General features: G+C 34.9%; 1 protein-coding gene and 1 non-coding gene across 2 annotated transcripts; one reads left to right on the top strand and one right to left on the bottom strand.

Moving 5' to 3' along the window:
- The first annotated feature begins 109041 nt into the window (after positions 1-109041).
- LOC150020261 (small nucleolar RNA SNORA51) lies at positions 109042-109176 on the top strand. Its single transcript, XR_016509556.1, has one exon. It is a non-coding gene; the product is annotated as a small nucleolar RNA SNORA51 (small nucleolar RNA).
- A 134182-nt stretch (positions 109177-243358) lies between these two features.
- LOC150020260 (glia maturation factor gamma) lies at positions 243359-243974 on the bottom strand. Its single transcript, XM_090268196.1, has one exon. It carries the CDS (start codon positions 243906-243908, stop codon positions 243480-243482), a length of 429 nt encoding a protein of 142 aa, XP_090124322.1. The 5' UTR covers positions 243909-243974; the 3' UTR covers positions 243359-243479.
- Between the last annotated feature and the right edge of the window lie 44384 nt (positions 243975-288358).

Raw genomic sequence — 288358 nt, 5'->3', positions numbered from 1 at the left:
TTTCTTGCTCTCCTTCTTCACCTCTTGGCAACCCTATGCTTCAGATGTTGGCACATTTAAAGCTGACCCAGAGGTTTCTAGGCCTCTTCTCAATTTTAAAATTCTTGTTTCATCCTTCTGTACTGGTTGACTGTTTGTTTCTTCATTGTGTTCCAATTTGTTGATTTGAACCCTGGTTTCCTTTCCTTCACCACTTGTTTCACATGGATTTTCCTTCATTTCAGCCAGGATAGCCTTCATTCTTTTCCTGTCCTGTTTAACATTTTCTATCAAGCCTGTGAGCATCTTATCATCGGTGCCTTAAACTGTGCCTCTGTTAAGCTCTCTATCTCCTCATCTGTTAGATGTGCTATTTGTTCATTGCTTAGTTTTGTCACAGGGACCTTGATCTGCCCCCCTTTTTGGGTCAAATTTTTCTGTCTCCTCATCTGGACAGCTTTCTGTGTTTGCCTCTGTGGTTTGGGTAGGGCTGTCATACCTGTTACATTATAGAGGGGGCAGAGCCTTAGGCATTCTTTAGTGCTAGCTACCTGTTTCATCATGTTTTGGTGCGGTATGTGGTCTGAGAGGGAACAGTGCCCGCTGCTGCTGCTTTTCCAGGCACTTCTCCCTCTTCCCTTACTAACCAAGCTGCCTCCTTTTCAAGACTGGTAGCTTCTTCCTCTGCCCCAGCCCCCACTGGCTTTCACGGTCAGAAGCAATGTGACTATTTTCCCAGGCTTTGGAACTGCAAGCTACATGGTCTGGTCTGGGGTTGGGATCTGTCTGGTTTGGGGCTGGAATCACTTCTTGGGTTTGAACTGTATGACTGTTTTTTTGCCACGGCTAGTGCTAGCTGCGCCTGCCCACCGAGCTCCCACCAGCTGTGCCGCCTCTAGCCATGCAGCCAGCCACACTCCCGCCAAGCATTGCCCCTGCAGCCCCTGTTCTGCTCCTCTTTCTCTCTGTCCGGGCTCTGACCCTCCTACCTTTCTGGCTGATTATTTCTTCTTTATTTCTTCACTGAACTTCCTTGTAGTTTTGATTTTCTGGATTTTCTGTTTTTTGTTTTTGTTTTAGTTTACAAGTCGTTGTAAATTCCTTTGTAGTTGTGAGGAGACACAGCGTGTGTATTTATGCCTCCATTTTGGCTGGAAATTCTGGACTTATTCTTCATGAAATATGCCTCCTACTTTTTTCAATTTTTACCCAGATATTCTTTTTTAGTTTGTCCCTAGATTTTCTGCTCTGTTCAATTTGAATTAGGTCCACAAGTTTCATACATTTGAAGAGGTTTATTGTGGAAGCGAATTTCAGGTATAAATTTCAAAAGTTTATAGGGTCAAAACATCCCCAAACTGAATTTCCAGTGATTTTCTTGCAATCAGAGGTAAATTGGACATTGCAAAGCCTATACCCAGTTTTGGCTGCTATTCTAAAACTTTTCAGATGTATTGGTGATCCCTCTTTTGGGGTATTTCTGCATGCTCCAGCTCTCAAGCATATGAGAAGCAATTAGCTTTATCTTTTTCTTTGGCGTATTTGCTTTTTGAGTCAAGTTTTTATCCTTATTATCATTTGACCCATTCTATATCTATTTTATAATTTATAGCAATGCACTTTTAAATTAATTTCATTGATATTTTCTCTAGGATTTTTGTCTTGCCCTTTTTAGTGAAAGTGATTCAAGGAAATAAATCATCACAAGAAATAAAACAGAACATTAGAGAAATTTTGTTTTCTTGTTCTTTTGTTGTTTAAACACCATTCATCTACTCATCTATAGTTCAGTATTTGGGATACAATATGTACAATTTATTTTACTTAGAGAGGTGTCAACTTTAAGGCAAAAGAATAATTTTTTTTTTAAAGTTATAACATTATTTTATGTGCACTTTTGTCCATGTGTAACAACCTTTTACAGACTTTTCGTAAACTGGGATTTTCCTTTTTTTTTTTTTTTTTTTTTTTTTTTGGCTTTCTGCAACTTTATTATATATTTTTTCATTATCCATTAGTAGGACTTATTCAGGGACTGAATAATGCTTGGTGATTAACTTTATTCAGCAACATTAAAATAACCATAGAAATTATCTAAATAATTGAATTGTTATCTGAAATAGTGAAAGTAATTTGTGTAGCTGAGTATTAACTATTGAAACATATTTCGTTTGGGTTTTATTTTGTGTCATTATTTTTTCAAAAATAAATTAAACTGACATTGTAAAATTCTGCATAACAATAATGATATTTCAATATTTTTATTGTGGTCTTCAAAACATTTGTTTATTCAACAAATACTTATGCTGTTTACCATGTACAAAGCATTTTTCATGAAATAACGGTGAATGCTTGGCAGTTGGTTTAGCGTCATCCTGTACACCAAAAAGTTCTGGGTTCAATTCCCAGTGAGGTCTCATTCTTAGGTTATGGATTCAATCCCCTGTTGGGGCATGTACTGGAGGCAACTGATCAATGTTTTTCTCTCATGTTTATTTTTTTTCTCTTTCTTTCTCTTTCTCTAAAATCAATAAACATATCCTCATGTAAGGATTAAAAATAAAAAATAAAAAATAATATTTAAGTCTTCAGTCCATTTGAATTTATTCTTGTATGTTGTGTAAGAAGGTGGTCTGGTTTCATTGTTCTGCACATATCGGTCCAGTTTTCCCAACATTATTTATTGAATAAACTATCTTTAGCCCATTGTATGTGTGTCCTTCCCTTGTCAAATATTAACTTATTATAAATATGTGGGTTTATTTCTGGGTTTTCTATTCTGTTCCATTGATCTGTGTCTCGGTTTTTATGTCAGTACCAGGCTATTTTGATTACTATGGCTTTATAGTCATCGGCAGCTGTCCGTCTCGAGAGACGATGGTGTAGCTTCTTAAGAGTCTATCTGCACCGCCGAGAATGGCTGTGCAGTCTGACTCGGGAGTGACATGGTATCTGTCTCCTCCTGTGTTGAATCGACATCTTGCGATGACGCTGGAGTGTCCTCTCCAGTGAAGCTGAAGCTACAGAGCCTGGGCAGGGTGATATGGAGGGTCTGCTGTTGCCCATGCAGCAGACCCCCCCTCTCTTCGCAGCTGAAGGGTCCAAGGGAAAGACGAAGTCAATACAGCTTGGCTTCAGGTGCGCCGCAGGAGTTGCCAGTATTGACTACAATGTCAAAGCGCCTTAGGGACTCCGGCTCCGGATTTTCTGTCAGGGTTTACTCCCTTAGCCTTTCCCCTGAAGAGGTATGCCGCAAGGCAGTGGAGGTTTTTTGGAGTCAGAGTTTTCCTTCTCTGATGGCTTTATAGTATAGTTAGATATATAGTATAGTAAAGTTAGTTATATAGTGCAGCATATTTAGGTACACAGTATAGTGTAGTTTGGTAGCATGAGTTCCCCAACTTTGTACTGGTTTCTCAGGATCACTGTTGCTATGTGGGGCCTTTGGGGGTTCCACTTAAATTTTTGAAATATTTGTTCTAGTTCTGTGAAATATTATATTGGAATCTTGACAGGAATTTCATTGAATCTATAGATTGCTTTAGATAACAAGGACATTTTAATGATGTTAATTCTTTCTGTCCATGAACATGGTATGTGCTTTTACTTATTTGTAATTTGTTCAATTTATTTCTTCAATATCTTATAATTTGCTCATTTTTAATTGGATTTTTTTTGGGGGGGACATTGAGTTTTGTAAGTTCTTTATAAATTTTTGATATTAACCTCTTGTCATATGTATAGGTGAATATGCCTTTATGCAGAGGGTCTGGGCAATAGTAGAGCTCAGCTCCTTTATATTCCTTCTCATAAAAATTACTGTGCTATGTTAGTCATTGCCTGATATCTTCAATTTTTTTTTCATGTATTTTGTCAAGTTTTGTAAGAAGTTATGCCATAAAGTAATTCCAGACCATGCCACTCTCTTATGAAAATAAGTGGTAGTATTGTACCTCACTTTAAAATAGATTTTACTTTTACCAACTTTTCTTTTTCCTTAAGACTGATAAATGACAATGCCTTCTTAAAATATTAAAGTGGCTCTTTAATATTTGTATGTGCAAAGGATCCAAATGTATTGATTTTAAATGGCCTTCAAGATTTTGTCTCTGCTTACTTTTACAGCTTTTATTACTACATCAACTGTACTGAAATATATACAAAATATATTGAAAATATATTAAATTAAAAAATGCCCTGTATGAAAAATATTGGGGTTTCTCAAACAGATATTGAATTTTTTATCTCAATTTTAATTCCATTTAATTTCATGTCATTCATCATATTTTTCAAAAATTTCTTTAGATTTCCCTTTTTTAACCTCTGCACTACCTATCAGATACAAATGTAATACATGAATAAAGAATTTCATGCTTATAATACTGAGCTTTCCATAACACTAAAAGATATTAAGAGAAATATCTTTGTTATTTATCTTTCTGTTGCCAAGTTCTTGCACTGTATCTTATAAATCACCACTCGATTTCTTTTATTTAACTTAACAAATGTCTTCAGATGGTAGCAACATAGAAGAACTGACAATTCTTGAAATTGAAATTGATGAATCCTTGTAGAATGTGGATCTTGAAGACTTTCTTAATTGTTTATTTTGTATAAAAACTACTGCACAACTTAGTTGGTTAAACAGAAGCAATTTTATTATTCCTGCTGATGCTGTGGGCTACAGTCCTCTAAGGGCTGACTTGTGCGGAACATCCCAAATGAATGGCAGTTGGTCCAGACAATCAGCTTGGGAATTAACTCAAACTACTACTGGCTGGTTTGGCTCAGTGGATTGAGCGTCGGCCTGCGAGCTAAGTGTCGCTGGTTCGATCTTCCAGTCAGGGCACATCAGAGAAGGAAAACTCTGACTCCAAAAAACCTCCGCTGCCTTGCGGCATACCTCTTCAGGGGAAAGGCTAAGGGAGTAAACCCCGACAGAAAATCCGGAGCCGGAGTCCCTAAGGCGGTTTGACGTTGTAGTCAACACCGGCAACTCCTGCGGCGCACCTGAAGCCAAGCTGTATTGACTCCGTCTTTCCCTTGGATCCTTCAGCTGCGAAGAGAGGGGGGGTCTGCTGCATGGGCAACAGCAGACCCTCCATATCACCCTGCCCAGGCTCTGTAGCTTCAGCTTCACTGGAGAGGACACTCCAGCGTCATCGCAAGATGTCGATTCAACACAGGAGGAGACAGATACCGTGTCACTCCCGAGTCGGACTGCACAACCATTCTCGGCGGTGCAGATAGACTCTTAAGAAGCTACACCATCGTCTCTAGAGACGGACGGCTGCCGAAGAAGAAAAAATCTAAATGAAGCACATCTGTTCTTAACCTCTCACCCCCCATGTGTGTGCCTGGGCTTCACATAGAGTGGTGGCTCTGTTCTAAAAGGCAGAGTGTGAAAACTGACAGTACCTTTAAGGTTGGGTTAGAAGGCCTATTAATTTCGCTTGTGATAGATTTTGTTGAAAATGCCTGTCACAGGGCCTACCTGATCTAGGACAAATGGGGTAACATCCGCTTCTTGATGTAAAAAAGATGGTATGGATGCAGAAAAGGACCATTATTGAGACCATTGTTTGATATTGTTTTCCACAGGTAACTAGAAGAAATTATATTCTTGCCATCATATATCCTTCTTTCAATGTAATCTTCTGTTTTCTTTCTCTGACTTGGGTTTGGAATGTGGAAAAAAACCAGAACTACAAATGTTGAAACTTTGTATTAGCCTTTATCCCTGTTATGTTGTGGCAGCCACAGCATCACTTGTTATCTATAATATTTGAAACATTTGTATCTCTTTCCTGGGAACAAAATCTGGTTAAGCTTTATATTCTCAGTTGTTATTGCAGATGTCTATCTGTGAAATATTTTCCCCATTCATATCTGTTAACCATCCTTCACCTTATTCTGACAGTTTTTAAGAGTGTTATTTTCCATCCTTTATCACAAGGAAGAATGTTACTAAAACATATCAAAATGAACTCACACTATAATAAACAGATTTAAAGTATACTTGATATATTATGGCAAAACTAGAAATATCATGATTTTTGAAAGTTGTGATTTAATCCTTTCCAATACCTCTAATAATAAACTATAACAGAAAAGTACTACTCATGTTTTATTTCCAAAAACAAAATGAAAGAAATTGGGAATATTAAATAACTATATACTTATTTCCCTCTAGTGATTCAAAAAGTAATAATATATTACAAAATAAATGACATCATACCTATAAAAAAATCTCAGATTCTAACAATACTTCTCTAGGGCCTAGAATATTCTTTAAATACAGTGAGAAAAATCAATTACTCTACCCACAATGCCAGACAATGCCAAAAGATATGTTTTTAGATACTTCTGACAATTATTTTTACACTCTCAATATTCATCTCATCCATGTTTATGTGATTACAGATTTATACCAGCTTAGACATTGGAATACGATCATACAATACCATCAAAATAGAATTTTATCAAGAGAGTAGAGATTGCTGTATTTCTTATATCTAACCACTCTTTAATGAGAATTTTTCAGAAGTTTGCTTCCTCAATCAGTGGTTTTATCTTGAATGCTAAGAAAGTATGCAAATAAGGTTCCTTAGCTACGGACACAAATTCATATCAGGTAGGATGTCTTCTAGCCAAGTTACAAAAAAAGTAAACCAAATGTGGCTTTAAGCTCACGTAAACTTATTGTCTCAGATTAAAAATGTAAATTGGGAGAGCTGGACTTCTAATTTTGTTTTGATAGCATCATTAAGTCGAGTTTCTGTCCATGTTTCTGTTGTGCGGTCCACCGTGTGTAGGTTTTGCCCCTTAATTCAGCTTTCATCATAGGCACAATGTGGCGTTTGAAATTCCTGGCATAGCATCTAGTGGTGTAATATAAAACAGAAAAATAGGATATCTGTCTTCCATGTGTTTCATTTTAAGAGAAAGAACATCTTTCAGTAGCAGATCTCTCCTCATTGGCCCAATCTGGATCAAATTGATTCCAAAGAACACTCGCTATTAAGAGATTAATATAGGCTATGAAATGTATTCCATATCTGGAAAATGACACTGTTATGTAGGATGTAAATTATAGTCTGATGTGTGCTAGTTTTTTGTGTGTGTGTTTAATTTGTATCCAGGGGTTTGCCAGTTTCTATAATCTGAAAAAGTTATTCAACCTGATGTCTGTATTCCATGATTCAGCTATATCTGCCATTAATCAATCCCAGAGATGTTGCTAATTATGAAGTAAGAGTTCAAAAATTATTATTGTGGAGTAAATTGACAGTTTGTAAGCCAGACAAACTGATATTATGAATTAAATTTGTTTAAATAAGTGAATTGTTACAAATGTGTGGAAGGGCTAAATTTTTGTAGGGACTTGTTGAATTTGCTTGGAGAGGGGTATAAGAATTTAGTAAGTCCTTTACTATTTACCATTCAGAATTCTGTGCAAGGTTTCCTCAGAACTATTCCTGTGTCCAGAGAGAGGATTTAGAAGATAGTGGGTATCCGGTGTCTTTTATAAGACTGAATAGTCTTGTTGTCTTGTGTAAGCCTGTCATGAAAAGGGAGTTTAAAGACTGATGTGATCTTGCCTGTTTGTTCCAGCTTGAAAGTTCCAATGGTTCCCAGTGCCATATTCAGAGACATGTCAATTGTTTAAAGTTGGCCAGGATCAGTGTATTTACATCATTCAAATCAGCAAATGCTACAATTACTTTTAGTTTTGGTATGTGTGCAGGCATTCATTCCTTCATTCATTCACTCATTCATTCATTGAACTGGTTTAAAAGTACATCACTGGTTTAAAGCAACTAATTCAGAGGTGGGACTTCATGATTAAATGATCAGTGTGCTTGTGTGTCTTAATTATTAATCTGTATTCTATGTGTTTTGAAAGAAATTGCCTTGAGACTTACCTTCACACTTTCAAGGTTGTGACAAAGCAAATAGAGTCCCTAACATCCTCTAAATATTAATGGCTTCTTCTATGTGCAAAAGTAAAGGAAAAACAACAAACAACATAAATAAAACAGAAAACTAAATAATATAATATAATAATAAAAATCTAAACTGCCTTGGAAGTTCATGAATCATCTTCTCTGGAGATGGATACTTAAATTGATTTGATTTTGGATAGTAAGAAAGAAAAACATGACTTGGGTAGGCAACATAAAGTTTTTACTAAAATTCCCAACCATATATATATATATATATATATATGTGCCAGCTCTAATATATATATCAACCAGCTCTTTCTAAGTTAAAAAAAACACCAATATTCATTTATTCTCATTAGGCAGGTTGCATGTTTGCTAGAACATTGACTGAATATATACTGAGTTTGGCTGAGATGTTCTGTTCAAACTGAAGCTCCATCTGGGCTTGGCTTCTTACCATTTATTGGGCTTCCGTCTACATCATGTGTGTTCATTCTATGTCCCAGGCTGAAGTGGCAGCCACTAACTCAGTGATGTTATTGTTATGTGATGATAGATATGCAAGGGGCAAGTTCTAGCAAATAAGCATATGACAATTAACCTCCCACTATTCAAAGCAAGGCATAAAGCCAAGTTCAAAGTCAAGAAGTGGGAAGCATACTGCCACCATGAAGTCAAGACATTATATGACCAATTCCAGTATTTTAAAAAATCAAATAGATAAGTAACATCCAATGCTTCACAGAAATAAACCTTCACAAACTTGGCATCTATGTTTGGATTTGTAGCAAGAGAAAATTCACTTAATCTAATAAACAAATAACAACCTTAATAAGCTGGAAGCTTCATGGCCTGAGAGAATACTTTACAAATATATTTAAATTTAAAACATCAAAATTAAATAATGATTTCAATTATATATTAGGAAAACTCATGAAGGATGGATAGCTTTGCCTCAGTTTGAATGACCAGATTCTGTCCTGAGCCAGAAACAATATTTTATTCCTCATGTCACAGTGGGCGGCATGAGCTTCATCTTCTCTTATGTTGGTCTTGTCCTCAAGTCCCACGGAAGGAAAGAGCCATGCAGAAGTAAGCCCAGGTAGATATGTACACAATATGCCTATGTTACATATTGAAATCTTGAGCTTAGAAGACACCTGACCGTATAAGAGCTGATAGCAAATACACCCAAACTTCACTCTGGAGATGGACTTTACCTTTATTGTCTTGGGCAGCAAAGAAGTTGATTCTCTTATTTGGTGGGACACACTATATCTTAAGATATTTGCTGTAAAAACATCCTTCAAATGCTTTTAAAACATTTGAATATCTAATATTTTATGGGAGGGGACAAGGAACATTACTCTCTGGAAGATGTATATTGTTATTAAGCCTGCAATTATAACATAGATTTTATATATTACTAGAAGTTTATAAAGTCAATAGTTATTTACAATTCATTTAGTTAAACTTTATTTTCATGATGATAAAGAGAATGAGCCCACTGAACAAGTTTTTAAGGCTATGGTTTTTTGTATGTGCATATCAGTGCTGACACCATGATTGATATCATCTTCCTCTTGTCCACTCATTCTAAATTTTGTTCACGTAAGCCAACTCTTTTGCTGATCTACAGTGCTTTTCCAATGGAACAAGCTAGACAGATTTTATTCCTAAAATGTCTGAGCTTCTGTTTTCTTGCCCTTATGAGGTTCAGTGACCTATTTGTTATTATCAAAGACACAAGTACATCAAGAAGAATCACAGGGTATGCCTAAGCTCCAGACATACACATCGCTGCTTCCGTTATGTAGCAGTGAACTCTTGACCCTGATAATAATCAAGGCTGATTTCCCACACCTTATTAGAACTATTTTTGGTCTTCCTTTCTAATTCTATATAGTGGCCAAAATGAGTGGATAGCATAACTTTAAAGCATAACTATAAGGAATGGGGAGATGGTAGTGTCACTAGGGGACTATATTAACACTTCAGGAGGAGTGGCACGAATTCTCCAAGTGAGTCACTGACAGTGATGGTGAAAACTTCCTCTCCCATCCTTTTTGATTTCTGGACCTATGTATTCTAACTGTAGGGGCACGGCATTATAAAATGGCCATTGGGTCAATGTTTACACTGCATATCGAGGGACAGTCTCTCAAGACTGAAAGACATCATCACTAGCCTTATGACCAGATTAAACCTTTAAGAGGTCATTTCAACATGCAGTCATTTAAGAAGTTTACAGTTGTTGCTTGTTGACACTATAAATCACTGACTCATATGTCCACTGTCACTCTTTCTTCAAAATGACCATCTTTGTCCAAGAAAATGGATCCTATATTAGTAATAAGACAATTTTCAGCCCTCCAATAGCATTGCTGGCTGAAGCATTGCAGGAAGTGAAGGCAAACCAGACCATTTCTCAGTGAGAATGGATTATTGCCCTTGTTAAAATGCAATGTGCTGGCCTGGCTGCTGTGGCTCAGTGGATTGAGCATGGGCCTGCGAGCCAAGTGTCGCTAGTTCGATTCCCAGTCAGGGCACATTACTAGGTTGCACATCAGGTCCCTAGTTGGGGGCATGAGTGAGAGGCAACCACACAGTGAAGAAAAAAAAAAAAAAAGAGAGAGAAAAAAAGAAAAAGAAAAAGAAAAGAGGAAAATAAAAAGAAAAAAGAAAAGAGAAAAAAAAAGAAAAAAAGAGAAAAAAAATGCAATGTGCTCAAAATGATCACCTTGTACTTAGTGGCTGGTTGGTCTCCTTGAGGGATGGTACCACATCAAGGATTAAGCATTTGTCTGTTGTGTTGATAGAGCTGATATTCTTCTAAGCAGCAACTGGAAAGCGTATGCGAATGAGAGGCTTTGTTGCTCAGTTCAGGCTTTGCCTTTGACTCTTCCGCCGTAAGTTTTGTGAGTGAATTACGTGGACAATAATCTAAACATTTTGATTTGTCCTCCCATAGGTATATAGTCTTCAGTATTTCTGCTCCACTGCCATAATATGATGCCATAGCTATGTAAACTAATGCATATATTTTCTTTCAGAACTTAATACTTCTGATGTCATTTCCCACGTACCGCTGTGGCTGAAGTAACTATCGGCAGAATTGCCAGTTGTCCTGGCTACATCAGAGATGTGAGCATGTATTCTCTGGTATTCAATAGCATGATGCGCAGAGTCAACATTTATTTTAAAACTATACAAAATGTGTGACTTTTCATTCAGGCTGCCTCTTACAGAGAACAGAAAAATATATTCCCTATCCTAAAACCGGCAAGCTTGATCTCTGGGTCTGTTTCTCTTTATACCTGCTTTTCTACCTTGGTCAGAATAAGCCAGTCTTATTTATAAACCTTGAACATCAGTATTATTGCATTCTCAAATATCTTTGTTGAATATATAGTAGAAAAGAAAAAAATGAACCTACACATTAATTTTGCAAGCTCATGTCTCAGTGATCTTGCTTTACTGACTTTTATTATTCTAGTGCAGGGTTTTGGTTGCACAGCTTTGAGGCAGTATAATCTAACACATGTTCTACTTGGAGAAATAAAACTAAGCTCCACAGTTAAATAAATTTGGCCAACCTTCTTGGAAATTCATGATGAAAAGTAACCTTAAAGAGTTTCCGTGATGTCATATGATCAAAAAGTATGTTCTAATACCCAGAGCTTTTTAACAAAAACCTGAATCAAAATTTCTAAAGCAGGAATTCACTGTATCAATTAATCCATAGGATAAACTGTCTACAGGATGCCTGAATCCAAGAGCAAAATTTACATCACTGAGGACTATCAATTTCTTATACCTTTTTTATTTACTTCTGTAGCTTGGCTTCATTCTATAGAGAGAAACACTCCGTGTAATATGAAAAGCACCACTGCCATATATGGTTTGCATTCTCTCTGATTGGTGATCTGTATATGTCTGTAGAGAAGGTGTCAGCTAAACCCACTTAGGTCTCAGGCTTGCCATTGAAATAATCACTGATGTCAGCAGTACAATGGCCCCACAGGAGTTGCATGGTTGGCTTAGGATGCAAGATAGGCAGGCCTCAAAGGAAACTGAGGGGTCAGGATATGCCCTCTCTATATTATGCTGTATATCACCATCTCATCTGAACATGGAACACTTTTATTCAAAATATATAATAAAATATTTTTGCAGAACCTATTCAGGTACTAAATTCATATAATTATCTATAGTTCAACACACAGAGATATTAGTGTGTCCACCTGTAATTCTTTCCATTAATAAAAAATATATAACGTTAAGTTTCATGTACTTACACACTGGCTTGCATATACACTGCGGTTATATTTTTGAATAAAGTAATATAGCAATGATTTTCCAGGTATTGGTTAACACATTTTAAAATCTCACAATGTGTAACATAATACACTGGTAGACTGTTGGACTTTAAAGATTCTTTTAACAAAAGAAGTCAGGGTTGGATAATCTAGCCAAAAACATTGAGTGAGAAGTGCTTTGATGCTTAGCTCCATAATCAAACAATGTGACAGTGGGAAGTGGGAAGGTCAAATGAAAAGAAGTGGTGACAAATGGCATTGATTTCAGGTCACTGAAGGATATCTAGACCAGTAAAATAGATATCACAAGTTGTTAAGATTTTTAAAGCCCATAGAAAACACAAAGTATTCTAATACTGATAGGAAAAAAAAGAAAAGAAATATATGTTAAAGCACGCTGATTCAAAAATATCTAATGTAAAATCCAGTAGTAACATTTCATTTTTATATTTAAACTTGTCCATATTTTTAAACTTAATGTTTGTAAAGGTTAGTATAGCATGTAAAATAAAATTAGCAAAAAAAGAAAAAAAGAAAGAAAAGAAACTACTACTACTAATTGATTTTTAAGTCAAATTCAGAATTTTAGCCAGGGACTATTAAATTAAAATTTAGTTGGGAACTGTTGAAAGAAGAAAAATATTTTTCAAGTTTACAATTGCAGATTTTAGAAGACATAAAAATAACTTTAGCCCAACAATTAGTGTTTCAAAGTAATCAAAACTTGGTTGTTTCTATTTCAATAGGTGGCAATGTTACTCACTAATCCAAGAAAGAAAAATAAAAATAATCCCTGATTTTTTTGCTCCCTTACCACTCAAAATTAGTTATAATCACATTTTCCTATTTTTAACTCCTTAAAAGATTTCATAATATTCTTCCTTTTCATTCTCTTACTACTTCCCTAGCTCAGGCTTAGATTGTTTGCTTAAACTACTGTATTAACTTTTTACTATTCTTCCTAATTCCAGTTTTTTTCTCCTAAAGTCAAGAATTTGTCTCTAAAGTCTAAACCTGGCATCTTAGTCACCACCCTTAACAAGTCTCCATTACTTTTTTCCATGTGAGTTTGGGCTCTTCATTATTATGCACAATAAGGTATACAACCCAGCTTCTGCTTAGAACTCAGTCTGACCTGTTGAAATTGCATGAAACACACAAATGAGTATCTCCTCACACATGTGACTACACTTACAATGCATTCCACAGCACGTGCATTTACTCTCTACTCAACCTGGCTTAAGTAACATTATTTAAAATTGCCAACAAAAAGAAGCCTCAAAGTAAGGCCAAGTTCATAGCTGATTGATTCACCTGCACACCAATGCCAGCTACATCTATCTAGGCACATCCCATTTCTCAGCTCTGCCATTTTTGGTACTGGCTTCCCCTCAAACCTAATGGCCATTCAAGGTTTATACCCCACCCTACCCTAACAGCAATATTTAAAAAATAAAAGATAACATAATTTTTCTGTAATTTTCTTAAGGAGCCACGGAAGTATTTTAGATAACCAACTGTACATTTTTTTCTCATGTATCATAAAGTATATTAGAATTGGGTAATATCATTTCTGAACCACTCATATGTAAGAGACATGCAATTGCTTCCAGAATATTCAAGGCCATCTTTGCAGGCCTGCGTTTGGCAGTGGAAACTGGACTGTGACAATATTTGGGAAATGTGGCACCTGAACAAAACCAGCATCTTATTAAACAGAAAGAAAGAGAGAATAAACGTGACTTGTTTTGTCTATGATTTTGCTAGGGCAGAATTCCTAATCCTGAACATCATTTGAACTGTTTCAGACATTTCCTTGAAGCAGTCCTTTCTAAGACTAATTCCCCTCACCTTCATGTTGAGTAAGTAGGCAGTTTTTCCTTGGGGCTCTACTCAGAGGTTTCACTTATCATTCAGTATTAGAATTATTTTATGTTAATTTTTAAAAAATAATTAGCTCTTCCACTAATCTATGAGTACCGTGTATATTTAAACAGTATAGGTTGAATGAATTGGCGAGGACATTATTAATAAATGATTCATAGTTTTCTAAAATTTTTAATACATACACTTCTTTTGAGTCACTTAGTAAGTATATTTGGGTATTTGAAATTAGAAATAGGAATCTATTTTCTTGTTTCTTGGAGTCCACACAAAACATGTAAGGATTATAAAATAAATATAGACTACTGAATTTATTTAACGTTCTAAACTGGTTAGGGATCTGACTTACTCTCCTCAAATCATGACTTCTCAGTTCCTTGATGTTATCTCTTCAAATTGTCAGATCTCTGACCCCACCTCAAGGACTCGTACTCAAGGTCATATCCTAGATGTTGTCATCGTCAATTGCTTTAACTACAATTTCAAGCACTTCACTCACCAACCACCACCTTTCATTTTCCAATTCTCTTCACTAAATATACATTCAATCATAATTATTACGGCAAAGGATTGATTCCACTAGTATACCTTTCCCTAATTTTAGCTTCCATTCTTTGCTTACAGCTTTAATTCCATGTTCAACATTGTGTTCCATCTAACTCATTTTCCATTTTTTGATTGCTGGACTAATGTGACTAAATAATAACCCTGGATAAATCAAATCTCTACATGTATGACATCTGCATCCACAAAGAGGACAATGGCGAGAACAAAACCCACAACCACTGTGTTTCCAGTTCAACGTATGATCGCTTATCTCAAGTGGTAATATTTCCCTTTAGTTTGATAGGCAATTCAACATTAGTTCCTAGTATTCTTCCCCATTCTTCCAAATGAACCTCGTAGTGCTTTTCTTTTTCTCTCACCCACACATTTTTGCTTATCCTCACTTTCAGAATATGATCTGAGGGAAGAGAAGAAACCACAACAGAAAACCCAACATCTCCTGCTATTTTATTGTACTACCCAATTATCTGCACCAGGGTCTGTATTCTCTCTGCTTTTTATGTCAAAATGGATGAACAGTTTTTTCTTCTAGCAAAGGGCACTCTCTCCATTTTATGCTATACCTCACCATATTTCAACTACAGGAAAACACAGGAATGTTTCTACAGAAATCCCACTGTTTTATTCTTGCAATACAATATCCTCTCTACAGGATCACATGTTAACTTCCCAATATAAATAAGCCTTTTTTAACCCAATTTTAATGCCAGTTTTGGATGATTTCTTTTTTTCTCTTTATTATAAAACCCATTTTGAAACTTTTCTAAAATTAACTTATATAATCAATCTCCCTATATTTTCTTCAGTCAACTCCTTTCAGTCTTTTGTCACTAGAATTTTATTATAACTCCCCATATTAAAGTAATCAGTGACTTTCAAATTCCCATAACTAAAGACCAGTTTTCAGCCCTTTTAAAATTTAACCTCTAGTAAGAGTTTGATAAAGTTTATGTTCTCATACTTAATACATTCTCATTGTCTTCCAAAACATAGAGCTTTCACTCTTTCCATTTTTTCTAGTTCTGGGAGGACTCAGAATCCTTTGCTGTTTCTTCTGTAATTCTCTGCTAAAATGCCTCAGAGTTAATCCTTGAACATTATACATAAGGGAGGACCACAATAAAAAGGAATTAACTTCTGGAGGATGGGCCCCTTTTAGTACAGGGTTCCCCTGCTAGGTGACTGTTCTAGGAACCCATTTGTTTTAGTGTACCAGCTAGCACTATCAGAGAAGGAAAACTCTGACTCCAAAAAACCTCCGCTGCCTTGCGGCATACCTCTTCAGGGGAAAGGCTAAGGGAGTAAACCCCGACAGAAAGTCCGGAGCCGCAGTCCCTAAGGTGGTTTGACGTTGTAGTCAACACCGACAACTCCTGCGGCACACCTGAAGCCAAGCTGTATTGACTCCGTCTTTCCCTTGGACCCTTCAGCTGCGAAGAGAGGGGGGGTCTGCTGCATGGGCAACAGCAGACCCTCCATATCACCCTGCCCAGGCTCTGTAGCTTCAGCTTCACTGGAGAGGACACTCCAGCGTCATCGCAAGATGTCGATTCAACACGGGAGGAGACAGATACCGTGTCACTCCCGAGTTGGATTGCACAGCCATTCTCGGTGGTGCAGATAGACTCTTAAGAAGCTACACCATCATCTCTCGAGACGGACGGCTGCCGACGACGACCAGCTGGCACTGTTGCGAGAAGCTGCATTCAGCTTCAGTGAATTGTTTTGAAAACTCTTTCAACATGTTTGCCCATTTCATGACGGGTGATTTATAAATGCACCTGACCACACCGTGCTGACTGTTCAGCATTTTTTGACCAAAAATAGAATGACCTCTATGCCCACATCCCCTATTCACCTGATCTTGACCCATGCTACATTTTTGTTTACACGGTTGAAAAAAGTTCTCAAAGGAAAATATTTAGCCATTGTGGAAGAGGTGAAACAGACAACAACAACAAAAACAAAACAAACAAAAAAATTGCAGAAGCACTAAAAGGCATCAAAATGGATGCATTCAAAAACTGTTTTGAGCAGTGAAAAAAATGTCTCTATCGGTATATTGCATCAAATGGAGAGAACTTTGAAGGTAACTGATGTTTAAAGATGTAAGAATAAATACACAATTTTTATAAATAAATATTGATATTTCAGGGTCTTCCCAAAAAATGTTGAGTGTGTTTGGCACTAACTTAAAATCTTCTTACTTCAATACAAAAAAGAATACCTATCAGATTTCAAGTTTAGAGTCTACTTGTTCTATTTTCTCAACCAATTTAACCAACAAGCAATTTTACAGCTAAGGTCCAAGTGGAAAAGCCAAATACTTTTGCTTTTTTGACAGTTCAAAGAAATCATATATTACTTATTTGTGATCATTCCTTTATTTTTTTCTGACTTTCCATCTAAGCTCAGTGAAAAGTACTTTATACTTTCAATAGGAAAGTAATTTTGAGTTATTTGATAATTTGGGCCTTATCTTCTCCTAGACTTATATTTGTATTAAATGGTAGAAGCTATTTTTCTAACATTGTGCAAGAAAGTCAAGGTTTCCTAAATAACATTGAACATTTAAGTGTGTTTTCATTCCTAAAAATAAAACTTTGATAGTATAATTTCTAATACATTCCCATATATGTTTTGTAGATGATCAATATAATCAAGAATAACTAAAATAGCAGATACCAATTAATAAAAATTATCAAATATATAATTATAGAATATAAATAGGCAGAACAAATAGAAATCTACCATCTTATTATCTATTCAGTGAAACAAATCTAGTTTTAAAAGCATTTCTCTTAAAGAGCTCTGGGACTTCCAATTAAGATGGAGACCTAGACAGACACACTGCATCTCCCTCCACAACTAAGAAAGAATACAACTACCTCAAAACTAGAGACAACCAAAGTTCCAGAAAATTGAGCTGCATGGAAGTCCAACAAATAAAGATATAAATAAGAAATACTCATCCAGACAGGTAAGAGGGGTGGAGCCAGGGCAGATAGAATGAGGCGTGGTGGCAGTGGCAGCAGCAGTGGCAGGCTGGCAGAAAGCGCAGTCACACATTTTAAAAAGTCAAGAGGGACAGCTGGGGAGCGCTCCCAGCACCAAACCAGACCACACAGCTCATGGTTCTAGCACCAGGGAAAATAAAGACTCATTGCTTCTGACTGTGAAAACCAGTGGAGGTTGGAGCGGAGGAAGAAACTGCCAGTCTCTCAGGAGAGTCTGCTTGTTTAAAGGGCCCCCACAGTCCTAGAATTTCCACAGACCCACCCACTCTGGGAACCACAGCCAGGGTAACTGCTAGAGAGGTGCAAGTCCCATACAGAAGTGGGAGAAGTGCTGGAAAAGGGGCAAGTGCTGAGCAAGCAGCATTATTCCCTCTCTGACCCCTGCCCCACATACAGTGCCACAACGTGGTTAAATGGGTTGCTCTGTACTGAGGAACTCCTAAGGCTCCTCCCCTTACAACATAACAGGTACAACAGCTCTACCTAAGACACAAAGGCAAACAAACACAGGAACCTATCAAGATGAGGAAACAGAGAAGTGTGGCCCAAAAGGGGGAACGAAGCAAGGTTCCAGTGGGAGAACTACACGATGAGATGGGCAACCTAACAGACACAGAGTTCAAAACACTGGTGATAAAGATGCTCACAGGCTTGACAGATATGCTTAAGTAGGGCAAACACATAAGGGAAGAAGTGAAGGCTATGCTAAAGGAAATGAAGGAAAATCCACACAAAACCAATGACGACGGGAAGGAAACTAGGGTTCAAATCAATTATTTGGAACATAAAGAAGAAAAAACAATAACCAGTACAGAAGGAGAAAATAAGAATTGAAAAAAATGAGGAGAGGCTTAGGATCCTCTGGAACAACTGTAAGTGTGCCAACATCCAAATCATAGGAGTGCCAGAAGGAGAAGAAGAGGAGCAAGAAATAGAAAGCTTATGTGAAAAAATAATGAAGGAAAACTTCCCAATTTTGCAAAAGAAATAGACATACAAGTCCAGGAAGCACAGAGAGTCCCATGCAACCTATACCCAAGACACATCATAATTGAAAGGCAAAAGTTTCAAGATAAAGAGAGAGTCTTAAAAGGAGCAAGAGAAAAGCAGAGAGTTGTCTACAAAGGGGTGCCTATAAGACTATCAGTTGATTTCTCAAAAGAAACTTTGCAGGCAAGAAGGAACTGGCAAGAAGTATTCAAAGCGATGAAAAGCAAGGACCTACAACCAAAGATTACTCTATCCAGCAAAGCTATCTTTTAGAATTGAAGGGCAAATAAAGTGCTTCCCAGACAAGGTGAAGCTGAAGGAGTTCATCAACATCAGGCCATTGTTATATGAAATGTTAAATGGACTTATTTAGGAAAAGAAGATAAAAACTATGAACATTAAAATGACCACAAACTCACAACTATCAACAACTGAATCTAAAAAGTAAAAACAAAATCCAACTTAGCAAACCAGAATAGGAACAGAATCATAGGTATGGGGATCATTTAGAGGGTTATCAGCTGGGGTGAGGGGAATGGGAAAATGGTGCAGGGATTAAGAAGCTTAATTGATTGGTGCAAAATAGACAAGGGGAAGTTAATAATAATATAGGAAAGGGTGAAGCCAAAGAACTTCTATGCACAATTCATGGACATGAACTAAGGTGGGTGGAATTGCTGGAGGGAAGGGGGTACTGGGCAGAAGGAAGCAAAGAGAAAAAAAATGGGACTACTGTAACAACATAATCAATAAAATACACTTACAGAATTAAAAATAAATAAACAAACAAATAAATAAATAAATAAGAACATTCCTTAATTTAATAAAGTTTATTTAACCTCAATGTCAAGTTACCTGTTCATTTTTATGCATATGATTATTTTAATAATTGAGGCAATGTGTTACATTTCAAATATATTTTACATTACAGCACTTTGAGGTTTACAGAAAGTAAAGAGTTTCCATATATTCCCTCTGCCACACAATTGCCGTACTACTAACGCCTTGCATTAGCGTACTACATTTGTTAGACTATATCCACCAACATTCATACATTATTATTAACTAAAGTACCTACTTCATATTAGAGTTTATACTTTGGTTTTACAATTCTATGGGTTTTGAAAAATCACAATGTCATGTATCTGTCATTGAAAAATCAGAATAGTTTCACTCTCCTAAAATACTTGCATTTCACCTATTTATGCCTTTCACCTTAACCCTGAGCCCCTGCAACCACTAATCTTATTACTATTTCCACAGTTTTTTTCCTTTTAACTTTTAAAATTTTCAATGGTAGCTTTTTTTCACCAGCAGCACAGTCTTTAGGTACCTAGAAATTGGCTAATCAAGGAAATTATTGATATTTCCTGACTTTAGTTTTAAGGTTGATTATGATCCAGAATAAAATGCCTGAAAAAAAAAAATTTGCCTGGACAGAAAATAAAGCTTTTTTCTATGTTCCTTTCATACCATGTCTACAATTTTGGCAATACATCATATGTCGTGGAGAAGATTCCACAATAAAAAGGAGACAATTAACTTGTTGAGGAATGGAGAAAATATTTCCATGAAACCAAAAGTCAGCAGGGATACCTAAGTAATTTTTATAGTTTAAAAAAAAAAGTAAAACACAGTGGCTATGTGATGACTAAGACAACTCAAGTTTCCTAATCAAGGGCACCCAAAAGAGGATTTTATCACTGGGCTAGTTGAGAAGGAATAAAATTTATTGAAACAGTTGTTTCTTAGAGTCTATCTATTTAGAGCTATAGTATCTTGAATAGAAAGCTTTAATAATTTTGTTTTGTTTGCTATTTCATCATTTTTGTCCTTAAGAAGAAATCTCATGATGTAAAAATTATATGTTAGGTAAGTAGAAAAATAAATTAATAGAAACCATGAAATCTATGAGGAAATATAAGTTAAATTTGTATGGCATTGAAAATATAATATGAAAAATATGAATTGAAATGTATTTGTATTAATTGTAATTCTCTTTCTACTGTACACACACATGTTCAACTAGGTGTCTTTTTACTGGTGAATGGTCAGTTGGAGCCTGGGAAGTCTCTCCCATTGGCTAAGATGATGGCTGGGGGAGGTCCTTACACTGGACATGAGCAAGGCTAGCAAGGTAAGGGGGAAAGTCCTCTTTCACCCTCCCAGTACCAGACAGGGGGTGGGGTCAGCTCAAGGCAGGCACATGCACTATAGAAGTCAAAATGACGCAGAGGGAGGTGCTCGTTCCAAGAAGCCTGTCAGTCTAGCCTGGGGAAAAAAAGGATTGGATGGGAGGTGGACCCACCTGAAGCACATGAATGTTCAGGAAGTTGATTGGTCATTTTGAGAAAGCACCTCATTCATCCCGCACCCAAGGTAATATAAATCCAGGAGAACAATTCTCTCTCCCTTGTGGCTCACTGGCTCATGATCTGCACTCAGATGGTGGAATTGCCTGTTCTCTCCATTGGACTTAGCAGCCGTGTGATCCACGGCCCCAGGAGGATGTTTCTCTTGTTCTCTTGCCAACCTGGTGATGCATTTGCTGATGTTTGAGGTGCTTACAATCTTTCACTAAGGTATATATAGTTTATGTGAGCTCTTATTTTCCTTGATAAAAATAAAATCCTTTTATTTAAGAGAACTTATATTCTAATTAATTAATAATTTTGAAGATAGAAAATATTACAAACTGACATCATTACTCATAAAGACCTTTCTGAATTTTAGACACAAAAACATGCAGGTATATGATAAGTTCATAGCTTCAATTTTACGATTTGAACTTCAGGTCATGAGGAAATGCAAAAATAAAAATATCACAGATCCAGACATCTAAAAGCTTCCATCTTGCATGGTGGACACAGAGTGCTTAACTGCTATGAACTAAGAGTAGGAAAAAAAAAAAAAAGACACACACACAAAAAGACTGACAAACAATCCTCTGTCATCTCTCTCAAAGAGATAATAGATATCTATTACCCATTAACTTATTTATGGAGATGTTGAAGTGGTCAAATCATAAAAATCAAGTTTAAATTTATTGCTACAACCAATGAAGAAAAACTTATTGGTTATCAGCAAACCAGAAACAAAAACAAAACACAAAATCAGTTGAGAGAGAGAGAAAAAAAATCTGACTGCTAAGCAGAAGGTCAGCAAAGTTTTCTTGCTAATTTGGATTTATCCCTGGCAATCGGAAAAAGACACGCTTGATGTCTCTCTGCACATTCAGTGTTCTTCTCAAACACACAGCTTACGTGGCTCGGGGACCACTGGGCATCCCTCTGAAAACCCTCCCATAGAGAGTATGTGGCATTCTCCCCACACAATATATTTCTTCTGTAAATACAAAATAAACACATGCCAAAATTTTTGCCCTGGCTGGTGTCACTTAGTTGATTGGAGTGTCATCCCACACACCAAAAGTTTGGAAGTTCAATTCCCGGCCAGGGCACACACCTAAGTTGCAAGTTTAATTCCCATTTGGGGCATGTATGGAAGGCAACTAATTGATATTTTTTTCTCTCACACTGATGTTTCTCTCTTTGTCTCTCACCTTTCCTTTCTCTAAAAAAATCAATAAAACATTTTTAAAATTTATGTAACTCAATTAATGAGGAAACCAGTAAAATGTTATAATTGGTTCAAAGAAGAAAGTAAAGCAACAATGTCAAGGCTGAAATCAATATATAAATAGATATAAAACTGTCTTCTACAATAGGAGTAGAGAAGAAAGGAATGGAAATTGAGGGAACCCTGGAGTTGGACACTTAGTTTTTTTCTCCCCTCCCCCTAATTATAATTATTCTTGAGAGAAGATAGAGTGATTTACTACAGGATCAATTTTTGTCAATAAAATTCAAAAGACAACATCAAATGCATACTCTTAGAAGTCATGATAATAGCTGTTATGAACTGAATGTTTGTGTCTCCCAAATTCATATGTGAATCCCTAACCATCAATGTGATGGTATTTGGAGGCACATCCTATGGGAGATTGTTGGGTTTAGATGAGTTCATGAGGCCAGCCCCATTATGATGGGATTAGTGCACTTAAAAGAAAATGAAAAGACCAGAGAAACTTGTGCCCATGTGCCCTCTCTCTCCCTCCTTTCCTCCATCCCTCCATCCCTCTTTTCTCCCCCACTCCATATGAGGATACAGCAAGAGGTAGCCATATCTAAAAGCCAAAATGAGAACCCTTACTAGTAACTGAATCTGCTGATACCTTGCTCTTCCTAGCCTCCAGAACTGTGAGAAATACATTTGTGTGGTTTAAGTTACCCAGGCTATAATATTTTGTTACAGAAGCCTGAGTAGACTAAGTGGTGGCTATACATGCTGAGGTAAAATGACTGAAAGGGAATCCGAGGACTTGTCTGGAATGTTAATATTTTATATCTTGACCTAGGTAGTGGTTATATGAGTATATTTAGATTGTAAAAATTCATTCATGTATATCTTCCTTATGTATATCTTACGTCACTAAAATATTTTTTAAATGTGATAAAGTAAATACTATGATTTCCATAGAAACATGAATGACATGAATGAAAAGTAAAGGGATTGAGAAAGATACCATAATAACACTAATCAAGAGTAAGCAATAAAAGTTATATTAATTTTAGATAAAGCATATTTCAGAGAAGGAGACAGACATTATCAGGGATACAAAGGAGTAATGATAAGTAGGCCAATTATCCACAGACCCCTTATTGGAGATATGATCATCCTTAATGTGCTATGTACCCAAATATGAGAATCAAAATATGTGAGACAAAAACTGATAGAACTGCACAGACATAGACAAATCCAATATTATTGTGGAAATTTCAACACCCTTCTATTAGTAACTGACAGTACAACAGGCAGAAATTCAGTAAGAATATCATTGAACGGAGCAACACTATCTATCAACTGAATCTAATTGACATTTATATAATACTTCATCCAACAACACCAGAATACACATTCTCTGAAAGTTCACATGGATAATTCATCAAAGTATACCAGTCCTGAGCCACAAAACACACCTTAAATTTAGAAGAATAGAAATTATACAATGCCTGCTAAAAGACCACAATGAAGTTAAACTAAAACCAGTAACAGAAAGATAACTAGAAAATACAAAAATATTTGGAGATTAAACAACACACTTCTAAGTAACACATGGGTCAAAGAAAATGTATCAAGAGAAAATTTAAAAATACTATGTAGTAAATAAAAATGAAAATACAACTTATCTAAATTTGTAGAATGCAACAAAAATAGTGCTTAGAAGTAAATTTATAGAAATTTATGCAGAAATTATAAAAGAAGAGAGATCTAAAATCAACAATCCAAGTTTCTACCTTAGGATACTAGAAAAACAGCTAGGTAAATCAAAAGTAAGTAATTGCACTTCTAAGTATTTCACTAAAGAAAGTGAGAAATATTGATTCAAGAAGATAGATCCACCTCTATGGTCATTGCAGCGTTATTTACAATAGCCAAGAAATGGAAGCAACCTTGGTGTCTATAGATAGATAAAGACTATATGAATACACACACAATGGAGTATTATGTAGCAACTAAAAAGAATGAAATCTTGCCATTTGTGACAACATGAATGGATCTAGAGGGTATCATGTTAAGTGAAATGTCAGGCAGAGAAAGACAAATGCTGTATGGTTTCATTTATACGCAGAATCTAAAAATAAAGCAAGGAAAAGTGAAAAGAACACAAAAACAGACATAGAAACAAATGGTTACCAGAAGAGAGGGGATGGGTATATAGGTGAGAGGGGGAAAGGAGAATATAGTCAATAATATTGTGGTAAGTTTACATGGTGACTGACAGATGGTTACCAGAATTGAAGGGGTAATCACTTTGTAAAGTACAAGACGGTCAAATCACTATAGTATACACCTGAAACTAGTCGTCGTCGTCGGCAGCCGTCCGTCTCGAGAGACGATGGCGTAGCTTCTTGAGAGTCTATCTGCACCGCCGAGAATGGCTGTGCAGTCCGACTCGGGAGTGACAATCCCTGCCGCACTTGTTACAGGTGAAGGCAGACGGCTGTTGTTGCTGCTGTTGACGCTGCTTCCTGAAACTAGTACGACCAATATAAGGTTGTATAGCAACTATCCTTATGTTAAAATAAATTCAGAAAAAATAAGCAGAATAAAAGAAATAATAAAGATTGGTGAAGAAATTAATAAAGTTGAATACAGAAATCAAAAACTGGTTCTTTGAAAAGTTCAATAAAATTGATAACCCTTTAGACAGGAAAATTAAAGCAAAAGAGAGAAGACACAAATTACTAATGTAAAAATAAAACATCTAATATAAAAACTAATATAAAAATAATACCATCACTACTGATCCCATGGACATTAAAATAATAATAAATAGTATGAGTAAATCTATTCTAATATATTCAATAACAAAATGGACAAATTATTTGAAAGACACAATCTATCAAAACTCACACATTGAAAAAGTAATAATCTAGATAAACCTATATCTATTAAATGTATCAAACAAACATGAATAACTTAAAAAATAAAAAGAAACACTTCCAGATGGTTTCACTGTCATAATTTTTATCTGCTTGTGGACAGAATTTTATTTTCAATAGGTGATTATAATCTGCTATTTTATTATATTTTCTCCTTTTGTTCTGTGGTGTTTGTGTATCCTTTTATTCTTATTTACCTTGATTTGCTTTGAAAAAGGTAATTTATTTTTCTTGGCAAGCCATTTGTCCAATGTCTAAGGTAAACGGTGGAGCCGACACAGTGTTTTGCTGGAAAAAATTCTGCCTGTACTCATTAAGACTCCTCAACACATCTCTCTCTCCCTCTCTCTCTCTCCCATTCTCTCTTTTTCTCCCCTTCCCTCTCCCTCTCCCTCTCCCCCTCACTTTCTTTCTTTCTCTATACTCACACACACATAGATTGTGTTTCTGTTTCTTTGGTGAACTTGGATGGATACAATGCATAAAACTAAGTCTATGAAGTCTAGATAGTTGCCTAGTATAAATATCACCTCTGTGCAAAAGCTTTTAATACAAAATACTCTAATATCATAATGGTTTTCATTCTTATAAAGGCATCATACAAGTTATAATGCCATGGACCACGTGAAATGTAAGAGGCAGAAGACAATGAGTCTCGGTATTTATCAAAAATTTTAAGTAGAATATTATAGATGGCATAAATGGTCACACATTTTAATTCTTCCACATATACACACCCTTTTATTTCATGTGATTTGGCGTCATCTCCTTTCCCTGATCCTTGAATCTGGTCTAGCTGATATTTACTTGGGCCACTCAAATGTGGCAGAAGTAATATATTTCTGATTTTGACTATAGGCCTCAAGGTATCTTGTATAATTTCATACTCCTTGGTCACAAGCTAAGCTTCCCTGTGAATAACTTTGCCTAGCCTGCAAGATGATGGGAAACTCCATCCTAATCATAAACCCTCTACACCGAGATTCAGTCAGCCAATCACCCTAACAAACCACAATTTTGGTGTCCTGAACCCAACTGCAGACACACGAAGAGACCTGCTGATATCAGCCAAGTGTGATCCAGATGAGCAAAACCAACCAGCTGAACCCAGCTCAACAACCACCCATTAGGCTATGAGGCAAGTTAATGCTTTATATTTTAACCACATAACTCTTATGACACCATTATATGATAAATAATAGAGGAGCTTATCATTTAATTAGACATGTTTGGATGGGTGATTCCTAGAGGGCACAACATACTATATACTATAATTATTTACTAGTTCATAATGTTAAGAATCCTTTAAAATAAAATTAGGATACCAATGATGTCATTTTTTGTTGTTGTTGGTGGTGGTTGGTTGGTTTTATTCAACTTAACCTCTCATCAGGATTCTCAGCTCTGTCTTTCAGGGACAGTTAAGGAATTTAAAGAGAAAAGTTATGTTGTCTAGCCTGGGGGCCAGTATATGATTCACACTTAAATGCGAGTTTCCTGCCTTCTTCTGGGTTCAGGAAGGATATTTTTGATCAACTGTGAAACCTATCACCAGAGCAATTTTGTTTATTTTTCTAGCCATATTCTCCTCAGATTTAATTATTTTATTAATTCAAGTTAATTGTTATTTGATCCAGAAACTGTTTAGAGATCAGTATATTTGCTGGGCTTCTGCCCCAAACCAAACGAAGTAGAATTAAAGCAGGTTTTTCTTCTGATTAAACACTATAAGAATGAATACAGCTGCTGCTTTCTCAGCTGATTCATTAATTGACTTCCGCTAGAAGTTTTGCCAGGAGTAATGACTGCACAATTGACCTTGAAGTGATTAATCTATGAACAAGCACAAAAGCAAAGGCAAAGAAGATAAAGGGAAAAAAGTGAAGCCTTTGCTTTTGTTCCTTTTCACTGTCTACCTTGATGTTATGTAGGCAATGTGGATGTCTCACTTTACAGGTATAAAACAAAATTCTACCTCAGGAACAAAAACTTTAAAGAGCAAGCAATTTGTTAAAAAGATAAGTGAAATAAAATCTGTTTGCTAATGGTAAAATACACAGAGACACAAATGTGACAAAAAATAATGAAAACAATAAAGTTGAAAATTAACTACATTCAAACAAATAAAATCACCTCTTTATAGTTCTGTATATTTAAACTTTATTACTAATATTAAATATGACTACTTCTGTGGAGCTAAGTACATTATTACACAAGATATATTCCTGAAGAAAGAAATTATTTAATCAATTTAGTTAGTCACTAATAATTTTTTTTCCTGAAACCATACCTTTATCAAATTTAACACTGGGGATATAAAGTGAAAAAATTTTTTTTTGTAATTACCCATTTAAGAATTCATTCTTAGACTAGGCACAAACAGTTGCATTATCAATTATAATAGTTTTTATAAGTACCATAATAATGTGACATAAAAGATATCTCATGGTACACAAACTCTGATTTTCTTTGTGAAACATTATCAGAAGTATTACAAATTAGAAATAATCAAATTTTCATCGAGGATAGATATTCACCAGTTGGAAAACGGGGAAGAGCATTTGAGACACTATGATGTGTATATGCAAAAACATGGGGTAAATGAATCCTGGCTTATTCAGAATGTTCACGTCATTAGTGGCAGGGAAAACAGAGAAGTGTTGGAAATTGCTTGTGATGCATTTAAAGATTTAGATACAAGATAAATGGGTAGTCTTCTTCTATCCCCATTGGAAGAAAATGTTGATATGACCATATGAGCAAGAGAAGTCAATATATATTTGTAAGAAGGAAATATCACAATCAGAATTCCATATTAGAAAATGTATTCTCATAATATTTCCTGATGATATTTGGCATTTGTAATCTCATTACAATTCAAATATAAACATTGGTTTAAATATTTGATTTTAAGATAAACTGCACAGAAAAGGGGTCTCCATTTTTCCCATGTCATTTTATATATGAGTTCTACCAAGAGAGACATAAGTAGGACAATTTACTAAATTTCACTAAAAGAAATATGAAATAAACAACTAATAATAAATTTAATACAAATATTATATGGCAAAGAGAAATATTATACACATGACTTGGTTTCAGAGCAGTTTTAAATTGTTATAATTTCAGCACTTGTTTATCAGAATAAAAATATTTAGACCAAAAAAAAAAAATGCTTAAGAAGACAATAATCCCAATTGATGTAAAAAAAGGGGGTGGGAGAAACTCCTTTTTTCAATGCCTTCTCTACACTGAGTTTCAAGTTTCAGCTAAATTGGGGGGTCAGTTTGGGGGACAGAAAGCATGACATTTTGCTTTAGTGATGGGTGAGAAGAAAAAACAGGATGAAGAATGGGCATGGAATTCTCATATTCCAAAATATAAATTATATTTAAATTGAGACACACAACAGAATAGAGAAGAAATATAATGAAGAGAGACAGACAACTGCAATTTTCTTGCTGAAAATTCATAAGAATTAAATAATTAAAAAATTCAAATTAAAATTTGCTCAAAAATTTATAAAATCTTTAGCAGGATAGATTGGACAACTTTCAAACCTCCTTACCTGGACTACTACAAAATGCCTTCTAGTTATGTTTTTTTCTGCTTCCATTTACCCCCCTTCTAACCATACTTATACAGTAACCATAAACATAAAGTTCCTCATAAAACAAAAAATCAAACATTTCTTCCTCGCTTAAAACATCAAATGGCTTCCAATTGCACAGGCAACAGAACTTCATCTCATTGCCATGTCTTTCAGTGGTCTATGATCTGGTGACCTCTGACTCTATAACATAATCCTTTTTTCCCAGTTATCATTATTCTTCAGACACATTAGCTGTCTTTCTACCTCTCAAATGAGCCCTTTTAAAACTTCTCTTTATCTTTTTTAAAAATGAAATCTATTGGGTGACATTGGTTAATAAAGTTATAAAGATTTCAAGTGTACATATCCTATGATACATAATCTGTATATTGCATTGTGTGCCCACCACCCAAAGTCAAAACACCCTCTGTCACCATATATTTGACCCCCTTTACTCTACTACTTCCCACCGCCCTTCCCTCTGGTAACGGTCATACTGTTGTCTGTGTCTCTGAGTTTGTGTTTGTTTTTCTTGTCTGTTTGCTGCTTTCAGTTTTGTATCCCACATGAGTGAAATCATCTAGTTCTTGACTTTTTCTGTCAGACTTATTTTGCTTAGTATGATATTCTCCAGATCCATTCATGTTGTCCCAGATGGCTGTATTTCATCTTTTCTTAAGCCTAGCTCTTTTCACCTGAAATAACTTATACTTATATTTTGCTAAAATTTGCATATTTTTCAGTTTCACTAACTCCTCATGACTTTGATGCCAATGTAGAAATGTATAACCATTCATGGAGCATTGTCTCACAATATCACTCATCTATTAAACTGGGATAATGATTGTTTTGGTTAAGATAATTGATATACATATATATGCACATGCATATGCATAAAATATACTATTGGTCTGAAATCTTGGTAGCTTCCTGGGTGAAATCTAAATTGGAGACTCATACATGGAGGGCAAGGAAAAAAATGACAGAAAAGGCAAGTCACTCCAGGTTGGTAGACTGTAGGTTTAATGAGCAAGAAAACTTAAACACAGGCTTGTCTTAGGTGGTTGCAAGGCAAACAGATCTCTCACCCACCAGCCAGAATCTTAAAAGTTTATAGAGAAAACTTAAATAAGTTCAGTCATTTTTGTCTTCCAGATGGTCTCAAAAACACATTGCTCTCTCAAAGTTGCATCTTTGACAACAGCTTCCACACATTCCAAAGACAGGGTGGGGGATAAGGAGCCTCCTGTTGCCCCAGCCCAGCCCACAGGTCGACTGGAAGCGATTTCCTCTAGATTATTTCCTCAATGTATAAATGTGCACATAGTAATAACAATAAGTATTACAAATTAGGTTAATTCAATTATTATTGTATCCAAGTTAAGCTAAATTGAAAAATCCCTGTATACACAGCTTCTAAATTTAATTATATGATTCTATGTTTTTCATTAAGCCACAAACTAGCGTGTGAAATATTACAGATATGTACTTATATCTCCCTTATGTCTGTGATAGGTTCTTTACAATATGTTAAATATTCAAAATTTAGGTTCTACGGTCTCATTCTAGAAATGCTATACAAATTTAAGAATAATTTCAAAAGTACATAATAAAAGTTGCTTCATATTTTAAAACTAATTTTCAATTCAATGTTCAGTTCCTCATGGAACATATTCCTGATCACCTTACTAGGCAAGACACTCCTCTCACCCCCAACTCTCATTATTAGGACCCTAGCCATGTGTCACTGTTGGTACCTATGGGAACATTCGCACATGACGTTTGACCAGGAGGCTCAGCAAGAAGAGCACCCTCTATCCATATACTAGAAATTATTTAAAATATATACCTTATTTGTTAAAAGGGCATGTATATAAATATATTTTTTCAGTATTAAGTTTGTTTGTTTATAGTTTTCTTGCAATGAATTCATAGAGAATGGGCTCCAGCAGCTCAGGCTCCTTTCCATTGGTTCTCACAAAGTGTGTGTCTCTGGGTGGAGCAGACTGATGTTTCATCTAAACTCGGGTAACTTTCTATTGGCTTTCTTCTGTTTTTTTTTTTTTTTTTTTTTTTTTTTTTGATCATTTTCCTTCATATGTTTCAAAGAAGCTATCTAGGCTCTTAGAGTGTTTAATATGCTCAATACATATGTTAATTCTCTTGGCAAGAATTTTGCCCTTAATTTGTTTGTTCATAACAATATCTACTGCATGCTGGGTGACATTGTAGACTCTTCCAATTTTGCCATGGTAACGTTTGTGTGACATTCTTCTTTGAACAGTGCCCATTCCCTTGATGTCTACAATATCACCATTCTTGTAGATTTCTATGTATGTGATCAAAGAAACAACTCCATGTTTTCTAAAAGGCCTAGAGAACATACAGCAAGTGCCTTCCTTATTTCCCTCTATGTTAGTCATTTTGGCGAATTACTAGAAGATGGCAGTTTGGGTTGAAAAATATGAATAACATCTTTTACTATCTTCTCATTTTTGGAGTAAGCAAACTCTAGGAGAACTTGGATCATGTTATCTAAGTTTAAAGCCATACTCAGATACTTATCAGCTAAATAAAGTTGTGAAAATTATTTAATGTCTAAGAACTTCAATTTTGTCATCTGTACAGGAGACAAAATAATGTCTATTAGGTTGTTATGGGGTTTAGGTATAATGTTCTGAAATGCGTTTAATTGCAATTTTGTAAAATGTCTGAAATACAATGCTTCAGTACATATTTTTGAGGTTATGTATACTTATATGTTGATTAGTATTTGGAGAGGAATATAGGGCTCATTATCAGGAAAGTTTAAATTTATGTGTGTTATGATTATCTGTGATTACATCATAATAATTTTCATCATCAAACTCACACAACTGACATCATAGAATTTTTATTTGTATAAAATGAAGCAATGTATGTAAAAAGCCTTTGTAAAATCTACATATTTCTACATCTTTCTTAGACCCCGTTCTCTTTTTCCATCTCAAAAACATTATAATATCAATAAATTTCACCTTCTATATATTAAATTTTCCACTCTTTTACTAAACACATCCTTCCAGCATTTAAATATCCTCATATATTTTTTTCACTGCTAGTAAAAACAAACAGAAAACAATTACTCCTCAGACTTGGCTTTCATCTGTAGATGATGCTCAGTCTCTTTATTCTCTTAGAATAAGATGTCCAAAAGAACGGACCATACATGATGTCTCAAACTCCACACCCCCATACACCCTTCAATGACATCATGCTATACACATGGTTTATAGTCCTGCTATTTATTTGCCTTGCTTACCATGCTGCCCTTTCTCTTCCATCCACAAAAGGCCTCCATGCCCACCTCTATACTTCACCTGCATACCCACCCTGTAGATAATCTACATACAGTACATATAATGTCATACTTGTCTTTTTAAATATACAGTTATACAAACATGCAATAACTTCAATGCATTATATTTATATAAATATGTATATATGTGTACATGGGTTTTATTTTCATGAAAACTGCTTACAAAGTAAATATCTTATTCTTCATCTTATTTTTTACATTCAGTAATACTGCATGGTAAACTCTTGAAGTCAACTGTTGAAGTACCTAATTAATTTAATTTATTGTATATATAATATTATATACTATGAATATATAAATTTCTACATTTTCCTACTTCTATCTCTATACCTTAGTCCAGAATTATAAATCCTCCTGTCCACTGACCTCTTCATTTCAATGTCTAACAGGTACTTCAAGCCACATATATCTCAAACTGAACTCATGAACTCATGATCTCCTCATCAAATATGGTCCTCCTCTGGAGTTCTCTTATTTATTGACAACATAATTCATCCAAATGACATTATGGTTGATTGTGTTTCAATATGACAAACTTGAGCATTAACTCCAAAAGGACTATGGCAATCCTTTGAAATAAACTATCATAATAGTCTCAGTTTTAAGTTGCAAGCCCTTTCCATACACACACACACACACAAACACACACATACACTTTGAATGTACAATGGCATAGGGTCTGGAATATATGAAGATAATCATATCAATTAAAAAAGAAAATATATAAATATGAGCAGTGAAAATTATGTGAAAGGTCCCTTTCTTATGGTTCTTCTAGCCTTGTAGTATCATACAAAAATAGAGATACAAGGCCACCTTACAGATGAGAATAAAAAATGGAGAGGTCACTATAAAGTGGTGAAAGATGGTGAGAAGCCCATTCTTTGGCTCTGTTAGACTAGTGGAAGGAGAAGAGAGATAGTTGTAGGTGAGGCAGGAGATAAATCATAATTTATATCAATTTCTCCCCATTCCTAAACCCAGGCTGAAATTCTAGAGGCGAAAGTCAAACAAAGGACCTTTGGCCCAGTTGTCATGTGAGACTTGGAGCACAAGCTACTCTTCAGGATTCAGGATCCCTTCAACTTCAACAAAGTGTGAGGGGACTACTTGAGATAAAATTAGTGCCTTGGTCTGCTTAAGCAGATAAGCAGAGGAAAGGCCTGAGTTACTCTCTCTTACATTGTTCTGAGCTCCCATGTGGCTCCAGACATTCACACAAGCATACGTATTGTTACAGACTGGGTTGGCCAGAAATCTTTATCCATTAATTATTCAGTCAATCAATAACTGTTTACTGAGGGGTTGCAGTGACAGGGAAAGGTATGTAATTAGTTGGGATTATCAAAGAGGTGACGTGGTCCGTAATTGAATGGGAATGAGAGGTGCAGCTAGACCTCTGGGGACACAGACGGCAAGTGAAAAGTCAGGTGTGCAGAGAGTACAGAGAGATCAGTTTTCCCTGACAAGCCTTCATCTGCCACAACCTGCCCCAGGTGAGCTCAGCGGGGTGAGAAGAATCAGGGTAAGGCCAAAGAAGGGACTCTTGGGATGCACAGATGAGCCAGTATGAGAAAGCATCACAAAGTCTTGCACACAGATGGTACTCCTCCTGTCTCAACGATATGAAGTTACTGTGCTCTTATATTTACTCAAATGTCACATTGAGGAAAGTAAGGTGTGGCGGAAAGAGACTGAGAATGTCCTAGAAAGCATGTGGGGTAACTCAAAGGGAACTATACCAGAAAGGATTGAGACATTGACTGGCAGGTTTGAGTTTCTCCAACACACAGAGGTGCAGAGATGCTTGTGAAGAATATTAGATCAAATAGGTATGTGCTACACACTTGATGGGCACTGTGACCTTGAACCTCATTCTTCCTTGCAGAGTAAGTACAGTTAGAATTACTTTTTTTTTTTTTAAGTGGGGAAACTCATGTTTAAATACTGAAAATAATTCTCCAAGGTAGCAAATGGAGAAGTAGTGCTTTGGAACCACAAAATCAAACGTCAGATCTTAGAATCCTCATGATATATATACTGTCTACATGAGGTTAATGGAAGTATATAAAAAACTTAATTGAATGTCCCCTAATGCAGCTCCTCCAGGTGAGAAACAAGTCCCTTACCTGCATCCCTGTATAGACTGCTATTATTCAATTAACAACAACACATTTTTTATTACCACATAAATTGTAGATCTATCTCATAAAATATAATTATTTTTCTCAGCTTTTTCTATAATGAATCATGTAATCTAATTATCAATAAATTTTTCTCCAGACGTTTATCTTCAAAGTGATAACTGACACTGATAGAAGGGTTGGCTATATAACTTTCCACAGAGAAATTCAACATTGGTTCTCTTTAGAATTTAAATACTTGAAAAAACTAGGTAATGTACATTTGGAAGAATAGCCTTGATATACAGAAAGAACAATGCATATCATATTTTAAGGTTAATTAATAAAGGGTTATGTCTACATTTTTCAAGCAAAATGCATTTGTAAAAATGGACACAAACATAAAATGCTAATTTCCTGTTGTGAGGTTCATAAAAACTTCACCAAAAGGCTGTGCTTAAAAGGTTTTAAAAAAAGACAGGTGGATTTAGGGAAACTATCTGAAAAGCCTGCAGAATTTTATCAGACAATTAATGGTCCATATGTAATATAGTTTAGAGCTGCATATTGTTTAAGGAATCATTAAATCAGTCATAAAAGTCTGGTTACTTATTATGCTAAGGAATGAGAATATTGCCTTAATAATTTTCTTCCACTTGTTTTGCCCTGAATATATCCTCTTTATCTTACATCAGTAGAGTCTCAGTTTTATTAGACTACAAATATGGAGATTTATGATTTGGGGAAATCATCTTCACATATGTATTCATGTTTTATTGCTGCATAACAGATTACCACAAATATAATGGTTTAGACCAACTCCCTCATTTGACACTGCATTCCTTTCTGGTAGCTGTAGGGGAGAATTAATTTCCTTGTCTCTTATGTTTGAGGGCTCACCCACAAGCCAAGTCCATGGCCTCTTTTCTGCCATTTCCAAAGGCAGCAGTGTTGAATTACCTCGCACCTGTCTTCTGAATTTGCATCTTCCTTTGAGAACAGCATTGTTAGACATGCAGATAATCCAGGATAATAGTCCCATCTCAATAACCAAATATTAATTTTATCTGTAAAGTCCCATTTGCCATTGAAGTGTTTCTAGGGTGGACTTTTTTGGAGGAGCGCATTATTGCTTCTATTTCATACATCTTATTCTCTTTCCATATGAACTATGGATTTCACTCAGTTTTAGCCAGTTTGCTCTATTATAATAAAGTAGCATAGACTGGGTGGCTTAAAACAACATAAATAAAATTTACATACTTCCAGAGGCTGGGAAATGCAGAGTAAAGGTGCCAGGAGAGTCAGTATCTGGTGAGAGCCTACTTTCTGGTTCATAGTCAATTTTTTGCTGTAACCTCAAGTGGCAGAAGGGGTAGGGAACTCTCTGGCGTTTCTTTTATAAAGACACTGATCCCAATCATGAGAGCTCCACTCTCATGACATAGTTATCTCTGAAAGGCCCCACCTGCAAATACATTGGAGATTAGGTTTCAGTATGTGAATTTTGAGGGGCAAAGATGGTCATCCATGACATGCTCATATATATGTGTGAAATGCATTTCATCCATTTATATGTTTGCAAAAGCTGAGTAAAATGATTAAGAAAAGCTACTTATATTACAGAATGAAATGTGAAACCTGGAGAAGGAAGTGCAAAAGAAAGGAAAAAAGAAAACACCCTGTCAGAAATTATCCCTCAGTACCTAAAGGATAGCAGTCACTTAAAAAAAACAAAAACAAAAAAAAAAAAAAAAAAAAAAAAAAACTTTTAGATCTGTAAGCCTCATTAATGTTTTGTTAATGTAGTTGAGAGGTACTATGCATTTGTTTCTTAATTTCTGTTATTTATTTAGTTGATTTTGTGTCCCATAGAGGTGAACACAGTAAACTATTCTCAACAGCAACCTTTTTGTAAACCACTTGTTCTTAGCCCTACTTGTATATTAGAATTAACTGGGGATACCAATCCAACAGCCGAGCAACATTCTCAGAGATTCTGTCATAACTAATTTTAGTGGCATTTTGAAAAGCTTCCACATGTGACTCTGATATTTACAGTGTTGAAAATATTATTTCATAATATAAATCCCATTCCTCAGAGCCTTCTAATTAAGATTTTCACTTATATAATACAATCACATTTATTTCACAGTCTACAAAGTATACATAACCTGGTCCCTAGCTAAGCTTTTGGAGTCGTTACCTCTCTTGTCCCTTTTTTTTCCCTTCAATGCTAGTCACAAGGTTTACTTTTTGTTCCTACACATCACGTATATGGTCCCCTCATGGGCCTTTGCATACACTTCAGCTGAGGACAGGAGGGCTACTTATTCCCATAAACCATTCAGGTCTCTGGAGTAGCAACCAAGAAACCCTTGTCATACATTATTATTTGTATAATGCTGATCACTGGCTGCTGTCAACATCTTCATTGCTGTTGTTCTCCTTCTGTCTCCCTCACTAAATTGTATGCTTCGTGGGGACTGGGGATTTTTCTACCATTGCACACCCTTTAACTCATCTCTTATCCCTTCAACAATGCCTTGCATTGGGTGGAACACATAAATAATATATTAATGAACTATTAGATAGAGATAATATGAGACACCACTGGCACGCTTCATTCAGAAGACTTGCGTTAATTCATAATGTAATCAAACAAGATGGTGTAACTTTTGGTCTGAAATAAGTATCATAAAGGTAAAGTATAAAATGCCTCATTAGATGTTTGAAAACTGGAAAATTAAACATTTAGACCAATATAAGATACTGCTGTAGTGTTTTCTTTTTAAAATTTATTTGTATTGAATTTTTTTCCATTACCACCTATTCCCCTTCTACCCTCTTCCACCTCCACCCACCCAGCTCCCTCTGCAACCACCAGACTGTTGTCCATGTTCATGAGTCCTTTTTTCTTTTTTGCTCAATCCCTCCACCCTCTACACACTAATCCTCACCCAGAGCTGTCAGCCTGCTCTTAATAGTAAGAAAGAAAATTGTATTTTGAATGAGTCATAAAGATTTAGAACACTATATAACCCATTTTAATATAAGACTATAGGAGACCACTAGCAAAGGTTCACGCTGAGATACTCATGCTCGTTTACATTTTGATTCTATTTTTTCTTTACAAATTCTCTTATGATGCACATTAAAGTTGATAAAACACATAGGTGTGCATCTCTGGAGAGTTTGCTTTATACTAAGATTTTCTAAGATAGTGATGTGTGATTTACGTACTGGTATAACATGGACATTCACTGTTCATAATGACTGAGTATTGAAAAGACTATTTCTTAAATATTCTTTTTTCATGCAACTGCATTTTGCTCTTATACTGAAATTTGAATCAAGATTATGATTATTTTAAACTTTTATTATGACACTTAAATTGGACTGAAAAATAGTAAAAACACAATAGATAAAATGGAGATGGTTATAAATTAATCATGAATATAAATTAATCATGAAAATTCCTTGAATTTCAATTTTAGAGTCTAATATAAATTTATTTGAATTACTGGGATGTACGGTTGCTCAAACTATTATTTTAATCCACTCTTATCACTGATAAGTAATATATTTATATAAACTATAAAAGATTTAACCAACCTGAAGTGACAGCAATGAATAATCATAATTTAAAATAAATCCCAGATATTTTTATTTGCTTTATTTGGTTCTTTTTGTAAATTGCAGAGTGATTTAAAATTTATAGTTGTTTGGTTTTGTATGGTAAAGGTATTATAACTTAGAGTTAGATTTTAGATAGTAATTTTATTTAGGTTGGACATCTAGGTTGTATCCATACCTTGACTATTGTAAATAATGCTGCAATGAACATAGGGTTGCATATATCTTTTCAAATTAGTGTTTTCATTTTCTTCAGATAAATATCCAGAAGGGAAACTTCCAGGTCACATGGCATAGATATATTTAATTTTTTAAGGAGTTTTCATGTTGTTATCTATACTAACTGAATAAATTTACACTTCCACTAACAGTGCAAGACAGTTCCCTTTTCTATACATCCTTGCCAACATTTTTTATTTGTTGACATTTTGATAATAGCCATTCTAACAGGTGTGAAGTTAGAGGTCATTAGCTAGTGAAATAAGTCAGACAGATTAAAAACTACATAAAATAAAACAGAAACAGACTCATAGATACAGAGAACAAACTGGTGGTTGCCAGAGGACAGGGATGTGAGGATGGGTGAGAAAGGTGAAGGAAAATAACAGGTATGAATTTCCACTGATAAAAATAAATAAATCAGGGGGATGTAATATACAATACAGGGGCTATAGTCCATAATATTAGGACTTTGCATGGTGACCGATGGTTACTAGACTTATTATGGTGATCACATCATAAGTTATATAAGTGATGAATCACTCTGCTGTTCATCTGAAGCTAATGAAATATTGTATGCTAACTATGCATTAGCAAATTTTTAAAAAGTCAATTTATAAATAATTTTAAAAATAAAAAATAAATCAATAACAGAAAGCAACTTTACTAGAACATTTAATAAAAATATAAATGTACTAAACATAAATTATACTTGACAATTCCTTGTTTTGAAAGTATATATACCTGAAATTCACAACATTCTTGGAATGCAGTTCACTACTCATCACCTCTTACTGCTACCCTGCAACACAGCCATCTTGTAAATATTGATTACAGCTTTCCAATTCAGCTCTAAAATACTTCAGCTTATTATTACTTAGGGTTTTTCTTGCATTAATGCCATCAAAATAAAATATTATTTAAAACTTTAATGGCTTAAATTTTATTGAAGAAGGAATGGCCAGCTTCTTGTTCCATAATTGCAAAACATTTTTTATTTCAGGTATTTTAAAACAAATTTCAATTACTATTCCCATTATTTTTTACTTCCACATCATCTATGTACTTCCAATCACTCTTGTACACACACCAACCTATAGCACTTTTCCACTTATGAATAGTATCAAGTACTTTTTGGTCATGGTAAAAGACATACTTGTCACAAATCATCTTGACAAAGTAGAATAATCTAGACTAATTTTGCAAATAGTATGAAGTTTTTCCAATTGCATGAGTAAATGGGTAAAAACATGTATATACACATTGTTTATTTACTAATTCTTTTCTTTTCTCTGTTAAAATTTTTATTGTTTATGCTATATCAGTTGTTCCAACTTTTTTCTCTATCCCCACCTCCACCAAGTTCCCCACTCCCCAAGCTGATCCCCTTATTATTGTCCGTGCCCATGGGTTGTGCATAAATATTCTTTGGTTAATCCCTTCACCATCTTTCAGCCCGACCCCCATACCTCTCTTTTCTAGCAGCTGTCACTCTGCTTTCTGTATCTACATTTCTGTTACTATTTTATTAATTAGTTTATTGTGTTCATTAGATTCCACATGTGAGTGAGATCATGTGATATTTTCCTATCACTGATTGACTTAATTCACTTCACATAATTTTCTCTAGGTCCATTCATGCTGTTGCAAAATGTATGTTTCTTCTTTTTTACTGCTGTATAGTATTTCATTGTATAAATGTACTACAGCTTTTTTTATCCACTCATCCACTGGTGGGCAGTTAGGCTGTTTCCAAATCTTGGCTATTGTAAATAGAGCTACTATGAACATAGGAGTGCTTCTAGCTCCTCGGGGTATACTCCCATAAGTGGAATGACTGGGCCAAAATGTAGTTTCATTTTTAACTTTTTAAGAATAATCCAAATTGTTTTCCACAATAGCTGCACCAGACTGCATTCCCACCAACATACCACCATTTTACCACATCCTTACCAACACTTGTTGTTTGCTAATCTATTGATGGTAGCCAGTCTGACAGGTGTAAAATGATATCTCACTAATTTTAATTTTCATTTCTCTGGTGATTAACGATTTTGAGCATTTTTTCATATGTCTATAGACCCTCTTATGTCTGACAGGTATAAAATGATATCTCACTAATTTTAATTTTCATTTCTCTGGTGATTAACGATTTTGAGCATTTTTTCATATGTCTATAGACCCTCTTATGTCTTCCTTGAAGAATTGTCTATTCAGGTATTTTTCCCATTTTTCTTTTGCCCATTTCTTAATTGGATTGTTTGTCTTCCTGAGATTGAGTTGTATTAGTTCTTAGTAACCAAAGAGATCAAGGAGGAATTCAAAAATGTTCCTATAAACAAATGAAAATGAACACAAAAAAACCCAAAATCTAGTGACACAGAGAAAACAGTTCTTAGAGAGAAGTTTATAACACTACAGGCCTACCTCAAGAAGCAAGAAATATCTCAAATAAGCAATCTAACACTATATCTCAGATAATGAAAGGAATAACAACAAAGGCCAGTGTAAGTAGAAGGAAGGAAATAATCAAGATCAGAGAAGAATTAAATGACATAGAGACTAAAAGAACAATTCAAATGATCAAAGAATGCAGGAGCTGGTTCTTTGAAAAGGTAAACAAACTTGACAAACCCCAAGAAGACAGGCGATCCAGTTAAAAAATGGTCAAAGGACCTGAACAGACACTGCTACAAGGAGAACATACAGGGGGCCCATAGGCATATGAAAAAATGCTCAACATCACTAGCCACCAGAGAGAGCTAAATAAAAACCACAATGAGATACCACCTCACACCAGTCAGAATGGCCATCATCCACAAATCAACAAACAACTTATGCTGGTGAGGATGCAGAGAAAAGGGAACCCTGGTGCACCGCTGGTGGGAATGCAGACTGGTGCAGCCACTGTGGAAAACAGTGTGAAATTTCCTCAAAAAACTAAAAATAGAAATGCCTTTTTATCCAGCAATTCCACTGCTAGGATTATACCCAAAGAATTCTGAAACACTAATTCAGAAGGATCTATGCATCCCTATGTTCATAGCAGCACTATTTTCAATAGCCAAGTGCTGGAAACAGCCTAAGTGCCCATCTGTAGATGAATGGATCAAAAAACTGTGGCACATTTACACAATGGAATATTACACTGCAGAAAGAACAAAGGAACTCCTATCTTTTGCAACAACATGGATGGAATTGGAGAGTATTATGCTTAGTGAAATAAGCCAGGCAGCTAAAGACAAATACCATATGATCTCACCTAATACAGGAAAATAATGAACAAAAGAAACAAATGAGCAAAATAGAACCAGAGGCATGTAAACAAAGAACAGACTGACAGTGACCAGAGAGGAGGGGGGAGGGGTAGAAGCAGGGAAAGAAGGGGAAGGGTCTAGTCAAGGAACTAGTATGAATGACCTATGGACATGGACAACAGACTGGGGATTGAATGTGGGGGCGTGGGGTGGGATAGGGGTAGAAATGGGGGAAAATGGGACAATTATAATAGAAAAAAAACAATAAATAAATAAATAAATAAATAAATAAATAGCTGACAAATCATTAACTAGACTCATCTAGAAAAAAAGAGAGATGACCTAAATACATAAAATCAGGAATGAAAGAGGAGAAGTAACAAGTAACATCACAGAATACAGAGGATTATAAGAAATTACTATGAACAAATATCTGCCAATATGTTGGACAACCTGGGCAAAATGGATACATTTCTAGAAACATACAATCCTCTAAAACTGAATCAGGAAGAAGCATAAAACCTGAATAGATGGATAACAACTTCTGACATCAAAGTAGTGATCATAATACTCCCAGCCCCAGACCAGATGGCTTCACAGGTGAATTTTACCAAATATTCAAAGAAGAACCAACACCTATCCTTTCAAATTATTTCAAAAAATTCAAGAGGAGGGAAGACTCCCAAACTTTTAATAAAGCCAGTATTATCCTAATCACAAAGTCAGGTAAAGATACAATAAAGAAAGAAAGTTATAGGCCAATATCTCTGATGAACATAGACAATAAAATTCTCAACAAAATACTAGCAAATTGGATTCAGCAACACAGTAAAAAGATCATACACCTAGATAAAGTGGGATTTATTCCAGGGATGCAAGAATGATATACAATATTCTCAAATCAATAAATGTGAGGCATCACATAAACAAAATGAAAGACAAAAACCACATCATCATAGCAATACATGCAGAAAAAGCATTTGATAAAATCCCAAGCCCATTATAATAAAACCACTTAGCAAAATGGGAATAGAGGGAGCATACCTCAACATAATAAAGGTCATATTCAAGAAACCTACTGCCAACATAATACTCAATGGGCAAAAACTAAAAGTGTTTCCCTTAAGATCAGGAACCAGAAAAGAGTGTCCACTTTCACCACTCTTACTCAACATAGTACTGGAAGTCCTAGCCACAGAGATCAGACAAGAAGAAAAACTAAAAGACATCCAAATTGGAAAAGAGGAAGTAAAACTGTCATTATTTGCAAACAGCATGATAATATACATAGACAACCCTAGAGTCTCCACCAAAAAACTACTCGACCTAATAAGTGAATTCAACAAAGTAGAGGGGTACAAGTCGATATTCAGAAGTTGATGCCAACAACAATTAACTATAAGGAAGAGAAACAAAAAAATCTCATTTACTATAGCAATAAAAAAATGAACTACCTAGGAATAAATTTAAGGGGGGGGGGTGGCAGAGAGGATGATTGAAAGAAGGTGAAGGGATTAGTCAAAGAACTTATATGAATGACCCATGGGTGTGGACAATGGTGTGGGAATTGACTATGAAAGTGGAGAGGGGTGGATAGAGGGGGCGAAGGGGAAAAAATGGAACAACTGTAATAGCATAAACAATAAAACATTACAAAAAATAAAGAAAACGATGCTGATAAAACAATTCCACTTACTATTGCAACAACAAAAAAGATACCTAGGAATAAATTTAATTAAGGAGGTAAAAGCCTTGTACTTGGAAAACTATAGGCCACTGAAGAAGAAATTGAAGGAGACACAAATAAGTGGAAGGAAAGACAGTGTTCATTGATTGGAAAAATTAATATCATTAAAATGTCCATATTACCCCTAACAATCTACACATTCAACATAATTCTTATTAAAATACCAATGGCATGCTTCACAGAACTAGAACAAATACTTTAAAAATTTATATGGAACCAAAACAAAACAAAACAAAAAACCAAATACCCTCTGAAACCATGTGAAGCAAGAACAAAAGGTGGAGATATCACAATGCCTGATATCAAAATATATTACTAGACCACTGTAATGAAATCAGCCTGTTACTGGCATAAGAACAGACTTATAGATCATTGGAGCAGCATAGAGAGCCCAGAAATAAACCCATGCCTGCATGAACAATTGATATTTAACATAGGTGACAAGATCATACAATGGAGCAAAGACAGTCTCCTTAGTAAATTGCTTTGGGAAAACTGGACTGGTACATGTAAAAAAATAAATAAATAAAATTAGACCACCAACTTACATTATACACAAAAATAAAATAATATAAAAAGACTTAAATTTAAGTCACAAAACCACAAAAATCCTGGAAGAAAACATAGGTAGTAAAATCTCAGATATCCAAAATAGTAACATTTTTGCTGATGCCTCTCTTACGGCACTGAAAATAAACAAATGGAAGTACGTCAAGTTAAAAAGCTTCTGTACAGCTTAAGAAATCATCAGCCAGGAGAATAGGAAATCTACTGTATGGGGAAACATTTTCAACAATGACATATCTGACAAAGATTTAGTCTCCCAAATATACCCTTACTAATTATTAATACTTAAATTTCAATTAAGATAGTACCATATGAATATTCATATTCTGTGATTGTGCTTAAATAATCAATTTCTTCATCATCATTGGAAGCTAGGGTGCAGTTCTCTGTCATTTTGAATTCACGTTCTAATTTGTCTAATAACTGTGATAAATCTTCTGTTAAATTTCTGTTTGCTATTATGCAAGGAAATGAAAAATCTGAATCCCCACTTATGTTTAATAAAGCCTAAAAATCATGTAATACTACAAATAATATCTCCAGAATTATTTTGTACCTCTTTTGAAAACTGAGGCAGACTTCTGGGTAACATATTTTAAAAATTAAAAACAATAAAAAGGGGATGATTTACTTTAACATTGTATCATTTTCTGGGCCATTTCACCATTCTTCCCTTTTCATATTATTTTTCTATTTTAGCATAGTTGGGATAATTGCTAAATAATAAAGAAATAATTTCTATAGTGGTTAAATATCACATATTTCAATACAGAGCAAAAACAATATCAACATTTTATGATGTATTATAGATTTACAAAATATTCAGTGAGACCTTATGTTAATTGAAAACTAGAATGCTTTATATTTAATTTAAAATTTTGTTCTTTATATTTCTAAAAAACATTTTAAAAGTAATAAAAGCCATAAAATACTAATCTTTACCAGAGCCTTAATTGTTCAAACAAAGTCAAGGACTAAAATTGGATCAAATGGACCTTGATGGTATACATATACCAATGGTTAATATTTTCTGCATTGGAAAGTAAATTTAAATAAATGTGCATTTGCAAGTCCATCTCTGTTCTTAATGTATCTGGAAAATGCTGGATTTTAGATTACATATTTAGCATGCAAACTGATGCTGCAGTAAATTGCCAGATCTTATGTACAACATTTAGCCTTTAGGTGGCACTTACATTGTTACCATATGAAGCAATTGGCTAAAATCTTATTTCACATTTGGAGCAAATGGACATTTAACAGATTATAAAAAAAACTATTAATTCCTGGGATAATACATGATAGTTTTTAAGAATTATTTGCAAGTTAGTATATATTATATTTGAGTTAAATTCCTAATATTTGAATTTTATATATATTGTCGGCAGCCGTCCGTCTCGAGAGACGATGGTGTAGCTTCTTAAGTGTCTATCTGCACCGCCGAGAATGGCTGTGCAGTCCAACTCGGGAGTGACACGGTATCTGTCTCCTCCCGTGTTGAATCGACATCTTGCGATGACGCTGGAGTGTCCTCTCCAGTGAAGCTGAAGCTACAGAGCCTGGGCAGGGTGATATGGAGGGTCTGCTGTTGCCCATGCAGCAGACACCCCCTCTCTTCACAGCTGAAGGGTCCAAGGGAAAGACGGAGTCAATACAGCTTGGCTTCAGGTGCGCCGCAGGAGTTGCCGGTGTTGACTACAACGTCAAACCGCCTTAGGGACTCCGGCTCCGGATTTTCTGTCGGGATTTACTCCCTTAGCCTTTCCCCTGAAGAGGTATGCCGCAAGGCAGCGGAGGTTTTTGGAATCAGAGTTTTCCTTCTCTGTTATATAAATATTTGTGTACACATATATATTTGCATATATATACACATCTAGATGATGTTTTGCCATTTTATATGCCTTTTGCAATGTGTTTTATCTCATTTTCCAGACCTCTGTTTAAGTAAATATGGAGTGAAAACAGACAAGAATTAATAGGTTCAGGTAAATTAACATCCTGCAACAATGCCTCAGGTTTGATTAGTCTTAATGGATTTCTGCTCTAAACATTTATCTACAAAACAAGACACAGGTATTCCTAAGCTTATAGGGCAAGCATTAACCTGGAGGTAAATACTTTGAAAATCATTGCATTAATTATTTAGGTAAAACCACTCTTTGAGAACTATTCAATTTAATCAGTTCTAAAACTTGGGGAAGAAAAGAGAATAAGGCTGCTTCCATACCCTGGGAGACTCAAGTAATTAGAAAATTTTTATCTGATCTTTATGAATTTGTGTATTTTGTCAGCTACTTCAAGCATTTCTAGGAAAAATAGATATAGAGAGAAATGGAGAGTAAAAATGTCCCTCTATATTTTATAATATCATTTATTCTATAAATAGGCTCTAATTGTCACCCATGTTTTTGGATGCAAACATAAATGCTTATATTTGCAAAACACATAAACGAACTTGCTGATATTACATCCTAATTAATTAGATCTCTTCAACATCAAATCTAGTCAATATAGATGAAAGCACAATTTGGCTGATTATACAGCTTTAATTTTCCTTCCTTCATCTGCCTCAGCAGACTAATTGATTACTTTCGAAATCAAAATCTTTATCGAAGTCCTCTTTTAAAAACTCCCCAGGGAATTATGAAAAAATGCCATTGCTAGCATGTTTCCCAAATCCCTATCCCTTCTCAAACAATGCTGTAAACAGCTGAAAAATATAGGCAGTTGTAAAACAAACATATAAAACTTAGTAAAAACAGTTCAGAATATGGAAATTAAATATCAAATCCTAGAGGTACCATAAATATAATCTTTTATTTTTTCATAACTCATAGACATGGGTGAAGGTACAGTACTGCCTCTAGGGTGATCATCCCAAACCATCAGTGATAAAAAATCATATTTATTCTTGCCATAGTCCATGAATGGCTCAATCATTTATAATACTGCCTCTCTTTTCTTTCCCTTAAGGTTTAGAAGAAGAGCGACATATCCTCTCTTCTAAATCTAGAACAGATCCAAAAGCAATGTCAGAATCAATTGGGTCAAATTAAAAGTCAGATACCTGGGAGACCTAATGCAAACAATTCTAAATTGCTAAATGTGAGATTAATGTCAGAGTCATGGCACCAAGCACTTGAAAATTAGCTACAAAAAAAAAAAAAAATACTGATGCTAGCAAACAATTTGGAATAAGGGCAGGGGTGAGGCCGTCTTGAAAAATCACTTAAACCTTGGTAGGTTTTTATGGCTAAATTTCTAGAGTTAATTACTGTGTCCACATTAGAGGTTGGTGGATGAAAACTGTGCAGTCGGGGAATTAAGAGTAGCATGGACTTTAGGAAGATGGGAAGGATTTGCATTTTTAAGGCCATTGAAAATAGGAGGCAGTGGATTTGATTGACTTGATATATTTTGTCCAGCCCTTGCCCACAATCTTTCAATTTCCATCAGAAGCAGGTGGTATGAATGTGTTAGATGGAAGGCCAGGTGGTATTTGCAAATCACATTTTTTCTCTGAAAACTCAATTTCTATCAGTATATAATAGGTAACTCTCTTGACATATTGTTAGGTGCCCTGTTGCTCTTTTTGTGTGTCCTGGTCTCACTCAGTAACATCTGGATGCTGATTAAACATTGATGTTGTGCTGCACAGAAGGGTCCTAGGAGAAGGTGCATTTATTTTGGAGTGGTGTTTTCAGAGCAGAAGTGTATGCGGTGAATTGCTGTAAGAGAGCAAGGTCATGGCCAGAGAATGTGTGGGTTTGGTAGTTTTCAATTTCATTCTAATGGAGTTGTGATACTGTACACATTTTCCCAAGGTCTGTTTGATATTTCTTCATAGTAATTCGACTATGAGTGATAGTTAACGGACAGGCAGGTACCAAAATGGGGAGTTTTGAACAATATTTTTCAGTATCATAATACAACCTGCAATGACTGTTGATGATAAACTAGTTTTTAGAGACAGAAAAAGTTATTTGATAAAATGAGATAAATTTGCCAAGCAAAGCAAAGAACTGATTGGAACATTACTAAAGAGGCCGTGCCTTAAAAGAAATTATTAATGGGCTTAGATTGATTAAAAATTTCATCATGATATCCAAATCTAGTGGATGAAGAGTTGTTGTGACTTTCCTCTTGTCAGGTGGGACAAAATAATGGATTTGTGACTAGTTATTTAAATCTGCCCCTCCTCACCCAAGACTGAAGAGATGTAAACCAAATATTAAGGGTCAGATTCCATAAAGCTCGGATAGGGCTAAAGGTTAAAGGCTCTTCTGTACTAAAGAACATGTATAGTGCAGATGTACAGCCTGAGCAAGATATAGTATAATATTATTGGAGAAAATTATTATGAGAGGGTGAAATATAACAACTAAGAGGATTAATTTAAGTAGGAAATGCAAAGAACAATTTTCCTACTGTGACAATTGAGATAAATACAGAACAGATAAGGATAGGCAGTCCCTGGGTACAGTGTTTTAGATTAATTTTAAGATCAATTGAGATATGATGTGGAGATATTAGTTTTTCTTAAAAATAAAATCATGGGTGAAATTAGGTAATTTCAATTTTTTAATGAAAAGGAAAGGGAAGAATCTCTCCGATTCTTTTCTCTATATTGAAAACATTCTTGAGTCTTTTTTTTTACGATACCATTTTTTAAATCTCTTTATCTTCTCATTTATCTGGCCAAGGTATGTCCAGTTTTTCTTAGTTCCTTCCTTTCAATCAATACACTAACCTGTGACATGTAATTAAATTGTCAACCCCAAACTTACATAAGTTAAATTGTAGAAAGTGACACTTAATGTTTATTTATATATTAAAATAACTAATTATTTCCTTGGGTAAATAGAGAATTACAAATTATTGTCAACTTTATTAAAAAGCAAAATGAGAAACTACAGTATTTCAAGCTAAGAAAAAATACATACTTCTCAGCCATGGAGAAGTAGACAAGGCAAGGGGATTTCATATCATTATATTGGAAACAAAACAGTTGTTGAGTCTTAAAATTAAAGCATAAGGCAGGACACCAGGGTTATACAAATCATTTATGGAAAACATACAAACATTAGGGCCAGTAATACAATTTGTCACATGGCCAGAAACTCTACCCTGATGCAAGTTTAACAAGTAGGAAAGTCATATGCCTATGAACAGATTATTCTTCCTGGGAAAACTCCACCTTTGCCTCACACAGAGGCTAAATCAACTGGAGAAAAAAATGGAATCAAGCAGCCTCTACATGTCATAAAATTATGGCCCAATTAGATTCGTCGGCAGCCGTCCGTCTCGAGAGACGATGGTGTAGCTTCTCAAGAGTCTATCTGCACCACCGAGAATGGCTGTGCAGTCCGACTCGGGAGTGACACGGTATCTGTCTCCTCCCGTGTTGAATCGACATCTTGCGATGACGCTGGAGTGTCCTCTCCAGTGAAGCTGAAGCTACAGAGCCTGGGCAGGGTGATATGGAGGGTCTGCTGTTGCCCATGCAGCAGACCCCCCCTCTCTTCGCAGCTGAAGGATCCAAGGGAAAGACGGAGTCAATACAGCTTGGCTTCAGGTGTGCCGCAGGAGTTGCCGGTGTTGACTACAAGGTCAAACCGCCTTAGGGACTCCGGCTCCGGATTTTCTGTCAGGGTTTACTCCCTTAGCCTTTCCCCTGAAGAGGTATGCCGCAAGGCAGCGGAGGTTTTTTGGAGTCAGAGTTGTCCTTCTCTGATGTGCCCTGACTGGAAGATCGAACCAGCGACACTTAGCTCGCAGGCCGAGGCTCAATCCACTGAGCCAAACCAGCCAGGGGGTAATTACAGAGTAGCTAGATGGTTATTCATCTAGCCCAATTAGATTGTGTTGTAGAAAAAGTAGATAAAGAAATACAATCAGACTCCTCATTAAACTAATTGAGGTCATATGATGACAAATATTAAAGTAGAAAATTGCCATCTTCCCCACTAATAATTTTTATTTTAGTATGAATAAATACTTTGTTGGTACCTATAGAGTTATGATGACCACAGCACTAAACATTAACTTTCCAAACTTTTATCAGCAGAATATTTCTTAAGTCTTATTTCCCAAAAGAGAGAAAAGCTACACTGGTTGAAGTAAGGTTAGAGAGTCACCAACCCTGACTACTCAGCTTTTTTTCTTATTCCCTGACCTGATTCTTCAGCCATTTCTGTGGAGCCTGAGTTGAGTGGAACTGAGTTTGGAAACCACTTATCTGAAGAATCTCAAGAGGATAGAATTTAATGAGTTATGATGATAATAGTCCTTTGGAAACTGACAGCTGTAAGAATAATATTATCAGTTACTTAAGTTAAAAGAACATGGTATAGTACAACTTTTCAACTCCACCGTTCATAATCAGCTTGCATACAGTCAGAAATATGCTACATTATTTACAAATGGGTGTTGATTATTTAAAATTTTTTATCTGGCTTAATAAGGAAAACCCTGCTTTTTTTTTTTTTTTTTTTTTTTTTGATCACTATATTGCAAGGCCACAGTGAACTGAATGTAAGCATCAGCTATCCTTATAGATTAAACATGCCTCTTGAATTGCCAATTTCTCCGTCTTTCTATTCTCATACACCCTATATGACTCACTGACTTACTGTTACCTGCTTATCCGTATAAATTTGAGACATGTGCAAATGAGTAAAGGGTACCTAAGTCACAGTTTTTGATTACAGATTCCTAGCAATAATTGTTATGATCCTCAGAACCTTGGAGTCTTAATCTGTACAAAAGGATAAAACAAATTATATTTCACATATTTTTGTGAGAGTTAAATAAGTTAGTATATTCTGAACAAATTATATTTAGAAGGTAAAAGCAGAGGTAATCACTGCATAACAAAAAACAAAATGAGACTAAACATGCATATTTTCTAACACAAATTAAAACTGAAAAATCCCAAACGTATGGTATTTACTTATTTACCCCCCCTTTGATTCCTCATTCCCCAGTCCCAATACCTTGGAAAGTACTATAAGCCTAACATAGGAATCACAGGGAAAGCAGATGTTGTACTCTCCAGTTTAGGTAAATGCAGCTGGATCTTTATGAAATTACATTTAAATTGAAAATTTCACTGAGCTACTGACTCAAAGTGTTGCCATGTCCAGAAACATGTTCTTGATTTGAGGTTATGCTAATCTTGTAACATTGACTAAATAACTTTAAAATTGAAAATCAGATAAGTTATAAGATAGAATTAACTACTTTAAATACTCAACAGCCAATTAACTTGGTGACCTTCTAGGCATGACATAGGGAGATTGTGTAAAATGATGTAGAGAGAAGAGAATACTGGGCTAGCACCCATTAGGATTAAAGAACATTTTAATGATGAACATAATGAAGGGAATTTCATTAGCAGATAATTCATGCATTTGATATATACCAATTAATTGACTGGAATAATTACTTGGCTCTGACTTTCATTTTAACTTTATTATCTTCTTTTACATGTTTTAAAAGCACAGTCATTAAGATACCCTAACTCTAGTTTACATTACTTATATAGGTTTAATTAGACACGTAGACAATATACAAACAGTATAGACTAAGCACAATTTATTATATATTAAATTGTTTTTAGTTTTATAATTAAAAACAATAATTCCATTTGTTAGATTTATGTTTATGAACACATTCAAAAATATAAAATAAGCATCTATTGTAGCAAGCAATGTTCTACATGCTAGTATACAATAAACAAAACACACAAGAAATATATCCATTTTGAAGAGAACACTAGTAGGATGGTTGATAAACAAATAAGAAAAACATGTAGAATTTTGATAATAAGTACCAGGGAGAACAAATAACTCAGAGAAGAATGGTATTACTAGTGTATTAGTGGGGAGCAGGTGAAGTTTCCAATAGAGTATCACTCTATGGATAAAGTGACATGAACAAAATGATATGAATGCGGTCAGGAAGTAAATTGTTGGGCAAAAGAAAGTTTGATGTTGTAAGTATGCAAAACACAGAGTTTAGGCTGGCATTATTTATTAATTATTGCATTAGTTATTTTTAGTACAACTGTAAACCTACCTTTGCCCACCTCTGTATGTGTTAGGAAAAACAATCAAGGTTAATAGAAAGTTTTTGAGCTGTAAAATCACTGGGATGTTTCAAAAACAGCCAAAGGACTTTACGACTAGAGAGAAATAATGGAGGGTGAGATCGAGCCCAAGAAATAAGAGTGCAGGATTGCATAGGACATTTTAGATCACTGCAAGGATGTTGAGTTTGATTTTGAGATGGTAAACCATTGATGTTTAGTGGCAAAATCACTTGATTTTAATTATATGTTAAATGGATTCCTCTGGCTGTCATGTCAGAGGTAGCCTCTGAACAGCAAAGGTGAAAATAGGTTATACCATGTTGGAGTCTATATAATGGTGAATGGTGAACGGTGGCTGGGTGATGATAGTGGTAGATGTGAAGACAAGTGTCCTAGCTAAGTTTGAATAGAGCCCATAGAAGTTGAAGATTAAACACGGTGAAGAGAAAAATAGAAGAACCAAGGTGATTCCGAGTTCTTTACCCTGAGCAACTAGATCAGGAAATAAAAGTATCCATTATTAATCAAACGGCTTCTCTTAAAATATAGTTTAAAATTTAAATTATATCTACTAGATATAATTTATTGCTAAATTATGTAGTGATAAAGTCAAAGAATAACCTATGCCTTATATGAAGATCAATTTAGAAATTTTCTAAGAGTCAAAGAAAAGAATATACTATAATGCTCAATATATTAATTTTTCACTGTTTTAAATAAATTCCTGATTTAGTAACACTGGTTAATCTTAACTCTGTACATTTCACTAATAGGATATTTGACCTCATTACCTATTTGAAAGATTTTCCGCTTCTATCTCATACTCAGTTGCATTTGACAAATTAGCTTGTACTGCTGGAACTAAAACAAAGATACCAATACTCCTGCCTACCCACTTGATTTAAGAACTTTAATTTAAGGGCATAAAGGAATAATTAAACCTCATCTGTTCCAATATACTTATCTCTGCAAATGTGACAAAGTTATATCCATACATTTTTGGTAAATCATTATCAATGTCTTACTGGCAATTAGGAAAGGCTCTCAATATCTTATCCTTCATGAATTCCTTGACGTTCTCCTGGTTGTAAGGATTCATTTTAGCAAATAAGATATTTTTGCATGAAATACACTTGCCCATATATAATTATCTTATTACATAGATTCCTATATCAGGGAGCACTTAGTATAAAAATTCTTTTGAAATTTAAAAATTATTTTTTCTTTGGAATAAGAAATTAATTCACTCTAAATCAATGCCTTAATTAAGAACATTTATGAATGAAAGAGCAGCAACAGTTTTTACTTTGGTGGATTCATGAAATAATATTAGAGTATTGATAATGATTTAAAATTCAATTTTTACTGGGGTTATCAGGTATATTTTGAGTTTGTATTGACCAAATGTATTATAATACTCATTAAACTGCTACAAAAAAAAAATGGGAATATGCCTTGATGATAATGCTTTTTATTATGCCAACATCTGCATTTCTAATTTGTCTAAATTATGTACACATGCAATTTGGTCAACGTTTTGCATTTCAAAGATATTTTCTAATTTCAAATGTATCTGATAGTTCATAAGAGCAATTATCTATTGAAATGAGACAATCATTGTCTAATTGGCATATTCCAATTTACACTGAGATGTATCAATTAAGTAGAATCCACTGTAGACCATAATATTTCACTTTTAAATTATAAGAATGTAAGAGTAGTTTCTGGCTCTATACTGTACATATTTTGTTTCCATTTCTCTACCTACATACTTCATGCTGTTTGTCAAGGGACATACTTTTCTGTGACACAGCTTTTGGCATTGAACCTTCATATGTAACATGGGAGTGTCTGCAAGATGGTCAGAAATATCCCTGGGATTATCAGCAAGATAGGAATATTCCTGGGAGTCATTCCTACATCAGACACCTAGCTATTACATAAATGTTGACAAAAGCAATGTAAAACCACATAAATATTTCCAGAAAACACAAATAAATTGAAATAACTTCCTATTAACTGGATCCCCAAATTGCCCTCAAAAATTCTAATGCAGCTAGCACAAGGGTAAAGAAGAAAAAAAATATTAAGGTTCAGTTTTGTTTTTGCAATCAAAAGCAATCTTGGTTGTGCCTATTTTTACACAAAGGTATGACCATGTGATCACATTGCTAGGGTTCTGGCAAGGTGCTTGAAAGGCACCCAAAAAGTGAGGAGCCCTGACATGTAAGCTTCTTTGAGTTTAAAAGCGTTGTGGTGTGCTAACAATTGTTTTCTTAGATATAGCATAACTCTGTCATGCACATAGACTAAGGGTATCATTTTTTTCTACTTTCCTTTCAATGGTTTTTAAAAAGTATTTATTTAGAAACAAGAAGTATGTGTATGTTTGTGTGTATGTGTTTGTTTCATTCTGATTTATTGTCTATCTAAAATGCTATAACCTATAATAAGGGACTTTATCAAATTGCCTATTTTCTCCGTATTCTCCAAGGAGTGTGGTCCTGCCTTTGTTTTATCAATAATCATATTTGGCCTGGCTGCACCTAACACAAAACTCTCAAGTTTAGTCTTTAGATAGTATAGTTTTGAATGTTATCAAACAGTGTCCAAAAACAACCAAGTAGCATTCCTAAATGCATTAACTTCCCAGATTAACTTTTAATAATTTTCCTAATGTTGAAATAACTACTGGTATTTCTAGTTCATACTTATTGGTAAGTCAATTTGCACTTTCACTTTTTCAGTCTTGATGGTCTTATTTAACTCAGACAATTGTGTTAATGTTAGAAAAATAGAAGACAAGACACTAAATGGCAGTACAGTAGCTCATGTTTGTGAATGCCAAACACCTTCTCACGCCTCCAGTAATAAAAGTAATGCACCTGACCCTATAGGTGAGCATGTTAATTAAGATGAGCCAATCATCGGGTTACATGTGCCCAAAGTGATAAGATCAAATCTAGAAAAACAACATTAATTGGATAAATAATTTTTTCAATAATATTTATTAAGTGTTTACTATTTGGCAGATGCTGTGAAATGCATTATGTCTAAAAAACAATGTACATGCCTTAACCTAAAATATTGCTAAAAATGCTATCATCTGAGGCTTCAGGGAGTCATAATCATTTTGTTGCTGGAGGGACTTGCCTCAATGCTGATGACTGCTGACTGATCAGTGTAGTGTTTGCTGAAGGGTGGCTGAGGCAATTTCTCAATAGAAGGCAACAATGAAATTTGCCACATGAATTGCCCTTTCCTTTGTTAAGTGATTGATCTGTAGAATCTGATGTCATTGGATAGCATTTACCCACAGTAGCTAGCAGGTCTTTCAAAATTAGAGTTAATCCCTCCAAAACTGCTGCTTCATCAACTAAGTTTATGTAATATTCTAAATCCTTTGTTATTATTTCAACAATCTTCATTGCATACAAATAAATTTCATCTCAAGAAACCCCCTTCTTTGTTCATTCCCTTGTCCATTAAAGTTTTATCATGAGATTGCAGTAATTCAGTCACATCTTCAGGCCTCACTTCTAATTCTGGTTCTCTTGATATTTCCATAATACTGCAGTTACTTCCTCCACTTAAGTCTTGAACATTGACCCCCTCAAAGTCACCTATGAGGGTAGAAGAAACCTCTTTCAAACTCCTGTAAATGTTGATATTTTGACCTCTTCCCACAAATCACGAATGCTCTAAATGACATCTAGAATGATGAATCCTTTCTGGAAGGATTTCACTTTGCTCAGATCCACCAGAGGAACCACTATCAATGGCAGATGTACCTTATGAAATATATTTCTTCAATAACAAGACTTGAGGGTCACAATAACTCCTTTATCCATGAGCTGCAGAATGGTTGTTGCACTGACACACGTGAATAAGTTATTCATCTCATTGTGCATCACCATCAGAGCTCTTGGGTGACCAGGTACATGGCAATGAGCAGTAATATTTTGAAATGAACCTTTCCTTTCTGAGCACTAAGTCTCAACACTGGACTTAAAATATTCAATAAACCATGCTGTAAACAGATGTGCTGTCATCCAGGCAATGTTCTTCCATTTACAGAGCTCAGGCAGAGTAGATTTAACATAATTCTTAAGGACCCAGGTTTTTCAGAATGGTAAATGAGCATTGGCTTCAACTCCCCTAACAGGAGAGTCAGCCAGCCTTCTGAAGCTTTGAGGCCAGACACTGACTTCTTCCTAGCTATGAAAGTCCGAGATGTCATCTTCTTCCAAGAGAAGGCTGCTTTGTTTACACTGAAAATGTATTATTCAGTGTAGCCATATTCATTAATTATCTTAGCTAGATCTTTCAGATAAGTTGCTGCACCTACATTCGCACTTGTTTCTTTCCTTGTAATTTTATGTTATGGAGATGGCTTCTTTCCTTACACCCCATGAACCAACCCCTGCTAGCTCCAAACTTTTATTTTGTAGCTTCCTCACCTCTCTCAGCCTACATAGAATTGAAGAAAGTTAGGGCCTTGCTCTGGTTTTGGCCTAAGGAAATGTAGCTAGTTTGATTTTTAATCCAGACCACTAAAATTTTCAGCAATGAGGCTCTTTGGCTTTCTTATCATTTGTGTTCACTGGAGTAGTTCTTTTAATTTCCTTCAAGAACTTTTCCTTTGCAATCATAGCTTGACTAACCGTTGGTATAACTGGACTAGCTTTCAGCCTATCCTGGCCCTTCCACATGCCTTCCTCACTAAGCTTAATCACTTCTAGCTTTTGATTTACAGTGAGAGAATGCAACTCTTTTTTTTTTCTTTCTGTTGACCACATAGAGGCCTCTGTAGGGTTATTAATTGGTATAATTTCAATACTGTGTCTCAGGGAATAGGGAATCCCAAGGAGAGAGAGAGAGAGAGGAGGGAGAGACTGGTCAGTGAAGCAGTCAGAACACACAAGACTTTTATTGATTAAGTTCACTGTCTTTTATGGGCATGATTCATGGTGCCCTGAAACAATTACAATAGTACTATCAAAGATCACTGATCACAAGTCACCACAAAATAATAATAATAATAAAAAGTTTATAATATTGCAAAAATTACCAAAATGTGAAACAGAGACAGAAAGTTAGCAAATATTATTGGAAGAAATGCTGCCTATAGACTTGCTTAAAACAGGCTTACAAAACCCTTCAATTTGTATAAAACACAGCATTTGTGAAGCACAATAAAGCAGAGCATAATAAAGTGAAGTATTCCTGTATGTTGTGTCTATTATATAAGCATGTATATTTTTTCACATCCTCACAAGCACCTAGTACAATAAATATCATTCTAACACACACACACATTGACATGACCATTATTTGATAGCAGGTTTATTATAGACTGCAAAGTGTTCCTTAATCATTATAATTCCATTTCATATTAATAGCATACTTACCTATACATATGGCCACATAGAATAAAGGTCATGTATTCCAGTCTTTTCCAGACTATGATCATAAATTTAAACTGTGACAAGAAAAATGTCAGTGGAAATTATGAATGCAAACTCTAGGAAGTGTGTTAGCAAGAGTGTTTTTTCTTCACTCTCTTATGTTCTTTTGTCAACATCGACATGAATTTTAGTAAATGAAGCTGGAGAAGCTATATCGAACCGCTTGTGGGGGAAGACTGTACATGAAGGAAAAAGACATTGAAAGAACATGAGATGCTGACACTGCAGAGAAAACACCAGCTCTGGACTGTTTACCAGGACTTTAACACAGAAAAGAAGTTAACAGTTATCGTGGGCTTTTGTCACTCCAAGTTTAATTGAAACACATAGAGAAAAGATAAAACATTTTTTTAATACCTAAATTAGCAAATAATTTCTATCATTTTTGGAAAGGTATGTGTGAAAGATGTGCGTATACATACTGTGGGTATACACATTGATACATATATATTTATTTTATTTTATTTTATTATTATTGCTTTTCTATTACAGTTGTCCCATTTTCCCCATTGCTCCCCCCACCCAACCCACCCCCTCTCCCACAGTCATACCTCCCCCCGTTGTCCATGTCCATGAGTCATTCATACACGTTCTTTGACTAAACCCTTCCTTTACTTGGTGAAATAAGCCAGGCAATGAAAGAAAAACACCATATGATCTCACCTAATACAGGAGACTAAGGAACAACACAAACAAATGAACTAAATTGAACAAGGAACAGAATAACAGCCATTAGGGGGGAGGGGGGAGGGAGAGAAGGGAGATAAGTATTTAGTTAAATACTTATATTTTTATATAATTTTATTGATTGAAATTAAAATTTAGGGATACAGAACTGCACATTTTCCAAATAATTTATTTTAACTATGAGATATAAAGACAATATAAATTTAGATACAGTGTGACTGTGAGATGCTATCATAACTATAATTTTAAGAAAAGGCATCTTAAATTTATGTGGTTGTCATTATAATATTGTAATCTGGTAGATAATGTGACTACTTTCCATGAATGACACTGTATTCTGTAGACATACAGTTTTGTTCTTATATTTGGAGAATGAAAACACTCTGGTGCCATCATATTTTTTTATGTACAGGTAATATTCAAAGGACTAGAATAAAAAATATAAATTTAATCCTTCCAAATTTAAAAATTCTCCTTGAGTTTTTAAAGGAGGCTTTTAAGAACTGACTTGGGAGATGCTGTAGAAACCTTTTGAAACATAAACATTCAGTTTTGTTCTATTTTCTGAGTCAGAAATTATTGCTATAAAGGAATTTCAAATATACCCCAGTGGACATGTTAGTGAATGTGGAATAAAGCTTTTTCTTACCTTTTGTTCTTTGCTTTGTTATTGGCTATTAAAAATCACTTACTGCTATAATTCCTGTGAATGAGACACCATTTCTATGTTAGTAGAAAACTTTCAAGGGTAACTCAATGTATTTAAAATGGAACTGTGCTAAGGGTTTGACCGTCTGCAAAAGGAAATTTTCTAATTGACTCATTCAGTGATGGATACAAATAATAATCCTAGGTAGAAAATTTAGGTTTTAGAAATTTGCAGAAGAAAGGAGTTCTACCTTGATGATTAAATTGTCGTCTGTTTTTAAAGCAGTGTGTATCCACAACATGGCTCTTCTGTCCTGTTTTTTGATTAGTGGCCAAGAACACCTATTGCCTGATTCTTTTCCCTAGCACCCTCATCGTTAGAAATGAAACAAGTTCAGTGGTAGTTAGTTCACAGTCAAATTTTTGATGTTATTTATATTAATGCTACTCTGACAGTTAGATACCAAAATTCTGTCTTGGGTTCTAGACCTTTAGTTTCTTAGTGCTCTCTTCTTATTACTTTTTGTTTAACTTCTTTCCATAAGCCTTTGGCTTACTTATACATATTTCTTGCAATCACTTATTTTCTTAGGTGGATTCTTTGAATTCTTAATTCTGATAAACCTGTGTTACTTCAATTGGTGGTTCTTTCGACAGGCATTTCCTGGCTTTGGCCTTTCCTTGCTGAGCAATTGGTACACAGACTCTGAGACTGCACACAAGAAAACTTTTGGTGCTCTTATTTTTCAGTGGGGGATATTTTAGAAATACCAGTTCTGACCCTTAGTTCTACACACTTTCCAAATATCCTTAGAATGTGTTTTAGCATATTCTTAAAAATAACAAATAGTCTCTGATTTGTAAATTACAAGCATCCATCTGAGCAGAGCATCTCTAGTGTGAGAAAAGGCCGAACTGTGTAGATCACTTTAATAAAAAGATTAGTGCAAAAAGGACATGACACAATGCTCCATCAATCTCAACACATGGGAAGTTCAAGCAGACGACCGCCTAGCCTGGAGGCTCGCGGTCAGGCAAGGTACGTCACGCGCGGAGGCTGCGCGCAACGAGGAGGTGGTCCAGAAAAGATCGAGGCGGAAGCAGCGTCAGCAGCAGCAACAACGGCCATCTGCCTTCACCTGTACCAAGTGCGGCAGGGATTGTCACTCCCGAATCGGACTGCACAGCCATTCTCGGCAGTGCAGATAGACTCTCAGGAAGCTACGCCATCGTCTCTCGAGACGGACGGCTGCCGACGACGACGACGACGACCACACAAACAACAGAATGGTTAAAGTTTTAGAAGATTGGTCACATTACATATTAAGGATGTGGAGCAATTAGAACTTTTATACAATTATTTTGGGAGTGTCAATTGAAACCACTGCTTCGGAGCATTTGAGGGCGATGAATACTGAAGACCTTATGCATAGCAAGTGTCCCCTCAAATCCACTCCTGGTATATACATAATTAGTATGTGCAAATATGTTCACCAAAATACATGTCAAAAATATTCAAAGAAGAAATAATGTAGTGTAAAAAAATCAGAAAGGACCAAAATATTCAATGACAGTGTAATTGAAAAATAACTTCTGGTACATTAAGGTAATAGAATATTATGCAACATGAAAATTAGTGAAATACTTCTCTAGGACAAAGGTATAATGATCTCATAAATAAAATATTGAAAGAAAGAAGCCAGACACAAAATATTACATTTATATAAAGTTCATAAAGAGAAAAAACTAACGTAGATGTTTTAAAACCAGGATAGTTTCCCTCTAAGAAGGAAATGTCAGTGTTTGAGAAAAGGCCAAAGAGCAGCATGTAGGACATTGGTAATGCTTGGTTTCTAGACATGGATGATGATGATCCATGGTTGTGTTGATTTTGTACTAATTCATCAACATGTAGACTTGATTTTAAATATTTCTGTATTGTATTTAACTTCCAAGAACTTTATTAAAGATTAAATCAGTGTTTAGTGATTTATGAAGAGGCTGTAGAAATAAAATCTCCTGAATTGCAGAATTAAATTCATAGCCTCTATGAAGGAGTACAACTTCTCTATTCATACCTCATAAACCATCAACATGGGCAGCTACAACATTATGTATAAAATGCAGCTCACGTTCCCGTGGCTGTCCAAGCAATTCAGTGGCTATTTATTGGCTACCTAATCATATCCAAGTCACTGTGCCCATCTTTCAGGAAGTACACATAGCAAGGAGCAGCACCTCTTAAGTAGTGTAGATAAAACTACAGAAAAAAATAATAACCTTATTTTATATATACAGTTTGCAAAATTTTCCTTTCTAGTTTCAAGCAGACCTATAACACGTATAAAAGGAAAGGTATACTTACATAGCAAGAGTAAAAAAAATACACAACCATCAGATACACATTCAAATTATGATGACTTACATTTCTGATTAACTGTTTCCAGTCACAATTAATCAGTAATCGGTATTATGAGCTATCTAAAATAAATAAGTAAACTTATTTAATGAACTTCACTGACCATGAGAGAACTGACAGCTGTCCACATACCTAAAATCTCAATGCCAATGTTTAAAAATGTTTCTGTGTATTTCCATGCAGTGACTATGCTGAAATGATATAACTTAATGACAAGATAATTTAAATATTAAAAAAATAACAGCACTAATGATTACTTTTATACCCTTATGGATGTGTTCTTCACGCTGAAATCATCAAAACATTTTGTTGCTTATACATAGCAGAGTTTCATTAGAACATCTGTTTAATTAATTTATTTTCCTATAGAAATATTTATGGCCTTAAAAGTAAGCATTTAATTGTAAATAAAACTCTCTGTATATTATTATGCAATGATCTATTACCAAATTGTTGTTGGTTCAAGTCAATATTGCATCAGTTATGGAGAATTAAGTAAGATGTGATGTCATTTTCAATATCAGGATACTTTTATTGTTTCTCCAAATTTATCTGTTAAGATCTCAGTAAGTCTAAAAACTGATTAAAACCTGTTTCAAAATTAAAAATAGCAGCCTTTAGGCTATTAGTCTATTTACACATTGACTGCTTTACTTGAAATCAGTTAAGAAATATTAATTCATTCACATATTTAAAGATAAAATGGTAATTGCTTGATGGACTGGAAATCAGGAAACCTGGCTTTTTTCAACTATGTGACTATAGACAAGTTACTTAATCGCTCATAATCTGAAAAAAAAAAAAAAGTGTTGGACTGCAGAAGTTGTAAAGTGTATTCCAAGTCTAATTTTTGTGAATTTATCTAGAAAATATTTGTGAATTTACATTCAAAGATTTCAGGGATCAAATGATTTTGAATTTAAACAGAGGGGTTACTTATGTATTTATACCAATTTTGTTTCATGGGTATAATACAAAATTGATTTTAATATACTCTTAATTTTTTTTAATCAAAATCATTATGTTTACTGTCACTTTTAATTGTTTTCAAATATCAGCAAACTTCAAAAATTTACATTTTATAATAAAAATGCACATAGGAATGCAGCAAAGTGGTATTAAATTTACAAAAATAACTGTAATTTTGTAAGGCATTCACTTACATAAAATAAATTTATGTACTAGACATTGAGATACACTGCAATTAACAGAATATTGAACAATTAAAATGTTGGCATTTTAAGATGGAATTTAATTAACAATCCACTAATCGAAAACCAGGCAAAATAGACATTATTTAAATATTATCAAAAATTTCAAATGCCTGTATACGTTTGTTATTATTGTTATAGTATGTCAAATACTATGTTATTCTCCAGGATCTTTTAGTTAAAGATGTTTTGCTTATTAAGAAACTGTAGAGACTTGGGAAAGAATGTAAATTAGATTTTGATTGTCTGGATGAAGAATACACAGTGCTAGACACTCTATATACAGCAAGAAGTCTAAAGTGGACAGTCATTCTTGCTTGTTTCTGTGAAGAAATGTGAGCCCTATGATGATGAATGGGCAGGTTTTCAAAAGGAATCAGAAATCTGTGTTTACATGCATCATTCTGACAAAAAAAATAAAGTTATGCTAATAATTAAAAGCAACCATAATAAGTAACACAAGCACAAACCCATAATGAGTCAAACAAAATGAGTGGTAATGGAGTTCAAACTTGAATATAAAACCTTCAATTTTGAAAAAGTAGAATTTCCAGATAATAGTCACAGGAATTTTGAGTATTTTTTAGTTTTTGGCAAAGAAAGTTTAAGGGGCACAATCTGCTAACCTTTGTTGGGGTTAAGGGTACATAGTGGTGATGATCAGCAACTGAATGAAGAAAGTGGATCAAAGTGGGAGCTTCTTAGAAATATATTCAAAATGAGGCAGATGGAGAGAGAGTATAAAATCATGGATCAGAAGGGAATTGCACACAAAAGAGGCTTGCTAGAAAGTGACAGACTTAATTTAAGAGAACGATTAGGAGGAAATAGAAAGTGACAAATAAGATTCTACAGTTTCTTCCGTTTGCACAAATCACTGTTTTACCATCTCCCTCATCACTTGTTGTTTTACTATTATTAATATCACAAACACTTGTCTTTCTTGTGTTAAATGTCACATTATCACTTCAACATTTTCCCACTCCACTTAGATTATTGCACAGGTATTAATATTACTATTTTTTAATAAGTGTTTTGAGTTGATTAATGGTATGCTGTGACTTTGTGTGCTCTCCTAGTACATGTACAAAGGTCATGCTAGCCTGGTTTGAAGATAATGAAAGTGACACACTCTACACATGATGAGGAATGTCAGAGCACTGCCACTACATAGGTAGCAGGTCAGAGGAGAGTTAACGAAGTTGATTGGACAGCAGTCTGGTCTCAGTGAACATGAGAGTTGGATATAATTCAGGGTGAACTGAAGGTCAGCCATCTATTAACAGTTGACAGAGGCCCAAAAGGGGTAATCCAGTGTCACAGCTCTCCACTGGTGATGAAAAGACAGGTGTTGACCTCCTAGGATGGAAGCAGTGTCAATCAATATGACTAGTTTGAAGAAATTCTATATTTTTCTATTTGGGAATAAATACATTCTTCGGGGGATTTGTACATGTTTTTCAGTCCTCTGGGCACTTTCTATGAAATAATGAACAATTTTTCTCTTTAAATTTCTATTTAATTCTATTTAAAGCCTATAAAGACATTACTTAAAGCTGATAGATATTACACAGTAAACTAGTTTCCTTAAAAATATATAGCTGAATGATGAAGATATATGTAAATCAATAAAGTAAATGTAATTTTTAAAACTACCTTAATAAACCACACTAATAAATATTCTGCTTTAAAAAAATCAATCTATTGCAAAAATCTATTGGGTATTTATATTGGGAATGATCTTATAAGACATGTGGGAAGATCTATACCACCACTGAAGCTTCTATTTCCCCTTAAAAAACTTAGTCACTGTTGACTCTTCGAGGATTTTTTCTTTTCCTTTGTTGTCCGTTAACTATATACTCCATCTTTTGAATTTCCTTCTCATACTTCCTTTTGCCTTTCAACCAATAATCTTGATCATTGTCCTTTAAAAGCAATCAAACAAATAAAGGGCAAAAAAAATCCCTGTACCTTGTAGCTTCTCTTATTGTCAAATTTCCTTTCTCACTGCTACATACATCTTCCAGAAAGAACAGTTTATACCAGGGGTCAGCAAGTTTCTCAGTAAAAAAGAAAGATAGTAAATATTTTAGACTTTTCATTCCAGACAGTGTCCACTACAACTACTCAAGTCTTCTGTTGTAATGCATAACGGGTAAGCAAAAGCAGCCATAGACAATAGGTAAATGAATAGAGCAGGTTTTGTTTCAATAACATTTCATTTATAAAACAAGGTGATGGGCTGGTTTGACACATAGGCTGAATTTTGATGGATTTCCCTTTCTTTTGTCAGCATTTTCACCCTCACACTTTACTCCCTTCCCCATCATTTAAACTATCTCCACTATATAAACCAAATGAAGTATATGCATGGTCCTTTTAAAACCAGACCTTCCATGTAATCATTAGATTTTTTTTTTTTTACTTTCTCAAAGACATTCATCCAATAGTTCTCCTTGTCATAAAGCAATTTTTAAATCCCTCTTAAATCACTGATGTCAACAAATAAAACAGTTATTTCTCTCATCTTTAAAAATAAACAAAATTATTGACTCTACTTCCCTTGATGGTTATTATCTTATAACTTGGATCAAAACTAAGTCTCCAATTTCTTCTGTACCATTTTCTCTTCAGTCCACTGCAGTGAAAAAATTTCCCTTATCATTCCACTGAAATTTCTCCCATTAAAGTCACCAATGACTTCTATGAGACAGAATATAAAACTTAATCTTTGGTCCTTATCTTATTAGACTTACAGGCAGTATTTGACAAAGTGATATCTCCTTCTTTAGATATACACTCTTTAATCTTTTCATTGTTGTTGGTTTTCTATTACTTCAATAATCACTTGTCCTCTGTCAACTGATCTTTGACAGAAATGATGTGGTAACCTAATGAGGAAAAGTTGGTCAGCTAGTAAATTTAAATGAGGGTTGGTTTTTAGTTTCAATCCATTGCGATCTGAGCACCTGCTTGATAAGATTTCAATTTTTAAAAATCTGTTGAGGCCTGTTTTGTGTCCTACCATGTGGTCTGTCATTGAAAATGTTCCATATGCATTTGAAAAGAATGTATTTTTTGCTTCTTTGGGGTGAAAGTTTTTGCATATATCAATTCAATCCATTTGATCTAGAGTGTCATTCAGTGCCATAATATATTTGTTGATTATTTCTTTGGAAGATCTGTCCATTGTTGACAGTGGGGTGTTAAAATCCCCGATGATGACTGTGTTGTTTTCAATATCTTTCTTGAAGGTCTCTAAAATTTCCTTTGTATACTAAGGTGCACCTATGTTGGCTGCATATATGCTTACAAAGGGTATTCTCCTGTTGGACTATTCATTTAAGTATTATGTAATGACCTCCGTTGTCCCTCTTTTTGCCTTTTTTGAAGCCTATTTTGTCTGATATAAGTATCACTACTCTAGTTTTCTTTTTGTGTCCATTTTGCTTAGAATAAATTTTTTCCATTCCTTCACTTTCAGTTTGTGTTGATCTTTTGTACTGAGATGGGTGTCTTGTAGACAGCATATATACAGGTCATGTTTTCTTATCCATTCAGCTAACCTATGACTTTTGATTGGAGCATTTAATCTATTTAAATTTAAGGTTATTGTTGATACATGCAAAAAATGGAGCTAAGACCACCAACACATATCATGCACCAAAATGAACACAAGATGGATAAAATACTTAAATATAAGTTGTGACATTATAAAGGTCCTAGAGGAAAACATAAGCAGTAATATTTCAGATATCCCATGCAGTATTATTTTGACTGATATATCTCCTAGGGCAAGGGAAATTTAAAAGAAAGGGGACTACATCAAATTAAAAAGCTTCTGCACAGTTAAAGAAACCATCATCAAAATAAAAAGGGAACCAATTGTATACGAGAACATATTTGCCAATGTAGTTGAGGGTTTGAGCTCTAAAATATATAAATAATTCTTATGACTCAACACCAGGAAGAAAGACAATCCAATTAAAAATGGGCAAAGGACCTGAACAGACACTTCTCCAAGGAGGATATACAGATTGCCCATAGACATATAAAAAGATGCTCAACATCACAAGCCATCAGAGAGGTACAAATAAAAACCACAATGAGATACCTCACATCTGCCAGAATGGTCATTATTAACAAATCAACAAAAAACAATTGGTGGTTAAGATGTGGAGAAATGGAAACCCTAGTGCTCTGTTGGTGGGAATGCAGACTGGTGTAGCCACTGTGGAAAACAGTATAGAATTTCCTCAAAAAGCTAAAAATGGAACTGCCTTTTTACCAGAGATTCTGCTGCTGATAATATACCCTAAGAATCCCAAATTATCTATTCAAAATAACTTATACATTCCAATGTTCATAGTGGTGCTATTTACAATAGCCAAGTTCTGGAAATAGCCTAAGTGCCCATCTGTAGATGAGTGGATCAAAAAACCGTAGTACATTTACACAATAGACTACCATGGAGCAGAAAGAAAGAAGGAACTCATACCTTTTGGAACAAAGTGGATGGAACTGGAGAATATTATGCTCAGTGAAATAAACCAGTTGATGAACGACAAATACCATATGATCCCACTTATAAAAGGAGTCTAATGAACAAAATAAACTAATGAACAAAATAGAACCACAAGCACAGAAACAAGAACAGACTGAAAATGACCAGAGGTGAGAGTAAGGGGGATAAAAGTGGAAAGAAGGGGAAGGGACTAGACAAAGCACATGTATGAATGACCCATGGACATAGACAAGAGTGCAGGAATTGACTGTGGGAGTGGGGGTGGGATGGGAAGGTGAGGGCAAAGGGGGAAATAGTGGGACAACTATAATAGAATAACAATAAAATATAATTTAATTAATAAATTAAATTAAGTTTGGAGTAAAAACAACTTTATAGGAATATAGTGTATAATTTCATGGCAGAATGCTGTCTCTTTGTGGTTACCGCCATCCTCAGTTGATGAGATGCAGCACCCTACTGTATATAAATTATCTGTCTAGATGTGCTTACGAAAATTTAAAACTTAAAACAAGAAATAAATACTAATATTAAGAAAGTCAGCCAACATAATGCAAAAGAGTGAAATAAATTTACTCTTGATGAAATAATATAATACTACAATCTGTTGGAGCATTATTAGTCCAAATTTACCCTCAAGATAAAAGATTCCAGCTTCTCCTGCCAGTCTGAATGAAGGATGCTATATGCCTGTGACTTCACTTCTGATTAGCATAGCCTGTTTCTGTTATGTGTCTAAAGGTGGTTATTATTTCTAGTGATCCTGGCTTTGTGTTTGTCTGTTTGTGGCTACTGCCTTCCTGAGTTTGCAAAATACAATAAAATAAAAAATAAAATAAAAGAAGTCTAGTTTTGAGCCATTGATGACTCTTAAAACAGCAGAGCTAGCATTCAGAAAGGAGAGCTCTTAATGATTCCGGAAACAGCAAGAACTGAAGTCATCTCCATGACCTTCAGAGTAAAATGGTTGCTGCTCTATTTTTATCTCTTAATTATTGAATATTTTCAATTTTGTCCAACTATCTTCTGGAATGGGAACCCAGGAACAACAAATTACAATAACCCAGCTGATACTGGAATAGTCCAGCATATACGGTGAGAAAAAATAGTCAGGTTTGAATGATGATTCATAGAGTAATGGGGCAAATTTTTAAGCCTTAAGAACACTGAATTAAATGACGAAGGTCAGAAATGAGGTATGGATGGATAGTAAATGTAACGTATTTCTCTTCCTAATGCACTATTTGTAATCTCACATCCGGTTAATATTTGTTCAGGGTATTAAATAAGAATACAAATAATTACACAGCACAGAGAAGGAAAACTCTGACTCCAAAAAACCTCCGCTGCCTTGCGGCATACCTCTTCAGGGGAAAGGCTAAGGGAGTAAACCCCGACAGAAAATCCGGAGCCGGAGTCCCTAAGGCGGTTTGACGTTGTAGTCAACACCGGCAACTCCTGCGGCGCACCTGAACCCAAGCTGTATCGACTCCGTCTTTCCCTTGGACCCTTCAGCTGCGAAGAGAGGGGGGGTCTGCTGCATGGGCAACAGCAGACCCTCCATATCACCCTGCCCAGGCTCTGTAGCTTCAGCTTCACTGGAGAGGACACTCCAGCGTCATCGCAAGATGTCGATTCAACACGGGAGGAGACAGATACCGTGTCACTCCCGAGTCGGACTGCACAGCCATTCTCGGCGGTGCAGATAGACTCTTGGGAAGCTACACCATCGTCTCTCGAGATGGACGGCTGCCGACGAATTACACAGCTAAAAAATAATACAAGTATTTACGCTTTGTGTTACCTAGATTGCCTGCACTCACTCAGATGGCGCAGCTGCCATCCATGAACTGTCAGTGTTACATACATACAGGGTGCTTTCTTGTTACTGTCTGTCCCTTACTTTCTTCATCTTCTCTCTTGATACGCAATTGAGCAGTTCTCTCACTTTTACCATGAGACATGACCTAATTTCCACTTTTTGCTACATTCCCATTTATTTTCTTCTCGCCTTTACTTTGAATGAAGTCAATTTTATGACTCCCTAGTGCATCTATACATTTTTATACAGTTATAAAAAGGTTTTTTTTTTAACATCAAGTGATTTTTAATTTAAAGAGTATAAATTGCCTTTCACACATTGTCTTTTACATTTCTTTTTCATTGAGCTAAGCTTTTGGATATCTATTTTACTCAAAGGAAATTTAATTATAGTATTCATTGTATTTTTTAGAAACTCAGTGCTTTTGCAATATAATATTTCCAAGTACATGTCTAGATTTATATTTAAATATTTGGTTTGACTTGTCTCAAGGACATTTTTTAAAACACTTTCTACTAAGATTAGATAATCTAACAAAAGCATGATGGCTCAAATGTAGTAGATATAGAAATCAATCAATGAAAATTGGGATGGATAATAGATACAAGTTTAAAAAGACATTAAAAATCAGACATGAGGTTAAAATTAGAAAATAGAATCAACCTATATTTCTTAAAAGAGGTAGTCCATAGAAATTAGGATAAAATGGCTCAGAATGCTGGCAATTAGTGAAATTTATTGTCTGTAACAGAACATATTAGGTAATTATCAGAATTCATTTATAGGATCAAACTGGAAAGTAAACAATGTGATTATCCAAGAACGCATATACCATCCTATATTATCACATATGTCTGCTTTTCTCATTAGAACAAAAGCTCTTTTTCCTGGAAAGTTTATGCTATTTATTTTGTTGAATCCTGTCACTGCTGCCAAGAAACTATCACAGGGATTTGAACCAATCATTGCTTAATAACTCACTAGTTGATAGATAATTAACTCATCAATTAATAGGTCTAGTACAGGAAATGCCACAAAAAGAACAAAGCCAAGTTTACAACTATACCCAAGATAAAAAATGAACTTGAGAATCTAAAATGATGCTGTTCATAATCAAAGCAGTTACTAATGCTTCAAAGTTTTTATCTTAATTTTCATCAAGCTTTTCAATATGTTTCCATACACTTCTTTGGTTTTATGGCAATACATCTATTTCCTCTCATGCTTTATGCTTCCAAATAAATATAAAAAATCAATTACTTCTGAATTGAAAATACTGAATGCAGTTGAAATGGAGTTCTCACATTAAATTCGCAGCCCTCGTTGTAATTCTGAGAGATGATCAAATTTAAAGTTTATGTGCTTTATGAAAATTTAAGCTGAATTGTGCTAATACTAAGTTCTTGATATGATATTTTGTCTTTGGTGCGTTTGATCATAAATTCTTACCATTAGCTGGCTAATGTCTGTCTGTATTAATCAAACCTGCTGCCACTATTTAAAATATGAAAATGTCCTATTACTATTAAGATGAATATTGGTGGTAGCTGCTAAAATGCGAGAATGGTTCAGAAAAGAAAGAGATAGGGCTACTTGGGCAAGTCTTTATCAGAGCAGCAAAATGAGCTAGGCACAGGAACATTTCAATACAAAATTTCCACTGAAGTATCTTAATTTGTTAGTATAGTTCATTTTACTCATTTACATTTTATTATAAACATCATGATTTGTAAAGATGTTCCCTCTGACAATAAGCATTTAAAACTATCTTTCAAAATATTACCCTTGAAGAGATTTTCTAGGTTTTGTTTAGGTTTATTTGAAATACATCTAGAACTGTTAGTCTATGGGAAAAAGTATACTTATCTTAAAAAAATCTATATGTGAACTTTCAAATTTCCCATTCATTCATTTATCCATTCATCCTTTTTAACTACTAGCTTTTGACCATCTATTGTGTGTTAGGTACTGTTCTAGGATCCCAGGGTACAAAAGATACCTTTTCCTGGATCCTAGAGTCAATAAAAGATAGAACCTATATAATGTAAATAAGTGAAATATGGAGCAGAGCTTCTTAACCTTAGCATTTTTGATATTTTGGGCCAGATAATTCTTTGTTGTGGGGACTGTCAGGTGTTAGGTAAGATTTTTAGTAGCAGCTCTGATTTTACCCATAGATGTCAGGATCTCCTCTCCCAGTTATGGAAACCAAAAATGTCAGGTATTATCAGATGTCCCCTAGGGGACAACATTGCTTCTGGCTAAAATACATAAATGTAGAGTATATTAGAAGATAATACCTGGTTTACAGAGCAATAAAGCTGAATAAATGTTATTTCCTGACAGCCATTCAGAATCCCAACTTTTGTCTGTGGTCCAGCTGGAACTTCACCTTCCACTGCAGAGCAGAGAAGGAAGCTTGTTGGGAAGCGTGGTCCTTAACTGAGCAGCTGCTTTCTAAGCACACATCCATGCCTCGAAAGAGAGGATGCATTTTTCATGGAAAGTTAGCTGTCCATTTTTAAACTAGCAAGGGCAGAAATCAGGAGGACAAGTGTAGTATCATCTCAGAAATAAGTACATATATGCATAAGGCATAGAGCCATGGTGAATGGTAGAATATGTGATTAAATTATATACAAGAGTCAAATTCAAAATCCTTTCCCTGTGAAACACATTGCTTCTTGAAATTAAGAGTAGGTTTCAGATTATCATCTCTGTAGATGTCTGAATAAAGTATTAATGTTGTTCACCTCTGAAAAATGGAATAAAATGAAGTAAATAAAACATATTTAAATATATAAGCACATATATTCATGAACATACCAATATAGTAAGGAGTTCTCTATTAAAATTATTTAAATTCTTACATTTATTGTATCCTTTTACCATTTCTAAACAAAAATTTTTGTTATCACTTTGGAAACATTTATACAATCCTTTCTTTCATGCTGCATTTTCATTGTGTGTTTATGGAATAGCTAATGCAATGTTAACTGATTACACTCATAATGCCAGGGATTAAAATGGCCAATTTACCAAGTAATAGGGCAAAGTAGGTAATGAATTGGTTAGTTTCTAAAAGATTTTCCTCACTCTGTTTTTCACAATGTGACAAATTTTTATGTTTTATTCAGTACCACTAAGGTATGTGGAGTCCACAGTTAATGAGCAATGCAGAATAGTTCCTATATGAGGGATAATACACAAAGCGACTCACCTTCAAAAGCCCAATTTAAGAAACAATATATGAGGAAAAGCCTATTCCACTCAATTTTCTAAAATTCACATTTAAATTCTACATTCCACAGGAAATGCATATATAGACCTTTAATGTTTTTTCTTTGTCACCATAATCACCTCAACACGTACAAAATGAACTGATGTTATTGAAATATGTAAAACTGAGCATATACCCCTGTCAAAGGTGTTACAGGGAACAAGCCTGCAAAATTCTTGTCTCAGCCATCAGAAGAATATTGTTGAGGATAATGTTAATTCTGTTTTATAGTTTGATTTTTATGATTGTTTGTAAATAAAAAAGTCTAATATGAAGTTTCTGAGGTGACTGGTCTGATATTTTAGGCATTAGATACTTTTAATCTTAATTTTCACTGATGCAATTCATAAAATGGTAAACAATGTTTACAACAGGAAAGCTAATTTTTATGAAGATGTTACCTTTTATTTTTCTTCAAACGTTTGTTCACATTGTCTTTTCACTTACACTATCAACTAAAATTCTGTATTTACATTAAGCTTCATCTTGAATATAACCCATGGTCAATTTAAAATGGAAATACTTCAGATTTTATAAAGGAAAGGGGCATAACCTTCACTTTTATAAAGCTTATATTGATTATCATATAGACTTAGAAAAGTTATTATTAATGATTATAGTAAGAACTATAATATAATTATACTATGAAGGTGCTTATTATATGATAGGTACTGTGCAAAGTGATTGGCATAGAGCAACTTAAAAATGTATCTGTGAAAGGCATCTGCTGATTGATGGATTCATTGAGTTCTCTTTGTTTATTTTACAATGGTCATTCAACACTTCTTATAGGCAAAGCTGTGTTCTAGTTCTGGGCTGCGATATTAAATAAAACAAAGTAACCCCAGCCTAGATGTGACATTTTAGAAAAGATAACTTAGCTTATTATTCACACATTACAGGCAAAGCAACGAAGGCTTAGAGTGATTTGATAACTAGAATGTTTAATGCTGAAGCTCTACTGAAGTTTTTCTGAATTCACTCTTAATGTTAACCTCAGCACACGTCTACTGTCAGCTTGTTCTCTGGGAGTTGGGACACCTGAATATCACTTTTATTCACACATACACTTCAAAATTACTGTGTTACAAAATTATTCTTAGCTCTTTCTCCTTTTGGAGAATAATAATTTATCAAAATGATATGGAGATAACTAGTTAGTTTTCTATCATCTCTCTGTCACCTATCTCTCTTTCTATCTATCTATCTATCTATCATCTATCTACAAATGTACATATATAGCACTGTGCGCATATAAGATAGGCATAAGCTATTTTATTTAGTTGTTCGTGTTATTGTCAGTGTCTGTTAGTTTTCCCAAGACACATTGCATTAAGTATGAGATTGTTACTTTATAACCACAAAATATATTTTTGTTGAGGTGAGGAAAGAATAAAATGTTCTTAAATGTTAAAGCATGTTCTTAAATGTTAAATCATGTTCTTGGTATATTTAAGAGAAAAGCCATTCCAAGGTGCTTTTGGAGAATGTTCTTTTCCTCTCCCAGACCTCACCTCTTCTCTCCTAAGTTGATGTATCTGGCATTTCTACTCTGGAATGCTAATTTGAGTGAGAAAGCGCAACATGAAGGCAAATAAATGTTCTTCTGGTTTTTCTGGAGATAATGTTAAGATCCAGGATATGAATCCTCCCTTCTTCCCGTTCACCTTTCTCTCTCCATCTCTTTCCTTCATTCTTTCATCTCTTCCTCTCTCTTTTTTCTCCATAATTCTGTCTTTAGCTAGTCAAGTAATCATTTTTTAGAAATGTGTTAAGTTATATATCTTTCATCTGTTCCAGTGTAATAGACCACCAAAATTTAAAGGCTGAAAGATCAACCATTTATTTACCTCATAATTCTGCAGATTGGCATTGGTCTGGGCTTGGCCAAGCGGTGCTTTTAGTCTGGATCAGACTCAGTTAGGATTCATGTTTCTGTAGGCAGTTGACAAGATGTCTGGAGGCTGTCTTCTCAGGTGATATCATTCACATGTCTGGTTATGTCTGGCTGTCAGCTGGAAGATGGAATTATGGGTCATCTTTTTATCATTAAACATGCTAGCCAAGGCTGTTTAAACATGAAGGCTTCAGAGTTCACACAGCAGTAAGAAAGGACAAATTCCAAAGTGCATGCTATTTAAAAGTCTCTGCTTGTTTCATATTTTATTATTGTCCATTGACCAAAGCAAACCACATGATCAACTGTCCAATTAAAAACCATCACTGCAAAATCTTCCACAATATCATATGTTGTTAGCTATCTTGATACTACAAACAAAATTCATGTAATAGTGGACGGCACAGTGTCTAGCACATTAGGCAGACTGAGTAACTATAGAGAACAGAGAAATTAGCAGTTTTGAAACATCTGCTATGTCTGTGAACTTTGGACTTTGCCAACCTTATCTTAGTCAATAGTACAAACAGGGGAAGGATATGATATGTTGTTCACTATGCCAATGAAGATACTGACATTGAGATTCTCTTGCTCCTTATTACAGAAGGGTGAGTAATAGAGCCAGAAGTAGGCACTGCACAATAGACTGTGTTTTCCCTTTGTAGATGCTGCCATAAGTAATAAGACCCTTTCAATGACAAAAAATAGTCAAAATTCATTGGAGCTGTAGAGGGACCATCCAACAAACGAAGGGCCATTTCTGCCTAAAGGAAACAGCTTAACTGGTTCTTAATAGTTCAGCAACCATCTCTAGTCCTCATGAGGCACCTCAGGGATAGATTGAATTAAACCAAATAAACATTAAAAGTAACTCACTGCTAAAAATTTTATGTGCACTTATAAGCATGTAAACTGAAGGCTGTACTAATGCTGTTCTTAGATCATTGACTTCAGATATTTTTCTCCCTTAAAGTCTTATTTGGATATTTAAGTCCTTAAGCTACCTATTAGATTTTTTTTTTCTCTTACTTATATAAAAGTCTGTCTTTCTGCTAATATTTCTGATTATTGAATTAATGTTTTAGCTTTAGGCTTCCCTTCAGTCTTGCTCTTTCAATAATAAATGTACACATAGAATTGTGTCAAAATTGATCTTGAGTTATACTTGTTTCCAGGAAACACAGTGGTGGCCTTTCCTTGATAATTATCTAACCCAGTTAAACATAATTAAATAAAGGAAAAGGCAAATTCACTTGTCTGATACAAAAATAAAGGGTATATATGTCAAAATTATTACTTAAATAATTAACTAATGAGGGCTCCATTAAGATGTTAAAGCTAGTTTAAAGGACAAGCAATATGGCAGAAACCATTGACATTACCTCTATGAGAAAACAAAACTGTTACCATTCTCTCCATAAATTAAATTCTTTCTCTATAGAGTTCTAAAGTAGACCAAACCAATGAAATTACTCCTACAGATTAAGATGTCTCTTAAGGCTCTATTAGACAATATATACATTTTATAGAAATTACTCCCAGTAATTTTTATGCCTATTTTATTATTTTATATATTTTTTAAAATATGCTTTCATAATTTTGGGACAATTATGTTTAAACCAGTATTAAAATAATGATAATTATTTTATCTCAACAGATAAAAATAACTTGTATTGCTCTTCCAGTAGGTTCATCTTCCCCACCTCTCCCACCCCACGGGGCATAGGGAAATCTCAGAATTTATTTATGTTCTTGATTGAACTAAATATCAGAAAATATCTCACAAGAAACATACAATGTAAGTACTAGACATCAAAAACAATACAATATATACTCATAATAATATGTAATATAATAATATAATAAAGTAACATCTTTAAGGGATTCCCCCTGATTAAGAACTCTAAGTAGGTAGAAACTAATTTATTATCCAAACTATGATATTTTGAAAGTGAAAATGGGCACTAATAGTCATTATGCTGAGGCACTAGGCATAAACTGGAAATTTCCCAGGCAAACCAGGCCACACCATGAAAGCAACTTGAAGACTAATTGTGCATAGAATAATATTGGATTTCTATCTTATACCACCCGCCCCCCCAAATTAACTCAAATGGATCAAAGACTTAAGAAAGTAAACCTGAAACTGTAAAACTCCTAGAAGAAAAGAACTGGAAAAAATTCCTTGACTTTGGTCTTGGCAATAATTGTTTGGATAGGACACCAAAGCCCAGGGAACAAAAGCGAAAAATGAATAAGTGGGACAGCATCAAACTGAAAAGCTTCTGCAAAACAACAACAACAGCAAAAAAATAAAATAAAAAAATAACCACCACCACCAACAGCAACAACAGCACAATTAACCAAATGCAAAGGCTACCTATAGAATGGAAAGAATATTTGCATGTCATATATCTTATAAAGGACTAATATCCAAAATATATAAAAAACTCATATATCTCAATAGCAAAAAAAAAAAAATCACACACACACAAAATTAAAACATAAAAAATAAACAAATAAATAACTAAATCCATTAACCCAATTAAAGAATGGGCAGAGGAAGTGAGTAGACATTTTTCCAAAGAAGACATACAAAGACATACAAATGACCAACAAGTACATGAAAAGGCACTCAACATCAATAATCATCAGCGAAATGTAAATTAAAATCAAAATGAAATATCACTTCAAATCTTTGAGAAAAGCTATCATCAAAAAGTAAGAGATAACAAATGCTAGTGAGGATGTAGAGAGAAAAGAAACCTTGGGCACTGCTGGTAGAAATGTGAAATAGTCCAGGAACTATGGAAAACACTATGAAAATTTCTCAAAAAATAAAAAGGAGGTACTCTATGATTCAGCAATCACACTTCTATGTTGACATCCAAAAAAAGGAAAAAGAAAACAGAATCTGAAAGAGGTATATGTTCCCCATGTTAATTGCAGCATTATTCATAGTGACCACAATATGGAAACAAACTACTGTAAGTGTCTGTTAGTGGATGTATGGAAGATGTGAGATACACACACACACACACACACACACACACACACACACACACACTAGAATATTACTCAGCTTGATAAAGAAGGAAATCTTGCCATTTGCAACAACGCGAATGGACCTTGAGGGCATTGTGCTAAGGGAAGTAAGGCAGACAGAGAAAGACAAAAACCATACAATCACACTTATATGTGGAATCTTAAAAAAAAAAAATGTAAAAGAACCCCTAAACTTTGGAAATTCATGATACATTTGTAATTTTAAAAATATATATACATGTTAAAAAACACATGTACATGGATTAAAATGAGTGAAGATGATGTAGCTTGCTTTACCATTCACACAAAGCAAGTATTCTTGCTTTCTTTGACTCCATAACCTATCAGAATTATATATTTTGTTGTAGTGGGAACACCATTCAGCACTTACATACTATAATTTTTAAACTTCAATCAATTCATTAAAGCAGTTTCTCCAAAGCAACACTCTATCTAAATTTTTTTTTATCAAAAGGTATTCATATGGGCACAGCTGTTCAGAGAGAACATTGGAAACTCTAGTCTTTAATATCAGTGCAGTATAAATAGAGTCCTGTTCCTCAGGAGGAAGTCTAAACAATAACCTCTACTAAAGAATATATTATAGTTATCAAGATGTCTTATTTTTATAGCATTTCACTATTACGTGAATATAATAGATTAATTTAACTCTGAGGATTCAGAAGATGTGCATGATAAATATTTTTTAAAAGATTTCTCTTTCCTGAATTATCATTGTTGCCTATAAGTTCATTTTCCTCTTATTGTTTTGATGTCAGTTTTCTAAGTTTAAAGTATTCCTTAAATATCAAGTGAAACTATGTTGTTATCTCATACTTAACTACAGGACACACACAGTAAGCATATTGTAATCTATAACTATAGGGTGGCAGAAACTTGTGAACTGGCGAATCTCAACATAATGGCACTTACTGTATGAAATTTTTGGGAAAACTCAGTAACAAGAACATCTGTATGGGGATCTTTTGAAAACACAGGCTAAATATTTGTCCCTAAAACCCTGTTTGTACCTCAAAACCTACAGTTTATTTTAATTCTAATATCAATTAGTTTTTTTTAAAATTTCAAAATTTTGATACATTAAAAGTTATAAAATTACAAAATTGTCATACCTCCACTTTTCTCACTAGTAAACTTATCTTTTATGAGTCCTAATGAAACTTTGTTATTGTCAGTCTTTTGCAAAGTACATCTCTAGGGTTTTGTTTTAATCACATATTTTTTTCCTTCACAATTTATTATACAACTAACATAAATACTATATTTCTGTGTTCCCAAATTTGTCTAAAAAGTATAACCTGACTTGCAGCCTAGAAAACATAAACACGGATCTCAGATTTCAAGCGAAAGAGAAGGGAGAGAACTGACCACATAGGTACTATTTAAATTCATTATTCTGATTTGAGTATCCCCGCCCTACTCTACTTTTTATGGTTTTAGCCTTCAGAGTCCCTTAGCTGCTTCCTCTGTAGTTAATCCTAACTACCACCAGTCATTACTGGTTTGTGGGAGGTGCCTTCTCTCTGACTATCTGGCATGGTAAAGAGGATCCCAGGAAGCAATTAGTAATTGATGTATTTTAATTAGGAAAGTCACATAATCAAAGTTATATGCTCTGGAAGTAGTGCAAAGATGGATAGGATGGAGATTATGTGAAGAAGAGAGTGTTTAGCAAGTGCTCACCTGGCCCTGTTGGCAAGTGATACAGGCCTGCAATTTAGGTGGAAGCAGAGAGAATGAAGACAGTTTCCACTCTCTTTCAGGAAGATGGGAAGTAATTGGGTCTCTATAAAAGCAGGTTGTTATCAGGTTTCTAATACATAGAGCAGGATATTGCATTGTGAGGAGTGTAAGGACAACTGACAACTAAACTCTAAATTTCTCTTTGTCACGTAAAACTTGCCATTATATTTGTTCTCCGCAACAATCATCACCCTCTGGATTTATCCATTACAATAGACAGTTTGACACTGTGAACAATGTGTCTTTGACAATACAGTCAACTGGAAAAGAGCATTCAATTCCACAAAAGCCCAGCGCTCTGTGAAAAAAAACTCTGTCAAATTTATGCTGTACTTTATTTTATACATATTCATTAGGACAGATGACATTTTAGTAAAGCTCCAGCTAGGGATTTCAAACTGGATTTTAATTAATAAAAATCAAAATGATTAAACATGGCTTCTAACAGTTCATTTTCTTTAGTAGAAAAGTAATAAAACTATAGAGCAATAATGTTAGATTTTAAACACTTGTTCTTTTTTTTTAATCATTTAATCTAAAGTACAAACCTTAACTCTTTCCAGTTCAGTAAGATGGAAACTGCTAATTTCATGGTCAATTATAACACATGTAGGCAATGCTCTCTAATTTTACCGTAGTTATATTTCATGCTTCAAAGAAGAATAAATTAATCACTGCAGATGTAAAAGAAAGACTATTTATCCCACTAGAAAGCAAAACAGGGCAACGTAGGTATCACAGTAGATGCACTTACTTCTGTGCAAGGCCTTCTAAGTAAGGTCAGGGATTTCAATGCTGCTGTCAAAGAATCACAAGGATGCCGAGAAAAGGGAACCCAAGTGCACTGTTGGTGGGAATGCAGAGGGGTGCAGCCTCTGTGGAAAACAGTATGGAGTTTTCTCAAAAAACTTGATCAGTGCCTTTTGATCAGTGATTCCACTGTTAGGATATACCCAAAGAATCCTGAAACCCCAATTCAGAAGAACCTATGCACCCCTATGTTCACAGCAGCGCAATTTACAATGGCCAAGTGCTGGAAGCAGCCTAAGTGCCCACTGGCAAATGAGTGGATCAAAAAACTGTGGTACATTTACACAATGGAATACTACACGGCAGAAAGAAAGAAGAAACTTCTACCTTTTGCAACAGCATGGCTGGAACTGGAGAGTATTATGCTAAGTGAAATAAAACAGTTGGTGAAAGACAAATACCATATGATTTCACCTATAAGAGGAAACTAAAAAACAAAATTAGCTAAGGAACAGAATGGAACCACAGGCAAAGAAACATGGAACAGACTAATAGTGACCGAGGGTAGGGGGAGAAAGGGGGATAATAATGGAAAGAAGGGGAACGGTCTAGTCAAAGAACTAGAACAAATGACATGGACAACAGGGTGAGACTGACTGTAGGAGCAGGGTGGGGGTGTGGGAAGCGGGACAAGGGAGAACAAAGGGGTAAAATTTGGGGAACTGTAATATTGCCATATTGTCGCAATTACTGTTTTTCTAAATTTCACAGTTTATTAAAACAGCACTTCATAAGTGCTATTATAACCTGTATTGACAAAGGGTAAAATAGGTAAAATGAAAAGTTCAAGGACTCTGAAGGCAAGTAAATATATTCTCACTGAACTAGTGACTTTATTTAATTTATTAAAATAAACAGTTATTTAAAAATAATGTGATGTAATAAGGACAATATTAAATTTTTCTGATCTTATATAAGCATCTGATTTATAGTCTTCAGTCTGTTTTATTTTTCACTTTCTATTTAGTTTTTTTAACTGGACAGTATACTGATACATATAATATCAGTAAGTATAAGAACTTATTATTATTGCTCATTAATCATGAGCCTCTGAATAATATCTATCTCTAAATCTGCTCTGTAGCTTTGTTTCCTGTGATATTAAAAACAAACTTGTAATAGCAGAAAAGGGGTAAAATAAGAGGACAAAAATAATTGTGCAGCATATTATTTATTAATTTTTCCTAAACAATTGCAAATAAAGTGATCTCACAATATCACATGATCTATTTTACTCTAGAAAATGATCTAGAAATAAATTCAGACATTTATGGATAACTGATTTCTGACACGGTCTGCCACAAAAGGTGCTGGTAAACTGGATTCTCACACGAAGAAGCATGGGGTTGGACCACTAGCTTACATCATACACAAAAATTAACTCAAAAAAATCGGTAATCTCAGTGTAAGAGCTTAAATCATAAACATTTAGAAGAAAACAAAGGAGTCAGTTTCATGATGGATTTTTAGACATAACACCTAAAGCACAAACAACAAAAGAAAAATAGAATTGGGCTATTAAATAATAGGATATTTTGTGAATCAAAAATATTATTAAGAGAGTGCAGAGACATATCTACAGAATGGAAGAAAATATGTGCAAATCATATATTCATAGAGATTTAATATCAAAAAGATACAAAGAACTCCTACAACTCAATGACAAAAAAACTATCCAGTTTTAAAAGTGAACAAAGGGCTTGAATAAACATTTCTCCAGAGAAAGTATACTAATGGCTAGTGAACACATGCAAGGATACTTAACATCACTAATCACTAGGTAAATGCAAATCAGACCAAAGTGATATAGCTCTTTACACTCACTAGAATGGCTATAGGAAAAAAATATATATAATAAAAAATAAACATTAAAAAAGCAAGTACTGGCAAAGATGTGAGGAAATTTAAACTCTTCTGTATTTGATTATGAGAATGTAAAATTGTGCAGCCTGTTTGAAAATTTGATGGCTTCTCAAAAAGTTGAACATAGAATTAACTAATGACAAATAATAATATTCCTAGGTATATACTAAAACATATTAAAAAGAACTCAAATGAATATTTGTACCCCAGTGTTTATCATAGCATTATTCACAATAACCAAAAGTTAGACAAACAATTTAAGTATTCATCAGTAGATGAATAAATAAATGAAATCTGTGTTACATACATACAATGGAATAATATTCAGCCATAAAATTAATGTAGTTCTGATACTTCCTGCAAAATAAATAATCCTTGAAAACATTATGCCAAGTTAAATAAGCCATTCACTAAAAGAAAAAAAAAATTGTATGAATCCATTTATATGAAAAATCTAGATGAAGAAATTCATAGACACAAATGATTCAAGATTTCAAACATGGTGGGAGGTTAAGGGGAGAAAGGGAGTTATTTCATAATGTTACACAGCTTCTGTTTGGGGTGAGAGAAATGTTTTAAATACATATTAGTGATGCTTATATGACATTGTGAATGTAATTAATGTCACTAAATTGTACAAGTTAAGACAATTAAAGTGGTAAATTTGATGTTTTATATATATATATATTTATCACAATAACTTTTAAAAAATATAAAAGTAGTTTAAATAAATGCATGAGAAAGATCTTCAGAGGTGAAAAAATTACATAAACTCATCATTTCCTAAAATGTTCTATAAAAGAGGAGAAAAAAGCTTCTATTGAACAAAAAGGAGCAAAGAAAAGAGAAAAAATATTTTTTTAAAGGAGGAACACATATTCTTAGTAGAAAAATTCAAATGGTTTATAAGTTAACCATGTCAAGGGGCCCATATTATTATTTGGGTATATTAGAAGTGGATTCCACATTTTTTTCTGGCATTTTCTTTTAAAGAATAACATGTTACTAATGATCTGATTGTATCTTTTTATACAAATGGTGTTTGACAACCTGCATCGTATTAATGACTTTTGAGGCAGAGTATGAGCTAACAGAAACCACTAAACTAGAAAAACCACACATTCTTTAGAATATGATGATTTCTAAAAAATTTCAATGTTATTAACTGGTTCATCATAAATCTCTAGAGTTTAAGGCCATAGAACACTGCATTAGCCAGTTATTAAAATATTGATTTTAGTTAATGCACACAGTCAATGGTCAATAAGTGTTTGTTGAAAAAATAGTTTAAAGATAAAATACCACATATAAAGGGAGAGATTCTCCTTGTCTAAAGGATATGTCATAGAGCTATGTGAATATTATGTTCTAAAGTTTCAAAAGACCTTTAATTTTATATATTTTAGGCATTTCACTAATAGGCAACTGGGAGATAGCAGACTAATAATATTTGTTGATATAAAAAGGCCTTTATGGTACATAGCTAATGATAAAATTCTGGTCAATTATTTGGGGTGGCTACATTTTGCTTAATTAAAAAATAAATTTGTAAATCACACCAAGGGCTTAAATGATGGAATGCATTAGATATAGAGATCTATGTCAACAGGAAACAGAACTTTTAAATATGCTTCAAGATAATATTGTTATGAAAAATTAGTTCAATATATTCAATAGGAAAACTTACTGTCATTTCCAATAGTCCCCTTCCTTATCTTTAAAGATATAATAACCCCTAAAACAAGTAGATGATCAAACAAATAAAATAGGTGAGAGATAGGTGATAGGTTGACAGATGGTTGATAGGTGGGTAGATGATAGATAGACAGATGATAGATAGATAGAAATACCTTTATCTTGTCTTTGGTGACAAAGAAGCTCACATCTTGAGAAGGATAAACCATGAGAGTAAAGTAGCCTGGACTGCTGATACATACCATGAAAGACAGTTGCTCTGAAAAGTCCCCCAGACCTGCAGTGGTGTGGTGACCATTAACTCAGTGAATATACACACACTTTATAGCCCTACGCACAAATAGGGCGGTGGGTGTGAATTAAGACACAAACTGAGAGTTGAGACGACTTATTCCTGGAGTAGTGCAGACTGGCTTACCTTGTCTGATACACATACAAAGAAACATGTGTTTTCTTTTTTCTTTTCCTCAAATGATTCATGCAATTATCAAATTATGACTAAAACACTAGTTTTTATTCCAGTCTCCTAGCTCTTGTTGTTGTCCTGTAAGTGCAAATGTGCAAATTTCATAAGTAAAAGCAGATATAGATGGTCTTTCTCAAATCTGCATGTGCATTTAGTATGTAATTTCAAACAACTCGCTACCACAGTGGGTCACACTTACCTGCTTTTATACAGTACAAACAGATATCAAACAGATTCTCTGACCCAGTTATCCTGTAGGGACAGATATGTAGACACAAGGTCTGGTTTACGGTCCCTCGTCTTCCTTTCTGGATACTGCTGCACTGACGCAAGAATCACCCGCAGAGACCGACATCAATTGCACTGGTCCACTGAGCATACAATTAACTCCTCATTGAGGTTCTGACCTCTTCCTAGATTTCATCTTAATTTTTTTCTGTCCTCAGTTGGTTGCTAATTTCCAAATACATATGCATGTTTTATGTGTGTTTGTTAGAAGGTTTGAACTTAGACCTTAATTTAAAAAGCAAAATAAAACATCATGTGTTAAAGCCTAAGCCATTTAAAACTTTGCCTTAATTCAATGCCTTTTTGTATGACATTTATACAACTGATTGAGAAAATAGCTTTGAAAATCTCTGAATAACTGTAAAAGAGTGGACGAATGTGTTTAAGGGCAGATGGAAATGTTTAGTCATTGGAAAATCCAAGCATTTAGTACTACATCTGTAAACCATGTAGAAACATCTAAATTAATTTAGAGAATTCTGGCAAACATTCAGATGGTTAATATTGTCAATATTTTAAGAATAGAGTGAAAACCATTTGTGCTATAAAAGTTAGATTTTTTAAGTTGTTGGAATGTAAAAGTCTCTAGAATTTAGATTACTTAAAAAAATAAGCAATCACAGAAAAATGATACTTTCTAATTATGATACATCTAACTAGTTACAGTTAGTTTCTAATTACAGCTTACTTCCCCTGGGGAAGAGCAAAAACAGTTGTGGAACAATAGAATCTTAGTTTGGAAGTATGCCTTTGTATTGCCAGAAGTGTTCTTGGTTATTTAGCAAAAGGTCTTGTGAATGAATCACAGAAAAAGTGAATGAAAGCAAAACAGAAAACCTATACATTTTTCAATGTAGTCAGTATCAAGTATTTTTACAGACTAAGCTATGAACAGCACTATTAAAGCCAGAAATATAAGACTACAAAGACTTCCATTACTGAAAATCAATCATGCAGTGCTGACTTCTCCACTTTCTGTAGCACCCACCCAGGAATATGGGACTCCCCCAAAAGATGCAAGATGCAGGAGATGAATACATGTTAACTTAGTAGTTACAACACTTGTGGGTAGTCAATGCTTTCATCTGTGGTTGGATTGCCCACTAATATCCACTTATTTAACCTCCTTACTTCCTATGTCCTTAACACATGCTCTGCAGATGCTTTGGAGTAAGCTCTTATCTCTATTAGGAGTCCTCATTGCACCAATTTTCCTGCTGTTTCACAAAGCTGGCCCTAATAAGTTGCTTTTCCACTTCTGGATCTTAGTAAGTATTACATTCTCAGAAGAATGTGCTGACACTCTATGTACTAAGCAACTGGCACTGTGTGGACAAAGGAAAACAAGAACCCCTACCCATTTCTTTACTGAATATTTGTGTATCTTTCTTTCCTTTGAATGAGTGCTGTTTGTTCTTACTTTTATTGAATGAGGATCAATAGTCTTAATATTTGAGTTCCAAATATGAAAATAATAAGCTCAAAATGTCAGTATGAATTTTCTTCTTATTCTTACAGATATTATAAATCATAAATTTCAACTTCAATAAAAACCATGTTTTCCAATGTTAAATCATATGATTCAACCTTCTCATATTTGAGGATTCCATTGTGCCAACATAAGGACTTACTGGAGAACACTAAGTATGATGTTAATTTTATAATTTGAGATCAATTTTTTATTTTAAAAAATACCAAAGTAAAAAATTCAAAGATAGAATGCCAAGTTAAATGGTTTAAAGTATACATATACCATACTTCATTCATTGAATAATGGTTTGTGTAATATGGAAATTATTTAAACCTATGTTTTATTCTTTAATTCATTCTGTGTTCCTAAGAGGACTTAACCAATAATCAGATGATATTTTTAAATGAGCTATTGACTATAGGTAGAGTGTTTAGTTTTTGTGTTACAAATGAATTTGACAATGGATTGGCTGCTTCCAATGACCTGATTAACTGAACAATAACTAAATTTTTAACCTACTGAACATGGCTATACAAGCAAGTAGCACTTATTCAGGTATCAGATGAGTCTCTGCAGTAATGAGCTTATTTGAAGATTAAAGTGGGGAACAGAATCATGTCTTGGTATGAAGAAGTCAGATTCCAAGCCCTCAGAAAAGAAAATAATAATAATGATGCAAAAGAAAGGTAAATGAACTATTTATTTATCGCTGTTAAGAATGAGTAAAATGTAATGCCTGTTACACATGCTGACATCAGATAAAATAAAAGGCCAGACTTTCAAGGAAACTGAGTGCATTTTCAAAGGTACTTGTAACAGAAACCTCTGATTGTAGTGAAATGCTTTAGCTTTCAAAGGACACTGCAAGCTGGGGAATCTGTAATTGCTTTGTAAAGTAGCTCAAACTGCTGAGGCAGCATTGTGAATTCAGTACAAAACTGAATGATACTTTATGGAACAAAACAGTAGTGAATTTGCTGTTAACACAACCTGGCCTCAGAAACAACATAATATTAAAATTATAAGAATTGTGATGGCCATAGCAAACCATATGGGAAATAAGGTTCAAACTGTATTTATATTCTCTTATATGAATATTTGAAAGTTGAAATATATCTGTAAATATTTTATTTCTAAATGCCATCAATCTAATTCATTAGATCTCACTTTTTGATGTGTATAATAATCATGCATAAAGCCTGATAAAATTTAGATTTTGAACATTATCACTCCCAGAAATGTGGTATCTTAGATCTGGAATGGTCGCAAATCTTCGTGTTTTACCAAGCATGCCATGTGAATCTTGGATCCCACTCTGAACATCTCTGCTAGTCAGCTCAACATGTGTCAGGGAAAGAGAAAGAAAAATAAAAAATGTACAAATTAGTTGTTTCTTATTAAAATGCAGGAACATGTGTTGTTATACAAATTATATTAGGAGAAAAATGGACTCATCATAGAAGTGATCTTAGGGGAATTATTGAAGTTTGGTTCTTGGGTCAGATATCTACTACCTACCTAAATCATTATAAAATATATTCAAATATTAAAACATCAAGAGATAATTCTAAAGCTGAATTTCACTGACCAATGGTACAAATCACAGGGCATAATAGAGATAGCAAAAGAAATGACACACACCTTACCTATATACTGTAATAGCAGGCATATGCTATTTTATTTCAGGATTTTTTGACTACTTCTATTTTATTTTATTTAGTTTCTGAAAGATTTCTAGGACTTATCCAAGAATAAATAATAAGTGACGTTGTCTTTTCTAAGCTGTCTTGAGGAAATTGCACTTGCATTTGACATTGCTGGCATTCATATGGCATGTTGCCAAGTCTCAGACACTGTCCCTGATAGTTTCTCCGACATCCACTTTTCAATGGTAGTATTGGAGTCACAAAGCGCATATATTTCTTCCTATACTAAATAGAGAAATAAGGAATTATTATGTTTCCTACTCTCACTTCTCTCTCATGAAAAATCATATTTCAGCTGACAATAATAATGTTAGCAATAATTTATAAGCATGGCTGAGCGCTTACTGTGGGGATAATAACTATACTGCATGATCATCTTCTGTAATCCTCATGATAGCATTTAATAAACAGACATATTCATTATGAGCATAATGGAGATGAAGAAACTGAGTCTTAGATGAGCTAAGCAAGTTCCCCAAAGCCACAGCACCAGCTAACTGCATAAGAAGAACAGTTGGTTACACGGGAAGTGGAAAATGCATCAGAATATGAGACAGAGGCCTGACTTGTGTCTCTACCTCAATTTGATTCAAGCAAGGTGTATGGTTTAGTCTTTAGAGGGCCTAGCATTTTAAGGTAGGACTTTTTATGGGAATGGTCTGGAGGGGATATAAAGATTAATAAGACATGGGCTCTTTTTAAAACTAATTTACTGTGTAGTGAGAAAGACATAGTAATTATGATATCTAAATATAAGTAAAGTTAACATGATGTGTGGTTTCTGAAACAAATAGTTTATTCTGTTGTTGGAGAGAGAGGCTACATTTCACCTGTGACTGGTTATTTATTCAGTTCTTGCATAAAGGAAATATTGTTATAGAAAATGGTAGAAGCATTTTGGGCAATCTAAAAAGGGCAGGTACCTTTCCCCAATCACATAATGAGTGCCGAGTGCAGTAGTAAAGCCATATATTTCCTCATTTAATTCTATGAGGTTGGTCTTATTTTCCTAGAAAATTGGAAATTAGGAGATTAGGAAATTGAAATATAAAAATATTAAATAACTCTCCAAAAGTCACCATCAAATATGTAATAGCACAAGAGACTGAACCTAAGAAAGATTGATTTCAGTGCGCGGGCACATAAAAACAGCACAGCAATTATTCCCACCTGAAAACTTGGTTGATGCATTTAGGGACCAGCAGAAGAGTGTAATTAGATCACAGTGATTTTGAAGGATATAATGTGAAATGAGGCTGAAGAGTGAGATTAGGAACAGATTGTGGATGGCCTACAAAGTCTTACTGCAGAGTTTAGAATTCACTCAATAAGCAATACTCAGTGACTGTTAAATATGAGGAGAGGCAGTGTAATGATCTGATGCACGTCTTAAGAAGATAACTGTAAAGGGAATACGGCATCAGAATGGGAAAACAATTTAGGCTGGATGAGATTTGTGCAAAGTATTAGAATTATTTACATGTGGTTTGAAAGAATGGAATCAAGGCAATAAGGATAAAATTCAAGAAGCAAGAACTGATTTAAGCAGCATTAGAGTGACAGCTTTGCAAATCTATTTTATGTGTAGAAAATGGTCCAAGGGTAGTTAATTACATTAACAAAGCTTGTTAAAGTTTACTGCATGGCAGGCCTTGTTCTAAGATTTAGCCAGTTAATCCTCATAAAACCCCAAGAGACGTGTACTATTATTATCCATTATAAAGGTTCAGAAACTGAGGCAAACACCAGCTAAATACTTTGCTCTAAATCCTTCAGCTACTAGGAGTTAGAGCAAGATTTCAACCCAATTAGTGTGTTGCATTAGAAAGGTTTATTGGAAGATTTTCATTCAAAGAACTGCAATGAATTAAATTAATATTTGCAAAATAGGACAAGTAATATGTTGTTATACCTTGGAGAATACAATTCAAAGTGGAACATTCTGCAGCATAATTATGAGAGAAATTGGCAGTTTACCCAGAGAGCCTCTCTATGTAACTTTGTGTGAATTTGCCAAGTGTAGTCTTAACTCTCAATCTTTAAGGCACAGAAACTTTATATTATTGTCTCCCAAAATAATCAAATTTAAGAATTCTTATTCAAGAGAAACAAAGTTTCTGAGGAAAATGGTACATGTCACAATGTCAATACTTTTTTATAAAGAGAAAAAATATAATTCTTAGAATTAGATCGGTTTCACCATCATTCTCTCAATTTGAACAGGCTTCATGGCATCCAAGTGGTAATTGGAATTTTTATTGGTGAGCATGGAATGGTGCAAATTGATTTAGTTATATGACACAGGAGCGACACCCAGTTCTGGAAGCCTAACGTCTTGTTCTCCATAATTGGAATTTCCCAACCAGGAAGATAAGATATCCCAATTAACCCCGAGGGAAGCCCTCTCCCAGTGAGTGATGCCCTTCTGTGTATAGGTGAATCTCGTCTTCTTTATTTGCTGAGCAATGCCATCCACCATGACTCATTCATGCATATAATTATATATTATACACTTTAATATCATGCTATATAGTCCACAGACTACAGCTATGTACTACAATATATACTAACACAGTCATTTGCATTACAAATTGGTCTTTCCCCATCTTTATTCTTTTCCATGGTGTGTTAATTTAGAATGTAGAGTCCAATGTTCAGTCTTGTCTCACCATTTCCAAAGCATACTGGGTGAAGGCATCTGTGATCCTTGGAAGTGCCACTAATGATTAGGTCTAATTCAGAGTTGTTGATATTAAATTACTGAGCAGTTTTTCATCTGGAGGACTAAACCTAGAATTTTAGAATTTAAAATAAATTCTAAGCAAAAGGAAATAGAAAATAGTTCAATAAAATTATAATAGTTCTTACAACATTCACATCAAATACACTTCACACAGCTTCTTAATATTTATCATCATTTTATGTAATGGTAACAGGTGAGGAATCAAGTTTTGTTCTTTACATACTAGAAAACAAAAATTATTTTTTTCCTTTAAAAAAAAAGGACAAAGAAATTACTGAGATATATACTATTGAGCTGAAGAAATTCAATATACCAGACATGAACTCTTCACACAACCCAACTGCAGTAGCATGAGTCAAAATTAACAATTGGTTTCATTACCTCAATTCTCCCACTTGTTCATAAATGTATGCAGCATGTTTATCCTGTTTAATGAATCAGGACAACCTGAGAGATTGAAGCTGAGCATACTCATCCCTAAAATGAACTCACATTTAAGTAGTCACGGATTAACTATTTCTCTCCTTTGCCTAAAAGTTTTTTGGTTTGGCATTCTCAAAAATTAAAAAACAAAAACAAAAACAAAACCTTCCAGATATGTTTTGCTGACCACTGTCCTTTTAAAGAGGATGACATTCTATATAGAGGACATGACAATATCTCAGACTCAAGAGAATCATATTTTATCAACATCTTGAAATAAAAGACAAATGCATCTGCATGAAGGAATTAAAACTTTATTATCTATTTGGCAAGGCCCAGAACTCTGGCTAATTCCCCATAGAGCATGGTGATATCTAATGCATCCTAATTTCAATAGTTTACTTTGCACTGCTCTTTTACTGTGGCAAATGTATTATATTGCCTCATAATGGAAATCAATTACCCAATTATGTGTGGCCTAAGATTAAACTCATCATTCTGCTATACACACGGGTAAGCAGATTATTTAGGCTGTTAGTAGGAAAGATAAAGTCAAGGCAAAATAATCACAGATAAATGTTTCTTTTTCAATAAATGTCAGTTTTACATTTTACATCATCAGCCTATTTCTCTCCAATTTATAAATCATAATTTAGTTAGTGTTGAAAAAGAAAAACAAATACCTACGCTCGTGTTTTATAAAAGTGTAAGGCACAGAGACAGTGCCAAACTTCTGGAACCAGACACTTCTTTAAAAGATACATAACAGTTATAATTAGTCATTGAAAGTTTGAATGATCTGATTTACTGGAAGCACTTTCAGAGGAATTATTGCCATCTTATTTTGTATACTCTAATCAATTATGTACATGATAAGTGATAAGATTAATTCACTCTCAAGATCTACTCTTTAGAAAATATTAGATGGTTATTTCAAGTTGATTCATTGGCACACCATTCAGTATAAGATCACCTATTTAGATGAGGTGAACAAATAGTAACCCGATTTCAATGTAGACTTGAAAATTTATACTCTGAGTCATACATGTTAGTGAATGGTTCGAGAAACACACTCATTCAAACAGCATTTGCCATTATCTCGTTAATAGGCCCCATTGCTTTAAATCTAGAAGGAATGCAAATAACTGATAATTCTATACTCATTAAGGAAATCTCCAGTGACTTACTTCAGTTAAGTGTTCCAACAGGCATGTTTAACACTTCTTTTGAGATTGGTAAAGTTCCAAAAGTCTGTAAATTAAAGTTCTGCAGAGTGCTATCAAATATGCATAATGAAACCCTCGATGTAAATTAAGAAGATTTATATGGCTGCATTCTGCTTACGTTATTCAATAGCAATGCCTCACAGGTTTTTATGAAGCAAATAAAATGTTCTTTTCCTTGAATTCTAATTTAAATGGTCACCATGGATTTATTCTTACATTACTTGTTTCACCCATCATAGAATGAATTGTCATTTTAATTCTATAATTCATTCTAAAGGTCTATGACACAACACAGACAAGTTACATGCTACTCCATGCATATGACTTCAAAAAAGTGGTCTGAAGATACATGAACAGTTCATGCAGATTCAGGGATAGATGCCCACCCTTTATTTAAAGGCCTTTCAAAACATTACTCAGGAGTTAAGATGTGGCACTGCAACCATTTTCTTCTTCTCTTAGACTTAAAGATGCTGGCCTTGCCATATTAACTCTGAAATTTTAAGGACATGATAAATTTGATGTGAAATGTTAAGACCTATGAAGATGGATATATTAATTTTATCCACATTGAGATAATTCACTACCACATATAATTCTGTTCATCTATTCTAAGATTGGAAGTTTGATCCTGGCTTCTTGGAGACATGCATTGTTTTATGTATCAGTTGAATATCTAAGCTTTTGGCTAATACCCCACCATTATAATAAAAGCATCTAAAAAGAAGAACAGAGACAAATAAGAGAATTTAGAATTTCATATGAAGAGGTTATTCTAATAGCTGGGACTAACAAGAAGGTGGCAAACATAATTAAGAGCTAATGTTAAAAATTAAAAAGATGTCTAACAAGTTTATAATCAATTTATATCATTGAATGTTTATGTATGCATGTATCAGGAAATAAATGTCATGCTCAAATTAAGAATACTGGATCATTATCTAACCAAAAATTAACTTTTACTGGCACAAATTAAAAGTAAGATTTTTCATAGTATCTGTTTATTTCCAGTTTATCTCAGGGCATGGGTAGTATGCTAGAAATAATTTCATATAGTATTTCAAACAAGAGAAGTTTAAAGCAGACTGATCATAAAAGTTTAGTTATTTCAAAGCATCCACATGCTTTATGTGAGCTCTTCTTTAAATGTTGACATATACACTCCCCATTAAAATTTTTGCTCTTACAAAGAAAATATTGTCTACTCAATTAATTTTAAATTTCTTGTCTGTTTCTATTTTGAAGGAAGTTTTTCATATTCCAGAAAGGAATAGCTGGAGAAGATTAACCCCAGCCTATTATTGGAACCCCTCTTTCATCTTCTCTAACTAAATGAGAATATCTCAGTAAGATCATTGTTCTTTTCATAATTTAATGTGTACAACTTTAATTTAAAAAGAATAGTTACCATTTAACATCTTATATAAAAAGGTTTATTTTAAATTAAAAGTTAAATGATTAATAATATAGGAGTAATAAAGCTCAGGCTTTTTGTTGTGTACATCATTTGTTCTATCAGGAGATTTCAATGTTTATATTTAGAGATTTTGCTCATTGGGCTTTGTGTACTTATAGCCATGGTTATTTGTTACAAGGGTTGGACAAATTGACTTCAAAGATTTCGAGAACATTTGCTAGACCAATCAGATAAGAAAATAATTCATTAATTTTCTTATAATTCTTTACTTTTTTAGGAGAGACTGAAATTCCTGTACTCATTGGAAGAGAGAGAAAGATACTGACACAGGGATGAAGGGATTGAGCAAAAAGGACTCATGGTCATGGACATCGCTGTGGTAATTACAGGGGAGAAGGGGGTATAAGGGGACTAAATGGTGATTTAAAAAATACAGTGAAAAATTAAAAGATAAAGTAATTGTTGATAAAAAAAAAAGAATCTGGATTTCTGAGATATGGTGTAGAGGTAGAAAGTCTTTTTTCTCTTGTTTAGGAAGTTAGTTCAGAAGTGGATTGGCTTCATGCACAGCTGAGGCACCCAGCCAGGGCAAGGTGTTAACTCTTCTAGACAGAGACATTTCTTTATAAATTTTATAAAACACAATTTATATATCCCGAAGTAATGAATGCATTTTTTCTTTAGATTGTATTTTATCACTAAGGGTGTGTAATGGCAAGCGACTTTGAGAGAGTTCTACTACTCATATTGTTTCATCAGAAGGGCAGAATTGTAATCTTCTTGCTCAAGAATGATAATAATCTAACATTTTTATGAGGGCAGATCTTAATTGAACTAAATTGAAATTGAAATTTTAATTAGAAAGGGATTTTTACATTGTCGCATCAAGAATACATTCAATTTAGGCTAGTGTCAAATTTGTAATTTTCCTCATTTATTTTGAGAATGTGACTTTTCTTAAGGATAATTCTCAACTTCATGATAATAATAATGTAATAGTCTCATCTCATTGACAGTGGTAAATATTGTGATCAGCTAGATATATATTTTTGGTTCTGCAATTATAATACACATCTACTCAACAATAACAAACCAATTTCATCTATTGGAATTAAATTTCAGTCATAATTATAATGTATGTGGAGGAAAAGAAAATTGTTTAAGTGGCCATGCAGACAATAGTTATGTGAAAAATGTATACATTTGTTATGACTCATTGACCCCTTTTCAATAAATTTAACTTAATTTTAAACATTACTTTTTATGTGTCTCAGAAAATTTGAAATACAAAGAGCTGTTGAAAAGCATTCTGGATACTTAATGTGCAGTTTAGCTGTCATGAAAAAGAAAGCTACTCAATAAAAACAAAATGGTGTGTAAGTTTGTCTTCTATTTGGAAATATTTTCACTAATATAAGGTTAAGCTGATTAGATACCCAATGACCTTTCCCTGAATGCTAATTGCTGACAAGAGTATTGCATATTTTAGTGACGGAAAATGAAATCCACCTAATAGACCTGGAGAACTAAAAAAAGACAATGAAAGGTAATGATATGGAAACTACATGAGTTACTTGTCTTATTTTTATCCTTTCAAAGTCCTAATAGGTATAAAGTTAAAAATAGAAAAGTGTTCTGGCTTTACCACAGAACTGTGGTACACCATTGGCCACCAACTGTGGTACAAGTTACTTCCAAAATGTCAAACTCTCAGAAGGAGAGTTTATACAAAAATATATGAAACACTCCTAAAAGTCAATGAGAAAGACAGACAATTGAATAGTAAAATGGGAAAGAATCACACAGTAACTTTATAAAAGAGACTTTCTAAATAAATTATAAACATATATAAAGGAATTAAACATAATTATTTTATATATAGGCACTATTATATGTACAGAAATGTCCTATCCCTTTTTTATTTATTAACCTCTATTAACTCTGCATTGATACAAGCTCAATGTTTCAGCTATGATGATTTCATCAAGACCAGGTATGTCTTTCATTTAAGGCATTTGACCTGGAGGAAGAAACTTTTCAAGCAACAGAAGGCATGGATTGTTTAAAGCAACTGGTTTCTAGATTATTAATTCCAAGTTATACCCTACCTAAAATACACATGCCTCAACTTCCACAACCACCCTACCCACTATACAGAAGAAAAATCCATATCCCTCAATTACATAAATATTACTAAGATGTCTTGCCCTGTTGTCTTAAGGCCCCAAACAAAGGAGTAATTTAAAATTATGATATTATTGTGATCAAAGTCTCCTTAAATCAAGAAATTAAATATTTGTAGACAAATATTCTGAAGACTAAGCCTCATAATAAAAATCAAGATATATAGGTCCATGAAAAACAATCATTACCTAGGTGTCAAATTCATGGACACATATTTCTAGAATTAGAATTAAGAAGTAAAATGTCAGCCTTAAAATTAATATAAAAATGTTTGTCGAAACTAATAATGCAATCAGATATTTTCTACAGTGTGATGACTGCAGTGGGGAGAGAGGGGTAGAGATTGAAGAGGATATAGAGGGGGAAATGGTAAGGGAAAAATACAATAAAAATAATTAAAATAAAAAAATAAACAAATGAAAAATAAAAGAAAGATATTTTTGCTTGTTTGGCAAGAAAATTTGCTTGTTACAAGTGGATTTTACCCTGGAATTTTAAATATTTGAATAAGATAAACTAAACTACAATATTTTTAAGGAATTATACTGGAAGCATGTAATAACTATATTTTTATTTCCAAGCATTTTGGGGTAAACAAGATATCTCTAATTTAAAGAATAACTGGATTAATAAATAGCCATCAGGTAAAACTTTACTACATTTCTTCTTACATATGCTTTCAAAACATGAGAACTAAATTAGTTTTTTCAAATGCCTTGCTAACAAAATGTTTACAATTTATAAAATATACAATTTGAAATTGCAACAAATTTAAATAGAACTGTTAAATATTTTATATTTATATGATTTTTGTATATAACAGAAAGATTTAAAAGAATCAAGTCATAAACACCATAATAAGACATGTTAATTCCAATTTCCTTAATTAAATGAACACAATTTCTTAGTGTTTGCATCTACATATACTGAATTACTGAAAAAAAGTGATGGTTAAGCTTTTCTCATTTTAGCAATATTATTTATTAAAATATATGAGCTGAATAGGGAAGAGTCAATATGATCTTCTCATTTCTCTAATCATTGCTTTCCAAAAACTATTTTCTTTGATAATAATAAATTCATATATAATGTTTATATATATATATATATATATATATGTTACTTATATAATTATTTATATATAATGTCATATACATGTGGTCTCTCTGGAAAAAGTCCAGCCATTGTTAATATAATGAGAATGGTTTGAATGACATCAATGTAACCTGGCAGCCAAGGAGAGTGGACTAGAATGTGTGTGCATGAACAATGATGGCTTTACTGTACTAGTCAGCGGGGGCAGTACGTGCTGTTGAGTGAGCATGTGTACCATGTGGCTGTCACATTGAAAATGACTCAGTGCATAAGGCAATGAATCTGCATCAAATTTATGTTAAGCTTGAACATTCCTCTGTAGAAACTATTCGGGTAATTCAGAAGGCTGCAGCCATGGGCGACTGATGATGGAAAGCTTCAATATAATAAGATGCCCGCTCATCCATCACATCTCATGGAGAGATTTTGGGAAAAACATCAAATCACCCAGGTGACTCAGCCCTGCAACAGCCCAGATTTGGTGCCCTGGGACTTCTGGCTTTTCCTAAAACTAAAATCACCTTTGAAAGGGGAGAGATTTCAGACCATCCATGAGATTCAGGAAACTATAACGGGGCAGCTGATGGCAATTCCAATAGAGGATTTTGCAGAGTGATTTGAACACTGGAAGTCTCTGGGAGAACTGTGTGAGGTCCCAAGGGGCCTACTTTGAAGGGGACTGAGGCATCGTTGTACTATGTACAATGTTTCTTGTCTCTTGTACAAATCTTCAATTAATGTTACTATTTTTTATATTACATGGATACTTTCTGGACAGACCTTGTTTGTTAAAATTCCAATAATGACAAAGTCATGGAACAACTGAAATTGCTGGTAGAGATGTAAAATGTCTGAAAGTTCCTTATTCAATTAAATGCATGGGTATCCCCTGACTCCATAATCCAACTTATAAGTAACACCCAAGGGAAATGACATCAATGTTCATAAAATGACTTACACAAGAATGTTTTAGAATCTCTACACATAAGAGACAAAGAAAAGCTGAGCTCTTCATTAAATAGATGGCTAAACAAACTGTGCTATATTGAAATAGCAGAATACTATTAGTAATAAAAAAAGAAGTACAGATATACACAATATAGATCAACCTCAGAAACATTATTGTTTGTCACAGAAGCAGTCCAGAAAACAACCCAAACTGTATAATTATATTAATACAATATATGAAAACATGCAAATTTAATAAGTAGATGGAAAACCTCTGTATAGTGGTTGCCTCTGGGGAGTGGAAATGGAGATTAACCAAGAAGAGATATCAGGTACCTTTCTGCACCAATGGCCATGTTATTTTTCTTGATAGATGAGTGGATATCAAAGTTGTTTTAATATGCATTTGTCAAAACTAACAGAACAAGCATTTAATTTTGTGCATTTCATTGAATATAAATTTACATTGAAAACTATAAACAAATATTAACCTCTAATTAATGATAGCATGCTTAAATTATTTAGATATTGTACTGTTCTCTGTTAATTTTCTTGAAATGCATGAAACATTACCTGGATTAAGGGATAGACTGAGAAATGAATAGATATAACATAGTGAAATATTAATGGTAGGATTTTGTTTGAAGGCATATTTCTGTTTAGGATAAAATTCTGTCAACTTTAATGTTGTGTTTGAAATATATCAAAATACAGTAATAAAAAATGTTATTCCTTAAATTTTGACAGAAAATACACCCTTTATAACTATTTACTTATGCTGAAATATAGTAGATGTCAACCTTAAAATCTATTTTTCTATAATATTCATGGAAAGTCTAAGGAAAAATGTTTAAAACCTAATGAAATTGACTACATGATTTTATCACAAGGTATTTGTTTTATAGGAGGCTATTTATTCAAGATAACATAACTATATTCAGATGATAATTTATTAAATTGTCATTTAAAAACTTACAGTGGAACAGAAGGTCACTTTTACTAAGTGTCATTATTTCAAATCAACCTACAGAAATTGAAATTCAAAATTTGAATACATGTAGATATATAAAAAATAATTCACATTTTTGCTAATGATATTCTGATTTGTGATGGATTTTCCACATTGCTCCACTCATTCAAGTTTGAATCTTTGTTTAATTACTAAGCATTTCTCTCCCTTTGCTAAAAAAAACAATTTCAGTTACTCAGATTTTCCTTGTTTTTATACCCTTACCATTGTTGAAAAGAACTGGTTAGGAATTTTGAAAAATGTCTCCACTTTGGATCTGATTTTTTTTTAGACTTAGCTATGGGTTTTCGCTGGAACACCACAGAGGGGAAATGCTTTCCTCATCATATCACAGCCAAGTTACATACTGCGGACATGACTTATCAGTGCTGATAAAATTGATCTTCTGACTGATGTTTTGTTTCTAGATTCCTCCACTATAAAGTTACTCCTTTCCCCGACTCAATTTCTAATCTTTGGAAGAATGTCAATATGTATTACACACTTCAGGAACACAGAGTTATGTATGCTTCACTTCCCTAAGGGTGAAGTATCCACATAATGTAATTGGAATTTTACTACGCTAAATATTTATCTACTCTCCCCCACTTATTTACTCATTTAATCATTTATTTATATCAGTATGTACATGCATCTTTATTTTATATTTTGGGTTATGATTCAATACTATTAATTCATTTATAATGGCTCAAATTATTCCAACTTTCACCAGTGAGAGCTCTTTAATTTAAATCCTTTGTCCTTTTGACAAACTCATTTTTTATCTGTTCCTTACTTTCTGACACTACCAGAGGCTCAAGCTCATCTTGCATATTTCTTGACCAAATCCTGGACTAAGCAATTTCTGCATGGAGATCCAGTTCTTTTTGTTGAAAATGGTATTAAACATCTGAACATGAGGTGTGTTTGTTGCTATGGGGGAGTCATTGCTTCTAGGCTCTCTTAGGAGAAAAAGACTATATATTTAGGTGTTTTATCTGAATTTCCATATATTTTAATAAATGTGATATTCTCCCAACTTTAACCCTCAATGGTAGGGTTGATATTTTGGTCAAAATATTTGCTTTTCATTTTTGCCCTGGCATTGTAGGTTAATCTTCATTTTCTTAATTTCTGTGTATTTTATGGTATATGAGGTTTGGTCTTAATCATAAATTTTTCTTAGTCTAGTTTTAGTACTTAATCATACATCCCCTTATAGTTTTTATAGCTAAACTGAACTAGGTCTATGTAAACAACAGGAAAACACACCCTAAGTTACATTTAGTTCCAATCCACTGAACATCCAACATTGAACTTTAAGAGAGAGTAAAGTTCCTGTCACATATCTTTTCTTTTTTGACAAATAAGAACCCACCTACAGTATTGCTTATACATCTGCCTATGTATTAATTTACATACATGTGTATATACATATATGTGTCTATATATGTATATATAGGAAATTTGAATTTATTAGATTTTTTAAATCTATATTTATGTTATGTAGAAGTGACAACTCTGTTAAACCAGCAAGCCAACCATAGTGAGGGTATCATATTTAGAACAATGTTGGTTATTTTGAATCCCTAGTGCCCAGAATTGAGGTTGAACCTTAATAATATTTCAATGAATATTTGTTAAAATATTTGTTGAAAAAATAAATAACTTGGTCGGGTACAAATGTGATCATCCACATCTAACAAGTGGCTTCCAGCTGTAATCCATTGTATTTACTCCTGTGGCATGTCGTCATTCTGACTGATGCCAACACAAAAAACTAGGTTCGCATTTCTTGTATCAAGTTTCAATAGTTGTGCTTTCTGGTAAGATTTCACTCATGGCCCTTGGAAAAGAGCTGACACTGATTGAGTATCCGACTCAAACTTATGTTTGCCAAACAAAACAAAATCTGCTTCACGCTGTTGACAAGATGAACAGTCCTGAGCAACATAAATAGCCTCAGGAGCACCCAGAAAAGTATTGTCTTGAACTTATTGCTTACATGACTCATTTCATGAACCCAGTTTGGCAATGACCTAATCTGCCATCTCTAAAGCCTATGCCAAAATTTCCATCTTCCTATTACAGCATTTCACTCCTTTATATGTGATAACCCACATTTACTGTTCAAAAGTCTAGAGATATTTTCTCAATTTCATTCTTAAGCAAACAAGTTTTCAAAACTTCTTTTTATCTTACGTGTTGTAACATATAGCCAGAGTCAATATAAAACCTTAGAGTATTATTGAATATTTTGTATTTGGGTTTAGATTGCCAAGTATGGTATATAAAAATCAGTTTATTTGCTTAGCTGGGTGAATGGTTCAAGACTTACAAAGATAACTATTCTCATTCAGCATGGTAGTCCTTGAGAGCATTATGCTAAGTGAAATAAGTTAGAGAAAAACATATATCATATGATTTCACTTATAAGGAAAACCTAAATTCAAACAAACAAACAAACAAAAAACTGAACTCATAGATATAGGGTGGTTACCAGGGGCAGAGGGTGGAGTAGGGCAAAGTGCATCAAAAGATATAAGTTTCCATTTATAGAATAAGAAAGTCATGGGTGACTGTAGTTAATGCTTCATAGTACATTTTTCCTTTCTTTTAAAAATTGTTGACACTAGTCCAGATGTCCCACATTTCCCTCCCTTTAACCTCCTTCTACCCAGCCCCTGACCCTCAGCCTTTACTGCATGGTTGCCTGTGTCCATGGGCTGTGCACATATGCATTTACGTTCTTTGGCTCATCTCTTCTAGTCCTCCCAGCCCCTCCCCTCTGAGATCTGTCAGTCTGTTTCATGTATCCATGACTCTGGTCCTACTTTGTTCCTCAGTTTATTTTGTTTATTAGATTGCTAAGAGAGTAGATCTTAAAAGTTCTCATAACAATAAAAAGAAGTATAACTATGTATAGTGTTAACAAGACTTACTGTAGTGATCATTTCTCAATATAAACAAATATCAAGTCATTATGTTGTGTACCTAAAACTAATATAATTTTATATGTCAATTATGTCCTAATTTTTTAAAAAAACCTAAATACAGGAGGAGAAAATGATAATTAAATGGGTGTGTTTTTATATAATTTAATAAATTATACAATAAATATGTATGTATGACCATATATAACAAAATTTAAAGTTCTATAATTTTATTCAAGTGGAAATCCAAAATTTATGTATGAAATTTATGTACTTTTTATTTATAGAGAGAAGGTGAGGGAGGCAGAAAGAGAGGGAGAGAAACGTCAATGTGTAGTTGCCTCCTATGCACCCCCAACTGGGGGACCTGGCCCACAACCCAGGCATGTGCCTTAACTGGGAATCAAACTGGCAGTCCTTTGATTCTCAGACCAGCACTTAATTTACTGAGCCACACCAGCCAGAACTGTACTATCTTTAGTACATATTTAGTACATTTTTTTAATACCAAAAGATAAAAAAGGCATAGGTAGATTCTGTGTCTAACCAACATAGGTTCTCAATTAATTTTAACAGTAGCTAAAATAAACCAATTGATAAAACTGGGTTTAAATTATAATTATACCTGTAGAGTACAATTAATTTGAACACAATGATCCCTATATCTTAAAAAGGTGATTAAATATAAAATAAGGAAAATATAAATATGCCTCACTTTAAATGTAGACTTGCTTAAATTTTCCATAATCATAGTACCCATTTACTTAAAATGTTTCATATTGAGCATAGCTATTCTAATATAATAAATATTAAAATACATTCTTGACACTTAAAAATTGGTGTGATAAATAGAACTCCAAGGATCCCCAGTTTATAAATTCCAAAGCAAATTTAAATAGAGTCTTTAAAGATTAGAACATTATATGAAATCTGATTAATAAAGGAGTGATTATCCCCATTGCTTTTCCATGTTCAATTCTGCCTATTCTTAAATATGGGGAAAATAAAGGGAACTTTAGATTGGATTACTACAACTTTAATGCCATGTTCCCGTTCCTCAACTCCTCCATACCTAATATACAATGTTATTAAAATTACTCATTCTATTCAATAAATTAACCTGTAAGTATTTTGCTCATATAGATTTGGCTAACATATTATATTCAGTATCCATTTCAACAGCCTCTCAACTGCAGTTTGCCTCTACCTGTGAAGGGACACCTTTTCCAGACTACCCCTGGAGTACTGCATCAGCTTTGCTATCACACACAGTCTTCAATTATAAGATTTTGATTATATACTCATTTCTCTAGGAACATAGATATGGCCTCACATTCATAACATCCTCCTCCAAAGAGATTCATTTGATACACTTATTCATAACATGTAAGTTCAACATCTTTCAGTCTTTTTAGGTCTTGGTGGCAACATATTCTTCATTCACAAATTTTATTTACATATAAAATTCCATAAGCATTGCTAGTGCCCTTGGAAATTGCTTCACTGTAGAGGTTTGACAACTTCTTCTCATGTTTCATAGACTCTCTGGATGACTTACTATAACCACTAGTTGCCCCAAGGTTTCTAATAAAAGAAACTGTCCCTTCTTGTTCTTGTACATGAAACAATAAAGCCCTGGCTACCTATTGGACTCTCCTAGAAATAGAGGCCCTCAAAGCCCCTGAGCCTGTGACCCCACACACCTAGCTTTCCCTTATTCCTTGGGTCATAAAAGCAATATCCCATAAGCTCAGCATGGGTACCAAGCTCTGCTTAAGACAGAAGAGAGCCAAATCTGAGCTCTCTGCTATATCCCACCTTCAGATCCAAATTGATAGACACAGAATCATTTGTATCTTTTCTTGCTAACTCCCCAGAATATTTTTTCTGAATGAAACCATAACCCAGTGTGTGGCAGTTATACTGAGGGTTCCAATAGCTCTTCATCCACTAGATGCCTCCCAGTGTCCATTAACCCAAGGATACTGGGTAAAACAAGGTTATTTTCTATCTTAATATGACTTGTGTGAGTCATTGGAGGCACCAGTGTTGATACTAGTACAACAGACTTTGTCAGACAAAACCAAATTATAATTGCCAACCAACGCCTTTTAGTGGCCTTTTAGATCATACTCAAAGTGGGCATGAAACATTGTTCCTTATATAACAAGCTCATGAGCCTTTAGCCCAAATAGGAAAAGATGACATACTGGCTCCTGATTACTGCCAGCTAAGAAAGAAGGTGTTTGTGCCATTCAGGGTACATCCTGCTCTAAGTACATTTTTAATTCTGAATAGGTATATACAAACTAAGAGACACAGGCTGAGAGTAAAATATCTTCCATGACATAACCAGAAACTTCCATAAGATTTCTTTAAAATTGGAGAAGCCTGCCAGTTATCTTGGCTGTTCCTCACTAAGTGGCATCCCTGGTTGTGGGTAGGGTGCTAAACCTTCATCATATGCCCTTCCACAGCTAAGTTAAACCTAAGCTGTCTCACTCATGTTTAACACCTTCATAATCAAAGTGACAAGTGTAACCCATCCCAATTTGTATTGTTAACAATGTTGTCATTACAATTTGCACTGTAAAATTTTCAAAACTTCATATTTTCCTGATGCCTCCACATCCCCACAAACAGACTGTGAACACCCTGCAGAGGTGACCCTGTGTATGGCCATTGTGATAAGGCTGCTCCCCTGGCTATGACCTAGTGACTTTAAATGCACAAATAAAGTCCCCTCAATTCTTTTCCTGTGTACTCAACTCTGACCCCAATAAAGGTACTTGCCCGCAAGTCTTCCCTCTAATTCTCAGCTCTCTACTGGCTTGGTTGAGCCCACTCCTTTGGGACTCACCCCATATGACCCCTGTGTGACAGGCCATTCCTCTCCTAGGACCTGTGAGTGTAATATATATCTATTTCACTTTCAGACAGCTCTCTGTGATGTTATTTTGTGTCTACACAGACTGCTGATAAAAATATATTTTGAGAAACATAATTGTTCTTTGTAACATAGGATACAAGTAAAATGTGACTGGAAGAAGTGGCAAAAACACTGATCAGGGATAATCATTTACTGATACAAGGAGGAGGTCTGCCATTCATGGGAAAGGGACTCCCCATGTATAAAAGGTGGAGTTTGGCTAATAAGAAGAATAGTGAGAAGGAATTCTGAGAAACCCACAAATCTAAAGCCCAGGTACTAAGGGGTTAACTAAAACCTAAATTGGAGCAAGAGACCCAAGAAATGCTGACTGCATCTACCAGGACCTGTACATTGAATGACAAGCTCTGCCTAGGGGACAGCAGAAGCATGCAGAGAGACCACCTATGCTGGCACAGAATTGAATGGCCTGCTGAAAGCTGAGTAGAACGAGAACACTGTGAAAAACCCTATGGGACCCTCAATCTCAAACTAAGAACAATGTATTAGCAGTCTGTCACTGAATGATTTGAACCTGTAAAGCTGGGAATGTAGTTATATCAGCATATCAACCCAATTCAGCTTGATCACTTATTAGAATAACCTCACCTTCCTCCTAGATTGATCCATGATAAGGCATGCCTATTGTTGTGTGTAAATATTAATTATTCCAGCATCTTACGGTCTTCTATATATAATTTCCAGCATTTAATCATACATTACCCTGGCTGGTTTGGCTCAGTGGATTGAGCGTCGGCCTGCGAGCTAAGTGTCGCTGGTTCGATCTTCCAGTCAGGGCACATCAGAGAAGGAAAACTCTGACTCCAAAAAACCTCCGCTGCCTTGCGGCATACCTCTTCAGGGGAAAGGCTAAGGGAGTAAACCCCGACAGAAAATCCGGAGCCGGAGTCCCTAAGGCGGTTTGACGTTGTAGTCAACACCGGCAACTCCTGCGGCGCACCTGAAGCCAAGTTGTATTGACTCCGTCTTTCCCTTGGACCCTTCAGCTGCGAAGAGAGGGGGGGTCTGCTGCATGGGCAACAGCAGACCCTCCATATCACCCTGCCTAGGCTCTGTAGCTTCAGCTTCACTGGAGAGGACACTCCAGCGTCATCACAAGATGTCGATTCAACACGGGAGGAGACAGATACCGTGTCACTCCCGAGTCGGACTGCACAGCCATTCTCGGCGGTGCAGATAGACTCTTAAGAAGCTACACCATCGTCTCTCGAGACGGACGGCTGCCGACGAGAATCATACATTTTAATGCACATAATCAAAAGGGAAAATAATTTTTTAAGAGCTAAATCAGTCAATAGAAACAGAGTTAATGGTGGGACAAATGTTAACAGTATGAGACTTAAAAATAATTAGGATTATGGTGCAAAAATACATATTGAAAGAGAAAAAGATGAATTAACTGGAAATTTTAGCAAAGGAATGGAAACCAGAAGACATAGTCAAATATAAATGCTAAAAACAAAGCACTTTTCACAAGAGATAAGGATTTTCCTCAATGACATTATGAGATAGGACACAAAGAGGAAAGATATGGTAACTTGATTATAATTTGACTTATCAAACTAAAAAAAGAAAATAATGTAAAAATATATAATGAAAGACAATTGAAACTTGAAAAGTAATATATACTATAATGTACAAGCAACTGGAATTTCAGAAGGAGAGAAAAAACAAGGTAGAAGAAATATTTGAAAAAAAAAAAAAGCTCATTATTTTCTCAAATAACTCAATGAAAAAACATATCCAGGCTTATGGAGCATATTATAGTATATTCAGGCTTATGGAGTATATTACTGTCAAATTATGACAGTGGAGGTAAAAGTAAATTTTTGTCATTTTAAAAGAAAACACTGTATACAAAGAAAATAATACATATATATTGTGAAGGTTTACAAAATATTTAGAATAAAAATCTATGACTATACCAACACAAAGAAGTGAAGAGATAAAAAGTAAACTGTTGAAAACTTATTATGTGAAATGATATAATATAGCTGGGAGGTAAATTGTAATGAGTTAAAACGTATAATGCAAATCCTTGCATAATGACTAAAAATAGGAAAACTAATAAGATAAGAGTACAAATAAAATTTAGTCATAAAAAACAATCCAAATGGAGGCAGGAAAAATGTTGAGAGGGAAAACGTCAAGAACATATAGGAACAATAGAACACAAAAGCAACACCCATTCATGATTAAAAACTCTTCATGAACTAGAAATAGAAAGGAATTTCTCAAACAGATAAAGTGCATTTACGTCAAACCTACAGCTAGCAAGACTGTGGCAGACAAATTGCATGGTAAACCCCAAATACTCCCATCTGTTTGGTGTGTCTTTTGTGTAATTCTAAGCCACCAAATGTGGATAGCATATGAGTCTCTCTTACCCCCAGCAGAGCATTGCAAAGGTAATGAGATGTCACCCTCATTATAGTGTCATACAATAAACCATAGGATATCTCTGGAGACAAAGCTGTCTTTGCATGCCCAATGTAAGAAGCAGACAGGATGGAGAAACTCACTTGACTTGGAACTACATCTAGACTCAAGTACTTGAAGATGACCTCCAGTCAATAGTCCAAAGCATCTGGGGCCCTCAGTCATGCATTTGCAAGGAAATAAATTATTTCAAAAATGTAAATGAAATCAGAAGCACGTTCTTTTCCATGGCTGCCTCTAGAAAAGAACACGGCCTGCCTGACAACTTAAACTCAGGCCAACCATGATCAGAAGACCCATTTACCCATGCCTGAACTCCTGACCAAAAGAAAGCATAAGACAATAAAATTGTACTGAGTTTACTTACTAAGTTCTTAATAATTTGTTACACAGGAGTTGAAAAAATAATGAAATCATACTTAATGTTGAAAAAAAAAAACAATCATATTCCCCTCCAAAGATTCAGACACAGCAGCAAAATTATGTAGGTCTTAAACATTAAAAACAGTGAAAAAAAAAAAAAAGAAAGAAATCATATATGTATATAGAAAGTATCAAAATAAAAGTGTTTGCTTATTTGTATAAATCATGATTATATGTGTATAGAATTGTAGATAATCAAATTTTATCATTTCATTGAGCAATGCACCTTTAAATAAAAAGTATATATTTAACATAAAGTTAACTCCCTATTAGATACCATGCATCTCCCAAATTTTGAAACATCTATTATTTGATTAACTCAATAATTAGTACATGTTGGACTGAAATAATATTATAAAAAAAGAGATATTCAAAGAACATATATTTAAGAAATCAAGTTATATCACTCATTCTTATATTTAAGATATTTGGACGAATGGAATAAAATAATATAGATCTTAAAGCACATATATTTTAAGGATTTTTACAAGTGAAAAATTTAAACTTATTTAATTCTTTCTTTTCTTTTCTTTTTATTGTTTTTCTATTACAGTTGTCCCTTTTTTTCCCCCATTGCTCCCTCCTACCCCTCCCACCACCCTTCCCACAGTCAATCCCCACCCATTGTCCATGTCCATGGTCATTCATGCTAGTTTCTTGACTAGGCCCTTCCCCTTCTTTCCCCTCTTTCTTCTTTTCCCTTCCCCCTGGTCACTGTCAGTCTGCTCATTGTTTAAATGCTGCTGGTTCTATTTTGCTCATTTGTTTCTTTTGTTCATTATTTTCCTGTATTAGGTGAGATCATAAGGTATTTGTCTTTTGCTGTCTGCCTTATTTCACTAAGCATAATACTTTCCAGTTCCATCCATGTTGTAGCAAAAGGTAGGAGTTCCTTCTTTCTCTCTGCTGCATGGTACTCCATTGTGCAAATGCACAACAGTTTTTTGATCCACTCATCTACAGATGGGCACTTAGGCTGTTTCCAGCACTTGGCTATTGCAGATAGTGCTTCTATGAACTTAGGAGTGCATAGGTTCTTTTGAATTGGTGTTTGGGGATTCTTCGGGTATAATCCTAGCAATGGAATCACTGGATCAAAAGACAGTTTCATTTTTAGCTTTTTGAGGAAATTCCATACTGTTTTCCAAAACAGCTGCACCAGTCTGCATTCCCGTCAACAATGCACTAGGGTTCCATTCTCTCCATATCCTTGCTAGCACTTGTTTATTGATTTATTAATAATGGCCATCCTGACTGATGTGAGGTGGTATCTCATTGTGGTTTTAATTTGCATCCCTTTGATGGCTAGTGATGTTGAGCATTCTTTCATATGCATATGGGCCCTTTGTATGTTCTCTCTGGAAAAGTGATTGTTCAGGCCCTTTGTCCATTTTTTACTTGGATTGTCTGTCTTCTTGGTGTTGAGTCATATACATTCTTTGTATATTTTGGAGATCAAACCCTTGTGAGGTATCATTGGCAAATATGTTTTCCCATTGGTTTGCTCCCTTTTCACCTTGCTGATGTTTTCCTTCGCTGAGTAGAAACTTTTTAGTTTGATGTAATCCCATTGCCCTTGGAGATATATCAGCAAAAATATTGCTACGTGGGATATCTGAAATTTTCCTGCCTGTGTTTTCCTCTAGGACTTTTACGGTGTCACAGCTTACATTTAAGTCTTTGATCCATCTTGAGTTTATTCTTGTGTGTGGTGTAAGTTGGTGGTCTAGTTTCATTTTTGTGCACATCCCTGTCCAGTTCTCCCAGCACCATTTGTTGAAGAGGCTCTTCTCACTCCATTTTATGCTCCCTCCCCCTTTGTCAAATATTAGTTGAGTATAGAGACCTAGGTTTATTTCTGGGCTCTCTATTCTGTTCCATTGATCTATATGTCTGTTCTTATTCCAGTACCAGACTGTTTTGATTACAGTGCTTTTTAGTTTCAGACACAGTTTAAATTCTAAGCAGAGAATTTATACAGCCTGTAAAGTAATTGAAAATCTCCAACTGAGAAGCCCAGGAGAGCCTACTTGGAGATATCTAACTTTCCTGCTGCAGAGATAACCAAAAATGTGAGAGATTTTTTTTTTTTTCAATCTGACTCTCACCACTTCTTTTTGGAAAACTGTTTGATTTTTTTGACATTTGTAAGCATGTTATTTTCAGTTGACAGATTTTCTCCAAAACTCATTTTATTCAGTTTAGTAACTAAGCAAAATGATAGAATAGTTAACAAATGGAAATAATGATAATAATCTTAGATAATGTAAGATTGGTTTTCTTTATATTCATGATTTTCATGCGATATACATGCTAAAGGGTAACCAAAATGATGGCTAACAAGGGTCAAAGAACTATAAAATCAATAAATTAAAAACGAGCCAGGCCTGCCCGTGCTTACCACATACAGGCTGTGTCCTTACACTGACTCTGCAGAAAGAGGAGGCAGAGTAAACCCACCTACACGCACTTCAGCCCAGGCCCCTTGCCTGGTTTGCATTGTGAATGGGGGCACATGGAGTTGAAAAAAAGAAAAGAAAAAAGAAAAACTAACCACTAAGTAATCAAGGGTAAATATTAGTGCTAAAATTTTACAAATTGCAATATATTTATCTGGTAAAATTCAACTTTAGATTAATTGTTAAGTTCTAATTAAATTTTCACATAGATTTTAGTATCTGTTTGCCTATCCTCATAAAAAAATAAATGTTTATTTATTTTTTTGCAAAACACCTATTACAAGCTTCACCCTCCCCCTCCACAAACAAAGAATTGACTGTATGGGAGATTTAAAAGTTTAAATAGCTAAGGAGAAATATTGTATTTTTTAACAGACTTCAGTCACAGTGCTTTTTTTGTAATGTCTTGCTATTTGCATTCAAAATGCACACTAAAATGAGATTCATTTTTCATTAGATCATTGTCATTTCAGAGCACAAAAATGCAGAATTAGCATCAGCATTAGTTCCACAAAGTACTTTCCTCAGATTAAAAGTCAGCAAACAATTGTAAACAACATAATTTAATTCATTGGCAGGAATATTTTTGGCAGTTTAGTCACTGTTAATGTTGAGTTAGAATTAGTATATTTTAATTATCAGGCATGATGTAAGTGATGTGAGAAACAACTGTGAAACTATCATCTGCATAATAGACCTTTCTACAGCAGTCGTTTTTCCTGTTTCCTTGTGCTTTTGAGAACGTGAAAATAAATTGTACTTCCTACCAAATGTTTATTTATGCTAGCAATGCAACTCAGGAACAAACACAATCTAGGGATTTATATAAGCATAATTGCAATTTGAGAAAACTTTCTGGATGTTTAACAATCTGGCCAATGGCATAGCACCGAAGATTTTGGGTTATCTTCTCTTAACACTAAAGGTTTTGGATTTTGATAGTTAATTTGAGTGTTTGCCATAATGCCCTCTGAAATTTATTGGTTCTGTGTTTTTAAAAACTCTCTAATTTTGATTTTGTCAAAGTAGAATACTATCAAAATTGTATAACCAATTTGGCAGGTGAACATATGAAATATCAAAAATTATGAATAGTAAACAAATCCAATAACAGCAATAGCTAAAAAGTCATCTTTTAGAGATGGAAACATATTTGATATTTAGATATTTAAATAATTTCTGTATTAAAGGAACCAAAAAAAATAAAACATGTTTATCATATGTTCTAACCTGGAAGCTGAATTCTTAACATTTAAACCTATGATTATTTCATACTTAAACTATTTGTCTAGTTTTAATGTTTATAGCTGGAATATGATTTATGATGTTAATCAAAATGTATTACACTTGGGAGTGTCTTTTGGAAAACATAATTTGCATTGAAAGTTTATTTGAATATAAATTTAAAAAATTAAAATATTAACTAAATTTATACAATGGAAAAGAAATAAGACTTTTTTAATACAGGTACTTCAAATCAAAGTGAAAGGATAACACAGGAAATAATTAAAGTCATTACAAAATATAATTGTATGTATCCTTTACCTTGAAGATAATCTTTCCAGAAAGTTAGAAATATGGAGGCTGAAATATTGCCAGTGACATGATACCACTAATTTTCCATCCTCTTTTCAACTAAAGATGTGACTGGGTATGTCTTAATAAATGGTAAAAAAAAAAAATAATAATTGAGATATTTCAGACATAACTTGTAATAGAGATATAGAGAACTGGTCTAGAGGGAATTACCGGGAAGATGCAAGATACAAGGATCAGAAAAAAATCTCTGAAAATACTCTATTTGAGCTGAAATCTGAATGATTATACAAAATCAGCCATGGTTATTTTCAAAGGCTTTAATTCCACACAGAGGAAGCAGCATATGCCAATGCCGGAGCCAGCCATGAGTTTGGAGTTTTCGAGGGACAGGAATCAACTGTGTTGGGGGAGTATGCGGTAATATAGCCAGTGGGAGAAAATGAGGTTTTAGACGCAGACAATAGCAAGAATGTGTAGGGCCATAATGATGTGCTAATATTCTCTATAAATTTGGAAAGCATTATAATAATATGGAACACCATTTAAAGACTTTAATCAGAGGAATGAATAACTTGAATCTCAAAAACAAATGAACTTTGTCTTCAGCACTAGCTGATGAGCCCAGAGCCCAGTCATAGCATTCACGTGGTGGTAGGATGGGCTTAAGGGGGATGATTAATTCAAAAAAGAGTCTTTTTACTTAGAATTGAATCTGAAAATTCATTGCTAAGGAAGATAACAATACTTAGAAAAAGAGGCTTTCCTAAATTCTCTCAAACAAGCAGCATCTGGTATCAGTAAGTCCCATACCTCTTACTAAGTTTTCTCAGGCCAGGAACTAGCAGCAGCTGGCTTAGGTTCACAGCTTTGCCTCACCCAGGTACCTCCAAGCCCAGCACAGGTAGCAATGATCAGCAGATCACTTTGTAGCTTATCTGTGTGACTCCGGGCAGAACACAGATGGTTGCTGATCTTGAATGTGTCAACAGCAGTCAACAGGAGGTGAACACAGCCCATACAGTGGGTGCATTTTGAAAACCCAGCTTGAGTAATAGGGGAAGCTGTGCTACTGGGCCCTACGGGACACCCACTACTTTAGGCCATTCTACCAAGACTGGGAGACATAGCAGCTCTACCTAATACATAGAAACAAACAAAGAGAGGCTGCTAAAATGAGGAGACAAAGAAACATGGCCCAAATGAAAGAACAGAACAGAACTTCTGAAAAAATAAAAATAAAAAAAAAACTAAACAAAATGGAGACAGGCAAGCTACTAGATACAAAGTTCAACACACTGGTTATAAGGATGCTCAATGAATTAGTGATGACCTCAACAGCATAAATAAAGGGCATGGAAACCATAAAAAAGAACCAGTCAGAAATAAACAATACACTAATTAAAATAAAGAACAATTTTCAGGGAATCAACAGGAGAGTGTATGAAGCTGAGAATCAAATCAGCAATTTGGAATATAAGGAAGCCAAAAACAACCAGTTAGAACAGCAAGAAGAAAAAAAAAAAAATCCCAAAAAATGATGATAGCATAAGGAGCCTCTGGGACAACTTCAAGCATACCAACATTCGCATCATGGGGTTGCTGCAAGAAGAAGAAAGGCAGCCAGATATTGGGAACCCATTTGATAAAATAATAACAGAAAACTTTCTTAACTTGGTCAATGAAATAGACATACAATTCCAGGAAGTGCAGAAAGTTCCAAACAAGATAAACCCAAAAAGGTCTACCCCAAGACACATCATAATTAAAATGTCAAAGGTTAAAGATAAGCGAGAACCTTAAAAGGAGCAAGAGTAATACAGTTAGTTCCCTACAAGGGAGCCCCCATAATGCTGTCAGCTGATCTCTCAAAAGAAACTTTGCAGGCTAGGAAGAATTGGCCAGAAATATTCAAAGTGATGAAAAGCAAGGTCCTATAATCAAAATTACTCTATCCAGCAAAGCTTTCATTTAGAATTGAATGACAGATAAAGTACTTCCCAGACAAGCAGAAGCTAAAGGAGTTCATCATCACCAAATCAGTATTATATGAAATGTTAAAGGGTCTTCTTTAAGAAGAAGAAAAAGATTAAAAAATATGAACTATAAAATGGCAACCAATATATATCTATAAACAATGGAATCTATAAAACAAAATAAACTAACAAGCATAACAAAAACAGAATCATAGATACAGAGAACATTTTTATGGTTTCCAGAAGGGAGGACGATTGGGGCATGGTCAATAACGGTGAAGAAATTAAGTACAAATTGGTAGTTACAGAATAGCCATGGGGATGTAAAGTATAGCATAGGAAATATAGTCCAAAAACACATATACCTGACTCTTGGACATTGAGAGTGGTGTGGGGATTGCTTGAGGGAATGGGGGGAGGGTGCTAGGTGGAGGGGAGCAAAGAGGGAATGTTTAAACAATTATCCCAAAAGTATAATCAATAAAATATTTTTTAATCTTATTTATTGAATAGAGCAGAGTTCATTAATTAACAGCTTTGAAAGAAACCATTTCCTAAAGTATAGTCCCAGGGGAAGTTTAACCTATCCATATATTGTCAGACACAGATATCTAAAAGAGAAGTATCATCTTAAAATTATTAATTACTATTTTTAATAAAAGTAATGAAAAAGCACACTGTGTCCTACTGGAAAGAATCATGCAAGGGTCTTAGTTTTCTTAATTTATATCAGTTCTGAAAGGGGTATTGAAAGACTGTAATTTTAAGGCCAAATAGGCTTAATCAACTGAATACCATTGTCAGAATTGGGGCATCATCAAATCTTGTCCTGTTGGGCAATTTTCCTTCATCTCCACCTATTTTTCAGCCAGCCTCTGTGTTCTCAATTGTTCTGCTCCTTTCAGTTTCATTTCTATGTATGCACTTCTGTAAACCTGATTTCTGGCTTGTAACCCATGATTTATGTCATGGATTGTGTCCGTTCACTCTCAGTTTGGCCTTCTTGAATATCATTCAGTGATTATGTCTTCCTCTCAGCCTCAGAATCCCTTTGCAGGGTCAGTGCCTCAGGTAGGCCAAACAGACTGTAATCAAACTCACTGATATTGCCTATACACCTTGATACTGGCTTCAGAAGTTACAAGGCAGGATGCAAGTCACTATACCAAAAATATGCAAAGAAACTACTGCTACTTTAGAGTTTTAAATTTTAGTGCAAGACTCCATGACAGGGAACCATAATGCTATATCATGATCAGTGATGATACAGCAATATTTTCATTATGTGTATCTTAGCAGAAATAATTAGCAGACTGTTCCATTTTATTAAGTTAGACAGTTTTAAACATTGCATCATAGACCATAAATTAACGGAACAAATCATTTTAAATGAATACATGTTTACTGATTTCCTCCCACATGTTAGCCATTTCTGTGTCTGATAATCTGTTATAAATTGTCACCACTGTTATTCCTTTCAAAGCTCTCTTCTGCATTACTAAAACATATTTTCTCTACAATCATGCATTAATGCTTAAGGACTGCAGTAGTTCTGTTAGGATGTTGTGAGAAATATTCTCTTTAGTGCTGTAGGATCAATGTCCAGATTTATGTTCCTCAACTTCTAGTACCTGCATCCCTGTCCTTCACTATCCAGCCTTTCTAGTGTTATATAAGTCCATCATTCTTATAGTAAATGTTATATATTCAGAACATATTAACTGATCTTCATTTTACTGCCTAAATTCTGAGTTTGGGGTACTGAAATTGAATCAAAGGAGCAGAACTTTAAACATGGGGATCTGGAATAAGTTCTTTGATCTAATTAGAATTCAAGATAGTGATGATCTCATTACTAACAAAAAATAAAATTCTGATAGGCAAGGGCCAAAATAGTTACATAACCATTATTTGCATATAGTCAATGGCCTAAAAATGGAGAAGTTTGAGATGCCACATTGTAGTATTAATAGAATATTATGGATAAAATAAAAGTAGGTTATAATATGATATGACTCCTGACTATATGGGAAAACATGGAGAAATAAAAAATGAACTAATGGTGTTACAGTCTGAGAAGAAGACATAGGCAGAGAAACGGAAAGCTTTAACTATGCCTGTATCATTAGTTTTATTTGTCAACTTGGCTGGGTCGCAATGCCCAGACGTTCAGTCAAACATTGTTCTGGATGGTCCTGTGAAGGTGAATTTTTAGTTGAGATTAACATTTATATTGGTGAACTTGGAGTAAATCAGAATGCCATCCTTAATATGGGTGGGGTTCATCCAATTAGTTGAAAATCTTAATAGAACAATGGCCTCTCCCAAGCACCAAGAAATTCTGCCAGTATAGTGTCTTTGGATTCAAAGTGCAACCATTCCCGGGTCTTCAGCCTGTTGAACTCTCCTGCAGAATTTGGACCTACAAAGTCTCATGTGCATAAGCCAATTCCCTAAAATAAATCTCTCACCAGATATATGTATATAGATACAAGCAATGTCAAAGAGTTTAAGAAAAAGTAAACAACATCAAACTAAAAAGTTTTTGCACAGCAAAGAAACCCATCAAAAAATTGAAAAGACAACTTATAAATGGGACATGATATTCAACAATAATTCTCTGATAAGGGCTTAATACCCAAAATTTATAAAGAATCCATACATCAAAAAATCCAATTAAAAAATGGGCAGATCTGAAGAGACATTTATCCAAAAAGGACTTACAAATGGCCAATAGACATATGAAAAGATGCTCAGCATTACTAACAATCCGAGAAATGAAAATTAAAATCACAATGAAAGATCACCTCAAAGCTTTGAAAATGGTGATTATTAATAAATCAATAAACAACTTGTACTGGTAAGGATGTGGAGAAAAGAGAACCCTCATGCACTGTTGGTGGGAAAGTGGATTGATGCAGCCACTGTGGAAAACAGGATGCAGAATCCTCCAAAATATTAAAAAATAAAATTATCTGATGACCCAGCAATTCCACTTCTGGTATTTTATCCAAAGAAATCTAAATCATTAACTAATTACAGAAGGTATATGAATCCCTATGTTCATTGCAGAATTATTTACAATAACCAAGATATAGAATCAACCTAATTGTCCACCAATAGAGTATTGAAAAAAGAAGACGTGGTACATGCACACAACAGAATGTTACTCAGTTATAAACAAAGAGTAAAATCTTACCATTTGCAACAACATGGATATATTTAGAGGGCATTATCTAAATGAAATAAGTCAGACAGGGAAGCAAATATCATAGAATTTCACTTATATATGAAATCTAAAAAACAAAATAAGTGAACAAACAAAACAGATGGTTGCTAGATGGGAGGGTAGTCTAGGGGGCTTGTGAAGGGATTACAAAATACATTTGGCAGTTACAAAATAGTTACAGAGATATAGAATACAGCATAGGGAATATGCTAAATAATATTGTAATAACTATGTATGTTGTCAGGTGGGTATTAGATCTGTTGAAGGAATCTCTTAGTAAATTATATAAATGTCCAACCACTAGGCTGCATACCTGAAACTAAAATAATATTCAATGTCAACTCTAACTTAAATTTCAAATTCTCAATCTCTCTTTTCCTCCCTCCTTTCACTATAACACACACACACACACACACACACACACACACACACACACGCAGTGGTTGACAATGTGGAAAGAAACCCTAAAGTTTGAACTTCTACATAGATGAATTACAACGCAACCTGAATTCACAGACACATCCTTCTTTTATATCTGAGTTAGGGCATGACTGAGTAGGAGGGAGACTGCAGTTTGCAGTGTGATCTCTGGGTCTTACTTTGTTATTTCAAGGAATGTATTTAATAGCTTCCTTAATCTTGGTTGGTAACTTTCCAAACTTTTCATAAACATTTACCTATAATTCCTTTCATACTGAGCATGCTTAGAGCAGATTTTTTTTCTCCTGATCTGGCTCATAACTTGTTCTAACCTCCAGAAAAAATAACAAAAATGTGAGCAAGAAAGTGAGAATGAGAAAGTAAAAGCGAAGTAAATAGAGATAATATCTTTTACCTTCATAAGCACAAAATTTATTTTGAAAGATAAATTTTTTTAGTAAAATAGCACAGGTGAAATCAGAGTATAAAATAATTATTAATGTAGTCAGTAAATTTCCAGGAGAAATGCACCTTTCAGCTAGCTATCTATGAATATATTTGGGGAATTAAGAAAATTCTGAAATTATGCAAAATACTCAAAGGTACTTATAATACATAATGCTTATATTAAGAAAAATGAGAATAATACTAATTCAATTGTCATGCTTGAAAATTTTACCAGTACAAACTAATTCTGACATTTTCTCATCATATATCCAACATTTAAAATTATGGGTTCAAAACTTTGTATTTTATTAGATTTAATTAATTAAATAGTTATCTATTGCCTTACATCTTTCAGAATGGATTATAAAAGGGAACATAAAATGTGATTAAAATTACTGAATTAAATGTAATTTATAAGATACAGAAAAGGTTGGGAATAACTGAAGCAAAGAATGAGGATTAAATGACTATTTCAAAATTAGAGATAGCCTGGAACAACCACAAGTTTCTCTCTAAAGGTTTTAAAAAGATTACTTGGGAAAAATATTTTACATTTAAAATATTTACAAAACATAAAAGGAATAGTTGATCCACCAGGATAAAGCATCATTCAAACATGACTCTGCAGAGCCTTTATTAATTAGCCATGGGACTTAACTGGCAAGGAAGACTGAAATATGAGTAGAAAACAGCAGTACAGTTATAGAAACCCAAATATCACTTAAGATGATATTTATCTTAGTATTTTTTAGCACAAGTGAGAATTATGTGCTTTCAAACAATTTATTTTTATTATTTTATCAGCTAAACTTTTGATAAATCTTGAGTTGGATGTAATTGAAATTGTACTCACTGGCAAATCTCGTGGAATAGCTCATCTATTCTATTAGTTGACTAAAGCTATGTAACACTAAGGATTAGTTTTGAATAAACAGATGAACCTAGTAAGTACAAGCACCAAATAAGAAGGTAATTCTTTAAACTGAAAGCAATTCTCTGTGATGAACTGATACAATGGCCAGGACTCTTCTTAAATTTAATCAGTTTTCTCCTGAACAAACAACTAATCATTGTTATGAAAATTCATCTCACAATAGTGTAATAAAAAGAGGTTGTTTTAATGTTCTATTGTTGCTGTGTCAAATTATCACAAACCTAGTATCTTAAGGCAACACAAATTTATTTTCTTACAGTTCTGGAGATCAGCAGTCCAAAATAGTAGTCAGCTCTGCATTTCCTTGCTTTTTTTAGCTATCCTAGGCCACCTCAATTCATTAATTCAGAGCTCCTTTCTCCATCCTCAAAGGCAGCTCTACAATATCCTTATTCTTTGTTTGCATTATCACATCTTTTCTCACTTTCTTGCAACCTTCTTATAAATACTCTTGTGATTACATTAGGCCTACTCAGATAACTCAAGATCATCTGTTCATCTCAAGACCCTTTCCTTTATCACATATGCACTGCTCTTCTTGCCATGTAAAGTAACATGTTCATAGTTCCAGGGATTAGGCCATGGGCATCTTCAGGAGCACAGATTTATTTACCTTAAAATAGTGTTAAGGTAGATGTTAGTCAACATTTCATAAAGTCTCATCAATCAATTCATGATAGGCTTAACTAAAAATAATGTCATTTTGTATACTCCAAGATAAAATTTTGGCAAACTTATAATTGCATTAAGCTTGTAATAAAGTAACACATTAAATGAGATTATTATTTATACATTTAAAAATTGGGGGGAGGGCTGCAGTACTCATTCATGACAAAAACTATCCGGAAACTAGGAACACAGAGGGCTTCATCAATTTAATAAAGGACACCTACAAAAACCTGAAGGTAACATTCTTCACGGTAAGAAACTAAAAGCTTTCCCACTAAGATCTGAAACAAGGTAATGGTATCTCCTCTCACCTCTCCTCTTCAACATTGTACTGGAAGTTCTAGCTAATATAGCAAGACAGAAAATAAAATAAAGGTATACAGGTTAGAAAAGAAATATAACGGTCTTGGTTCATAGATGACATGATGGTCTGTGTAGAAAATCTGACAAATCAATTTAAAAAAGCCCCTAGATCTAAAAATAAATTATAGCAAGGTTGCAGGAGACAAGGTTAATAAACACAACTCAACTGTTTTCCTAAATACCAACAATAAATAATTGAAATTTGAAAATAAAAGCATAATACTATTTATATTAGTATGACAAGCAATTAAATACCTAGGTATAAATGAACAAAATATGTACAAGATCTTTATAAAGAAAACTATAGATCTCTGATAAAAGAAAGCGAAGATAAATTAATGGAGATTTTTCATGTTCAAAGATAGGAAAACTCAATATTGTCAATGCCAGTTCTTCCCCACTTGATCTGTATATTAAACATAAGCCTAATCAAAATTCCAGCAAGTTATTTTGTGCAAATTGTTGAAATTACTTTAAAATTAATACATGAGAGCAGAAGACCAAGAATAGCCAACAAAATATTGAAAGAAAATGAAGTTGAAAGACTGAAATTACCCTATGTAGAGACTTACTAAAGCTACAGTAATCAAGACAGCATTGTATTGGCAAAGAATCACAAATAAATCAATGGAATAGAATAGAGAGCCCAGCAGTAGACCCACATACATTCAGCTGATCCTTGACAAAGGAGCAAAGTCAATACAATGAAGTAAACATAGTCCTTTCAGCAATTGGTATTGGGACAACTGGCACACAAATCTTATTTTTCAATACTGGTAATCTGTAAGCACTGAACCATGTTACCACTCCCACTTGTCTGAACTTAGAACTCCTATTGATATACTTTCCATATAAATATCTGTAATTGGGAAAATAATCTACTTCTAAACATATACATTTTTCTATTCATAGAGTTAATAGTCCATGACATGTTGATTAAATCTGATGAAGCCACAAATAAGCTAATATTATCTTTAGAATATATTTTCTTTTATATTTTTTTAAGATTTGATTCTTTCTCTTTTCTTTTAGATTTTATTTATTTTTTTTATATTTAGAGAGAGGGGAAGGGAGGGAGAAAGAGAGGGAGAGAAACATCAATGTGTGGTTGCCTCTCGTGGACCCCCAACTAGGGACCTGGCCCACAACCCAGCATATGCCCTGACTGGGAATCAAACTGGCAACCCTTTGGTTCACAGGCCAGCACTCAATCCACTGAGCCATGCCAGCCAGGGCATCTTTAAAAGATTTTAAGTAGCCCTGGTATAATATTTATAATAAAAGACACTTTGATTGTCTCCATGTCTTGATCACTGTGAATAATGCTGCAATGAATGTAAGGTTGCATAAATCTTTGCAAATACACATTTTTGAGTTTTTCCAGTAGATAACCAGGAGAGGGATTGCTGAGTCATATCATAACTCTATTCTTAATTTTAAGAGGAACTGCCAAACTGTTTTCCTTAGTGGCTGTACCAGTCTACATTCTCACCGGCAACTTCTCTACCACCTCTCCAACACTTGCCATTACTTATCTTGTTGATAACAGCCATTCTAAAAGGTGTGAGGTGGTATCTCATTGTAGTTTTGACTTGTATTTTTGTAATAGCTAATGAAGTTGAGCATCTTTTTATGTATCTGATTGCCATTTGTATGTCTTCTTAGGAAAGGTGTCTGTTCTGCTCCTTTGCCCATTTTTTAAAATTGGACTGTTTGTGTAGTATGGTGTTGAGTTTTATGAGTATTTTTATTGTGAACATTACTACAGATGTCCCCCATTTCCCACCCTTCTGCCCGCCTCCACGCCTGCCCCTGGCTTTCACCACACTGTTGTCTGTGTCCATGGGCCACGTAAATATGCATATATGTTCTTTGGCTAATCTCTTTCACTCCTTCCACCCCTCTCTGCTATGACATCTGTCAGTCTGTTCCATCTATAGAACTGAATAAAGATGTGGTACAGATATACCATGGAATGCTGCTACTCAACCATAAGAAAAGACAAAATACTGCCATTTGCAACAACATAGATGGATCTTGAGGATATGCTAAGTGAAATAAGTCAGTCAGAAAAAGCTAGGAATCATATGATTTCACTCGTGTGTGGGATATAAAACTGAAACTTGTGGACACAGGTAACATTGTGCTGGCTGCCAGAGGGAAAGGGGTGGGAGGTTGAAGGGGGCCTATATGGTAATAGAAGATGGTTTGATTTTTGGGTGGTGGGTACACAGTGAAATATATAAATATCACAGAAATATACACTTAAAACCTCTATGGTCCTATTAACCAGGATCACCCAAATAAATTTAATTTAAAAATTGCTAAAAATAATGGAAAGTATGCTTAATTGACCAAGATCTATACTTTGCGAAGTAAATAACCAATTATAAATTTAGATGGCATGTTTAATAAGCTTCAGTTTTGAGGCATTTATAGCTTTCATTCCTTTGAAGATGAAAATAAACTCTTGGTCCAATATCGTGGGTCTATGCTTATGAAATTAATATAAGTAGTGAATATTTAAACCTGCTGTCTAGAAGCAACAGAAACATATGTTGTATCATTTTTTGAGAGTAGCAGTTATATTTATTTTTATTTTACTAAATTTTAAATGAGTAGTATATTATGAGGTGATAGTTTATCTAACTTCATTGAAAACACTTTTTGTAGAAAAACAAGTGTTATGATGTGTTATATAATTAAAGTGATTTACAGTTGGTAAAGAGATCACAACTTTCTACTTATTTAGAAATGGTTAGTACCTAATATATCTCTTACATTTTAGAATTTTATTCTAACAATTTTTAATTTGCTCTTGACTGATGATGCATATATATTGAAAGTAACCAGAAGTTATACTGTGTATGATTTTCACAATGCATCATCTCTATCAAATCAATGCATTGCACCATAAAAAATGGAACATCAATTATTTTATTGTAAAAATACATTATCATTCAGAAGTTATAAACATAAAGGAAAATAAAAAATCAGAGTGAAAAAGGAGGTTTTAAAAGCCATGTTGTATTGTTCTTTTTTGTTTTGTTCTTTTTTAACTTTGGAGGAGGTTTAGTCCGAATCAAGGCAGCTGCACTTCAAAGGCTTTTCATAAGTGATGTCAAGTAATTTCAATTGAATTGAAGCTGCCAGGTTCAAGAGAGATATTTAAGGTATCAGGACCCTAAGGACACTGAAAACTTCACTAGTTTCAAAAACAATTTAAAGTATATTAACATCAAACACTGGGAAATGCCAGTTAGTGATGGCATTAGAGAAAGACTTTGGAGCTGCGGTTCTTGACTTTTCTTTCGAATTGTTAGTTGTCATTGAAAACTATGGATAGCCTGTGTAAGTGTATTTTTTAACTTCCAGAAACCCAGTCTACCCTTTTCTTAGAAATTAAATTCTGAATTGACTGGTGGTGATTCAGTTACTTTGCTTTAGCCGTATTTGCTTTTTTTTTTTTTTTAATGAAAGAAAGAAGAACAAGTCTTAAGTGAGATTTTTGAGGAGCTTATCACTTTCCATTTTCTACAGTTTCTCTCCTATTTGGAACAGCATTCTCAGAACATATTGTAACAGATATTTGGAAGCATTTCCTGGATTATTACTTACAAATTTTATTAAATCCAATAACTCAAAGAATGGTGAACATATGATTGTGCCTCCAAATTTGGGATAAACTTTAGAGAAATAGTCCTCACAGAGCCTATATATTAATTAAACAAGGATTTGAAGGTTTCTACTTGAGAGCCATGCAAGTGACTAGGAAAAGCTTTTAAACCTTCTTTATATCATTGTTTAATAATTGAAACTTCTTATATCTAGCTATTTCAGAACCATCAAGCTACCATTGCAAGAAGAAATTATTTTTTATTAGACAGAATTATCCATCTTTACTATAATAGGAGTCTTTTTTATCCAACAGGATAAAGAACTGTAGGTGGTAGATTAATTTTTAAAAAGATGTATAAATTGCACATCTTGCACATGTTTTCTTAAGTCTTGGTTTTGCTACACATTCCATGGAAGAGAGTAACACATCTTATAACTGCAAGTTTGTACCCTTTGACTTAAATCTCCCAATTTGTCTTTCTCCTAAGGCCCTGGAAGCTACCACTCTATTCTATGTACTTTTGAAATTGGCTTTCTTTTTAGGTTCCACATATATGTGATAACATGTAGCATTGGTCTTTCTCTGTCTGGTCAGGGTGCTGTACCTGTTGGACTGACTCAAACAGACATTCTTATGAGTTCTTGGTAGCCTTGCTTATATGGATTAGGTATAACTGTCTATTGTTTTTTATTAATAGATATACAGCGTAATAATATAATCCAGAGGGTTCCTTGAACTCCAGGTATATGTTGCTTTGCAAACTGGCCCCCATACACAGAGGGCCAGACAAGACTGGAGAAAGAGGGAGACCACTCCAGATGGGCAGGTGAAAGGTTCAATAAGCAAGGGCACTTATATAGGAAGCTTGTCTGGGGCAACTCCAAGATAAGTAGATCTCTGCATCTACTTGCGAGAATCTTAAAGTTTATATAGATGTCTTCACTGACTTCAATCACATATTCAGTCCAGGTGGTTTTATCAACACTGTACTCTCCCAAAATTATATCCTGGAAACTGGCTTCTGCCGTGGGAATGGTGGGTGGAAGGCACATCCCAAGGATGGGGAGAGGGTGAGGAGCCTCTGAATGCTTGGGTACAGCTCAAGGGTCAGCCTGCTGTCCCAGCCTCTGAATAACCTCCTCCAACAGCTTTAATGAATCTGTAATGCTACTTTCTGTTGACAATTAGAATCACTTTCATGAAATAAAATATTAATCACTTTATTTTTTTTCTTTGAATGAAAAGTTAAAATTAATATGTTAGACTCTTCCACACCCTTCTACGTAAAACCATTGTGGAATTTTTCAGTAGGAGCAATACTCTATTGGATACTAAGGCCTCTAAAGCTCCAGAAGGATATTGCCCCAGCCCTGAAAAATTCTGCCACTTACTTGATGCTATAATTGAGTCTTCAAGAGACTATTCCCCCATTCCTTTAAGCCAGCTGCTTCAGATGGTGGGAAACATGGTAAGGCCAATGGATCCTATAAGATTAGGACCATCGAAACACCTTATTTGTTGTGAAGTAAGTTCCTGAGCAGAAGTAGTGCTGTGTGGAATACTGTAACAGTGGAGAAGGCAACAGATGGTAGTTTTGCAGGTGTTTATAGACCCAGAATAAAAGTTTATTTTAGTAAGAACAAAATGCTGTCCCTTCCATGATGGAAGTGGTTCAATGTTATCAACCTGCCATGTGGTAGCTGTAGATAGCCCTTGTTAAATGTGCCATATCCGGCATGTCATTTTGATTGCTGCTGGCGGATTGATACTCAATAGTGGTTGTAGTTAGGTTGACCTTGATGAGTGGAAGCCCACAATGCTGAGCTCAGGCATAACTTCTATCCTTTCCAACGTAACCATTTTGTTCATGAGCTCATCATGCAATGGCAAGAATGCCTAGGGAAAGAGACTGGTATCCACAAAACAGGTTACCGATCCACTTGATATTTAAATCCTCCTTACCGAATTCACCTTTTGATGAACATTCATGTAGGACACAAATATTCCATACTCTTTGCTTGCTCATAGAGCTCTATTCATATACTTCTTCCCCAGACTTCCTCGTTACAAATATTCCAAATGTTCCAAATAGTCCCTGACTAGCCATATGACTGGGCATAACCCATAAAACACATAATACTCATATAATCACATGCTCAGCCATTTCTACTTCCAAGAGAAATGAGCAAACAGGTGCACTCCTCAAAGTTTTATCCATTGAGAGGATTTTCCTTCACCACTGTCTTTTGGGAATATGCCAGAAAGGGACTGTAGTGCAGCAACTGACCATTTCTGGGTGGTGCCTGCATTTCACATAGAACTATCTGCAAACCTGGCCTGAGTTTCTGTTCCTCTCCATCAACTAGCTGTAAGAAGCTGCTAAATAAAGCCATAGGTGTAGACTAAGAAAGAGGAGGTAGTGCAGTAGAAGTGGGGATGGAAGGCATTTGGACCACTTCTTCATGTGCCTTCGGGGCCTGTGGAACCAGAGCTCGTATACCCCACTCCCATTTAATGATGGAGTACTGCTCTGCAGGCCCAACTTTATGGACTGGTGTGTTTCATAGTACCTAGTTCATGATCAACAGCTCAGTTTGGATGTAACTTGATGTCTAGGTCTTCAGTCTCTAATAAGGCCCAGTAGAAGGCAAAGCCATTTCTCCAAAGTTATTCCCAGAGGATGGCTGGATTTTGCTCCCAAATCCTGAGGACTTGTGCTGTGTTTACTTGTAGGGGCCTGCCAAAGGCTCCTGACAACTTCCCCCTTAGAGAAGAATGGTCCTTTAATGAGTTGCATAAGAAAGCAGTACCTGGCCTTGGCCAGGTAGCTCAGTGATTTAGAGTGATGTCCTGACACACCAAGGTTGTAGGTTCCATCCCCAGTCAGGACACATACAAGAATCAACCAAGGAATGACTAAATAAGTGGAACAACAAATCTAGTATCCCTCTGTCTCTCTCTCAATATATAATCGATAAAAATAAATAAATATATAAATAAATAAGTAAATAAAGCATTACCTTCTCCTCCAGCCTTGTTAGGAATAGCTCCCCTGACACTCATGGATAAAAAAATTTCTGCCATATCTCTGTAGGGTTGTGCAAGGCCATGTCCCCTCACTAAGTTGACTATGGAATGCACCCCTTCTGCATTTGTCTCACAGGACACTAGCAGCTCATGTACCATGTACAGCATGGGCAGCTCACGCATCACTCATGATCAAGGGGACATGGCAGTGAATCAGGCTGGCAGCCACTGCACTGCAAGGAACCTGTGTAAGGTGAGAAAGTATAAAAGCCCCCGAGAGAACACGAGGTGTGTGCAGAGATTTGAAGACTGGGAAGGCTGAGACAGATGGAGGATGCAGGTGGCCCTTCTGGCTGGGGAGTGGAAGTCAGAAGGAGCAGCTCACACCGAAGGGAGGGTGGAGTAGCAGTTCAGTGAAAGAGGACACTGTGTAATGTGGGTGATCAAACCCACCTGGATACATTTAAACTGTTAAAAAGTTACAAAATAAAGACTCTTGTTTCAACAAAGTCAAACTGTAAGAAAGCATTTAAGAAAGCTGTAAGAGCATTTATGAAAGAGACTAGAAAGAAGGAGGGGAAAATTCCTCCCTGTTTTTTCTTTTAATTCAGTCCCCAGAAGGGGCCGGGAGGTAACTACTCTTCAAGAACTTCTATTGGTATTTTCTCTATATTTGCTGTTTTGTACCTGGATATTTCACTCAACAAAATATTTTAGACCTTCTTATGGGCCAATACTTTCAATTCAATTTATATGACATTCTCAAAATGACAAAATTACAGAGGATAGAGGTGATAAACAAATGAGTGATTATGGATAGGGCAGGCACAGAGAGATGGCTGCGACCATATAGAGGTGGAATGAGGGAGTTCTTTTTCTTTTACATTTTTTTTGTGGAATAGTTCTGCACCCTGATTGCACGTGATTATATGTTACTGAATGTCATTGAATTATATACACATATTGAGCCAATGCCAGATGCCTGGTTTTGATATTAAACTAAAATTATGTAAGATGTAACCATTGGGAGGGGCTGGAAAGGGTACACCGAACCTCTCTTTGTACTATTCTTTGCAACTTTCTGTGAATCTCCAATTATTTCATACTTGGACATCTGAAAAACATTATAGAGTTTATAACTAAGGAAATTACCATGGAATAGTTTCTCAGGCCTATGGAGCTCTTTGTGAATAATTCATCAACTGAGCTACGTACGACCCTTCTTCTGGCTGATGAACAACAGTAGAATTCTTTGTTCCCAGGGATTAGTGTCAGAGAATATTTCCCCAAGTCCCCCATCATGCGCTATTCCCAGTCACCATTTCCACCAATAAATGACTGTACACACTACTTGGGAATTACCAGGAGGTAGATGTACTTAAGGAGTTATCTCATCTATTCCCAGAATAGAACTCAGCCTCAACTTCTTTAAAAAAAAATTATTTATCTGTGAACTGACTCAGGACTGAGAATTACATTCAGGGCTATTTAAGGAGATTCAAATTAGTCTTCTGAATTAGAAGGCCCCAGACTGATCCTCCAGTTAAATAAATAAAAAAAGATGTTAGTGAGACTAAGTGATTCTTAGACATAATACCATCCATTGGCCAGCACCGGTATTCCTGAAGTTGACATGATGATTAACAATACATCTGTGTTGACCATTAGAGCAATGAAGACAGCATTGCTTTAGCCATTTTGTGTTACTGCATTTTTTTCTGCCACTCCAAGAATCCATCAATCAGATACAAATAGAAAATCTACTTCAGTGGCAGCATTTTCTGTATAACAAATATAGCAGTTTCAAGGAATTTCAAGATTGATATTCAACTCATCCATGGATTTCTCAGTGCTTTGAAAAATAGTGGTCTTTGGGTTCTCTCAGGAACATAGTTAGGGGGTAAATGTTGTGTCGTATATCATCCATCAACTCCAACATTCCCATTCTCTGTTTGGATATCTTCCTCTGTATCTTATCATGGAACTTCTTAAATGTCAACTTTATACATAATGAGCCACCAATGGCTTCTAGAGAAAATCAACAAAATAAACCAGCAGTTAAAACCACTTCTAATCTCTCAAGCTGGCACATTGTTTCAAGAATTTTTGGAACGTGTACCACATTAATAGATTTAATATAGTTATATTATTTCTTCCTTAATCTAGAAACCTCCAAATCTCTATGCATAACTCTTAGGTCCTGGGCCCTAATATATGAACCAATTTTTCCAATTATGTTGGTCTTAAACATTTTGTATAACTTTTGGCTTTGTAATTTCTCCCTTGGAAAATCATGAATATATTCATTATATATATGGTGGTAATAGAAAAAGATAAGTGAGACGTATGGGGAGAATTTGTATTCTTATCAAGATTACTCCTTCATATGGATTCATTATGTTTATTTGAAAAAAGGTACAAGCAGTTTTATATTTGGGCAGTTTTGAAGAGGTTTAGGGATCATACCTATTTCATTGGAATCCTATCAAATGATCTCTTTACAAATTTTACCTTCCCACTTTCTTTTAATAAATGCCTAATTTTAACAAAATATTCCAAAGGCTATGTGTCCATTATGCATTTATTATGGATTGAATTGTGTTTCTCAAAATATATATGTGGAAGCCTTAACTCTTAGTATCTCAGAATGTGATCTTATTTGGAAAGAGGCTTTTGACAGAGGTAACAGTGTTAAAATGAGTATCTTAGGGTGGTCATCATTGAATGTGACTGGTGTTCTTATAAAAAGGAAAATTTGGACCCAGACCTATACAGAGGGAAGAAACACATTGTGAAGACACACAGGGAGAAGACAATCATGTGACTAAAGTGATACATATATACAAATCAAGGAGTGACAGGATTGCTGCCAAATATTAAAAACTAGAAGAGGCAATGAAGGAGTCTTCTTCAGAGCTGTCATAAAGTATGATTCTTCTAACACCTTAATATTGGACTTCTATATTGAAGAACAGGTAGACAATACATTTCAATTGTTTTAAACTACCTACTTTATTTAATACTTTGTTAAGGCAGCCCTGGGAAACTAATACAAATGCCATAATTAACCAAACCAAAAGTCTGATTTTATTTTTAAATTGATATCTATATATAATATTCCTCATGTCTGTAAAGATAAGTGATTACTTTTTTGAAAAAGAGAATCTTGTGTTCTCACCTACCTTTGAAATGAAAATTTAAATCCAGAGCTTAGTCAGAAACTGCCAGACCTCCATTTCTCAAACCTTCTGCCCTGTATAAACCTGTCATGATCATTGATTATAATACCACTAAATCTGTAAAAACCTAGCTCGTGGTGGGCAATTCATTCCAGGCAAGCACAGGTAATAATTTAAGGAAATATTTTGCCATTGCATGTCATGGATTAGCAGTGTGTTATCCTTTTCTGTTAATTGGCTCCTCGCTGACTTAATCTCAACCCTGTAAAGTCACTAATTGGAGTTTCCTTGAGAGTATCTTTTTTTTTTCTACAAGCATTTTGTGACTGATTACTCTATAGCTTACAATTCCTTAGATTTAGGCAATAATATACATTCTAATATATATTATATATTTCTTAGATACAGCATAGCTAGGAATAATAGCAGTCAAGATAAACAACAAAACACACTATAATACTCTTCTAAAATTATTTCCTAAAAATTCTTCTGGAAATCCTATTAATGCGCTAACACCTTACCCAGTGTCTGAGGTTTTAAGCATACTAGGAAAGGCAGCTGAAAAGGCAGCATGGTGGTTGAGGACATCGACTCGCACCGGCCTAGCTCAGGTCTTACCTTCAGCGCTTGTGAACCCTGGGATCTTCGTCTCATTAGGAAATCAGCTGTGCTTAGGTATTCTCCATCTATAAAGTAAGAATAGCAATATTGTATTGCCTATCCCATAAAGTTTCTATGAGAAGTAAATGAATGAATGTTCAAAAACATCTGGAAATTATTAAGCACTAGATAAATTGTATTGAAATAGGGAATAAATATGTACAGAGGAACCAGACACTTTAATGTCTAAGTTTTCCCCAGATGAAACTTAAATCTCCAACCATGCTGGTAAGATAAATCAATTTATTGCATGCTTTCTAATTTTCAGCTTTCCAGTATGTGCCTTCTTCTACACACCTAGAATTGGGCTGTGAATGTGTTTGAGGAATGCAGTTTTTAGATTTAGAGTGTCTATATTGAAAATACACAGGTTGATTTATTTCATACACAGTATCTAGCCGTAACAGCCACTTCCCAACCAGACATCACTGTATTTGGATGTTAGATGTGATGCTCTTTTTATCTGGAAATTGTAAGGGAAAAACCATAATTGCAAGAAGCTAAATGTCTTGGAAAAGAATTTCTAAAACACATTAAGTAAATACATCTCTATAACATAACAAGTATTAAGTAATATCAAAAGATCAGAATTTAGGAAGATTTTCATTTTCTATAAACAGAGTAATGGAGCAAAATTATACTTGAGTTTATCAATCTGAAGAGAACTAGAAGATATAATAAAACTGAAACAATTTTGCAGTGATATAAACACGTATCTTCATCTATTTTTAAATGATGCTAGACACTATCCAGTTTTGACTAGGGTGTAATTTTAATGTTTGGTCAATGGAGAAAATATTTTTTGTGTGAAGTGTTTGGAAGTTAATTTGAACATAAAGTCAGGCAGCTTGAACCTTAGAAAATTTATTAATATGTGAGAATTTATACCTGTCTACGAGTGGAGATAACTAAAGGATTAAAAAGGTAACCTGTCTAGAGTGGTCCATAAATGTCAAGAGTAATCTGTCAATCTGATAAGTTCACGGGGTTATTAAGGCCTCTATAGATCTATTGTTCTGGAATACCGATTGCTTGTCTATCCTATCACTGAAAATTCATCCAGCAAATTTGTCCAATCTATGCATTTAAGATATCTTTTGGTCTTATAATGTCAACTTTTTATGCCTTGGGGTCCAGGCAGCTAAAACGGGTCCACATGCTTTTACATGAAAGCCTTGGGACCAGATGCATTTACAATAAAGTGCTAGGTGACTCATAGGCAATACTTCATAATCACTCTCATAAGCACATCTTAGGTAAATATATGAGTATTTATACTGAGTGCGATATCGAAAGATTGTATGTAACGATAAATTTCACTTACTGATTTTTAATATTGTAATAAATTCCTAAGGAAAATAAGATAAAGTTGGCGAATATTCACAAGATGTAAAACAAGCATTGTGAAAAACATCAAACTACACTAACTGCAGTGTTTATGCAATGCAATAAATGAATAGTGTTTATTCTGTTATTTTGATTGAAGATCTTGAAGAAGAGAGTACATTGGTGTTATCACTAATTAGTACTCAGTAAAACAAAGATAACATCCAGTAAGGATTAAGCAGGTTTCTCAAGTGATAGAATCCCTTTAATAGACTTTCTGATATTCTCTCTTACCATGACTTTTGTCTAAGTAGCTGCTTTTTAATTGAGCTCTAACAAATGTATCTCATTCAGGTTCAGCTAGCTGATCACCTGTTTTATCATAATGCCTATAGTAATATTTTTGTTATTGTTCACAATACTATTATTATTATCATCATCACTGTCATTCATACTCATCTATTTTCTTGTTATTTTACATACTTAACTCCAATTGGGTATGAACATTAACTTTTTGTGGCTTCTTCCAAATTAAATATGTATGTGGTTCATAAGCTTGTGGTTGAAATAATACATTTTGATATTGCCTCAGATGGCAAAAATTCTCCAAGGTCTTCGAATTCAGATTCTCTCTTAAACATCATTATACATCAGAATCTCCTTCTCAATTGTGTGACATTTCCAAGATCTAAATCCAACCCTCAGCTAAATGAAGGAAGAAGCAGCTCCAAGAAACTGTTTATGGTGACACCCTTCAGGACATAATTTTCTTGGTCACACAGCTGTGTCACATCACACAGATGCCATGTTTATGGAAAAGAAAATTTTGAAAACATTATTTTACATGAAGTACAGTTTGGCTAGCCTGTGGTGAGCTTATGCTGTTGGTACAGAGTGGTTATTAATCCAACTAAATATTTTTTCTCTGGTTTATCACACTTTGTGCCATATATAATAGTATACATGAAAGTTGTCTGAGGGTTTCAGGTGTTGACTCTTCTGAATGAATTACCTCTATGCTGTGTGGACCTGTGGCCAAGAAAGGTCAATCTGGTCTTAGCACACACAGTTGGATGATGCTTTTTGCTCTGCCATGTTCATGTTGGTTGGATTCATTCACTCATTCATTTTACAGGAACTTAGCACCAGTAGAAGACTGTTCATTAGCACTGAAAATCATTCAGAATGACAGCTTTCATCACACATTACTGAAACAAAATATTCAGTGTAATTTTTGGCTATTTCATAAGATTATTTTTACCCCATATTGTTACTTATTTGATACCATAATATTCCTTAAAGTTCTGCAACCAACCTTTTAGGTAGTCACACTTACTTTAGATCTAAGTTTTCATTATATATATGAGCTTGCTTCACATACAGAATAACTAGTGGTCTTTGGTATATCTTCATTTGTTCATCAAAACCAGTCTTAGTTTCTTAAATCCTCTCTTTTTCGTTTTTCAAATTCTTTCTGTTATGACATGGTCAAGAGCTTCAATTTTCAAGCTATGGACTTTCTGTTTTTAATGTTTCTATGTCATAATTGTCTTTATAAGATATTGACAACTGTACTGTGTTTTTTAAATTAAATGTGTAAATATAATAAACACATAATAATTTCTGACCACATATTTTTCAGTAAATTGCTTCACTTCAATAACATGTTTAAACTTCCATAACAATTTTTCAGTTTTTCTAATACAATAGATGCTCCTTTTCCTTTTGCTAAGATCATTTGCTTATTTTGACATTTTTCACACAGTATTAAAAGCCAGAGTCTTGGCCACTCTCAAACACAATGAAATATCATCAAACAGCAGAATTATGTGACTGACGTGTGAGAGCACTGAAACAAACTCATAGCTCACATGGGTTGGATTCAGGTGTGGCTGCCAAGCAGGGACAGCAATCTCAAGGGATTTCAGCAATTTTTTTTCTGATGCAGGGAATGCACATACAACATTATAGACCTGTATAAATAAGTGAAATGTCCTGGTGTAATCAGCTATCAGATTCAGAGGTACAATTTTTTCTTGTTGTTAATGTTTGTAGGTTAAAAATACAATATAAGTATTCAGGTAATTGAAATTAAACTCTAAACATAATTTAGAAAAGATTAAAATAAAAAATATTTCTTATACTATTGTTGGGAAAATGACATCTCAGAGCTTTTATTATCAAAATGTCAATTTCTATTCTTTGTTTTAGTAGCAATTATTTAAACAATATTGCTTTTGCATTCTGGGAGTAATATTTAATATTATTCAGTTAGAAAACAGAAATCAGCTAATTAAAATTATAGTCACTCCTAAACACTGATAGAACCTTTGAATTATTTTTTAATATGTAGTATAACTAACCCAAAGATGGCCATAGAATTCTGATATTTCAAAAACATATTTTAGTTTTGAATTAAAAAAAAAAGTCCAGTTAAATAATTCCTACCTGCAGACTTTCTTCTCTCTCAACAGTATAAATTAAGAAAGTTGAACACTTTATATTGATTTTTCTAAAATTCAAAATAAAAACAATGTTGGAACTTAATAATCTACCTTCAATTTTATAATGTAGTAGGGATATAATGTCTCTGAAAATTGATTTTAGTATAGGGGGATTAATCTGACTTTTTCTTGAAAAATTAATATTTTAATGGTAGGGTATTTTAAAAGTGAGACATTAAATTATATATTTAATTTAATATAAACTACCTCCACCTTTGCTGATACTTACTAGCTATCTTTTCACATGAACTTTTTCTTCTCTTTATTGTTTCAGCTGCACTGATTTTTTTTCATTAAGAATTCTTCAACAATGTGCATTTATGTTTACTGTTTGCTATTGTAAGTCGGAAAAATTATTTTCTCAGAAATGTATATGGATCACCATTAATTTTTAAAAAATATATGAAAGCATCAACTAATGAGAGATATTTTTCCTGATCACCATAGATGAAATAATACTCTAATCACATCCACTCAGTATCACTTCTGATAAACTGAATTGTTTGTGTACTAATTGTCTAGTCTCAGATCCACCCTTCTCGCAACACTTAAATGGAAGCTCCTCAGAGCAGTAAATTGTGCTTTAGTATTTATTGTTACATCCCATACCTGCTGAAGACTTTAAAATTAAAATTAGTTTTTTAGACCTTGCTGGACACATTTTTATATTCACATTTCTGCTTTCACAGCAAACAGGATTTTATGAAGGCAGTGTATGAAAAATTTTAATACATAAACTAATTTTTATTTAACCAAAAATAAAAGTGTATACAACACCTGCTACATGGCAGGCATTATTTAAAAAGCTTTAGCTATATTCATTTATTTACTGCTCATAATGGCACAACAACAACAACAGCGAAAAGAAGCCCCCAACTTTCAACAACTGCCTAGCAATTGCTTGGCCTCAGTTTTATTAACCACAGTGTCAGTGGTTGGTACAGACACTCCATATTATCTTGCTAGAGTAATACACTTTTTAAAACAACTTTTCAACTGTGGCATGCCTAACTATAAATTGTATGCTAATATTTCTTACTCAGGGGTCAAACTCACTAACTTATTATATCGTCGTCAGCAGCCGTCCGTCTCGAGAGACGATGGCGTAGCTTCTTGAGAGTCTATCTGCACCGCCGAGAATGGCTGTGCAGTCCGATTCGGGAGTGACAATCCCTGCCGCACTTGTTACAGGTGAAGGCAGATGGCCGTTGTTGCTGCTGTTGACGCTGCTTCCGCCTCGATCTTTTCTGGGCCGCCTCCTCGTTGCGCGCAGCCTCCGCGCGTGACGTACCTTGCCTGACCGCGAGCCTCCAGGCTAGGCGGTCGTCTGCTTGAACTTCCCATGTGTTGAGATTGATGGAGCATTGTGTCATGTTCTTTTTGCAATGGGCTTGTAAAAGTTTACTAAATTTGGCAGATGATGAATAACTATAAAATCTTTTGACAAAACATTATATTTCATCATACTTTTATCTTTTACTTTAAATTAAATTATTCATGCCATTGGAATTATGGAGAGTATTGTCTAGACTATGAAGGACTACAGCTTATATTTATAAACTATATTTCATTTGATTACAGCTAAAAGTGAGACATTTTCTGTATTCAAAATACATTCTTCTCTGTATAAATAACTGACAGAAATGTTATAACTATTCAATAGTGAATATGCTTGTCAATGTGTATATAAGGCAGTAGCTGAAGTGGATAGTTATTACAATCGAAGGGTTGAATAATTCCTTTGGTGGAGATATGCGGATATAACACTCTTGAAAGAATTCCTTGCAATTCTTATTAAGACAAGCAGAAATTTTTCATATGGATAAAGACAAGAGTATAACCCAAAGAACTGAATAGTAATTTTTAAAAAAATTGTTAGAAATGACTGTCGATGTAGTTTAGTTGATCCTTAAACAACAAAATGGGAAGTTAAGATACAAAGACTTCACAATCTGTGAAACTATATATATACAATATCCTGTTATATAACTTCTTGGACAGCAGTGTAGTTTAACAAAATGCATTTTTAACTTTTCATAGTAACTGTTAAAATTAAGTTAGCTGTTTTGCCCTAACCACAACAGGTAATTTCACAAATTTAAATCATATTTCATCCTAATGAGTTTTAGGGTCAAATATGATTTCTTAACATTTGATACTATTATTCAGAAATTAGTTTGGTGACTTTTCTATGGGAAATTATTTTTAATTAGTTACTTTCCCAGAAGTTCTAAGGTCACTTCGATTAACCTGAAGAAGAGTCGTTAAATATTTATTTAATAAAACTTTTCTCAGAAATTTAAGAGTTCCATAAATACATTCAGAAATTAATCCAAAGCAAGCCATTATTTTCATAGATGACATCTAAATGAATAGGAATATCATTTATTATATTCATATCAAATGGCAATCACAGCAATATTCTTTTCTTATTAGATAATGAAATTACCCATTAGGCAAAAATATACCTTTTAAACATTTATTATAACTTCAAAACTTAAAAATATTCCATGAAGTTATATTGGTGCATTGAGTCCACTGATAGTCAAGTAATGTTATTTCTCTAATGTTAAATGGCATTTAATCAATTTTAATGCATTAAAAAAATTTTTTTCTTTGGTGTTCTGAAAAAGAAAAAAATGGCTTTGAAGTCTACCTTTGAATTCCTATAGCAATGATAACCAATTGATGAACTGATGGTAACACATTTAGATTTTATGTTAATTTAAGAGGTGTGCATAAAAATTAAAATAGGGCAAAGTGATTGCTAAAATACATACTGAGTGTTTACTATCAGGCATGTTAATTATTCCTAAAATGTATTTATTAATAAACATTTATTAATCCACAAATCATGTAAACTTCCTAGTTTTTATATACAGATTAGTAAGGATGAATTAAAACTGCTTTTGTTCACAGATGACATGATTGCCTATGTATGAAATCCCAAAGAACTAACAACAACAAAGACCCTAGAATTAATGAGCAATTATAGCAAAGTTGCAGAATAAAATTTTAATATACAAAAGCTAATTGCTGCTCTCTATACTAGCAATTAATAATTTAAATTCAAATTGAAACAAAACATCATTCATGTTAGCACCAAAAGATAAATACTTAGGTATAAATCTAACAAAATATACACCAAATATCTATGTGAACAACTATAAAACTGTAGAATCTAAAGAATAATAGAAACAAACAAAAGAGAAAGCGACACAGAGAACAGACTTACGGTTTCCAGAGGCAAGGTGAACTGGGGGACTGGGTGGAAATGGTGAAGGTATTGAGAAGTACAGATTAGTGGTTACAAAATAGTCACAAGGATGTAAAGTGTAGCACAGGAAATATAGTAAAAATATTGTAATAACTGTGTATGGTAGCAGGTAGGTACTGGAAATATTTGGGGGAACACTGTAGGGTATGTGATTGTCTGACCACTATGATGTAGATCTGAAACTGATACAAAATAATATCAAATGTAAACTTACAATTTTAAAAACTTAATTAAAAAAGATGAAATAATTCAAATACACATACACATATAATGGAAAGCTATTGAATGTTCATGGACAGAAAAATTCAATATTGTTAAGATGTTAATTCTTCTCAATTTGATCTATATATTCAGTGCAAACCCAGGCAAAATCCCAGCAGGTTACTTTGTGATTATGTAAAAACCGATTTTAAAGTTTACTTGGAAATGTAAAAGACACATTGGCAGTTTCTTACAAAGTAGTCTTGCCATATGATCCAGCAGTTGCAGCCCTAGGCATTTAGTCAAACAAGCTGAAAACTTATGTACACCCCAATACCTGCACATAGGCATTTGTAGCATTATATTACAGCTTATTCATAATTGCCAAAACTTGGAAGCAACCAAGTTGTCCTTCAATGTATGAATGGAAAAACAAAATGTGGTACATCCATGCAATGGAATATTATTCAGCACTAAAAAGAGATGAATTCTCAAGCCATGAAAATACATGGAGGAAATAAATGCAAACTGCTAAGTGAAAGAAGTCAGTCTGAAAGGCTGTGTGCTGTATGATTCTAACTACATGACATTCTGGAAAAGGCAACTGTGTAGTCAGTAAAGAGATCAGTGGCTGCCAGGGGTTGGAGGAGGGAGGGAGGAATGAGTAGGTTGAGCACAAGGAAATGGGGAGAGAGTGAAACTATTCTATAATTGTGGATATTTGACGCTATACATTTGGAAGAAGCCATAGAACTGTATTACACAAAAAGTGAACTCTAATATAAGCTATAGGCTTTAGGTAATAATAATTTATCAATATCAGTTCAATTGTAATAAAGGTATTACCTCAATGACAGATGCTAATATCAGAGGACTTTGATGAGGCAGGGAGAGTGAGTATAACAGTATTCTCAGTACTTTCTGCTCATTTTTTCTTTAAACTTAATCCACTCTAAAAAATCTATTAAAAATTTCAAAATATCAACTATATATACAAACGGTCATGATACAACAAAAATACTTCTATTAAAAATCTATTGGTTAGTAACAAGGTAATAACTAGATTTCTATATGTTTACAATAACTCAATAAATAAGTCTAAAATATTACTTAACAAAAATTAAAATTAAATATGTGATAATTTACAAGAGAAGCATTTTTTAAATCAGTGGCTAGAGGTTATATTTCAACTAAAAAGTAAATGAATCATTACTGCAGCATAACATTCATAATAACGTGCATTTTTAATATAATGTTTTCACATATATATTTACGTTTGATCCTCGCAGCAATCCACTTGAAGTTGGTTCTGTTTTATTTGAAGTTGTTGTAGGATTTTTTCTAATATCGTTTTCTATTACAGTTGTCCCATTTTTCCCCCATTGCTCCCCACTGCCACATTCAATACCTTGCCACATTCAATCCCTACCCTGTTGTCCATGTGGTCATTCATATTAGCTCCTTCACTAGATCCTTTCTCTTCTTTCCCCCTTTCCTCCCCCCCCCACCCCCCCATCACTGTCAGTCTGTTTCTTGTTGCTGTTGCCGTTTTCTGTATTTCAAAAATGGATCAACTTTCACTCTGAAAGATTCTGTGTAACTGCTGGTATTCGCCACAGCAAAGACTGTGAGCTGCATTTCTGAGACCAGGAGTGCATCACATTCCCTCTTCACACTGCCTCAGCCTTCACTAACAGGAAGGGCAAGAGTAGAACTACAATGTCTAGTCTGTTTGGGAAAGGCAGCGTATATATAATACTATTGTGGGAACAGCTTATTGCACAAGTGAATTGTAGCACTTGCTAAATAATGTGTGCTTAGCAATATGTGCCATTTGTTTTTAAAGTCTCAAAACACCTCATGAGCCCTTTAGCTTTCCTCAAGCTTCATTCACATAAATATGTGTCACTATTTTAAAACGACTTCAAAACAAGAGCTTCTGTATGATTGCCTCGGGAAGTAGCTACAATTTAAAATGCAACTGCTTTAATTGCCTGCTTTATGCCATAACCATTAAATACACAAATATGGCCCTAAATATTTAAACAATATCTTTCCAAATCTTAAGCAAACAAAAAGAGAAAAGAGGATTCTTTAAAATTTCAAGATAAAAAAAAAATGATTTGAGTGTAGGTTACCAGAAAATATAGGGCAACAGCTAAATCTGAGTTTAAAGTGAATAATGGGATTTTTAAATATAAATATGTATAACAGAGATACTTATACTAAAACATTATCCATTGTGTTTCTGAATTTCAAATTTAACTGGATGGCCTGTGTTATTATTTCCTAAATATAGCATCCCTATCTCAGAAAAATCTTCTTTACAACACTCAATTTTAAACTTAGTCCTGCTATTAAAAATCAGTGACTTAAAAGATTAAATCAGAATGTATGGAACTAGGTAAGTTTCTATAAGTTAGAAGGAGAGAGAGACTTTAAGAAATTGGCTCATACAATTCAGGAGCCCGGTGCTCCAAAACCTATAGGGCAAACGCGCAGCATGGAAATTCTGAAAGACAGAATGTGGAGGTTTTATGAGCACACGTCAATAGGCTAAAAGCTCAAGCAGGGTGTCAATGTTGCGATCTTGAGGCAGAATTTCTTCTTTAGAAAACTTCAGTCTTTGCTCTTAAGGCCTGAGGTGATTGAATGAGACCCATTCATGTTATGGGGGAGGGGAGTAGTCTGATTTACTTAAAGTTACTGATTGTAAATGTTAATTACACCTAAAAATACCTTCACAGGAACATCTGGACAATGATTTACAGAACAACTGTGCACCACAGCTTAACCAAGTAGACATATAAAATTAATCATCACACTAATCTAGGCATAGCTGTGAATAGGTTTTGAAGATGTAATTAAGATCCCAAATAAGCTGATGATCATGCAGGGGGAATACTGGGTTGAGCCTGACATCATTACATGAGCCTTTTAAACGTGGGTTTAGTCATCAGACAAAGAGGATGTAAGGTATATTGTAATCGTGAGTGGGATTTGAGCCATGAGAACTTTTCCTTTGCTGGCTTTGAAGATAGAGTGGAGCACGTGGCAAAAGGGCAGGAGGGCTTTAGGAGCTTCACGCTCCGGGTAACAGCAAGAAAAGGAAGCCTTCAGTCCTACAACCACATGGAAATGAATTTTGAAAACAACTGAATGAGTTTTCAAGTGGAATCTTCCTCCCAGCTTCCGAATGGAAAACAAAGCCTGGCTGACACCTCAGTGCTTCAACATTGAACCTCAGCCTAGTGGTAACCTGAGCAGAGAATCCAGTCATGCCTAGCCAGACCTACCAAATTAATGCTTGTAAATAGGTATTGTTTTAAGCCACTGAGGTGTAGTAATTTGCCAGGCAGCAATAGCAAACCAATACCCACTATTTATCATTTATTATATTTAAATTATTTTGAATTCCCCTAGATGTACTGAAAATTATCTCTATATATGTAATATATAATATGTATTACTAAACATTGTATAATGCAATGTTTTTTTGAAAATTTACCATACTTACATTTTTCTATAACTTGGTTTACTTATGTTGTTAATATATACCAGATATATTGCCCTCTTAGCTCATGGCACCCTGTATAGTGTACCGTGGTTAACAGTGGAGCTTATGCATCCAGCCTGCCTGATTCAAATCCCAGCGCTGCTACTTTAGGTTACGTTAATTTTCTGAGAATCACATTTGTGGGCACATTGAGTGAATAAGGTTGTTGTGAGAACTCAACAAGACAAGACCAGCGAGAACACCCAGAACAATTCCTCGCCTGTAGCAAATTCTCAGAAATGTTAATAGTGCTATTCCTCTTTAATTTTTTTAATTGCACAAATATTATACAAAGACTTTCTTCTGTCATGTAAAGAACTGTTGACATGAATAAGAATAAAAAGCGAAAACACTCTCCTCAATCTACCCACAAACATGGTTTCTTGCCTACATCAGTAGCATATTCTCTGCATTTTATAGCTTTAAAGTTTGCTGTTACTTCATATAACCAGCCCTTCATATTTAGTTGACATTTTTGCATATTTTATGTGTAAAGATATTAGCTTATATTCTTCAATATGTAATTAGCTTGTCAAATCCATCAGCTATCCTATTGAAATTTTATTTTTATCTCCATTGATTTATCAGATTAATTTGGAGAGAATAGTCATTTTAAACATAGTCATACTTTTTCATTGATTTTAATTTCTACACAGAATTATATTGGGTAGAATCTCAAGGGAAAGAAAACAACATGATCAAATAAATTAATAAATGAGCTAACAGTTGACATTTTCAACTGCCCTCCTGTTGAAATGGGAAATCATTCATAATGACATATGTATTGATCTCTTATTTACTAAGAAATCTATGTAATAAATATGCATAAAAATCAATAACATGTATTACCCTGTAAAGCATTTCTAGTTTTAGAAACCTATGGCATACTGCAGATTTTATTTCTAATTAGAAAATAAATTCTGGAAATAAACATTTATTTTTGTTTAGCTTTTAAGACTATTATTTTAAAGCAATATTTGGTCCACAGAAAAATTAAGAGGACTTCCCATATAGTCCCTGAACTCAGATGTGTTGCTTTTCTTATTACTGACGCCCCCCCCCCCCCTCCAGAGTGGCACATTTGTTAGAATCATTGAACTTATATTGACACATTGTTACCACCCAGAGTTGCATGACGGTTCACTCTTGGTGTTGCATATTCATTCTATGGCTTTTGACAAAGTATACAACATGTATCCATAATCATAAGTATCATACAGAGTATTTTCACGGCCCTAAATATCCTCAGTACTCAGCCTATTTTTTCCAGGCCTCTCCAACTTCTCGCAACCACTGTGATCTCTTTTTGGTCCCCATACTTCTGTCTTTTCTCAAATGTCATCTAGTTGGAATCGTGTAGTATGTAGCCTTTTCAGCTTGGCTTCTTTCATTTAGTAACAGGCATTTACATTTCCTCCATGTTTTTCTGTGGCTTTATAGCTCATTTCTTTTTAACATTGAATTATATTTCACTGTTTAGATGTACATGGTTTATTTATCCATTCACTTACTGAGGATACCTTGGTTGCATACAAGTTTTGGCAATTATGAATCAAGTTTGCTATACAAATTTGTCTTCAGGTTTTTGTGTGGGCATATGTTTTCTTCTCCTTCGGGCAAATATCAAAGAGTGTGATTGCTAGATTGAATGGAAAAATAATGTTTAATTTATATCAGTTTCATATGTTTAGCTTGGTAATAAAACCATTAGAATTCTAAAGTGGCTGTACCGTTTTGTATTCCCACAAGCAATGAAGGAGAGACCTGTTTCTTCACATCCTCAACAGTGTTACCAGTGCTCTGAATTGGGGCCATTCTAATAGCTGTGTTATGATTGTTTTAAATTGCATTGTTTTGATTTCCGTTTATCTCATGGTATAAGTGAGAAGCATCTTTTTATATGTTTATTTACCATCTGTATACCTTCTTTGGTGAGGCATCTGTTAAGGTTTTGAACCATTTTTAATTGGGTTGTGTGCTCTCTTATTATTGAGTTTTTTAAAAATATTTTATTGTTGTTCTATTATGATTGTCCCAATTTTTCCCCTTTGCCCTCCTCCATCTAGTCCACACCCCGCCCCCAGTCAGTCCTCATACTGTTGTCCATGTGCGTGGGTCATTCACACAGGTCCTTTGACTAGTCTCTTCCCTTTCTTTCCATCATTTTTCCCCTTTTAAGTTCTTTTTATGGTTGGATGACAGGCCTTTATTAGATGTGCCTTTTGAAAATGTTAACTTCTATCCTGTGGCTTGTCTTCTCGTTTTGTTGACATTTTCTTTCACAGAGTGTATGTTTTTAATTTTAATTAAGTCAACTTATCTGTTATTGCTTTCATCCATTATGCCTTTACTATTGCATCTAAAAGTCACCGCCATAAGTCAGGGTCAACCAGGCCTTCTCCTACATTGTATTCTGGGAGTTTTATAAGTTTGCATTTTAAATATAGATTTCTGATCCATTTTTTGTTCATTTTTCAGAGGGGTGTAGGGTTTGAGCTCTGACAGAACCCCAGCAGGTTAGGCTCTGGTTAACTTAGTGTCACGTGAGGGCAGGCCTTGTTGAGAACAGAATGCTCTGGTGTTTTTCAAAATGGTTCGTTTTCCTTTTCCCCCGGCAGGAAGCAGGATGAAGTTTTTTTTCTCCGATATATATTGTGGGAACCACGTCGCACCCCTGGAGGTAATCCTCACAATATTGTGGGAAGCTCCTCTTTGGTTCTGGAGTTTTTAAATCTCAGAGTTGCCCACATGGAGCTTTCAGCCACTCGTCAAATGTAGTTCCAGCTTCCCTACCCTGCGTCAGTTTCTGCGGCAGTTTCCGCTCTTGCAGCTCTGCTCCTGGAAGACATGACTCCTCGTGTTTACCTGTGTGTTTCTCTAATATTGGGGATAGCTTTTTGCCGTGTCCCCTCCTCTCTTATGGAGCCAGGAAAAAGTGTTGGTTTTTCAGTCGTTTCTGTTTTTACTTGTTAGGAGGGTGTGCCAAACTCTGAGCTCCTTATGCACGTAACTGAATTCTAGAAGTTTCCAATATCTTTAAAATGTAGTTTAGAATGATTATATTTTAATTATTATAGTAACACAAGCAATTAATATAGTGGGTAAGTTATAAATTGTTCTGAAAAGCTTCCATTTGAATTCAAATAATTTTAATTGCATAAAGTACCTGTTTGGGGACAGAGCTTAAGCAAAAATGTTATAAATTTGGATTCCTTTAAGTTTAGCATTCCATGGATAAGAAATTTTACAGTGTTTGAGGAATACGGTTTCCTCTCTAAGGAAATCCCTCCTTTGTATGTGTTTCTGTTCCTTCACCACATTGAAGTTATCACAACAAGGAGTGAGAAAAGTTACTTGTGAAATAAACACTATTAGCACTTACAGTTTAACTACAAAAGAGCTATAAGTGGCGCTGACACCTGTCTGACAGCGATGCTAAAAAGTGGCGTGGCTGGGAGGCTTCTATAACAATTCCACTCAGCTGAAGAGATAACGGTACACCTGATGCCCTGACTTTCTGTACTACACAGAATAACTGGACCACAGATAATCCCATACAGCAGATATTATATGTAAAACACACAACACATTGTAAAGAGTTATAAGAATTAACGAGTATTAGTTGAAAATATTAATAATAAGTGTGAGCCCAACTTAGAGGCAATGAAAAGGCAGGATTTGACTTTATTCAGAATAGGATAAAACACATCATTTTAAGTTATATTTATAAAATAGTAAGCCACTAATCAATACCAATAAAAAAATCACCCAGTTTTATTTTTTTAGTTTTATTGTATGCTTAATTCCTATACATGTTTAAAAAAAAGATCCTATAAAATAATATAAAGCAATACATTTTGGTGAAAAGTTAGGAATTTATAAATTTAATTGTTTAATAGTAAGTAATAGCACCAGCTAAAAATATGTTCACATATTATAGCCCAAAATTTGAAACCCTAACTATGCTACTATGTGTTGAATTATTCTCCACCATGCATTTTGGGGAAAACTTATTGCTACCAGTTGTACTTTTTAAGTATCTATAAGTAGGTAGTGATAATTACGAGGGAGGGGCCTCTAAAACTTTTCTGTCATCTCAAGGGACAAGCATGTGTTATATAGTAAGAAACATTTGGTATATAAAAATAAAAGAAATGAATGATAACCCCCAGCATGTGAATCTGGTCATAACTATCCATATAGACTGTCTGCTCTCCATTTATATTTCAAAATAGTGACAAGTAGGGAAAATAGAAAAAATAATATATTTTTCTTTTGATTCTAGTATGATACTTTATCTTTCAATCTCTTTCAGACTTTGGTTATAACTTGTCCTCTAAAATCAGTAATTTTCAAATTTCATTACAATTTTTTTATATAAATCTTTAAAAAGAGATTAATGGAGAACCCAATTATTCTCTCCCTCACACACATGTTTTTCCTAGCAATATAAAATATGTGAAAGCACTAAGCTAAAGTTCTCCTACATAATTCCCTTCTATATTTTTCAATTTAACCCTCAGCAAATAGATTTTTTATCGGAACATCAAACACTTATATTAATATATTGAAAATTTTGTCCATAGACAGAATTTTTAAATTCTCTGAGAAAAAAAAAGGTCATTTGGAAATAGAATGATTTACAATTTTTAGACATGTAGCCAAAAATACAAAAAAAAAGTTAATTATCTCAAATTTATTGCAAAATCATAGAAATGTGTATGCTCATTTTGAATTTAAGTTCAACTACGTCTTAATAAATGAGGCAAGATTGAAATATAGTAAGCAATTTTCATTCTTTCATTTTAAATTGAACTATAACCCCTATGAATTAAAATGAATAAATTATATGCATATAGGTCACTGTATTTTTAAAAGTGGATATTCCTGTGCAACTATCAAATATATTCAAGATACAGTATATTACTAGCCTCCAGAATATCCCTTTTTGCCTCTACTTATTTACTTACTCTTCCAGAAATGTAATTCCTCTTCTGACATCTATTAATTAACATAAAAGACCCTGCCTGTTTTTGAATATTACCAGTGTGCACTGTTTTAGTTATGATTTTTTTATTAGCCACTATATCTGTGAGATTCATCTGTGTTATTGTAATTAGTTGTAGTTTGTTCTTATAATGTTCCATTGTAAAAATTCTGAATTCATTTTTATCTAATTTGTTATTGTAATTTTGGTCAATTGTAGTTTTGGGATGCTATGAATAACACTTTCTTAAATAACCATGTATTTATCTTTGATGACATATATACAGATTTCCACTGAGTATATATAAATTGCTGGTATATATATATATAGGAATTTAATTAATGATTAAGTACACATACATTCAACTTTAGTAAATAGGCTCAATGGTTCCAAAGTGTTTGTAACAATTTACACGTCAACCAGAAGTGTGTGAGAGTTCCTATTATTCTCTGTCTCTGTTAACACTTGGTGTTGTATTTTTAATTTAGCTATATCCATTCTAACACTTCTATAATGACATTTTATTGTAGTTTACTTGTGTTTTGCTATTGACTAAGAATGCTGAGCATATTTTAAGAAGCTTACTTTTGGGTAGCATCTTCCAAAAGTGCCTGTCCAATTCATTTGGTCATTTTTATTTTAAATTTAGTCATCTATATTTTCATTACTGTTTTAGACTTATTTTAATGTTTTTATGAGTTTTTAGTTGGCTATGGATTGCAATTCCCTTTTGCAAAGTTGTCTTCAGATGAACAGAATTTCTTAATTTCAATAAAGTCCAATTTATTAGTCTTGCCTTTCACAGTAAAGAATTAAGAGTGTTTTGCTGAGGAAATAGTAACCTGTTTAATATCACTTTGTGTAATATTACAGAAAATTTATTGTTTGACCCTTCATATTTTGATTTGTAATTTATATAGAATTTATTTTTATAAGGTGAGAATTAGAAGTCATCCTTTTTCCATATGGTATAGTTATGCTGATACAATTTATTAAAAGGCCATAATTTTCTTTTGTTTTGATGCTATCTATTAGAGTAATTCTAATGATTTGGCATTTTAAAGTTTTAGAAATTATATATTTTTTAATTCCATGTATTAAAAAGTAAAAAGTGGTTTTACTAGAAGTGAATGTCAGACATGGAAATTTGTGTCTGGTTAGTTACACTTTTTTTTGTTCATTTATTTTCTGTTTTTATTTGAAAAACTACTTTATATATATTTTTAGAGTGGTTTTAGGTTCACAGCAAAATTGAGGAGAAGGTATGGAGATTTCTCAAGTACCTCCTACTCTACATATGCTCCTCCATTATCGACATCCCTCACCTGGAGTGGTCATGTTTGTTAAAATTTACGAACCTACATTGAGAAACCATTATCACCCAAGTCAATATTTTGCCTTAGGGTTTACTCTTGGTGTTGGTCATTCTACAGAGTCAAGCCTACAGAATACTTACAAGAATTATGAAAGTAACTTTTTATTTTCCTGAACCATATGAGAGTAAGTTGTGACATAATGGCCAGCCAGTTTTTTAAAATAGCATTGATAGATAAATTACTACTGTGAAATACTCAAACCTCATCAAGTTTTGGTAATTGTCCCAAAATCCTTTAGGGAGAAGTGTCCAACCAAGGATAGCATGTTGCATTTATTTTTCACATCTCAATAGTCTCTTATGTTACTCAAAATAATAACAATAATACTGACTATGTCTCCTGAAGTATACAACATATACTTGAGTTCTTACTTATAAGAGAGTGACTATTGGGTCCTAGGGACTAAGAAATATAGATTAACAAAGCAACAAGTATACATTTTCTTACAAATCTATATGTTATAATGAAAATTTTTAATACTTTTTTAAATAAATATTTTATTTTTTATTCCTTTTTAGAGAGAGGGGAAAAGAGAGAGAGAAAGAGAGGGAAACATCAATGTGTGGTTGCCTCTCACATGCCCCCAACTGGGGACGTGGCCTGCAACCAAAGCATGTGCCCTGACTGAGAATCGAACTGATGACTTTTCGGTTCTCAAGCCACTGCTCAACCCACTGAGCCACACCAACCAGGGCCGAAATGAAAATATTTAAATATTAATGTTAAGAGTATTATATTAATATTCAGAGTAATAAAATAGTGGTTGAGGCAACAAATAGTAATAAAAAGCATTTAACTGTAAATAATACAAAGAAAAATACATAAGTAGTTAGTATTCATCTAATATTTTGAAAATTGAGTTGGATTATCAAAAAATAATCATAACTAGTAAGATGTGAAATTGTTTCTCAAATGTTCACAATGAATCTGGAATACATAAGTGCCATCTTAAAACACAACAATTTTCTTGTGATTTTAGAGGATTTTTACTGCTACAAATGGCTGATTGTTAAATAAGCAATTTTCTACAACATGTGAAATTTAAGTTACTGAAATCGTTTTTCACTTGGCATTTTTTACTGTACAAAAATAGCCGTAATGCACCTTCCATTACCTATAGATGAAACGAGCTAAATGTGTTAGACAGTACGTGTAGCAAAGCCAGGAAATTTTCCATGCGTCTCAAGGGTTTCTCATTTGAACAATCTACTGCAGGCAGATCTAAGTCAAACCCGTCTTTTTCTTATAAATACCTTAGTTTCTGCACTAAAAGGGAATGGATGACCTAATAAGGGTTCATGTACTTCAAGTGTATGCATATCTGTGTAAACAAGACCTCAACCAAATTAGAAAAATGGACTCAGTTTTATTTGGGAAATAAATGCTAAACTTTATCTTCCAATGTTTTCCAGACATTAATCACTATTTGGAATATCAGTTGTTTAGGATTTAAACTATTTTATAATATACAGCATATAGGATATTATTCTCAAATTCCAATAGAACTCATATTTTGCTTATAAAAGGAAAGAATAAGTTTATTAAACCTTATTTTTCAGGTATGAAATTAGCTTTTTCTTTATTAGCTTCTTTATTAAATATAAAACTTATAAAAAGTTAAACTGGGTCATATTAAAAATTTTAAGTTTATTTGCACAAAAAATTGATTCAAATTGTGTAGCACCAAACCAAAAGTGGTTAAGAACATTCCTGGGACAGGAGCAGGAGGAAAGATTCATAAAGAGAAAGTACAGACACAAAGAAGGAAATGTTTGGTCGACTATAGCTTAAAACCGTGATTGGTTGTCCTTAGTGTTTTGATTTTGTAACCTTGAGGCATTTACAGATGTAGTTTTTGGTTTATTTACATAGGCCACCAGCCACCATTAATGACCTCCATGTTTAATTAATTTAACAAGCCTAATGACCTGCTTGTTTAATGATGAACAAGTTTAATGACCTCTTTGTTTAATTATTTTAACAAATCTAATATTTTAGTCAGCTTGGCATTCAACTTTCACTAATAAATTAGAGGTCTCAGAGTTATTTATTTAGAGCATTTGAATTTTAGATAGTTTTGACTAATGTCCAAATGTATTGTAATCTGAAACCCATGCCAATATTTCTTTCCTGTAAAAAATGAGTAAAATCAGCCAAGTATTTCATTTCCATTAGAGATACTAGGGCTTACACTACTGGTTTTCTGTGAATATTTCAAGAATAAGAAACACCTTATAGTTTACCTGCTCCTACTGGAGAGATTAATATATACAGGAGGTAAAAATAAAAGACTGGTCATTGGACTAAAATTTGTTTGTGAAATATGTATATCAACATTTGCTGTATTTCAAGTGACAAAAATAAAAAGGACTCAATGTCAGTATCAATATTATTACAACTAATATTATTACTGAAAATTTATGAATATTTTTGTAGTTCTTTCTTATACCACAAAAGAGCTGCAAATAAATTACTGTATTTTAAAATCAGTTGTGATACTTTCTCTTTAAGTGATTATGTCACTAATTACCTCAATATTTCAAGTTTTCAATTTTTAGAAATTGCTTTAATATTTAACTTTGTTGTATAATTATAAAAATTTACGTTGTTCTAAGTCGAGTCTACAATACAAAATTTCCATAAATATACATTCCTTTATATATTTTAATTATTCTTAAGGACATAGACCTAGAGGTAATATTTGTAAATCACATCATGTATATAATTTTGGCAGATATTGCAAAATCTCCCTGCATATTTTATTAGTTTTCATTATCATTAGAAATGTATAAGATGGACTGACTCCCAATGGTCTTGTAGCGTATGTTGTCACACATTTGCATTGTTATTGTTCCAATCTGATAGTGGAACAATAATAATCTAGTATCTTAGCAATTCTGGCTGCTCTAACAGGGTAGATATGCCTTTTTTTTATCCCTCACAGTTCTGGAGGCTAGGAGTAGATGATCAAGACCACACATTCTTACTTGCAGAGATTCCTTCTTTCTGCTTCCTCACCTAATGGAGAAAAAGAAATCTCTCTCATCCTCTTTTTTATACAGACATTAATACCATTAGAAAGACTCCACACTTATGACTTAATCTAACCCTAAATATCTCCCAAACATCCACCTTCTAATTACATCCTATTAGTGATCATGGTTTCAACACTGGAATTTTAGGGTATGCAAACATGCAGTCCATAATCCTCTATGACATTTTACTTCCGCAAGGAATCCTTGATAGAGGATGAGTTTTTTGTTTTTTTTTTTTTTTTTCATATGGCTTACTGATATTTCCTTTGTCCTCTGAAATAACTCTACATATATTTAGGCTGATATTATATCCTTGTATGGTTTTTCATTTCTATTTTGGGAATTGTGTGTATGTATATGTCATAGAGACCTGTCCAGAAAAACTTGAGCCATTTTTAATATAATAAGAATGGTTTGTGTGACATGGATATAACCTGTCAGCCAAGGAGAATGGACTGGAACATGCATGTGTAAACAATGATGACTTCACTGTACTAGTCAGTGGGAGTGGTAGATGCTCTTGAGTGAACATGTGTACTGTATGTCCATTGCATTCAAAATAACTGGCAAGTAGAGCACCCAATCTGCATCCAATTTTGCATTGAGCTTGAACATTCCTCCATGGAAAGTATTTGAATTATTCAGAAGGCTGCAGCTACGAGCAACTGGTGATTGGCAGCTTCATCAGGACAATGCTCCCACTCATGCATCAAGTCTCATGCAGAGTTTTTGGTGAAACATCAAATCACCCAGGTGACTCGGCCCCGCTACAGCCCAGATTTGGTGACTTGCAATTTCTGTCTTTTCCCAAAACTAAAATTACCTTTGAGACAGAAGAGATTTCAGAACATTGATAAGATTTAGAAAAATATGACAGGGCAACTAATGGCAATTGGGAGAACTGTGTGAGGTCCCAAGGTATCTATTTGGAAGGGGACTGGGGCATCACTGTCCTATGTAAAATGTTTCTTGTATCTTGCATCTTCTTCAATAAATATCTCTATTTTTCATATTACATGTCTGGATACCTTCTGGACAGACCTTGTATATATCACTTTGTCTGTGAAATAAGTTGAAATTATTTTTCCAGTTTGTAATTCATCATCTAACATTTTTTTGAACCAACGTAAAAATCTTCACCATATAAAAAAATGAAATCACTGTAATTTTTATTTATATTTCAATTGTTTCCAATATGAACAATGAGCTTTTATAGTCAGATATTATCTACTTATTCCATCTGGAAAAGCCTCCCTCCATGGGAGTCTTTCTCACAGGTGCCCATGGGAAATTAAGGTAGAAGACACTCTTTATAAATAGCTGTAAGATGGATTGTTTAGATGAAACTATTTGCCCCCTAATTTCTCCCCAGTGTTGATGAAAACCTCCTTTCCAGCATTTGTTAAGACTCTCACACTGTCACCCAGAAAAGGAGGCCAAAAGGAACTAAAATAAAGACATCAGACTGTATAAGCCAGAATCATTTTCTTTTCTATACTGTTCACTTATTTTTTACAGTAAAAAAATAAATTATATTTTTCATTAACAAGCTGGACTCAGGTAAAAATGATCCCAGTTTTGTTGACAACATTCAAAAAATCATAGTTGAGAGCTAGGCAAAGGTATGCCTTCTTCCTCCATGAGGCCTGATCATGGTGTTGATCTTGGCCACGTCATTGTTACAGAGTGTCTTCCTAGCCTCTGTGCTCTGGTCTCAGTGGCCTTGAAATCCACAATGAACACAAGTGTATTATTGTCTTCTATCTTCTTCATGGCTGACTTCGTAGTAAGAGGAAGTTGATGATGGCTAGTGGTCAAGCTTGTTTCTCCTGGGGTCGCTCTTCCAAGGATATCTGAGCTGCCTGCGGAGCCTCAGTGTATTGGGCCTTTGGAACGTGGGTGACATTTGGATCTTCTTTTTCTTTGTGGTAGTGGAAGCCTTTCAGCACTGCCTTCTTTGCCTTCAAAGCTTTTGCTTTGGTTTCCACTTAGGGATCAGGGACTCCCTTCTTTGCTTTCAGTATCATCTTTGTGAAAAGGAACAGTTCACTTTTTAATACCCCCAAAGGAGAAAAAAAGTGGAATTTGATATTTATTTCACAATCAGCACTTTCATAGTTGCAGGATGTTCTCTTTATAATCTGGAATTTAAAATGGGACTTTTAAAGTGCATGTGCATACAATGAAGCATGACAAGCATTTCACTGTCAAGATCTATATTTGTTTATCATTTTACTGAGTTGAAGAAAATGATAACTTTAATTTCAAGGACGTACACACATACTCAATGTTTTAAAATACTTTTAGCTTTGTTATTTTTCAAACAATTGCAAATTTTATCATTTTTAAATTGGTACATATTGAACGTGAATTTTATACAAAAATCTGTGTAATAGTAGCATCAGAAATGCTTAACCTTTACTGGGTTACAGTCATATGTTAAACATGTTAAGCACACCATTTGTTTTCATTTTTATAAAAATATTGCCTCCTATGTATAATTATTCCTATATTACAAATGAGAAAACTTAAGTTCTTCAGAGTCAGGTAAAATTCTCAGTATCATACAGCTCAATAATGACAGCTTAAAACTCAACCAGGGCTGTCTCTGGAGATCATGCTCTTGATTTCTGAATTTCAGTTATTCTGATTTTATTAGGAAAGGTAAATGATACGCTTCATAATGGAGCAATGCCTACTACCCAGGCAGTAACTCTAAAATACCTTCTTTCCTTAATTCCATTACACCTGACTCAGCAGAGTGTTGTACATCAGGCGTAATAAAAAAGACATTGCTGCGACAGACGCAGACAGCAAAGAACTTAGAAACTTTCCTCTTTCTGAAAAGGGCCAGGTGTCAGGGGACCTGACCCAGATACAGGTAGTAACAGAAATTTGAAACAGGCATATTGAGCTTGTTTTACAAAAGATAACACAAATCCAAAAAATTAGAGCACTGACTGAAGCATTATGACATATACTCCAGAAGAAATTGAATGTATTGTATAATATATGAATATATAGTATTTTATAAATAAGTGAAATGCTGATTTATATATCATTTTATGTTAAAGTATAGAAATGTATTAATTTTATATTATATAAATAGTCATTAAGAAATATATAGTTTTATAAATCAGTAGATTGAAATTTAGATCTATAAAGCCATTCTTTATAGTTTGGAGGAAATGAAAGCCTGCTTTTCAGAACATGAATAAACTATGAACTCAAGCATCGTATGGAATGCCAAGCAGATGTGAAAGTCAGGGTACATAAAAGTCAGCAGTGCATCAACTACGGAGCTAAGGAACTATTTCAGCAGAAAGTTTACAATGAAAATTTTGCTGAGTTCAGAATCTAAAAGAACTGAAGAATATAGTGGGTTTTGACCAGAGAAGAAGTCAGTATCTGAATTATTGGACCATGGGGGCAACTTTAAACCATGATAAGCCAGAGAGTTTACTAATACTCAAACTCATGAGGGCAAGAATATGCTTTCCTCCCCCCTTTTTTATATGTCCAATATGTAACACAGCACCTGGCTCAGAGTGAACCCTCCATAATATTATCTAATAAATGATTCTCTCAGGCTCACCGTTCACCAAGGACTATGGCGAATTACAGAAGAGACTGTCACCAAAGACTCTGGAGTCAAGGCACACTAGTACTTACTAAATTTATAGCAGTCAAAAACTTAATTAATATACCTCACAGTCTTCATTTAAAATAATACTTATCTTGCAATGCTCTAAGGATTGAATGAGAAAATTTAAGAAAATTAAAAAATTTAAAAAAAATCAACTCTTGTTTGAAGTCATAGGCTCACTTAAGAAAACACATATTCTTATATTAATATATTGAGGTGTTGATGTCGAACTTTATCCTTTCAACCTCACTAATCTTTTTTTCTGATTTGTGATGCTCTTTTTATGTTTTCCTTTAAAAAAATTAAGCTGAAATAGTCTCTATACTCAATTGAACTTAAATTGCAAAATAAAATAGTTTAAGTTAGATATAAAGAACTTCTTGTATTTTTTTCATTAGAATAAGTATAATATTTTAAAGGACTTCTCTAAAAAAAAACCCAGAGGTGATTTTACTAGTAGATAATGCCTTTGGGGGTGATTAGGTAATGGGGTACCCTCATCAAGTTCCCCAGAGCTCCCTTCCAACATTTAGAGATACCACTCGACCACGCTGGCACTCTCATCTTGAACTTCCCAGCACCTATAATAGTAAAACATAAATGCCTGTCGTTTATAAGTTAGACAGTCTATGGTATTCTGTTGTAGCAGCCCTAATAGACTAAGACAGCCAGTAAATCCAGTCATCCTAATAATAATTTTAACTGCGCTGCTCAAATGTTAGAAATGGGTCCTGGTTTTCCCATTCCTCATTTCCTGCAAAAAATAATTCAAATAAAAACATATTAATGGGAAAAGCTTTCTAACTGCTGATTTGATTTGGCCATTTAACTTCAGCTTGCTTGGATTCACATCTTTTATTTTTTTAAAGCCACTGACTAGGTCAGACTTCTATACTTTTACCAAATAAAAATATAAATGCAGTAAGTAAACTTTAAAGGAATTTATAAATTGGAAAAAATCTCTGCAGTTAACACTACAGTTTTTCCCTGTCTTATGATTCAGTATCCATTCAAGACTTAAAAATGAAACATTCCTATTTCAAAATATATTGTCATTTTGGATCTCTTCAGTTCAAATTGAGTAAAAAGTAAAGTTGTCTCATTTTTAATTTAGTGTTTGAAAACATCATCTGTTGGCATTTCCAATTATCTAATGATCATTTCTACTGAAAACTATATGTACTTGTTTTATCATTAACATGCTACATTTAGAGAATTCAGTTTTCAACTTCATTGATTTGCATATTTTCCATAAATTAAATAATTTCTTATAATGTATAGTTCTCTGTTGCTTTCATGCTAATTGCATATAATATCAAATATTGAGCTAGCATTTTAACTAAATTATATTTCTTGTTTAATAGTAGTATTATAATTTATATTTCAGTACCAATCATTTGTAATAAAATTTTAGTATCATAGAACTACAAAACCCAAAATGGAGAATATTAACAGAGAAACTATTTGACAATACTGTAGTTCCCCCTTATTCACTGGGCTATGTTCCAAGACCCCCAAATGGATGACTGAAACCATGGATAGTACCATACCCTATATACTCTATACTTTTTCTATACATATATAAGGTTTAATTTATAGATTAGGCACAGTAAAAAATTAAGTGAATGTGGTCTCTCTCTCCTTCTCTCTGATAACCGATCTGATAACTGAGACAGCAACTACTAAATGACTAGTGGGCAGTTAGTGTATGCATCATGCATATGCCGGATAAAGAGACAATTCACATCCTGGGGGAGATAAGTGGGGAAGTGGAAGATTTCATCACCCTGCTCAGAATGGTGTGCAATTTAAAACTTATGAATTACTTATTTCTGGAATTTTCTATTTAATATTTTCACCCCAGGGTTGACTGGAGGTAACTGAAACCATAAACAGCAAAATTCTGGGTAAGAGGGACTACTTAAAAATTTTGTTTTTCTAAACTTACTATAATCTCAATGAACTTCATGACAAATAAAAATTAGTTTTGTATTGATGATTTCATTAACCTTTTTCTCATCTAGCAGTGATATTATATACTTTGGTTATAATAACAATAGTTCTCAAAATGTCTTGTCATTCTTTTATTGTTTTGTACCTTTTACCCACCTTTTCCCTATGCTTTTATTTTCCCATCCACTTCCCAGAAGTAAAAACTTTCTTGTAGTCTTGATTAAGGAATGTAGATATTTTAAAAAATTGTTACTTTAGATGTTTCCATTGCAAGTAATAGAATTCTCAAAATTAAGGTTGCTTTTGCTATTAGATTTTATCTCTCATGAGATATCCAAAGTTATAGTGAGTTCCAGATATAACACAACCTATTTTCTCCTTTTTCTTTATAAATATACCCTTCATCCAAATTGTCCTGGACATGTTAGAGCTGAATTATATTTCTTTCACAACAATTATAATATAATCACTTGTGTATCTCAATGATTATCACTGGAACTTTAAAATATTAAACATGATTTTTCAGATATTGGTTTAGAGAAGGAGCCAGCCACCTGTAGTTTCTTTATAATTTATATTCTGATATTTTTTAAAGAATGATTTGAGGATAGTTTATAATAATGTGTCTACCCATTCATAAGACAGTACTGTACCTCTTTAGAAATTTTTATGTTGCTAAAGAGAGGTTAATTAATAATTTTAATTAACTCTCTAAGATAATTTAACATAACTTTTTGAGGTTATATTTTAAGATATTTGTTTTTCTATTACTATTTTTCTTATTATGAAATATTTATTAAACATCCAGCTATGTGGATGAATTTTAACTTAATTTGGTAGTACTTTATAGATTTAAGTTGTTTTCAATATTATGGTATTAGAAATAATGCTCCAAATAGCATGTGTATGTGTGTAGGATTCTGTTCTATAAATTCTGTGAGGTAATACAACTGAATCAAAGGATATATTTTAGAAAAATTTAATGGAATTTTGCCCAGTTGTTTTCACTGAAGATTGTATTAGTTACATGCACATATATAATGGCCTGTTTTCGCACCATTTTATAAATGAAAAGTGCTATGGATATTTGTCCATGTGATAACAGGGAATAACATTAAAGTAGAATACTTGTGTTTTTCTTATAAAACTTTTTCATGTTGTCATTTCAATCTTTTTCTGTCTGTTCATATTCTTCATTATCTTTCTACTGCTTTTAATTATTATAGCTTCTAAGAGTGTAGGCTTTGTCCTTTTCCAAAGATAGAAATTGTGAACTTAACTTACAGTTTTTAGCAGTACATGAAAGTCTGAAAATTACACATACATCATATATTGTATGCAAATATGTCATTCTTTTGAAAAGAATTTTTAGTACTATAGAGAAAATTTATATGACTAGAAATATTTTTTCTCACTCTGCAGGTGTAAAGAAAAACTCCGTATTTACATTTTACTTTTTAAACATAATTCATCTTGAGTTAATTATGAAATTTAATATATTATTACTCAAAAAATATATACAATTAAGTCCATAGATTTAAGTTTTTTTCCAAATGTCTCCAATTGACACAATTTATTGAATAAGTCATGTTACATACTAATCTGGGGTGAAACCTTTGTCATATACAAATCACACCATGTATTTGGTTCTATGTCTGGATGTAACACTATACTTATATAAACTACTCATATTAATCTTAGTAAATATTAAGCTCAACTTCCCTCAAAACTAGAGTTTACACTTGAAAAGTTTCTTTTCTAGGTATACTTTACTAGAATCAACAGGTTCAGTTCCTGTTTAAACCTAAGAAACAGCATGACATCGGAATCCTGCTAAACTGACAAAAACCAGGTAGTCAACTCAAGAGTGCTGACCATAAGGATCCATATAGGGACTGTCAGGGACATTGCCGGCCTGTCCACAACCCCTCCCCCTGATCTCTTTGTTCTGCTTTCCCTCTCCATCCTCCTCTGCCTGAACTGAGATGTTAAGTTCTAACCATGATTTAGTATCCCCCAGCTAGTAATCAAAATTATGTATTCTGTAACAAAGCGAAGTGTTTAATCCACCCTGTGCTTTCATTTCTGGCCGAGTTCTGATTGCAGTATGAGGAATGCTCACGCCAGCAGTACAACCACTGATGGCCAGTGGAAGCAGGCTGAGAGATAACATCTAAACAAAGGGAGTACACCTGAGTGGGAGTTGCAGGATCCCCCATCAGCCCGCTCCCTTACGCCTACTGCCCTCTCTCAAGAGAAACTGCATGTCCACACTCCCCCTGGGAAGTTTTATCCTCCTGAATTACCACCAACTCCCTAGAAAAATAGCTGGCTTGACCAAAGATGATAGGATGGGTTTTTGAGGACTGGAGTTCCCCCATCGTCTCAAGAACGTGGCACTCAGATAAATCACTTTCCTTTTCACCAGCACCTGACTCACTAGTTCGGCTTTTCCTGTAGCTGGTGCCAAACCTCATTGTCTATTTTCATGGACTTTTGTTTAACAAATTACAGAACTACAATGTTTAAGAAATTGAAATTGAACTTTTTGTATATTTCTGATCATTTTGGTTTACCCTATAGTTCTTATATACAAGCTATTTTCTGACTGTTCATTTTTCTTCCCACAAAAACTTAGACCTTATACGCTTCAGAAAATAGTGCTTATTAGAAGAGATTAAAACTAAAATTTACCTGAGAAAAACTGACATCTTTATGAAACTGAAAATGGTATGCATTTTCTTTTGCTTGAGTCTGTTTCTCTGATGTAGAAGTATGTTTTTAAGTTTAATTAACTCTAGTCTTAAGTAATTAAAACAAAATCAACAGCTTGTGACTATAGCAACCAAGAGCATGTAATCAGGTCAGAATGCCTGCTTCAAGTCTATTTGAACCTTGTTCCAGCTGTATACTTTTGGACTCAACAGTTTCCTGAAGGGGTTAGTACTAAGAACAAACATTTGCTTGGAGGGAGAAAGGCACTCGGAGGGTCTCCTTACCTCTCCAAGCTTCCCTTCTAATTCCCCAGGGTTCTGGCCTCTGGATTTGTTTGCTCCAACAAGTTCTCCAATTTCTACAACCAAATGTGCGTCGCTTGTTTTGCTTACCAACATTTCTAATTGTGATTGCTTTTTCCTCTTGTAAGCTACACCATAAGAATTAAACTATATTTTCCTTTGAATATATTTGAATACTCTCTTATTTACATTGGCAATATACACTTAAAACTGTAATACCATGCCCCAGCAGCAATGATTACAAGGTAGTCCTCATCATCTTTTATTTTAATTGAATTTTTTCAGAAGACCACAGTAGCAACCAATATTAGATTTAATTGAAATCATTTTAAATTAATGTACCTTTCACAAAACTTATTTAAAAGAAATTAAATGAGAGAGTACTTGTTAATATGAGAGACTTTGTTAGTAATTAAGTGAAAGATGACTTCTTCATTTATCAGAAATAACTTTTCTGGGGACAAAAACATCCACCCTTATGTTATTATACATATATTTAAATTTTAAATAAGATTCATTTTATGATTTAAACAAAACTTTTGACATATAAAGACTGTCTAAAAATCAAAATAAAATAATGCTAACAAATTCACAAATATGGGCAGAATTTTCTACTAGATTTTATATTACACTCACATATCTGTAGAAATAAAAGTAAAAATTTCACTGAGATGTATTCTCATGGGAAGCCTTGATACAATAGTATGGTACTAAAAATTGAAATAAGACCTCTTTTATTGAAGAAAAGACATTTCAAGTCTAACTTATTAAAATCACTTTGGGCCCTGGCTGGTATGGCTCAGTGAATTGAGCACCATCCTGCTAACCAAAGGGTCACTGGTTCATTTCCCAGTCAGTGTACATGCCTGGGTTGCAGGCCAGGTCCCCAGTTGGGGGCTCACAAGAGGCAACCACACATTGACATTTCTCTTCTTCTCTTTCTCCCTCATCCACTTCCCCTCTTTCTAAAAATAAAATAAATAAAATCCTTAAAAATTAATTAATTAAAAAAAAATAAAATCACCCATCACTAAAAGGATATTCTTAGGCAAGACTTAAGAGAATAGTGTATGCTTTTATGAAAGACTGACTTTAAAATCTTTGCTTGGTAAGATACATGTAAAATAATATATATGAAATAATATAATTTCTTATTGATCATAGTGTCAGATTTTAGCAAAATTTACTCATTGTAAAGGCAAAGGATTTACCCAATAAAAACGCATTTTCTCTTACTAAAATAAATATTCCATTTTAGCGTTTTAACGGGCTATTTAAGTGTGGGATAAATGGAAGTATTTATCATTGATTCCCTGGTTACAGAGTAGGCTGGAGTTTAAATATCTAAATTAAATTATGACTCATCAGTGTGTTCTCTTTGGGAGGTTACATGTCTGCTTCAGATAGTAGGATACAAAGCAGCTTTTAAATTCTTATTTCGGGGGGAAATGCCTGGTACAGTGGGCAATTTTCTTAGATTTTTCTTAATATAATTTCTTAGAATATTCTCCTTTTTAGAAATAGTTTTCTAAGAAGGTATATTTGAGGATTTGTTGTCAGATAAAACAAATTTAAAGCTAAGTTCAATGAATTAAGTGAATAATTATGATATTGATAACTTTTTCAGAACTGAGATAAGCTAATAATATTAAATTCTATTCTTGTATATTTATTTTCCTAAAATGACTCTAGAATAGATCACTTATCCTAAGAACAATGGATGAATTTACTGAGAAATTAATTTTAGTTTAGACAGTTAAGAAATATTTAATAAGATACACTATTCTACTTTCATACAAAACTTAAATAATTTTAAATGTATAAGCAAGGGATGTTTATATCTATTTCTCTTTAATTATGGCCAATAAAAAGTAAAAAAGTGATTATTTATTAAGAACTATAGTCTTTATATGCCACTGCGGTACCATCCTCTTCTGTTCTGGGTAACATTCTTGTTTTTTTACCTTCCATTCAGGACATTGAAGTGCATAGTAACCATTTTATTCTCACTACTGAAAAAAAGAAAATTGCAACCCACTGATCTATATTTCTTATAGGAACTATTTCTTTCCTAGAGTAAGTTCTCCCCTTAGGTTTATTTTAAAAATCATAATAAATTATTTTTAAAAGGTGACTGTCAGTAGAGCATACACTGTGTTGGGTTTAATAACTACTTTATCCTTGGGTAAATGACTTGTGTTCCTAGAACCAAGTAGTTTTCCTCCCAGAAGTTTCCTTGGTCTTTTATTCACTTATTTGTTTGTTTATTCAACATCCTGGAGTCTCAGTTCTCTATTTTTGAACCTGGGCAAAGTCAAGGTGAGCTGATTATCCCAGTGACAAGAGAGTTTAATTCTCCAAAACTAGATGAATAGAGGGATGTCAGATTGCAAGAGTATGAGATTTGCTCCCTCTGACAGAAAGTCCCCAAGATTAGAAACTCTCAGAAGGTAGCAAATGGTTCTTAAGCAATGAGGTCTTGGAAACTATGGTAATTGTTCAGTAACTGGTCATGGAAGTCATAATTATTGTGGGAAAAAGAACCACCAATTTCAAGTGAACCATAAAGAGTAAAAATATTTTAATTATTTGGGGTAGGAAAGAGGTAGTTAGCACTAGTGACAAAGTTGAAAGAGCAGAAATAAGGACTTTTTAATCATAGTTGAGTGGTGTGTGCAATTTAAACCAATGATAACTATAAAATAAGGCTATAAAATATTCATAAATGATATTCTCTTAAAAAACAGTAAACTTTTATATATATCTATTCCTCACATTCCTAGGTTGTTTTATAGTCATTCTTTATTGCTTTGTAAGAGATCAAGCATCATAATCAGATATTAAGAATTTTAAGTAGACTGACTAGTACCCAGATAGCTTAATGCACCTATACAAACGGTGGTAAAAAAGCAAGTCCACAGCTGTGAGTCTGTAAAACACAGAATTTATTTTTGTATTATTATTTATTAAATACTGTATTATAACAAACAACTATAAACTTGCTTTTGCCTCACTCTGCATACATTTTACATCAGAGTCAAAATTTAAGTTTCACTTATCCATATAAATGTCTTGCCAAAATTTCATTGAAATAGTTGCCATTTTCCAGGGATTAAAAACATAATAAAATCAATGGACATTTCAATACACTTCAAATATTTATTGAGTATTTATTCTAGCCAAGTATTAAGAATAAAGAACTTACTTAGTTTTCATGAAGTTTATAATATAGCAAAGGATGTGAGAATAATAAAAGGAAACATATTACTCCTTCCTTTGTTTGCTGCCTCTTGTATTTTTGTTACGATTCTATAAACCATTTCTGGTGAGAAAAGTCAGTTTCCATCTTTAATTTAAAGGATCATATACACCTTACATAAAAGAAAAATGCTGTCATTTGTTGTATATTCCGGATATAGCACCCAAGAGTTTCAAGGCTGGGAAGTAAAGTTTCTAGAAAGAAATTCAGATCTAGTTTCAGCCTCCTGAATTTCATGTCTCTGGTGTCAGATGAATCTAGCTTCTATCTCGGAACAAACTTGAAATATGAGATCTTTCAGCTACTTAGCATCATGTCTTTATTGACCCATCATCCTGTAACCACTCATACTGAGAATATCCAAACCCAAGCCCACCTGATTTTTAGGGGGTCTGCTGCAGGTGTTATAGAGGCTTTTCAAGTGCCACCTCTGGGCTGGAACAGAGGGTGCTGAAGACCAAGGTATTCCATCTTCGGTGGATTCTATCCTTAACCATCCTGCCACCAACCAGAGAGAGAGAGTACTTACTGATCAATACCCTCTTAACTGAAAGACTAAATATGTATACATCTATAGTAAAACAAGCCATTCACTGAGAAATCGCATACATGGGATTGTTTGCATTATTATTGTTTCTTTATACCTTGTAACTGGTTTTTTTTTTTTTTTACAGAAACTTTGGGCAGCACTCAAATTGTTAATTACTCAAAACAAAGAGTTTGAAAAGCAAAACACTCCTACCTGTCCATTAAATTACTATGTAAAGTTGGTTGTCATCGGGTCATTGCTTGTTATCATGTAGATTTTTAAAATATTAATGTGTTACTTAATTTCTCCCTACATTTTGTAGTATTATTTGATCATATGCATTTGGGTTTGTTTGGATGTATTCTACAAACCACAAGAGCTCAAAAACTCTTGGACATGTTAAGTGTTTTTAGAAAATGAGGAAGGCAGGCGAAAGGTCAGTAGATTAAATTGGTACATGTCTGAACTGGAAAGCCAGATCCAATCACAAAGTCCAGCTGAATGCCAGAGGCTGAGCTTCCTCAAGGTCACCGTCTGAAGGAAATGTGAGGAAGAAACATCTCTGTCCAAACGAGCTGGAAAAAAATGCTGGCTGAATATATACCCTCTGTTTGACTTTTTTAAGATCAGAAAACAGCAACATTGCATACAAAGACAGTACTTGTCTCCTTCACAGAAAGTACAGGTTGGCTGGCAGCCGAAGACCATCTTGCTGTGAAATAAATTAAAGAAAAGCAAGTAGAGTATCACAATTTAGCAAGAGGAGAGGAAGAGAAAAAAGTGAGAAGGTAAAAGAGAAAGCTAGTAGAGAAAGGAAAAGGACAACAGAATTGGTGAAAAAGAATGAATAACACAGCTGAAACACTAAGTCTAATATTATTAGGTATGTAGTGATTTGCTGGAGTATAAAGGGATCTTATTAAAGATATTATGTATTTTATTTGTAGAGAGGCAGGGAGGGAAGGAGTAAGAGAGGGAGAGAAACATCAATGTGTGGTTTCCTCTCACATGCCCCCCCACTGAGGACCTGGCCCCGCAACCCAGGCATGTGCCCTGACTGGGAATCGAACTGGCAACCCTTTGGCTTGCCGGTGAGTGCTCAATCCACTGAGACATACCAGAAAGGAATTTTTTAGGGACTTATGTAAGCAGAGGACAAACACAGTACACTTGACTCTTGAACAGTGCTGGGGTTAGGGGTACTGACTCCCCATGCAGTTGAAAATCCACATATGTTTTGACCACCCCCCTACCGATAGCTCACTGATGACTAGAAGCCTCATCAATTACAGTAGATTAACACATATTTTGTATCTTATATACTGCATTCTTATAATAAAGTAAGCTAAAGAAAGGAAAATGTTAAGGAAATTTTAAGGAAGATAAAATACATTTACAGTATTTATTGAAAAAGGTATGTTTATAAGTGGACCCACACAGTTGAAACCCCCCATCTTATTCATGGGTCAACTGTACTCACCAACTTAGATGTTACTCTTGGTTTCTTTATGGAGCTAAGGCCTCTCTGGATTTACCTTATCTTTCTGGGAGTAAACGTGTTTATTTATAAATAAAAAATAAACAGAAGGGATGTTTGGGAAGATGAGCTTTATGGAGATTCTTACTATGAAACCTGAGAAATGATGAATGCTTGCTGTATAATTTTTATAAAATGGTAGTTATTTTGTTACCAATGACCTTTATCAAATTCTACAAGGACTGTAATTCTATGGTTTACACTGATATAATTTTTAGTAACAGTGAGATTTTATACAATCTGTTTAGTAGTGAACAGAGAGCAAGGTATAAAAAGAAAAGAAAAAAAAAAGGACTTTTTAAGAGACTGTTAAATTTTGTTAGGTGTCACTACCATACCCAGAAAGTAGTACACAGTTGTAGGTAGTCCACAAACTGCTTCTTTTAAAACATAGTGATTATTGATTACCTAAAAGTGATGAGAATGATAAATTGTATGTTTATTGTTCATAGTAAAAAATGTACACAAAATACTAATTCATTAATTCAAGCAAGAATGTTTTAAGGAAACGTTTTGAAGTTCTGTTATTTATTTCTGTGAGTGAGGTGGGGTAAGCTTGTAAAACAGCATGCTAGTTTTCTCTAAAATATTGTTTTTACAGATTTAGGTTAGTCACCAAAACTTACAGATTCCTTTGAGTAGCAATATTCAACTTTCAGTGCAACATAATTGTTTAGTGGATTTTTTAAAAAATACAGATGTTCCAACTTCAGTCCCAAGGGTTCACTTCATTTGCTCTGTGATAAGGCCTATGCAACCACATGGTTCAATTGTACCATGCAGCCAAGGTTGAGAACTACTGCCCCAGAATGTAGACTCCATGAACACAGGAACTATATTTATCTTGTTCATTGCTGTATCCCCAGTATACTTCCTGGCCAACTAAATAGCTGTGGGTTGAATAAAGAACTGCATAAACAAATGATTTATTAGTCTATTTTACCTGTAAATACCCTATGTTAGATTTTACTTGAGGGTGGAAGAACCAGTCAGATTCCATAAAATCAGCCAGAAAATATGAAGGTAAATTAAACAACAACAATAAAACTATCAATTATCTCTTCTTCTCTCCTACCCTACCATTTCTATGTCAAGATCAAAAATGTTAACAGCTTAGGACACAAATCTCCAACTTCTCTATTAGCATACAGATACACACAATTAGATATAAATATCTAACTTCTTTAAAACACATTTTTATACCACTTTTTTCCCCAGGCAAATGGAATAAAAATATTCACAATGCTCTACATGTTTTATTTTTCACTTAAAATTTTTACTTAAACTTTTCTCAAGCCCACCCCATGAAGAACTAGTTCATTTTTTAATACAGAGCTGATAATATGTTGATAATATCTATTATCTAAGCTATCCAATCATCTATCTTCATTCACTTTTCTTCCTTTCATTCTTGCACACATTCCAATGTATCTTTGGTTCCTACCCTACCAGAAAAGCCAATATTAAATAGTCAACTTCATTATTCTCAAACTATGCATGGGACCTGAGCAAGTCTCTACTCCCTTCTTATTGCAACACTTTTGTTCACTTGGTCTCTAGGCTACTAAGGTCTTCCTCTTTCTTACTTAACTGTCCCCGTGACCTTTGTGGGTGGTTCTACATCTTCAGTCTTAAGTTTTGCACTAAGCCTCATAGACTTTCTCTGTTAGCTTTCTCTTAATTTAATTCAGTCACAGGGTTTTAAAGACCAGCTATATTATAACAGCTTCATTTATTTTTCTTCCAGGCTGGAATTCACCTCTAAACCACAGAGCAATATATTCAAGTAGTCTTTTGATAGCTTCAATTTTGTATCTAATAGGTGCTTCATACCTATTGTGCCCAAAATAGAAATTTTGACCTTTCTTAAATTTCCCCTTATCTTTCCCAGTTCAGTAAATGACAACTCTATTTTTTGAGTTTTTATGCCAAAAGTCATCCATGAATTTCCACTTCTTTCAAATCCCTGCAACAATTTATTGACAAAGTCTGCTCTTAGCTTAGAAATCTATCACTTTTCACAACTCACAAGGCAAAGGCACACAATTTTTCACATAATATGGTCATAGCACCCCAAATGATCTCCCTGTTCTTCTTTTGATCTCTTAGTATCTAAATATAAGAGCATGAGTGAGCCTTTGAAAATATTAATAAAGTCACATAATCATATCTCTACTCCAAATTCTTAAGGGCTTTGCTATTTTACCTAGAATTTCATTTGCTTTCACTCATTCACAACTCTGCCCTGCACTGATTTAGTCCTGCTCCTACCCCCACCATCACTCCTCGGGTTTCATGTGATTATATTTGCACTGTCTTTTCCTGTTCCAGTCCTACCTCTCTACCTATGCTTTTGTGAACACAACAAACATATTCTAACCTTTGTGTATTTGATCTTACTCTTCACTTTGTTTGAGCTATCTTTGTGTAGATACTTGCAAGAATCTGTCATTTCATTTAGATGTCTGCTTAAATAGCACCTAATCAGAGAGCTTTTCTGATTCATCTAACTAAAAAAAGATAAAAACTTACTGCATCTTATATACCTTCATTTCTATTATCTTAACATTTATCATACAATAGCTGAATTATGAATGTTACCAATATCTTTCCTGTATAAAATGTTTTATCAGTATATATATCTCCTTACTTATTGGTGCTTTAAATATTAAAATGGATTGATAAAAATAGAGTAATCAATTGTCTCAGAGATTTATCCTATTTCTTTCCAAAAAATACTTTAGTTTTTCACATCACAATCAGTATTATTGTCACCAGTGCTGGAACTTCTCTTCTTTCCTTCCTTCCTTCCTTTCTTCCTTCCTTCCTTCCTTCCTTCCTTCCTTCTTTCCTTCCTTTTTGGTGGTAATTTATAAATATATCCACAAATTCTTTAATGTTTCTATTTTCAAATGGAATACCCTTCCTTTAAGTATGCTGGCCTTAATAAATTGCTTATAATGAATAGAAAAAAGCAGAAATACTTGGTAGCATTCTGGATATGTATATGTATATCTGTGTGTGAGTGTGTATATATTTTTTTCTCTTTAAGGTTTTCTCTTTCTTCCCAAGGATGGTGAAATAAAAATCAGTCAGGGTTACTGTTTTTCACTTTCTCGAGATATCCCTATATGTATGCTGTAGACTAGTTCTTTCATGGGCACTATGGCAAATGTTCTTACTTCTGTTTCCGTTTCTTGAGTTGTTCCTCTTCATAGTCCTGGGATGGTGTGGTTTCAAAGAAAGGTAATATTTGTTTTAGGGTTCGGGCATAATCTGCTGTTTACATTTAACCCTTTCAAGCAAATGGAGCCTGAGACATAAGTCAACATATTTCACGTGAGTTCATTTTGGGACTTGGAACCAGAGCAAGAGGGATATTCTGTTTCCCTTCTTTCATTTCTTTCTATAGATTTAAATAATATCATTTGTTCATTTCCATGTTTATTTTGTTTAAAAAAGAAAAGAATGTATACAATGATGACATATAAACATAATTAGCCTGTATATTGTTTTATGTTCTGTGTGCACACATACGTATCTAAATGTTTCATTGTGGATGTATGATATTTTAAAAAATTAGATAATTAAAGATAAAATTGAAATTATTTGATCTGTATGCAGCTGGCATTTGACTTCTACCTATTCTAATCAGTAATGCTGTCATTGCACCTGTTCATCAGTCGGTCAAAATGTAAAATTCTCTAAAGCTGTTCAATACAAGCTAACTTAATAGCAGGACAAAAATTACTATAAAGACATTATGAGCATTTGAAAAATTCAGAAAACATTTTAAGCATGTGTCAAATAAAATTAAGATGCTAGGAACTCTCTTTCTTGTTATTACTCCAAATGCAAGCACTTTGTCAAAACCAAATTTATGAGTAGTTTTCTAGTCAAAGGAGAATACATAGAACGTTTAAGCTGAAACCAGCATCATGTTGTAATTTTTTACTTGCATCTATTCTTTATATATTTAAAATGAGATATGTTAAAAGAAATAATGGTACATACCCTGATTAATTTTCTGTGTTTTCCTATATATGAACATTTTAGGGTATCAGTTTTATTAATATGTTACTGAAGTATAACATATAGTGAGAAAAAAAATCACAAATCATAAGTGTATATTTGGCCAAGTCAGCGTAACTAGTGTTTATCAGGTTGCCATTCTTACACATAAAAATGGTAGTAGTGTTCTTTGAAAAAGTTGTTCAGTCAACTCACAAATCAAAGTATCACCGAAGTCATTTTCCTTGAAGCATCTATCATACTTTGGTGTACATTAGCAATGTTTAACTGCATACTTCCTATTTTGTAACACAGTGTATCAAAAAGACATGTGCTCAAGAATTGAAAAGCTGTCAAGAATTGAAAAGTTGTTAGGAATTCTCAATGATCTTTGGACCACACTTTGGGGAGTGTTGGTATAGATGAGGAGCAGAATCAGTTCTGATAATCTGGTTCCAGATTCTCAAGAACATGATTTTGGTTAATCATATTTCTGATCACTATTTTACTGTATCTTTAATTGTTTCATTTTCAAGAATTTTACTGCAGCACTTCCACATCACATTACTCATATTCAAATTAGGAGTTCAGTGAATAAGTTATTCTTTGACCAAAATTTCAGCAAAATCTCACTGACTTTCGAAACAATTGGAACTATTTTCATTTATGTCATTAAGTTTTTTGCATGCCCTACTACCAGTGTTTTATGTAGTATGTAAACGTGCAGCTGAATAGGGTGGTCCTGGTTGCAGGTTATATCTTTGTTTGCTGGACTTCCATGCACTTTGATTTTCTGGAACTTATGGTTGTTTCTAGTTTTGAGGTAATTGTATTCCTTCTTAGTTGTGGAGGGAGACGCCGCATGTCTGTCTATGCCTCCATCTTGGCCAGAAGTCCTCCTAGTGAATATTTTAATTGAATTATTATATTCTTCAATTCCTGAAGTTCTGTTTTTTAAGATACTTTCATTTTGTTCATGCATCATTTTCCTGATTTTCCTTAGTTGTCTGTTTTCTCTCGAAGTTCATTGAACTTATTTAAGATGGTCGTTTTTATTTTTGTCTCATAATTATTAGGTCTTCATTTCTTTAAGGTTGTTTCTGTGCTGGCTTAGGGGAGGGGCTCTCATGAGTGAAATAATTTTTTTTAACCATTTTAATGTAGCTGGTTTTGGCTTTGCACTTTCCTGGGATATTATGACTTTTTAACTGGTTTCTGGAGTTCTCTTAAAGCGTTTTTAGACAGTATATTGTTAAGTTCGTGTCTCTGTGGAAGAACAAAGTGTGGGGCTTCCTATTTTTCTAAAGGATTGGGCTGGCCTGGCAGAGGGTCCCTGGTTTATTCTTTGGGTGTTCTAGAGGGAACAGGCTATGAGGCAGAAGCCTGTCATTCTTCCAAAGTTGTGTAGTTTTTGTATTTTATGCTGTTTTAGTTTGTAACTAGCCCTATAGAAATAAGGTGATTAAAACAGGGGGAAATGATAGCAGGGCCCAGGTGTTAGAGTTTAGCCTTAATTGATAGGCTTAAGTAATTGAAGCTGTGACTGGATAGACTTTCTTTATCACCAAACCTTTGCTTCTGGAATTTTGCCTAGAGGGTGGCGGCAGGCAGCAGGACCCCAAATTGCTTTTCGGTAGCATAACTACTATTGAATCAAGATTAAAGCATTTCCATCTCCCTAAAAATTATCCTGTGTCTTGTTGTATCATCCTTTCCTCTAGCCCCATAGCCCAAGGCAACCAGTGATCTACTTTCTGTCTCTATAATTTTGCATTTTCTAGAACTTCATGTAGACTTTTATGCTTTGCTTCTTTCACTTAGCGTAATGCTTTTTGAGATTCATTTGTGTTGTTTTGTGTATCAGTATTTTGATCTTTTTTATTGTTGTGGATGTCTGTGACGCGATATTCTAGCGTCCGCATCGTTTAGAGCTGCGACTCAGAACATGGCGCGTTCCTAGAAGCCACTTTCGGCATCAGTGGGCGGCGGCGCGTGGACTTGCAAGCGTGGGGCGCGGGACCAACCGACGCCACTTCGTGTTGGACAGGGGAAGCTGGAGAGCCGGGCTATTCGGACTGAGCCAATTGATTTCCATGGATCTCAATAGTGCCAGCACTGTTGTTCTTCAAGTCTTAACTCAGGCCACCAGTCAGGATACTGCTGTGTTAAAGCCAGCTGAGGAGCAGTTGAAACAGTGGGAAACACAGCCAGGTTTTTATTCAGTGTTGCTGGTAAGTTGCTTAAAAATAGTTATTATTTTTAATAAAATGAGACACTATTCTATTGTTTTAAAAACCTACTTGTGTTGGTGGTTTACTTAGTGAAACTGATCCAAATGTTTGGCTGCCATTGCACTGCCATTTACTAATTCGAGGCATGGCACTTGGAGGACATTTAAGAGATGTTTATTGTTGGGTGAGTATACCCAAGCAGGGTATTGGTAGTATCTGCTTAGAAGGTTACACTGCCAGTTTTCTATTTTAGCCTGTAAATGCTGCCCTCAAGACTGTAAAGGAGGAAAGAGGAAGGACATCTCTAAAATCAGAGAAGGAAAACTCTGACTCCAAAAAACCTCCGCTGCCTTGCGGCATACCTCTTCAGGGGAAAGGCTAAGGGAGTAAACCCCGACAGAAAATCCGGAGTCGGAGTCCCTAAGGCGGTTTGACATTGTAGTCAACACCGGCAACTCCTGCGGCGCACCTGAAGCCAAGCTGTATTGACTTTGTTTTTCCCTTGGACCCTTCAGCTGCGAAGAGAGGGGGGGTCTGCTGCATGGGCAACAGCAGACCCTCCATATCACCCTGCCCAGGCTCTGTAGCTTCAGTTTCACTTGAGAGGACACTCCAGCGTCATCGCAAGATGTCGACTCAACACGGGAGGAGACAGATACCGGTTATAAGCTCATCCGATTGGCGAAGGAAACGAGCGCCAGGGGTCTCCTCTGACGGTGGGAGAGGTCATCGCACCTCACTGGACAGCTACCGTCTCGCCATGGCTTGCCTGCCCCACTGGGTACGTGGGGATCAGAGAGGCGCCTCTCGAAAAGTGGGCCACAAAACACCCGCACCAGTTAATTCCAAGCAAACAGCAAGAAAGAAGCCTCCGGCTCTTCGCCTCGCTAGCTGGAACATCAGGACCATGTGCCCCGGACTTACTGCAGACCTTCCGTGGATCAAGGGTGCCAGGAAAACCGCTGTCATCGATAGGGAACTGGCACGACTAAACATCGACATTGCGGCTCTACAGGAGACCCGGTTGGCCGACAACGGAACTATCAGAGAAACCAACTACACCTTCTACTGGCAAGGGAAGTCTCCGGACCAACCAAGACAGCACGGTGTTGGGTTCGCTGTGAAGAACACGCTTGTTAACTCCATAGAGCCACCCACAGGAGGCACAGAGAGATTACTTACCCTCCGATTGTCAACAACTTTCGGCCCAGTCAGCATTCTTAGCGCGTATGCCCCAACCCTCTGCGCCACCATCGAAGAGAAAGAACAGTTCTACCATGCACTGGACGAAGCGTTATCCAAGATTCCCAGAAGTAACGCTCTCTATCTCCTTGGAGACTTCAACGCAAGAGTAGGAGCCAACCACATGGCCTGGCCCACCTGCCTTGGAAACTTTGGGAGAGGAAAGATCAATGAGAATGGTCAGCGACTGCTTGAGCTTTTGTGTCACCACGGCCTGTGCGTGACAAACACATTCTTCAAGTGCAAAGAGATCCACCAGGTGTCATGGAGGCACCCCCGCTCCCGCCACTGGCACCAGCTTGACCTCGTCATCACCAGAAGAACGGATATTGGCAGCACCCTCCTCACCCGCAGCTACCACAGTGCAGACTGCGACACGGACCATGCCCTCGTGGTAAGCAAGGTGCGCATAATGCCGAAGAGGTTGCACCACTCCAAGATGAAGGGTCGCCCACGCATCAACACCAGTTGTGCCAGCAACCCAGTTAAGACCCAGCAATTCATCAACAAGATGGAAGATGCACTCGGCGAGGGAGTGGCGGCAGATGACATTATCGAATCCAATTGGTCACGTCTCCGCGACGCCATATACAACTCCGCCATTATTGCTTACGGGAAGAAAGAGCGGAAGAACGCTGACTGGTACAAGGCTCACTGGGAAGAAATGGAACCCGTGATCGAGGCAAAGAGGAAGGCCCTACTGGCTTACAAGGTAACGCCCACTCACAGTACACTTCAAGCTCTACGGGCTGCCAGGAACAAAGTCCAGAAGACCGCCCGCCACTGTGCCAACACCTATTGGCTAAACCTGTGCAGAAGCATTCAGGAAGCCGCCGATATAGGCAATGCACGAGGAATGTATGAGGGTATCAAGAAGGCAACAGGCCCAATCCCCTCCAAGATCGCCCCCCTTAAGTCCAAGACAGGTGAGGTCATCACTGACCAGGAACAGCAAATGCGGCGGTGGACCGAGCACTACCTTGAGCTGTACGCGACAAGGAACACCGTAACAGACACTGCTCTTAACGCCATCCCAGACCTACCAGTCATGGAGGAGCTAGACACCCCACCTACTGCGGCAGAGCTCGGCAAAGCCATCGACCGCCTCGCTTGCGGGAAAGCACCAGGAAGCGACGGAATCCCTCCAGAAATCCTAAAGAGCGGGAAACCAGTCCTGCTACAGCCGCTCCACCATCTACTCTGTCTCTGCTGGAAGGAGGGTTACATCCCCCAGGATATGAGAGACGCCAACATTATCACCATGTACAAGAACAAAGGAGACCGCAGCGACTGCAACAACTACCGGGGCATCTCTCTCCTCAGCGTCGTCGGCAAAGTATTCGCCCGGGTCGCTCTTGCCCGCCTGCAGACCCTTGCTTCCCGCGTCTACCCAGAGTCCCAGTGTGGCTTCAGAGCTGGCCGATCAACAGTGGACATGATCTTCTCCCTACGCCAGCTGCAGGAGAAGTGTCATGAGCAGCATAAACCACTCTACCTCGCCTTTATTGACCTCACGAAGGCGTTTGATCTGGTCAGTCGAAGCGGACTCTTCAGCTTGCTACGGAAGATTGGCTGTCCACCGCATCTGCCTGCTGTGGTCATGTCCTTTCACGACAACATGCACAGCACGGTGTCCTACAACGGCGCAACCTCTGAGGCCTTCCCAGTCAGCAGCGGAGTAAAGCAGGGCTGCGTCCTCGCGCCTACGCTGTTCGGAATCTTCTTCTCCATGCTCCTCCAATACGCCTTTAAGGACTGCAGCGAGGGTGTCTTCATTCACACCAGATCCGATGGCAAGCTCTACAACCTGGCCCGTCTACGAGCCAAGACCAAAGTCAAAGAGGTGCTCATCCGTGAGATGCTCTTCGCCGACGACGCAGCTTTGACATCACACTCCGAAGAGGGACTCCAGCAGCTAGTCACTTGCCTTTCCCACGCATGCAAGGAGTTCGGACTAGCCATCAGCCTGACGAAGACGAATGTTATGGCTCAAGGCACGGGGACTCCCCCATGCATCACCATCGACGGATACACCCTGGAGGTTGTCAACGACTTCACTTACCTCGGGTCCACCATCTCGAGCTCTCTGTCAGTCGACTTGGAGGTCAACCGGAGAATCGCCAGGGCAGCCACAGTTATGGCCAGACTGAACCGGCGAGCGTGGAACAATTCCAGCCTCACTGAGAAAACCAGACTGCGCATCTACCAAGCCTGCGTACTCAGCACTCTCCTCTATGGCAGCGAGACGTGGACCACCTACGCAAGGCACGAAAGGAAACTCAACAGCTTCCACATGAGGTGCCTGCGACGCGTCCTGCATGTCGCCTGGCAGGATAAGGTCCCCAACACCGAGGTGCTGAAGCGAGCCAATATGAGCAGTTTGCATGCAGTTCTTAGCGAGAGACGCCTCAGGTGGCTCGGCCATGTCAAAAGAATGGATGCAGGCCGTATTCCCAAAGACCTCCTCTACGGCGAGCTAGCAGAAGGCAAGAGGATGACAGGGCGCCCAAAACTGCGGTTCAAAGACATCTGCAAAAAAGACATGACACAATGCTCCATCAATCTCAACACATGGTAAGTTCATGCAGACGACCGCCTAGCCTGGAGGCTCGCGGTCAGGCAAGGTATGTCACGCGCGGAGGCTGCGCGCAACGAGGAGGCGGCCCAGAAAAGATCGAGGCGGAAGCAGCGTCAGCAGCAGCAACAACAGCCATCTGCCTTCACCTGTACCAAGTGCGGCAGGGATTGTCACTCCCGAATCGGACTGCACAGCCATTCTCGGCGGTGCAGATAGACTCTCAGGAAGCTACGCCATCGTCTCTCGAGACGGACGGCTGCCGACGACGACGACTACCAGGAGATGCCAACTCAATTGATACATGAAGTCTGTTGGGAAAAGTTGAGCCATTGTTAATATAACAAGAACAGTTCACATGAGATTGATATAACCTGGGTCCAAGGAGAGTGGACTGGAATGTGCGTGCATCAACAGTGATGACTTCATTGTACTAGTCAGTGGGGGTGGTAGATGCAGTTGAGTGAGCATGTGTACTGTGTGGCCATCACATTCAAAATGACAGTAGAGCAACAAATCTGCATCCAATTTGATGATAAGCATTAATATTCCTCCACAGAAACTATTCAGGTGATTCAGAAGCCTGCAGCTATGAGCAACTGGTGATCAGTAGCTTTTTCACAACAATGTGCCCATTCATGTATCATGTCTTATGCAGAGTTTTTTGGTGAAACATGAAATTATGCAGGTGACTCAGCACCACTACAGCCCAGATTTAATGTCCTGTGACTTCTGGCTTTTCCCAAAACTAACATCGCCTTTGAAAGGGAAGAGATTTCAGACCATCGGTGAGATTCAGGAAAATATGATGGAGCAGATGATGGCAATTGGGAGAACAGTGTGAGGTCCCAAGGTGCCTACTTTGAAGAGACCTGAGGCATCACTTTCCTGTGTACAATGTTTTTTATATCTTGTATCTTCTTCAATAAATATCTCTGTTTTTCATACTACATGGCTGGGTGCTTTCTAAATGCCTCAAATTAAAAAAAAAAAAAAAAAAGAATGCCATGTTTTCTATAATAAAACTGAATACTTATAAAGCACAATTAAATCACCTTAAACTATGTAAACTAACAAATGTATATAATAAAAGATGGCTATATACAAGATTGATCACTTTCCTATCAAATAGGAAATATATTTGTACAACATTCCCTTTCATTCTAATAAGTAAAAATTTAAAAACACCTGACAACAATCTTATAGTACATGGAAAATAAATTAAAACCCTTGAACTTTATGAAGTATAAAAAACACTTTAAATCAATTAATGTTCTAGAAAACTGTCAAGCTTTATTAACATAATGTCTTAATAGAATAGGGTAATATTATTTCTTGTGTGGTTAAAAATCTCAAAATCATTCAATTTCAATGCCGATAGAAACTCATATAAGAGTAGAAGATAAAGATAAGTAAGAAGCAGCTATAATATAGTTTGGAAATACTGTAGTAGTTGTTAATAGTGGTATAATGGGAAATGAAGAAGACATATGTAGGCTGGGTGCAGGACAGTAGACAAAAAGTCATAGGAATAATTACATATGGAGAGCAGAGGAGAACAAATATTTGGCTAAACAGGGAAAAAGGTAGGTGAGGAAAGGTTCTAGGCAGAAAGAACAACCTTGAGCAAAGTCCTAAGATTAGAGTAAGTCACTTCAGGAATCAACTATTTGATTGTCTGTGGTGCAATGAGGGCTGATATTTAAAGTGATATAGTACATACTGGGATGGGCAATAGTAGGTTAGTATAATAATAAATAATAATACAAGAATGAACTGTGTGTCACGTACTCACAACTGTACACCTACTGTTGCCCACTCCTGTGTTTGTATGCTGTGAGAGACACACAGAGGGAGAGAGAAATGGTGCAGGTGGCAGGAGATCATGTCAGAAAGGTAGACATTGGCCAGAGGTTGATAAACTTGGATATTTAAAATATTAGGAAGATACTAGTTTAAAATATAAGCAGAACTTTAAACTTTTAGAATGGTTTTATGAAAGGGACTAACCAGATCTTTAAGAGGACTCTGTCTGATACATGGAGAATGGGTTATTGGAGATTAGAGTAAAAATAGAAAATCTATTGAAGTTCTGTTGCAATAACCCAGCCAAAGAAGATAGCAGGGGGAACTGGGATGGGGCAGTGCAGATGAAATAAGATTTCAGGGGTGTTTAAGAAGTAGATTTGACTCAACATTACATATACTGTGAACAGAGATTTAAAGCAGTCAGGATGACATTTACGATTATGGCACAGAAATTGAGAATATGTAAGGGAAAGAGACTTAGAAAAAGTGATTGGGTTCTTTTCCATACATGTTAACTTTACTGTGCCATTGGGCATCATCTGAAAAAGAAAATGTGGCTGAAGCAGGGAAATGACTTGGGTGAAACATAGAGATTCAGGGGCAACAAAGGTGTTTCCTAGTTGATGAAAGAGCCTGGCTAAACTGTGAAAAATGAAAAATAAGCAGAGGTAAGGCATGTTAGAGAGTGAAATTATTAAGTTATTTTAAGAAAAAAGACATTTTAAGGATAAGAAAAAATAAACAAGGATTATTGATGCAAATTAGATATCAAAAGACTGACACCTAGAAAAAAAAGAATAACTCATCAAACACTAATACAGATGGGAATAACCTCAGTCACAGAATGGCACAAAGAAGCCTTAAAGAAAAATAAAAAATCAAAACGACTGGCAACGTGAAACAGAAAAGTGAAATAATTCCTACATAAGCCTGGCTTGGAACTTCATTCCTTTCTAGAGAGTGAAATCAGAGCTTCATTGTATATTTATAATTTGTGTATAGAAATAAATCCTATATTATTATCCATGATTCCATATATGGTTTTCTTTTTGTATGTGAATTAAGTGAGCAGAAAAATTATTGCACTATAACAAACTGTCACAAAAACATCATAGAGGTATAGGTCTCACAATTTCCTTTAAGATTCAGGTGCTCAGATTGTGCCTGTTAATTCTCCAGCCTGTTAATTCTTAGAATCCTATACAAATGACTTTATACTGATTATGCATGTGATAGTTTTATACATTGTTTAACTTAATTCCTCCCCCAAATTCAGGAAGTACTGTTATATTATCAATAATTGACACTTCTGTAGTTTTGCTCCATGTCTTCTTATAGATGATTCTGACATACATTTTTAAAAATTAGATATTTGATGACTAATGAACTGAGGTAGGCTGAAAGATTACCTTTCTTTCTCTCATTATTCACAAATGGGGCAACTTGTCTCATCTTTTTTTACAAAGAACTCTGGAGAAACAAAATTGTACCACAATGGAAGGTTTTCCTTAGATACATGTAGACTTGTTGCTAGAGGCAATCATTTTTGTAACCTCTTGGAAACCCGGTAACAGGTAATAATGATGTCCTTGGTGCTCTTCAGTTTTCAAAACACTGCCTCATATATCATGTAGTTGTTTTTTCGTTGACTATGTGAACTTGAAATTACCTAAACTTTATATATAGAATCAAAAATATAAATATAGAGGCAGAAATATGCAACCTTGTCTTGAGATTGCAAATACTAGACCCTTGTTCTGCCACTTTTTCTTCCCACTCTCAGAGACAACCAGGAGACTTCTTTGTGCCTGGATGTGGCTTCAGAATCCTTTTCCAAATAACACTATAAGCATCAAGTACATTCAAATGAGTTTGCCATGGAAGACGGGACCTCTATTATATTCTTATTTTATTTTTTTTATTGAAATATAACTGATATATAACATAATGTAGGTATATAACATGATACAATATTTGTATATATACATTTCAAAATGATCATAAATTTAACTGCCATTACCACACAGTTAGGTTTTTCCTAATAATGAGAAATTTTAATATCTACTCTCAACAATTTTCAAATGCACAATACAGTATTATTACCTATAGTCACCATGCTATACATTTCATCTCCAATTTTTAATTATAGAAATTAAGAAACTGAACTAAATCAAAGGCTTCAACATTAATTTGATAGTAGCAAAAAGAAGATTAAATTGCATGTTCAACCATGTATGACCTCAAAATAAGAAAAGTAATGTTTGGTAAAATTAAATGTCTTGAATAAAGTCATCAGACATCATTGGTTCATCTAGATACCTGGTTCGGAGCTCCTTCCCCTAGAACAAAGCTCTGTTGAAGTCCTTCTTTTTAATTTTCCATTTCAGATCCTATTTGTGGTTCTTTATTTGTTAGCACACCATGTGCAGATTCCTAATAATTAATGCTAAAACATGAAAAGTGAACTCATGAGCGTCTCCCTTCTGTCCTCAGAGTTTGCTTCTTTTACAGCATTCCTCTGGCTCGGCATATGATGCTGGCATTAGGTGCCAGAACCCTGGTGGCTCCCTTTGAATCCACTCCATCCCTCAGGCCACACCCCTTTCATCACTAAATTCTAAGTGTACTTGTTCCTGGTTTTCTCACAAATCTATCTATTAATCTAATTCTCAGTGTCTTCAGCCTTTATTTTTTTTCCTGTCACACTAGTGCGACAGCCTCTTAAAAAACATATCTCCCTTCAGTTTTTCTACCTCAGCACCTGCAATACCCTCAACATTCTGCTCCCAGAGTTAAAGAGAAGAACATGCATGTCACTACACTAGTTCAATTATGTTACAGTTTCCTGTTTTTTTTTTAAGTCTAAAGTATTATTAAAATTGGCAAGTCCCTATAATATATTAGAACTAATCCTATCTCTTTTCTTGTGACCCCTTGGCCTCTATATTTTTTGTTTTTAATAGATTTTCTTGTTAGATCTGTTTTGGAATCATAGTAAATTTGAATGAAAGGTAGAGATTTCCCATGTACACTCTGCTCCTACACATGCATAGCCTCCCTCATTACCGAAATTCTCACCGGAATGGTACATTTTGTTACAATTCATAAACCTGGACTGACGCATCATTATCACCCAAAGTCTGCAGTTTACCTTAGGGTTCCCTTTTGGTGTTGTACATTGTGTGGGTTTGAACAAATGTATAATAATATGTGTCTACTGTTGCAGCCTCATAAAAATAGCTTCACTGCCTTGAAAATCCTTTATGCTCTGTCTCTTCAACCATCCCCGCCCCGCCCCCACCCCCACCCCTGGCAGCCGCTGATCTACTTATTGTCTCCACAGGTCTGCCTTTTCCGAATGTCATGTTTTGAATCATATAGTATATTGCCCCTGCCTGGTTTTTCACTCCAAATTATCTTCACTCTGTGGATAGGCCAAATGCTCTACTTTCCCCCGCCCCACGTGTGCTAGTTCTCAACCTTAAACTGCTTTTTCCTCAAATCCTCTACATAACTTTACATTTGAGTTCTCAGTTGAAATGCCACTTCCTTCGAGAAAATTTATAGGAATCTCCTGTACACACCCAATGGCATATTGTATATTTATCTTCCTAGTATTTAATTTCAGAAATTAGGTAATTATTCCTAATTACGTTCTTAATGATATGTGTAAAATTAGTTGTCCTACATATTGTAAGCCTTTTTAGGAGAAGTATTATGTCTGTTATTTACACTATTGTATTTCCAGAAACTAGCATGGACATTAGTATAATATATATAGAATGCTTTAAAATACTGAATAACTAAATAGAGTCGTACCCATGTACCATGTGGGTAGAAGCACAGTTGGCAAAATTTTACTCAGTGATATTAAATAAATACCTAGATTATCAAAACATTTAAAAATTCATATGGACAAACAAACCTAATGCAAACTGGATAATTACCTGTGTATTATGTATGCAGTTACATACTTCAGCTTCACTGGAGAGGACACTCCAGCGTCATCGCAAGATGTCGATTCAACACGGGAGGAGACAGATACCGTGTCACTCCCAAGTCGGACTGCACAGCCATTCTCGGCGGTGCAGATAGACTCTTAAGAAGCTACACCATCATCTCTCGAGGCTCTGTAGCTTCAGCTTCACTGGAGAGGACACTCCAGCGTCATCACAAGATGTCGATTCAACACGGGAGGAGACAGATACCGTGTCACTCCCGAGTCGGACTGCACAGCCATTCTCGGCGGTGCAGATAGACTCTTAAGAAGCTACACCATCATCTCTCGAGGCTCTGTAGCTTCAGCTTCACTGGAGAGGACACTCCAGCGTCATCACAAGATGTCGATTCAACACGGGAGGAGACAGATACCGTGTCACTCCCGAGTCAGACTGCACAACCATTCTCGGCGGTGCAGATAGACTCTTAAGAAGCTACACCATCGTCTCTCGAGACGGACGGCTGCTGACGATGTATGCAGTTAGAAAATCATAATTTTAAAAATGGATTAAGCCAACTAAATTAAAATCCAAAAAGATGTTAGAAAATGCATGTGATCCATAACAGTACTTTAAAGTTAAATGCATATGAATATATGTCAGCAAGTGAAGAAGTTTTTCTAACTAGAAGCCATGGAAGAACATCATAAAAGATAGCTATTTTCAAATATGGATAGTTACGTCAGTGATCTGAAAAAGAAGCTTTTATTCCTCCTTATTAACATCCCTTTAATTGACTTAGGTACCCTTCTAAAATAAGAACTCTTCTTTTATTTCCCCTCAATCTTCTCAATACTTTTGGATAATATTCTTACATGTCCTTTTGGGGAACACTATACATATAAAAAGATAGGCAAATTACAGTGTCTTATCCTAAGCAAAACTCCCTGGTCCATTTTTGGAAGACAGAAATAGAAATGACGTTGCTGACTACAGATTTCTGTTCAGCAAACAGTATCTCTTGTTGTAGACCTACCAGTGCCCAGAACTGAGCCAGAGAAACAGATGGAGAAAGTATAAAATAATGCCATGTAAGCACCATTAAAATATGGAAATAGATCGATTTTTACTTTTGTTTTCTCATTACAGAAGTTTTACAGAAATCTCTTCCTAGTGAAGGTACTATCATAAAATTGATAGCTCAGATGTCTACATATAAAGAGTGAGAAATATTCTAAAATGTTTTTTATGTTTTATAATGGGTTTTACCCTTCACACAGAAAACCAATAGGCTTTCAAGCATCAAATTCTCATGAATATAAACAGTCCTCTAATATATTTGACTGTATACCCCTCTCATTTAAGGATTACTAGGTTTAAAGATATATTTTACCTCTATAATTTACATTGACAATGGTTCTGAATTTTTGGGAATAATATAATATATATTTTAGTTGATTTCATATTTTTTGCCATTCTCTCTTTTCAATCTTTAACTAGTTGCCATTATATTGTGAGATGAGGCCAAATGTCATCCACAATATTGAAATTAATAAAAATACAAAAAAAAGTTTCAAATAGGAAAACAAAATCTTTAGAAATATCTTTGGTTTCAAGTACTTTTTAAATTAGGAATTGGTGAATGAGACACATATATCATGACAAAAGTGAATTTATGATTCAAAGAGAGTATATTGTTTATCAAAATTTAACCTTGAAACACACATTCAATATATTTTATATAGGTTTCAAACATATAGATTAGCATTCTAGTAAAAGTTGTATTTTCCCACCTAGCTTGAAGGTGTAATAGATGCATTTTAAACACATAGTGCTGATTAGAATACTTGAGTCTATGATTAATAATACCCTCTAGAACTAGAACCTAGACAAAATTGGTATAGAAATCTTACTAGCCCCTTAGTTAATTGCTCATTTGGATCATAAAAATAATACATCTTCAAAGGCTAACAAAATATAATGTCTAGCATCTACAAATGAGCATTGGCAGTGTTAAAGAAAAATAAATCTATTTTTTAAATTAATATTCATAATCATTTTATTTGATATAATTAAAAGTTGGCAATCTGGCATCTTATAATGCAGAAATCTTGACGGTTCATTGCCTGCCATCCTAGCTAATGAACTTTTTATTTCCTATTTAGTAAGACCAAAAACTCAGTCTTGCCTTATTTTCTTTTTATCTCACATCTTAATTCCAAGCCATCCAATTATATCCAAAATGCTGCTACTTTGTAACCTCTACTGCTTCTCTAATGCCACCATCCTGGCTAAGCCTTTTAAGCTAGTCAGTCTGCTTTTATTATTCTTCAGTGTAACAGTCAGTGTGATCCCTCAAAGATATAAGGAAGATCAAACCATTCCTTTGGTCAAAATCCTCCAATGTCTCCCACTTTGTCCAGAATCAAAGCCAAGAACTTCACAGCGACCTACTCCCTTTGACCACAAGTAAACCCTCAATTTCTTCTTTGCCTTCACCTGTCACTAGTCCCTCATTTAATCACTGATGCACCTGCATCATCTGCATATTGTGCCCATTATACCAGGTATGTCTCGGCCATAAAGCTCTCGCACTGGATGCTCCTGGACCTGGACAGAACTTTTCACAGATATTCACATGCTAGCACCTTCACTTTCAAATCTTGTTATACATGGCATCCTCTCAGAAAGCCCCCCCCCTTAACCGTTCTATCTGAAGTTCTGACCTGTCCCCATCCTTTCACAGATGGGTGAGGATGATTTAACTTACTCTGCTCCATTTCCTTTTCACCTTAATGACACTTATGACCTTCTAGTTTGCTATGAAATGTATTGTTTATTATGCTGGTTATATAAAACTCTGCAGGGCACAATTTGTGTATGTGTGTGTGTGATGCTGCTCAGTGATGCATTTTAAGTGCCCAGACAATAATTATAACATAGATGATATCCAATAGTATCTAAGTGAATGAATGAAAGAAGGATAACCCAGCAACTGTGTCTTGATCTCTTGCTAAATAAGAGTTTTGAGATTTTTCAAAATGACTTTTGAGAGCAGAGGACAAACTAGATGGACAGAATATTCACAAACTGTGATGAGACATTTTGTAATACATCTTGTAGACTGAGGTACTAATTGATGCTTGCACAATAGCGTTCTGATGGGGACAGGCTGTATTCTGGAATCCAAATTGTGTTTTGCCTTATAACAATATATCTCTTCTTTAAAAGTTCTCAAAATTTCACACAGCTGTAAATTTAGGAACAGTGGGCAAAATATGAAAGCATTTTAAATGTTCACATTCTTGTAATCATGAATATAACTCCTAGAATTTGGATCATAATAGAGTCACTTGAAAAGAATTAAAAGTGATGTAATGGAGTTGAATAAAATATCCTTTATATTATGTGACTTCAAGAAACCACATATACATACCACACACATATACACATACAAATTGTAGCTGCATTGGAGAACAATAAAATTCTGAAGAAATGATCTTGAAAATAAGTAGAATGCCTGAATTGTATTACTTAATTGATTTGAAGCTAAGTTTTACTATAACAGGTCTCATATCAGAATGCTTGAAGATTTTCCTTTGGAGATTGAAATGAGCCTTAACACTCTATATTTTCTGACACTTCGTAGCTTTAAATTACACAATGGAATAAGTAAGCTCTATATTTCTTACTTTTAATAGATAGGAAGCAGAGAAGTACAGGGAGATTTAAAAATCTTTAGCAAAGGGGAACAATTGGATATCTTTTTACCTTAGCTAATGAAAAAAAATTTTTTAAGTCTATATACTTTTAAGTACATTAATAATAGATACTTATTCTTGATTTTGCTAATAATGATATGCCACTTGCAAATATAAACGAGAGTAATAGCAACAGTATCGTCAAAACAGAATCAGCCATAAAAATACATAATGGAATGCTTCCTATGTGCCAGCCGTTATGTGAAACACTGTACGTGTGCTAGTTTATCCTAACACTTGAGAATAATGCTAAAGTGGCTTCTAAAATTAAAGACCTAATTTTATAATTGTGAAACAGTTATGAAAAGAAAACAGCATAAGAGAGTATTTTTGGAAAATAGTAAATATTTCTTTTTTCTTATTATGGAGAATACAAGCGGGACCTCAAAAACCAGAATTATCTTCTAGCGGGCCGTGTAATACAGGCTTCCCCCACTAGGTGAGTGTTCTAGGAACCCTTTTGTATCAGTGTACCAGCTGACATTGTTGTGAGAAGCTGCATCTGGCTTCAGTGAATATTTTTTTGAAGATTCTTTTAATGTGTTTGCCCATTTCATGATGGGTGGTTTATAAGCACACTTTCCCACTCTGCACTAAGTGTTCAGCAGTTTTTGACCAAAAAAGTATGACCCCCGTGCCCCACCCTCCCTATTCCCCTAATCTTGCCCCTGAGCAACTTTTGTTTGTTTCTCTGAATGGAAGAAGTCCTCAAAGAGAAATGTTTTTGCCAATATGGAACAGATGAAACAAAAAATGGCAGAAGCAGTAAAAAGACATCAAAATTCATGAGTTCAAAAACTGTTTTAAGCAGTGGGAAAAGATGTCTTAATAGGTGTATTACATCAAATGGTGATACTTTGAGGGTGACTGAGTTTAAACATGTAAGAATAAATACACAATTTTTATAAATAAACTCCATTTTCTGGGTTACCCCTTTATTATTTATCAGATTTGAAATTATTTGTTCCTTATTTCCATGTCTCTGGTTCTATTTTGTTCATTTGTTTGTTTTGTTCATTAGATTCCACTTATGGGTGAGATCATATGGATTCAGTAACAATAAAGTTTAATAAATGAAAAAAAATTATTTGTGAAAAAATCTTAGCCATTTATATATCTGTAATTTGACATCTTTTTTTGTTTGCTTTGTTTCTTTACATATTAAATATCACTTGAGAGCCTATGACCCTGAAATAATTATGACCACATGACAAGTTTCAAAGAAGGAATACAGTCCTAATGACATGATAGTATGTGAACTCTGTTAATATGGTTTGTACTAGGGTTCAATCATGCTGGACTATCAGAATTTTATTATAGGTAAATGATTTTAAAAGTAAATGTTAAGGTTAATATTGCAATAAGAAAAGTAAAATGCTTATTGTAATTAATAGCAAACAAATATAAAACTACTATCTAATGAAGGTACCCTTAACCATTGCATGTTCAGTTTGTATTTAGGCAAATCACCAGGACTATTTTAATTCTGAACACAGTAGTTTAATTTTCAGCTTCAAGGTCCCAATTGTCTCTTTGGGTAGACTAAAGCAATCAACATGTGGGTTTATCAGTGATTTCAAATTAGTTATACTGTCTTTCAAAGTCATTCTATGAGCCTATTTATTAACTTTACTTTCTAAAATATAATGTAGAGGGCAGAAATAAAAATAAATATATTAAGACTTTTATTAGACAAAATTGATTCATATAACTACATTTGTACTATATTAGCTAGTAATAAAGGATGACCTTCTTAAATGTCAGGCAGGAGAGCTAATCTGGACTTCATGTATAAGCCTCTGTGTGTGTATGTGTTCACGTGTGTTTCTATTCATATATACAGAGTTTGTATTTATAAGCACAACAATTTCAATGTTCTAGGCTTCCTTATCTACTATGGAGGTTGCATCAGAGTTTTGGTGAAATATTTTTATAAAAGGATATTCTTTATCTAGTAAACAATTTCTTTAATACATACTTTTAATAAATTACTTGCAAACTAATTATGCCTATGCTATTATAATGACATATATGGGATAGTATAAGAGAGTCACTAGGGTAATAACACATAAGCCATCTAGCCTGATTTGATTCCTAACTAAAGGAGGGAAGAAAGGAGCAAAGTTGACCCATTCTCAAAAAACAGAAAGAAAAACAAAACCAAATTCTACCTTTAGAGTAGCTGTCACATGATAGACTCCCAGGAATGGCTATCTCAAGATTTATAGCCACTCTCAAAATTTACTGTTATAGCACTTATGAATTTACTTGATTTAATTGTGATTATTTTTATGAATAATTGATTCATTTGGTTTTATCAAATATCCTATTAAGAAAAATATCAGAAGGCTTGTATCATAGCTACAGTGATAGCAAACATTGATTGCACCTTCATTGTGCATTGAGTCTATAGAATTAATTTTACCTACCATTTGGTACAATTTTGCTGAATTGAAGGCCTGAAAGTGCTGCGGAGTGAAAATTAAATTTAAGATATTTTGTGGTAGAGACTATCTCAAAAATGCTTTACTAATATCTATTTAAAGTTATTTGCAAGAGAATGTAGATATCTGGGAGAAACAATCTAGAAAGAATAACAACATAAGAAAGAGAAAAAGGAAAAGTCAATAATTTTAGTGTATTAAGCAATATATGATGAGCAGCTTTTCTAGGGCCTTTATGTCTTTTATTGGCATACCACTGTTTTTGTCAAGAAAATGCAGTTTTAATATTATTTATTTATTTATCAATTAATAATGAGTTTGTCTTTATTAACAAAGAACAGTTAGATGGTCTAAGTGCTTGGCAATATCTTCCTTCTTTATTGAAATTGCTAATGTGACATTTGTTAATAAAATTATATGGATTTCAGGTATACAATTCTATAACACATTATTTGTATGTTACATTATGTGTTTATCAGCCCAAGTCATATGCCCCGTTAGCTTCTTCTACCTCCTTCCACCCCATTTCTTGGCAGCAATCACCATACTGCTGTCCCTGTCCCCATGAGTCTTTTTCTTTTTAACCTTTGCTTAATCCTTCACTCTTCTAGCCCAGCCCCCAACCCTCTCCCCCATTACAACTGTCAGTCTGCTCTGTGTGTCCATAAGTCTGTCTCCACTTTGTTGGTTGATTTTATTCATTAACCATAAAACAAGCACAGTTCTGAAAATAGTCTGTTCACAGATTAGAGAAAATTGGTGTTTAAAAGCTAAAATGTCCACTTTCCCATGGGAGAATATAAAACACAGTAGAGTATCTAAAGCTTTTCTCCTAACCTTGCCAATAGGAAATTTAGAAGATTCATTTTTAACAGCAAAAAGTTTGGGCTTTTTTTCATATACTTCAGTGATGTTCTAGGTTACTTCTGCTTTTCTGCACAGTAAACAAGGAAAGAGAGCCATGCATTTTCATTATTTAATCAATACTAAGATTTCGGTTGTTAATCAGTTACCATTTCATTGTTTTTTATAGATAAAATAAAACAAAGCAATAGAATCAAACTTTTGAGGCATTCTCATGCTGTAAATCAGCTTTTAGGGTCAGGTAAGAAAGAGCTATCTCTGACAATGGATTTCCGTGGTTTTGTACAGGACTGTGTTCAGCATGACTCATTCCAGCTCCCTCAATGAGGAATTCCCCACTCAAAAGACAGAGAAAAATGCCTTAAGCAAAAGTTCTACTTTGAACTTTTCTCTGGAGACATCATGAGCATTAGGGATACTTGTCTTTTACAAAAATACAACTCTGTTGGGCAGATTGTCCTCCATTCTAATAAATTATTAAATTTATCTGAAACAACCTAAGTGGAAGATGTCTAATATCCATAAAGATGAACTTCATTCATCAATTTACTCATTCATTTTCAACCATGCAATACACATTTATCTTATCCTCCATTGTATTATCTTTTGGGGTGTATAGGAGAAAGCGATATTCTCTAGGCTCAAGAAGTTCACAGTTTATTAGAAGGGGGTTACATGGAGTAGACTGACAAATTTCAGAATTGAGGGGGGTGGGTGATTGGAAGAGATTAGCCAAGGAACATATACGCATATATTCATAGCCCATTGACATAAACAACAACGTGGTGAAGGCTGGGTGGAGAGAGGAAAAGAGGAAGGTGGAAATGAGGGACATCTTTAATAGTGTCAACAATAAAAAGTAAAATAAAATAAACATGTATGGAATTTGAAATTATATCACTTGTTTAAACTTAAAAAGGTAGAACAGAGAGAATGGATAATCTTGTGGGAATTTTTGAGGAGAGTTTTATAGAGTATTGAATCATTGATGAAATGAATATAACCCATTAGATAATAAAATATATATCTCAGCTGAGTACCATGGTAATCAACCTATGAGAATCTGTTCAATTTTAATTTTTTAAATTTGAATTGTTTGAATAAGTTTTTATACTTGCATTGTTATTAAATTAAATATGTTCACTATCAAGAATAGGAATATTTCAACATGATTTACAACCTCTGAAAACCTAATTTGCTTAGTAGATAAGGGTATAATTTTGTTAAAGAATCTGAAAACACACACACACACAAAAAAAAAAACCTGGACATTTACCTGTAAAAGGAATAGGACTTAACTGCTTATTTTCTTAGAAGCCACCTATAACAATAAGTATATTGTTATGCTGACACCTGAGTAATTCATAGGGTTCTATGTTTCTTTGCTAATTGCCACCAAGTAATGATCATGTGGTCAGAGATATTTGTTATATCAACTCTCAGAGTTAAGGGCCACTAGTCACTACAAATTTTGCTTTCTTGAACAAAAGTTTTCCCTATCCCTTAAGTTTATTTTTTTATCCAGAAGTCATATTCATTATCTATGTTTTGTTGTAAAAAAGTTTTCTGTGTTCTTGAAGATTATTCTTTACTCAGGAGTCTCGCACATGGAAGAAGATCAAGAACTAGCACATTCTGCCAAAAAAAAAAAAAAAAAAGATAAGAGAAAATATACCTGCATATACATCCCAAGAGGAAGTTTGGATTTAGATCAACTATATGCAAACAGCTATTATTATCAATCCGTCTAAAGAGAATACTGTTATGGAGGAAAGAAATACTTTAGAGAGATATAATACAGAGATAGATTGAATACTGGTATAGACACCTTAGTATCTTGAGCTAAAATTATTTTTACTTCTATGAGAAAATAGATTTCAAAACCTTCTCTACATTTCTAAACATATTTATTATTGTCAGCTATCATAATTGTAGAGTAAAATCTAGAGATTAGTTCATAGTATACTCTCATAATTTCAATGATTTTTTAAATGTAATCTATTTTGCTTACAGGTAAGCCTAGTGAGGTCAGGGGTCTGCCTTAACCCATTGATATTGCTGCAGAGCTTTATACTATACTTGTCACAGAGTGAACTAATTTAACTATAAAATATACAACAAGTTTTCAAGGGTGAATTCCTTTAAAATAAGCTGGTAAAATTTACACTTCTTTGAATAATTCTATAGAAATGTTTTATTTTTTTGTCCATAGACTTTTTTATGTGACATAAAATGATGCAAAAACAGGAAATACTGAATCAAGTAAAGCAAACAAGGAAAATCTTTCTTAAATGTTTTCATATTAGTAAAAATATTTTCTTCCTCTGATTCAAAAGATTTATTCAATTATATATAATTTCCTGTAGTAACAGTATCAAATGCCTATTAATACTTACAGATTATACTTACATTTTTTTCAATTAAGTTTTCTATTGGGTTGGCCAAAAGGACCATTTAGTTTTGTTTCATAAAATAAAAGACACATTTTTCACTTTCACCAATAACTATATTAATCTGGATATTTTGCCTACGTCGGCTATCTCCTGCTATTGGCTTCTATTGGGCAGAGACCAGGGGTGCTGCTAAACATCTTCCAATGTGTAAGATAGCCCATAAGAAAGAATTATTTGGCCAAGTGTCAATAGTACCAAGAAAATGTGCAAACCACTTTGACACATTCATAGTAGTAGGTTCTGATTACAGAATCTTCTCCATATACAGCACAGATTTTGTGTGTGTGTGTGTGTGTGTGTGTTGACTTTCAATTGCATTTCACCTTTACTGAAATAACAAAGTAAAGCATAATACACTGAAAATGCTGTGTATCTGCTTCCATCTTCAATATTAAGCCGGCTGCACAAGAAGTCACCAATTTGGGATTTTTTTTTTTTTTTAATGCATGGTGAAATGACAGTTGTCACAATGTAATCAAATAAAATTGTTTTGAATGAAGTTAAAGACAACCAAGCACTAGTAGAGCCATCATATGGAAAAAATTAAACAAACTTTTAGGCCAACCCAATAGTATAGTTCCTTTCTATCTTCTTCTATACATAAAATGTCTCTGACATTTGGATTCAAGATACATTCACTATTTTCTAGCTTTGGAATACTGAGTTAGAACTAATTAAAATATTTAAATTTTCCCAGATTATGATTCCAAATCTGTTAAATAAAAAGTAAATTATCCATGCCACAGAGGTCTTGCAATGAGTTAAATAAGACATAAATAAGCAAGACAAGCATATTGTTTGTGCAGTCTACCCTTCTTGGTCAAGAATGTGAATCATATGTTGCACTGTAAGCTAGATACGAGCAGTAACTGTGTCTTGAGTGTGACTTACCGAAATGCATTTTTGGGTCCATCTTTGTGTACACACTGAGAAATCTAAAATTGAATTACAGTGGTTCCCTCATTATCTGTCATTTTTCTTTCTGCCATTTCACTTACCAGAGTTAAGATGTGGCATGAATACATGAAACAGAAAATTCCAGAAACAAACAATTCATATTCTAAATTGCAATCAGAACTGGGTACCTTGCTCCAGCTAAACACATAGGTATTATTTCATCTCACATCATCACAAGAAGGGTGAGTACAGGATAATACGATATTTTGAGAGACATCACATTGATATAACATTTATTACAGTATAATTGTTCTGCTTTATGATTAGTTGTTATTAATATTTTATTGTTCCTATACATCAAACTTTATCTTAGGTACACGTGTATAGGGAAAATATCATATATATAAGGTTCAGTAATATCTGCAGTTTCAGGCATTCATGAAGGTTTTTGGAGTATACCCCTTATTGAATAAGGGGGACCACTGTAATGTGAAATTGACCATTGACCACCTCGGGAGATGGTCACTGACCGTGTTTGGAGAAGTTATACTTTGAGTGAAGCAGGCTTTTCTTCACTACTAAAAGTAATTTTTTTTTCTGCGAGGATCATATAAAAATACTATATATGCATCAATTTCAGAATAGCCCTTACTATAAACTCTATGAAAAAATGTATGTCAATCACGGCAGTATAAAAATATTCTAATTCCATGAATTGCTCCAAATGGTCCTCATGGTGCCAAAATCTGGACAGGACACATGGGACGAAGGGTAGCATATTGCTAGTTGAGTTAGGTTGGGGACCAACTGCTTAAAAATGCTTAATACCAGCATTTTTCAGTTTGGTATGAAAAGCACAACCAGATTCAATTACGATCAAAAGGAAAACTAAGCATTCCTTAGAGGACCTAGAATTGACCGTTATATTTTTCTTATTCACGGTTACCTCAGCTTCAAATGCAGGTGCCATCAGAGCGTCTATTGTGCCTGCACCCACCAAAGAAATCTCCCCTGCTGATTTATTCCTCCCTGCTACTCCCCTGCCCTTGGTTTGGTGGAAGGGCTCTATTTGCGCCCACTCTTTGTCAGAAACTAACTAGTTGCCTGTGCTAAAAAGGAGCACAGAATAGTACTTCAGTAATAGACTTGTAGGGCATTTAAAAAGAATTGTCCCCAATAGTATAAAAATATAAAAACGTGGTAGAAACTAGACTGCAAGAAGGACACCTGTTTACAGAACGGGAACTGACCCGAGAAGACAGAGCATCCCTTTGCTCCACCTGAATTGGGGAAACGGACTTTGGGGAGCACAGAGCTCTGCTGTCCCGCCTCAGAGTCACGGGTGACTGATACATTTGTCGTTCATTTTGTGGTTGCTAATAAATTACAGTGAGTAGTCAATTTTTCAAATACAAAATCAATGAATAATGAGGATTCACTGTGTTAAAAAAGAAATAACAGTCTCACAATAAAATTATTGCCCCCAGGAATAAAACCAAGACTTAATTGCAGTTTCAACCTCTCCCAGGAATGGCACCTTTAAACACTCACTTTGCCGTTTCTGGGTTGGTGTGGTCATCTGTATGATAAGACTCCTGGTCTCCCCTTCCCCCGCAAAAAAAATGCCCTAGCCTGAAATCAATCTTTTTTTTTTTTTTTTGATAATTATTTCCTTGCCCCACCCTCCTTCTGCCTATAAAAACCTTCCATGTTGTAGGGCCTCCTGGTTGCTGGATGGGTTCCTGCCTAATTCCTGGCGACTAATGTTATCTAACAATAACCCCAAACCTCATTATATGCTCAGCGCATTACAGTAGCATGCTAAGTGACACAGCCCTCACTGCCATGATCCCAATGGGAAGTCCATACAGGGACACAGAGTAGCCTGGAGAGTTTCTCTGAGAGGTCTCCACCCCCCTTCCTGGGAAGATCCTGAATATTCCTCCCCTTCTTTGAACACCCCAAATTAAATGACCCTCAATAAAGGATGCAAATTCTGATGGGGGGGAGATGCTCTCTCTGTGAAGTAGCCCCCTCCATCTCTCTCACTGCTGCACTAATAAACTCACTTTCACTTGAAACTATGTGGGCTCATCTTTGCATTCTTTCCTGGGTAAAGCCAAGAACCCACAGTGGGTGAGGACCCTTGGGTCCCCAGTTTCCTCAGAACACCTGCATCTTAAATACCTAATGCTATTATTATCATTTCATATAGTTTATCTTTTATTATTTTACATGTGTAAAATAACACATTCATAATTACTTGGTGTTTCAAACATTTGCATTACTTCCTTAGTACCATTTTTATACCCAAACTTTTTTATTTTTTACTGATATGCTGTTTTCCTATGATGTTCAGGTACACCCTATATTTTAATGAGAGTAATCTTGTAGTTAATAATCTCCTTGTTTTCAATTTCATTATTTGCTTTTCAGTTGGATTTATTTATATGTTCTGGGCCATAGCAATGCTGTGACTTCAGTAGCCCTGGGCTGAGAAGTAGTTTAGCGGTTGAGAGGGTACAAGACACCCTTCTTCATTTCTCTCAGCTCTGTCAACTGCATGATAAACTTAATTTTGAAATGTACTTTTTCTGTTAAATTTAACTCCTGTTTTTCCATTGCTTCCCTCTTACTGTTGCATTTTTCAAGTATGTAGTGTCAGATAACACCAATGATATGACTTGTGATATGACAAATGTGTACTTCTCCAGAATCTGGGTTCAGAAGCCTTGTAGGAACGAGCTGAATCTATCATTTGTTAATTGTAATTTCATAACTTGTAAAGCTTTTTTGTTGTTGCTTTGCCAACAAATTTAATTAAATTTAAAAGTCAGCAAACACATACCTTCTTTCTATATAGAATTAAGACTGTTGTATATTTATATGTTTAATGTTATATGTTTAATGTTATGATGGGTCATGGGTCATATTATTTCTTACCTTCCCCTCTATTTTTAAAGTGGTCTTCTTCTTTATAGTTTGTTTGTCCCCAGTAATGTAAAAAGAGTAAATAAAGGTAAAGTCAAAAAATTGGCAAAAATAAATGAGAAGAAAAAAATGGAAAATATTTCAAAAGTAAAAAACATGTAAAATAAATAGAGCATAGATCTAAAAGATAATGATTAATCAGTAAATAATTCATAGAAACATAACAAGAACTTTGATAACCCTGTGACACATCAGGAACTCACTTAAAAGTCGCATGAAGCCATGCTGGATCCTAATTATTTCATACACTGCTTGGCTTAAGCCAAAAACAGTCACAAACAGAAATAGCTCTGTCTAATGAGGGTTTCTTGGACCTAATTTCAGTGACATTTTTCAGAAATGTAAAGGGGGCAATTCCAGATATTGAGAGGTTAGAGCCATGGAAAATCAGAACTAATGAAAAAAGTCATCAATGTGCTGGTAGAAAGATAAACTTTTGTGAGTTTTCTGCTAAAGCACTAACTAGTAAATGTGATCTCTGGACCAGCAGCATGGCCACTATCTGAGAATTTGTTGAAAATGCTAATTATTGGATTCACCTAATGCTTACTGGATTTAATTTATTCAGGATACAACTGATCAATCTGCCTTTATAACAAAATCTCTCATATATTTCTTTACCCTAAGTCAGACAACCATGAAGCTAGAGGAAAGAAAAACATGGGAAAAAAAATAAGGACATGTTTACATGCACACATTCATACACTATCCTATATATAGAAAAGCACGTGATATAGTAATTGCATATTGTCAAAGATAATGACATCCACATGTACCAGATGTATGAAATGGAGCCCAACAGGTTGTTGTTAAAGGCCAAATGAGATGCAACACATATTTATTTGGGATGGGATCAAACTGTTGCAATTTGGAAAGCATGGATTTAGGCAGAAACCCAAATAGTGTCCTGATTACAGGATAAAATCAAGGGGTTTTTGTGAAAAAAAAAAAGGAAAGGAATAATTATATGAGAAGAGGAAAAGCATTCATATTGGTGCTGACAGTCTGGGCTACTCTTATCTACACATGATTGATTACTGATTCTATCTTTAGATAGAAGGTCCATAGTCATTAGTCCCATGATCAGGATGTCTGCTTTCTTGCTGGCTTTACAAACTATTATTTATAAAACAGTGGTGGCTTGGCCTAGTTCAAAGGTTCAATGAACATGACAAACAGTGCTATACCTCCAGAATGGCCGCTCTGGCTCCATTTTAAAATAGCTCGATTTACGTCCTTCACATTGTCAAGAATTCAGTTTCTGTTCTCACAGCCAAGGTATGATGATGGTGCATACTGATTCTGGTGAGTGACAATGGGCATTACTCTGTCTCCCATGGTAGGGAATCTAGTGTATTGATTAAGCATATGGGCAGTAAAATCGTACTACCTGAGTTGAACTCCTGCCTTTTCCTTTCACTTACTAGCTGTGTGACATCAGACCAATTACCTCTTTGCCAGTATTACCAGTTTGTAAAATGGAGAAACGGATGTTGCTTTTCTCATAGGTTTGTTGTGCAGATTAAAGAAAGAATGCCCCTGGCTGCTGTGGCTCAGTGGATTGAGTGTCGGCCTGCAAGCCACGTGTCGCTGGTTCGATTCCCAGTCAGGCCACATTACTAGGTTGCACGTCAGGTCCCCAGTTGGGGGCGAGAGTGAGAGGCAACCACACAGTGATGTTTCTCTCCCTCTCTTTCTCCTTTCCCCTCTCTATAAAAATAAAATAAATAAACAAACAAACAAATAAATTATTAAAAAAAAAAAAAAAAGAATGCTTGTAAAGTACCTAAAACATATGTGAAAATTACTAGAACTTTAATATAAGGTCTTATATTTATGGGTTCATTACCAGAATTAATAGAGTATGTATTCTTAAACACAATACATGTCTAGAGTCCATGTCCTACTTTTCAGTATTCCCTGAAATACCTAGAAATGGGAATTAATTTCCATAGGAACCTGTAGAGTGATACCAATAAACTTTGGCATTTTTTTCTTTGAGACAGGTATTTCCTATAATTCTATAAAACACTTTCTTGTCCAAATGGCATTCCCCCATATTCCATCTGTAACTGGCACAGTCTTTCTAATTTTGAACTTTATCTTAGCAAGACAGATGTGCTTTATTCATTTTCTGGAGTTTAACAATGTGCCTGGCACTCCATTTTCCTGATAATTCGGTGAAATCCCTTTAAAGCCTTTGAATGCAGGTACTGTGCTTCGGAGGGAGCTCTTTTACCCATTCTTTGATGTGGGGCACCCCTGTGAGTCACTGAAGCCTACTGTATTTTTCTAACAGTTGCACATTGATCCTTAATCAATGTCTCATGAAAAGCTACTATTTTACATTATTTCATTTGACTTGCTAAGTCTATAGTTCCAATTACATGATTCTGGGTCACAGTTATAGCAGTTACACACTGTCATCCAAAAGATCACAAATCCTATATACCTGTCTACTCCCCCTCGTCCACATCCCATCAATTATAGTAGTCCTATAAGTGTCTAACAGATTTTTGACATTTATGTCTTTACTGGCGATAATCTTAAGGGGCCTATTCTTATATTTGAAGCATGAAAAATACTTAAAAGTTACAATCTGTGATGCTAGCATTGGGAAACTTATAATGGCCAAATCTCTTAGCTTCTTGAAAGATTCCATATACTTTATAGATGCTTTCAAGGTGCCTTCAAATAGTTGAACTGGAATTAGGTGAATCCTATAGTTAAGCTATCTTGTGGAAGCCAATGGGAGAGGAAATTGAAGGTTTTTCAGATTAAAAGTTCAAATTGTGATGATTGCACCTTTTAGCCTCTAAACTGGCTTTTACCTTGATCTCCCTAAGCCTGTTCAGTCCATCTTATTGAAAGATTATGACATTTTCTAAATCACCTTGGGGGAGTGTTCCATATCAATTCAATGACTAAGTCATTCTCTGGGCCTGCAGCATTATCCTGCTGCTGCATTTAGTCCTTTAATGTAGAAGTAATTCTTATATTTATAAATTTTTGTGGCTGTTTAAATCCCACAAGGAAACCTCACTTTAATGTGAGATAAGCTAAAAGAAATTATTCACTGTACCCTAACTGGTCTAAATGGAAAAGCTTATCAAAAGTAGGGAAATGTTAGCTATAGTCACTTTAACATCAGTAAGGGGATGTCACTGGAATAAAATTACACAAAATAGTCTTTTGATAGTGGGAATTTTGAATTGAAATGTGAAATCTGAATCTTCACATTTTTACAAATAACATTTTTATATCTTCAAAAGTAGTATGTATTCTTTGTAAAATCGCTTTTAAAATCTTAAAAGCAAGACACAGAAACTACCATCAACTGAATACAACCATAGCTCATATACATCTTTTCTAGTCTTGTTCTATACATATATACATGATTTAAATAAAATATATTTTCTGAATTTAGTATTAACTAACTTTTAAGTGTTATCCCTGCCACTTTATTTTTGAAATGATATTTAATATTATATTTTAAGGATAAATCAGAATATTAAATTGCCATGTTTTTGTTAACATTGATTTTTGATTTGGAATTATAAGTCAATTATAAAGTTACAAACATCCTTATAATTAAATCTTGGCTCATATATTTGAAAATCGCCTTAGTCTAAATGCCTATCTATAAAACTGATGCTTAATAATATTAGATTTAAATACATTGCCGATATTCCATCCAGAAAGGCAATACCAATTTTATTCTTAACTTTGGCAATAGCATGATCTAAACGTTTTTAAAAACCAACAAACTTTTAGCAAAAAGAAAAAAAAAGTTAGAAGTGATCTTGTTACAGAACCCCTGGGCTGCTCCAGTTGAAAACAAACCCACGGGCTCTTTAGTTAGGGGCCCGATTGCCCGCCGCCAAAATTATAACTCTCAATACCAGAGTTTGGTGAAAAGAAAAAGAATTGTTTATTTAACAGTTATATAGATTTAGTTATTTGCAGATTTCTGTTGTTAAGTCTTATGCTCTTTAAAATACCCACAAACACATATCCTTGCCTCCCCCACTTCCAAACCAGGCTAGTTTTAGAAAAGTTAGAGAAACCGCTTCCCTACTTTCCAAACACAGTTCAGCTTTACCAGCAGCTGCCAATCACTCAATTCTGATTGGGGAGGTCCTTTCTGTGCTGTGGTGCCCTCCAGCTCTCAATGCAGGACCGCCTGGATTCTCAGCCTCCTTGCAAACTGCCTTCTTCCTGCAAATCGCATGGATCTCCTCTCCTCAAAACCGCATGGCAAGAGCTTCTTAAAGCAGCCTGGAGACCCCTTCTCCAAGCCACATGGAGAAGGCCTCTTTACCAAGCCACGTGGAGGGAGCACACAAGAGAGCGAGAGAGCGAGAGCCCCAGACCGAGCGCGTGAGCGTGAAAGAGAGAGAGCTAAAATGTCCACAGCTGCTTATATATCCCTGACTGCGTCATCTGACGCAGTGGGCGTTGCAAACCGTTCTGACCATTCACAGACCCTTACGTAGGCTCTGTGTGCTTTCCATACCGTCCCCCGGTTCAAGACTCCTCCCATCTACCTGAGGCTTTGGATGCATTAAAGCCATTTTGCATAAAAAAAAGACAGTAGCCACCAGCCTCAGGCATGTGGAAGCATTTGAAAAGCTGCTTACTTCTCCCCATCCCCCAGCAGCAAACTCTGGGGATTTTTGGACTCCCCTGTTTCTGTAACAGTTTAGTTTCCCCCCTCTCAGACTTAGACCCTTTATAATCTTATAAAGGACAATGGGCGAAGGTCTCATGCTCCTCTAACTGCTTCCTGCTGGACGTGGTCGTTGTCCTGCCTACCCTTGGGTCTAGAAATCCCTAATAAGAGTGGGGATGTAGGGGAGGGTGGCCTTCCCACATGGGGAAGGATCTTGCAGAGTCCAGGTCAGTTGGCTGTTCCTGGGTAGCAGCATGCTCAGTTTCCAAGGGCTGGCACTGCTGGACAAGCTGGCATCCTTGTCGTATTCTGAGGGCAACAGATTTGGCAACAGGGTTAAAAAAAAAAACACAATTCAACCTACAACCACTATATACAAAAGGCAGAAGTTAATTTTTCAGTGTCCCACATTAGAAAAAAGAAATGGCTTCTTTGGAGGAAGGTGTGCAGGGCATGTCACACCTGTCCAAAGCCCTTTTGCCCAATTCACTTAGCTTGGGCTGAGGGGTATAAATTTTGGATTTCCCCCCTCTCAGACCTCTGGGCCCTTTCTGTCCAAGCCATTAGGACAGAAAAGAAAGACCAGTTTTAAAGTGAAGCCCGCAGACCACCCCATACTTCACCAACTCAACCACTTAGTTCAGCCAAACCGTTGAGTCTCAGGAGGTGGCGATGCAGATGGGCTTCTTAGGTGAGGCCTATATGTACAGATAATCACTCAGGTAGAGATCATAGGCTTACGCCCTATGAAAACAGAAAGAACATGCATATTAAATCACACAACACAATTGACAAACCAGTTTTCAAACTTGAGAGACTGTCTTATTGTTAATACATCCACTTGCAAGGCGCCTGACATTCTTCTTGCCTGTAAATTAAGCATCCTTGATAATGTCACAGACTTGGTTTAACTTTCAAATGAAAAACAAACTTTATAGACAGCTGCACTGAGCATTGTGATTTTCCTTGAGTCACAATTTTTCTCCTTAAGATCACCCTCCTTGTCAGTAAAGGGACTACATTAAGTCCATTTATAATTTAGCCTGTTCATTTGCATAAAAACAACAAGAGCAGCAGTGATTGATCACATATGATCCGTAAGTCTACTTTGCTGGAACTTATACAAGGAAACTTCATGTTGACTTTAGTCTGCCCATCAGGGCACAGAAGCTGAGCCACACACCTGCCATTCAGCCTTGCCTGCAAACACCTGCTTTCCCAAATCCTTTGGGTTTTCCATTGTGCCTTAGGTTCTTTCTAGCCATCCTTCAGGAAAGCAACCTTCGTTCCTTCCCTGGAAAGACTGCCATGAACCGCACAACCAACCAAGGTGTCAGGCCTTTTTCCTTCTGGGCTTTCCTTAGCTTCAAAAGTCAAGTCCAGTTCCTTAGGGCTTTCTGGTGACAACCAGAGCCCAAGCATGCCTCCTTCAGGCATGTCACTCCAGTCAAAAGTCTTGGTTAACAATACCTTTATTAACAACTGGTCTTTTTAGTTTTATGCAAAGAAACCTAATGTAATTACTTACTCCTTTAAATTGCCAAATTCTGGAGGGATCAGATAGGGAGAAAAATACACAGTGTGAAGGAAAATCCTTGTCCTTCTAACATTCCCTAAAATTGCATTTTCATGCCTTATACTTTCTTTTGTTCACTTTTCTACATGTGAAGTTTTAACTTTCTCTGGGAAACCTCAATTTTCCTTTCAGATTACATAGCCAGTACCAATACAGAGAATTCCAGACCTTCCTTAGGTCCCCAAGAATTCTAGACCTTACATAGGTCTCCAATAGCTAATGCCAAACCAGAGAATTCCAGACCTTCCTAGGTCTCAGAGAATTCTAGACCTTACATAGGTCCCCAATGGCTAATGCCAATCCAGGGAATTCCAAATGACCTTTCATAGGTCCCCAATGGCTAATGCCGATCCAGGGAATTCCAGATGACCTTTCCGAGGTCACCAATGACTAATGCCAATCCCAACACAGGGAATTCCAAATGACCTTTCATAGGTCCCAAGGCTAAATGCCAATACAGAGGTACAGTAACCATACAATTAGACCACAAGTAGTTGAGGTTTCCCTTTTCCCAGGTTTAAAACTTTCACAACCTTTCTATACATTTTTATGACTTTCCACAGACCTTCTGCAACATTCACAAACTTTCCATATATTTACCCATTAGATTTAACCATAACCCATTTCCAATTCTTTTCCACACTGTAAAGGACTCTACCCAAACTCAGTATTTAGCAGCTAAAATTTCCCTAGATTTGTAGATATTCTGCAGTTTTCTGAAGCTTAGACCTTGCAAATACCTCTCATGCAACAATGACTTGAATGTTTAGACATATACCATTTTGCAAACAAAGCACATCACCTTAAGAGCATACCTAACCCACCATTTTGCCCACTTCAAAGATGGCGGCAGCATTACATGCAGCATCTTTGAAGACAGTGGCACCCATAAGTACCACCCACAAGATGGTGGCAAACCCACGTGACTCATCCACCATGGTGGAGCACTCACGTGGCGTACCCAAAATGGCAGTATACCTATGAGGCTCAGTGTCCAAATCACAACCTTCATGCGGGCTCTGGAGGGAGAGACCCATTTCTCCTCCTGAAGAGGTGGAGTCATTGGCTTTGTAGTCACTTCAGAGGCCATAACCAAAAGGCGTGCTGAGAGGGAAGTCCCTTGAATCTGCAGATGGGTGGGCACTGCAGAAGCCATGCCCACCTGCAGAGAGGGCTGTGCCCCAGGAGCCCTGGATGCTGCCTCGGGAGCTGCCCCTACCTGTGGAAGGGGTGGTGCCATGGGAGGCGCCTTTACCTGGGCGCAGTTTGGCGCCAAAACAGTTCCTTTGTCTCCCGGATTTAGAGAGTTAAAGAGGGCTACTTCTTCATTTTCCTCCTTCTCTGGCGTTTGACTTTCAGGAAAAGGCTTTTTGGCCTCTTCTTCCCTCTGCACCATTATTTGGCCCTCTACCTTCACCAAGGCTTCATTATACAACTTTACAGATGCATCTAGATAATAAACATCTTCCCAATTTCCCGATTGCAGACAGTACCTCTTTAATTGATTAATCACATGGTAATTCAGAGAACCATTCACAGGCCACCTTTTCTTACCACCCAGAACATACTCAGGCCAAACAGTGTTACAATAATAAATTAATATTTTTCTAGTCATAGGATAACAACAGTATTTATCCCAATTTTCCAAAATTCTTCCCAGCGGGCTGCCATCAGGGACTTGCCCAGAACTGCTCTTATTAACCCAGACATACATGCTAATGGCTATAACCAAAACAATCCCAAGGACTAGAAAACATATATACCACTCCGGCATCCATAATTCTATTACTTCCAGGAATTCTCCTAACCGGACAAACAAATCTAGTATCCACGATGCCATTATTTCAGAAATGAGTTTTAGCAAACAATCTTACTTCTCTAATCCCTTTTCAGTTCTATTTTCTTTTCACCACACAGGCGTACTTAGGCGGTCGGCGCCCTCAGAAGGTGTCTCCCAAGGGGGTCGACCTGCCACGGGCAATTATTAATGTCCCATCTGGGTCGCCAAATTGTTACAGAACCCCTGGGCTGCTCCAGTTGAAAACAAACCCACGGGCTCTTTAGTTAGGGGCCCGATTGCCCGCCGCCAAAATTATAACTCTCAATACCAGAGTTTGGTGAAAAGAAAAAGAATTGTTTATTTAACAGTTATATAGATTTAGTTATTTGCAGATTTCTGTTGTTAAGTCTTATGCTCTTTAAAATACCCACAAACACATATCCTTGCCTCCCCCACTTCCAAACCAGGCTAGTTTTAGAAAAGTTAGAGAAACCGCTTCCCTACTTTCCAAACACAGTTCAGCTTTACCAGCAGCTGCCAATCACTCAATTCTGATTGGGGAGGTCCTTTCTGTGCTGTGGTGCCCTCCAGCTCTCAATGCAGGACCGCCTGGATTCTCAGCCTCCTTGCAAACTGCCTTCTTCCTGCAAATCGCATGGATCTCCTCTCCTCAAAACCGCATGGCAAGAGCTTCTTAAAGCAGCCTGGAGACCCCTTCTCCAAGCCACATGGAGAAGGCCTCTTTACCAAGCCACGTGGAGGGAGCACACAAGAGAGCGAGAGAGCGAGAGCCCCAGACCGAGCGCGTGAGCGTGAAAGAGAGAGAGCTAAAATGTCCACAGCTGCTTATATATCCCTGACTGCGTCATCTGACGCAGTGGGCGTTGCAAACCGTTCTGACCATTCACAGACCCTTACGTAGGCTCTGTGTGCTTTCCATACCGTCCCCCGGTTCAAGACTCCTCCCATCTACCTGAGGCTTTGGATGCATTAAAGCCATTTTGCATAAAAAAAAGACAGTAGCCACCAGCCTCAGGCATGTGGAAGCATTTGAAAAGCTGCTTACTTCTCCCCATCCCCCAGCAGCAAACTCTGGGGATTTTTGGACTCCCCTGTTTCTGTAACAATCTCATTCCAAATTTTATCTACTTCTTTTCAGGAAAAAAATTATCTGAAAATTTTTGTTGTTAATTTATCTGTTACTTATCTTTAACATTTTTGAGTCATTGTTGTGAACACTAAGTAATAGAATTCTGTCTCTACTTTTATTAGTTATTGACATTATTTAATATATAGTTTCAAAAGATGCAACCTTTATTTAGCTTTTATAAATATTTTATATTTGAAATAGAACATCAAATTATACATGACAAATATACCCTAATGTTTCTTGTTAATTTGTCAGAAGTGAGAAAACACTTTAAACCCTATCTGTTCATACTGCAGTCTATACCTATTTAAAACTTGGAAAAGTTGTACAGTAGTCCTTCTCTCTATCATGATTCACTTATCATGGCCTCACTGTACTGCAGGATTTTTAAAAATATTATATTTAATTATTTATCACAGATTTTTTGCTATATGGTGGGATTTTGCAGTACTGTATACGTATGTTGTTAAAGTTATGTAGGTTTAAGAGTGTAGAATATGTTTAAGAACATAAGTAGTGTTTATAAAAGTGTGGACAAGGTTAATAAGGGACTGGGAACAGTTTATAAGTGTGTGGGAAGGGTTTATAAAGCCTTAAAATATATACAAATACTAAAATAAATGTAAGGTTCCTGCTTCGCGGATTTTCACCTATCACAGGGGGGTCTAGAATGTAATACCCGGGATAACTGGGGGAATATTGTACAGATAAAAGCAAAGAAGAGACTCACTTTGCCTCGATATTTATTTATTTATTTATTTATGCTTAATTCCTTCACTTTTTTTACCTAGTCCCAAACTCCCCACCCCTCTGACAGCTGTCAGGCTGTTCTCTGTATCTATAAGTCTGTTTTAATTTTATTTATTAGTTTATTTTGTTTATTAATTCAACATATAGGTGAAATCACATGGTATTTTGTTTTCTCTGCCTGGCTTGTTTCACTTAGCATAATATTCTCCAGGTCCATCTATGCTGTCAAAAAGGTAAGATGACCATCTTCTTTACAGCTGAGTAATATTCCATTGTGTAAATGTAACACAGCTTTTTATTCACTCATCTACTGATGAGCACTTGGGCCGTTTCTAAACCTTGGCTTGTAAATAATACTGCGATGAACATAGGGGTGCATATATTCTTTTGAATTAGTGTTTGAGGTTTCTTTGGATATATATTCAAAAGTGGAATTGTAACAGTGGGGAATTATAACCCACCCCACCATTCTTTTGACATTGTTTCTGTAAATTCTGACTCTGCCTAATACGTAGCTTGTAGATGATCAGCAAGTTTCTATTAGAATCCTACAAACTGACTTCAAAAGATACAGACTCTGACCTTCAGTCATCCCAGCTCTGGGTGATTTGCTGACCTTCAGTCATAAAACCAGGATGACACACGCCAGACCATAGCACGACCTGTTTCTAGGTCCTTTAAAGGAATGGATTGTGCTAATCTGCTCACAGACAGCTGTTTAAACCTCTCCCCCTTGATCTCTCTGTTCTTCTTTCACTCTACCTTCTTATAAAAATCTCTTCCTACACTGAAGTGTGGAGATGGGATTTGGGACAAGAGTCTCCCATCTTCTCAGACTGCTGGCATCTGAATAAACCACTTTCCTTCTCGCAAAACCCCTGCCTGCAAAGTTTGGTTTTCATTGCAGTAGGCAGCCAGACCTGAGTTTGGTTTTGGAATCTCTGGGGGCACTTGAGTTTGTCAAAATGTAGCTTAGCTATTTGGAGTCAAGGACTGATTGGTGGTTCAAGAAAGTCTCATTCCTTTAGGATGCTGTGTTCCAAGGAAAGTGGCAGATAGTTATTGTTAAAAAAAAAAAAAAAAAAAAAAGTAGGCAGTGGTAATGAGTAGGGGAGACAGCAATCCAAAGGGCAATCCCTTTTCCTTTCTAAACAGCAGACAGTATAAAATCCGACATGAGGGGTGTTTCTGTCTTCATCAAACTAGACAACATAGCTGCTCAAACAGATTGTTGTTGTACACTTGAAAAGTTGGGAATCTGGGTCCTTAGGGTTGGGACAGGTTCATTAAGTACACTATTGTTTTGTAACAATATTATCACAACTGCTTCTCTTCCTAGCCTCTTCTTCCTTTGTCCTCATGCCCCTTGCCTGGTCCTAACTCATCATTTTTCCACTTATTCTTAAGAAATGATATATATATATATATATATATATATATATATATATATATATATGTTAAAGTTGTCTGTGAATTATAAAGTGTTTCACAAACACTTTTCAAAAATCATTGCCTACATCAAATCTCAGAGCACAGTTTATGAGAGGTGTCAACCTCTTCTTAGTGGGTGCAATAAAATAAAGATGTTATTTCTCTTTCTTGAGAGCATGAAACTTTAGCTGTAGCATTTGGTTTTCTGTTGATTTTGTTCAAGAGGTAATGGTAGAGCTTAAAGTGAAAGCAGAGTTTGGACAAATATTATATAGGACTCCTCATGGGCGGTGGTTGGATAAAAATGTTTGTAATTCTATGTACAAGTTGATAGTCTAGTTCTACTCTTACTTGTGTGACCAGTAAATATAATGGTACAAGCTTATTTTATTTTAAACAATAAAATAAGTTTATTATGATTTCGTCTTTTAATCCCACCAAGAGATTCTTATTTAAGAGAGAGTAAATAATCTTGTAAGGCAAAGAATCTCCTCTTATGACTAACCACTCATGATTGTTTGGATTTCTTAAAGTACTGGGTTTTATTTTACTTTTTCATTGAATTTATTGGGGTGATATTAGTTAATAAAATTGTATAGGTTTCATGTGTATAATTCTATAATTCATCATCTGTACATTGTATTGTCTATTCAACACCCCAAGTCAAGTCTCCTTCTATCACCATTTATCCCCCCTTACACCCTTCTACAACCCTCTACCCACTTTTCTTGTTGTAATCACAATACTGTTTGTGTCTAGAGAGGTTTGTGTTTGATTTTGCTTAATTCCTTCACCTTTTTTACCCAGCCCAGCAATCTTCTCCCCTCTGATACCTGTCAGTCCATTTTCTATATGTATCAGTCTGTTTCTGTTCCGTTTATATTGTTCATTAGATTACACATATGAATTAAATCACATGGTACCAGGTTTATTTCATAATCATATCTGACTGGCACATTGCACTTAGCATAATGCTCTCCAGTTCCATTGCTTGGAGTAGTTTTAGATGAAGGGCCTGAAGCCTGCCTGTCATGGTTTGTTTTGTGTCATGATAGTATTTAAGCAAAGTATCACCATTTTGACCAGCCCTCCTCTGGCCATTGTTGTGTGACTTCTTAGTTCAGATTTTATATAACACCACACAATTCTACAAATGTTATATTTTTGGTCTTTGTGTTACCCTCCTATGCAAACCAAGTCATGAATTTGTAAAAATCTAGTCTCAAAGCAGCCATGTTCTTCAACTATTAATACTTTGGAAAAAATGTCTAAGCTCCTCTGAAGTATTGAATCTCTATCCACAGATAGGAAACAGATATTTTTGCCTTCTTCACAGTAACTTGCAATTCTTAGTTTTTAACATCATGGAAATTTTACCCTATCAATAAGTATAATTCTCTAATTAATTATTAGTGGCTGCATAATACCCATCCATTTATATATTCCATTATTTTAAAATCATTTGTATTAACAATTATTTACTTTACTTACATTTTTAATTATAGAAGAGCTACAATAAATACTTCTCATATATGTGCTAATGTAGGTATTGGTGCTTGTATCATTATGAAATTGATTTCATAATATACATTTTTAATTGTAATAGGTGTTATCAAATTGCTTCCCAAAAATTATGTGATGATTTCCATTTTGAATATGGTATATAAAAATAAACAGTTTATCCAGATCCCTGGATATCTGATGGGTGTAAAAGCATATCTAACTTTTACTTTAATATGTATTTTTTATTTAGCCAAATTCTTAGACATTTTCTTACGTGGTGCCATGTTCATTTCTAAATCTTTTCTGGGACCTGTCTTTTCATATATTCTTTGCCTTATTTCTATGAGATAAATGAGTTTTTCTTTATAATTTGTAATTTTTATGTACTATCATTTGTCATTTATATTATATTTTCTAATATTTCTTCTTAATCATTTAAATTTTTTTTCAAATGGATAACTAGGGGTGTGTTTAGTAATTTTTAAGTAGGTCAGATTGTTTTGCTCCCATTTTTATCAAATGGTGATTCTATCATTATTGAAATGCTGACTTCAGCTTTATATAATATTTCAGTTCAGACTCCAATTTATCATTAACCTAAAAGTTTTATATTTCCTGATTTACTTCAACTAACTTTAAAAAGCAGTTTAAAAGCAGATTGTCTTTTATCCATAAAAGTGATCAATTTATAAAAAATAGTTTTTGTTCTCTGCTCACTCTTAGATAGAATTTTGAGTTATCAGTTTATATTGTTTGAAACAAGCTCTAGTCTTGCCAATTTTTATTTTTTGGTCATTCTAGCATATTGCATTCTTAAAACATTATACTTTTTAATGCTAGCTCATCTTCACTACCATTATATAGTAATAGATACAATAGTTGGAATATAAACTTCTAATAGTGCATGAAAATCATCAGATCATGGTTGTCTTGTAAATTTTATCACTGCCTTTCTTGACTTTTCCATAAAATATTATGGTGAGCAGAATGACCCACAAAGTGCCCACAACCATATCCTTGGAACCTACACATATGTTTTCTTGCATGGCAAAAGTGACTTTCTGATTATCAGGCAAACAGACTTAGAATAGGAAGGAGGTCCAGGATTCTCCAGGTGGGTCCAATCTAATCATATGAGCTCTTATAGGGGATAATTTTCTTTATCTGGAGGTAGAAGATATAAGACAGAGGAAAAAAGAAGATGTACTGTCTTCAGAATGTGTGGTTGGTCTGAGGATGAAGGGGTCCTAAGGGAAGAAATGCCAGTGGTCATTTTACTGACCAGCAAGTGGGGTCCTGCTGCCAGCCACAGCCCTCTAGGCGAAATTCCATAGGCAGACATTTGGTGATAAAGGGAAGGAGTCTTTATTCAAAGGCTACATAATTTTGGAATAAAAGCTTTCCACATGCATTAGTCACTTAAATCTATCAATTAAGGCTAAAATCTTTAAATCTTGAGTTCCAGTCCTTCTGTTAGTTTTTAATTATCTTATTTTTATAGGGTTAGTTTACAAACTAAAACAACATAAGATGCAAAAGCTACACTATTTTAGAAGCATGGCAGGCTTCTGCCTCAGAGCCTGCCCCCTCTAGAACACCCGAAGAAGAATAACCCTGCCACCCTCTGCCGGGCCGGCCTCATACTAGATGGTGCCCAGAGTTTCTTCTCCCATCTAAAACACTCTACTTTCAGAAAGGCAGACAGTCGCCGCCCTCCTTTTATTTTAAATCTTCTGGCCCATAATTCCATGTGCTCTAGAGGTGTTCAGCCTCTCAGCCAACCCCATTCTTGACTGTTTAACACTGCTTTGGGCAGCCTCCTCCTACAGACCTTTCCTACTCCTCCCCAGTAACCTGATCAGATATCTGTGTATCAGTTGGAAGAAGCTTGGAGTGTCCCAGTTGAAAGTCAGCACCTCAGTCCTATAAATGCACATTAATTAAGTGCAAACCATTTAAGTAAGCCTGGTGATGTACTGTTACCTAGAATCTTCAAATATTAGTCCAGGCCAGTCAACCATTTGATTTTCCCCTTGTCAGCAGAGAGGTCAGGCTCAGCAGACTTCTGATCTTCTGAATTATGTGATAAAAATAGGTATTTTAAACAGCTAAAATTGTGGATATGTTCCTCCAGAAGCAATAGTGAACTAATAAAAACACCCATGGAGAAAAAGAAAAGAACAAAACTACTTTTGTCAGACTGTTGAGAAATATATTAAACACAAGACTCACTAACTGGATTAAGAAGGAGAAATATTGGTAGCTTCTTCAGCAAATAGAGGAGATCTGTTGCATAGAGAGAAAGAAGGATATTGTAACACTTAGTTCCCTTCCATCCCCATGGTCATCACCTGAATTTAAAGGTTTGGGGTCGATAAAACAGAAACTAGATCATTCAGGTAGAAAAATGAAATGTATATTATAGGAAAAAATATGTTTTATCTTGGCAGATTTGAATAAAAGATGAGTTACTGAAAAATTACAACAAATATTAAGCTTTAAAAAGGACTAGATATTGGAAACAATTTATATTTCACATTTTCCAAATGCAATGTTACTATATGTGCATAAGAATGTGCACATACAGAGAAATAGTTGGTAACTACAGAACATATATGACATAGAACCATGAGGCTATGTTTATGCCTTAAGTCATTATTACAACATTAGGAAAAAAACTGAGGAATCATTGTACTGAGTTCTGTTCAGTCTTTTGGAGAGCATCCAAATTGTACCCCCCAAATATGAAACATGAAATTAGCTACACAAATTATGGAACAAGGCAAAGATGTTCTATTTTGGTAATTGCTTAAAATTTAAAGAATGAACTGTAGTTTCTTTCCAGAAATATGTATGAAAAAACAATGCATCAACATAAACTAAGAGAATTGATGAGTTGTTTGTAGCCCATTAGTAAGTTCATTGAAGCAGTATACCATAGGATTAACAGAATAGTTGGCACTAACTTTTTTTTCATATGCAATAACCATGTATATCAGCAATACTTCCAGTCAATTCACAGCTTTCAAACACCTATAAATTTGCAGTGCACACATTTCTCATTTTCACTTTAGTAATTAAGCCACTCATTTTGCCAATGATAGCTGATGTCTATTATTCAATAGGCTTAGCTATACTTTTATTAAGACTGCTGGTGGTGATCTAAGAAAAATATTAGGCTGATAGTGACTCTACCTAAACTGTGGACATTTGAATAAATATTAACCATCCTTAGAGTTTGCATAACTAATTAGGTAAATAGAACATCACTAAAATGAAGCTAAAATTCACAGATACTTAAAATGCGCACACACTCATCGACCATATCAGGTTGGTACTGGGGCAGGAGAAAATTTCCCCTTACCCTTTTAGCTCTCATGGCTGGTTGAAAAATTGGAATGACATACAGCAGATTAACAGGAGAAAATCAAATTTTAATATGAGTGCACAAGGAATTTACAAACATGAAAATCCAGAAGACACTGGAGAAAACTAAGGTATATGTGTCATTTTAAAATAAGGAGGGGAAGATAGGAAATTCATAAGTAGAAGAGAAAGAGTGGCCATTTGGTAAATAAATTATTATGGCCACTCAGAAACAATAGGGGAAAAATCTAGTGAACAGATTGTTGGTTGGATCCTCCCAGTCTGCCACACTTAAGGCATATGTGCTAAAGTGAATATGCTTAGGTTCCTTCCTGAAGGTTCTTCTATCTTAATCTCTTCAAATAGGTAAAGAGGAATAAATAAATAAATAAATAAATAAACTTAAATAAATGCAACTTTACTTGAGTATGTGGGCTTTAATTTTTTTGCTATCAGTAATCTGCATGCCAGGGTGCCACATTCTGGGGATACTTGCTCCAGACCCCACCATTGAGAAAAATATATAAATATAGCATTATCATGGGGTTTTCTGTCAGGAAGACAGGTTTGAAACTAACTCTGGCTTGGGCATTTTGCTTAATAGCTATGAGCCGCAAGCCCATCATATACGAAACAGATATAATATGATTACCCACAATAGTACTGTAAATATTAAATTAAGTAATGAAATAAGAGAATGAGCATAGTGTCTGGCTCATCACGAATTGTAGTTTTTTAATTATTATGTAAGGATAATTTGGGGGAAATATAGCTCTAAAGTTTGCTTGTGCAAATACTTTAATATTTGTGCACACAGCAACTGAGACATGATTCCAAATGTGTATGATTAAAGACTTTGGTCCAAAGTACATAATGAAGTATTCTGGAACTCATACCATTAATTACCTCAAATGGATTTAATAATAATGGACTATTACTAAGAGATTCAATGCAAAATCAGAATAAATGTACATATAATAGTATATTTATGTAAAATTATCTGAAAAGGCAAAATATTAAAACTAGACTGAGATAATTCATGATTTTTCTTTTGTGTTTTATTTTTAAGGCACATATAAAACTACTATGAGGACACAGTAGAGACCAGGGATTATATCTATACTGCAAAAGTCCCATTTTATTATGATTTTGCAGAATCCTTTAATGAATTTGGACTTGGCATTGGGTAAATATTTGGGCAAAGCAGACATGCTCACAGTGAGAGAGAAAATGAGGCATTACCATGGTTAATCTGGAAGGGTTGGAGTAAAGAAGGTAAGGGGTGGAGGAAAGGAGAAAGGGACTTTGAAGATTTCAGAAGTTCCAGTCTTCTACATGCCTATCTTTTTAGTTTATAAATCTTCAGAAAATATTAGATTAAGGATGGCATTGGAAGTCAGTGAAAGGAATTGATTTGGAACACCTGGTCCATTTATTGTAAAATATGTCAATCTAGGAGGAAGAGAAAGGCAGGAGAAAGTCAACCTCTGGTTGGTTACCTGATGAAATCTCAGGGAAGGTGAATTTAGAATTCTATAGACTTTGACAGAAGCATTGAATATAGCTTCCCAAAGGACAAAGGACAAATATCTAGTTAAAAAAAAAGACATTTTATTAGTTGTCTGTTTTTAAAACAAGAGTAAATGATGTAGTAATAACAGTCAGAGCCTCACTAAAGATATACCTATTTTGATATATTCAAAACTATTTAAAAAGGGCAATTTTTAATTGAAAAAGTAATGTTTTCTTTACAACTGAGATAATGTCTCTTCAAATGCTTTATTCAATTTCCCATACATTATGAGGTCTTTCCATACTTGCTGGTTAGAACACACCAGCTCTTTGTGAACACTGGAGCTTCTCTTCTGCCTTTTTGCATTTTCCCTAAGTGGTTATTTTTCTAGCACATGTAGTTTTCTCACGTGTTAATGCTGACCAGTTCTCAGCTAAAGACATCAATAGAACCTTCTGTAGATCTAGACAGCAGAAACTATCTTCACCACTTTCCTGAGTACAGTGTTCTCCTCTCTACTCATCTGTCCTGAAAATTCTAGCTGCTTGGCCAACCAGAATCTTTAACTTGTTCTCTTCAATTCATGGTGACTAGCAGGATCTATTTGGGTTCTACCTCTCTGTCTGTGCCCTAAAAATTGTCCCCAAAGAGTTAGTTGAGGCAATTCTAGACTTCAGCTTATTTGTGTTCTTTGGGATCATTGCCCTATGCTTCCTTTAATGCAATGTGTAAAAGTTTACCAACTAAATATCAGTATTCTACCTGATCAATAATAGCATGAAAACTTCCATGGGCTTTCAATTCAATGATCCTTGAACTCTCTAACCCCCAAAAGAGTATGGTCTCATATACTATAATCAGTAAAGTCAGGAATCACACTTTCAATAATGAGATATTTGTATCATAGACATAATGGCATTTAGTGAATGCCAATAATTCCATAATTATTAAACCTGATTTTTCCATCAATATTAGTTGTTTATGAGATTTCTTTAGATGTCTATAAAATTCTGGCTCATTATGTTCTATTCTAAGAATATTGATGGATAATACCTATTAATGCTAGGCATAGAGGAAATACCAAGTGATCACACAGACTATATAAAAGTAAACTAAGTTCTGAGTGAGTTATTTCAATATTTTATATCAATGAAAAAAGGGTTAAGTTGACTAATAAAATATAAAATTACCTGATTAAGAATGAAAAGTAAGCAATTTAACTTGTAATTCAACTTCAATATATATTTTCTGTCAATAGATTTGAAACATCACCTGGTAAAGCTGTCACAAAGTAAAATAGTTTTTGTGTATGCATGTTTTATATAAATCATTGTTTGTATAATTTGCAATTTTAGGGATTGTTTGTAATATTTTACATTTAAATATATTAAAACACATTTACTTAAAAATTATTAACATCATAAATTGATTTATATTAGTGGGTTCTTTATTACACATAACCTGTCTTTGAAATGAACATGCTTACTTAAGAATCAGAAATTTGGTACTTGGAATATTTGAAAAACTTAAAAAGTATACTCTTAAGAACAAATTACAATAAGTGGACAGTAAAGAATATGACATTCAATTCTCTGTAAATGTAAGAATGTCCAAACCTACAGAAAAAAATTTCTAAGAGTTTTTTTATAGTTTATTTCAGTCAAATTGAGGACATACCCGGAAGCCAGATTTCAAAGGACTGAGAAAATGCTCTGGAAAATAACAATTTTTTGCAATTGATTTTCATATATCTGAAATCAAAGGAGAAAATATAAGGATTGTTACATGAACTTCTGGTGGTAGATTAAGGAGGTGGGAGAAGGCAAAGCAGGGACATTTCTTGGATTGGATTAAAAGCAAAATGGAGAGATACGTACTTCTTTTCCATTGGTGAGTACAGAATAATTAACATTTAACATTTATATATTCACTACCACTATTATTATACTTGAAAAGAAACTTCTGTCCACCTGAAATTTTGGAAACTGATGTCTCTAGAAGTAGCTGAGCTTACCTTCTCCACAGAAACCCCTGGAGATATAGCTAGAAAGTAGACTAAATTCCTTAACCTCTCTGACTCTGACTGTCAGGACTAAGGAATAAGGTGAGAGATTAGACACAGCAGGCAAATGAGAAGTGTTTTCTTTTATTCTTTTTTTCTTCCCCCTGGGAAAGTAGAGTCCTGAGTTTATAATAATCTGAAGGTCAATATAGTATTTCCCTCTTTGTCTCTCTTTATTCTCTGTGTTTCTGAATTCAGACACTTTGTAGACCATCATCTCCATCTGGATTTTATTTCCTTGTAGGTGGAAAATGTTGGAGTAATGTTTTGGGTTTTAAAGTGTAAATAATAAAAATTTATTCAATCTATTGCATGGCCAGGGAGACAGAAATAAATTATTTGCTGAGTATGGACTAAGTGTTTGGGCAAATAACTGAAGAGTAATTGTAGAAACAGAATTCCTGAAACAGTTTAAGAAAGAGAAATAGATAATACTATTTAAAATGAATAGAAACTAGCCAAAAATTCATTTAGTTGCAAGTAAAATATTTAGGATATTTGATTCTCAGGAAGTGTATAATATAATATTAAATTTAAATGGCATACATAAGTAAAGTGAGAAGTAAAGAATCATACTATTAAAAGCAACATGTTAGAATAGCCATTATTTGGAGAATACAAGTACATATTTATATACAGGGTTGGGCATAAGTAGGTTTACAATTGTTCATATCAAAAAAAACGACATGAGTAAATAATTAATACAAGGAAACACTCCATATTTCATGTACTCACAAATGTAAACCTACTTTTGCCCACCCTTGTATTTCTACAATGAAATACCTAAGCCCAAGTAAGTATACCAACAATTACTACTTTGACTACAGCTCCAAATGAGTAAACAACTTGGTATAATATAAGATTATAAAGGTGTATTATTATCAATCTTCCACATAGTGATATATTCCATAAGGTTCAGAACTTTGTTCAATGATATATCCTCAGTACCTAGCACGGTGGTAACAAATACTAAATCACAAAGGATCATAAAGAACATTTTTTAATTGTAAAAGAACAAAGTTGGCAGACCCACTCTGTCTGACTTCTAGGTACACAAGAAAGCTATAATAAAACAAGATAATGTAGTACTGACATTAATGTAGATAATTAAATCAATGAAAAAAAATGGGACTGTGTAGAAACTGTGCCACAGAACAAGGCGTGTGTGTGTGTGTGTGTGTGTGTGTGTGTGTAGGCTTTTGAGCTGTTGTTGTTTTGTTTGCTTGTTTGTTTTTACTCAATGTATCAGAACATTTAATAGGCAGATGATTTTTTTTTCAACAAATTATGCTAGATAGATTCATGGAAAATATATTGTACCTGTCTCAAAACATACACTAAAATTAATTACCTTTTAAGATGTGAAGTAAAAATGTAAACCCCAAAGTTTCTACAAGAAATATAGGAGACACAACCATATCAAAATGACAACTAAACTATAAAAAAACAATCATTTAGAACTGCGTGAAATCTGGTGGAATGGAAGTCTTACAACTAGGGAATTTTAAAAGAAGTCACACTGAGACTGGTAGGAGGGGTAGGGATGTGTGGTGGATAAAAATGAAAGGATATCTTGGCTGCTGAGGTCCCCTTAATTAGTGCCGTCTCCCAGCCCCATAGCAGGTCCTATATCTCATGGTTCCAGTGCCAAGAAGAAAAGTGCCCATAACTTCTAGCTATGAAAATCAGAAGGTATTGAAGCTGAGGGAGACTGAGGAATCCTGGAGTCCCAGTCAAATCTTCTTAAAGGGTCCACAGAGGGACTTACTTGGACACACTCCCTCTGAGTTCCAGCACTCGAGCAGCAGCTTGAAAGGCACCAGAGATATACAGAGAGGAACTGAATTGTCCAGCATTGGGGTGAGGGTTGTTGTGGTGGGCAACAGCCTTCTCCCAGACAGAAATGCAGGCAGAGGCTATTGTTGCTTTTCTGAGCCCTCCCCCCACAGAGCTGGCAAGTGGGTGTTATATCTGAGTCTCTATCCACCTTGCTCACACTGTTTGCCCCACTGTAGTGATTCCCTAAGGCCTTGTTCTCCTCAACTTTCAGGCAATACTCAAGCTATTTCCAGTGACTTTTCTATAAAAACAGCCTCTCTTTGCTCATGCTTTGGACTTTCCTAAGATCTCTCAGACAAGCAGCATCTTGTCTCAGTGTGCTGCCTATCTCTTGCTAAATGGTCCCAGCACTGACACTAGCAGCAGCTGGCCTTGGTTCATAGCTTGGTCTTTCCTAGGCACCTCCAATCTCAGCACAAGTATCAGCCATCTCCAGATTACTTTGCAGCTCATGTCAGGTGGCCCAAAGCAAAACATAGGCAGTAGCTGACCTTGACCTGCACCTCCTGGGATGGCCCAGAGCCAGAACATTCACTGGACAGCTTCAGATCATGTTGAAGGCTTACCAGCTGACCAACTCCACAAGTGACACACTCAACAGACAGAGTAGTGGGCACTAGAACCCCACTGAGTTAAGTCCTACCCTGTGGTGTGAGCCTACCCCCACACATCTGACCCTCCACAGGAGTCAGAAGTTGGTGGTTGGCGGTTACACAGCCCAGGTTGGGTGACTGGAGAGGCTATGCCACTGGAACCTACCATGTCTGGGAGACGTAGCAACTCTACCTAATACATTGGAACAAACATAAGGAGGCTGACGAAATGAGGAAACAAAGAAACATGTCCCATATGAAAGAGCAGAACAAAGCTGTAGGAAAAAAGAACAACTAAACAAAATGGAGACAAGTAGTATACTAGACACAGAGTTCATTCAATACTCTGGTTATATGGCTTTTTCATGTACTTATGAAAACTTAAACAGCATAAGAAAAAGTCCAGTCAGAAATGAAGAGTACATTAACTGAAATGAAGAATAATTACAGGGAATAAACAGTAGAGTAAATAAAGCCAATTAAATCAGTAATTTGGAATATAAGGAAGCAAAAATCACCTACTCGGGACAGGAAAAAAAAAAAGAATCCTCCAAAATTCAGATAGTGTAAGGAGCCTCTGGGACAACTTCAAGGATACCAATATTCACATCATAAGGCTGCTGGTAGAAAAGGAGATAGAGCAAGAAATTGAAAACCTATTTGAAACAATAATAATGAACCCACAGAAGCCCACACCAAGACACATCATAATTAAAATGTAAAGGTTGAACACAAAAAGACCAACTTCAAAGCAGCAAGAGAAAAGTAGTTGGTTAACTATGAGGGAGTGCCCATAAGACCTTTAGGTAATTTCTCAACAGAAACTTTGCTGGCCAGAAGGGAATGTTCAAAGTAATAAAAGGAAGGACTTAGAGCCAAGATTGCTCTACACAACAAAGCTATCATTTAGGATTGAAGATCAGATAAAAAGCTTCTCAGGCAAGAAAAGCAAAAAGATTTCATCAACAGCAAACCAGTATTACATGAATGGTAAAGGGTCTTCTTTAAGAAGAAAAAGAAGGAATAAAAGATAAAAATTTGAACAAAATGGCAACAAATACATATCTATCAAAAACTGAATCTACAAAACCAAATAAATGAAAAAGCAGAACATAAACAGACTCATAGATACAGAGAACATTTTGACAGTTGCCAGTTAGGGCAGGGGTTGGGGAAAGATTTTAAAAAATGAAAGAATTAAGAACAAATTGGTTGTTATAAAATAGTAATTGGAACATAAAGTAAGCATAGGAAATCTAGTCAATAATATTGTAATAACTTGTATGTTGTTATATGGATACAAGACTTGTTGGGATGATCACTTAATAAGTTATATAATATCTAATAACTTGGGTGTACACCTGAAGCTAATAGAATAATACATGTCAGTTGTAATTGAAAAATAAAAATTATTTAAAAATGAAAAAAATTTACTGACTTGATAAGATCAAGATTTTTTTAAAGACACACAGAAAATAATGAAATAAAATTATTAATTAGATTCATCTAAATAAAGCATATATGAGGTCTGTCCAGAAAATATCCAACCATGTAATATAAAAAATAGAGATATTTATTAAAGAAGATACAAGAAACATTGCACCTAGAACTATGACACCTCATTCCCCTTCAAAGTAGGCACCTTGTGACCTCACACAGTTCTCCCAATCACCATTAGCTACTCTGTTATATTTTTCTGAATTTCATCAACAGTTTGAAATCTCTTCCCTTTCAAAGGTGATTTGAGACTTGGGAAAAGCTGGAAGTCACAGTGTGCCAAATCTAGGCTGTAGGGGGACTGAGTCCGCTGGGGGATTTGATGTTTTGTTGAATCTCTGCATGAGACGTGCTGCATGAGTGGGCGCGTTGTTGTGATGAAGCTGCCAGTTGCCTGTGGCTGTGGTCTTCTGAGTCATCTGAATAGTTTTCACAGAGGAATGTTCCATCTTAATGCAAAATTTGATGCAGATTCATTGCTTTACTCACTCAGTCATTTTGAAAGTGATGGTCACACAGTACACATGCTCACTCAACATCTACTGCCCCCACTGACTAGTACAGTGAAGTCGTCATTGTTCACACATGTGCATTCTGGTCCACCCTCCTTGGCTGCCAGGATACATCAATATTACACAAACTCCTCTCGTTATATTAATAATGGTTGAACTTTTTCTGGACAGACCTCATTGTATTACCCTGCAATTTTTAAATAAAGACTTTCTGTATAAAAAAATGTTTTATCATTACTCATTAACTTATTTAAAATTATATGAAGAGCAGTTTGTCTTTTTTTGAAACACTAGGCTAGTGAGTTCAACAGTGGCAAATAGGAATGAGGCCAAAGATAAATAATATGTGATTTCTATTTTGTCTTTATTCAGCCATGTTTTCAAAAAGTCATAGTCTATATTTAGAACTCCACAGTACATTACCATAAAATTTCCTTGTTAATGATAATTATGTTATGATTTGTAAATTACAAAACCTACATTCACAAAGTGTTCTTGGAGGTTTTTATGAGTATCTGCTTTAACTGGAAGTCACTGAGCAGAATTTTACTTCTATTCAGCTCTATTGTGCTTAGTGAGGAAAGATTATGGAGGACATAGTATATTCCTTTTTGGCCTCCAGATATGATAAGAATGAGCTGACATGACAGATAAGGCAAAGGATTTTCATGTTGTGGTTCTGTAGGCTCTTTTTGTTTTAGGTTTTGAGAAAAGAAAATTTTAATGTTGACAACATTAATATTAATTTGTTTTACATTTTCTTTTTGTACTGTTGGAGAAATATTTTCTTTGTCTAATGTGTTTTCTTTAGATTCTTAATGACTTTTTAGTTAGGTGTATGATTTATTTTGAAGTAATTTTTCTGTGCAAAAATTTATTAGACTTATAAATGTGGATTTAGTGTTAGACTAGTTAATGTGTTCCATTTGTAATTGTTTATCTTTGTACCAATTGATATTATCTTTATTAATGTGACAATGCATTATTTTAGAAAGATAGAAAGATAAAAATTACAACATTTAGGAGGCTGTATGTATGATAGTCAACAAGAAGAAGGAAAGGGAAAGTTTTAGGTTTCTAGCTTACACCAATGGGTATATAAATGTAGAATTTACTAAGATAAGGAAAACAAATATATAAACATATCTAGATCAAAAGTAAACTTTGGTATACTTTGAATATATATGAGTTGAGATGTTTAATGATCAGCTAAATATATAGACATGAGGCTCAGAGAATAAATATAACTAGAAGATCCATATTTGAGAGTTATTAAAACAGAGTCATCTAAAATGTATGGGACTGCTCACAGGAAAATTCTAGATAAAGAGTAAGATGGAATGCTCAGAACTGAAATACAAGGAAAAACAATAATTAGAGGTTGGGAACACAGTGAGGAAATGCAAGACAAAGTGAGAAGGCATCTGAGAGCAAAGAAAACCAAAAGTAAAGTCTTAAACAAAACAAGATTGTTTTTAAAAAGTGAGACTCTTCATTGTGCAAATAATGCTAAGATCCCTAAACAGCAAAAATTAAAAATGTCTATGGACTATTTTTCTAAAAACATTTGAAATGATATGAAAGCAATAATAGATTTCTAAATAAAAATTTTTCAGGGTAACAACATGTGTCTTTATTGTTGTCTGTCAATAACTATAAAATGATCACCCTAATTTCACAATTTGTCCTTTTAAACCTGCATAGGTTTTACTAGAAAATTTTGTTAGACTTACTTTGGGGAATTTTATATACTATAACCCAGTTGTAGTTGTAGAAAATGTCTGATATATGTAACTTCTAGAATTATTGGTCATTTGTGGAGTTTTTTCTGTTACTTTTATTGTTGACACTGTTACAGATGTCCCTATTTCCCCCTGGGTTTGCCTAGCTCCAACCAGCCACCTTCCTTCTGGCCACACTGTTCTCTGTGTCCATATACAGTCATATTTTGGTTCTGTTGGACATAGAACTTGTCAAATCCAGAATTAACGATGAGTACCGAGGTATGTTCGGTACTCATCGTTACACTGTACACTGTATGTTCTTTGACTAATCCCTTAACCTTTTTCATCCAGTCTTCCCCTGAACCAACTTCCCCTTTGGCAGCTGTCAGTCTGTTCCATATATTTATTTCTGTTTCTATTTTGTTCATCAGTTTGTTTATTAGATTACACATATAAGTGCGATCATACGAAATTTGTTGTCTTATGACTGGCTTATTTCACTTAGCATAATGATCTTCTGTCCATCCATGCTATTACAAAAGGTAAAAGTTTCTTCTTTTTTTACTGTCACGTAGCATTCAATTGTACAAATGTATTATAGCTATTTTATTCACTCATCTACTGATGGGTAGTTGGACTGTTTCCAGATCTTGGCTATTGTTAATAATGCTGCTGTAAACATAGCATATATTCCCATGAATTGGTGTTTTGGGATTTTTAGGATATAGTCCCAGAAGTAGGACTGCTGGATTAAAAGGCAGATCCATTTTTAATATTTTAAGGAAATTCTATGCCTTTTTCCACAGTGGCTGCACCACTTTGCATTCCCACCAAGAGTGCAGTAGGGTTCCCTTTTATCCACATCCTCGCTAGCCCTTGTCGTTTGTTGATTTATTGATGGTAACAATTCTAGTGGGTGTGAGGTGGTATCTCATTCTGGTTTTAAAATATTCTCCTATTGAGAAAACTTGCCTTGATGTGAACCACATAGGCACCAAGATTAATGTAGGATTTTGTAGTTTATTATACATAATATTAAATAAGTAATTTGTTATCAAGGAGCATTAACAATAAAACACTTATACTTAAAGACTAGGTAAGGGAAAACATTCAGTTATTACAAAGCAGAAGACATTTTCCCATGGCAGTTTATTCTGAAGAATGTGAAAGGATAAAGTTCATTTGAGGCCATATGCTCTCCTTATTCTCATTGCTTCATAAACTGGAAAAATTAAAGCACTCAGTTTAGAACTATGCAGCTACAAAACTCTGTTTTGAAGGGTCCACAGATGAATGCCAAGAGGTTATCCCACAGTGAAAATAATTGGATGCCCCAGAGGTTAGCATTTTTTTTTTTGAGCTTCTGCTTATTTATCTCGTTCTTAGCTTATCTATCTTCTGAAATCCTCTTAAAAAGTAAAAGTATCAGCATGGTGACTTTAAAAAGAAAAAAAGAATAAGGGCAAGAAAGGGAGCTGTGCAAACTGAGTAGAAAAATGTATTGTGGTTAAAATGTGTTTTATAATTTTCCCTTACTCATTCTTTAAACTGTGAGTCTTTTGGAGGAATAGTAAAATGTTTTTTATAAAGAAGAAATATAAATTACTAGGAACATGTAACAATACTATGTATTATAGATCACTTATAACAACTCACAATGCATTCAAACTTACTATTAAAAAGTGATTTATGTCATGTGATTATAGGCCATTAAAATATGCATAGCATCAAGAATCCTGTAATTGTTACTATTATAATCTTAATGGTAGAATAATGTGTTGGCTTCCAACATGGGCTCACATGAGTTCTTCCAAAACAAGAAATAGAGACATCCAGGTTTCATTATCATGTACCAGAAAAGTGACAGCGTGTTCCTTGATGCAAGGATTTCAGACTCTCTTTCTAAAAATGCTTGTCATATATAGATAGATAGATAGATAGATAGATAGATAGATAGATAAATAGATATAGATATATATATAGTGAAATATTTTAAGCATACATGATATATAGATAGATATAGACATGGATATAGATATAGATCTTAAATTTATGTTTAAAATATATTTTATACTTATATATATTTGTGCTCACACATACACACAACTGATAGCCATTATTACCAAACATTTGAAGTGAAAAATTCCTGCAATAAAAAAAAAAAAAATACAAAAAACTAAAAGACTGTATTGGGTCATTTTCTCTGTGTGTCATCTTTAAAATATAATTTTCATCTTCCTTTCTCCTACAATCTGACTATAATTTACAGAGTGAGAACTGACATAAACTGATGCAATGCATTAAAGAAGGTGAAAACTTATTCTTAGATAAGTTCTTAGCTCTTGCACAAAACCTGATCAATGTGAACCACATAATTAATTTATTAAATAAGTATTTAATGTTCATACTTACATACTTCACAGCATAATGGCCCTAGAGTTCAACTACTTAAGATCAAACCTTGGCTCCACCATTTACACATATTTTGTGATCATAAGCAAGTTATTTGGGTTTGTCATCAGTAAAATGGAGGAAATTTAATGTAACAGCCTCAGGATTTCACGTTAGAGTGTGAGTCAAGTGCGTGAACAGTTCCTCTTATATAATCATCCTAGTACATTTTAGCTTTTGTCCACCTTAATGTAATTGTACTTATTTATTTACTTATTTATTAAATCTCACCCAAGGATATGCTTACTGATTTTAGATAGAGGAAGAGAATGAGAGAGAAAAACATCAACATGAGGGAGAAACATCAATTGGTTGCCTCCCTTATGTGCCCAACCACAGATCAAACCAACAACCTAGGTATGTGCCCTGACCAGGATAGAAGATGCAACCTTTTTGGTGTATAGGATGATGCTCCAACCAACTGATCCACCCAGCCAGTGATGTCTCCCTTAATTTTAAATAACACAATTTGAAAACTATCAAAACATATCAAAAATAATAAAAAACAGTACTGTATAAATATTTATTGTAGAAATTAAAAATATATATTGTCAAAAAGCCAATGTTTTTTTCTGAATAAAATCTAACACTATGTTTTAAATTTTTTGAATGCTCTTTAGATACAGAAAGAGAATACTTTTAAAGACTATTTTTAAAAGAGAATCTCAAAGAATGATCCACTTCATATAATAAAATTAAATTTTTTCTAACAAGAGTTTAATCAAAGGTGTCTATCATACATTATCACTTTAAATTGTTGCAGAACACCTGTCCTGTAAAATTTAATGTGAATTCATGATAGATTTTTAAAAGTTCAAAATTAGATAGAAAATCTTTTCTTGTTTGCTGGTGATTTGAATTTAAAAGAAAAAAATCTTATGCAATTGCTTCTATATTTGCTCCAATTAGAAAGTAAAGGAACTATTGGATTCAATCTGGAATAAAATTTTTCTATTTTTAAAAAATGGATCAGAAATTATAACAAAAAGATTTAATACATAAGCTAAATTTAGTTAAATAAATAATATAATAATTAAAATAAAAATTATAATATTCAGACATCTTTAGACATAAAACTACAGACTTCATTGACACAAAAATAATTTGGCTATATGGATAGTCTGTGGTACTAAATGGAAAAATTATCATGAGAATAATTTGTAATAATGATAACAGTTAAGACATTGAGTGCTTGGTTTGTGGTAGAAATTAAACTCTTTTACTTACATAACTTAACACATATATTGCCCTCAGGAGTATTATGAGGCAGATGCTAATATAATCTCTAATTTAAGAAAGAAATGGAGACACAGAAGAAACTGAACTAACTTGTTTCTTTCATAAATCCAGAAAGGGTTAGAGGAAGGATTCAAGTATAGCCATTGCACTCTGCCATGATGAAAATTTATCTAAGCTTTCATGCAATTTTAATAAAATTTACAACTTAAAGTTTTGTGAAACCAAAAGGGCTAATTTAGAGTTCATCTAGGATAACTGTCATAGCACAATCAGCTTAAAATTTACAAGATGGGTTTCATTTGTTGTCATTCCTTGCATATTATCATAGAGAATAAAGAAGTTACTGCTTTAAAGAGTAAGATTCATGTCCCAATAGAAAAGGAAAGTCGTCGTCGGCAGCCGTCCGTCCCGAGAGACGATGGTGTAGCTTCTTAAGAGTCCATCTGCACCGCCGAGAATGGCTGTGCAGTCCGACTCGGGAGTGACACGGTATCTGTCTCCTCCCGTGTTGAATCGACATCTTGTGATGACGCTGGAGTTTCCTCTCCAGTGAAGCTGAAGCTACAGAGCCTGGGCAGGGTGATATGGAGGGTCTGCTGTTGCCCATGCAGCAGACCCCCCCTCTCTTCGCAGCTGAAGGATCCAAGGGAAAGACGGAGTCAATACAGCTTGGCTTCAGGTGCGCCGCAGGAGTTGCCGGTGTTGACTACAACGTCAAACCGCCTTAGGGACTCCGGCTCCGGATTTTCTGTCGGGGTTTACTCCCTTAGCCTTTCCCCTGAAGAGGTATGCCGCAAGGCAGCGGAGGTTTTTTGGAGTCAGAGTTTTCCTTCTCTGATGTACCCTGACTGGAAGATCGAACCAGCGACACTTAGCTCGCAGGCCGACGCTCAATCCACTGAGCCAAACCAGCCAGGGGCAAGAAAAGGAAAGTACAATCAAGAGAACAGGAACCATATGTCAGCAAAACACTTTTAAAAAATCCTGAGCTCACATCTTGAACTAATAATAAAATAAAGTAATAAAAATGTAAATCATACAATAAGCACATGAAAACTGTATTTCTGGTATTTGACTTTCTATTGTTTTCTTATAAAATTTTAACACAATGATAAAACCCTTTCAAAAGGAAAAATTAGAATTTATTTAGTAACTCACTAGTTAAAAGAGGCTTTTTTTTTTTTTTCACTTGGTATGCCTCTGATCCATTTTAGTGATTCGTAATAGACTTATGTCTGATGAAATTGGCCTTAAAATGAAGAATCAATATGGAAACATTTTAGTCAGGGATAATTTTCCTAAAGAATTCTCTATAATTAAACTAGTCTGAATGTTGGCTTATGCTTAATTTTTTAAATTTGTATTTATTTAATCAAACAAAGTTGAGAATCGTTGGTTAATAATATTATATAATTTTCAAATGTACAAGTTTATAATTTCATATCTTCATACTCTATTGAATGCTCAACACCCAAAGTCAAGTTTCCTTCCATTACCATATATTTCACCCCCTTTATCCACTTTACCTTCCCCCCACATTTTTTTCACTATTCTGTTCTCTCTATCTATGAGTTTTTTTCTTGTTTGTTTGGTTAGTTCATCTGTTACTTTTTGTTTTATATTCCACAAATGAGTGAAATCATGCAGTTTTTGTCCTTTCCTATCCAATTCATTTCACTTAGCATATTAACCTCAAGATGTGTACGTGTTGTAAATGGCAATACCTTATCTTTCACGATGGTTGAGTAGTATTTGATTTTATATATATGAGGTCTGTCCGGAAGAAGTTCAGCCACTGTTAATAAAATGAGAACGGTGTAACTACGTCAATGTAAACTGTCAGCCAAGCAGAGTGGACTGGAATGCAGATACGTGAACCAGGAAAACCTCACTATACTAGTGGATGGAGGCCATAGATAACATTGAGTGAGCATGTGTACTGTGTTGCCATTGCATTCAAAGTGACTGAGTAGAGAAATGAATCAGCATCAAATTTGGTGTTAAGCTTAAACATTCCTCTGCAAAAACTATTCAGGTGATTCAGTAGATTGCAGCAATGGGCAATTGGTCATTCACAGCTTCATCACAAAAACAAGCCTGCTCATTCATCACATCTCATGGGGAGTTTCTTGGTGATATATCATATCCCCCAAGTGACTTAGCACCCTACAGCCCAGATTTGGCACCCTGCAACTTCGGGCTTTTCCCAAAACTAAAATCACTTTTGAAAGGAAAGAGATTTTATTTTAGACCATCGGTGAGATTCAGGAAAATACAATGGGACAGCTGATGGTGATTGGGAGAACTGTGTGAGGTCCTAAGGTGCGTACTTTGAAGGGGACTGAGGCATCATTGTCATGTGTATAATGTTTCTTATTTGTTCTTCAATAAATGTCTCTATTTTTCATAGTACATGACTTGATACCCAGAATAGGTTTTGTTGGATCATATGGTAGTCCTATTTTTAATTTTTTGAGGAACTTTTATACATTTTAAGTTGATCCTTTTGTTCAGTAAATTCCATTATTTTAACAGAGTTATATGAAAATACTGAGCTTATTTTATTCATTTTTCTCTTAATTTCAATATACTTAATATGATACTGTCAAGATTTAGCATAACTTATTAGTTCTCCAGACAATATACACACATCTACTAGGTCTGCAAAGTTTCCCTGTTTCCAACTATTTGTTGACAGCCATTCTGTACCTCTCCTTATGTTGTTGGCATAGTTCATAGTTTCTTTTGCCTAGCTTGATTTATGTAAACATTTTATTATATGGTACTATTTCAAAAGTGCTACAAAGGCCCTGGGAGGGTCAGGAGGCCCCAGTCAAGTAAAGGGTGATGAAAAAAATACTTCTAGAACTTGGTCAATTTAAATCTAGGCAAATTATAGTTTTCTTACAGTTTCCAAACCTCTGTAGTTCACAATAATCTAAGCTGACCTCCACAAAATAGTGTGAATAAAGAATTCAAAATATGTTTTATTGAGAATAGAATAGAAATTTAGAGACATTAAACATGTCAGTGGAGAATATACCAAAATAGAAATAAAAATTGGATGCATTAAAAGTAAATTTTAATAATTACCTACTGCACTTTTATTCAAAAACTTTAGCAAAATTTTCAGGGCAGGAAAAGCCAGTCTGTTCTAAACAAAAAGAAAGAGCATAATCTGATATATCATTTTCTAGGACTTTGGACTGCATTTACCAGCTGGTAAGTTTTTTTTTCTTCCTTTATAATACCTAAGTAAATATACAAATATATATTTTTTATTCTAAGAACCCTATGATATAGAAGTTAAATCATCCATTACTAGGATTTTCTAAGCACAAGTAAAATCTTTGATTCAGAGCTCTGGTTCTCTAATGTTATATATCATGCAAATATAGAACCTTGTACCAGGAGCTATGATTTTTTATTATCCACAGCCTTCCACATGAACATTCACTAGATGTTAAACAATGTATACCAAGAACCTACCACAAATGAAGAAAAATCGATAGCTGAAGCATTTTACTAAAGATTTCTCCATGAAATATCAATGATCTGACTTTGGTAAAATAACCCAAGTAATGATTTTCATCTTAAGGGGTATATGCTTATTTCTGTTTTGAAAGAGCTGCATAATATTAGCTAAGATTTAGCCCGATCCCAGTTTTCAAATTAATAATTAAAAGACCTGGTTTCAAAGAATAATGCAAGAAAGTGTTGACATAAATTCTGCATATGCTTCCATTTGCTCTACACTGCAATGATAATACATGTCTGTGCTTTACTGGGTTTGCACTCTGATCACACACTTTTCTCTCCTGCAAAAAATAAGTCATTGTCTCTGGCATTGTTTTTCTTTGTCATTGGATTGGTGTACTTGTATGAAGTAAAGCAGACATCAGTGTTAATAAAAGAAATAATTTTGAGGCATAAAATTGCCCATGATGCATCTGAGAATTTAGCAATGAAGGAACCATCAGTCACAACCTTAGTGTAATATTAGCTGAGACCTGGATATTCTTGGGGTATTGGGCATTTTAAAGACTTGATCAGTTCTTAACAGAAGTAAACTCCAACTTAAAAAAAAAAAAAAAAAGAAAGAGGGAAAGAAACCCAGCTAATGACAGACATTCAGCCATATAGTGATAAGAAAGTGGTGAGGATTACACAAATGTTTCATTCACCGAAATTATATATGTCAGGTCTATGAATTTCACATTATATTCACTATATTTCAATAAAAATAAGCCACAGTTAAAACTTTTCTATGACTTATTTGTCTTAGGAAAGGATTTGCAGCATTATATTTCTTGTTTGGTTCATTTTCTCTTTGTTTCTTTAAAACAGGATATAAGATGCAAACTTAGAGTAACAAACTTCTAATAGAGACTGTCAAATAAGTCCATATTCAAAATCGACTACAGAATTTTAAATCTTATAAAACCATGGTTCAGTTGGAGAACAGTTTTTAACAAGCTAAATCTTTAGATTTATCTTTGTAAAGGACTACAGTTCTTAATATATCATAATATTTTACATTTTTATAAAAATATGATAAAGGAGATAAACCAGTGGTATGGTCCAATTTTTGGCTAAGTCAATTCTTCAAGCCTTCTTGATCATTAGAAAATTAGGTACAATAAAAATAGATAATTTATGTATTTGGAATTATGTGAAACTCTTCTCAAATTTCAGGGCCAACCACAGAGAATATCAATCCTAGTATGGGATTCCATAGAATTTGGTCAATTATGTGGTATGTCTATTTCTTATATGCATTTCAGCAATTACCCTGACAACATTTCTTGCCACTTCAAGTAAAAGATATTTAAAACTGGGATTGTGAATGATACAGCTCTTGCAGCACAACTTAATTTTTAACATATTCTGATGACTGCCATTCTCAAAAAATGCTTATCTCTTTAAACATCATAAAGCCATCTTGCCTTTACAACTGTTTATTTTTGTAATTATTTTAACTTATTTTATTCATACAAAAAAGTTGAAATAAACACCTTTTCAACCATTTATTTTTGTGTGAATAATTTTTGTGAATCAAATTTTCCACTTATCGGTATCGTTAGAAATATCATTTTCCTAACCAAAAATTTTGCCTGAGAATAAAACAAAAACTCTAAATTTTCCATAAAGATGGTTAACATTTACAGCTTAGAAAATACTTTATATCTATTGTTAATAGTTTTGTAAAATTTCAGAACCACAGGGACCCTAGAAATCTTCACATATGTTGACTCAGAGATGAGAAAGATATTTCTGAAATCCACACTGCTGATTGAGAAATCTATCCAACTCTTGGTTCATTGATCTTTCTACCATTACTATAACAGCTTACATTTCAATAATGTTATCATACCTCAAGAAAACACTTCAATCCTGACATTAGTGCTTCTAAACTCTCCGAGAGTACAAGGCTACATTTCATAGCACAGTTTGGGATATTATCAGAAATTTTAGATTTTAAAAATTATTTTCAAGATGATCTTTTTCTTTTCCTTTTATTTTTTGGTTTTTCAATTACAGTTGTCCCATTTTTCCCCCATTGCTCTCCCCCACCCAACCCACCCTTCCCCCGCAATCATATGCCTCCCCGTTGTCCATGTCCATGAGTCATTTATACACGTTCCTTGATTAGACCCTTCCCTTACTTCTCCCCCTTGTCTCCCTCCCCCCTCAAGATAATCTTTAAAAAATACTAAAAGCATGTTGTGTATCACTTGGATCATTATAAGCAATTGTGAATGATTACAATGTTTCCATTTGTAGTTGTGTTAGTCTCATGAAGGTGCTAATTATTACTAATTAACACCTTTAATTTTCATGAAATAATATAAAACACCAGAAATTTCTGATTTTGTGACTCAGTGCAAATGAATATTAATGTTATTTGAACACATAAAAGTTGTGTAAGAACTGTGTCATTGCATTAGAAATCATGGTGCTATCATACTAAATTCAAAAGAACATTCCTCTTGTGAACAAAGGCATGCACGCTTTTGCTCATTACTGTAATTCTAGGGTAGGTCACAATACCTGAACCAATATGCACAGTGCCTACACCACTGTTGGCTGACTTAATTCATAGGAACAGCTATTCAGATTTATAAACAATACCATGTGTCACATTAAACTTCTAGGTATTTTTTATTTAATTTCTAAATTGGTCTTTGTTTCATAGTTGCATAACAGCAAAGCATAATTAATTTAAATCTACTTATGTGTTTGCAGATATTTAACATTTTAATTAAAATTATAACATGATTCAACTGGAAATGTTTTTTTTTTTTTAATTAAAGAAGTTTTAACAGTTTTTGAAATTGAGAAATGGTATCCTATTGAATAAAGACCATGAAACAGATTGGGAGAAGGCAATGTATGCGGTCAAGTTCATATGTCTGGCTGTGAGCACAGGGGAGATTTTAGGTCTGATCTCACTTCAAACACATTCTTTCTACTAGAGCTTCTGTACACAGAATTAGTAAATGTTAGACTTTATTGTATTTCCCATAAAGAATTACATCAACTACAGTTGTTTTTACAGTTATTAATTAAAAAATTCAAAACTTCCTTTGATACCAAAAAAAAAAAAAAAAAATCCAGCATAAAGTTGACTGGCAAAAATGATCTGAAACTATAGGAACATACTAGAAATACACTTCAACAAAATTTCCTGAAAGATGTTCATACTGGAGACAATATGGCTTTGTGGGACTTTTATGGGAATCAGAGAAAACTAGGTCCCAATTCTTTTATCACTGACTTTAATCAAATGATTTTCTGAACAGTCACATGAAATTTCTCATAGTTCTAATTATGTATATATTTATAGAGCATTTCTTGGTTTCTTATTTTGCTTTAGTTTTTATTGCAGCTATTTTGTCACATAGTATTCTTTCACTATGCCCTGGCTGGTTTAGCTCAGTGGATTGAGCGTCGGCCTGCGAGCTAAGTGTCGCTGGTTCGATCTTCCAGTCAGGGTACATCAGAGAAGGAAAACTCTGACTCCAAAAAACCTCCGCTGCCTTGCGGCATACCTCTTCAGGGGAAAGGCTAAGGGAGTAAACCCCGACAGAAAATCCGGAGCCGGAGTCCCTAAGGCGGTTTGACGTTGTAGTCAACACCGGCAACTCCTGCGGCGCACCTGAACCCAAGCTGTATCGACTCCGTCTTTCCCTTGGACCCTTCAGCTGCGAAGAGAGGGGGGGTCTGCTGCATGGGCAACAGCAGACCCTCCATATTACCCTGCCCAGTCTCTGTAGCTTCAGCGTCATCGCAAGATGTCGATTCAACACGGGAGGAGACAGATATCGTGTCACTCCCAAGTTGGACTGCACAGCCATTCTCGGCTGTGCAGATAGACTCTTAAGAAGCTACACCATCATCTCTCGAGACGGACGGCTGCCGACGATTCTTTCACTATAGTACACTTTCAGAACCAAAATTGGAAATAACAAGAAGTATAGAAAGGAAAAGATGATATAAGGAAGACAGGAAGGAAAAAAGAGAAAGAGGAGGGAAGGGAAGTTGATATTTATACATTTTTTCCTCCTCAGTTTTTGGATCTTTTATGTCCATTTGCTAGGTCCTTATACCTCACTATTCTTTATTGTAAATTTCAATTTTGAAAATACCAAATGAAAAGTAAAACCAAATAATTCTGTATAGAAAACTTCTGTGTTCCTTTGTAATTTGGGAAAGGAGAAGAGGTTCAAAATGATTGCTCAAAATCCTGAAGCAATAACGAGATTGATCAATTTGAGCGCATTAAAAGTGTGTTGAAAGGTCATATATATTGTGTATGTAAGTATGCATTATTTGCCTTTGCAAATTATATCACAGGCAAAAGTCTAATAGATGTATGGTACAGAATGCTATAAAAGTCAATAAAAAAGAGCAAGAACATTATAAAGAAACAGACAGATTAGGACAGTTGACAGAAAAAGAAATAAATATATAATGTCTCAAATTTATGAAAAATACTCAATCTCATTCATGTAAGCAGTAATGTAATTTAAAATTGAAGTGCAATCTCATTTCTGGTTGGTTTTATAAACCAAGAATTTTCAAAATCCAATAGTTTAACTACATGTGCCATTTTGGGGTTTGAGGATTCATGCACTCTTAGGCTAGAGGCATTGCAAATGGATACAGCTATAAGGGAGACAAAAATAGCAATGCCTAACAAAACTGCATATGAACTAAAACTGACTGAACAATTATGTTCTAGGATCCCATCTGAATTATGAACTAGCAAATATGTGAATTGACATGTGAATAAAGTATTATTTTTAGTTGCAAATGAGCAGAAATACCTGAATGTCTTAAAAAAGTGTGTTGGTTGAATAAACTGTGAAATGCATAATGAAACACTAATGGAGAGATAAAAACACACTTCCAAAGGGTTTCATTGTGAATCATAATTTATGCAACATTTCTATATATTAGAAGATAATTCTCGTTAGCAAAATGGCTATTTCAGAAGTGTCTGTCACAACTTTTTCTGCACTCTTTTAAGGTAAATTACAGATCACATAACAAAGTCTTTGGGGACAGACTTGAACTTGGAGCTGAATACTAAAAATGATAGTATTTAGGAAAGTAAAAAAATACAAAGAATAAGACCACATAAGAGAAATTATGCAAACTACGTAATTTCCAAATGATCATTTCATTCAAAGAGTTGGGGAGTTGGGACAGGCAATCATATACTGAATCCTAGAGAACATGTTAAAAATGAAATGTTTTAGCAGATTAAATTGTTTGAGGAACAAAGTTTATTTACTCACTTGCCTTTGTTGCAAGTATTTTTAATCTTCCACTGAATGTTTATTGCAATATTTATCCCCAAATTAATTTTGTGATGAAGTAAAATTGATATAAAATCAAAGACTACTCTAGTCTTGACTGACACTGGCTTAGCACCCTATTTATTTTTGCACTTAGGGCTACATTTGAACTGTTTTTTAAATTTGTTGGGGGAAATAGTAAAATCAGTAAGGATACTGTCAATGTCTACAAATGACTTATTATGAATGAAAAGAATGGGGTTAAATTTCTTTTACCTGAACAGCTTTAAAAGAAACAAACCAAACCACAGTAGCACCTATAGATCCATTATGTATAACATCAATGTTGAAAACAATTATTCAAATGTGTTTTTGTCATTCTGAATAAAACAATTTATTTTTCATATTTTTGTATTCTAATCCACATCACTATTTCAAAATATATAGAAATAATTTAGGTAGACAGTTATGGCAGAATTTATGTTGGGACTGTACAGCAGAGAAGATAAAAAGCTTTGGATGGAGTGCCTAAGCTATTTTAAGCCAACTGTGGTCTCCCAATTGGCAGAGGGTTTACATGAAATTTCCTAGTTTTTTTCAAAAAGTGACTGAGACTGTATACTCATAGATAAAATCTCATGTATCTTTTCAGCCATATTTAGTACTATGATTTTATATTCTGAGTTATTTGAAATATTTACGCATTTAAATTATGGCAAATTATAGTTAACTGCTATGCTGGTTAATACTATGTGTCAACTTGACTGGGCTAAAGGATGCCCAGATAATGGTGGAATAGATTAAAAGGAGGTAATTAAGAAAGAAGAATAGCTTACATTGACAATATTTAGACTTCACAGTTAGATGTGGTTTTATTTACACATACCATTAATGATATCTGAGTTGTCTGTTAAGTTCCAATTCTTTTTTAGGTTCTGGTGTGCAAGAAAAATTCATTCTTAGATTAATGTGGCTCACAATCAATAAAAACTCTAACACTGAAAACTATTGGGGATAGTTTTAATTGCTGTATTATTAACAAATTATGTTTCTGTATCTAAAAGGATGCACTGAGTCAATAGTGATTAACTACCACTTCACTTTCCCCTAACCAGCAGGTCATAATCTTTGCTGGTGGAGGGTCTTGCTGTTTCCAAATAAAAATGGGGTTTGGCTGCCCATCACCACCAAAAAGCAAAACCTAGTTATATAGGCTGGTGAGAAAGGAAAGAGGTTTTTATTCAAATGCTGAACAATCTGGAAAAATGGGGGACTCCCGGTCTCAAGGCTCATTTCCTCCACAAAACCCAGACAAAACCCAGCCATCCTAAGCCAGACCAAAACAAAAGGCAGCACTCAGAACTCCTGTTCCATTTTCAGGTACTATCCCTTGGGACCCAAGGCAACTGCTATTGGTCATCCAGGTAGTGGAACTCTCTCCCAGCTGCTGTCCAGCTTCAGGCTCCTTCCCGGAAGCTATGTGTGGAGGTGGCACTGCTATCAGGCCTGCAGCCTCTATAGCCACAAGGTCCTGTGCTCCCAGGCAGGAGGACCACAGGAACTACCAGCAAATGTTCCACCAGGCTGACAAGAGAGGGAGACTCCCTCCTAAACACAATGGTCATGTGACTGCCAAGGTCACGTGGGCGGTGGAGAGGACAGACCACTGCCTAAACCAAAGTGCAGGTCTCAAGCAGCTCACAACAAGCAAGAGATCGTCTTTCTGCCCCTGGGTTTATATTAGTTTCAGGTGTGGGATGAGCCAGGTGCTATCTCAGAATGATGAATTAATTCCCTAAATTTTGTGCACTTTGCGTGGGTCCATCTCCCAACCAATCCCTTCTTTTCCCAGTCTAGATAGACAAGCTTCTCTGGTCCAGCACCTCCCCTGCCACCATCTGGACTCCTATTACACATGCACCTGCCTCCCTGTAGTCCCACCCCCAATCTGGTACCAGAAGTGGGTAGGAGGGCATTTTCCGTCTATCCAATTATCTTGCTAGCCTTGTGCGTGCTCAGGGTAAGAACCTTCTCCTGCTACCATCTTGCCCAGAAGTAGGGGAGGCTCCTGTGGTGGTGCTCCATCAGCTCCATACAGCTCCTGCCCTAGTGACTGTATGAGGAACATTGCTACACTTGGGGCCCATTGGCACAGCATGACTTGACTGAACCAAAAGCCTCAGTAAAGGGACCCTGGAAACCTACAGGGCCTCTCAGGCAGCACTGAGGGCGGCCTCAGCAGGAGGGGCAGGGCCTCTGCACCAGGGGTGGGGCATCCTTGAGGCACAAACTCCGTTCAGTGCGGCCTCACGGTACCGCAGAACTGCTGTTAAACTCAGTGTCCTTTCCATGGCCCCAGATGGTTCGCAAAGGCACTGTCTGGCTGCACACCACACCCTCAGTTTCCCCGAGGGGTGTGGCTTGGTGCAGAAGTGGCTCCCAGGTTCTGTTCCCATGGCCTCGCTCCATCTCCCTCAGCAGCCCCTCCTATTCCCCATGGACAGCCTACTCCCAGCGGTCTGGACAGGCTGTCAATCTGTGCCATTGCCTTCAATCTGTAAAACACGCGTCTGTGACATTCAATAAAGTGAAGTACAACAGAACAAAATATGCGTGTAACGTGTTTGGAGAAAAATGATCACAAAGGAGCTGGTCTGCTCTACTGATAAAAATGGCAGTAGTAAAGGGAAATTACTATTTAAAAAATCAGCCTTGGCATATTACTGTGAACCCTAAGAAAGAAGACACCCACTAAAAAAAAAAAAGTCTCCTGGTGGCTAACAGGGCTCAAGCTAAAAAAAAAGAAAAAGAAAAAAAAAAGCCTGACAGCCATTTCTACACAGGGGACCCTTCCACAAAGTGCACTTCCTGCCTCTGCACTGAACTGCCTGCCTGCACCGTTTCTGCCATCTGAGCCAGCCTTTATAAAGGAGCTCCTGACCTCTTATTTCAACCGATAGGCCTGAGGCTTTCCCCATTCAATCAACGCTGTGCAGCTCCAACCAACCAGAGCGGCTCTGTTCTCACCGGTCAGGACAGTGACTTCCAGACTAACCAAACTGTGAGGATTTGAGAGTCTTCATTTAGGAGGACCAATCAGGGTCCAGAGGTGTGGACTTCCGTTTATATATGCATGTTCTCATCTAGCTTTCTGAGTGCACTTTCCCTTTCGCTGAAGACTGTGTCTCCCTGGCTGAGGTGAAACACTGAAGATGTCTCATCAGAGCACAGGGGAGCAGACTGGCACAGAACGGGGCAGAAAGGAGCAGAGCAGATAAGACCATGATGGAGCCTAGTGGAGTTTTCTAGCCGGAGAGGTGCCAGGTCCCAGGCCCCCTTCCCCCAGGGCTCTTGCACAGTGGCGCTGTTTTCACAACTGTTCTGAATCACAACTGAGCTGTTTTGCAGTGAATGTAGTTTCCTTCTTCGCCACACCCCCATTTGGGGATTCCTGTTGGAATTGAATTGGCACCAAATACCATTGGTTGACAATAGTAAACTGTTGCAGTTGGCACAAAGTAGTTTCAACTCTTCGTGGCCAGCTCTGTGTACGTTCAAATGGCAAGCACACTCCAGGTTTAAAGTAGCCAGTTATGACATTTCCTGTTAGCCATATTCAGTCCAAGTTGAATAATTCTTTCTCAAGAGCAGGGCTTAGAAAATTGGATTGAGGGAGTCGGTTGCTTCCAATTCTTTATTTGTTCACTACAAGCATTTACTATATTTTAGTGTAAGGTCTGTCCCTGGCTGGTTTGGCTCAGTGGATTGAGCGTCGGCCTGCGAGCTAAGTGTCGCTGGTCCGATCTTCCAGTCAGGGCACATCAGAGAAGGAAAACTCTGACTCCAAAAAACCTCCGCTGACTTGCGGCATACCTCTTCAGGGGAAAGACTAAGGGAGTAAACCCCGACAGAAAATCCGGAGCCGGAGTCCCTAAGGCGGTTTGACGTTGTAGTCAACACCGGCAACTCCTGCGGCGCACCTGAAGCCAAGCTGTATTGACTCCGTCTTTCCCTTGGATCCTTCAGCTCCGGAGAGGGGGGGTCTGCTGCATGGGCAACAGCAGACCCTCCATATCACCCTGCCCAGACTCTGTAGCTTCAGCTTCACTGGAGAGGACACTCCAGCGTCATCGCAAGATGTCGATTCAACACGGGAGGAGACAGATACCGTGTCACTCCCGAGTCGGACTGCACAGCCATTCTCGGCGGTGCAGATAGACTCTTAAGAAGCTACACCATCGTCTCTCAAGACGGACGGGTGCCGACGACGAGTGTAAGGTTTAAAGAATCTTCTCTACTTTGAAACATCCTTTCCAGTTAATTAAAAATTTAATGTAATAGCCCAAAAGTCATTTGGAACAGCTTAATTGGAGGGGTAGGAAGAAAAGATGACACTAAAGGAAATAAATCCTATATTGCAAATCCTCTTAGACAATTAGAAAGCCTATGTATTAATAAGATGTGTCAGTTATAACAAACAAAGAACAATAGACTGTCTCTCTGGGCCCCATGAACAGAGGTAGAAACTCATTGATGTAATTGAAAAACAGTCAATAGCCCCTTAACTTACAGGAACTCCATTGTGAAACATGAGGACAAAACAGGAGTGGTGTGAGGGTGTTTTCTGCTTCTCAATTAGAGAATTTGCATTAACTGAGATGTGCCAGTTGGCTCAGATACAATTTAAGAAATGACAATATTAGTGATAAATTTTCTCAGAATGCACAAGTTTTAAGTGAAACTAATCACTGAAAATACCATGTTATAAAACGCAGGGTCAGAAAGTAACATTGTATATTTCCTTATTAAGGAAGAAATTATATTATGATTGGTAAAATAAATTTTTAGAGATTTTACTATAGGCTCGATTGAAAATTACAAAATATCAGATTCAATGCATTATGAATTTATTCCTTGACCAAATATATGGTTTGTTCAAATATAGCAATGATGAAAATGCAATAATCTATGAATTATTTTTATTGTACTGAAATATCTGAGGTAATTGAAAACTGAAAAGTTTAAGTCTAACACTAAAAGCAAAACTAATTACAACCTTTTTCCTAGTTTAGAACTTCATTTCTCTATGAAAGCATACATATGAAAGTTATGTTGCAATATATTGAAACTTTAAAATTAATTTTATGTGGACTGCTAGGAGGAAAAGACTCAGATTTAAAAGACTCACTCTGTAATAGACTTTTGACTTTTTAAATAAGCTCACAATATAAAGAACTTCATGATTCTAATTTTTTTACTTCTAATTCAATAATGCATTTTTAGGTATGAATTTAATGACTGCTTGCTTAAAATGGAGTTTGTTTAGCAATAATTTATTCATAAAATAAACATTTCTACTTAATGTTAATAGATATTACATTAAACATTATAACAATCTGTATATGTTATTATATTAAATTTCTGAATTGATATAGTTTTGTTATTTCTTGCCTTTCTTTATTGACCCTTTTTTATATCTAGGAAAACTTCCACTAAAATGTGAATTGAAATTATAAGCAATTCATGGATTTATGCTTAATAAATGGTGATTTGGCTTCGGCTTTTACTTTTTAAAAAAATTTATTTATTGTTTTTCTATTACAGTTGTCCCACTTTTTCTCCAATTGCTCCCCCCACCAGCCCACCCCTTCTCCCAGAGTCAATCCCCACCCCATTGTCCATGGGTCATTTATACTAGTTCTTTGACTAGACCCTTCCCCTACTTACCCCCCACCACTCCCTCCCCCTCTCCCCTCTGATAACTGTTAGTCTGTTCCTTGTTTACATGCCTTGTTCAGTTTTGCTCATTTGTTTGTGTTGTTCATTAGTTTCCTGTATTAGGAGATATCATATGGTATTTTTCTTTCATTGCCTTGCTTATTTCGCTAAGCATAATTCTCTCTAGTTCCATCCATGTTGTCTCAAATGGTTGGAGTTCCTTCTTCCTTTCTGCTGCATAGTACTTTTACTTCTTAATTAAATAAATAAATAGGCATATAATTTCTTGTTCTAAACAATAAACTCGTCTTTAAATAAAGGTATCATTGCCTTGCTGAATTATAAAGAATTGCATGAATCAATTTGTTCCAATGTATAGAGAAGATTTTGTTTCCTCCTTCAAATAATATTTTAACAGCCACAGGTTTCTTTTGAAAGGAAACTTACTTCAATCACACTATGGTGTTGAAGAAATAACCTAGCAATTCTTTAGGCATAGATGACTCTATTGGTTTTCATGTAAATAATCTCCCTACTCACAGGTAGTGGATTGCAAGATGGAAAACAGCCAATAAGTGACTAGAAGAAGAAATAAAAACATCTTCCCAGAGAATATCAGTAATTATTTGGGCCAAATCATGTTCTTTATTGTGAATAAAGGAACTGATATTAAAGGACACACATCCAGAAAAGGCACTGTGCAATCATGGACAATATAAGCCATGATTAACAAAACTACATGTCATTAAAAGCCATAAGTAATAAGCAGATGTAAGGGAGTGTAATGGAATAAAGGATAAAGCTTTGTAGTGATATTACTTATTTCTTATGAAGCATTATTTATTAACAGAATTCTTATATTTCTTAGGTCAACAGAGTAGTACCATATAATAGTTTATATCTTATCAATTTGATGGAAAATAAATTACATATTCTTACTTCGTGAGGAAAGATAAGTAGGTATTAAAGAACTCTTTCATATACTCCTTCATTAAAAACCAAATCAAATTAACTACTTATATTTTGACTATATTGTAAGTCTGTAGGTAAAGAGATTTAAGACTGAGGTGCTGCTCTTAATATATTGTTTGATTATGGGAAGATCAACAAATAAATTATTGGATTTTTCTCCCTTTTTCCACATATTATTTTGAGAATCTGAAAACTTTCTGTTTTTAATTCCAATTATGCTGCTTTTATTTAGTCAGTTAACTTTATAACAATATATAATACAGTTTATTACCACCTTATTTTGGAAAGACTTTTTCCTTTTATTGATACTCTGAATTTTTTTTCTTATATCACTGGCCATTTATAAGCAGTTTTGTTTATTTGTTTCTACTCCTCCTAAAAATATTCATCTTATAAGCTCTTCTCAATCTATGCCCTCTCCAAGTATGATTTTAATCAGTCTTTTAATTTTAAATGTCATACATGTATAGTATACACACACACAAATTTTGTATCTCCTATCAACATCGCAAACCCAAATTATAGGAGTCACATCTTAATTTCTTCATCTCATACTTGGTATCAAGTTTATTTCCAATATGACCTCTTCTACCTTGAGCAAGTGGTTTGGATTTGCCAAAATTAAAACACTACTACCATTACATTGTGTGTAACAATGAGGCTTGTAACAATGATATACTGAAGAGGACTACCTTGGAACTGGGTAGATAAATCCCTTTTTCATTTGTTATAACTAAAATATTGGTTGTTAATAGGCAGGTATGGTTAATAGTCCATATGTGGTTTCAGGAACTTCTAACAACATAAGAATACAATCAGTTGTCAACAAATGTAATATCTATATTGTACAGTATGTTGGATGACATATAACCTGAGTAATTTTTTCTGTGTTTAAAGATTACTTTCTTTCCAATTCAAAAAAAAAAGTCATGAGATTAAACAGACTAAAATAAATAGTCATAAATAAAGGTCAAAATTCAGGAAGCTTATTTTCCCTCAAGTGTGAAAATAACCATAATTCTAGTCCATATGACAGACACCTGTTAATATTTGAGATCTGCAACATTTGTCCACCGTAAACACATTTGGAATTTTTTACAGATACAGATTCGAGAACACCACTATCAGAGATTCCTAGTCAGCAGGTCAATATTTCTGCCTTGTTTAGGGGCTGCATAGGAATGTCATGCTAAGTAGGCATAGATTTACATGCCAGTAATAGCTTGTAAATAGAGGGTAGAAAAATAAACCTCACAGATTACAAAAGTATCTTGGGAAAAAGAAGTCACTGCAAACAGTAGGAAACACTTTTTTGCTGGAAATCTGATTACAGGGTGGGGCAAAGGTAGGTTTACAGGTGTTCATATGGAAAATAATATAATAATAAATAAATAATAATATAAAGTAAACTCTGTGTTTTGTGTATTCACGACTGTAAACTACTTTTGCCCCACCCTGTGTTATGTGCCATCGCTATTCAAAGTGCCATTGAGTCAGAAGACCAGTAGTATCTGCTCACCAGAAAGCATTTGGGAAATGCAGAACTCAAGCTCCAAATCTGTCATACCAAATCCAAATCTTCATTTTAATATGATCATCAGGTAACCCATTAATGTTTAAGAAATACTGAAATAAAAGGAACAGAGGAGCTATGTCTTCTCTGTACATTTTACTATTTATCTGGAAACTATGTGGTCCTATATGGTGATTTCTGCAGAGAAATAAACTCTGCCATTCTATGTGTGCCATCTTGGCTTTGCTTGTTTGTGTGGTGGCAACATATTTTATTTCTGAAACATTTATTAATGTGAATACATAAATAATATTGAATTAATCCACAGGAGAAGAAAAAACAACAAAACTGTGGCTACCTTTATATCCACTTTTCATTTGACAACTCCATGAACTAAATAGTAAAAACTGAATTGATTCTAAATCTATCAGATTTCAGTTAGAACTCCTGTAGCATATCCACCTATATCAGATGTGATAGACTGACTATTGTCAGGAAGCAAGAGCAGAGTAGTATCAGATCGCTTTTTGAGATTTTTTTAGGCCTTCAGCCATGTACAATACTCATAGAAAGATTAACTTCCTAGAAAATTCTATATTGTTACAAAATGTCATTAACTCCTGATAGTCATAAACTCACTAAATAACAACCATCGATGTTTCTCTGACAGCTCTAAAGGATTTGTATGCAGTTTTAATGATGAAGAACCTAACTTATCATTATTTCTGAGTGTTGAATTGATCCTTGGAAGAGAGGCTGATAATTTAATTGTTCTATAATGTGCCAGGACATAATTTCAGAAAGAGAAATAATTTTATGAAGAAACTAATTACATGCAAATGAGACTCTTCACAAAATGCTAATAGAATTAGAAATATTCTTTTTTAAAAATGAAGAAAAAATAGTATAAAATAAAATGTCTGTAAGAGGTAGGTATTAAAGAATGTTACTGAGAAAATACATGAAGGAACCTATGTCAAAAGAGGAAACTGCTTAGTTTTGTTTTCTATTGTATCAAGAATATTCTCATGTCTTTTAGTTTAACCTTATAAAACATAAATGATAATGTGAATGTGAAAATTCTAATTCATATTCAAATTAAAGTGGTCTTCATGGGATACATGTCATAAAACTTTTTTATCAAATATAAAAATAATTTATGCCTTAAAAGAAATCAATGAAAGTTATATATTCATCTTACAGTACATGTTTCTATCTTATTATAAATCATTATCAAAAATAATCCAATATATTCTAAAATTTTAGAAACCTCTTTAAAGAAGTAAATATGTTTGGCTTTACTTAACTGTAGTAAAATAATATTTTATCTTAGAATTTCTTCCACACATTATCTTCTTTTCTTTCTCTTTTTGAATTACTGCAATCTTACTTTGAATAAGTGAATTAAGCTAGACTGGAGGTAATTAATGTTTACAGTCTTCTAAATAATTATCTCAGACATAAAAAAAGCATTGTCATGTGTAACGTTCAGAGATGTGGTAAAAGTCAAAGCAAAAAAAAATGCACTTGAAATTTTACTGTGCAGTTAGAAGCATATGAAGTCTGTCCAGAAGGTATCCAGCTATGTAATGAAAAATAGAGACATTTATTGAAGAAGATACAAGATATAAGAAACATTGTACATAGAACAGTGATGCCCAAGTCCCCTTCAAAGTAGATACCTTGGGACCTCACACAGTTCTCCCAATCACCATCAGCTGCCCTGTTATATTTTCCTGAATCTCATCTACAGTCTGAAATCTGTTCCTTTTCACAAGTAATTTTAGTTTTGGGAAAAGCCAGATATCTCAGGGTGTCAACTCTGGGCTATATGGGGGCTGAGTCACCTGGGTGATTTATTGTTTCAGCAAAACACTCTGCACAAGACGTGATGCATGAGCGTATGCATTGTTGTGATGAAGCTGCCAATCACCAGTTACCCATAGTTGTGGCCTTTGGAATCATCTAAATGGTCTCCATGGAGGAATGTTCAAGCTTAATGAAAAATTTGATGCAGATTCATTGCTCTGCTCACTCAGTCATTTTGAATGTGATGGCCACACAGTACACATGCTCACTCGATGACATCTACCATCTACCGCTCCCACTGACTAGTACAGTGAAGTTGTCATTGTACACGCACGTGCATTCCAGTCCACTCTCCTTGGCTGCCAGGTTACATCGATGTTGCACAAATAATTTTCATTATATTAATAATGACTAGACTTGTTCTGGATAGACCTTATATGTATTTTTGTTTATAAATTTCTGTTATTCTTAGTTTTCTCATTAGCAAAATAAGTTTCTTTCATATAAACTACCATAAATTTGCTCTCAATGTTTTCCAATGTTCATTTCCCATCTACTTTTCAAGCTCCTGTTCTTTCTTGACTTTCTGTACTCTTATGCTCATTTTTTTTCTCTTTTAGGCACACAATGCAACATACAGATCATGTGTCATAGAAATATACACTTGAAACCTACATAATCTTATTAACAAATGTCACCTCAATAAATTAAATAAAAAAGAAATATCTTCAATACCACCCTTGCCAATTATTTAACTGTGCTTGTCAGGTTAACAATAAATACATTTTATAAATATGAAACAATAATTAGGTCTTATAACAAACCATTTAAAAATAAAGATGATCCAGAAGTTATCTTTCTCAAATTTAATTTCATCAGTGACAGTTTCAATTACCCAGGGTACAAACCTATGCTACATGGAAGGTCAAGGAAAAAAGAAGAAAAAAGATGTTTGTCATCATTTAGCGAGTTAAAATGTAATGTTCCTCCAAAAAGTTATTTGTATAGTGTTTTTATATCTTCTACATCATGTTAGATACTTCGACTATAATTATATGATAGTGAAGGGGACCCAAAAGTACATAGACATGCAAGGAGACAATTGGAATGCTAGGTTATACATGGTAGTTTACGGTAAAGATAGGGCATGGAGAAAACACAGAAGAAGATTACCTAACCTGCTCTCCAGTTTTCTGGTCAATTTTTGCATGTCAGGCTCATCGAAGTTGAAAGGTGAGAGCTGTTAGAATGTAAAGCCAAAGTAGAAGATAAGAGGAAAAGCATGTATTAATTTATTTTTCCATTTGAACAGGGTTGGAAAGTTAGGAATATGTGAGACTAAAATGGACAGTCATAGACAGGGAAAAGAGGTTTAGTTAAAGCCAATGAAGTATTTAAAGTATCGACTGTTACGGTTTTAACAAAATTTTGTACCACCAAAATTACACCCCCCTCACAAAGTTTATTTCAAACAATCCACTCTTTGACATGAACCCTGAACCACTTTGTTATTCATTCTAGGACTCCAAAAATCCTATTATATTCAAACCATCACTTTTAATGTTATCTATCAATGGTTCACGAAACCGTGCAGGTTTCCAGTGTACAACTCAACAAAACATCATCTTCACACCTCACATGTGCCCATCGCCCTGAGCAATTCTCTTTCCATTCTTATTTCTTCCACTTTGGTGGCCTCCACCTACTTGCCACTTCTTTCCTTCTGGCTATCACTACATGTTATCTATGTCTATGTTACTTAACCCCTTCACCTTCTTTCACCCAGCCCACCTTCTCGCTCCCCTCTGACAGCTATTGGTCTGTTCTCTGTGTCTCTGGTTCTACTCTGGCCCTCAGTTTATTTTGTTCATTAGATTCCATGTATAACTGAGATCATATGTATTTGCCTCTATCTGACTGGGTTATTTTCCTTAGCATAGTAATCTCCAAATCAATATATGCTGTTGAAAATGGTAAGAGTTCCTTTGTTTTTTATGGCCAAGTAGTATTTCACTGTGTAAATATACCACAGTTTTTTTATCCACTCATCTAGTGATGAACACTTGGGCTTTATAATTTAATAGAACATAAAGTAGAGATAGATTAATTCTAAATATGTTTGAAACTACAGTATCCTCAGACATCAAAGAAATGTCATAAGTTGAGATACTGAGATACCATGCATAGCATCTTATTTTGTTGAGAAATATTTATTTTAATATAAGTAAAATAGAATACTGAAATCTGTGAATAATCTATTTTTACTAATGAATTTTTTTTTTTTTTTTTTTTTTTTGTAGCTGTAGCATTTTAATTTCTTCAGGGTCTCAGATGTTCAGGTCCTAGGAATCTGAGTCCCCAGTTCCTCTGGAGACTCAGACATCAGGAATTCAGATTCCCCAGCCCAGAGGTCAACGAAAAAAAGACAACTTCTCTTGGAGCCAGGCCTCGGTGAGGTCATCAGTGGTGCGGATTTCAAACACCTTTGTGAGCTCTGCCGTTTGTACCAGCCTGTTTTTACTCCCTGCATACATCATCTGTTGTTCCGGCTTGCAGCCCACAGGGCTGGAGAAGATGAAACACAAGGGGTAGGATACTCGGCCGTCTGCATGCACATACTTGTAGCTATAAACCACGAACCTTGGCTGTCTCTCTGGCAACTCCATTTTTAGTTCCTCTGGAGAAATGTTCTGAAATTCTTCCTCCAGCACCACCATCTGTCGGTCTTTGTCCACCTTCATTATTATGGCCGCATTGTCTGTCTCTTTTCGAAAGCGAAATTTTCTCAGCTTTTCCTTTAGCTCTGGGTCCACCTCGCACACCACCAGGGAGTCAGACATTATTTTTCTGTCCACAGGCCTCTTCTTTGCTCAGTTCCGCTGTCTTCTAGGGGTGGGGACCAGGGCTAGGGGCTACTAATGAATTTTTTTAAATCACTAAATAATACCCTAGTACAAGTAAAGAAGTCAGGTACTCGTGTTTTTAGGATCATCTTGATGTCAATAAACACTTAAATAAAAGTCTCTAATATAAAAATGTGATCAAGAAGATATAAAGCAATTCAGTTGCAGAACAAACTTAGATACATAAAAACGTAAGTAGAAAAACAAGGTAGCTCATGCTAGACAATAAATGGATTATCTGGCCACAGTATGCCTCAGTTATCCAGGAGTCCATGAGTCTCCATTTCTATTACTGTGTTTCCCTGAAAATAAGACCTAGTGCAATATTTTTCAAGCTTAGAAATATAAGGCCTCCCCTGAAAATAACACCTAGCATGTTTTTAGAAGCAAAAATTAATATAAGACACTGTCTTATTTTTGGGAAAATGGTATCATTTGTTCCCAGCCCTGTTCCTGTATTTAATACCATGTACATTTAATTTGTTACTACTCCTTTCTCCACTAAACTGTCAGATCATCTATTTTGTTTTATATTTCATCAGACAACTAATATCTCTAGAAACTAGTCACATTTATAGTAACTAATATTTGTTCAATTAATGTGTATGGAAGATCTCAATTCAGAAGTGAGAGCTGGGAAAGAATAAATTTTAAAGGCATGACAGTTTGTATTTTGAGAAAGAAGAGTCACAGAGCATATTAGATACCCACAGAGGCATCTCTGTGGGGACTGGCATGTCATGTGGACAGAATGGTCAATAGTTCCATTGAATTGAAGGTAAGATGCATGTACATATTACTGGAGAGAAACTGAAAGTGACTGGATCACTGGGAACTCAGGCAATAGGGTTTGGGTGATATCCAGCAATAATAAATAAATAAATAGAGGAAAATGTATTTGACATAAAAAAGGCACTATTTCTAATGTAAAATATATAATTAAAGATACCTTTCCAATAAAATACTTATATTTTAATTATTTTATAAATAAACAAAACAAGGAGTGGAGCGAGTTTTTATGACTAGGCTAGTTTTTGTTTGCTGCTTTAAAAAAAATTGTAACTTCTTGGTATGCATCTTGTTTAGATTTGCTTATACAGATAACTACCACTGGGCATAACTTCTAGAATGGAAAATTAGCCTGGATAATTTAATCACCCTGATTATAGTCTAATCCTGTTGATGTATCCCTCCTGATAGTTAACAATTTGTGAGTAGCTGCATTGTCCAATATCCAATATGCAGCAAAAGAAAAATGATCATTTGTACATTGTGCATTTAGTGAACTAAAATCAAATAGGTTATTTTTTATTATTAGCTGTACTTTTCATAAATTTTATGAGTTAATAGGGTTCAATTAATGTTGCCAAGTGGTGTGCTTCATACATATGCCTCTGGGGTTTTGCAAAGTTAAGAAGACTGTATAATGAATAGTTGAGTGGTTATATTGGCACCCTAGCAATTAGAGAATGAGTAATTAATGTACATCTGTGCTAGGCTCCTGAGTACTGTCAATGACCTTTAGTGTGCAAAAAAGAAAAAAGAAATTATGAGCTTGACAAGGGAATACAGCTTTTCTCCTTTTCTTAAATTTTAGATCTACATCTTAATTACAAGAAGAAATGAATTCCCATTGATGCTATTAGGCAACATGCTATGAGTGGTTGAAACCTACATGGACTGTGAAACTGATCCAGAAAGCTCAGGAGGTTGTAATACAATTTTTAATCTCAGAAGGACTTTTTTTTTTTTCTTTAAACAAAATAAGAATGCTAATAGTAGCCACCTGGTTGTCTGAAGAATCCCTTCTGTTTTTTACTTTTGGCCATTTTCTAAGAGTGTGAGTGATCTAAACAAGTATCAGCTAAGCAAAAATGACTTACCACACCTACTATGATTTTTTTTCCCCAGCCATAAGATATAAGATGCAATAGCATCACCTTGGAGTAGTCTCAGTTTATAAAAACATCGCATATATTAATGACAGTAAAGATAGTTTACTAAAAGATAATAGTCACGAATGTTCCAAATGACTAGCTGCACTGATGCCTTCATTTCTAACGAGATTCAAATTAAATTGCTTTTATCTCCTGAAAAAGAATAACATTTGATATTGCACATGATAATAAAATGTATCCTTAGGGCAAGCAGTAGGTCTGTACTTTTTAAATGAGACAGGAATGATTTCACCAGTATGTGAGAATATACACCTAGATTTTAAGAGAATGATGACTCTCCTGTGTGTTCTTGTTCAGTGGCCCTCTAAAATTATGCATTTTGAGACAGCTGAGTGGCTATTTTTATAATTAATATTGCCTTTACTTAAAGTTATAGTAATTTTCTGCCAAATATCCCATTGAAATATCAACTGCAAATAATAATATTCACTCTTTCATATATACTTATGCTATGTACCATTGTCTATAAAGTTGAAATTTTAGAAAAATGTTCCATATTAGACATCAACAAGCAAATATATAAGCAATAATGGTGTATAAGTTCATTCACAGGAAAGTTTATATTCGCATTTTTATATGTTAGGTTTAAAGAAAGACAGAAAATTGTTTGTTACTTCCTATTTAAAGATATAATGTTAGGAACATCTATCATAAATTTAAATCATTTCCCCAAATGCATTATGAAAATAAAATAATATGTAATCAAACACATATTATAAATTAAGACAATTTAAAATTACAATCTCTATACTTGCTCTAATACTTTATGATTCACTTAATATTTAAAAAAATTTCTTTTAAGAACTGAAATATTAAAATGAGTTACATTTTAGTTTTCTAAATTATATAAGTATTATACTTTAGATACTCCACAGTCAGTAGGTCCAAGATGAAACTTTGCCTCTCTGCTTATTCAGTAATATGACCTTAATTAAGACACTTAGTTTCTATCATTTTCCTTTCTTGCAGCTTCCATCAGGAAAACCAGATGAAGTGATACCATGACCCTGACCCTGATCTCATTCTGATGAATCAGCATATTAAAGGACACACCTGAAAAGCTGATGAGTACTCTATTTAGTTTTCCCTGGCTGGTTTGGCTCAGTGGATTGAGCGTCGGCCTGCGAGCTAAGTGTTGCTGGTTCAATCTTCCAGTCAGGGCACATCAGAGAAGGAAAACTCTGACTCCAAAAAACCTCCGCTGCCTTGCGGCATACCTCTTCAGGGGAAAGGCTAAGGGAGTAAACCCCGACAGAAAATCCGGAGCCGGAATCCCTAAGGCGGTTTGACGTTGTAGTCAACACCGGCAACACCTGCGGCGCACCTGAAGCCAAGCTGTATTGACTCCGTCTTTCCCTTGGACCCATCACCCTGCCCAGGCTCTGTAGCTTCAGCTTCACTGGAGAGGACACTCCAGCGTCATCGCAAGATGTCGATTCAACACGGGAGGAGACAGATACAGTGTCACTCCCGAGTCGGACTGCACAGCCATTCTCGGTGGTGCAGATAGACTCTTAAGAAGCTACACCATTGTCTCTCAAGACGGACGGCTGCCGACGAGGACTCTATTTAGAGATCCTCTCCTGAGACCTCCCCTAAAATTCCCACCTTTAGAAAACAGATAAAAACCCTTAAGGCAAAGGACAGCATGCACTTTCTATCTGGAACATGCCCGCACCTTCTTTCTTCAGATGTGCATCTCTGGTTTCTTTCTCCTAAGCTCTAAGCATCCCCATAAAAATTGCAACCAGGGGAGCAGTGGGCAACAGGAGCTCGGCCCTGGAGAACCCCCTGACCCTGTCTCTAAGGGCCCTCTCTTGTCTCTGCAACTGATTTCCTTAGTCCATGCAGCCCAGCTGCCTCACTTTTTCTGCCTCTGTGATTTTCTTTCTAAAAGGCCAAGGTAGGTTTCTGAGCAGTCCACTCAAATCTTCTCTTTGAATGTATTTTGATTTTGCATACTCAATAAATTTCCCCTTGTGCTACAATCCTTGGCTCTGAATTCTTTCCTTGCCAAATTCAAGAACCGATATTTAACATTGATGGTAAAAAATCATAACACAAAATTGAAAAAGACCCAGACAAACTATAATCAAATAATTCTGTGCACTTGGTTTGTATCATGGGATATATAAGTTAATAAAAATTATTATTTCTACTTGGCATAATAATATCTACATCATTCTGAAATTTGCTGTAATGGCTAGCACTATTTTTGAAATTGCAAATTTTAATTTTTAACACTACTTTTTGAATGAGAAACATCATCACAAGTTTTTATCTGCTTTGTTATTCCTAGAGCTAAATTGGTGAATTCTATGGAAATCATGTTTTGTGTGTGTGAGAAATAAACTAAGAGCATAAAATACAACAAACATTTGTAAAAGCACTTAATTTGGCAAAAAAATCCTTATTAAATTTTATTTTCCAAGAGTTTCAAAGTGCCTTGCTTAGAATGATATAGAAGCACAGTAATTCCTGAGGCATAGTTTTATAGAAAATTTCAAAATAATTGGAGGGATGTATGCTTTTATAGAATAATTTAGCTATCATATTTTACATGTTTGAAAATATAAATAGTTGCTTTTCTCAGGAATATGTTTTAATATAGTTTTAGTCACAAAAGGTTTTTTAAATTTTCCAAATAATATTAAAGACTGCAATTGGATTTTATATTCATTAAGGATAGCACAAGTTTTAAAAGATTGAAATAGACCAGTTTGAAAAAATTAAGCACAACAGAAATTTCATTCTATCACACTTTAATTTAGTACTTGGCTAGGTGGCCAGGAATAACACAGTTAAAGTGAAATGCCTGATGAAGACATTAGGAAGTCAAAAAAGGCTGTCTATTGAATTAGCTCAGATTTTCTAATCAGTGTCTGCTAGTGACACAGTAAGAAAAAAATATCCAGATATTTAGGAGGTTTGAGACCTTGGTTTTCACATACCCTACTGTAACCCCTGGTGTCCAGAATTCTTTGTCATGTATCTTGGTTCTATTCCTTCTCTTTCACAAAAATTCATCCCATTTACACTCAAGTTATAGCTTCCCTGCGACATTATTAAGATAGAGAGGGAATCTTAAAAATTATTTCTTGCATGATTTACCTTCTTTCTATTGCCCTCTTGAAGCTTTGAGATATTTAGTCAATCTTAGGTCATTATAACCCACTTCAAAGAAGTACTGTTCAAGTGCTAAAGAGAAATTTTCAGAATAAGTTCATTTACATCGTGAATTAATATATAACAAGGCAGCCATCTATACTCAATGAAGAAAGTCTAGTTTCTTCAATAATTCGTGTTAGGAAAACTATACATTCACATTCAAAATAATGAAATTGAACTCCTATCTAATATCACTCATAAAAATCAACTCGAAATTGACTAAAGACGTAAGTGTTAATACCTAAAACCATAAAACTCCTAAAAGAAAACAGAAGAGGAAACGTTAAAAATGGTCCTGCAATGATTTTTTTTATTTTATTTTTTGATATAATACTAAAACTACAAGCAACGAAAACAAAAATAAAGAAGTGATATAACATCAAACCAAACAACTTCTGTGCAGCAAAAAATGCAATCAACAAAATGCGAAGGCAACTTATAGGAGAAAATACTTGCAAACTATATATTTGATAAGGCATTAATATCCAAAACATATTATGAGGAACTCATACATCCCAATATCAAATTAAAAATAACATAATTAAAAAATAGGCAAAAGACCTATCCAAATGATCTTTTGGATAGGATAACACTTGAACAAGCCTCTAGAAAGGCAATTAAGTAGCCAAGAAGTTATCTAGAGGAAGAATGATTCAGGCAGATTAAAAAAAAAAAAAAATATATATATATATATATATATATATATATATCCAAAGCCCTGAGGAAAGAGGTCGCCTTGCTTTTCTGAGGTAATAAAATCATAAAATATGCTGCTTTCATTTGTAAGGCCTGAGTGAGGGCAAGGTAGCGCAACCTGCAGTAGAGTGACAGCTTAGAGATTGCTGGGTAGAGAGGACATGGTCAAATATGATACAGGATTTGTATTTTGCTAAGTGAAATGAGCATTATTAGTGAAATTTCATGTGAATAATTACAGTACAAGACATTTAATTGGATCGATCAGGCTGTTCTGTTGGAAAATGACTGGGATGTATAAAGAGAAAAGCAAGCAGAACAGGCAGAAGCCTACTGCAACAATTAATGCATAAAATGACAGTAGTTTGGATGTTAATGCTGTTGGTGATGAGGGGTTAGGATGGATTCCAAAAGTAGAGGTGAAAAAAATTCTGGATTAATTAGATATATAGTAAATGAGAAACAGAAATCAAAGAGTCAAAGATGATTCCAAGTCTCGGAGCAAATAGAATGTAATTGACACTGATGGAGATGAGGGAACATAAGAGGGGACTTCAGAATTTACTTTGAGATAAGTCAAGGTTGAGGAGTTTGTTGGGTGTACAAATGAAGATAGCAAATATTCTATTTGTAAGGACGGAGTCACTCAGGTGACTCCTGAGATGCAATGAGCTGAGAAGCAGAGGTTTATTGGGAAAATCAGCAAGTGGGGAGACCTGCCATGGGTGGTCAGGACTCTGCCTTTCTAGGGGAGAAGGTGGTTGCTTTTATAGGGGGAGAGCAAAGAGGGAGGGGTTTGTGAACTTTGTCAGCTGTTTGGCCTTCTGGCAGCTGTGGGTGTGGCAGGTTGATCAAAACAGTATATGGTTTCAGCTTGATACTTTGTTATCTCACAGACAGCTGCAGGTGGGGTAAAGGGCCCCAGGGTCTCAGGGTCTGGGGATGTCACTGTTTTATATCATTCTAGAGTTCATAGAAGATATTGGAAAAGGAGGTTAAAAATGTGGAGTCATTAGAGTGAAAACAATATTTAAAACATTGGAATGGATCAAAACATCTAGAAAGTGAGTTAGAGAAAATATGCGTATCCTGAGGCCTGGAATAAGCTATTTTTTAAAAGCAGAAGATAAGGAAGATCACATGAACAGGCGTGAGTGTGAGAGGCAGAGAGAAAGAGAAGATTAGTGACTTTCCTTAGAAGAGAAGGAGGGGTAGAGAGGGAGGAAGAAGTAATAGGACAGAAGGGAAAGCATGTTATGTAAGATAAATCAAATGTTTGTGGTAGGTAAAGTAAGATAATGATTGATAGAGGAATACTGAATTAGTGAAGTGTAAAGTGGAAGTTTTTAGTAAGAAGTTTTTGTAGATTTTCTCACTGAAAGAATGAGCTAAATTCTCAGCTGAAAATGTGGGAGGCCAAAGTAATGTTTGTTTTGAAGAGAGACGACAGTGAAATGATCCTTTAGAACTTAGGAGTGTGAATTGAGCAAGGTAGTAAAATTTTAGGGCTGTTTTACTCACTGCTCTCAGGAGAACTGAACATTTCCTGTTCATGTTTTTATGGACATACTTGTCACTTCTGTGTCCCTTCTCCTAGATTGTAAGCTCTTTAAAAAAAATCATCATGTTATATATTCCTAACAAGCATGTTTTTCACAGAAACCATGTTCAAGAATGTTAAATAAGTGGGGAAAAAAAAAAAAAAAAAGAGGTCCAGAGTTAAGCGGTAGCAGAGGTGCAGGCAAAGACCAAAGCAGAACCATGAATTTTAGCATCCCCAAATCCGAAATACACTGAGATGTGCCATCCAACATTGCAGAACTCATGCACAGACATGAGGCAACATGGGGCTAGAGGTCCTAGTGCAACTGTGGTAACAAAAAATGAAGAATTTATAACAATGCATGTAGAATGCAACAGGCTTAGATGTTCTACATCAGGCTTACTTTATAAACAACATGAAAGATGTTTTATATTGAGTTGACTGCCTTTTATAGAATTTTTATATTATTCTTGACCAATTTGGGAATTATTTTAGGAGTGTGAGTTGTTTTAAAGCAGAGGTAAATACAGTCACCTGCTTAAGGTTGACTCATTCCGGTATAGGTGGTCACATGAGGCTGACTACTCTGAATAATATTTTCATGGTTATTTAAATCAAAGAGACAGAGTAGCCTAGGAAACACTGAAAAAAATCTTGACATAATTAATATAGATATCTAATTATAAATTTGTTAAAAGTAATTAAACACACTGTAGCCACTCCAGCCTAAGGATGGGAAACTATGAGAATGACAGTGGGAACTTTTAGTCGATGAAGATGTGCCGGATCCTATTTAGGTATTTCCCTGGATTATTTAACAATGTTTTCTGTCCACTGCTACAGACGATCATCCAGGACAATCGCCTGGACATGGAGAATTTTTGTAGACTACAGATGGAGCTCCATCAGCAATACATTGTTGTAGCACTGGCTGGTGGCCCCCTGTAGCACCTGACCCTTTTCCTTCATATCACTTATAAAAACAACAGACCAGGCCTTGGGTTGTGCTTCCTGATCCTGTTGTCTCTCAAGATGGAGACCATGAAGCATGCCCTCACTGTAAGTTTAAGCAAATTCATCCCATACCTGTCTTCCTAGGTGGGTCTGCAAGGCTGAGAGACAAACGGAGGGTGTAAATGTTGCTGGCACAAGCCTCAGAGGGTTGCTCTCACTGCTATCGTGAGATCTAATTTTCCTGACAAATGCCTGAATGGACACCCTATGGGGAACTCTGACCCATGCAGGAGTAAAACAAATAGATAATTATGCTTGTTTCTACTCTGAGCACATTATTGCACAAAACAGTAGGTTACACTAGAAAGCATCCTGCAAAACAGAATAATTAACTGCTCTGGTTATGATCTCAGATCCTTGCTTCTCTTCTTTCCTAGAATCACCAAGACTGGATTCCACAATGTGTTTGTCTGTCATTCCACTTAGACTCTATTTTTTCTGAAATCTAGTTTAGGTGATTAGACTTGTTTATGCAGGCATTTACATAATTCTGAGGATAAAATTTGTTAAAGTCTACCCTGGCTATAGGAATAAAAGTAAACCTTGTTGCATTTTTTAATTGATTTGGTCGAATTAAATCTCTTCTAATAGGACTTTTCTTAAAAGTAAAGTGCGGAGAACACTTTAAGGGAAAAAAATAGACCTAAAAATACTGGTGTTATTCTAATGAGGTACTTAATTTCCATAGGAATGAGGAAAACAAACAAACAAAAACACTTGATCTTCTGATAATTCCTTGACTATTTCTATGAAATTAGAGCACACGAGTAAATACTTCAGTTTAATTCAGAGTCTAATCTCATTACCTCAAAATGTTTCACACACTTATACATTTATTTATTCATTCAACCAACTTTTTATTTGATAGACTATTGTGTTCCAGATACTAGGTTCTTACAAAACATTAGTGACAAAGAAAAATAAAAAAGGTACCTGTCCTCTTGAAACTAATATTATTTTGGGTGGAATTATGCAAATGACATAATTAATAAGCAAATTAGATAGTAAGTTACAAGATTATAAATTTACTTGGGGAAATAGAGGACAGGAAGGTGCCTCATGAATACAAACAGTAGTTGAAAGAAGGTTGTATCATCAAAGAGAGTAACTAGTATGGGCCTTGCTGAGGAATCGATATTTGAAGAGAGCCTTGAAGGAGATGAACCAAGTAGATACAGGGAGAGAAATATTTCAAATGAATGCATCAGCCTATGCAAAGGCACTGAGGTTTTATATAGGAAAAACCAGGAGGCTCAGTGTGACTAGAGCTTATAAAGAAGAAAGTGGGATTCATAAAGGCAGGAGGCAAAAGACAAGTTATGCGACCTTTGGGGCACTGTAAAAACAGTAACTTTTACTCTGAGTGGAAGGCAACCATTGCAGTGTTTTCAGAAAAGCGGCAATGTAACCTGCCTGCGTTTTAAAGGTTCGTTCTGTTGGTGGTGTTAATAATAGACTCTGAACATGAGAATAAAAGCCGTTAAGAAGCTATTGCATTAACGCAGGTCAAAGATGGTGATGGCATAAGCTAAAAAGAATGCAGTAGAGTTGCTGAAAGTGTTCACATTCTGGAAGTAGAGCCAAAAGGATATTCTAAATAGTTGAATATGGGATGTGTGAGAAAGGGCAAAGCCATAATACTCCAGCAGCAACTGCTAAAATGTACTTGCTTTTCCCTCAGATGAGGAAGCTCTGTGAATTATTTTGCAGGGGGTATGGAAGAGGTCAAGAGTCCAGTTTCAGATGTGATAAGATTAAAATCTATCAGGTATTCGAATGAAGGCACTAGGTAAGCTGCTGAATATACAAGTCTGGTTTTCAAAGGGGCAATTTGGATTGGAAAGAATATTTGGGGCATTTGAGTATACACATGATATTTAATATGACACCAGATGACAAATGAGAGAGAGAGAGAGAGAGAGACTAGGTATAGAAAACAGGGTAAACATTTTGCTAAAACACCTAAGTTTAGAAGACAATAAACATCAGAGAGACAGAGGACTTTTCAGTGAGAGAGGAGGACAGCCAAAAGTTCATGGAGTCCTAGGCCAATTAAAAAAAGAAAAAAATGTTTCAAGGAGTATAATAATCTCTCATGTCACAAAAAGTCATCAAGTGAGGACTTAAAATTTATGATTTAATTTATCAACATAAACATAATTGGTGACCTCCTCAAGTGCAATTCCGCTTAAATATTGGCTTTAATGACTAGAGTGAGTTTTAAAGAAAATAAGAGAAACTAGAGAAAGTAAATATTTTTTTTAAAAATCAAGAACTTTATCAAAAGGAACCAATAAAGGGTTTGCTAGCTGGTAAAACAAATAAACCAAGAAACTTTTTTGAAAGATGGTATAGATTCTAGTAGGTGGGTAGATGTACTATTTGTGATCTGTGGCAAACAGACTCTGATAGCCTGCAAATATACCAATACACCTGCTGTCTGGTTTCAATGCCCCTGTGTAATTCTTTCCCTGTAAGTGTGGGCACAACTTATTACTTGCTTTTGATCAATAGAATACAGCAAAGATGATGGGATGTCCTTTTTGTGATCACATTTCATTAGATTGTAACTTCTGTCTTGCTAGTAAGCTCTATTGATTTGCTCCCCTGCTGGCATTGATGACATAAGTCATCATGTAGTGAGGCCCAGGTACAAAAACTTAATGTCGTCTGAAAGCCAGCAATAGTCAGTACAAGAGCCCCCAAGAAAGCAAATCTTACCAACCACCACGTGAGCCTGAAAGTGTATCTTTGCTCAGGAAAGCCTTAGACGGCACCCGGTCCTGACCTGACACTGCGAGAGTAGCCTTGTGAGAAAACTGAAGCAGATTCCCCAGGTAAGCTATGACCAGAATCCCGACCCACAGAAGCTATGGCATAATGTGTTGTTGCTTTAAGGCACTATGTTTGCAGTAATTTGTTACACAACAATAAAAAACTAACTGAAAAGTATCCTCTAATTTCTTCACTTGCTTTCATAACTGAAAAACGGTCATCAGATGGAGGTGAATATAGGGAGGAGGTGTTTCAGAAGAGAAGGTATAAAATAGTCACCAGCAGGTTGGAGAGAGAATGGATTAAGAATGTGTAGTGTGACTGCCTAGGAACATGAACAGTGCCTTGAAGTTCTGGGCCATTGCATTTAATCTGACAACATCAGGTTTGCTTTCTTATTTATTTTTCCGGTTATGCTCTCATTTAGGTTTGGAGTGGTGCTGTACCAAAGACAGTGAGCTAGAAGGACAGGAGGTAATAGCTGAGGGTGAAGTGCATGAAATTGAGATTATGGTAATAAGTAATAGAAAGGTCTAGATCATGAGCATGGAAATGAGGCACCAAGATGCATGGAAGACAATATTCAATGGAAAGGAGTCATTCAAGGACTAAGAATCCAAGTTTAGAGGAAAATTGTCTATGTGAATATAGAAGAAGCCCAAAATCAAAAGAGAAATAGTATCAAAAACAGTGACAGTGATCAAGGAGATAAAAACCTTTTAAAGAGGGTAGGAAAAATTGAAGGGTTGGTAGATGCTGGTTACAATGAGATACAGGTGACGAAAGAACACATGGAGGAGAGGAATGGAAGTGGGAGGAAGAATTGATCAAAAGGGAGAGTAGGGAGAACAAGGACATTTTTCTAAGTCTAGGCTCAATGATATGGAGGCTGAGGAAGAAAAACAAGCCAACATTTGAAGGAGATGAAGAGGAAGCAGAGAGCTCAAGGGAGATTATGATTTTTATTTCAGCTAAAACTTGAAAGTTTGGTTCAGAGAAGAGGTTGCTCACATAGCAGATGTTGCTTCTGATGGACATAGAAATTCAGAGGGTTCTGTCAATACCCTTCAGCCAAAAACTACAAGGAATACACATGTCATTTCACAAAGTTAGGCATCTTGTTACCACTCTTACACCAAAATGCAACACTGGATATTTCAGTGAGAGAAGGTTAGAAATGATTTATTACAGAATTTAGATGTGTGTTAGATGATTTAGTGGAGAATTCAGTAAAGAGGGGAACTCTGCTCTGTATCCGTTACTGTGAAGAAATGGAGTAAGTAATACTTTGATTGGGTGTTTTAATAATTCCTATCTAGGTGATTAGAAGAACAAAGCAAGGCTAAATCTGTTCAATAAAGAAGCACCAATCACTCCTATTAGCCAGTGTAAAAGATGTAATCACTTTGCTGCTTTGGAGAATGTTCTTGTTTTTATCTGTCTTCCAATATGACTTTGAAGTTGCCTGGTTTTTGTTTTTATTCATTCAGCCACAGAGTGTTTTTGTCTGATGTTGGCGTTTTGTGAAAATTTTTATTGTCAATGGGAGAACACCATGACCTAGTTATGAGCTCTAGGTCCTTGCCTCCACTCAGGAGATGCATTGCTCTTTCCCAGCTAGGGAAATGGTTTTAGATGTTGGGTAAGAGTGTGATAAAACAGATTAGCTGTATGCATAGCCTTAAAGGAATTAGAGGGTACAGTATTAGATTCAGAACCTAAGGCTTTGTGATGACTGATATGAATAGAGATGATTAAGGGACATGATTTAGCATGATATAATCTATTAATTTATTCAAGAGGATATTTTGTAACTGTGGGTTTTGATACTAATAAACATAATAATCATGGTTTTAGTAGTTAAAATGTATGTAGTGCTTATTTTCATCAATATTGTAATAAGTATATTGTGTATAATAGTTTACATAATGAGAAAGTCAAGAGGCAGAAGTTTTAAACCTCCTTAATTCATAATCCAAAGCCTTTATTCACTGTTATATTCTACTCTACTTACTATAAAATGTTGAAAAAATGCAAACTTGAGAATTGAAGTTATGCTGAGGGTTGCAGCATTATACAATTAAGACTAATGTATATGAACAAACTGAAAGAAAACTTGAAACAATTAAAACAATAATTGAGCAGTGGGAATCAAGGGTAATTTATTTCAATTTTTCTTCTAATGTTGCTATCAACTTTTTTGTATAATTAATAATAGTAGTTTACATACCATTACTGTCAGGATGAAGGTGACTTTAAATAAAAATATTCAATTGAATTGCCTAAGATTCTGAGCAGTCATAATCCCTTGAGCTAATTGTATTTTCATAATATGAATATAATTACATTAGAAATTAGAAGACTTTTCTCCTACTTTTCTTTTTTTTTGGCAGTTGTGAATTATTTCACATTAAACGAGGGATTTTTCCCCCAAATAATCTATTTAAATGTATAACAATTTAAATTAAATAGCAAGAAGTGCAATGTATTTCTTTGCTTATTAGAGAACTTGCATTGACGATGAGTATAAGAACATATATATAAATTATTGCAATCTATTACTCCTTATAAAACTTGACTTAAAACTTGCTGTATTTTCAATATCCATTTTTTCAAATATGTGTGTTTTTTAATGTTTTTAAATAACTGAGAGCTAAAAACCTAAAGATATATATATATATATATCCAAGGACAGATAAAATGTAATTATTTTAATTAGAAAATAAAATTCAGATAGTATACGCTAAATAAATTTTATATAAAATACACATATCACATATGCATATTAAGTATAGTTTCTTTATAATGTCATAACTATATGCCTTAAAATATCATACTCAAATACTAATCAGCTACAATTTATAGAACTTAGCAGAGAGAGGAACAAGAAGTTTAGGAGAAACCTGATTTCTTTATCAAATAAATTATAAGGAAAAATAAGAGAAATAGAGGAGAAAGTTATATATTAAAAGAGCCTAATGAGACATTAATAAATAGCAGTGTGGGACTTCCGGCCAAGATGGAGGCTTAGACGGACACGCTAGGTCTCCCTCTACAACCATAGAGGAATACAACTACTTCAAAACAAAGGATAACTAGAAATTCCAGAAAATAAAACTACACGGAAGTCCAACATATGAAGTTATAAACCAGCGGTGCCATTTGGGCAGGTAAGAGTTAAAGAGGGCAGTGCTGTTTGCGGTCGCACCCGGAGGCGGGCGGCGAGGAGTCCCGGCTACGCAAGCCCCTGGCGGTGCGCGACCCCGGCGAGGAGTCCCGGCCAAGCCCCTGGCGGTGCCCGACTCCGGAGCTGGGGAGAGCGGCCGCCGCATCGCCTTGAACAGTGAGGCCCAGGGGGGTGGGAGGACGGATCCCGGTCTCCTAGCTGAATAACTGTGTGAATCCATCTTGGACCCCCGCCCCCAAAGAAAGCACCACAGGGCTGCGAAATAGGTCGCGGACAAGCAGGCGCCGGTCGCTAATTTGTGACGCGTACACAGGCACTGCCCCCGACAGCCAGCCCAAGAAAACAAAAAGCATCTGTCAAAATGAGGCAGGCAACTTTAGAAATACCGGTAACACAACTCACCAGGCAGCAGATAGAGAACCTGACAGATGAACAGATAAGAAACCTGTCAGAGGCTCAGTTCTGGGCCATTGTTATCAGGTGGCTTACAGAATTCACAAAAGAGCAGGAAAAAGATATGAAAGAAGCAAAAAACTTTCATAACGAAAGGAACAAAACAGCATACGAGACAGAAGGAAAGGAAATAAAATCCAGAGTTCATTTCAACAAACTGGAATATGGAGAAGGAACAAGCAGTCAACCAATGCAGCGAGAGGAAATGGGAAGCAACAATGAAAGGATCAGAAACCTCTGGGACAGCTATAAAAGGCCCAACATAAGAATCATTGGTTTGCCAGAGAATGAGGAAGATGAACTAGAACTTGAAAAATTGAGTGAAAATATAATAAAGGAGAACTTCCCAGACTTGGGGAAGGGAATAGACCTGCAGGTCCAGGAAGCAAGGAGAGTTCCCAAGAGACTAGACCCAGGGAGAACCACTCCAAGACACATTATAATCAAAATGTCAAAAATTAAAGATAAAGAGAGAATCTTAAAAGCAGCAAGAGAGAAGAAAAGAATTATGTACAAAGGGGTCCCAATTAGACTATCAACTGACTTCTCAAGGGAAACCCTACAGGCAAGAAGAGACTGGCAAGAAATATTCAAAGTAATGAAAATCCAAAACCTACAACCACGAATACTCTATCCAGCGAAATTGTCATTCAGAATAGAAGGACAGAGAAAGTGTTTCCAGGACAAAATAAAACTGAAAGAGTTCATTAGATCCAAACCACTGTTATATGAGATGTTAAAGGGACTGGTTTAAAAAAAAACAGAAGCTAGGGAGATGAAACAAAGGCAAACTAAATAGGCAACGAGAGGGGAAGAGGAACTGTGGGTACGGGAAGCATATTGGGGGGAGGTCAACAGGGAGGGGGAATGGGGAAAGGGAGGGAGATGATATAGGAATTGGGGATCAAGGTAGGAGGGAATGGAATAGACGGAGAGAGGTTGGGAGGAACTGTATGCACAACTAATGGACATAATCTAAAAGGGGGGGGACAACTGGAGGGAGGGGGGCCACCGGGTGGAGGGGAGCAGAGGGAAGGGAAATTGGCACAAATGTAATAATTTAATCAATAAAACACATTAAATCTGAAAAAAAAATAAAAAAAATAAATAGCAGTGTGAAATGAAAATAAACCTAAGTCATTACAAATAAACAAAAAATAACACAAAAATAGACCAAAAATAAATCAGAGAGGGATATTCTTCAAGATAATAACTCCATAAGTATTTATGTTTTTTATATCAATTATATGACTTAAAATTACTTTATAAATTTTATTAATTTATTATATTTGTCTATATTTCACCTTTTGTCTAAATTTTATGTCTAATTAGTTCATAAACACATATTAACTCTAATCACATAATTACTCAGCAGTAGAAGCTGACAAACATTTGAATGTCAATATCAAGATATTCTAAAGAGAGCAATATGAGACCAGAAATCTCTTATTGAGTAGTAGCCTTACTTAGGGAAATATCATTGTGGATTTTGCATCTTGTGCTCACTTTAATTAGCATAACTCTTTACTTAAACTGGATTTTGGTAGAAGTTTAGTCAATGCATATAGAATGGCTGGCTACTCGGATGAAAGTATAGTGATATATGTGCATAGATGTCTTAATGGATGGTCAAATGAATTAATAAACAAGTGAATGTAGTCAAAGGAGATCTAAATACATCTTTAGGCATCTCATGTTCACTTTATGTGTGTAATATTTTTAAATGGTATGTTTACTCTGGAAAACCAGAAAGTAGTGAGTGACTTTTTTTTTAATTTGCACATATTTCCATTTTCACATTGAGAGTAGACATGTAATTTTTCTTTAGAGGACAGAAGCAGCTTGTATGAGATGTATAGGAGCAGAGTTACTTCAACATAAGGAGGATTTAAATATTTAGAAATGTGTAGCAATGAATATGCTGCTTCTTAAACTAGTACACACTAAATCATTGAAAACATTACTGCTGTCGAAGGTACTGTACAGATAATTTATATACCATCATGGTGAAGCCTATAACAATGATGTAGTTTCAGGTCAACTCTATGATCTTGTATTTCAAATTCCTACAAAGGAAATTATTAAGTATAAATATGTATTTATTCATTCAAGACATGGCTTATTGACTTATTCCTAAATCTTAGATTTGAGTATTGCTTAGTATATAGGTCATCATGGAAAGTCAGCCATGAAAAAGAAATAAATTGGCAACATGGTTAAAAATGAATTGCCTTCCAAATGTCAATAAGGAATATTAATATTTGGGATGCAAAGTATCTATAGCTATATCTATCTGTCTATCTATCTAATCTCTCTATCTATCTATGATCTCTCCTGTTTCCAAGCCTTTCAAAATGTTACCCACCTACCAGGAAATGTTGCTCTGTGTTTATCCTGCCCCAATCTCCACAACTACCCCTATTTAAATACTCTATTTACCAGTTTTACATGTGACCTACTGAGTTCTTTCAAACTGCCAAAGCCAAGTTGCCGACCTCCTAGCTTTAGGAAAGAATATGCAGACGTCCTTTGCCTGCCACTGAATAAACAAATGAAGTATATAAGTTTAGGCAAATTTGCAAGATGGAAGACTGCTAATACATATGCTTCAGACTGGCCTTATAGAAGAAAACTCTTTGCTATTCAGATATACCACATTAACATGCAGGGTCCGATAGAAGTTTCTTTTTTATCACAATGATGATATTTTACAAATTTAACTGGCATATTCAGAACAAGCCTATGCTATTCATTAATTTTGCTCATATTCATTCATTTAACATATATTTATTGAGCACCTATCTGCAAACTACTCTGTTAACCACTGGAGATACAATAGGGAGCAAAATAGCATCTCTGTTCTTTTGTGTTTCTTAGAGGCTAATGTGGACTGCTTCTTGATAATGTATTCAGTTATTCAGTTCTGTAACCTTGTTGTATAATGCACACTTTTGAAACTTTTACCATTTCCTGGAAACCATTTGAGGAAAGTATACTTCTTGCTACAGAGTTGTTTTTCATTTGTATTTATTTACTTTTTTAGATTTACTCCACTGCAAGGTGGGCAAACAGACCTTGAGGTCAGTGAAGAAACAAGATAGAAAAGCCTGCTAAAATAACAGTTTTTTCCCATGGCTGTCAATACTCATGTAACCAGGTGTTATCAGGAATCGCCTGTACATTAGCCATCAACCAAACACAGAAACAGCTCCATAACCTTACAAAGCTACATTTCCTCTCAAATGACAAGTAATTCCCAAAGTGTATTACAACCTTTGTATACTAGTTACTAAATGAAAACTGTACATAACTATACAGAAAAATGATGTTCTCAAAATAATTTCCTTGAATGGTTCTGCTATCTAGTAGTTGTCTATTTTTGTACATAATGGAAGCAAGAGTCACAGTTTCTAGAACACTGCTGAGTTATTCATTTAATTATTTTTTAGTCAACTTTGGTGCAGAGTTGATTATTTGACACTCCTCTTTTATATATATATACACTGTTTCCCTTGTGTACTAGTTTACGTGCCAACATGACAATATCTTTTCCATACCATTTGCAACTTGATTTGGTAGTCCTTCCTTCAGTAAGTGGGGTCTGTTTACTCACTTTCTGAGTGTTGGCTGATGTGGTGACTTGTTTAACCAGTAGAATACAGCAGTAATGATGTGCAGTTACGAATCTAGTCTTCATTAGACCCTCCACTCTTCTGCTTTCCACCTTCATTTGGTTACACCCAGGTTAGCCTTCCAGAGGTTGAGAAACCACACAAAGAAGAGAAAACTCATCACAGATAAGGCCAGGTCAGACCAAAGAGCCCCCAGCCAATCCAGCAGCCAGATACAGTCACATTAGTAAACATAGTAGTGGTCAGAACTACCCAGCTGAATCCAGCCCAGGTTGTTAACCACAAGAACACAAAAAATTATGTGCTAAACAAAGAGTTTTCTTAAGCCACTAATTTGGGGGATGATTTGTTGTAGAGAAATACTTAATCAACATAACCTCAGAATATTGACCACTAGTGAGATCTTACTTAGATGTCATTCCATACTAATGGCAACAAAATGCAAATGATGATGTTTAACTCAGCCTTTTCTTGTGTAACATAATATGCTCCCATAACTTCTAACACTAATATAAGCTAATGATTCAAAATTAATTTAATCAGCCCAGATCACTATTCTGAAATTTACATATCTCATCGCCTATCAAGAATATTGGCTTTTTTATTTGATAAATTATGCATATTCAGAAAGACAAAAAAACAAATTCAACATTTTTTATTCTATAAAATGCTTTCTCTTTCATCATCTCCCTGAGAGACACTATACAGGACATCCAAGCATAGTGATCGTTATCTTTCCACCATCTCTTACTCTCCAAATCAACAGCAACACAGTAACTTCTGCATCATAACACATTATCATTCAGATGACCAGAATACCATGTTAGGGAATCCAGACATCAAGAGGAAAGAGACTGCTTATCTACTAGTAAAAGAACCATATTTCCTGTCCAAAACAAAGACATGAATAAAAAGGGATACTTGTGATGGTTTGATGTTCTTTATAGTGCTCTATTCTAGAGGGCATATAGTGTTTGATGCTAAGTAATAAATGAAATGTAGCAGTAGAGATTGGCCCAACATAGGGACAGAGTGCTCAAGTCAAAAAGAGCCAGTGATATTGTACAACATCAGTGCTGTGGCCCCTGGAAACAAGTCCTGTAACATACTGGTATCAAGGGCAACTTTTTAAAAAGCAGTACAGGACTCTGTTATTGTCACATGTCACTGAGTTCTAAATTTAGCAGTGAAGCCTAATAATTCTAATCCTTCCTTATCAGATAAGGATATATAGTTGTTGATATTCTATTTTCCTCATGAAGATTAGGTAAAGATCTACATTGAGATTTCAGGTGGAGAAATCAGTGGATCAAGTTACTGGAAAAAATAGAGCAAAGAAAGACAAATGTAGGTGAGTAGCACTGTTGCAGCTAAAGGTAACATATTTTTGTTTCCTATTGTACCCAAGATTCTCCATTACATACATGTGTTCTTATAACCTGTTTTATCTATTTCATAAATTTTCTCTACCCATTTCAACTGTGAAATTATTTATTTCTAATTTTACTTCACCCAAATAGTTAAATTGTAATGCAACTGCTTCCTCATATAGTTCTTTTTAATCATATATTACGTTTTCTAATAATTTGTATATTCTTATGAAGCAGAAACTACTATAAAAGTATAATAATTTATGCATATTAGAGGTCCTACAAATATCTTGGATAAGCACCATGATGTCAATATTAAAGAAAATGTGCTTGCAGAATAAATATGCCATTATTAAATTACTTTTTAATAAATATTATAACTTTGTTACTACATACAAAACAAGCCCAGCATATTTTAATGATTATATATAAAATGTGTTTGCAAAATATTTTAATGATTGTTCCTCAGGAATAAACCTTTAGAAGTCTCAAGTTAAAAAAAAAAAACAATCAAGTTTTCTAACATGAAGAATTACTAAGCTTATGAAACAGAAACCTAGTGAGAGAGTAACTAGGTTATAATTTTCAACTTTTTAAATAAATAGTACATGTAGTAAGTATTAGGTTATTTTTATTGTAATTGTCACTTGAAAATGCTAGTGACATTTGCTAAAATAGTTTCCTGTTATTAAATAGTATTTTAACAATAATTTTTTAAAAATAGTTTCTTTGAAGTCCATATGCTCCATAGTGAATTGTTAAATGTTGATAAAATATTTATAAATTTTAGCTGCTATTTGGTGTTTTTCCCATGCATTTGAAGCAATAAAAGTTAATACTTTCTCTTTTTTATAATATTGTACAGAAACTTTTTATAAGAAATATCAATAGGTTCCTTGAGAGGGAGGAAAAAATTGTCTACATATGCAAAGTATATAGAGTTTGCTGAAAAATGCTTTTATAAATCACTTTATAAGTAGCTTCTTTCATTTCTCAACTTAGAAACTTGATCATTTGCTGCTTGTAAATTTATTTGACACTTTAATATATTCATCCTGGACTTACTTTTGTAACTCTGGTGTTTTTCTGTCTCAACCATAATGAAATTAACAGCTTTATACATATCTACAATTTGAAAATGAAGATAAAATCAATTTTCTATGAATCTAAAACAGCTTTTAAAAATAAATTATATTAAGAAAAATGAGTATAAAGTAGTAACACATAAATAGGCCTACAGAGACAGATCTAATTTTTGAATGTCAATTTTAACTCAATTGCATTGAGTATAATCTCTTCAATATTAATTTTTGCTTCATTATTGGGGAATGTTCTTTTAGATGTTAGTTAGGAAATAAAATATTTTCTTTTAAAGTAAAAACTGTACTGAAGGAAATATCTTTGTGTCCCAATACCAAAATTCTCTGGTTTGACAATCTTAGCAATGAGTGATGTGGTTCAATTTCTTTTCTTAAGTTCAAATTTGATAGATAAAATCCTTACTGATAATTTAGAATAATTAGTAAATAAAATATGACAAACTACAATTATTAGCTGTTATGTTTTTTGAACGACAGTTCATTGAAAATTTGGATTAACATTTTTACTGTTGATGTTGTGAGAAACACTCACAATAAAACATCGGGACACAGGACTTCAGCAGCAAAGTGAGGCGTTTATTCACGAGTCTGCAGAGTCTGGTGCACCACCAGCCAGGAGCATGTGCACACGAAGTAGACAAAGAAAACTGGTTTTATACTAATGCGATTAGCTCCCCTTCCCTAACATGATTAGCTCCCCCTTCCCTCCCCTTCTGCCCCATTTCTCCATTACTGGTTAATCCAGGTTCACAATCTATCGGGATTAACTACTTAACTCAGGGTGTGATTAAGTAAGGGTGATCTAGTTACAGGTCTATCTCTAATTTATTTGCAAAGTTATCTGACTACATCTTCCCATTTCTCTGTGTTTGGTGATGACAATCTTCCTCCTTTTGATCCAGAGAAATGTGTGAGGAGCTGGAGAATGTCATTTCCTCGCCCCTTTTCCATGATTCATCTGTTAATTATCTCCTGCTGGTTTGAGAGTCACTGGCTTCTTTATCCCTTACAATGTGGCATTTGGCATAAAATCAGCAAATTCAAGTTATATTAGGAGATACAGAAGTCATTCAGATTTTGGTTTTTTTTTTTTTTTTTTTTTTTGCAAAATAAGTGTAAGAAAATTACTAGAATAATTTCAGTGGTGGAAGGAAGGAGAAAAACTTAAGCTTAATCTGTATTTGGGTGAAAAGGGTCAGACAATTTAGTTTTGTATTGAAGTAAAATAATTTTACCAAAACTTGGAAAACCTGAGTAAAAATGAATAATGATCTGTTATAGAAATGACTTTATTAAGTGGCCTAATAAAACATCTTTTCATCCCTCTTTTGTCAAAATAAAGAATTTTTAATTTTCATAGAAATGTTCCAGTTATTTTGTTTTTTCCCTTCTTGAGGGCTTTTGATAATATAATAACCACAATTTATGGAAAATAAAACATGATTAAAAAATGGCCAAAGTTTTTAACATACTTGCCCTATATATGTTTTCTTGATTTATTCCTATTAAGAAAAAGAATTTATGATTTAATTGCATAAATTTAATATTTTTCAGCCTGCATATGTGAGACTGGAATGATCTGATTTAACTGATGACATTACAGGATTTATGTTTTTGTGTTAGTAATTGCCCCACAGTCCCTATCCCAACTGCATTGATATTTTTTTTATTTTTTTTTTAAATTAGCAACTCTGAGAAATTCCTAGACTTACATAGCATATTGAAAATAATTTTTATTTTCCCATTTTTATCAGTATAAAATTTAATTATACTGATAATCTTACTTGAAAACATTCATTTTTCTTGTTCAAAACTTGAATCCCTAGGAAAATTCAATGAAGCACAAATTTAGAAGATTAAATTTATTAAATACTCTGTCTTTGTATCATAATAAGTTTAAAGTGAATTGAAAAGTCAAAATATAGCTTACCCTGGATATTTTACCATAATTATAGAAAATATATTTCTAGATCTCTGCTTCTTCTATAACCTCTCCCTTTGTTCCTTAAACATTTGTACATATAAATATGTGGGCGATGTGTCTGTTTGTGATATTAGCTACCCTTATGAAGCATTTACTATATGCTAGGATATGTTGTAAGACCTTTATATGTATTAACTCATTTAATCCACTCAATGTCTTATGAGTAGATACACTTCCTTTTATTTACGTAAGAATAAACTGAGGCTTGGAAACATTAATTGACTTGCCCCAAATCACACAATGTTATCTTTCCATTCATTACCTACCGCCCATTAGTGTTCACTCCATAGTGAGCTGCTTATTCTTTTAACATATGTTATTTAAAGCATATATTCAAGTGATTAAGGAGGGATCAGACACTTTAAAAATATAGAATTCCTGCTAGGCTGCATAAGGAATCGGGTCCTAAGAAAGAATTTAAAAAACAAATAAATAAAAGAACAAAACTACCTGGTGAAAATGTTAAAGATATCTTGCTTCAAAAGAGTGTTTTTACATTTAGAGAAAAGCAAGGCTTACAGGGAAATGGTAAAACAATACACAGAGCAATTGAGTCAATTTAAGGGGAATTCCTGGTGGAGATACGTGAGGCCAGTTCATCCCGCTGCTCTACTGACCTTATCCTAGACTATTGGCTCCATTACAATCTATGTTGACAGTATACAGTTCAGCCATGGAAATTTCATTTATTATAGCCTTTTATTTATATGATTTAGTTTCTCATTATTATTTACATAATAGCATAATGTGTTGAAAACCTGTATCTGCTTGTTCTTTCAGGTTTGGCTTATTTACACAGTGCCTCACACAAATGCCATGCACCTAGCATGCCCTCAGTAAATGCTTATTGGAAGAAAGAAAAACAAATAAGTCAATCAATAAGCCAGGCATTAACGTGAACTGCATCTCTTTGTTATTTTATATTAGAAGGTTAGGATTAAAATCAGTTCTCTACTGGCTTGATCTCCTTTGTGATATCATTTGCCATTTTTGTACAATTGATCTAATATTGACTATGTTTCATTTTTAAAAATGCAGCACACCTACATCAAACCCAAAACTGTGTTCCATATTGAAAATACAAAGTCAGATAAGCCCCTATATGATCTTGAAAGATTTTAAAATCTAGAGGTGGAAACAAGTATGTAAATCAAGAATTACACTGGTGTGATTAGGGTCTTAACAGAGTAAGCAGATGGTAAAACAGAAACAAGGAAATAGCATCAAATAAATCCTTGAGTTCTTTGACCAAAAAAAAGGACAATTGGCTGAGTTGGATTTTTAGGAATCAAGTAAAGATGAAAGGACAAGGCAGAGAGGTAGTAAATCCCATAACTCAACCTGTAAGAATTTCAGCAAAATTGAAATGAATGGGGCTTGAGCACTTGAAAGACAGAAGAGATTACAACAGAAGTGAAGTCAGTGATCCTGGGATAGTTTAAGACTAACTTGTCTAATGAGTTTGAACTTTGTCCTGAAATCCCCATGGACAGCAATTGCTTGCTTGAAAATAAAACATTATTTTAAGCCTCATAAGGAAGATAAACTGCTTAAAATAGTTATTTTATGAACCAATTAAGGTGCTAAAATAATACGCATTAACTATTAGTGAAAGGATGAATAATGCTACATGAATTCCTGTTGTTATTGAAAGTTTATCATTCCATTGAAATCTTACTAATTAGAAATGTAAATCTCTGCACAATACTGAAAACACAGTGCACCCAGGAAATTGAGAAGCAGCAAAGTATTGTTACTAAACTCAACCTTGGATAAGGAATTTTTTTTCTGGCGTTATGAGTCAGTAATTTGTCATTAAGATCAAAAAAGGAAGAATCTCAGTTAGTAATGAATCTCTGATAATTTGGGGAGTTCCATTTTCTTTTTATGTCATTTTCCAGTTTCTTGCTTCAAAGAATATCTTTTACTTCGTAAGCGTGTTTAAAGCATTAATATGCTTAAAACCTGTTCATAATAGAATATGCAGATGGCTTCCAAAGCAAGCTACCACATTCAAACTTAATACTCATATTAATTTTCTCAAGACTCTTAAACACTTTATAGTGCTAATTGTGTCTATTAATGTGTCATTTACTTTGCAGTGATATGTTTTCTGCTAAAATAGATATCCTTAATTTTGCTTAGTAGAGTTTTATTTCAGTAAGCCTTTCTGATCTAATGACTCTGATTTCTCTGGGAAATAATAGGTTTACTTGCACAATGAGTAGTAACACATATGTTTAATGCAGATAACTGGCTCCTTATCATAGTGGTTGTAATTAGACATTTTTGCAGTATGGGATTAATAAGAGCATTGTTGGGAAAGGGCACATAAAACATGTAAATTTTCCAAGTATAATACACTTGAAAAGATGGCATTTTCCCTTTTACATTAGTTTTGTACCATTTGTCAAATGATAATGACCACAGGTACACAACTTGGTCTTGACAATACATGCCTGGCAAACAGATACAGGAAGATTTGGAAAAAAATAAACTAACATATAATGTGAAATTTGAGAGAAAAATATTTAAAGACAATGACATTCTATTTCTACATATTTCTCTTTCTAAATAGATATATGAAGAGGTGGGAAATATCCCAAGTACAGTAGTCTTCCCTTATTCATGGTTTCATTTCTGTGATTCATATAATTTAAATTATGTGCCAGTCTGAGCAGTGTGATGAAATCTCATGCCTTTCTGCTCTGTTGAGCCCATGACATGACTCATCCCTTTGTCCAGCATATCCTTGTTGTATAGGTTAACCACACTGTTATTTAGTAGCCCTCTTGGTTATCAGATTAATTATCATGCTGTCATAGTGCTTGTGTTCAAGTAGCTTATATTTTACTTATTAATGTCCCCCCAAAACAAGAAGCATGATGTTTGTGATTCAAATATGCTAAAAATAAGCCATAAAGTATATGTATATATAGGAAAATAGATAGTTTATATAGGGTTCAATACTATCCACAGTTTCCTACTGGAGGTCTTGGAACATATCTCCCATGCATTAAGGGTAACTACTGTGATAAGTTCCAGTGCTAAATAAACATATTGATACAAAACGATGTCTTTCCCAGCTGGCTACTGAACACCAGCACAAAGAGGGCTTGGCAGATTCTTCTCTGCTTTTCCCACTCACCCACTTTTTCTTTTAGTATGTGAAGGTTAAACATCGGGACTCCTGATTAAAGGTCACTTGCATGAATGCAAGGCTAAGGTAGTTACCCAAAATGTATGCTTCATCTTAAAGCAGTTCTACCAATTTATATATGTAACATTTTTCCTTATGTCACAGTAAGGCATATTTCCACTTCATGGTGTCTAATTTTTGTGTGAAACTCTATTTGCCTTCATCTTCTTACATTAGAACACATGTTCTTCTCTATTATGACTTCTACCAAAGTTTCTTTTTAATGTGATGTCTAGAAATTAAATGAGGGATCTTTTAATTACCTGTGTTTAGTATGTGTCATGTAACTAGGCTCCAATCTGTTAGAACAGTCTGGACTGAGGAAACCTCACAGAGGCAGTGTCAACAGCAGCTATATAGCCATTCATTGCACGTCACCCTTTGAGACATCGCATGGCTATTCTTCAGGGTCAGATATCACACTAAGGAGAACTTAGAAAGGAACTTTTGACTCTGGGTCTGCATCATCAGGAAAAACTGACCCTACCTCTGGTGATATCAGGATTAATAATGAAACAAGCAAGAATTTGGCTTTAGCTCTGTTCTGCCAATCCAACATTAGTCCCTGCAGTGTGGCATAATCCAGTTGTTGGAGGTCTAATATCTGTGGTTGTAGCTGTTTGATGGGTCAGTGTTCGGTACATCTCTGTTTATGGTTGGGAGAGCTTCTGTCCCTCACCCCTCTCCTTATCATGGGGACTAGACTAAGAAATGGTTGTGGTACAAGCTTTGTAGTCAACCAGAGATGACTGTTATCACTCATTGCTGTGCACCGATACTCCATTCCTGGGAGGCCAGCTAACAAGGAATCAATCTTTGAAAAATGTGTCCTTACCACTGAGTAAGATACTACCTATATAAATAATAAAATACTGAGTAATACTTACATTACATACATATGCAGTAAGTTATTTTAAAAATAAATGAAGAAGAAAAATTATTTTATCTCAGTTCTCAATTTTCTCATAAAGATCCATCAAATAGTCTACTCATTTTCCATGGTCCCTTCTGTCAAACACCAAGTCCTCTTAAATGTATAGAGGTATTTCTTTGCTTTATATCATATTCCATTGGTTCATAGGCCCAATTTGGTGTCAATACCACAGGCTATGTTAATTATCCATGCTGCATAGAAGAAAATTAAACACTAATGTTCTTCAAGAAATTCTTTAAAGATGTGTTATGCATACATGCAGTATACAGGCTAAGGATTATTATAAAATTTCAAACTTATTAAGGAAAGAATGATGATATTGGCGAGCAATAAAAAGCACTTAATGCCCTATCTCAAACAGACTGCACATTATTCTCTACTCACAACAGTGTCTACTCCTTTTATCCACTAAGTTTTAGGTTGTAAGCATTACCTGCAGGAAAACTTATGAATAATTAATGCTATGTGTTAGAAAGTGTCAGATGATGTTTTGGGATAATTGCATTTATACATGTATGAATCATATAAACAAATATGGAAAGTTCAGAGCTACAAATATAAATGAGCTAAAGAAGAGTATTTGTTTCTTTAAAAGAAAAAACAGTTACCTTTATTCTATTTGATAGAAATTATAGTTTAGAAATCTGGTAAACCATATTAAAAAAATGTATATTACAAAGAAGGTTTGATGAGAGATTGTCACTTGGAAAATCAAGCGTGTCATTACTATAAATGTGACAATTTTAACAGGTTATTCTTAATAGTCAAAAGTTAAATATTATGATAACTATTATATACTCTTGAAATTTGATTACTCATAAGCTATTTGATTACTCAGTTTTTCAACCAAGTATTTTAAATATAAGATGGGAAAACTTGTTAGACTGGGATATTAGATAAAGGTAAAGAAATTATATTCACCCTCCTAGTATAACCCTTTATTATGCAATATCAGAAGCCAGCTTCAACTGGCATCATAAGGGAAATCTAGTGCCTCAATTGAATAGTTCTCATTAACTGTTACAATTTAATGTCCTAGAGTACAGCGTTAATTACCTACCTGGTGTCCAAGCCTTCTCCTTATACTAATCCAATTTATTCTCCAAATGGCTGCCCCCTAATAAGCATACTATTATGTTTATAGAACCATCATGTATTGGGTAAATTTGTTGAATTATCCATATTCTGCACAGGAAGGCATTGAATATTCATATGACTTAATTGTTTCAAGGGTGAAGGATGGTAATTAAAAATTAGAATTTTGGAACTCTAATCCCAGGTTTTCTATGTGCTACTGGTTGTTTAAACAGTTAATTAACCTCACTTTTTCTTTAGATTCCTCACCTCCAAAATGGAAAGAAGTGTAGTAATATATTATTTGATGTGGTCCAGGCAATGTCCTGGGAGCCTCATACTCATGAATCCATGCATTTTCACATGATCCCTAACTGTAAAACTTGCAGGGCCATGGTAAAGTTACTGATTAAGTTAAATTATACAAATCACTCTTAAACAGTTTCTGGCATATGGTTAGTGTTTATACAGTTGTGGGTACATGGAAAGAAAAGTAAACACCTACTGAGTTACAAATAACATGATTCTAATGAAATCTAGCTCTGTTATAATATATAAAGTTTTAAGAGAAGAGTTTCCCAGATATACAATAGAAGAATGGCCCATAGGAAATTATTGCTCTTTTCATGGTTGTAAATGATACCAAAAGGAATGATAAATATATTTTATCAACAACATGTAAATACTAATAGAGGTCTGTCCAGAAAAAGTCCAGCCATTGTTAATATAATGAAAACAATTTGCACAATATTTATGTAACCTGGCAGCCAAGGAGAGTGGACTGGAATGTGCATGTGTGAACAATGACGACTTCACTGTACTAGTCAATGGGAACAGTAGATGCCATTGAGTGAGCATGTGCACTGTGTGGCCATCACATTCAAAATGACTGAGCGAGTAGAGCAATGAATCTGCATCACATTTTGCATTAAGCTTGAATATTCCTCCATGGAAACTATTTGGATGATTCAGAAGTCTGCAGCTATGAACAACTGATTGGCAGCTTCATCATGACAATGCATCCACTCCTGCATTATGTCGCATGCAGAGTTTTTTGGTGAAACATCAAATCACCCAGGCAACCCAGTGTCCCCCACTATAGCCCAGGTTTGATGTTCTGCAACTTCTGCCTTTTCCCAAAATAAAAATCACCTTTGAAAGAGAAGGGATTTCAGACCGTCAATGATATTCAGGAAAATATAATTGTGCAGCTAATGGTGATTGGGAGTACCATGTGAGGTCCCAAGGTGGCTACCTTGAGGGGACTGAGGTATCATTATCCTGTGGACAATGTTTCTTGTATCTTCTTCAATAAATGTCTCTATTTTTTATAGTACACAGCTGGATTACTTCTGGATATATATATATATATATACAGAGAAGGAAAACTCTGACTCCAAAAAACCTCCGCTGCCTTGCGGCATACCTCTTCAGGGGAAAGGCTAAGGGAGTAAATCCCGACAGAAAATCCGGAGCCGGAGTCCCTAAGGCGGTTTGATGTTGTAGTCAACACTGGCAACTCCTGCGGCGCACCTGAACCCAAGCTGTATCGACTCCGTCTTTCCCTTGGACCCTTCAGCTGCGAAGAGAGGGGGGGTCTGCTGCATGGGCAACAGCAGACCCTCCATATTACCCTGCCCAGGCTCTGTAGCTTCAGTGTCATCGCAAGATGTCGATTCAACACGGGAGGAGACAGATACCATGTCACTCCCGAGTCGGACTGCACAGCCATTCTCGGCGGTGCAGATAGACTCTTAAGAAGCTACACCATCGTCTCTCGAGACGGACGGCTGCCGACGACGAGGGATATATATATATATATATATATATATGTATATGTATATATATATATATGTATATGTATATATATATTAATTTTCACATATATTTATAATATTGTTATAAGGTATGTGAATGTAACACTCCTCAGTTGCTTTCAAAGAAAAATGGAAATTGTCTAATCAAATATTGCATTAAAAATGTCAAAGTCACCTCTGGATGTGTTGACCTGAAAACCAAGTGTCACTGGTTTGATTCCCAGTCAGGGCCCATGACTAGGTTGCATGTCAGGTCCCCAGTTGGGGGTGCAAGTGAGAAGCAACCACACAGTGATGTTCTCTCCCTCTCTTTCTTTTTTCCCCTCTTTCTAAAAATAAATAAATTATTTTTTAAGTCAAAATCTTCTGCAGAGCATAGAGAATTATCAACAAAACAAAAAGATGACCTAATGAATAAGAGAATATATTTGTACATTTTATATCCAAAAATAAGAGGTTTATATACAAATTATGTAAGGAACCCATTCAACTCAATAACAAAAAATAACCCAATCGCCCCATCCAAAAAAAATAGGCAGAGGAACTGAAGAGACATTTCTCCAAAGTAAACACACAGATAGCCGATGGACATGAAAAATTGCTCAATGTCACTAATATCAGGAAAATGAAAATCAAAACCATAATGAGAAACCAACTACCTCACACCAATCAGAATAACTGTCACCAAAAAGTCAAAAAATAACATGTGTTGTCAAGGATATGTAGAAAAGGAAACTCTGTACACTGTTGGTGGGAATATAAAATGGGGCAGCCACTATGGAAAACAGTGTGAAGATTCCTCAAAAATCTAAAAATAGAATTACCATGTGACCCAGCAAATCCACTATTTATCCAAAGAAAACAAAAATACTACTTTGAAATATTATGTAGCATTAAAAATGAATGAAATCCACACTTTTCTGAAACCACAGTGAGATATCCCATCACACCAGTCACTATGACTATTATCAGTAAAGCAACAAACAAGTGCTGGCAAGGATGTAAAGACAGGAGAACCCTTTTGCACTGCTGGTGAGAATACACATTGGTGCAGCCACTGAGAAAAGCAGTATGGAGATTCCTCAAAAGATTAAAAATGGATCCGCCTTTTGACCTCGTGATCCCACTTCTGGAAATATATCTGAAGAAACGCAAAACACTAATTTGAAAGAACATAAGCACCCTATGTTTATGCAGTGTTATTTACAATCACTGAGAGATGGATGCCTTCCAAGTGTCCATCAGTAGATGAGTGGATAAAACTATGGAACATTTAAACAATTGAATACTATTCAGCCATAAAAAGTAAGAAAATTTTACTCTTTGCAACAGCATGGGTGGACCCGGAGAACATTATGCTAAGTGAAATAAGCTAGTCAGCCTAAGACAAATGCCATATGATTTATTCATATGTGGAATCTAATGGAAAAACTGAACTAACAAGCAAAAAAGAGACAGAGTCATAGAGAGAGAGCAGACTGACAGCTATGGGGAGGGGGGCTCGGGGTGGATGTATCAAGCAAAAAGAAAAAAGGACTCACGGACATAAACAACAATGCAGTTGTTGCAAAGAGGGAGGAGGGTATAAGGGGGATAAATGGTAACAGAAAAAAATACAATAAAAAAATAAAATCCTGCCGTTTGTGACAACATAGACTTAAAGAGTATTAATACAATGTGAAATAAGTCAGACAGAGAAAGACAGATACTCCGTGATTTTACTTATATGTGGAATTTCAAAAATTAAATAAAAAAAGAAAAAGAAACAAAACTATACTCATAGAAACAAGACCAAACTTATGATTTCCAGAGGGTACAGCAGCAGAGGGATAGGCAAAAAAACTGAATGAAGGAAAATATAGTCAATTATATTGTACTAACTTTGTCAGTTAACAGGTAGTTACTAAACTTAGTGTGTTGACCACATTGTAGGACATATAAATGTCAAATCACTGTCTGTAGACCTGAAACTCATATAATATTGTATATAATTATATTTTAATTAAATAATAAGACGTTATCTTAATTCAGAGAGATATTTATATTTTGTTCCTTAAAAAAAGAGTTAAAAGATTGCTCTATTAGATAAAAGTTCATTAACTTTATTGATATGTAGGCCATAAGAAAATACTTTGTTTAATTGTTGGGAAACTTTAATCTTATTAAAAATGATTTGATTTGGTTACTCAGGTTTACATTAATATCAAAGACTAGAAGTACCCAGATATTTTAGTATATCGGAAGTTGTATAGGCAGCTAAATGTTAGGGAACATTACAAAAACCTTTTTAAACACATGCATGTTTTGAGTACAAAGAGTTCTGCATTGAAAAGGATTCACTTTTCTTTCAAACATCTATTTCTAATACTTGTTTCAGCACTAGTCCACATAGGTGAATAAAATCAAAGCATAACAATTCTTAAATCAGAAAAATCACTCCCAAAATATCATAAGTAACTATAATTAATGGAAACATTAGAAAAAACGCTGATTCCTTAAATGATGATGTTAGAAATTATGGATAACAATTTGTAAAGGGTGATGTCACTCATTAATAGCCTCACAACCATCCAAACTGTACCCTGTCATTTTGCAGCTGAGCATTGCAGCATTTCAGTCAATTTTATAGGTGTCCTTTGTGAGTGGAGACCTCTTTAAGAACTGTGCTATCAGGCTTCTTTGGCTTTACTATACAGTGTTCCCTCACTTGTCTTAGGTATTACATTCCAGAACCCCCGTGAAGTAGGAACCTTACATTTATTCTACACTTTTAAACCTACATAACTTTAACAACATACATATACCGTACTGCAAAATCCCACGATATAGAGAAAAATCTGCGATAAATAAATACAATATTTTTAAAAATCTCGCGATACAGTGAGGCCGCGATAAGTGAACCGCAATATAGCGAGGGACTACTGTATAGCCCTTCTAGTGGTAACTCATGCATTATAATCAAAAGCCTAAGTTCACTTTAACTGAACAAATCTTAGGACCTCATGTTAACAGCAGATTGCTCGATGCAATATTCAGGGAACTCACAGCATAAAAGTAGACATTTTTAAATAATATACTTTACAATGCATTCTTATAAACATTCGTAAGTTTCTAACATATCACACAATATTATTAACCAATGAAATATGACTGAATTGGTTCATTGCTTTTTGCTCTTAATGAGTTGCTTTACAATATTCAAAAGTATAATGGATATTTCTGAAGTAGCTTTTTTCCCAAGCTCATTATATCTTACTTATCATTACATTTTACATGACTAGGCCTGTTTCATTTGCTATAATTTCTCTCTGTTTGCTTTCATTTGTGTGTGTGTGTGTGTGTGTGTGTGTGTGTGTGTTGGGCGGGTATAGTCTTTAATCTTCCTTTCCTTTCTCCATGTCTCTTCTATTGTTTCTCAAAAGGTTTTTCTTCTTTTTTCTTTCTTACAAATTTTAGTTATTTATATAGTTCTCAATAATTTAGGTTTAGGATATTATTTCCATTAACAGATAACATTTTCAGACTTTTTCAAAAAAGCATATAAAGTTCTTGGGACAACCATTATAAAAACTTCTTTCCTCTTGTCATCTACCATTGCCATTACTGAATAATCAATGAGTGTAGTTTTCCCAATACTTCCTGCCGGCCTATCTGAATTTCATTACTTGGAGCACTTGCATTAAAACTATACTTTACTTTATGTATTACAGAACATACCTAGATACATGCAAAATATATTACAACTATAAATAGAGTATAAAAAGTTGCAAAGTCAGATTTATATAAATATCCAAATTTGGAATAAAATAGTATATAACAAATTAGAGAAAATAGAACAGTATGATTTGAATTTACAAAGTGTATACAAGTATGATTATACACATAAATAGCATTTCTTTGTTCTAGGCAGAATGTGATACTTCTATTAATTTATATAATTATTGTAACAAATCTACAGGGGAAATGGAATTATCTTTATTCTGGAGATGAAGAAACTGAGGACCAGAATAATTTTCCCAAATTCTCACAGACAGGTAAATGTCAAGAGTTGTGCCTTGGTGCATACAGGCATGCTCCAGATCTTGAGCTCTTCAAAACAAGACAATAGTGTCCTTCAGGAGACACATGCAGGAAAAATGGAGGCTTGGAAATTCCAGCTTAAAATAATAAGAAACTATAGCTATGTTAGCAAATATTTCTAAATAATAATACATTTTTAAATTTATTTGTACAACAATAACTCCATTGGACAATATTTTGATGAAATATATAGCATTGGATTTAAAGAATTCAAGATAATAATTAAGCTGCTGCTGAAGACAGGAAGTAAAAGTCAGTTACTTTAGTACTGAGTAATAGAATATTGGCCTAGCCTGTGGCAATGTCAGAGGGAATCATTTTGAACTACTGTGTGCGTGTGTGTGTAACTTTTGAAATAATCTCATTGTCTTCCAGGGACACAAAGACAAGTGAATTTGTGTGTGTTTTTCAAAAGAGGTCATATGCAAAGCAACTTTAGACAGATAATTAGAAATTGTAATAATGTAGATATAGTATACATGTATACGATTTTCAGTAAGCAAGAAGATTTTTTTTTTTCTATTAGTAACAAGCTATAAATGCTGGAGGGGATGAGAATTGAAGGTCACAGGATAGATTTATTTATAGTGTGCTCTTAAAGAAAGAAATAGTATGAACAAAGTTCCAGGGTAACAAGAGCTCTGAAAATTGCCTTTAAAGAAGCAAAGTGTTTCTGAAGTAGTTTGTCTTTTTGAATTTGAACATACTGATTTTTGCAAAGAATTGTTATGTCAGCATTTCGTCTACCCCAAAGGAAAAGCAAAATAAATCCGCATTATGCTTTGAGGAAAGAGCTTTACCAAGCTCTGGTATTAACTTTCAAACTAGCTATTTCTAGTAACAGGTCAGATTTACCCACTAGCTATTCTGCCACACTGGCATAGATTCATACTTTATGCTGAATGGCCTACATATTTTTAATGTACCTATTACTTTAACACTACTTACAGTATTTATTTTCAACATTTAACAAATTTAGTTAATTTAATTTACTTTGCACATTTTTTGGATTAGAAAATATAATTAATTTCAAATAGTACCTGAATATAAATTATCTTAATGATGTGAAATCTTTTTTAAAAAGAAATATTATCAAGTATTATTTCTGAATTGAATCCTCTATGTTATTATTGCAATTATCAATTTACATTCTTACTTACATGAACATATCTGTTTTCTTGTACACATATTTTGATTTTAAGACAAATCAAGTGAAGTTAAAGAATTTCCTCCCTGTGATTTTGTTTTGCCTGCTTTGAATTAGAAACCAGATTATCTCCTGAATCTTCCCCAGGGCTTTGGAACATGTCATGGTACATGGAACCAAGGGTATTAAAATCTTTCCTTTAAAAGACTACTTTGATTAATTTCTTGTCATAACTTGATTTTCCATTAAAGAGAAGCATTCATATTCAAATCACATTAGCTTTGACCATCCAGAGCTGAAAATAATTACTAATAGGAAGAGTAAACACTTGGCTCTTGGAAGTAACTGGGAAGTTCAAGAATAAAGAATACTTTCTCAGAGTCTTCATCCTCCCCTTCTTTGTGTCTGGTTTGCTTCTGCAAGACATTGACAGGGGTATCCTATTGCCAATCCACAAATAGTTTAATTATTTAGAGGAAAATGCAGAAATGGAAGGAATGAGCTATAGTATATGTGCCTGTTTGTCTACCTCAAGAACAAAGCCAAAAAGCTATCATAAGGAAATGATTAATCGAGTATTAAAATTATTACCAAAACCCATCTTTCTACCCCCAAGTCTATCGCCTCATCTCATACTGTGCTGTACATAGCTTTCCATACATCACAATATTGAGATTTTGGCTATAAAAATCAATAGCCATCAGACACATGAAGCATCTCATAAAGTTTAGGATCTTGTGCTGCACACTGCAAAAACAAAGTAGCATAAATATAAACCTTTCCTTAGTAAAAGCTAGCAAATTAGAAGAAACATACAAGAAATTATTTAAAGTATCACAGGATAAGAATCAGATGAGTGGTTCATTTTTAAAGTCAACCAAACTCATGTGGAGGAGGACACTAACAAGATACCTAAGAAGATAACATAAGGTATCTCCTCCTGCTAGAGACTGAGATGAACTAATTCTCACTCATAACACTAGCTTTCACCATCTCTCAGCAAAGAGAACAGAAAAAAAATACAGATTAGTATGTCATTTCTGAGGACTGAGGACATATAAAAGAGACTCACCAAGCCTTTATGTCTTAGGGGGAGCCATTTAAAATGAAATAAGGACAATAAAAGATTAACTAGTAAATTTAAAAATATAAAATATAGACAGTAGTATAAGACAGATTTTGTGAAGCTTGCTCTTACTATAGCTGCCTTTATAAAATGCTGAAAGAAGGAAATATGGAATAACTTAAAAAGATGTCAAGGTCAAAGAAAGAGTTCTCAAAGCCATTCTAGCCTAGAAATGATTTTGTTTGTTTGTTTATAAAAGGGAATGGGCCTACAGAAAGGGTGAGGCTAAAAATATATGAAAAATAAAAAGGGCTAATTGATGGACCATAAATCCAAGATAGTCCAGAAAGCCAAAAAGAGGAATAGAGAAATAAGACCTTATTTTAGAATAAAAATATTATCTCATCTTCTTAGACCTGGAAAAGAATGGACAAATAAATTAATAGAAAATATTTAAAAATAAAGATGTAAATGAAAAGGTATTTTGTGATAGAGAATAAAATTTAATGTGTGTGTTTTTATCTTCTAATGCCATTTTGCCAAGTTTCTTTTAGCATTATCCAATATCCCCAAGGATTAAATTTAGAGGGACTATGTCAAGAATACAGACATTATGTAAATAAATATGTCATTTAAAACATTAGGCTCTCTATTGCGCCTTAAGATGACATTCTTGGTGTAAAATAATAGAAACTTTCAGGACTGAAAAATGACACTGTTTTCTTTAAGGATTTTAAACTGCATTATGTGAATCTAGTATACATTTGGGAGAGGATCCACTAGAATTGGAAAACTCCCTTTGTGTATTCTTATGTGAAATTATGCTACCAGGAGAAAGGGGTAGACAATGGCAATACTTTTATGTATCTAATTTTTAAGTAAAAGCTCCTTGATTCCATTTTATTTGTTGGGTTCTTTCTTTGTAAGGAAGGGATCAGGTACCCTACTAAACATCCTCTAGCTCTGGGCTAATTACCTCCTATAAAAACATGTATTTCTGCACCACATAAGCATCTCATCATGGCATAACATCCAGAATTTAAATTTTAGGAAAGTCTTGCCAGCCAAGTAGACAGTCAAATTCTCAAGGATAGAGAGCATTCCTTATGTAAGTTTTAATCCTATTGTCTAGCACATAGTCTTCACAATTCATAGAAGTTTGATATATGCTAATGAAGTGAACTGTTCAAAGACCACCAGAAACACACCATTAGTCAAACTAATTAAAATTTGCCAACTTAAAATAACGAGATTCACCTCAGGTAACCAGGAGCCTATCAAAAAAAGTATTAGAAAGTGATATTTATTGGATTTGGAGGACTGAGTTAATCATAGGATTATCTTAGAAGGAATGAATAAGAGTTCCTTATGGAAAGCAGCAAGATCAGAATCCATAGTCTGATAGTTTAACAATTATAGTACATTGACAAAGCTAGAGAATCACTGATAGATTGTACAAACGCTCACATGGCTCTTTTCCTACTGCAATTTGGCCATATGACCTGCTTTGGCCAATAGGATATTAGCAAACATGATGTAATCCCAGCTTGAAGAGTGCTGGGACCTTGAAGTTTAGTTGCTTTTTGTTGGAGTAAACAAACCAGCAAGCTAGATGATAATCCAAAGGGTAGATGAAGGTCATGCCAGGTTAGGCCATCTCAGATGAATGGCTCTCCAACTGAGACAGTGACTGACTAGCAAAAGAACAAACTAAACTGAAACCAGAAGCACCACCCAGGTGAGCTGAGCCCAAATTGTTGACTCTTGAAATTGTGGTCTAAATAAAACTTTCTTTTAAGCTTCCAAGTTTTGGAGTGATTTTGTGTCTCAAAAGCCAACTGATAAAGAGTTGATAAAAGAGGACCTAATTCAGGCAGTCTGTCCATCTCCACTCAATCCATGAATTGAGGGCATTCTGTTGATAGATGCCTAAAACTGGTTGCTTCAAGGTCTGTTCAAGTCTTCTAACCAACTTGACCAGACAACACCTTTTTCAGTGGATCAGAACCCTCAAAAGATACCTTATATTGAACTAACAATGAGAGGTAATGAAGTGAAAAGAAAATCCCCATGCCTAGCACCCAGTACTTGTCCCTGAACCAGAAAAAGATAGCCCACAAGATGACGAACCTGCCCTCTCAACACAGCATTGTACTGTTAACAAATACACAGTGCTGAAAATATCTGAACATTTGGGAGATTCCAAATTGTCTTAGTCTGGCTTCAAAAATATGGCTTTAAAACATATGTCTGCACATGTTTAGATCCTCCCCCCACCATGGGAAAACTCAAAAGTAACTAAAAAGTTTGTATTGCTTACAATTGAAAAATAATTTAGAGTAACAATGCAAATATGGCAGCTTAATTACAATTAAGAAGTGTGTAACAGTTTGGTAAAGCACTGGCCCTATTGAAGGCACTGTTATAAAACAGTGCTTTAAGTCATATTTTGTCATGGCTGTAATTTAACAGTTTAGAAGCAAAATTAATGTGTTGGTATTTCCCTTTGATCAATACAGTTCATTTTATTCTAAGTGTCTTGTTACTTCTTTTTGTTCCTGCCAAAAAGTCCTGGTAGACACTGACAAGGAAATAGAGTATTGTGTGGGCCAAATTTCTGACTTCCAATCCCCTCGCACATTAATTTAGTACAAAGGAGAATAATCTGCTGTTCACACAAAAAAAGAGAAAAGAAACAATCCCAGCACATTTGAAGCCAAATCATTTTACTTAAAGGTTATAGTGACTGAACATAACTTTCTCAGGAGGGAATATTGTTGTTTGAAATGTCTGAGACAAGACACATCAGAATGGAGAGTGAGCTGAATCTTGTGTGCTGTAGGTCTTCACATGCTTTAGGACGCTGGATAAAGGAGAAAATTCCATCTGTTTGGAATCAGGAGCAATTTTTTACACAAGCTGTTAAAACAAAAACTAACAAACAAACAAAAAGCAAAAACAGAGAAAGAAGTCAAACTGCCCCATAGAATATAACATTGTTAAACCAGTGTGATGAAAATTTAGAAATTATACCTGTATTTAATTAAAATGAGAAAACTACCAGCTCAGGTCTTTGAAACAAAGTTACAAGTAAATAGACCTATATAGACCTTTATCATCAAAAAAATATCAAAGCATTTTTTGAAGATGAATTGCAAAGACAAAGGGAAAATGAGAGGTTGAATATTATTATAGAATAATTTAAAAATTAAATCCATTAAGGCTTTTTTAACTAAAAACTAGAGGTCAAACATGACTACAGGCATTTTAATTCATAAAAGATGTGATAGCAAAGAACTGGTATGGATTACTGACTCAAACTGAATAAAAGAAATTAATTTACCTGTATTAGAAAATAAATTGTGTGTCTTTTTGAAAAAAGATTGTATTGATTTATTTTTAGAGAGAGGGGAAGGGAGGGAGAGAAATATCAATGTGTGGTTGCCTCTTGCACGCCCCCAAACAGGGACCTGGCCTGCTACCCAGGCATGTGCCCTGACTTGGAATCGAACTGGCAACCCTTTGGTTCACAGGCTGGCACTCAATACACTGAGCCACACCAGCCAGGACTGTGTGTCCTTTAATTGTTAAACAGCAAATCCTTATACAATAATATCAAAGAAAGCAGAGGGACTGTGAATTTATAAACAAACATTTCTGTTTAATATACACAAAGTCATATAGAAAATATTTAAAAATTTGTTAAACTTGTCTTCATTTTCCCTGACTCCAGAACAAATCTTTTTCTTTTAATTTTATACAGAATTGGCCCTTCGAATAGATCCAAATGTTTTAATTTTATGGGAAGAATATAGTTTATTATAATTACATTTTACTTTATCATTTTCAATATTACTTTGTCTTAGTTTCAGGGGCATAGCATATATTTCTCAATCACATGCTTTACAAAGTGTTCTCCTTGATATTCCCAGTACCCACCTTGCACCATACATAGCTATTGCAATATTATTGACTGTTTTTACCTCCCTGTGACTATTTTGTAACTACCAATTTGCACTTCTTGATCCCTTCAAGTTTTTCACCTAGTCCCTCAAACTCCTACACCTCTGACAATGATCAATCTGTTCTCTGTATCTATGAGTCTGTTTCTATTTTGTTTATTTTGTTCTTTATATTCCACCTATACGTGAATTTATACGGCATTTGTCTTTATCTGCTAGACTTATGTCACTTAGATCCTTCTAGATCCATCTATGCTGTTGCAAATGGTAAGATTTTATTCTTTTTATGGTCAAATAATATTCCATTCTGTATATGCATCACTGCTTTTTTATCCACTTGTCTGTTGATGGGCACTTGGACTGCTTCCATATCTTGGCTGTTGCAAATAAGGCTGCAATTAATATGGTGGTACATGCTATTTTTCAAATTAGTATGTTGGGTTTCTTCAGATAAAAACCCAAAAATAAAGTCACTGGGTCATAAAGCAGTTCTATATATTTTTAATTTTCTGGGAAACCTCCATACTGTTTTCCATAGTGGCTGCACCAATCTGCATTCCCACCAACAGAGCATGAGGGTCCCTTTTTCATTCACATTCTTGCCAGCACTTGTTGTTTGTTGATTGATTGATGATAGCCATTGTGACGGGTGTAATTTTCATATTCATTTCTCTGATGATTAGTGATGTGGATCATCTTTTCATAGAACAGTTGGCCACCTGTAAGTTCTTTTTGGAGAAGTGTCTATTCAGGCCCTCTGTCCATTTTTTTAATTGGAATGATTTTCTTTTTAGTGTTGAGTTGTTGAGTTTTATATATTTTCTCTGTATCATTGGTGAATATCTTCTTCCATTTAGTAGGTTGTCTTTTTCTTTTGTGGACAGTTTCTTTTGTTGTGCAAAACCTTTTTAGTTTCATGTAGTCTTATTTGTTTATTTTTGTTTCCTTCGCTCAAAGAGATGTAGCAGAAGAAATATTGTTGAGAAATGTCTAAGATTTTGCTGTCTAAGTTTTCTCCTAGGAGTTCTATGATTTCAAATTTTACTTTCAAGTCTTCAATCCATTTTGAGTTTATTCTTATATATATGGTGTAAGAATGTAGTCTAGTTTTATTTTTTGCATGTATCTAATTTTCCTAGCACCATTTATTGAATGGACAGTTTTTACTCCATTTTATGTTCTCTTCTCCTCTGTCATATATTAATTGTCCATACAAGTGTGGGTTTATTCTAGGACTCTATTCTGTTTCATTGATCTATGTGTTTGTTTTTATACCATTATAATGCTGCTTTGATAACTATGGCCTTGTGGTATAATTTAATGTAAGGTAGTGTGATACCTACAACTTTGCTATTCTTTCTCAATGTTGCTGTGGCTATTCAAGGTCTTTTGTGCTTTCATATAAAATTTTGGATTATTTTTTCTAGTTTTGTAACAAAAAATGTCATTGGTATTTTGATAGGACTTCCTTTAAATCTATAGATTGTTTTATTTAGTATGGACACTTTAATGGTGTTAATTCCACCTATCCATCATCATGTTACAATTATATCTTACATTCATTGAACTATGTAAGGCAAAGTAACTTAATGATGTACTCTGGGATAAGACTGCCTGGGTTCAAATTTCCACTCTGCCACTTTAGCTACATTTTAAATCCTTCTAACCCCAAATAGAGCCAAATGATCCATCTTATGTCATATGTCAGTTGTAAGAATTAAATATGGCAATGCGTATAAAATGTTAGCATAGTGCCAACTGATAATATTTATAATGCACTAACATATAGGGATGAAGACCATTTGTTTTTTTATTCTAATGAAAACAGTTCAATGTCCAAAGGACTTCCTATCAAAGGAGAAGCTGTGGTAGGCTGATTTATTTAGTTAATGTAGAAGAGTAGGAAATACTTCCATATAGTTCATTTAATATCAACTTCTCAATAGTACTGCCTTTTAAAAAACAGATAATCTGATAATCAAATCATATTTATTAAGCAACTACTGTGTACCAGGAATTCCCTAAGCACTAGTTCTACCACAATAAACCAACCAGACAAAGCTCTTATTCTCACGGACTACACATTTTAGTGACAGATGATATATAAACATTAATAAATGCATATCTTATAACAGAGGTTGATAAATACTGCGAAAGTTAAGTAGAGCAGAAATGTGGAATAAGGGTGGCTGTGAGACTGTTTGTAGTTTTTAATAAATAATTATGGTAAGCATTGGGGAAAAAAGACATTTGCACCAAAAATATGAAAAAGATAAGGCAGTAAGCCATGAGACAGGAGAAGCACTTTCCAGGTAGAAGATATAGCAAGTAGATAAATGTGGATACAAGAGCAAAATAGGAATCAAAATAATTTCAGAGTTTTTGGCCCAAACAAGTAGAACAATGGTGTAAGGAGGACATAGCAACATCTATAGACCATTAGCTTTAGAGATTAATACTAAATATTAGACATTAAGGTGACTATTAGATAGATAGTTGATGTAAACATATTGAGAATGTAGCTGAAACAGAAGTCATAGCTCAGGGAAAGCTTTAGGCTGGAGATAAATGTTTGAGAGCAACATACATAGCTAGATAGGTAGTTAGGAAACATTTTAAAGACATAATTATAGTCCTTAAATATATCATTTTTACCTTGTTTACACCTAAATCTTTTGAATTCTTTAAAACCCAAGACACGTAGTTTTGCTTTCTGGGGAGCTTTCTACAGCCCAGAAAATCTGAATTAAGTTCTTAAATATAATATTTGCATATTTATCACTATAACATCACTCTTTATTAAAATTATCTTTCTATTTCACATCTTTGCTCTAGTACAGGGGTCCCCAGCCTGTGGCCTATTAGGAACAGGGCAGCACAGCAGGAGGGGAGCAGTGGCAGGAGAGCCAGTGTAGCTTCATCTGCATTCAGAGCTGCTCCCCATCCCTACTAGCATTAGCGCCTGAGCTCCGCCTCTTGTCAGACCAGCGGCAGCATTAGATTCTCACAGGTGCGCGAACCCTACTGTGAACTTCGCATGTGAGGGATCTAGGTTGTTTGATCCTTATGGGAATCTATGCCTGATGATCTGAGATGGAGCTGAGGTGGTGATGCTAGCGCTAGGGAGCAGCTACAAGTACAGATTATCCGTAGCAGGGAGGTCTGGCTGCACAGAGACCATAATGTCGATTGCTTACAGAGTCACATTAAAACTCTAACAGTGAGTGAAAAATAACAATTAAGCTGCATATGGTGGCAGACTATAAAGCCACCTGCCTCCACCCCTGACCCCAGTCCATGGGAAATTTGTCTTCCATGAACCCATGCCTGGTGTCCAAAACACTGGGGACCGCTGCTCTAGTCGATCGAGAGCTGCCAAAAGGAAGAACATGTCTTCTCCTTGCAGACCCAGTCCCTAGAGAAGGTACTTGACAAACACTCGGTGCTCAAGTTCAAGACTGAATACTGTAGTGTTATATAATCAGGGAAAATTTTATGTGATTATATTAAGCAGTTATCATGGATAAAGAAAACTATGCAGACTTGGCGAAAGGGGGCTGAAACTTACATGTGTATAGATAAGGAGTTTGAAATTTTTCCTGAAAAATATGAAAATCTAAATAATTTTTAGGAAGTGACCTGCATTTTATGAAATAATTCTGGCAGCTTGATAGAGGATGAACTGGATGAACTGCAGTAGGCATAATGGTGGTACTTTACTTTGGCAAATGGCTGAAGTTGCCTCAAAGCTATGGATCCTGCTGCATTGGGTGCAAAGGTGTGTATCAGCAGAGAAAGATGACCTGAGGATCTGTATGGATGGCAGTTGAGGCCTTGACGTTGGGAGATCATAGAATGAGAACAATCAACAAAGAATTGATTTTTATAGAATTATTTAAAAGTACAAAAATTTAAAAATTCAAATATAGCCTAAGAATATAATGAAAAAGAGAAGCTAGAGATTAAGGATGAGACAAAAGTTATACCACAAAAAAAAAGTGTTTTAAGGATAAAGAAGTGAATTAATATTAAAATCCTCTGAGAGATCAATAACATAAAAGACCAAATAGTCTATTGAATTTGGCAGTAAGTTAGTCACTGGAACTATTAGAAAGGTTTCAGTAGTAATGAGTTAATGGGTTAATTGGGAAGACAGAGAATTTGAATATGTTACAACATTACAAAACTTGGAGGTAAAGGAAGAGAAAACTGTGATGTTTGCTAAGAG

Source organism: Furipterus horrens, unplaced genomic scaffold, assembly GCF_987537825.1.
Source record: "Furipterus horrens unplaced genomic scaffold, mFurHor1.1.pri manual_scaffold_2, whole genome shotgun sequence".
Lineage (NCBI taxonomy): Eukaryota > Metazoa > Chordata > Mammalia > Chiroptera > Furipteridae > Furipterus > Furipterus horrens.
The sequence above is the reverse complement of the archived record's forward strand: the minus strand, read 5'-3'. Positions and strand labels throughout refer to the sequence as shown.

What these genes read in the sequence shown, in the direction of transcription:
- LOC150020260 (XM_090268196.1), bottom strand. Translation starts at nt 243,908, where the DNA reads ATGTCTGACTCCCTGGTGGTGTGCGAGGTGGACCCAGAGCTAAAGGAA.